We start from the raw sequence: 288,358 nt of genomic DNA, 5'->3' as shown, positions 1-288,358 counted from the left end.
GTTCCTTATTTTGAACAGTATTACGTCACATTTTGCGTACCTGAAATATTAAATATTTAAAAATAGAGATACATCTGTACTAAGTTAAACTAGGTAAGGTAAAGGTTTTCCCCTGACGTTAAGTCCAGTCATGACCGACTCTGGGGGTTGGTGCTCATCTCAATTTCTAAGCCGAAGAGCCGGCGTTGTCCGTAGACACCTCCAAGGTCATGTGGCCAGCATGACTGCATGGAGCGCTGTTACCTTCCTGCCGGAGCGGTACCTATTTACCTACTCACATTTGCATGTTTTCGAACTGCTAGGTTGGCAGGAGCTGGGGCTAACAGCGGGCGCTCATTCCACTCCCGGGATTTGAACCTGGGACCTTTCGGTCTGCAAGTTCAGCACCTCAGCGCTTTAACACACTGCGCTATATAATATGTGCTACAAATTCACGGCATCAAAATGATCTAGTTTGACAGTTTGGTATGCTAACATAGGAGTTCTCCTGGTATCCTACAGATATCTGTAGTATTTATACATACAGTAATGGAAAGCCAAGACTTATAGGATCAAAATCCTATGACTTTATGACCAGCAGGAAGTAACAGAGCTGTGCCTGGTAACAGACTGACAGCCAGTGGAGCTGCTGCAATGGGACGTTGTCTGCTCCAGTCCCAGTGAGCAACCTGGCTGCAGCTCTTGGGACCAGCTGGAGTTTCTGAGCATCCTTTTGAGGCAGCCCCATGTAGACAGCGTTACAGTAGTACAGACGGGATGTCACTATGGCATGTACCACCATGGCTAGATCTGGCTTCTCAATGAACGGGCGCAGTTGGCACACAAGGTTTAATTGTGCAAAGGCCCTCCTGGCCACCTCTGACACCTGGGCCTTCAGGTTCAATGCCGAGTCCAGGAGGATCTACAAACTGTGAACCTATGTCTTGGGGGGGAGTGTAATCCCATCCAACACTGGCTGATTCCCTATTCCCTGATCTGCCTTTCTGACCAACCAGAAGTACCTCTGTCTTGTCTGGATTAAGCCTCAATTTGTTTGCCCTCATCCAATCCATTACTGATGACAGGCACTGGTTTAGGGTCAGCACAGTTTCCTTGGCATTTGGTGAAAAGCAGTAGTAGAGTTGGGTGTCACCTGCATATAGGTGGTACCAAACTCCAAATCTCCAGATAACCTCTCCTAGAAGCTTCATGTATATGTTAAACAGCATTGGGGACAAAATGGAATCCTGAGGAACCCCACAGCCAGGGGTTTGAACAAAGTCCCCCAGCACCACCTTCTGGGAACGACCCTCCAGGAAGGACTGGAGCCACTGCAATGCAGTACCTCTCAGTCCCATCCTAGTGAGACAGCCCAAGAGGATACCACAATCAATGGTATCGGAAGATACTGAGAGATCCAGGAGAACCAACAGTGACACACTCCTGGTCCAGTTCTCTTTGCAGGTCATCCACCAAAGTGACCAAAGCTGTCTTTGTTTCATAGCCAGGCCTGAAACCAGATTGAAATGGATCTAGATAATCATTTTCATCCAGAAATCCCTGGAGTTGGGAAGCCACCACATGCTCCAAGACCTTGCTCAGAAAGGGAAGGTTTTAGACACTGGCTGATAGTTATTATAGAGGGGTTCAGGGATGACTTTTTTAAAATGTGGGTGTAACAACTTCTTCCTTTAGGCAAGCTGGAACTTTGCCTTGTTCTAAGGAGGCATTGACCACCACCTTCACCCACTCTGGCCTGGAAGGGTAAGGTTCTAGAATATATGTGGTAGCTCTCACCTCTCCAATGATCCTGTCCACGTCCTTAGGCTGCACCAATTGAAAGGTATCCATCAACAGTGGACAACCAGGAGCCAAAGTTACATCCATTCAAACTGTATCAATAACAGCATCCAAGTCAAAATGGATCTGAGTGACTTTATCTGCAAAGTCCCTTGCAAATTCTTCGCAGCAGGCTGCCAAATGATCAGGGATATTTCCTTGAGGACGAGTATGTAGTAGTTCTCTCATCGCTTGAAACAGCTCAGCTGGATGGTTCCTTACAGATGCAATTGTGGCAGCAAGGAATGATTTCTCTGCTGCCTCAATTGTGATGGAATAGGCTTTCAAATACACTCTAGCCCGTGCTCGATCACATTTGTTTCGAGTCTTCTGCTAACGTTGCTCTAGTCTATCTCACTTGCTTCATCACCGCCAACTCCTTGGAAAACCAAGGGGCTGGTTTGGCTCTGTTCTGTGAGAGGAACAGAACCAAACTATTGTCTTTTTAGTACAGTCACATTTAAATCTTGAGCATTTTAGATTTGTATAATCATTCTATGTACAAATGTAAGAAGAAAGCTGAGAGTATCCTCAGAACAACTTTCATAATAATTTTATAATAGCAAATTCTTAGTTGGTCCAATGAGATTAGCCATAAAATATATCCTATAGACTGATAATTAAATATGTACCACCTACCTTAGCTATTTTCCTTTTTCCTCATTTGCTCCTCAAAGAAATCATTACATGCGACTGTCAATGCAGCAACCAGGACCACAAATTCATTAAAATCCACCTCATTATCTTTATTGCTATCCAGATCTTTCATAATCTTATCAACCAACTGAGGATCCTTTTGGCACTACAAATATGAAAATAGATATTAACTTATATCTTGGCATGCTGTCAGATATTGGTTACACAGTCTTCTGAGCAGTGGCAATTGACTTTAAGATTTCTATTTTAGTTCCTTGAGGGTATGTGTGCATGCTATTTACAACCTTCAGAATTTATGCATGAACAGTGACATTTATCTGTGCACAAACACTGGATTTGATTCAGCAAAGAGATGGCTTTGCATAGTTTGTAGTTCTGAAAGCATAATGTTTATTTCTAATGTTTTTAATACTTCAATTAAAAAGCTAAATATCAATGTGTTCTACATGCCTAGAGCTGTCACTCAGATAGGTTGGTGACCACTGAATGTGTCTGCATATGAATGCAACAACAAATGAAACATTAATTCAGAAACAAAATAGTATATTTTATTTATACAAGATATATGATGCAGACACCTGTTGCACAGGTACAATACATAGTTACTTCACTCTGCATAACAGAGAAGATGGAATGCCTCTTGTGAAATGACACTTGCCACTACACATTTTTCCAGATTCTGGAAATGCAGTAGGTTCCCCACATGGATACATGAAGCTGTGGATAACTACGGACCCTATATTTTCACCACTCTTGGGCTGCAAATATGCCATAGAATCACAGTGGAAGGCCAGAAACACTTTGGGGTGGGGAATATTTTTTGAAGCATGTGTAAGTGAAACCATAGATATAAAATCTGTGGACAGGGGTCTGTGCTGTATTACTTTATTGGAGTACAATGCCCCTTGCCCATTATGGCTAGAGAATTCTGAAAGCTATAGTTCAAAAAAGTTTGTTTTCCAAACTGGACTTTTTAACCAAGTGAAAACCCCAATTAATACAAATATTGGCTAACTGGAGGCAACTTTTTAGTTGATGCAAAAGTTTTCAGTTTACAGTAACAGATGAAAGGTATTAACAACGAAATCTCATATATGTGTACTCAGAAATTATGATTATGGGCATTGATCAGACTTTGTAAGTGAGTCAACATGAGTCAACCTTTCTGGATTAGCATGTGGACAGAATAACTTCAGGAAGTCATTCCAACCTCCATCCCCTTCCCCAACCAAAATAAATCTCTAAATTTTATGATAGTTTAACCAGAAAAAACAAACAAACAAAATGTATACTTAGAACCAAATGTGTAAGAATGTTACAAATACTTATATTTTAAAGTGAATTGATTTACAATATATATATCCATTTGGTAATGGGGCAGAACGGTCCTCAGAGATGAATTTATTCTGTCTCACTCACACATCTATTTATGATAAATCATTTTCTAAATAAAATGAATTAACATAAACAGTGAATACATAAGAAAGTAAAACAGTAAAGAGATACAATGCATATCCCTATGCAAAGAAAAGTGTTACTGAGTTCCCTCGACTTATTGTTAGGTAAGTGAATATAGAATTACATCTTCAATTCCGAGGTCTGAAATTTTTCAGCTAATTAAAAAAAAAGATAAATGTCATTGCTGACATTCATTATCTTGAATCCTGGTCAATCTAAATTTCTGATTCATCATTGTTAAATACATACAAATATTCCAACCACTGGTCCAGTTAGTCCATTACTGTCAACAATAGATGGAAGCAGCTCTGTGAAATCCAGACTTGGAGGCAATCATTTTCCCAATTCTATCCAGAGATAATGAGGAATGAACACAGAAACTTTTCACAGTAAATTCTCTGTCGCTGACTCCCCTATTGCTAGGTTTATTGCACCGTCTTATAGCTTTCTTCAGTCATTACTCACCACACTTTCTTCAGAAAAGTGAAATATCTAGAGCCCGCTTCCATCACTACTTTCCTTAGGTGAAATGTGACTCAGATAAAATGCAGAAGCTTCTGCCTTCGCCTTGCTTTTCCAGGCTTTGTTCTCATTCTGAGACTGCCATATAATAAGGAACTTCTTGTCTTCAGGTGCACCACTTTCCATGTGGGGAAAAAGATGGTGTCGAGGGCAAGGCTAAGTAGTCTATTGCTCCCATGTTGAAGAAAGCATGATGAGTGGCAATCAAACAGAGTGTGTATAAATCAGTGCTTCTTAAGCTATCCTATGTGAGGAATTGGAAAATTTATTTCCCCCCCAGTGTGCCAGGGAGCCCCAACATGTTTTCCCCCATTGCTTACAACTGCCTCTGTCTTTCCTGGAAAGTGACCACATGGACCACCACTTTGCATAGAACTGGGATACATGGCTCAGAGTGGCTGCATTCAACCTTCCCTTACTAGAGGGTAAACATGATGAGATAAGCTATGCTACCACTACACAAACCTCATACAGAATAGCAACATTGAGCACCACATATCAATGACATTATTGAAATAATGTGCAATGCACAACTGCAATGTACAATCAGAATGTGTAATCACAACCACTATGCACATTATTGCAGTATGTGCAACTTTGTTTCTAGCATTGAGAGTCTCCTTCGGGAGAGATAAAGTGGGGTATAAATAAATATAACAACAACAACAACAACAACAACAGATCTGTTGCACTATGATGAATAATTAACTCTGCATTTATTTGCCTAGGGTGTATGTGTGTTCACATTAGAAACAAAGTGCCTTTAACCCACATGTCTGCAAAATGCTCTACATCAAAACATTAGTGAAAGTTAACATGTAAACTTGTATAATCTATTTTTTTAGAAGTATAATCTAATTTTTTTTTTGCCTGATGTGCAAAGATCTGAAGGCATATCTATTGTCTACTAGTAGATTACTCTGAAGATTGGACCAATATAGATATTTTATTAAGATGGTACACAAGACAGAAAAAGCATTTAGTCCAAGAAAATTGATGACAGTTTCCTTTTTCTTCCCCTTTCTTTCCTATTTTTACCGAACTGCCTATGAGGTTTCTTGAGATTAATGGACTGGAGGATGCCAGTTATATATCAGATCTTTCTTTTCTTTTTCAGTACAAGAATTTCAGCTGAGAATAATTTAGCAACAAACTAGAGGAACACAAATCACATTGGTACTGATAATGTGTCCTGGAGCGAGGGTGCATCTCGCCAATCCCTCTGCTCAGCAAAGATAGAAGGCTATATTTAGAGACTGCAGGAGTTCCAATCAACCTGTGAATAAAACACCATGCAGCCTCAAGCTGGAAGAAGCACTTATAGGACAGGAACATTTCCAGATATTGACTAGTGTTCCTCTACATAATCTTGGGCCATCCATCTTCTATAATAGTGTACCAAGTCTCCCTGAGGCTGGCTGTGCACCTGTTTTTCCTGAAAAACTTTGTGGGGAAGGGGTACCATCAGAAGGCTGAAATGGAGGAGGAAACAATTGTGATTGGCAAAAATGTATCTTTCCAGCTACAAGTACCCAGGGTGCCTCTATCCTGACTGGAATCAACACTGGTGTTCATTGAACCTTTTGAGAGCCCGTTGCTTTTGTCCAAAACTGCACATGCAATATAGTTTACACTACTTAAATTGATTTCTAAGTTGACAAATTTAGCAAGATCAGAAGATGTCATTTAGTGAGGGCTGTTCGGCAGTGGAACTCTCTCCCCTGGACTGTGGTGGAGGCTCCTTCTTTGGAGGCTTTTAAACAGAGGCTGGATGGCCATCTGTCGGGGGTGCTATGAATGCGATTTCCTGCTTCTTGGCAGGGGGTTGGACTGGATGGCCCATGAGGTCTCTTCCAACTCTACTATTCTATGATTCTATGATTCTAGGAAGGAAACCAATGACTGGCATTCAGCTACCATTTTAACTAAGTCCTCATTATAAGTAGTCACATATAATACAGTTCCATGTAGTTAAATTGCATTATATGGCAGTGCTGATGGGGCCTAAGAGTACCATATATACTCAAAGATAAACTGAGTTTTTCAGCCCTTTTTTGGGCTCAAAAAAGTTTATAATGGGGTCAAGCCGAGCAACGGAGCCTGGAGGCCATTGCTTGTAATATAGGATATATTTATCTCTCCTCTTCCCCTCCCTTAACAGTGTGTTTTCCAAAGCCTCCCTCCTTCTGCTTCTCCTCCCAGGCTGGAATTGCCCATTTGAGAAACACTTTTTTTTAAGAGGGGAGAGAGAGTAGGGAAAGTTTCGAAAAGGGAAAGAAGAGGGGGAAAAGCCCTTGCAAGTTTGGAAGAAGAAAAAGATTGCATGGGTGGAGGGGAAAGAAACAGAGAGACTTGCAAATCTGCAAGATTTTATATATGAATTTTCCTCTCATATGTTTGTAGGTCTTTGCAAATCCTAGATAGATAGATAAATAGATAGATAGATAGATAGATAGATAGATAGATAGATAGACGACAGATATCTAGAGATTTCCATGTACCTGTATATCTGTATCTATATGTATTCATTATTTTATATATGAATTTTCCCCTTGCATGTTTGCTATTTTCTGCAAATCCTAAATATATATGTGTGTGTGTGTGTGTGTGTGTGTGTGTGTGTGTGTATAAATTTATATATGAATTTTCCCCGCACATCTTATATAGATATGATTATCTACATATAGAGAGAGATGTCTAGATAGATAGATATGAATATAGATATATAAGGCTTGCAAATATTGCAGGGGAAATGCACACACACACATCGAGAGAGAGAGAGAGATGTCTAGATTGATATAAACATAGATATATAGGGCTTGCAAATATTGAAGGAGGGAAATACACTTGTAGAGAGAGAGGATTTGCAAATGTTTCATGGGGAAATGCATATGTGAAATTAGTATATATAATTATAGATCTATATCTAGCCCTGCATTGTTTATATAGACATTGAATGTTTGCCTGTTACTATGTTGGAAGCTGGCCTGAGTCCCCATGGGGAGATAGGGCAGGATACAAATGAAGTAGTATTATTATTATTATTATTATTATTATTATTATTATTATTAGTAGTAGTAGTAGTAGTATTAAAGTTATTGTTGATACTATATTGTTTTTCTTGACCCTACTTTTCCACTTACAGAGCTAGTTTACAGGTTTTTCTTTGAAATACAGTAAATATTCAAAGACATTTAACCTACTTATGCCTTAATTAATGTAATTTTATTGATATCTATTTTATTTTGAAATTTACTAGTAGCTACTTCATCTCCCACCCTTGGCTTGTACTCAAGTCAGTAAGTTTTCCCAGTTTTTGTGGTAAGATTAGATGCCTCGGCTTATATTCGGGCCATCTTATACTCATGTATATAAGTAATTTAATAAATATATGTATCTCTAGTACCTATATACAGCAGTGATTCTTTCTGTTGCAGTCTATGTTGTAGACGTAATGTTGACATTGATGAATAGATCCACAATAGGTTAGTCAGTAGTAACATACAGAATCATTGGTTTTTTTGACATCTAACTGATGACATGATTTGCTGTTTTGGAATTGTTTTACCTATATCTTTAATGAAAATTGATTGGCCTTGGAGCTGATAATGAATTTCTGAAAACTGAAAATCCATAACTCTTTGTCACTGGTATCTAGCTATTGTCTTCCATATCAGTGGGATAGAATTCAGAGCCATGGTTCAGGTTGAAGTGGAAAGGGCATTCTTGGCTTCTAGGGAAACATCAGGTTTGATTTGTTCCAGAACCCATTTATTTGTCTTTTTAGCAGTGCGCAAAACTCTGCTTCAGTATCACATCCAAACTAAGTTTATTTTCTTTCTACCAGCTTTTTCATTGTTCTGTTTTCATAGCCACATTTAGAAATGGGGAACATGAAGACATGGACCATCCTGACTTGAGTATTCAGTAATACAGTAGAGTCTCACTTATCCAACACTCGCTTATCCAACATTCTGGATTATCCAATGCATTTTTGTAGTCAATGTTTTCAATACATCATGACATTTTGGTGCTAAATTCATAAATACAGTAATTACTGTGTAGCATTACTGCGTGTTGAACTACTATTTCTGTCAAATTTGTTGTATAACATGATGTTTTGGTCCTTAATTTGTAAAATCATAACCTAATTTGATGTTTAATAGGCTTTTCCTTAATCTCTCCTTATTATCCAACATATTTGCTTATTCAACATTCTGCCGGCCCGTTTATGTTGGATAAGTGAGACTCTACTGTATATCTTTACAAGTCAGGGTCTTCTCCAATTCCTTCATAGCTGCCCTTCTGAGTTCCAGTTTTCTGATTTATTGGCTGCAGTCTCCATTCTGTTTAATGATTGAACCAAGCTTTGGGAAATCTATTTCAATATTTTCATCATCTACTTTAAAATTATGTAAATTTCCTGTGCCTCTGATAAATGGAATTCCATCTCAATGTTGTCTACAATAACTAAACAGAACCATAGAGGAACATAGGAATCTGCCTCCTAACATTAGTATTATCTTCTCTAACTGTTTCCACTTCTCTAGGGTCTCAGGCCTTCCATGTTGTCTGTTCCTTCCTCTTTTTAATTAGAGATGCCAAGGTTGATGCTGTGACTTTCTGCTTGCAAAGCATGTACTCTGCCATTAAACTAGACCACATGTAGCTAGTACCAGATGTTGAGAAGAAACAAGAATGGACATCAGTTTCATACTGTATTTGTGAGCTTTTGAAAGCATCTGGATACAAACGGTTGGGATGGAAATGCTGAAAGAAATGAACCTGCATCAGGTAAGGCACCGATGGACCTGCATTGCAGGATGCAAAGTAAAGAAAGAGCCATATATTCATAGCATGGAAGCATTGACAGGGTTGCCTGGTAATTAATTGCACAGCACCTTTGGCCACTATCTCAGAACTTGGAAAATATTATTTTGGGCCACCACTGTTAGAATCAGGACCACAATTTACCATGAACACTAAAAATGTAACTTTCAGGACTACAGCTACCACAACCTTCACTAATCATGTTGGTAGAGGGATTCTAGAAGTTAGATATTTAAGGTCTACAATTTTCTATGCACTTTATTGCAAAGATTTTCCAAGTTCTTCCATTTCTTATACACTTAGTTTTTAGATGGGCCTTGCCTGATCTACACAAGGAATTTGGTTTAGATATATCTGCGACAACTACAAATTATAACTCTCTAATATAGTCTCAGCAGTGTACTCGGGAGAGCTCAGACATAATGTATTTTTTGTTGATAAGGCTGGTAGAGCCGCTTAAGGCTGGAGTCAGACTTTTCTTATCCCCGCAGAGAACTAAATGCAAATTGAAAAAAGAATTGTAGCTCATACTGTGTAAGTTCATTTCAGTTTTGTCTCTGGTTGATAGGATTTGTATGTTTTTCCATTGTTCGAAACATAGGTTAATCAGAATAGACACTGTCCACCATTCAAATAAACCTGTAAATAGACAACAGAATGACACAATCCCTCAAAATACTCTCAGCTTTCTTGAAAACGATTGCCCCTCATGCCCACATCTTAGCTTAGAAGACTACAGGTGGTTATCCAAGATGGAAGGACTTTCTAAAGTAAGAAAAACGAAGGGGATTACTGGCACAGTGAATAGGAATGGTCTGGATGCATCTGTGCCTAGCTGGATTCATAGCCAAGGATTTTAATGGATGAATACTATAATCATGATTTTTTTCTATTTCTAATTATTTCACTTTTAAAGCAGTTTTAACTTAATTGTTTTTCTACATCATCATTGGCTTAATTGCATTTTAAGGTTGCCATTTGTTGTGCTTTTCATTCCCCCCCTGTTTTTAATTACACTGCTATTGTGCTCTTTCTTTCCTTTTGTGCCCATCTTGGTTCCCAAATTGAACAGGCAAGCAGACTGCATCTGCTCAGAGCACCACGACCCAGCAGAATTGTCACCTGTGAGCTGCACCTGCCAAAGCTCCCTCACAACCGTTTGCCCACATTCCAAGTCATCTCAGATCTTCCTGACATGCACACTTACTGCATCATTTAGTTAGGCAGGCAGTCCTATTGCAATCAAAAAATAGCATGTGAGAAAAATCTAGGGAGGAATTTGATGGATGGATGGAAGGATGCAAGTTACATTCTCAAGTACAAAACAGTGTTAAGAACTGGATAGTAGGCATCACAAAAAGTAAGCAAGAAGGTAAAGGCAAAGAAAAAGCCAGTGCAGTATAGTGGCTTGAGCGCTGGATTACTGTTGTACAATTGTACGCCACCCTGACAATTGTACGCCGCCCTGAGTCCCTCCGGGTGAGAAGGGCGGGATAGAAATATTTGAAATAAATAAATTACTGCTTTAGAAACCGGGGTTTAGAGACCTTCTGCCATGAAAGCCCACTGAGAAACCTTGGGCACGTTACAATCTCAGTCCCAGAAAACCTTAGTCAGAAATGTCTCAAACACACATGACAGCAATTAGAAAATTTCCTACTCTTTAATAAAGAACCAGTGTGGTGTAGTGGTTTTAGCAGTTCAAATATGTTGAGCAGGATATGCTCACATGTATAGGAGGCCAAAGTCTGAAAATTTTTGGAATGCCTCATACATGGAGTAGAATGTGCAAAATATTTTTTTTGGACTACAGCTCTATGAATTCCCCAGACAGCATGACCAATAGACATGCTTGTTGTAGAATACTGGAAGTTGTAGTACAAGAATAAATTTTGCAGGCTACATACAAAGTCTTATATTATAACAAGGCTCGGTGATAAGCTTCATAATTATGATGAAACCAAGAGCCCTATTTGGTCTCCAGCTATGGATGGGGCACGATATGTACAGTAGACCAACTATTTCTACCCATAGTGTAGCTGCTGTTGCAGAAAAGGCTTGGTTGCCTGCCTGTGTGAACAAATGGTTCCTGAAACAATCTTCAAGAATTGTTCAATAACTATTCCCCCTCCTCAGTTATCTTCCCAATAGTCAGCTAAAAAGACTTAAGAATAATTACTCCATCTTACCGAAAGGAAGTCAGTAAGTTCACTGGTGAGGAGCTGTTTAAGTTCTCCTTTATTGAGTTTATACTTATCCCCTTCTTTTGCTGAATAATGATGGAAGACCCTGATTAAGGTATCCATGGCACTCTCCAGTTGTGTCGGCATACTGCAGGAAGAGAGGAAGGAAAGACTTAGGGAAACTCTGCATGGACCACCAGAAAATGCAGTCATTTCCTTCCATGAAAAGGAATAAACACTTTCCCAGAAAGGGAAAAGATAGTCTTCAATGTAGTCGTCAAATGCACTCAGTATTTATAGAGCTTATTTAGGAGAGCTATTCTTACAGGTAAATCCAGGAGAAAATCATAATGCTTTGGATTCACTGAGTGCTATAGTTGTCAGTCCTGAACCATGTCTGTGAGGTCTCTTGATAAGGAAAAAGGAAAAGGAGGCATAAAGGAAGAAGATTCAAATCCACATTTCAGACATTCTTTCCTACCTGTTCCAGTTAAAGTTGTTCCAAAATAAAGTATTGTTCTGAGCTGGCACAGACTGTATCCAGCTTTATCCAGGGTGTCTCCTCAAATATCCCCCGAGCTTCTAGAAGGAAATCACCAATGTCTTTCCCTATTTGTGACCACTTGTTATTAATCAACAGGTGTGTGTGTCTTTTCTCAGGTGGCCCTCCTGGGCGGTGGATGGCTTCCCTGAGCACATCCGGAAAGGAGCTAGGAATAGAAAAGGCATGGCTTCATGAAAATGTCAAGGATGGAAATCCAATTAGTTGCTAGGAAGCTGGCCTCTGGGAATATTACTGACACAAACATAGAACAAGATGATGCAGGGCTGTGCCTTATTTGTTATATTTTGAGCCTACCTAAAGAGCATATTCATTTATCTTCCCAACTACTTTGTAGTGACTGGCCCAACAGGACTCCCATCTTCATGAACAAATAAGGGGGTTAATCTGCATCTCCCTAGCCAAACACACTAACCACTGCATTATATCTTTAACTTCATAGGACATTGATACAATTTTAATGTAATGGTGAGATTCTTAACAGCATCACAGCTCAGAAGAGAACAGAGCTTTCTCTATATTAATTTCTGACTAGAGCATACAGGAGCTCAATTACCAGGAATATCACTGAAGATCTCCCCTTACCAATAAACACAAGGGAATTCTTTGTAGCAAATAAATTTTGAGAAAAACAACCCATGATCTACCAACACATGGGTACGCTAGAAAATAAACACTACAAATGATATTGCTACAGTGGCCACACATTCAGTCCTCTACTTTAAAATGTTTCTTTATGTTTATTATTATCTGCTCAAAAGACTTTTGATCTCATTGATCTCTGCAAAGGTGAAGGCAGCAGGGAAACTTAACCAGAGGTTCTCAACCTGTGGGTCCCCAGGTGTTTTGGCCTATAACTCCCAGAAATCCCAGCCAGTTTACCAGCTATTAGGATTTCTGGAAGTTGAAGGCCAAAACATCTGGGGATCCACAGGTTGAGAACCACTGACTTAAGCCATCCCAAGATCAGGCTGGGGGAGTGACACCCCACTATACCTGAAAAATGATTTGGCAAAATAAAACCATGGCATTATGAATCAGAGGTGTACTAGATGATTAAGAAATATTGTTGAGCCCTCTCTGGAATAATAAGAGCTATCAGTCATCAACCCTATTTACTCTTACTTGGGAGCATAATAGGCTACATGGAGGGAACTTACATGCACATATACATTCTGCTTTTAAAAGCCTAAGGATGTTTCAGTAGGAAAAATTAATAACATGTGGCCTGATAATGTTAACATGCACACACATCACAAACAAATCTCGAAAATCATTCCAGTGATGCTTCTGTAGCTACTGGATTAATGTGGAGGACATGGTTTGAAACCTATGTAACTTCATCATTAACTCAAAGTTTGCGTTGTTGTTGTTGTTGTTGTTGTTGTTGTTGTTGTTAGGACACACACAGTCGTCATTGTGAAAGACGGGACTGTAACAGTACAGTAGTACTGAAGAGTTAGAATGGCAAAATGTATGTGTGCTGTAAGCAGAAATTTGGTTTGGAGTGTGGCTCCCCCATGTGTGTTGACATGGAACTGTTAGGTAACTGCTTCAACAATTTAACAGACACATTTGAAATTATTGAAAACTTTTGCCCTTTTCTACTGGAAGCAAAGGAACCCCGGTGGCGAAGTGTGTTAAAGCACTGAGCTGCTGAACTTGTGGACTGAAAGGTCCCAGGTTCAAATCCCGGGAGCAGCGTGAGCGCCCGCTGTTAGCTCCAGGTTCTGCCAACCTAGCAGTTTGAAAACATGCCAATGTGAGTAGATCAATAGGTACTGCTCTGGCGGGAAGGTAACGGCACTCCATGCAGTCATGCCGGCCACATGACCTTGGAGTTGTCTACGGACAACGCCGGCTCTTTGGCTTAGAAATGGAGATGAGCACCAACCCCCAGAGTCAGACATGACTGGACTTAACGTCAGGGGAAAACCTTTACCTTTTACTGGAAGCAAATGTGTATGTGTGTGAATGAGAGATAAACCTGCTTATGAGTAGAAGATTATGCATCTCTCCAGGTGTGGTTCAGCTGTAACCCTCAGCATTCCTCATCATTGATTATGCTGCCTGAACCTGATGGGACTTGGAGGTCAGCAACATTTGGCTGAATAAATCCCATAAAGTCTTTGGATACACCATATCTCTGAACTCTCCAAACTCCCAAGGTTGTGTGGTTTCAGCTCTGCTAAAATAGTGGGTTTGGGGTCCAGAGTGTCAAGCTTCCAGAAGGCCAGATGAGACTAACGACCTCATCAGATGGGCCGCTGGAATCGCCACATATTGTGGTGAATCCAGAGGTGCCCATTGGGGGGCAAGGGGAACCCGTTGTCCCATGCCCCACATCACCCAACTCACCTGAGTCCCCATCCCATGGGGGAATGTGTGGGCCACCTGGCTTCTCCTGTTGACTTCTATTCAACACAGGAAGCCTCTTGTGTTGTTGCCATGATGGCATGTACTGGTTCGTCTCTACTTTTATGATGGAGCCCCACCACAAGTTGCCCTACGTCATGCGATGAGAGAAGGCAGGCTCCGTTGTAAAAGTAGAGGTGAACCAGTGCATATTGCCAAAAAGGGCCTCATGTGAAAAGGTCAACAGATGGATTGAAAGCAAAATCAGAGGCTTTATTCCTAATGGCCAGAGAGGATGCCAGCAGAGGAGCATTCCAAATAACGGACATACCACTATTGTGAATACAGAGTATGTTTATTGTATTTTGACAGCTAATCAAGTCTACTGCAATGGCTCCTGATTAGCACAGAAACTGTCCAGCTAGAAAACGTTCCCTGGGTGGCCCAGGCATGGGAGAGGAATCATTCCCACTGATAATACAGTCAGTATCAAGTGAAACAAGAAAATAAACCAAGGGAGTCTGATGCGACCCCATTCTGTGTTCCTCTCAAAATTTCCAGTTCATTATAAAAGGATTGTGGTAATTTGGGGACTCATTTCCTGGAGTCCAAGGTGTGGTGAAGCAACATTCTAAGAACAAAATGGGAAAAGCAAACATTGGGGTGCTGTTATGTCGCCATACTTCATATTTAGAGGTCCAGTTTTTCGATAACACCAGAACAGCAAAACCAGCAAAAATCATGGGGAATAACTTCCTAAAAACAAAACAAAATACATTTTGTAGTCCAAAATGCTAACAATGACCAACTTGCTTCAGGGCTTTCCCAGTTCCACCATCAACACATATATGTGTTGTGAGGACATGGAAGAACCCCTGCTCCCAAACTGTTCAATTTCTTATGCTAGATGGCAATCACCACCAGCCCCAACTCCCTTTTGACCGGCAAACAAAGATCTTTTTGTTTTTTCAGTTCTTTAATTGTAACTGGGCCAACATAGAAGATCTTTCAACAGAAGTATGTAATATTTTTTCATCATTATTATATTTCTCTGCTTTTGGAATTATTGTAAATTAATAACTGAGATCCTACATCAGAAGATAGAGCTATTATAGTGTAGCTACAGCTCTCTTGAAAACCAACACTTTAAGCCTGGTTGACGGAGTTTGGAAGCTGTAGTGTAGAAATATAACAAAGCTCTGCCTTATATGGCCAGTGATGACAGGTGAAGGGAATTTTGCAGTCAGCCAACAAACAAATGAAAGGACACATCTATGTCAGAGGCCCACACCCATGTGTGAAGGGTAAAAGGGGTATTAAAAAGTTGAAATCAAAAAGTTCTGCCCAATAAGCTTTGTCAGTTTATTTCCTGCCAATGTGCACATGGCATACCTTTCTGAAGATTACACGCTTACAAGCTTTGCTACAATGAGACGTGTATTTTAGAAAGAGGTCAAGAGATCATCAGACTTGAACAAAGTTTGCTTATTTAGTATTTATGGATCAGACTTTGGCATTTTTAGATAATGCTGTTTGATGCCGCTCCTAAAACAGCTATATGCACAGATGTCTATTATATACAGCAAAAAGGAAAAAAGGAAAAGTATGGTATATATTGTACTTCAAAGTAAGTTATAGTTCTATATTTCCTCAAGTGATATAATCACATATATTATGACTGTAATATCAATTTATATATTCCAACTGTACAGATAAGTACATATTTCAATGTCCAATTTTAACAAATATAATCTTGATAGTGTTCTCAAGGTTTGTAGTACTCTTCTTCAAATTCGATCATTCAAAGTAAATCAAAGTTCCATGTCAATAGTAACTCATTTAAAGTAAATCAAAGTTCCATGTCAATAGCAACAAAGTTCCATGTCAGTAGTAACGACTGGTCTCCCGGGTATGCATCCAGTTTCGGTGACCTTCTTCAGGTAGACCTTCTTCAGGTAATCCTGGAGTTCCCTCTGTTTGCTGCTCTGCTGTCTTATTTCTTTTCATAAAATTAAATGTAAATTGAGTCAAAATAATACAAACCATACTAGAAATAATACAAACCATACTAAAAATAGACATGTATAATACACCCCAATAATATCTAATATAGTATATAAATATCAGGATTCACAACAAAAAGAACTCATTACTACTGACATGGAACTTTGTTGCTATTGACATGGAACTTTGATTTACTTTAAATGAGTTACTATTGACATGGAACTTTGATTTACTTTGAATGATCGAATTTGAAGAAGAGTACTACAAACCTTGAGAACACTATCAAGATTATATTTGTTAAAATTGGACATTGAAATATGTACTTATCTGTACAGTTGGAATATATAAATTGATATTACAGTCATAATACATGTGATTATATCACTTGAGGAAATATAGAACTATAACTTACTTTAAAGTACAATATATACCATACTTTTCCTTTTTTCCTTTTTGCCGCTCCTAAAACAAACAGGATGATGTTTGGATTATCTAAATAATCTGACTACTTGTAATCTGAGTTTCCGGTTTCAGCCAAGCTTGCATATTGGCTAGGTCTCAGGTAGAAACATAAAGCAGCATAAGTAAGAGCAACCAGGCAAATGAAAGTCCATACTTTTGGGAGTGCTGACTTAAAACCAAACTACTGGACTTTAAATTTTAAAGAATCATGATTGTCCAAGGGCTTTCAGAGGTATTGTTTCAGCCAGAGCTTGGAAAAAACACTTTATTTACAATTGCCAAGATCCACAGCCAGCACAAAGACCCTGAAAGTTGCAATCTAAAATGAAACATTTTCAAACTCTAGTTGAACTTTTTGACAGTAATTGCCAAGATCATGGAAGACTCTGAGAGTCATCGTCTACAAAAGTAACTTTTTCCAGCTCAGTTGAAACATGTTTAATGCACTATCACAGAATTCGTGCCACACTTCTTTCAGCCCAAACCAGGCCTAGAGTATTACCCCATGAGAACCAGTCTAACTGTATGTGATCCTGAAGCACATTTCCAAGAGCTTGTTTTATTTCTCATTTTTGCAGAGAAATTCAGATAGGATAATGTTCCCCATCAACTGGAAGAAACCTCAGGTAGAAAATTTGGGTTTGAAGGAAATAGCAACAAATGGTGCTTACTAACCTGGTTTAGCCTCATGAAACTCCAGAGTAACCCACTTTGACACAGTGTGGAAAGCAAGACTGAGCCTAATTTGTGTGGTGGCCCACTGTCATTACCACTATCCCATTTTCCTTTTGTTCATTAATGCAGGAAAAAAGTTGCTGCCATCATCATTGCTGCAGCGAGGTGGCCACAGAGTTGTGTAAAAGCCCCGTGCTGACATAAATCAGCAACCAGGGGAGGGAGATTACTTTTAAAGAACATTTTACGAGATGTTTTGAATTGAATTAGTCATGTTTTATACAATTGCCTTATTGATCAAAAGTTAGTCAAGGTGAGAGATCCTCCAAAGTACCAGCTCGTATGTCTGATGCAAGGAGCTGCATGTCTTCAGGATATATGTCCAATTATTATGGCAATCTCATTAATTTCATAGGGTTTTCTTAGGCAATGAATATTCAGAGGTGGTTTTGCCAGTTCTATCCTTTGAAATATAGCCTATAGCATCTAGTATTCATTAGCAGACCCCCAAGTACAAATCAGGCATGTCCCTGCATGGTTTCTGAGATTGGATGGGATTTGGCACTGTTAAGATACTTCCTGCAATATTAACACTAACAAATAATTTTGATCGGCTTTAGAATAGATTATAGAACAAGAATTACTTTTCAAAGGCAACTTTCCAAAACGTGATCGAGAGCACTGCTTCTTAAACTGTGGGTTTCAACTCCATGTGTGGTCCCCTTACCTCAATGTTGAGGTCACAAAAAATTTGGCAACAGTAAAATGTTTCTGAATACCACTCATTAGCAACAGCGTGCAGTGTTTACAGTGGACTCAGCAGAAAATTCTTCAGATGTCCTCCGCAAAAAGGAAATCAGCCTGTTTAGTGAGCTTTGTAAATGATATTTTAGTAAATGTTTGATTTTTATGCCTGTTTTATATACAGCAAGTCCACAAGTTACAAACATCCAACTTACAAAAGACTCATAGTTTAGAACAGGGACGAGACAACAGGAACTGAAATTCACTCCTGAAAGAGTTATCATGGGGGAAAGGGGACTCCACTGCACTTTATCACCAACCCTTGTTTCCACAACAAGCAATTTTTTTTAAACTGCAGTTATCACAGGGACAGAAAGTGAGGGGAAATCTTTAGGGACGGAGTTACACTTTTAAAATGTACCTGTTCTGACTTACATACAAATTCAACTTAAAAATAAACCTACAGAACCTATCTCTTTTGTAACTTGGAGACTGTCTGTACTTGATATGTCACAAAGGGTCCCTCTTCTGGGGATATTGTATATTACATTATCTTTGTGAAAGACAAAAAGAATGCTGTGTACTTGTATATTAATGGTACTCAAACTTTACTCCTCCAGACATTTTCAACTTCAACTCACAGACATGCCAGCCAGTATGGCTGGTGCAAGGATATCTGGGAACTAGTCCAAAAATTAATTATCAATATTTAGATATTTTGAAAACCTATGGAAACATGTCTGTCAGTCATTTCTCAAATATTTGCCAAATTCTACAAAATATAGCAGCTCTTTGCACCAGAGATATGAGCTGGTGTCTTTGTGAATCTCTCATCACCCACTCTGGCTCCCCTTGGGGGAGAAGAGCGGTATATAAATAAATTAATTAATTAAATAAATAAATAATAAAAAATTGTTGCTCCTTTTTCTCTGGATCAGTGATGAAGAGTGTGTGGTCCTCTCAATCAGGGCTTCTTAAACTTTTTCTGCCTGTGCCCCCATTCTGCCCAAGATGTTTTTAGGTGACCCAGGTATATACAGTAGAGTCTCGCTTATCCAACGTAAATGGGCCGGCAAAACGTTGGATAAGCGAATATGTTGGATAATAAGGAGGGATTAAGGAAAAGCCTATTAAACATCAAATTAGGTTATGATTTTGCAAATTAAGCACCAAAACATCATGTTATACAACAAATTTGACAGAAAAAGTAGTTCAATACACTGTAATGCTATGTAGTAATTATTGTATTACTGTATTTACGAATTTAGCACCAAAATATCACGATGTATTGAAAACATTGACTACAAAAATGTGTTGGATAATCCAGAATGTTGGATAAGCGAGTGTTGGATAAGTGAGACTCTACTGTAAGTGCAGGAAGTCCCCAAATTAAGAACAAGATAAGTTCTGTAAGCTGAATTTGTATGTAAGTTGAAACATGTATATTTTTAAGTGTAGTTATTGCTAAAAAAATATTTAGTTTTGGATAGCATAGAAAAGGGTGAAGACCCCTGTGGTGTTTGTTTTGCTGTCTGTGCCCCTGTTCAGAAGATTTCACCTCACTTTCTGTCCCTGTGATAATTGGATTTTGAAAAATGTGGCTTGTTGTGGAAACAAGGATTGGTGATAAAGCTTCAGTGGAGACACCTTTTCCCCATGATAACTGTTGGGGTGAATTTCCTTTCCGATGTGTAGATTTCTTTCACTTCCTGTTGTCTCACCCCTATTCTTAAATATGAATTGTTTGTAAGGTGGATGTTTGTAACTTAGGGACTGCCTATAAATAAAACAGGTATTTTTTTTATTAAATCAGTATTTACAAAGCTCACTAAATAGATAGGGATATAGAGAGATGTTTATTTGTAATTATTTCCACATATTGCATAGTGCCTGTTACTTCTGTTGCATTTGAATAATACATGTCCTATAGCATTCCTTTCAACTTTGAGAAAGTGTTTGTATTATATGGCAGCACGTTCACACTAAGTACAATCCTGCATATTAAGTGGGACACTTCCTGTAGGACAGGAAGCCTACAGCTAAAAAGGATATTCTTGCTCTGCAACATTCTTGCCTTTCCCCAGATAAATATACAGTGTGTGTTACAATGTGTGATTCAGACTCCTCCCTTTGCTTTCTGTAGGCAGGCAAATCTCCAAGTTCTGTTTTATTAGTTACATAACAGCGTTATAGCAAACAAGAGAATGTGATTGACCGAGAAAACTAAGGTAATAAAATATAATAACATATCAGATAGCTAGATACCTGACCAGTCAGGGTTATATCACCTGAGATGGTTCAGTTTAGATGCCAAACTCCTCCAGTTATTTGCACCTATGTTCCTACAACTAGTTCACAGAAATGGGGCAATAAGAGAGACATGATTGCAAATGTACGGTAATCTACTATTTGGGGAAATATAATATTTAATTATATTTGTCACCCAACGAGCAACATGCAGACAAAATATAATTATCCTTTTGCTGGATTCTTACATAGTTCACTTTGTAAGCTGTGCCCAACCAACTTTGCCAAGTAACTTTGACTCATGTTGTGTCAAACTCTATGGATGATAGTGGAATAATACCAGAGTTTGAAATGCTTGCAAAACTCCAATTCCTAAAATCTCAGTTCTAGAAGTTCTACTTTTTCTTCAAAAAAGTTTCCATGCTCCGAATACTGATAGTAGCATGGTAGTAAAACAGGGAAAACACCAATATTATTATTTCCAGCATTTTCTCAAAAGGTACTAGAGAACTGGGTCATTATTAGGATCAGGTTTCTTTCTCTTAGAAATTTTCTTCCCTCTCCAAAGGCAAATGCAAAACACACAGATGGGCTTGCAGTGGAATAGCCATTACTAAAAAATACTCCAGCAAATTTTCTCACAAAATAACCATCAACTGAAGGAACAAGAAGGAGGTATTGCTAAGCTAAATATTTTTCACCAGAATACTAAATGTTACACACAGAATACAGGGATTGGGGGAAAAACATGGAAAGGGAAGTTTAGTGGCTTTTTGGGTAAAACTAAACAATGGAGATGTGATGGGAATTATCAAGGTATTTGTTCATTAGCCCAACTTTTGCTAGCTTTCCTTTGGTTATTTTTATCTCTGTAGCTACCATTCTGCTGAGTGGAAAGATATTAAGACATAGGAAATGGCAGAACTAAAAGGTAGACAGGAGAAAGATGAAATAGAAATGAGCTTGCCAGAAGATATGGAACAGGAAAGGCTGTGGCAAGCTGAGGGAAGAAGAACAAAGAGCGGCAGATGTTAACACTCACCAGTTGCATGGCAAGTTTCAATTCACTACATGCATCAGGTTCATTTTCCCTCACCCCTTGCCCCAAACCTTACAAAATGCACTACACAGTATGCTGACACAACCCAGCTTGTAGTAGTTTTCAAAGAAGTAGCTGCATTAGTCTTTTGCAACACGAAAAAGAAGAAGGAAGAAGAAAAGTTATGTGGCAGTATTTTTTTAAAAAAACTAAGTGCATTTGAAGAAGTGAGTTGATAATACCAAATTGGTTTCCATTGGATTTTTAGCCAATGGTGGCTTGTCATTAATTTTCATCTCTGTACAAAAACATGGTCTTTATTTTTTCCTCTGCACCCTAACTTATGAGTGACCCATGCGTTCCAGGTAACATAGTATACAAAAATGAAGAATTTCAATAAAATTGTAGTACTTGTTTCTTTCATCTTTTTAGTAACAGCTGTTGGCTTGTTGTGATTTTGGGATCAAAACATTATGACTTCCCCTGTTGATGTCTAATAAGGGATGGTAAGGCCAGCCACCTCATGGGCAGAAACTGTTGTGGTCACTTGAGTTTGGTTTATTGCGGAAACATGGTTAAAATGCAAAAAAATTAAAAAGTTTAAAGGTGATTATATTAATAGTAATAAAGTTAAAGTAGTAAAGTTACTCAGAGTGCTAATTTAATCCCAGAAAGAACTGAGAGAGAACTGGCAAGAAGAGAAGGGATGAAAAATATCCCTCAGAGTATCGGTTTACATCACAAAGAAGATACTAGACAAAAAGGGAGGACAACTGTGGTCTAACCCTCTCTAAGGCATTGAAGACTCTTTAGTGCTAAATGGTTGCATTATAGTCATCCCTCCACATTTGCAATTTTGACTTTTGCAGATTTGATTTTAAACGTCCATTCAAGGAATATCTACTTTGATTCTATGGTAATCCTCCTCCAGTCATTATGGAGGACCTGGAGACTTTTAGTGCAAACACATCTATAGGTCCCCTAATGCAATTCTATGGCCAGCTTTCAAAGTCCTGATATATGTCCATCCAACCTCTGTTTAAAGGCTTCCACTGCCATTAATTTCTTTCTTTTTAAAGGATGTTTAAAATAAATGGATTAATTCATAGTTTTGACCTATGTTTATAACTCTAACTGAATATTTTGATAAAAAAACAATGGCAATGCTTTCAGCAGATTTGGGCAATATTCTCATAGGTATTAACCTAAACATGAGCCCAGGAGCAACTGAAAAGGTTACTTAAATCCATGTGTTCACCAAATCGAGAACAGCCATGGTAGAATAATGTAGGCAGTCTCAGGTTTAAGTTTTGCTTCACAGAAGGCAGGTTAATCATAACCTCTAGTAATAATAATGGCTCTTTCCCTCCTAGTACCAGTTACTGAAGTGTGTCAGAAAATGGGATAAGAACTGCTTTTTCTGGAGTCGTTTGTGAGGAAGAAGCAAGGCAGGCTTTTCTTAAGACTTGTCCAGCAGAGCATGAAAGTAATTGGTTGAAAGTAATTGGTTGCCTTTATATTGTCGAGATCTAACCCAAGAGTAGTGAATTACAGTTTTTAGAAATAATTGTTGGCTTCACTCATTTCTCAAAAGTAAACTGTAGTAATTTTGGGTTCTGCCCAAACTATTGCAAAGAAATGATATCTCTTGCTAAAGGAAAATCTCACTTATTACTTATTAACAGATTAGAATGCTGTGGCAAAACTAACAAAATGAATTTCAACAAGGAGAAATGCAGGATGTTACACTTAGGGAAAAACAGTGAAATGCACAGGTACAGGATGGGTGACACTTCACTCGACAACAGACCATGTGAAAAAGATCTTGGAAACAAGTAGACCACAAGTTGAATATGACGGGCAAACTTCAACCCTCCAGGTGTTTTGGACTTAAAACTTTCAGAAATCCCAGCCAGCTTATCGGCTGTTAGGAATTGTGGGAGTTGAAGTCCAAAACACCTGGATGGCCAAAGTTTGCCCATGCCTGGTCTAAATCAAGGAAAGTCATGGGGCCTGTTTGGCTTTGGTTAGACCTGGAATACTGTGTCCAGTTCTGGGCACCACAGTTGAAAAGGGACATTGACAAGCTGGAAGATATCCAGAGGAGGGGGACTAAAATGATCAAAGGACTGGAGAACAAGCCCTATGAGGAGAGTCTTAAAGAGCTGGAGATGTTTAGCTTGCAGAAGAGAAGGTTGAGAGGAGACATGATAGCCATGTTTAATTATCTGAAAGGATGTCATAAGGAGGGGTAGGAGGCTTGTTTTCTGTTGCTCTGGAGACTTTGACTCGGAGCAATGGGTTCAAATAACAGGAAAGGAGATTCCACCTGAACATTAAGAAGAATTTCCTGACCATACAAGCTGTTCAACAGTGGATCTCTGTCTGGGAGTGTGGTTGAAGCTTCTTCCTTGGAAGCTTTTAAACAGAGGCTGGATGGCCATCTGGTCAGGGGTACTTTGACTGTGCTTTTCCTGCATGGCAGGGGTTGGACTAGATGGCCCATGAGGTCTTTTCTAACTCTATAATTCTGTTTTGACTGTCTGGAAAAAAACTCCCAACATATAATAAGTTCAACCCACACAAATCAGCCATCAGAGAACAGAGGGGGGGCGATGGAAGCTGGACAGGCAACTTGGCCAATAAATATTCAGATTTCATAATTGACTATTACCCAATCTTTTATGTTTTTGGTCTGGAGATCTGGATAAGCAGACCTTTTTCTGCTGTATAGTGTTTCAATAAACCTTATTGTTCTCATGAAAAAACAATGCTTTTTCTCCCATCCAGTGAAAAGAATGGCCATGTTTGCTTAAAACATTTTATTGTGATTTGCCCTGGGGGAAAAGAACTCAGTTTCTAAGTAGGATTAAAATGTTTTGTTTGCCATGGGACTTACCTCTGGATGTCCAATGAAAAGGGAAGTGTCATATGGATGTTTTTAAAAATTCCAAGAACAGAGGAAAAAACAAGATCTTTTCCTCCATCTGTTCCTCTGCCAGCTACTTTTCTGAATGTTGCCTGTGATACCAAACACACCTCTTTACCACCTTCCTTTTCATAATTCCAGCACCCATAGCAGACTCCAAGGCAAGATTTCAAAAAGTCTTAGTTTAAAAGACTGTTTAGTGAGGCCACATCCCAAAGCTATCAAAATAATTAAAAACTGTGTTCATTATTGGCAAAGGGATAAAGTTACCTGCTGTTGCATTGCAGTCATGATGTAATGTAATTATGGCATTGTTACTGGGAAAAGGAAATAACTAAAAGTAACTCAGCATTAGTAAATACTTACTTTTAAGCTTTGTTCTTCTGGACTCTTCTTCTGTGCCTAAATATTATCTTTCCAGGTTAGAAGCATACAGCACTGCCAGATGTGTTACAAGCATTTTATAAACAACATAGTTTCTTATCTGTTAAAATACTTTTCCTCATGTTTGAAAATGGGAGGAGGCACAACTCATTTTCAAATTCCAGGCGGTTTGTATTCAGAATGTAAATGTCGAGATACTCATACATTTCTGTATTACTTTATGAGTCACACTGAATACAATCTCTAACTAAGAGAATATCCTGGAATAGTAACTCAGGAAGACATATCCTTTCCAAGTGTAGGTAGTTCTACTAGAAGATTCTTACAATTAGAAGGGACTGATAAAACCAATCACTCCCAGGCCTAAGAGACTAAATGATTAACTATCCTCTTGAACAATCAAGATGGAAAATAGGCAGGACTGCACAATACAACTGCCTTTGTAGATGGCTGCTTTAGGCTCATGGAAGCCTTTAGTTTTCCATGGCACAAAATTTCACTTGGAGTCTGGAAAGATAAAACGTAAGAGATTTTAATAAACACATACTGTAATTATGCCTGGGTTCTCCAGATGCTGGATTGCAAGTCCCAGAAGCCTTAAACAATATAATCAGTGATGAGTAATGCTGTGTCAGTCTCATAAATTCAGAAGGCTGCACGACTCTCAATCTAAGATTATCGTCTATCTAGTTTATACTTTGTGATCCACAAAATAATCTAAATTCCCTAAAGCCACCAGAGCCCATCAGATCTTGGAAACTAAGCAGCTCTGCTTAGTACTCAGACTGGAGATTGCCAATGAGCATCAGATGTTATGTTTCAGAGGAAGGAACTGGCAAAACCACCTCGGAGCATTCCTCGCCTAAGAAAACCCTATGAAATTCATGAGGTCACCATAAACCAACAAGCAACTTGAAGGCATGCACACACAATCCTTAAAAGCTTGTAATTAGCCTGTTAGCTTTTAAAGCTCCACCATTCTTTGTTATTTTTTCTCAGCAGATTGACATGGGTTATCCCTTTGAAAATTGCATGAAAGGGAACATTTAAAGCCTTTTAGGATTCATTGTTTTATTGCATCAGCATGCTTGCATTGTTTGAATTACCTGCCCTTTTATGTCCTTTAACCTTGCAATTTATATTCTCTTTTATTTGCTCAGAGATGAAAACCAGTGTATGTCTTCTTTGCAGACAAAGGCAGGTTGTGCATCTTAGTTTCAAATAATATCGGGAAAGAATGCCAATTTTCTTTCAGTTACAAAAAGATGAAAATGGCAATATCAGGAATTTTGTACATGCATGCTGTTTTTGGTGCTACCTTCTCATAAAAGAGAGCATGGAAAACATCTATTTCTGCTTTGTTGACTATTCTAAAGCCTTCGACTGTGTGGATCATAATAAACTATGGCATGTTCTTGATGGTCTGGGGATACCAAGTCACCTTGTCTGTCTCCTGAGAAATCTGTATAAAGACCAAGTAGCTACAGTAAGAACAGATCACGGAACAACAGACTGGTTCAAGATTGGGAAAGGTGTACGGCAGGGCTGTATACTTTCACCCTACCTATTCAACTTGTACGCAGAACACATCATGCGATATGCGAGGCTTGACAAATCCAAGGCCGGAGTTAAAATTGCTGGAAGAAACATTAACAACCTTAGGTATGCAGACAATACCACTCTGATGGTTGAAAGTGAGGAGGAGCTGAGGAGCCTGAGGAAAGCAGAAGACGTTTACTTCTTGGGAGGAGAGCAATGGCCAACCTCGATAAAATAGTGAAAAGCAGAGACACCACACTGGCAATGAAGGTCCGCATAGTCAAAGCAATGGTATTCCCCATAGTAACCTATGGATGTGAGGCCTGGACCATAAGGAAGGCTGAGCGAAGGAAGATAGATGCCTTCGAACTTTGGTGCTGGAGGAAAATCCTGAGAGTGCCTTGGACTGCAAGAAGATGAAATCAGTCCATCCTCCAGGAAATAATACCCGGCTGCTCACTGGAAGGAAGGATACTAGAGGCAAAGATTAAGTATTTTGGCCACATCATGAGAAGACAGGAAAGCTTGGAGAAGAGAATGATGCTGGGGAAAATGGGAGGAAAAAGGAAGAGAGGCTGACCAAGGGCAAGATGGATGGACGGTATCCTTGAAGTGACTGGCATGAACTCAAAGGAACTGGGGGTGGCAACGGCCGACAGGGAGCTCTGGCGTGGACTGGTCCATGAAGTCACAAAGAGTCGGAAACGACTGTGCGAATGAAGAAGAAGAAAGCAAATTTCAGAATCTCCCAACTCAAGAACATTGTGGGATTCTGGAAGCTGCTGTCCAATTAAGTAACTTTTCTAGGTTGAAGGTCGTAACTACTATCCATATCAGAAACTTGCTTTGAGACTCTTAATTCCTTAAACCAGAAGACAATAGCAGTTTTCATTACCTCTACTTTGCAAGGAATACTGCAATTCTGTAACATGACCACACAAAGCAACTGGAGTATATTAAACATCTTTATAAAAAGTTTAAAATATTGGAAGTACAATTCTTTTAAAAGGCACATAATTATAGACTACATTAAGGCTACATATTGGTCACATTGCATATTCACAGCATATTTAAAATAAAGCTATGTGCGTCTCTGTGTATTATGTACGGTATATTACAGATACATGTATGTGCATCAGTGCAAACATAGTCACTTGGACATCAGTAACACAATATTCCAAAACTCTCATAGATTCTGATTTGACTGGTCTGACAAACAGAAATCACTTGCTGACATCTTCCAGTCTGATGACAAAGGAACTGAGTCACATGAACAAGGAGTGTGTGTTTCAAAAACTCAAGCCCTTTATCTATTACATATGCCCTCTTTTCTCTTCTATGTCAACATACTAGGACACTGGTAGAACTACCTGCTGGGACCTTAAGGATTTACAAGGTCCACTTTGCAGTCTTTTTTGCTATGAGCTAACAGCTCTGCAAAGACAAAATCCTTTCAATGTGAGTATATTTTAAAAACAAAGGAACAAACTGTATGGCACAGGGTTGGACTGGATGGCCCATGCGGTCGTTTCCAACTCTATGATTCTATAAACTACATCACATCTGCAATTTCCTTTTGTTCTTCCTCTTATGAGTAGTGCTACTATGTGCTTTTGGAGTGTTAGTGATGGTCTTCTGTGAATAAACTATTATGAAGAAGTCCATTTAAATACAAACACAGCACTCTTAGCTGATACCAGTCCAGGTTTTCCCTGCATCCACATGCAAATTTAGTACGTTGATCTAGTTGTGTTTGAACTGGAGGAGTAAGAGGGAGTTTTCCTTGGGTATCTATTTGAAGAGAGGGAGACTTGCATCCTCTTGGTAGTGCGCACACTTCGACAGAGTAGAGCATTTTTAAGATTGTCTCTAAAGTCTTTTGAAACAAAATAATAAATGAATGGATCGATGCAGCTGTTGAGAGAAGAAAGACACAGTGCAGTGATGTACGCTGCATAGATGTTACTGAAGCCATGGGTTTTGATCTGGGAATAGTGCACAAGAAGAAGGATATTACTAGGAAAAAAGCAGACCAAGTACATGGAAAGCACAATAATGATTAGTCGGATGGCTCTCTTCCGCTTCTTCCCAATGTTTACATCTGTAATCGAAGCATTCAGGGTCTTTATCATGAGAATGTAAGAAACCGCGGTGAGGATGGCTGGGAACATGAAGACTCCAATGGCGAGAGAGAGGAAGTAGTTATACATGTCATTTGCTAGCTGTACTTCAGGCAGGACATCATGACAAGTAATGATGTTGAGCTTTGAAATATAAACAGTTTGGTCCACAAGATATAATGGAATGGTGCCAAGCATGATTAGCACCCATATTGCAGCTGAAACTGCAATGGCAATTTCTGATTTCTTTCTTGACTGTACTATAGGGTTCACAATTACCCAATATCTTTGTACGCTGAGACAAGTCATAAACAGAATGGAGCAGTACATATTCCCATAAAAGAACCCAACCAAGACTTTGCATAGGACTTTGCTGTAGATCCAGTTATTGCCATTAATGTGGTACGCAATCTTGAGAGGTGACCAGACAACAAAGAGGAGATCCGCCAGGGCCAGGTTAGCCATATAAATCACTGCAGGATGCTTCTTTTTGGTCCTGAAGAAGAAGACCCACAGAGCCATGGCATTGCTTGGCAAGCCAACGACAAAGACGACAATGTAGACCAGTGGCAGGAAAACTGTCATGAGTTTTCCAGTAAGCATTTTAGTTGCAAATTCATCCACGGTGTATGTTTCTGTAGTTGCATTGATTGTTTTGGTTTTATGACCAATAAAACTTCTTCCTGGCATCCTGGTAGTCCCATTTCTCACTAAAAAAGAAGATAAAGCAAAGTTTCAGGCTACAGATTTGCTGATTAAAGTGTACATATGCATACCCACCACTTGATCCTATAATTCAGCTTGGATTTTTTTTTTTACATCACTGAGAGGATGATCAAACAAGTTTGACTTCAAAAGGCGGGTCAGTAAATGATGTTGTGAACAAGGCAACAAAAAAGGACTCATACCAGTACTGTTTCAGTTCTGCCCAATGCAGGCTTTATATTTTATAATAGCCTAAGAATCCAAATATTTACTAATCTAATTTTTTGTCCCCCTATAAAAAACAGCACTTGGCCAAAAGCAAAACTTGAATAAAAACGAATAGAATTATAGCAAATAATATATTTAAAACACAATTTAAGAATGAATCAATAATAGGAGACAATAACCCCCTCCTTAATAACCCGACCCTAGTGCCTGACATCTGTTCTGGATGAAAAGGTCTTTGTCTGCTGGTGAATTGCTAACCATTTCCATTCCTATCACGCCCTTGTATTAGTGTCATAAAACAAACACAGGATTGGGAACTGTAAGCCTGGCTCATAAACACGTAGCCCTGGTTATGCTGATGCAAAATAGGTTGATCATTTGGTGAGGCATTCTTCACTGCCTACTCCTATTCAAGTAATATGCTCAGCACACTTAGGCTGGATCTACACTACCCCAGTATCTGTCACCACTCACCAGATTATATGATTATCACAGATTATCTGGTAGTGTAGACTCATAATTCAGTTCAAAGCAGATAATCTAGGATCAGATCCTGGGATATAGGGCAGTGTAGATCCAGCCTAATTCATCACTTTTACAGTAAACTGATGACACATCAAAACTCATACCTTGCAAAATCATACATTACTACTAGTTGCTAAATGAATTTTTTACCCAATCAAGAAAATCCAGATTTCTTTTATACTTAAGAACATGTTTTAATTGCCCAAGAAACCATGATGAAACACTGTTTTAATTTGCATAGTGAATATGTACAAGAAAATAGAAAGGAGATACTCAAAGGAAGGAGATCAAGAGAAGTGCTTTCCTCCCCTCCTTCCCATATTATCTCAGCCTGTGGAGTAACAACCTGAACTTTATTCATTTCCAGTTCCATTTTAAAGCACACACTCATCTCTTTCTCTTTTCCAAATATGGAACTTCAAAGAACATGTTTGCCCTTTTACTATTGTGAAATCTACCATAATGTGAGCTGTCAGTTTTCTTATTCTTGTTCTCCCTAATTTCTGTAAGATTAAGCCACAGAATATGTGACCCACAGAACTGATCTGGAAAACATGAAAGGGGCTCCAAGTTATTCACATCCTTCCAACCTCTGAGTCACACACCCTATCACCTTTGAGTCACGCACTCTGTAAATCTGCAACTTAGGCGGCTTAGCCACATTGAGTCCCGATTGTGGCAGGGGATAATTGAAGTAAATATACCAAAACATAGTAGTTTGCCTCTCATGGTATAAGAAAAAAGGAAGATAAATGTTCTAGTGGCTTGAAATTATAAGAGAGTAGCTTTCACTTGAATCTTGAAGCTTCATGGTAGCAAGAAACCAATTGCCCAGAGAGGTGGTTGAGTCACTTTCCCGGGACATCTTTTCAAAGAAACTGGACAACTACTTGCTGGAGATGTTTTACCTGGAGATCCTGAACTTAGCAGAAGGTTAAACTCAACGGCCCATGAGGTGCCTTCCAGCCCTATGATTCTATGTCCCATAACAAATTGGTCCAAATTAAACACCTATTTTTAGACAGCCAACACGCTTCACATGTTGGGTGTGTTTCTTTTGATCTCACCAGCTAGCAGACTAGTTCTACATGTTTGGCATTATATTTCTCAAAATATCCAGTCATGAAGGAGGAGAAATTTACTTTGAAATGTGTCAGTGGTTTATACATAGTTAGTTACAGTCAGCCCTTAGTGTCCATTGGGGTTTGGTTTCAAGGCTCCTGCTGAATACCAAATATGTGGATTGTTGTCTCCTTATATACAATGACATACTAAAATTGTTGTCTCCTATACAAAACAGCAAGATCAAGATCTGCTTTTTGGAATTTATTTTTAATAATTTCAAGTCCTGGATGGTTGAATCCATGAATATTGGGGGTGGGGTGGGGTGGGGTGGCTGTACTGAATTCATTCTAATCAAAACTGAGATTCCTTCTTTTTTTTCCCCTGGCTAACTTGGTACTGCCCCCCTTTTGACCTATTCCACGGTATAGCTTGGGATATGTAGTGCTGCACTCTGGATTTTACTGAACTACAAATCCCATCAGGTTGAGCCACGGTGGCCCGTGGTGAAGCAAGCTATATCTAGCAACAACACAGGGCATACCTAGGCAATAAAATCAAGATCATCTATTACTGTCATATACTATTATTTATAGTAACCTAGGTAATTCCTGCTGGCTTGTAGGGTAAAAGGAAGTAAGGAATTTACTATAGTTTAAGTCAATAAAAAGCCAATTGTGGCAGAGTAGCAGGGTATAATGGAAGTAAATACACCAAAACGTAGTAGTTTGCCTCTCATGGTATAAGAAAAAAAGACGACAAAAAGTTCTAATGCCTTGAAATTATAGGCCTCTCTAATACATTATTTGACAAAGTCACTTTTTGGGACTTTCTTCCAGAGTATCCTTGCCAATGTGCCCAGGGAATCCTCTGGATCAGAAAAAAGTGAGTCAAAGTCAGTGGTTACAGAAACCCTCACATGTACATAGTTTAAAATCATTTCAAACTATGTTAGTTGGTGTCAAACCTTCTGTTATTTTCCCAAATACATTTTAAAATCATTTTTATTATTTACACTCTTTCAGATGTGTCAGATTCAATTCACTGCCCTGGAATTGCTGGATAAAGGGTGAGCTATAAATATACAAACAAATATCTTTAACTGGAATTGAATTGGATAAACCAGGTTTCTGTAAACTATTGTTTCTTCAGAGGACACTGAAGCCTAGAGACTGTTGCAAGGCAAAGAAATCAACACAGAAAAGCACTTTTTCCATAAGCCATTGTTCCTGCTGGAGATCTCAACTTCAGGTAACCAAAAGTCATTTAAGGGTGAACTGGAAGTCAAGGACACACTTTCTGCTTTTGTTCTGAATATCTTAATTTCTTTTTACAGACAGCCAGGTTGAAGCCTCCGGCAATAGTAGGGATTTTTTTTTCTGTGTCAGGAGCGACTTGAGAAACTGCAAGTCGCTTCTGGTGTGAGAGAATTGGCTGTCTGCAAGGACGTTGCCCGGGAACGCCTGGATGTTTGATGTTTTACCATTCTATGGGAGGCTTATCTCATGTCCCTGCATGGGGAGCTAGAGCTGACAGATGAGAGCTCATTCCGCTCCCTGGATTTGAACCATCAACCTGTCAGTCAGCAGTCCTGCTGGCACAAGGGTTTAACCCATTGTACCACCAGGGGCTCCGAAACAGTAGGTTAAGTTCCACTTCTCTGCCACAATCTGAAACTTCAGCAGTAGGCACTGCAACAACCCACTGCCTATCCTGAAGTGCAACTGCATTGTAGAATTAATGCAGTTTGATGCCAACTTCTCCCTGGCTGAATGCTATTTTTTCATGTCAGGAGAGACTTGAGAAACTGCAAGTCATTTCTGGTGTGAGAAAATTGGCTGTCAGAAGGGATGTTGCCCAAGGGATGCCTGGATGTTTTAATGTTTTACTATCCTGTTAGAGGCTTCTCTCATGTCCCGCTCAATGACATAAAGTCCTGGGAGTTACAGTTTGGTTGATCATTAGGTGAGGCATTCTTCACTGCCAACTACCACTAGCACTCTTTGGCAGAGATACCGTCCTTCTCTCATGTCCCGTTCAATGCTATAAAGTCCTGGGAGTTACAGTTTGGTTGATCATTAGGTGAGGCATTCTTCACTGCCAACTACCACTAGCACTCTTTGGCAGAGAAGGCTAAAAACCTTGTGGAACTACAACTCCCACACTTCCATAGCAGTGAGCCTGGGCAGTCAAACTGCATGAATTCTACAGTGTAAATGCGCCTTGATCTGAGAGCAAGTCCCACTAAAGTTATCAAATCCCAGAATAAACATGGGCTCGGCTCTTGCAGCCAGGTGCAGAGCTGAAGCCAATGGATTCAAATGAGAAGAAAGGAAACTCTGACTAAACATGAGGGAGAAATTTGAGAAGGTAAGAAGAGCCATTCCACAGTTTAGGGAGGGAGGGATGGAGGGAGTTAGGGGAGGGCTACACATGGGAAAACTTGGGCCCTCCAGGTGTATTGGAGGTCAACTCCCAGCATTCCTGACAGCCTCAGGCCCCTTCCTTTTCCCCCTCAGCCGCTTAAGCGGCTGAGGGGGAAAAGGAAGGGGCCTGAGGCTGTCAGGAATGCTGGGAGTTGACCTCCAAAACACCTGGAGGGCCCAAGTTTGCCCATGCCTAGTGTAGATGCACCCAAGGATGCTCGGTTCCCCCTTCCTCACCTGTTGCTGAAGCGACCACCAACGCTGCCCCCAAGACCAGGGTGCCCAGCCAAGCCCGGCCGAGGCGCCCCATTCTCCAGGCACGAGTCCCGCGTCCGAGTCGGGCGAGCGCTTCCTTCTCCTGCGGTCGGCGCCTCCGGAGTTTCGGTGGCAGCTCAAGGGGAGGGCGAGGAGGGGAGGAGAGGCCAGGGGGCGGGGCTTGGATGCACCTTCATGACGTCACTGCCCACGCCACGCCCCTAACCCAGGTGAGCTCAGCGTCCTGGAATGCCGGATGAAAGAGGAAGAGGAGGAGGAGGCGCAGGACAGGCGCATCCGCATTGTAAAGTCAGTACAGTTTGAGAGCACTTGGACAGCCATGGCTGTGGGATCCTGGCAGTCACTTTGAGTCTCCTGAGGGAGAGATAAAGTGGGGTATAAATATAATAATAATAATAATAATAATAATAATAATAATAATAATAATAATAATAATAATAATAAATCTGCCTAGAAGATCAGGGGGCAGAGGACTCTTACAAGTAAAACAAGCAGTCAAAGAAGAAGGACATGCCCTGGCAGAATATGTAAAGCAAAGTGAAGAACCTGCTTTGATTGAAGTCAAAAATCAGAAACTCCTCAAAGCACAGCAGAAAAAAAACCAGTACAAGAAAGCCACACTACAAACTAGAGCTGACAGCTGGCACAACAAAACATTGCATGGGAAGTTCCTTGACAAAATTGAAGGAAAAGCTGATAAGGAGAAGACCTGGCTGTGGCTCACAAATGGGACCCTGAAGAAGGAGACAGAAGGCCTGATCCTTGCAGCCCAGGAGCAAGCCATCAGAACAAATGCAATTAAGGCCAAGATCGAAAAATCAGCTGTTGACCCAAAATGCAGACTGTGCAAGGAAACCGACGAAACCATTGATCATATCCTCAGATGCTGTAAGAAAATTGCACAGACAGACTACAAACAGAGGCACAACTATGTGGCCCAAATGATTCATTGGAACTTATGCCTCAAGTACCACCTCCCAGCAGCAAAGAACTGGTGGGATCACAAACCTGCAAAAGTATTGGAAAATGAGCACGCAAAGATACTATGGGACTTCCGAATCCAGACTGACAAAGTTCTGGAACACAACACACCAGACATCACAGTTGTGGAAAAGAAAAAGGTTTGGATCATTGACGTCGCCATCCCAGGTGACAGTCGCATTGACGAAAAACAACAGGAAAAACTCAGCCGCTATCAGGACCTCAAGATTGAACTTCAAAGACTCTGGCAGAAACCAGTACAGGTGGTCCCGGTGGTGATGGGCACATTGGGTGCCGTGCCAAAAGATCTCAGCCGGCATTTGGAAACAATAGACATTGACAAAATTATGATCTGCCAACTGCAAAAGGCCACCCTGCTGGGATCTGCGCGCATCATCCGAAACTACATCACACAGTCCTAGACACTTGGGAAGTGTTCGACTTGTGATTTTGTGATATGAAATCCAGCATATCTATCTTGTTTGCTGTGTCATAATAAATAATAATAATAATAATAATAATAATAATAATAATAATAATAATAATAATAATTGTACAAAGTCTTTAGTATTCTCTGCCAGAGAGTGTTAGTGTCTCACAAACTACAATTCCTAGGATTCCACAGCATGGAGCCAGGACAGTTCAAGTGGTGTCAAACTACGTTAATTCTACAGTGTAGATGCACCTGGATCCAGACATTTATATATGTGTGTGTATGTGTGTGTGTGTGTATGCAGGGAACCCCAGTGGCAAAGTGTGTTAAAGCACTGAGCTGCTGAACTTGCAGACTGAAAGGTCCCAGGTTCAAATCCCAGGAGCGGAGTGAGCACCCGCTGTTGCTCCAGCTTCTGCCAACACTAGCAGTTCAAAAACATGCCAATGTGAGTAGATCAATAGGTACTGCTCCAGCGGGAAGGTAACGGCGCTCCATGCAGTCATGCTGGCCACATGACCTTGGAGGTGTCTACGGACAATGCCAGCTCTTCAGCTTAGAAATGGAGATGAGCACCAACCCCCAGAGTCAGACATGACTGGACTTAACGTCAGGGGAAACCTTTACCTTTATGTTATCCAAGCTACATCACATAGTCTTAGACACTTGAGAAGTGATCTTGTTTGCTGTGTGTTAATCTTGTTGTGTATCAAATAATAATAACAATAACAATACTAGACATTTCAAGTTGGAAGGTATCCCTGGGATCATCCAGTCCAGCCCCATTCTGCCATAAAGAAATGCCTAACTAAGGCTGCATTTCCACTGTTGAACTAATGCAGTTTGATACCACTTGAATGGCCATGAAATGCTGAGAGATGTCATTCGGGGAGATACTAGCTCTTTTTTCCAGAGAAGGCTAAAGAAAAAAAAATCCCAGGATTCCATAGCATCGAACCATGGCAGTGAAAATGGTGTTGGACTGCATTAACCCGTGGTTTTATTCATATGTCTTTCTGACTGAGTTTTAACTTAGTGTTCATGTGGCCTGCCCTGGTTTTTATTGCTTTTTCTGAATTTTGGGTTGTAATTTATGTTATTATTTATTGTATTGTTAAATTGTGTTATGATATGTTGTTTTATATTCTGTCATATTGTATGGTTTTGGGCATGGCCCCATGTAAGCCACCCCGAGTCCCCGTTGGGGAGATGGTGGCGGGGTATAAATAAAGTATTATTATTATTGTTGTTATTATTATTATTATTATTATTATTATTATTATTATTATTAATAATAATTCTGTAGGAGTTTCGTGGGAAAAGATGACAGAAGAGGAAGTCCCCATTGATGAAGTACATAAGGCTTCACACACCCTTCTCTACTTCTCTACCCTTGAGAAGTCAAAGGAAGGTGGTGGGAAGCCATTCCCAAATGAATGCTTTTGGGTAGGATACAATAGTGAAATAAGAGGGCAATTCAGATGGAATGCACCACAGGGATTCTGACATGCACTTGCAAATTCATCTTCCTGAATTGCCACCAGCCCATTTCACATTGGTTGAATAGAACTTTACTGCACTGTTTTGCTGTTATGTAGTTTTATAGGCTATTGCTTTCCAGTTTTATTGTTAAAATGTTTGAGTGCTTTTCAGAAACATCATAGCTTAAATGTTTAGCTCAAATAAATTCTCTGGTCTATGAATTTTTAAAATACTTTGCATGTTACTCTCTGCTGGAGTACCTGTATTATGTGAATTGTACTTGTTACTTGTTATACTTGTCCAATTGATTCAGCCAGTCTAGTTGAGAATAACAATCTGATTTTATTGGTTCAGATAAATATCTCTTACAACACTGGCCCGAATCTACACTTTAACCCAACAAAAGGGTAGAATTACAATAGCAAAATAATGATTAATTTAGCCTGCGGAGAAATCCTGACATTCATATATAAACCAATCCTCAAAAAAAGGGAGAGAGAAGCAAAAATAGTCTTTAAAAAATGGTGACACATAATGGAGTTCTGGAACAGAGACATTTGAGATATCAGTAGCTTTGCCTGTGATATGGAGACATTGTAGATCTTTTTTTCACTTGGGAATTTTGTTAATCTAATCCATCTGTCATATAAAATCCAGATAATCTGGATTTTATATGACAGTGTTGAAGGGGCCTAAGATCAGGCACTAGACAGAAGGTGTCATGGCACCGTAAGTCACCTGATAAGGAATAAAAAGTCTTTTGGACTAGGATGACAACTCCTACCACTACCAGCTCCAATCAACATGACCAATGAACAGAGTTTATAGAAGTTAGTGTCCAAAACATCTGGAGGTTGTGGCTGTTATGCGGCTTCAAGTCTTTTCTGACTGATGACTATCCTAAAATTAAGCTATCACAAGGTTTTCTTGATAACATTTGTTCAGAGGATATTTGCCTTTGCTCTCCTCTGAGTTGTAGCCTAACATTCAAACTACTACAGCATGCCTGGAGGTTACCATGTGGTACCATGTGTATAATTTTGAAGTACAGTATTCACATATCTTTTAAATGGCAGTAAGCTGCAGAGTTCTTGTTTTTGTTTTGTATGTTTGGGCTTTACTTAGACATACTCACATTATTATTATTATTATTATTATTATTATTATTATTATTACCACTGCACTTTCTGATATACAATTTAAAACCTTAAAATATGCAAACATTAAAATAGAATTAAATATTAATTATATTATAAAGTATTCAGTTAATATTCTTAAAGTCTGATTAAAAATGTATTCAAGGCAAAAGCCACAGCACAGGAGCTGTTGTTCTCCAATTGAATTCTTTTTCTAGTTTCAGAATTAATCTGATAATGGAAAAGTGTTTTTGGGACACTTAGGAATTTTGTTCCCCATAGGTAAAGGTTTTCCCCTGACATTAAGTCTAGTTGTATCTGACTCTGGGGGTTGATGCTCATTTCCATTTCTAAGCCAAAGAGCCGCCATTGTCTGTAGACACCTCCAAGGTCATGTGGCCAGCATGACTGCATGGAGTGTTGTTAACTTCCTGCTGGAGTGGTATCTATTGATCTACTCATATTTGCATGTTTTCAAACTGCTAGGTTGGCAGAAGCTGGGGCTAACAATGGGAGCTCACCCTGCTCCCTGGATTCAAACCACCGACCTTTCAGTCAGCAAGTTCAGCAGTGCAGAGGTTTGAAAAAGCGGTATAAGCTGTTGGGAAATGAACCACATCACTTTTTGCTTCCTAAAGCACCCTAGTGAGACTGCTGAAAGAGCATACATGTATTTTGCTGAGTAATAAAATAAATCTTAAAGATTGGTCTCCCACCTTATAACTTTAGAGGAAATAAGCAAATGATCCCTGATTTAATTAGATAACCAAACATGGAGGCAAGAACTGGCAGACTGTCTAGACAACCAATAGGAAAAGGCAGTCCATAAATTCAGTTGGATGTTTTTCTAAGGTTCACATCTGTGTTTTATTATAAACTATTTATCTAGTTAATCACTATTGAGAATGACTCAAGCCAACGTCATGTCTATTTAAATTACGGATAGAAAGGAACAGGCTGTTGACTCATGCAGAACATTTACAATTAAATGACATTCTTAGTTTCACTTGAATCTCAGCTGGCATCAAGCAGAATTTATCCAACAATATCCTTTCCCACCTTGTATAGAGCATTCTCTGAACAGTACTTTGGGGTTAAAATCATATCAAAGCATTCCTAAACTATTCTGATCCCAAATCCCAGAGATTCCTTTCTGATAGTTAAAATCTGTTGTTTAGGCTAAAGGATAATTAATTACCCTTAAGAATAAATTACATTCCTTGTTTGTTAACTCATCTAAGCAGATTCTCAAAGCGAGGGACAAGCTACGTATTATGCGTTGTAGAAGGCTTTCATGGCGAGAATCACTGGGTTGTTGTGCATTTTCCAGGCTGTATGGCCATGTTCGAGAAGCATTCTCGCCTGAATTTTTGTCCGCATCGGTGGCAGGCATCCTCAGAGGTTGTAAACATGCTTCTGGAACATGGCCATACAGCCCGGAAAATGCACAACAACACTATGTATTAGGCGTCCTCCATTTCAACCTCACAAAAGAAAGTTGAGAATCTTCCTTTTTATTTTCAAATTATCTTCAAAAGACTTCTTCTTCTTTCTTTTTTTTTTTTACTTTTTTCACTTAAACTTTCATACCAGCTGAGTTTTATATCCCGGGCAGCATTCTAGGCTAACTCACAAACACAGAACTGGAATGCTGCAGAGATCAAAGTTATGTGTCCAAGGTTTGTTTTTTTTTGTTGTTGCCGGAAGTACCCACAATCATGGGAAACTACCCAAGTCAGCCAAGTATTTTTGGCAACTGATACAGGAAATCCTAAAGATATCTCTTGCCCTACTTGGCAGTAAAAAAATACAACAAGGACTCAACCATCAGCTGAGAGCCAGCATGGTGTACTGGTCTGAGCATTGGGCAATCCTGGATGGTGTAATATGGTGAGGCACCAGCATTCTTTAGCAGAGAACGCCAAAGACCTAGTAAAACTACAACTCCCACAATTCCAAAGTGGTGAGTTATGTCAGATAAAGAGATGTCAACCTGTATTAATTCTATAATGTAGATGTACCCTATGACTCTGGAGACCAGGGTTTTAATCCCTGTTCAGCCATGGAAACCCACTGGATGGCTTTGTGCAGATGACACTCATATCTGCAGAGAAAGACAAAGGCAACCCCCTCTAAATAAATCTTGCTTTTAAAAAAACCCCTCGTGATAGCATCGCCTTAGGGTTGGCATGGGTCAGAAATTATTTGAAGATTCATGATAACAACCATTATCAGCTGCATAGTACTCAAAGTCAGTTGCCTGAGGCTATGTCTTTCTTTACTGACACTAAAAAGCCCCCACTGAACTGGCCCTGAAAAAATTATTCAGCCCTTCTTTGATACAAATCACCTTTTCCTGAGGCCACTACAAATGGTGGTCTTAATAAGTCACTAAATATTTCAAGGGATCTTGTAGCAGCCTTGTAGCACTATTACAGCAGCAGTCTCAAAGATCTCTTTGCATACCAATCCAGATTAACATGGCTATACCTTCACATTCTATCACTAATCATCATTTACACATTCTCTCCTGAAGATCCCTGTGAAGATTAAAGGTAGGGAAGAGAACATGGCAAGACCTATACAACCTTCCTTTATCATTTATTGTGATTTATCCTATTTAGCCTATGGAAACTAACACTATGTTCTGTGAGGTTAAAAGCAAGACATATGGCTTACTTTTGGTCACCTACTGAGAGCGTGGGTATTGGGGAGGAATTGAAATCAACTTAGTTGTAAGAGAAAAGAGCTGGGAATGAGTATTTAATAAACAAGAACTGGAAATGCAAAATATTTTATCTCTGTAGAGTACAAATGGAGAGATGCCATCTGTATCTTACCAGAATGTTGTAAAATGGGGCCAATTGGAGGTATTTATTGGATCTGCTGAGACTTTCGATGGAAATTATTCGTTCAGCTTTTTAAAAATGCATTCATATTCCAATCTAATGAGATCTGGTCAAAACAAAAACGTAAAAATATGCTCCTTGCTTCATGTGCCATAGTAATTAAAAGTTTTAAAACCCAACACAAAACCTATAAACCATAAAACATGGGGTTTACCCAAACTGAATGCATTTCTTTGACATCCAGTGTCAATTCTGGACACTGGAGACCAGGGTTTGAATCCCCATCGTGCCGTGAAAACCCACTGGATGATCTTGGGTAAGGCGTACTCTCTCAGCCTTAGTGGAAGGAAAAGACAAATCACCTCTGAACCCAGTCTTGCCAAAACAACCCAGCAACAGGTTCACCTTAGGATTGCCATAAGTCAAAACTTACTCGATGTAAATACATGTATTTGGAATCAAAATCTCCATAAATTCCAGCCAGCATAGCTAATGTTCAGATCTAAAAAATTCAAAGAGGAGCAGGCTGGAGAAGGGAAAATTCATTCCCAGCCTACTGTTATTTAGGTGAAGTTGTTGGAAACTTTCAGAGAAAGTTAGATGTGTTTGAACAAGACAGAAGGAGACTGGTGAAATTGTGCAATTGTTTCTGAATGAAACTAATACAGAGATAACATAGTTGGACGATACGAAGATACATGTCCTGACAGTGTATCTTGCTAGAGGCTACAAAACTATTTGAAGATAAGGCTGTCAAAATTTTGTATGAGAGACTATAACCACTGCCAGCCTGTCTAGAATTAACAGCATTCTCAAAAAAATAATAATAATGATAGATTTCATATGATCTCAAAGACTCCAATGACACTTCTAACTTGCAAGCACTGTGTGTTTAGGAAGTTCAGTGTTATAGAAAGCACCATCAAGACAAAATGTTTTTCCATATAAGTACAGCAGCTAGAGTAGTACTGGCTAGAGTATGGAAAGAAAAGAAAATACCGATCATAGATGAATGGATACTAAAAGTGATGGATCTAATACAAATGGATTGTTTGACACAAAAAATAAGAGATGGGAAAAAGAAAATAGACTGGTCAGGATTTAAAGATTTATTCAAAAAATGGAATGTTATTTACAACAGATCTGTGCTCTGTGTGAAGGACGAAACTAATGAGGGAAAGCTGGAAAATTATGAGAGAGATAATAGGATGAAAGAAGAACTCTTGAGAGGAGGATAGGAAGTCAATACTGGACTATTATTTTCCTTTTCTCTCTCTCTTATTCTCTCTTTTTTAATTTGTTCTCAAACTCTTTCATACTCTTTCAAATTCTTTTCTAACTCAACTGATGTTCTTTACTTTCGCTGTATATGTGGTTAAAACCCTAATAAAAATTAGTGGAAGAAAAAAAAGAAAGCACCATCAGAAAGAAACTTTTCCCATGGCATGGTGTTTATCTCTGCAATGGTGGCTTGAATTGATGCAAGAAAATCCCGTAGCTAACAAGCATCTACTGGAACCAGAACAAAAGAAATGACATCATTTCAGCTAGAAAGCCCTATGAAGAGGCATCCTGGAAATCCCCCCTCCAGATAAGTTAAGACTGATTATTAGCCAATAATTTTGTAGAACATGTAACAGAGGTTAACGCTGTCAGAGCATACAAGGGTAGCATAATTTTGTCTGTTAGTTTTTAGAGTCGTCACCCAGCAACATGCCCTCTAGATGTGCTGGCTTGCAACTTCCAGCATCCCCAGGAGTGCAGTGATGTAGTAGTAGGTAAAGGTAAAAGTTTTCCCCTGACATTAAGTCTAGTCGTGTCTGACTCTGGGGGTTGGAGCTCATCTCTGTTTCTAAGCCAAAAATCTGATGATGTTGTTGGCCCCATTTCAGGAAGCAATCCCTGGCAGTGAGACCAGGGAGAAACCTGTTGGCAGAAACCCAGGCAAGTTATTCGCCCGAGCTGCTCATTTTGAGTGAGTCCCTGCTATGACGAGCATACAGATTAGGCTCAATTGAAATTAGCCAGCAAGCAAGGAGAGAAGGTGATTTTTAGCCAAGAAAGATTTTATTATCTGCAAGCTAGTGATACATTCACAAAGTAGATAGCATACAGAATACAGTTTCACAGCCCTTTTTATAAACAAGCTGGCAGACTGCAGCCAAGCCTCTAATTCTGACCAGTCACAGAGAGGGGCTTGGCTCACTGGCCAGCATGGGCCAGCAACAAGGGATAATTAAGTGTCGATAAATGAGGTTCCTTTTACTGAACAGGAAAAATAACAAAGTGATTGAGGGCATTTTCTGGCCCTACCCAGGAATGCTATTGTCTTATGGGATGGACATGATTGGGCCCATCAGGGGGCTAATCTGGCGGTTCCAGACCCCAGAGAAACAAAGCATCATATATTAATACAATCAGGCAAAAATGACAGAGGATGGGTTTTGGCTGTAGAAATGCTGATTTCCTTCCGTTGCGAGTGGTCCCATTCATCAAAGGCGCAGGATGGTGAAATTGGTTCTTCCCCAAGGGCGGGGAGAGGTGATTGCCCTGCCCAAGTAAGCTATTATGTTATAATGTCCAGATGAAGTCCAAGAGATGGGTGAGGTTGGAAATTGATGAGGAAATTCCCAACTTGGTTTCATCCCCGCAGGCTATATGATTGTGTGGGATGCAAGACATCTTTGGGTTCAGGAACAAGGTTTCCCCCAATGGGAAGGAATGGGGATCTCAGGAGCATAAAGCATTAGGTTAACACAACATATAGGCAAAATAGGAACACATAGGAAAAAACATGGAGTATTTGGGGCAAATTATATACATGAGAGACATAGTTTTCCAAAGTACCTTTAACAAGCCAGGCTTCCCAGAGGAAAAAGGGGAAGGAGGGCAGGCAGAGTGGAAGAAATGGGGGAAAGGAAAATAAAGTGAGGAAGGAAGAAAAAAGGAAAGGAAGGAAAAGAGGGAGGAAAGGAAAAAGAAAGGAAGGGTAGGAGGAAGAAAGGAAGGAAAGGAGGGGGAAGGAGGAAGAGAAAAGAGAAAAAAGGAGACTTCAATGAGTGGGGACCTGGCTCAGGTAAACTAGACATCCCAAGGAGCAAGGGCTGGCTTTCTCATGCAACATTGTCCAAGGTCATGTGGCTGGCATGACTGCATAGAGCACCAGCACCTTCCCGCTGGAGCAGTAACTATTGAACTACTCATTTTGCATGTTTTTAAACTGCTAGGTTGGCAGAAGCAGGAGCTCACTCTGCTCCACGAATTCGAACTGCCAACCTTTTGGTCAGCAAGTTCAGCAGCTCAGTGATTTAACCCACTGTGCCACCGGGGGCTCACAGTGATGTAGTCAGGAGTAATGGAAGCTTTAGTCCAGCACACTGTTAGGCCTAAGGTTGGAAAAGGGTGCTGATGGAATAGCAGCTTTTTTATGGCATTTTTATGGCTTTGAAAATGCAGCTGTTAAAAAGTTCCACAATAAGCACTCCTTCCACAGGAGAAAGGCATCTTGTCTCTATATCTGAATATGCAGATTGATTGTAGTCAATTACTGTGAAGGGTTCTTAGGCTAGCAAGGCAGTAAATAAAGAAATACATTCTTGATTTGACTAAAGGAGATCTAACAAAATGGATGAAAATGTTTCCTCCAGGTAGCCTTTTGAACAGCATAACATTTTAAATCACCCTCAAGCTCTCTGAAAAGGTTTCTCCATGTACTTACTGATTGTGCAGACATTTTATTTGTTCTTGGCTGCTTTTACCTACTTTATCTGTGCTAACTGGTTTACAAATGTTATTGTCTTAATATTTGATCAAGTATTGTTAGTTCTTACTGTTTAAGCTACCTGAGGTTTTTCTTTTTTCTTTTTTTGATTTAACAACAAATGATCCAGTAGAACCTTAAAGATGAACACATTCATTGGAGATTTAATGAATGATGGGCCACCTAAATAGATACAAGAGGTGTTACCCAGAATTTGTGGACCAAAAAAGCTTCAAAATGAGGTTAGAATGAGAAACTGCTAAGCTAACCAGTCAGTGGGAAGGCTCAGTCTATCAGCAGAAGCCTGAAACAGGATAAGGGTTTCTTATCACACCAAATGTGCTAATTGCCTCGACTAGTACAGGGAAGTTATTTATGTTATCAGCTACAATATTGTGAATGGTACCCATTGCTGTTAATGTATTTCTCAGAACTTTCTGCAGAACTTTTAATTTCACTCAAACCTCATTATCTAAAATGCAGTCCCTATTATGTGCATTCTCATAATACATATATTATTGGAAATCTGACTAACACTTTATGTGTCTGACAGAGTGGACCACAGTCCTAAAAAAAATCATAGTAATACATGTGTTAAGGTATTTCAGCTCTTTGTTGTATTTCTAGCCACAGGCTAATACGACTATCTGCCTGGAAAATGTTTTCAGAACAGCATACAAACAAATAATAAAAATTATAGAACTTTATTTATATCCCACCACCATCTCCCAGAGGGACTCACAGTGTGACATACAAAATACAACAAGTGCAAAACAAAACATAAACAATAAACAGTCAACACAGCATCATAAATTCAGAGTCTCTCCTGGTAGAATTCACAGTCCCCCCTGTAGAAACAATAAAATACAAACAACTACAGGCAATCCTGAAGTTACAAATAAGATAGATTCTGTAGGTTTGTTCTTAAGTTAAATTTTCTATGTCAGGTACGTTTTAAGTGTAACTCCAGCCATAAAGATGTTTTTTTAGCTTTGGATAGCATATGGAAAGGTTAACACCCCTGTTAACCAGTTTTGCTGTCTGTGCCCCTGTTCAGAAGATTTCACTTCACATTCTGTCCCTGTGATAATTGGATTTTGAAAACTTTTTGATTGATGTGGAAACAAGGACTGGTGAGAAAGCTTCAATGAGACACCTTTTCTTTCAGGGGTGAATTCCCCTTCGATGGGTCGATTTCTCTCACTTCTTGTTATCTCAGCCACATTCTTAATTATGAGTGATATGTAAGTTGGATGTCTGTAACTCAGGGATTGCCTATACTAGAGAGAGTACTACATGGAAACGTATGACAAGTAATGCCCAAATGGTGCTTAATAGTTCTGTTAAAGTTGTACAATGTAAGTTTTTAGCTGGCTATGGCTAGAGCTTGGAAACTACTTTTGTAGAGAGGTCATGCCAGCCAGGGAATTGCTTCTAAAATGTTCAGGTTGTGAAAACCCATCACCATACTTTATATAACATTTGAAGCAAAATGTAGATACCAATTGGGCCACAATACTGCCATTTATCTTCCTGGATCTACCATATCCATCTTATAAAGAGGCCAGTGAAATTTCAAAAGCTGGTGTTTATTATTATTATTATTATTATTATTATTATTATTATTATTATTATTATTATTATTATTATTATTCCTTACCCCCCTCTCCTCAAGTGTAGTTATTATAAAAGATATTTTATGCTTTTTGCTTGACCTAATTAAGATATTATTATAGAATGGATTTTCAATCTTGTTTTTCTTTTCCTCCCTCCCTCCCTTCCTTCCTCCCTCCCTCCCTCCCTCCCTCCCTCCCTCCCTTCCTTCCTTCCTTCCTTCCTTCCTTCCTTCCTTCCTTCCTTCCTTCCTTCCTTCCTTTCTTTCTTATGGCTAACATTACAATGTTGCCTAAATTTAAGACACCAACATTACCGGCAAACAGGGGGATTCTGTTTCATAGTTTCTGCTTTTCTGAGGTTTAAACTTTTCTAAAACCAGATAAAACAACCTGATTTTGTGTCATATGGTAAAATTTGCCTGTTCCACTCTGTAAACTTATCTTCATATCTGAGAATAAAGAGACTTTCCCAAGAGACGAAATGTTCACACAGTGCCTGGAGCTTCAAACTGCATGGATACAGATGCAGTTCTCAGAGGGGGTGTGTTATAACTTCAAACAGAGAGGCCAAACTGCCTTGGTTTCAACTGATAAGTCAATGTAAACAAGTCAGAGGGAAATGCAGTGCAGCAACTGGAGAGCTGTCTGCAAAGATGAGAAAGGAAGGGCCAGATACTCAGTCAGCTATTAGATGTACTGTAGGTCGCAGCCTTGTTAGGCACATGAACCTAACAAACCTGATAGTTGTGTGATTACAATACTATTCTGAACAACCTGTAAGAAGGACAGCCTTCAAATATATCAAAAAACCCTTCCATGTATCAATATTTATATTACCACTACAGTCAGCTGACTTAATGTTTAACAGGCGTATAAACATCAGCTATAAAAGTTAATAATGACCATGTTTGGCCGTCAGTTTTTCACCATAGCGCCCATGTTCTATGGTGGTGGGGTTGTGAGCTCTTGTGAGGTAAAAGGTTATGCTGCTTGTAGGAAGGCTTCTGGGAGGGTCTTACATGTCTGACAGATGTTTTGAAGAGCCAGACGTAGCCAAATAGCAGAAGTATTGGGAGGTGATACTGGTGGAGGATCTCAGGTGAATCTATACAGTAGAATTTATGCAGTTTGAATCACTTTAACAACCATGATGCAATGCTACAGAATCCTGGGAATTGCAATTTTATAAGGCCTTTAGCCTTCTCTGCCAAAGGGTGTTGGTGTCTCACTAAACCACATTTTCCATAATTCCATACCTTTGATCCATGGCAGTTAAAGTGGTGTAAAACTGCATTAGTTCCAGATGTAGATGCACCCTCAGAGACAATGGCACCATGGATAATCCTTGTAAATCTTGAAATCTTTTACCTTGAAAACACTTCCATGGATTTTGTCATCAATATTCCCTGGGATTGTGTATTAATTTTCCTGATAGTACTTCTTTTCTGTAATGAATCATACTAGCAATTGTCTGATCCAGGAATTACTTTTGAGAAAAACATCCAGGTATGTAAAAATTGTGTGGTTTTCAGTACGCAGTATCCTGTTTTGAAGGAATCCTTAGTGTATATAACAGGCCACCTCAACGGCTGTACTTTGAACGTAAGCTGGCAATAAAATGAATGAACTCTGGACTTCATTCTGTATGCCATACAATTTCTTTGGCTTGCTTCCACTACTCATTGAACGTTGGCCACAGGCTCTGCCATCTCTGATGCTTGAGAGCAGATTTTATATGATAAACAAAAGGGTAAAAAAAAGAATTAGGTCAGGAAGAAGGGAAGGTCCGTTTAGCTGTTTAGCAGCTGAAATGCAAAGACTCGTACATCTGAGTCTTCTAACAGCTATAAACTAAACCCAAACTCTTAGAACTCTCTGTCCTTTCTTTGCCATTGAACCCAACACATGGCCGGGTACATCTAGTATAATATATATTTCGTAATTTGCAGAGTCCATTTTCTCTATATTAATGTTAAAACCCATTTCAAAGTATTTCAGACCCATATACACTGCCATATAATCCAAATTATCAAAGCAAATAATACATATTATCTGCTTTGAACTGGATTATATGATTCTATACTGCCATATAATCCATTTCAAAGTAGATAATCTGGATATTATATGGCAGTGTAGAAGGGGCGTCAGACAAACCTTTAAAAGTCTTCAAAATAATGTATGATTTCTCTACCACCTTTTTTCTCTCAATGCTCTTAATGTCCAACCCCATTGAATGTGAAAATGCCATTGTATAATAACCACTTACTTTCTAATGCGTCTTTCAGACCAAATGCGGCTGTTCATCTCTTGCTTTATGACTGCAGTTAGGCAGAGAGCTTTAGTGCTTTGTCTGAAGGTCGGGATATGTTTTTCCCTTAAATGGGGCAGGGACAAAATAAATTAGCAGTTTTTTTTGCATATCTTTGAAAAGCTACATGTTAAATGTTGCTTCTGCTTCTGAAATATGTATTTGACACGCAGAAGTAAAGCGCTACTAAAAAACAATAACAGAAACTGTTACAGTAGCTACTTTGAGAAGTGACTTCATTGCTTAAAAATACCTTCAAAGTACCTTCCCAAGGTTTATACAACTGAGATTTCTACAAGTCACTCTCTTGATTTTTTTTTGTCCCTCCCTGCTTTACAATGTTGTGTGTTCCTTGATATGTCTTGTACACTATTAGTAACACAGAATAATAGAATCATAGAATCGTAGAGTTGGAAGAGACCTCATGGGCCATCTAGTCCAACCCCCTGCTAAGAAGCAGGAAATCGCATTCAAAGCACCCCCGACAGATGGCCATCCAGCCTCTGCTTAAAAGCCTCCAAAGAAGGAGCCTCCACCACAGAAGTTGGTTATGTTATTCCTAGCAATGCCCACCTGCATGAACCACAAAGACAGCCTCATCTCTCCCACTGCAGTTTTGCAGAGACCATACTGGGGAAGTGATACTCAGTACTTACTTATGGTTTTAGAGCAGGAAAGAGAGTTGCATGAAATAAAAAACCCCATCCACTTATTGTACCATGGAATGCACTTAATATATTATCCGACACATTATAACCCTAACACAGAAGCATAAATCCTTGTATAAATCTATGAGATTATGACATTTTGAATATTTTAGTATATTGTACAGTTGGACAATGCACAGAAAGGAATATCCAAAACAAGCAATGGCTTGTGGCACTTTGGTTTAGGAAAGGCTAAAACATGTGGAATTTTCCATTATAGAGAAAGTAAAGGAATGGGAGGCATACAAGAGGTTTGTAACATGATGCATCCTATGGAGAAAGCAGACAGAAACTTTCCCCTTCCGATCTCTTAACACTGAAGCGCTGGGTCAGATGGCTGTCTGGTCAGAAGTAAGGCACAAAGCACATAAGTAGAATGGAATTGGGTGGCGTGGGATGAGACGATGAGTCCAGGAGTAAAATACTCCAAAAGCAGACTAGAAAAATTCCTAGATGATAAGGACTTTATCACACAGTGAAGGCAAACTAGCATTGAAGCAGGATCATCACCTTTGGTGCACATCCCATTGCCTGTTTGCCTCTTCTCTGCCATCAATCCGTCCCCTGATTTGACAGGCAAGACTCATCAATCCTGTTGGCAATCCTGTTGACTATGATTTATGATTTTATTTGGCACCGAGCCCTGTTCTGCATCTAATGATGCAATCACTCGGAATTGGGCATCCCATCCACTGTCTCCAACCCAACAAGGGTGACTATGGAAATAAGCCAGAGATTGAATGGGAAACCAATGATGTGAAAACTTTAACAGTCACATATTCAATAAAATTATTGTTGGTTAGTTGTTCCATTTATTATTTTTAGGAAAACCCTATAGAACACATTATGATCCAGCCAGCCTTGAAATATACTTGTCCTAATAAAATTATAGGAACATGTCAAGCTCTTTGGAGAACACAATGAAGCTAGTGTACTGGGGGGGGGGGGGGAGTTATGTAGTTAAGAAGTTGGCACATAGTTCAGAGGAAGCTTTTTTCTTGTTCTCCAACACCAAATAAGGAAACGAATCTTATAAATGTGTGAGGTTAGAAAGCACAGTATCATTGGTCAGACATCTGTGAAAGAAGCTTAAGAGCAGCTCCTGATTTCTTCTTATTCTGGTCTGTGGGGGTGGGCGAGGTATTCTGGTTAAATACAAATGTAATACAGTTTAAATGTTTCCTTTTTTAAAAAAAAAACATTCTTGTCATATATAAAAATTGTGTCTTCATAACATTTCTATTCTCACATCGACTACTGCCCAAATTCAAGCATTTCATTACTTGATTCTGAACAAGGTTTCACTGGCTGTCGTCTGAAATATCTGGTCTGGCATTGGTTTAGATGTCTTAAACAGTTTCTTAGATTTGTCTAAGTATACTGAAAGTAGATCTATTATGTATTCTTTCCTCAATTATTTCAGATCCCAATAAAACACCTGCTCCCCTTTGGATTCTACCGTACTTCTGGCTCAACCAGTTCAATGGGCTTTGCACCAAATACTGTGCATACAGTGAATGTGCTAGCTTTCTGGTGCCATCTAGTGGATTTCATCTATACAATCCTTGTAAAGTACACACATGGAACAACAGTATAGGAGCCGCAGTGGCGCAATGGGTTAAATTCTTGTGAACTGCTGACCTGAAGGTTAGGTTGCTGATCTGAAGGTTGTCAGTTCAAGCTTCCATCTATCAGCTTTAGCTTGCAGGGACATGAGAGAAGCCTCCCAGTAACACATCCGGCATCCTCTGGGCAATGTCTCTGTAGATGGCCAATTCTCTCGCACCAGAAGCAACTTGCACACAAAAGAGTTTAGAAGTAGAGGCAGTTCCCAAGTTCAGAACAAGATAGGTTCTGTGGTGAGGGTAAAGTTGAAACTGTAATACAGGTACTTTTCATCTGTACAATTTCCAGGGATGACAGATTAAAGTTAATTTCCCCTCTACTCTCCAAGTAGCCAGGAAGAACCCTAAATTGGTACTGCATTTATTTACTGTCTGATCTTGACAGAAGGGTAACGGAGCAGGTGGCCAAATTTCTCTTTGCAGTGGCAAAAAGCCGTAAGTGCTTCACGAAAAATCTGTAAGTGCCAAGAGTGTTACAAAGAGTACTCAAGAGATTTATTACTAATCAGTAATCAGTTCCTGTTTTAGATTACAAAGATAGTCATCCAACCGATAGCGAATGGAGATACTTGTTATCATTAACTATAAGTTATATGTGATGTCATAATTTATTCAAATGTTGTATTCCATCATTCTACTTTCACTTGACTTCAGCTGATGGTTTGTTGACCGAAATAAAGGCTACTGACTGACTGACTGACAGGTTCTGTAGGTTTGTTCATAAGTTGAATTTGTGTGTAAATCAGAACAAGAACATTTGTTAAATGTTAACATCAGCCGTGTATGTGTGTGTATGTGCTTCGGATAGCATAGGGAAGGGTTAACATCCCTGTGGTGTTTGTTTTGCTGTCTGTGCCCTTGTTCCGAAGATTTCCCCTCATTTTCTGTTCCTGTGATAATTGGATCTTGAAAAAATTGGCTTGTGGAAACAAGGATTGGTGATACAGCTTCAATAGAAACACTTTTTTCCCATGATAATTCTTCCAGAAATGAATTTTCCTTCCTAAGAGGAGATTTCTCTCACTTCCTATTGTTTCAGCTCCATTCTTAACTATGAGTCATGTATAAGTTGGATGTTTGCAATTTGGGAACTGCCTGTCGTGTAAGGCACATATAGTGAGTTACCTCTATCTTTTACACACACACATGGTAACAAAGGCATAACAAAATTACATTTGAAAGTAATGCAATGTGTATGGATGTAGATATTTTATTGGTGCAACAAGTAATTGTTTCTAGTTATTTTTCAAAGCTTCACATATAGAGCATTTCAGAGGAATTTTTCCATTTTTTACATATTCTTATACAAACAAAAATAGCGGAAAATAATAAGCAATACAATCAGCAACACAATGTTTTATTTGAAACAATGAAATGACAATTTTTTTAAAAAAAATTCTTTTAAAAATAATGGAGCAATTTTTTTGGGAAAAACAACACCTTTTCAAGCTCTAGGCCCTAGGGCTTCTGCGGCTATGAGCTTGTGCCCATCTGAACACAACAGAGGAATAGTATGCTGTAATTTTTGCTTGGGCTGACATTATTTCCTGAGTTCATCTCTATGGCTGTGCATTTGAGACAACTATATGCGAGAAGGGTGTGAATAATTTTTTATGGTCAACTAAACAGGGCAGAAAATTCACGATATCTATACTCAACTCAGAACTAATTCTGCAGATTGGAAGCTTTAATGCAGCACACCTGGACTTGTACACTTTCAGGTATAATTTATTATTTATTTACAACATTTATACCCCGCGCAGGTATAACCTGCGCGAAGTATTTCTCTTGACAGATATCAATAATTTGAGAGTACATGCTATTACCAATTCTATTTACAGTGTTCCCTCACTACTTTGCAGTTCACTTTTCACAGATTCGCTGTATCGCGGTTTTTCAATAAACTCGAAAATAATATTATAAATAATTAAAAATTACAATTTACAGCCTAAGAAAGGGAGGAAGGAGAAGCAGAAGGGAGAGAAAAGGAACCCAAGAGGCAATGGGAGGAGAAGGAAGCGATTTATCAATACACTATTGGTTGATAAAGACTTAAAATAGTGTATAACTACTAAAATAAATAAATATTAAAATAAATATAGTGTCCCTACTTCACGGATTTTCACTTATTGCGGGTGGTCCTGGAACCTAACCCCCGCGATAAGTGAGGGAACACTGTAAAACTTTACTTTTCAAGGAAATCTTTGGAGGAAACTAGTGATATCCGAAGGTTAGGAAGACCCTTCAACTTCATTACATAGTATCAGGGTGGTTTTTAATGTATTTTATTGGGGTTTTGATTAGTTTCACAACATTTGCTAATGGTTTTATGGTTTTAACTTGTTTTTAATTTTTATTGTATATTTTTACTTGCTGCAAGCCGCCTTGGACCCTTGACTGGGGAAAGGGGGGTATACATTTCATAAATCAATAAATTTATTTCCATGGTTCGGAAAATTATGTCTTTGGATTAAAATCTCCAGAATGTGAGGAACCGAGGAACTGAATAAATATGAGAGTTGCTGAGAGACAGGTGGTTTGGAGAATTACTGCTGTGATTAATGAGGAAGAAGAAGAAGCTGTAAAGTTTGTGTATGTAGTATAAACTTTGTATACTGCTGTAACAAAGGAGAAAGAAAAGCCTTCCTGCTTATTTGGTAAAGAACAAAAGTCTCTGCCTGCTTTGTTGTTTGAGGAGAATACCAAAACAACTGTGTGTTTGGATACCTGGTCCCTTAACTGAACCTAACTGTGTCACTTTTGCAAGAACAGGAATTTTATGACTGTATAGATCCTCTGGCATTTCCCCTGCAGTGTTTATGTCCTTCTGATTTTGTCACAATGTTCTTTTGTCAAGCAGATTCTTTTGTCAAGCCGATTCAAAAACACCATTTGTTGGTTGAAGCACCTAACAGAGAAAAAAACCTGGAAATTCCCCTTACACCAGAAGACATGATGACAGAATACCAATGAATGAAACTATTCATTCTATCCTGGAACTCAGAAAAGAGAACAAGGTATAGACTTTGGGCAGCATCCTTCTGGAGAGTGATCCATTCAGTTTCTGAAATAGAGCTTTCAGACCTGTTTTATTGACATTTTCAGGTGGCATGCTGATAGTTCAAGAGACAAGGATTCCAACTATTAGGTTTTTTTAGACGGTTTCCAGATTATCTCAACCAACAAGAGGAGCTGATCAGGCGAGAAGCATATGTTTTGCAATAATCATAGGCTATACATTGAACCAAAACAAATAGCAAAGGAGGATCAGATGGGTGCAAGCAAAAGGATATATGTTTCTCCTCATGTAAGTTTTCAGCAGTGTCAGATAAAAGTAACTTATAATGCTATGTAAGAGACAAAATAAACTAATGTAAAAAAGAAATGAACAAACAAGGCAGAACAAAATATTGAAACAGCCACACAAAGACAGGTTTCCAGTGTTTAACTTAGATACACCATTGTTTGTTCAGTGATAAACAGTGGTATCACTCCAGTGAGGGCTACGTGCCAGATGCTAACTCACATGATAAAGGCACAGCTTAGTGTACACCATGATAAGGACTACATTTAGTCCAGCACTGGCAGGAAATAGACAATGCACATCAATATTGTTTTTTCTTGGAAAATATCCGGTGAGAAAAATCTGAAACAGGACTTCTTGAATTCTATTTCACTTCTCCTGGACCAAAAACATTGTAAACTGGCCATGGGTGCTTTGAGTAAGGAAAATCAATAGGGTGGAAAGTCTACATGATTGGAGTCCAAAGGCACCATTTGGGTATCTAAAGGGTGGGCATCCCACAACGAGGGTACTACAGCTGAGAAGGTCCTGTCCCACATAACCACACAGTGTCCTCACTTCACTGAAACACAGTTTTCTGTATTGTTCATCAACTCCTGCCTTTTAAAAATCGAGCTGGCGCTATTACTTGTATGTAGACTATGGAATGTAATGTGATTTCAGCTCTGATAAAATTGTGGGTTTGGGGCCTGGGGTGCCAAGCTTCCAATGGACTTCTATTGCCCTGAGTGTCAATTGGTCCGGATAGTGGCAGGCTAGGATATGCAGGCTGGTTGCCTGGGATGCACTGTCTGTTGTTGGTGCCAATTGGTCTCCAGTTTTGAAAGGAAACTTAATAAACTGTAATTGGTATATTTGAAAGCTTGTGTCTGTTTATTTATTCACCCAGGAGAAGGGTGTGAACAGAAATGGGTTTTGATATCTCTGTTTCAGTCAATACAATGGGTGCCACCCAGGTTGTTCAGGATGTTGGCATTTACAGTGGAGACCCCACAGAAGGGTATCTGGCACAACACTATAAGTGAGGAAATGTTCCTAGGATAAAATCAGATAATATCAGGTAAAACAGGAAACAGGACTCTTATGCAAGTCCACTGTGTGTCCCCCTGAGTCTCCCAGTTCATTGTGAAAGGATTATGGTAATTCTGGGGATCATTTCTTGAAGTCTGAGGTGGAGTGAGGTATTATCACTATGTAACACAATTTTTGTTTCTGGATTATAAATGCCATTTCCTCATTGGTTGGACATTGAAAATGTTCATTAAACAGCAAAAACTTTGTTTTTGCTGGACATCCCGCAGCACATTTTGCTATAGTTTTTCAATGAATATCTCATTGAGTCTCAATCAATTCAACATATTTTGTGGAAGCCACAAAAACGAAGTTTCTGGAGAATAACTACTTTCAAAATAAGTATCACACAATTAAACAGGAAACAACACTTTCAAGCTAGGAACAGATTTTTTTTTCTAATTTTGATCCGTAGTGTTATTCCAAGGCATTTTGCCCTGGAACAATAATTCATTATTACAGGGGAAAACAAAAAGGGCAATACAGGCATGCTGTATGCCCCAATGGAGCTGTGTCTTTTAATTCATAATTTTGGGCAACCAATTGAAAGCACAAAACAAGAGTGTTCTTAGCTTATCAGTGCTCTTCTGGAATAGAGAGCAGTATGATTTTTGCATAATATGAAATTTGCAACATGCCATGTGTGAGCCCAGTACAGTTCAGAAGCTGTAGCTCTAGGTTGATGACATCATCAATCCAAATCATAAGCCACTCTCTAGCTATTCAATCTGTCACTTTAATTTGTAATACTAATTACTTTATAAAGCTTTGGAAAATTGCACACACATCACATTACAGCACTCCTTTGTTCTGTCTGCATAACATAATTGCATGCGCTTTGTAATGTGAGCTCGATGAAATTATTTCTTGAGCTCATCTCAATAGATTGCAAAGTAGGGAAAATTGTTTTACTTTTTCACTGCTGCTTAAGGGAAGACTTCCAAAGGTAGCATGCAATAGATATAATAATAATAATAATAATAATAATAATAATAATAATAATAATAATAATAATAATATGGCCTCAGCTCCAGAAAACCCTATGATAGGGTTGCCATAAGTTGTAAACTTATGTTATATGGTGCACAGCAACAATAACAACAGTAACAACTTTAAAAATGAAAGTATTCATGCTACTGACAGACTCAGAAAACAGAAAAAAATAATAATTGGAAAATGCTCCACTCTGTGTTCTTTTTTAAAAGAGTCACATAGGTCATGACATCTTTATTGTGTTTATATATCCTTGTCAGAGTATACTGGTGTAACATTCAATTTCAAATAAGTTATTATTTGAAGCCTTTGGACTGCAAATAAGCATGCAGTATTTTAACAGATATAGACCACCTACACTGCAGAATTATAGCAGTTTGACACCGCATTAACGATTGTGGCTCAATGCTATGGAATTCTGGAATGTTTAATTTCATAGTGTATTTACCCTTTTTTGTAGGAGAGGCCTGGTAACACAATAAAGAAAAAAATCCCAGGATTCCATAGGATAGAGCTACACTAATTAAAGTGATATTAAACTGCTATAATTCTGCAGTATGGGTGGTCCATTAGTCTACGAAAGCTTATCCTACTAATTTCTTGCAGGTGCTACAAGGTCACTTTGTATGAAAGCCTGTGTTCACCAATGACTATATAGGTTCAGATGTCAGATACTATGCTTGAGACAAATTATTCAAACCACTGGAAAAGGTGGTTGCATTACTGTCTGTTTTTTCCTGTGTATCTTTTCTGAAACTGGAATTCTTTTTAAGACGCAAGAACCTCCACACTTGCCTTTGACATTCTGAGGAAGCATAATAATATATCAAGGGATCAATGCAACAGTTGATGCTACCAATACAGAGGGAGATCATGAAGGCAAAAAAGAGACATCCATAATCTGGATTTGGAATAATGAATGGGCTCACGAACAGGATGTTCATTGGACCAAAACAAATAACAAAAGAACACAAAACAGCTGCAGACAAAAGGATGGCGCGTCTCTTCTTACTTGGACTTGCAGCAACATCAGGAGAATACAGTTTCTTTATAATACACACATAACAGACAATAGAGATGAATAGTGGTATAAAGAAGAACAGGGTTGATAATAAAAAAGCATAATAACGAAACTGTAAAACCTTGTAAGCATCTATCATATCAAGGCAGGTTGTAATATTTAACTGGGCTATCTCCTCTGTTTGTGCAATCATCATGAGAGGTATCACCCCAGAGATGGATACAATCCAGATCACACCACATGCCAGGGAGGCGCGTCGTGGTGTTCGCCATGACAGAGACTGCATGGGATATACCACAGCCAAGAAACGATCAATGCTTATTGCGGCCATCAGCAATACGGAGCAAAAGATGTTGCCGAAGAAGGTGCATGTGGCAAAACGACACAAGTGAAGCCCTAATGCCCAGTTGTGTCCCAAAAAATGATAAGATATTTTAAATGGCAGTACAATCACAAGAAATAAGTCTGTAGAGGCAAGGTTGAACATAAATATGAATGCAGGCTTCTTTAGCTTTGTTTTGAATAGAAACATAAAAACCGCCATGATGTTTAATGGAAAACCCAATATAAACACAACAACATGGACTGAAGGAATAAAACGTGTCAGCCACGGACCACTCAAGTACATTTGAAATTCTTCAGGTGGAAACAATTTTTTCTGATTGGGGGTTTTCAATTCTGGTCCAACTGGGTGGTTGACTGAAACAGGAAAAAGGGACCAAAGAGTATTAGGATGAATAAGTTCATCTGATGAATCTGAAAGAAGAAGTAACATCAAAATGAAATAATCAATTAGTTTACAGCATTCAAGAGAACTCTTTGCATCTCAGTATAGACTAGGATAGCAGTTCTCAACCTGTGGGTCCCCAGATGTTTTGGCCTTCAGCTCCCAGAAATTCTAACAGCTGGTAAACTAGCTGGGATTTCTGGGAGTTGTAGGCCAAAACACCTGGGGACCCACAAATTGAGAACCACTGGACTAGGACCAGCTGCATGGTACTCAATTACAGCAGCTTGATACCACTGATGCTATCCTATGAAATGCTGGAATTGTAGTTTTGTGAGAGAATTCTCTGCCAGAATAATCTACTGCTGTTGTTCAGGGGAATATAAATATCTCATAGTTCCCATCCAGTCATAGAATGACACCATGGTTAATGACATCAAGCTGCTATTATTGTGTAATGGGGATGCACCCTAGGTTTTCAGGTACAGGTTGTGCGTCTCTCATTTGGATTTCCAAAACCTGAAACTCTCCAAAATTGTCTACTTCGGAGACTTAGATAGTGGCATCTTTGATTTTGGGTGGTTTAATGTCCACAAAATTTGTTTCATGCATAGAAATATTGTATATATGGTATATATGATTCAGAAACTAGTTTCATGATTAGAGTTGGCTTCCATGATGGATGTATATGCAAACACGTCTATTCCAAAATCCAAAACACTTCGGGTCCCAAGCATTTTGGATAAGAGATATTTAGCCTGTACTGATTGGGTTTTAACATTTGCCAGTCTTGATACATTATCTCATCTGTGCATGTTGAAAAATCTAGCAAATTCCAGCCACAACAATAAAAGAGGATATTCCACTCTTCTATTGTGTTGGAGCACAGCACTATGTATCTTTGTTAAGTGCACAGGCTGAGATCCTCTTTGATATTGGCATAAAGCTACGCTTACAGATACTGTCAGGTCTGGGATGATATAGGTCCAAGAGGGCCATGGCTGCTTGTCAGAACAACTGGGTGCTTGACTTATGAAAGTCAACAAGAGGATTCTAACCGTAGTCTGGATCTTCATACCTAGTAGGGATTTACTCTAGATCACATGTGGCAAACTCAAGGCCCACAGGCTGAATCTGGCCCACTATGCCATTTTATGTGGTCCTACGAATACTGGGTTATAACTCCTGTATTCCTCATCATTAGAACCATGATTAGAGCTGATGGGAGCTATGATACAGTAACATCTGGAAGACTGCAGCTTGTTCTGTTTAGTCAGGATACTGGGATTTGAATTTAGATACAAGGCTTGTGGATATGATAGGTAAAGGTAAAGGTAAAGGTTTCCCCTGACGTTAAGTCCAGTCATGACCGACTCTGAGGGTTGGCGCTCATCTCCATTTCTAAGCCGAAGAGCCGGCGTTGTCCAAAGACATCTCCAGGTCATGTGGCCAGTATGACGGCATGGAGCGCCTTTAAATATCTGCCTTTAAAATGTTCTTTAACCTTTCCCCAAGTACAAAGCCACAAGTGCTGTTGGGTTCCAATTCCCATTATCCCCAGTCAGCATGGTAGATAAACAAAATGATGGAAGTTGTCATTCAATAACATCCAGGGCCCAAATTGGAAAAAAATTAAATTATACCGACCACTATGTAAAAAGGTTATAGTTGGTCTCTGTATGCATGGCACTTTGAAAGCAACCATAAGACTGATGGGGTCCTTGATTTAAATGAGTTTGACACCCCTGCTCTAGAATACGTACTTGCAGCCTGGATAAGGACCAGCACTCAGGGTGGGAAGGTCTTCGAGCACTACTAACATTTTTTCATCCATGAAGTCTCTTCCTGCAGCTCAGGGCCCTTCCACATAGTCCTATATCCTAGAATATCAAGGCAGAAAATTGCACAATATCTGCTTTGAACTGGGTTATCTGAGTCCACACTGCCATATATTCCAGTTCAAAGCAAATATTGTGGGATTTTCTGCCTTGATATTCTGGGATATAGAGCTGTGTGGAAGGGCTCCTAGAGTGTGAAGATTCCCTTCATCCCTTCATCAGATTCCCGTCCCACTATTGCTCCCCACAAAGATTAAATATTTGTCACAAATAAGGTAAGTTAAGGTTTCCTAGTTTCCTGTACGTGGATCCCAAGCCAGATCAAGGCGTACTTGATCCACTTTGAGTCTCCTTGTGGAGAAGAAAAGCAGGACATCAATAAACATAAATGTAATAAATATAATAATAATAGTAATTATCATCATCATCATCTTGGCAAGCTGTAAAAGTCAGTTCAAACTGTTTAAAGAAACCTTCATTCAGTCATGAAGCTCCAGGTGACTTTGGGCCAGCCACAACCTTTCTGCCAACTTACTTGATGGATTATTGTGGAATACAAAAATGGGGAACAATTCTGAGGAAAGGAGATGGGATATAAATGTAACACTTCAATAAACCAATAAAGACATTATTTAAGATATGCTACCATTCAATGTAGTAGTATACTGTGTAACAACAAAGTAGTAGCACAATAGTTTTCCTGGACTTTGTGTGAAAACAGTCTGAAATAAATCATGTTGTGCCATGTATGGTGGTATATACTCACAGTTTGCCCTTGCTGTACTAAAGTAGCTGCAAAGTATACTGAGCAGAGACAGTAGTATCTTCATAGAGAGCCCCATTTCTTCTCTAGAAGAAGCAATTCCAACTTATGTTTCCAGTTCTCTGAATGCAAATGGCAGGGCACGAAGCAAATATCCAGATGAAATCGTTTGCACAGAGAGAATGTTACCAGCATGAGAAGGGATGAGCAGGTGCATCACTCTGTCCCCATTTGTAATCCTCCTGTATTCTCCAACTATTTATTCTGTCCTTCTCTATTTCCACAAAATACCTTTTCTGATGGAAAGGATGGGACAACCGTACAATGTCTTTTTTCTTAATACTGCCAGGAGTCCTTCATCTGGCGCACCCAAAATGAAACTTTCCCTACTTAACTTGAAGAGATGATTCTACTCTTCATCCAATTTGAACTTGAATGGTTAAAGAATCAAAGAAAATGAAAGAAAAAAAAGAAGTCATGGGTTTTTCATTTATTCAGTCTGGCTGCTCCTTGAAACACCAAAAGGAGATTAAATCCACCCTCCCAAACCCACACATTTCAGGAGAGTAATGAACAGCAGCCCATGAATAAGAGGTGTCTACTTGGTTTAATGTCTTTCTTGAGCTTTATCTTCAAAAACATTTTCTAATAGCGAAATATTTCTGAAAAACACATTAGGATAATGGATAAAGATGCTTTTCTTGTGGTTTTGATGGTATTCGTTTCCATCTAAAAAGATAACTTAAAAGCCTCATTAGTGAACCAAACATTGTCTTTCACTGTCCCTTTCTCATAGCAAGTGTTTTACTGATAATCTCATTTCTTTTGCCTGTCCTACCATTAACCAGAATGAGGTAGATACCTCAGGATGTAGAAAATGCTGTTGGGGGTGACAGTGATATACTGGGGAACCATAATGGAGGCAGCAGCCTAGTGCCTTCAGTAGAATGCTAAATACTTCAACGCTGTGTTAAATACATATCTATGCCAGGAACTTGACAGCATAAGTAAATCCTTGTTGGTTCTGCAGGGCCTTTCAGTGGGATTTCAGTATGGTATTCTACTGGGTTGTCTTACTGGGCTGGGACTTGGGGGAACTTTTGCAATGGTTCCATTCCTTCGTGCAAGGGTGAACTCAGAAAGTGGAACTGGGAGACTCCTTTCCAATGCCACAGATGTTAGTCGGTCGGGTTCCACAAGGCTTTTTTTTTTTTGTCTCTCATGCTCTCTAACATATACATGAAACCAAACGGCGAAGCTTCCAAATTCTGAGATTAGGTGTTACCAGGATGCGAATGACAACCAGTTCTATCTTTTTCACTTCAATCCAAGGAAACTATTTTGGTTCCATATCACTGCCTATTAACAATGATGGACTATGTGAGCCCAAGTCAATACTTACTAGTCCAGACAAGATACAGGTGCTCCTGATTGATTGATAGATCAGGGATTAGGGATTCAGCCTGTGTTGGATGGGGATGCATGCCTCCAGAAGATGCAGGTACACAGAGTTCACCTTGAATTTAGTCCTGACTCTGGATGCTCAGGTTTCTGTGATAGTCAGGAGTGTATTTGCACACGTAAAACTAGTGTGCCAGTGGTGCCCATTCTTTGGGATGCCTGACCTGGTTGGTGACACATACCTTAATTACATCCAGATTAGATTACTGTAATATGCTTCATATGGGACTTGGAAGAATTCAGAAACCTTGCTTGATTCAGAGTTGCAGCCAGATTGCTAATGGGTTTTGAATGCAGGACATTCACAACTCTCTTTTTGCAACAACTCCACTGGCTGTTAATCTGGTGGCATATACACTGTAGAATTAATGCAGTTTAACTGCCGTTGCTCAATGCTATGGAAATATGAAGGTGTACTTTTACAACTCCCATTATTCCTTCTCTGCCAAGGAGTACAACTCCATAGTATTGAGCCATGGCAGTTGTGTCAAACTGTATTAATTTCACCCTGTAAAGACCTTGGAAAACTACAACTCCCAGGATTTCCTAGCATTGAAATGTTACTGTGTCAAACTGCATAATATTAGTGTTGATGCACCTTCTCTTTCCAGATTTAAGAGCTCTAGATTTCACCTATAAAAGACTATATTGCTCGGGCCCAGGAGATTTAAAAGGCCCATATGAGTTTGCTTAAGCTTTAAGAACTTACATCTACCCTGCTGCCTTCAAGGACAGAGTGGGAAGGAATTTGGGAGAAGGTCTCTCTGTGGCTGCTCAACCCTTTGAACTCCCTCTCTAGGGATGTTCATGTAGCTCCTTCTTTGTTTTCCTTTTGGCAGTCTTTTGTTTCTAGCAAGCTTTTGGAAACAAATGTCAACAAATAATATTTTTATGGTGCTGTACTGCTTTTCATCTCTGCTTTAAAATTAAGATTTTAATTTCTTTTAATTCTGCTGATATTTAAAACTCGTGTTTTGTTTTTTTTTACTATATGTGTTTTACTGAATTTTTTTGAATGCTGTCTGGAGTTCTTGTCTGAGATAAGGGCTGGATCGGTAGAGAGCCAGAGGCTGGCAGGGAGGCTGAGCTGCTTACAGGGTTCGGGTCATAGCTGCCAATGCACATATGCTGACCAATGCAGGACCAAGGCAGTATATTTGAATTTGTAAAGGATGCAATTTTATACTACCTGGGAAAAGAGAAAAAGGCTTTCTAAAGGATTCAAATTATTTGGGTCACAGGGGGAGGACTCCCCAGGCTAACAGTAGGAAACTCTATTGCATCCCTGGTCCCCTTCTCATGGGCAGCCAGGAGTCAAACAGATTATTTGTTAAATTTCTCAGTTTTCCTGAATTTCCACAAAATATTTTGTGCATGATCTCCTATTTACATTCTTTTACAAGACAGAATGAGAATTAAGGGAGATACACAAGAGATCAGAGGTTATTTCTTGCAACCGGCTCAGAGAAATGATATGTTTTGGACTTAGGAATATTTTGCTCTGTGATAAGGTTTTGATGAAATATTGGAACATGGTATAAACTGTGAGCTTGCCACAACAATGACATGACAGCCTTATTTGGTAAAAATGTTCTAGGTGGGGATAGTTTGTTACAAACAAAAGATAGTGTTTTGGCACTTTGAAAGATTTGCAAGTTTTATTTGGCATAGGTTTCCATGAACTCCTCCCTGCTTCTTGAAATGCATGGCCTAGAATCGACACAAGCTAATGTCAGTCAAAAATGGTTGGTCCTTAAATTGCTACAAGACAAAAACATCATATTAAACCTATTAATGTATAAGATCAGTATTAGCTGTGCTTTCATATTACACTGTTTTAATGATATAGTATGGCCCATATATCTAAGGCCCCTTCTACACTGCCCCTATATCACAGGATCTGATCTCAGATTATCATTTTAACTCTGATTATCTGGCAGTAGAGACTCATATAATCCAGTTTAAAGCAGATAATCTGGGATCAGATCCTGGGCTATAGGGCAATATAGAAAGGGCCTAAAAGACCATTTTAATTTATTCATGTTGAACAAAATATGTTTCTCTACGCGTTTTCTAGGTCCTCTAGTATGGGTTTTTAGGGCCACAAGTTCAACATATCAAAAGGGTTCTCTATTCTGTAATTTCACGTATTCATCCAAACACCAGGAACATGCCCCCTGTGGATATGGAGGCTGTACTATATATCACTATACATTGCTATCTTCAATTATTCTACCCACTATATTTTTTCACAGGTTCCATTGGCTCAGTTTCTATTTATTCTCTACACATAGTTTCCCCCGTCTCTCTTCTCTCTTTTTCACAGGCATGCACACATTCACCCTGGTGAAATATGAGGAAGCACGTATTCACAAAAAACTGTCAAAGAAACAGAGAAAAAAGTCACCTCATTTGTTTTTGTCATAAAGCGTTTGCAATTTCTAAGTGTAGTGATGTTTTTTCCCATTATGAAAGGTAGTTTTTGGGGGAAAAAATGAATATGCTGAAGCCATTAATGATTGGACCATGGGAGGATGACAGTTTGAAGTCACAAGTATCTCTGCCAACCATGGATGACTTTAGCCTGTCATGATATTCATTCTTCTCAGAATGAATATCATTCCTCTCACCCCTAATTCTAAATAGTTCTAAATCCAATTGTTTTTCCTAACTAGAATAGAAATATTGAATTCATGGAACCTATGTAACTGTCAACTTCTCAGGTTTCCATTGATTGGATGGGTCTGGTCAAATTGGCACTACCAACTGGCTTAGGTCAGTTTGACAATATATCTGTCAACTCTGCATGTCATCGAGCTCCCATAGTGCTTCTATCCCATCCACTGCTCAAGGCACTTGTTAAGACTTGTGTGCTCTCCCTTAGCCATCTAGAAAGCACCAGTACTGTAGTATCCACCAGGAGTTCTGCAGCTGGGATAAAAGAGTAGACTTTGCTAGGAGAAAAGTGGTAACCTGAGATATGCATCTGCATCAGGAAAATGTGATCCTTCTGTAGCAAAATAATTTGCCTGGCTTTGGATGCTCTCTATTGCATCAGAATCACTATACATTGTGCGATAGATAGATAGATAGATAGATAGATAGATAGATAGATAGATAGATAGATAGATAGATAGATAGATGATAGATGGATATGAAAACTCTTGCTAAAATAAAAACTATTTAGTCTTAAAGGTATTGTTTTGTGGTTGTGTTCCCTCAAATCATTTCTGACCTATGGTGAAACTAAGGCAAACTTATCACAGGGTTTTCTTGGCAAGGTCTGATGAGAGAGGGCTTGCTTTTGAGGTTGCTGAGGTTGAGAGAATGTGGCTTATAGAAAGCTATCTAGTGGGTTTCATGGCTGAACAGGGATTCTGATCCTGGTCTCCAGAGTGAGAGTTAAATGCTCAAGACACTACACCATACTGGCTCTCTTAAGATAAAGGTAAAGGTTTTCCCCTGACGTTAAGTCCAGTCATGTCTGACACTGGGGGTTGGTGCTCATCTCCATTTCTAAGCCGAAGAGCCAGCGTTGTCTGTAGACACCTCCAAGGTCATGTGGCCGGCATGACTGCATGGAGCGCCGTTACCTTCCCGCAGGAGCGGTACCTATTGATCTACTCACATTGGCATGTTTTCAAACTGCTAGGTTGGCAGGAGCTGGAGCTAACAGCGGCTGCTCCCGCCACTCCCGCGGTTTGAACCTGGGACCTTTCGGTCTCCAGCTCAGTGCTTTAACGCACTTCGCCCTCCCTGATTTTTATGCTGCAAGAAACTAACATGCCTATTTCTTTGAAATTTGCACCTTAGGTGGATTGTGGTGGCTCCTATTTACCGCACTATCTCAGCCATGAAATTGTCTTGAGCAGTTTTTTTCTGTTCTTTTTCATTGCAGTCTCTTCTGCTTCATCCTCAGCACTTCCTTAGTTCAGTTTTGCTGACCAAGTGACTCAAGCTGACTCATTTCCTGAAGCTATGGCATTCTCTGGTGGCCTAATGGCAGAACTACAACTCAATAAATTTTCTGGAGGAAAATGAACAAAATTTAGAAATCCACCCAGGCTCTGATCAGCTGTTGTCTGTACACTTGTCATTCGATTTATGGAGATTCATATTGAAAGACAAGATGTATTTTCCTCTATTTGTTCAGATGCCCAAGCTTATTTGTTATGGGGATACCTGGTACTTTTGTCTGCAAGGGAGACATCACAGAATTATTTTCCACTGAACAATAATACAAGCAGCAATGCCTAGAGAGGGGGATTTTTGTACGAGAAGCAGATGCTGGTATGCCAAGCAAGGAATATTATCTGTGGGGAGGTTTCTAGTACTATTTATATGCATCTTCCATTGGTATTGAACATCTCTAGATTATGTCTCTGACTTCCCTATGGTTTTTTTTGTGTGTGTGTCAGGAGCAACTTGAGAAACTGCAAATTGCTTTTGGTGTGAGAGAATTGGCTGGACGTTGCCCAGGGGATGCCCAGATGTTTTGGATGTTTTACCATCCTTGTGGGAGGCTTCTCTCATGTTCCCACATGGGGAGCTGGAGCTGACAGAGGAAGCTCATCCATGCTCTCCTCAGATTCAAACTGGCAACCTTCAGGTCAGCAGTCTTGCCGGCACAAGGGTTTAACCCATTGTGCCACTGAGGACTCCTTTCTTCCCTATGGTGAACTCTCTCTGGTTGTTGGCACCAGGTCCTTGCGTCCCTGCCTCTCATGTGTTCATGTCACTCCTTGGTTTTACCTGGAAGAGCAAGTAAGTGAGCATGAATTTGATGCCCCCTCCAAATAGTGTCTGCATAGGCAAAGGGCTTGTTTTTCATCCCCTCACAAGCCATTATATTTCACAGCCAAATGGTGTAGGGCATTTTATTACATATATTCCATTCTGTGGGATAAAAATGGGAAGATACAAAATTTTTATCAGGTCAGACAGTTTAAATTCTGCAATAAACAAACAAATGTCTGTACATGGTGGCTAGCTGAATATTGGAAACTTCCACTGCATTTTATGTCAGGGTATTGTGTATTGTGAAATGTTAAAATCAATCTGGATACAGCAATTATGGAGTTAATGAGAGTCTGCTATGATTGATGTATCACAGGACCAATGGGGTCAAGTGCGTTTTGACCAGGATGTACTATCTTGGTTGCTGTGGAATGCGAGGGAGTAAGGTTTCCTGTGTCGAACGGAGAACAACGATGAGCAGCGTGTGTGTGCATGGGTGCTTTCGGCAAGCACTCATGGAGGAAAGGACTGAATTGACTCTATTTGTATATAGATCATGTAAATAAAGTTTAATCAACAGTTGGACTTCGTCTGCTGGAGTGAGTTTGTCCAGTGCTGTTTTCCACACGGGGAAACAGTCTGGAGAGAAGGAGGTGAACCGGGATGGTGAATTTTTTGGATTTCACTCTGCTACCCATCATCCCCGCTGACATTTTACTGGTGATTTGCAATGGCATAAACCCAGCACATGCCATTGTACCTCACTTCAGTTGTTGCATTGGTTGGAATTCTGTTCCAATCAATTACTAACCAAAAACTCCCCCGCAACCCACCTTGGAAGCCACACACATTTATCTCCTCCAATATATCAATTTATGTGCAGATGGGACACAGTTCCTGTCAAATCTATTACATGTTTTAGTCTAGAAGCTTCCATAGTTGTACAACATCAAAACTTCTTCCTTCAGTTTTATGCAGGAGAAACCAAGCACCATTTCTATCAATGAAACATACTTGAGAACATGAATTGCACTGCAGACTAGCAAGCATATGGCAGGATGAAAATACATATTGGGGCAAGAGGGGAAGGGCAAACTGAATGGCACACACTCTTCCGAGATGTTTTGATTGCTTTGTGTCTCCTAGTATTTGCCACCTGAGGGGGGGTATCTACCTAAAGATCCCTAGAATGCAGACGTTAAAAATACACCTGTGGTTCATATTTTCAAAACACAGTTCATCGTTGTTTGTAGCATACCTACTGTGGGACATGCATGCACATATGTGCAAGCAAAGGAATAGAGTAAGAAATAAAGTACATAAGATATTTATACAAATTTATAAATGTAAATATCTACAAGAATCCAGCACAGGACACTGGTGCTTCTTTTAGGTTCTTCCAAAACAGACTAAGCTCTTTTGCAACTTTACTGTATAATAGCTGCATTGACGTACATTGACAGATTTTTTTGATTGATTTTTTAACTAGACTTACATGAGTGTATATGCGGTAGTCTCAATGATCTTTTGCAATGGTTCTGGAACAAAAAAAAATCTTTCTAACTGCTGCCTTTGTCATCAGTGCTATTCCACTGTTATTATAGGATTACTCAAGACCAAAATGATTGATGTATCTATCTCCAATACTAATTTAAACACTTGAAATTGGTGCCTTTTTCTTTTTTGATTTAGCATGGACATATTAGATGGTTGGGTTCTGAGCAAGCTGATAAAAGTTTCAACTCTCTTAGCACATTGTTTCAAAGCTGTTATTTATAAATGAACTGACATTCAGTTGCTAAACTTGCCTTATACGGTTGCAATGACTCAGCCGGCAAACAGTTTGTAAATTTATTTGCTACTTCATTTTACAAAAATAAGAAAATAGTATAACTCTAACAAAGCAATACCAGTAAGAATAGTTTATTTGGTTAAATCAGAAATATGTAATATTATGTACATAATTGCAGAATATTTACACATTTTACTTAATGCACAGTTAATACATTTCATGTGGGTTTTCCCACTTTGAAATAAAATGGAAGGTAGCAACATATTTATTCTGAATTTAATCTTTTCAATTAGGAAAATAATATCTAAAATATTAATTTAATATTAACTTAAAATGTATATGGCACCAATTCCTTTTATTGTTGCCTTATGAACTCAGAGAAAGCTTAGTCATTACCCTGATTAAACTATATTACTGGCAGTCCCCAAGGTATGAACAAGATAGATTCTGTAGGTTTGTTCTTAAGCTGAATTTGTATGTAAGTCAGAACAGGTACATTTTTGAAGTGTAACTTCAGCTATATGCGTGTATGTGTGTCTTTGATAGGGGGCCACGGTGGCACAACAGGTTAAACCGCTGAGCTGCTGAACTTACTAACTGGAAGGTTGGTGGTTTGAATCCGTGGTATGGAGTGAGCTCCCGCTGTTAGCCCCAGCTTCTTCCAACCTAGCAATTTGAAAACATGAAAATGTGGGTAGATCAATAGGTACTGCCATGGCGGGAAGGTAAGCCTCTTGGCAGGGGTTTGGACTGGATGGCCAATGAAGTCTCTTCCAACTCTATTACTCTATTATTCTAAATGGCGCTCCATGCAGTCATGCTGGCCACATGACCTAGGAGGTGTCTACGAACAACGCAGACTCCTTGGCTTAGAAATGGAGATGAGCACCAACCCCCAGAGCTGAAGATGAGCACCACTCCTCAGAGCTGGAAAGGGAAATCTTTATCTTTATCTGTGTTTGTTGTTTCTATGCATTGAATGTTTGCCTTGTGTCTGTGTTTGCTGAAATACGGCCTGAATCCCCTTGGGGAGATAGGTCAGAATGCAAATAAAGTATTATATTTATATATTTGGATAGCAAAATGGTGGTGTTTCCTTTGCTGTCTGTGTCCCTGTTCAGAATATTTCACCTCACTTTCTAGCCCTGTGATAATTGGATCTTGAAAAATGTGGCTTGTTGTGAAACAAGAATTGGTGACAAAGCTTCAGTGGAGACATCTTTTCCCCATGATAACTCTTTCAGGAGTGAATTTCCCTTCCTAGGGGTAGATTTTTCCCACTTCCTGTTGTCTCACCCACATTCTTAACTATGAGTTGTTTGTAAGTTGGATGTTTGTAACTTGGGGACTGCTTGCACTAGGTTTTTAGATGACTATGGGATGGATTAAAAGCAAGCACTTTTGTGTACTTTCAACTTTACATTTTGTAGAATTAAGAGTTCTATGAAATTCTACTGCAAAAAGAGTAACATGCAAAATTGCATGGATCAGTCTCACGCAAATGCTAAATGAAATTTTAATATAAATCATACAAGATAGCTTGAGGAAGAGCATCTTTAATTTCACTTAATGTTGTAGAACTTTTTATTTTATTTTATAGCTGCCAAATGTGGGTTCATTTTATGATCATCCTTTCTATTGCCTCACCCTGTTGATTTATGGCCAAATCATAACATATTTTACACAACAAATAAGTCAAACTGAATGAAATTTCTGTATATGAGGCCAGGGAGCAAATGCCTCTTAGAAATATTTACTAATTTTTCACCCATTTTAAAAATCTACCCAAATTAATGCAAAACATAAAGTAAAACAAGTTTTAAATTCCTTGATTAGCAGAACCTTCTTCCATACCACCTCATATTCACATATCATTAAACGATAGTACAGTAGAGTCTCACTTATCCAACACTCACTTATCCAACGTTCTGGATTATCCAACGCATTTCTGTAGTAAATGTTTTCAATACATGGTAATATTTTGGTGCTAAATTCATAAATACAGTAATTACTACATAGCATTACTGTGTATCGAACTACTTTTTCTGCCAAATTTGTTGTTTAATAGGCTTTTCCTTAATGCCTCCTTATTATCCAACATATTCACTTATCCAACAGTCTGCCAGCCTGTTTATGTTGGATAAGTGAGACTCTACTGTATTTACTCTTTTCTCTGATTCTTCAAAGGTTTGGATATCCAAACAATTGTGTGATCTAATCAATATTTCACACAAGGTAAGCCACATGAGGGTACATTAGCTCATTCAAGCCATATGAGGTTTAATATATAATGACAGTAAAAAGCATATATGAGCGCTAACCAAAAATTAAAACTAAGTTGGTTTCTAAGTTTTTCATCTTGTACTAAAGGAAGGCAATTCCCACCCCACAAAGAGCGCTGTGCTCATACAAGGAGTCTTTAATCCAATAAATGTAAAAGCAATCTCTTCTCACAGAATGGCAAACACTGTATGACAAAGATTGTATGACAAATTAAATGCAATACAAATAGTTGTATTCTAATACTTGTTATTACTTCCCTTCAGCTCAACTGTATTTTTTCTTGACAATATTAATTCAGAGGTGGCCTTCCTCTAAGCTTTAAGACCTTTAAAAATGTAGGTTTGTGGCTCATTTCCATAGTTGAGGGAATATTCAAACTCGGGTTTCACAGAGTACAAGGTTATGAAATAATAGTGTATAAATGGGAAATTATTAGAGACATATAATACATATTGAAGGCTACCAGTGCAACTGGCATTAAATCACAGACATAGAATATAAGCCAGAAGGAGGATCAGGGCTCTGAAACAATTTCAGAAGGAAACTGCTTTTCCAGAGCAAATCTCTCCACTGAAGATATTTGAGAATTGAGAGATAGCTCTCTGTGACATGTAATTGTTTATACTTTTAACTATAAAAACCTAAGAAATAAAAAGGTGTTGCTATTTTGAGTGCTCCCAATGGTAGCTTATAGCAGCACCACCCCATTGTACCTAAGGAACAGCCAGTCTTTTAAATATCTGTATTTTGAAATGAGACCTTCAGTGTAGCTTATTTTAAATCACTACTGTGAACAACATAATACTCAAAAGGGTAAAAGGTGACTGAATGTTGTGTAAAGAACTGCTAAGTTTCGGAATGGTTTTTCTTTACTGTTCTGCTCAGGGCATAAATGGAAAGAAAAACATAAGCACATACATAACTTTCACTCTGCTGTACTTTATACTCCTAGTACTATGATTTATCGGTGTCAGTTAACAGCATTTATTACGCTGTAGAATGATTAAAAATAGAAGCCTGGATAGCATTATCTCAGTGCATGGTATGGCTATGCAAACTGAAATACAGCTTAATTCAAAATGATACTAGAGTCACAAGAACCAACAGTTCAATGGTATTGCGAAATCTGGCTCTTTACATTCATCCCCATATCTAAATGTCTGGCACTTATTGCAATAAAAATAAAATGCAATAACAGTGTAATTTTGTCTTTCCTGAACACTCCATTGTTGGTTCTGAGAGAAATACCAGGTAAGGATGCAATGCATATTTGGAAAAAATGACCTCTATGATTATAATCAGTCCTCGGAATACATGGAGTCAACCATCATGGCCTGATAAAAACCAAAAGCAAACCTCAATTTTGCTGTATTAGATAAGGGACAGCATTTTGCTGTGCTATAGTATATAATGGCACTTGAGCACCCACAGATTTTAGTATCCACTGAGAGTCCAGGAACCAAACCACTGCAGATATCAATGCCTCACTGTTCTGTTAGTCCCAGCTAGAGCAGCGCCACTGATTTACTGGTGTGTCGACTCAGCATTCCAGGACTGGATAGGTTGATTCCAACTGTGACCAACCAACAGGATTCCAGTCAATATAGGTATGCAAATATGTGTACATAAATATGCATGCACACCCTTTCATACAAACAGGATGTACCAAGCCATGTCACAGTTCTCATCTTCCTATTCATAGGCCACTATGAGTGTAGGCCAATACTCTTAAAAACAGAACTGCATAAAACACAAGATGTCCATAAATGCTTATGTTAATAACTTCTTGTAGACACTGTTCCCAAGCGTACTGGTGCAGGTCCCCCTTCGGCTGGCTCTCGTCATGAGCTGGTCGCTGGCGCTTTGGCTGCAGGGCTCAGCATTCACTTTGCAGCACAACAGGTTGCTGAGGTGTCGCTTGCATTCGGAGGAGGCATAATAATAGATCAGAGGATCAATGCAGCAACTTATACTGCTAATACAGACACAGAGGAGATAAGCAAAATAGATACTCCCCGAATAGCTTCTGTAAGAAAAAAGTATGTAATGAGCTAACAAGAGAACATTCGTTGGACCAAAGCACAACACAAAAATTGAGAAAACCGCTACAGACAAAAATAAGGCCCGCCTTTTCTTACTTTGCTTTGCAGCGATGTCTGAGGAGCTCAGACGCCAGATGATGCAAATGTAGCAGGCAGAACAAACAATTAATGGCACAAAAAAGAAAAGTGAAGAGAAAACCGTGAAAAATATGAAGTAATATCCTTCAAGATCCTCTTGACTCAACACATCATAACATGTTGTAATATTTAAGTAAGGTATTTTCTTGGTTTGCTCCATGATAAGAAGAGGTATGACCCCAGCAATGGAAACAATCCAGATGGCAATGCACACCACGCAGGCGCGACTTAATGTGCGCCACGACAGAGACTCCATTGGGTACACCACGGCCAGGAAACGGTCAATGCTTATCACCATCACCAGTAATATGGAGCAATACATGTTGCAGTAAAATGTAGCAGTGACAAAGCGACACATTACAGGACCAAACACCCAGTTGTTTCCAGAAAAATGGTAGGCAATCTTAAAAGGAAGCATGCTTGCGAAGAGTACATCTGCAGTAGCTAGGTTGAACATGTATACTATGGCTGGCTTTTTCATCTTCATTTTTATCAGGAACAGAAGAATTGCCATGATGTTCAAAGAAAGGCTCACTATGGCAACTAAAGTGTAGACTGATGGCACAAAAAGGGTCAGCCAGACACCAGTCAGGTATCTTTCAGCTTCTTTAGACAAATGAGCTACTTTGGGTCTGGTCTGATTGCCAGAACCTGATCCAAGGTCCACATCAATTTCAGCATCAGGGTCGTCCCATGAAATCTGTTCAAAATCTATTCTTCTGGAAATGGGAAAGGATCGTGGTGGCGCCATACTATCGTTCTTGAGAAGACATCCTAGGAAATGAAGAATATGATAATTAGGTGTGGCAATTAACACAGGCATTGGAATATACTTTTATGAACTAGAAGATAATAATAATAATAATAATAATAATAATAATAATAATAATAATAATAACTTTATTTATATACCACCCTATCTCCCCAAAGGGACTCAGGGCGGTTTCCATCAATAAATACAACAACATACAGTACATAAATAGTATAAAAACACATTATTACACAAAATAAAACCTTTACACTAAAATAACAACCCATGACAATCATAACAACTTTCAATCGGGAGAGGAGGATCAATAATCCAATAGGTTAACATGACCCATGTTCAGGAATAGATGAGACTGTACGCCCAATACGCCTAAAATTCTCTATTTTCCTTAAATCCACCTAAAACTACTAACATTACAGTTTGTTTGGGGTACATCTCCTATATTATAATCCTGTCATTTCCTTTTATTGTCCTTTTCATTTTCTTCTGCATTTATGATGGAAGCTTTTAAGTGATTTGCATTTTGGTATATGAAACAGACAAACTTCTTGTTTGGTTATTTAGTTGATACCATTATGTAATAAAATCTGGTTTGAAATCCTAATGGTCTGATTTTCACATATCCTATTATTCACAAAATACTAATTAAATTTTAAGTGCATAATAGGAAGCATAGAGAATTTCTATCAGCTTGGAGATGGTGCTATAAGTTAATTTGATAAGAGACGGGGGAAGAGAAGTGTATTGACTATAGTCCTTCACTATTAGTTATGGCTAATGTGTGAGAATACTGTCATTAGGAAGGGAAAATATCAAATATCCAATATCCTGAGGTACAGTCAAGGAAAATGATGAAAATGTTAAAAATCGTGGTAACCAATATGACTTCACAAAAGAAGTCTCTCCTTTGGGAGGCATGATTCAGTGTCTCTTCACTATGAAAAAAAGCTAGAACCATGCAGGGCACAATAAAATAACTAATTGCAGAATATGTTCCCTAAGGGGATTTTCAAGTCAGCTTGTTGACTAAACTAATACCAATCAAGCTACTGAATAGCTATGAAAGCAAAGCTCAGGCCATTGGCAGGAATGGCATTTATACTACAAAAGAAGAGATTAAGAACAGATCACATGACTTCTCAGCAGCCACAAAGTATTATTGCACTGCTAAACAAGTTCAGTATGACGCAAGCTGTGCTTTGTGGCCCTAATAAGTGCAGGAGAAGCAGAACCATGGTCTGGAACACATTTTCATAAAAGCGATTAAAGCCTTTATATAGTGAATCTACACAACAAAACTGGTTTTATATCAAGTGCTCCGACACAAATTAAGCGTCTTACTTAAATAAGTGTGGTTAAGACAGAGGTATGTAATCCAGTGTGACACATATATTTTGTGTGAAATGGTTAAGACATGATAGGCTGACATGATTTCACTCAGTTCTTTAAAATAATTGCTTGTCATTGCTGGAGCTAAAGATAAACATTGATAATCCCTTCTTAAACAAATGAGTGTCAAATAACATACCATGTTACCTAAAATATGTTGACACATCATTGCATTTAACTCCCAGATGTACACACGGTCACTAGAACAGACCAGGTGACTCATAACAGGAATCCATCATTTAGTTATTTGAACTCCACATAAAACATTTGCTTATGACAACAGCATATTCTTTCTACAGTGAAATAACAACATAATTTAGCACATTGTTCTGGCCAGAGCAGTATATGCTTTTGTTTACTCATAATATCGAAACCACTTCAGATGTAATTGAGGTACATTTTGACAAAGACAGAAAGAAAAAAATTTCCTATTACACTTAACTAAAAGTAACCTTCACTGAAATTCAATAGGCATTACCGGTACTTCTGAATAGATATGCTGGGGATAGTGTTGTCAGACATTGGGGAAAATATTTTAATTCTTATGTATTAAAGTGTAAACAACGGATCAAAATAATAAGATATTAAACTATGCCAACAGTTGGGTCTGACTATTGGAGCAGACATGCTTAAAGCAGAAGGCTTATGTGGCTACTACAGAAAGAGTCACCTCCAGTTCCAGAATGAGATAACAATTTTCATTTAATTGGATGGAAGCAACCATCGGGGGGGGGGGGTATTCATTCCTGAATTTAGCATGGAAACAGAAACCTGGATAACAGTGATCCCTACTGAAATGAACCACTTCATTTCAGAATCACTGTTGCACCCCAAGGCAGCGTGAGCACTCGAAAACCAGGCAGGAGCCAATATAAAACACAAGCTGTTTATTGAAGCAGAGTAAATATATAGGTCTATGCGCATTTAAGGTGGAAAGTCAAAGTAAGAAATAGTCCATAATATATAGTCTATTGTAATTCAGAAAGAGTTCATCAATGTAATCCACAAGTGAAGCTCAATAGCTTCCCTTAGATATCAAAATTTGTCCATGAAACAATAGTGGAAAACAAACACTGCAAATCCACATGGAAAGTCCCATAGCAAGGTAAACAAAGCAAAGTCAATCTCGATTCAGGAACAAGGAAGTCGCAGTAACAAGGCAAGGACTACTCGGGAGTGGCTCAGCGTGGCTCTCCTGGAACTGGAAACTCGGCACAAATTCAGAAGTCAAGGCAAAAAGCTGGAAACTGGAACCTCTTCAAAGGAGAAACAATGTTGACACCGCAATGAGAATACAGCGTAGAATACTTTTAACAGAATCCCAAGTCTGTAAGAATTAGGGAATACAAGGCCCACGAAAAGTTATCATGGGAAAACTAATCATTATCTAGTTTGAGAGTGAGTCTTTGACTTCTTCTCAGTCCCTGTTTTTTATTTCTATCTCTGGTAACAAATTAAAACTTCTGATTAAAACTTCCATTCTCCCCCAAGTCTGTACCATCTGGTGTGGTTAATGCTGGAGAGGAGTCGGAATGTTTGCCAATTAGCGGCACCTGCAAGGCCATGGGACCTGAATTCTGAGCAGGAATGTCTTCGAATTCCGCCTCCTCATCTGTTTCTGACTCCAAGTCTCATTGAAAACTGGGCCATGATGGCTAAGCCACAACAATCACACTAGAGGACCTAGAATATTCTTCTCTAGGAATTTACTAGGTCTTCCAATGAGAGTACACTTCTGGTAGAATAACAATACAGTACAGGTGGTCCCGGTGGTGATTGACACACTGGGTGCCATGCCAAAAGATCTCAGCCGGCATTTGGAAACAATAGACATTGACAAAAATTACGATCTGCCAACTGCAAAAGGCCACCCTACTGGGATCTGCACGCATCTTCCGAAAATACATCACACATTCCTAGACACTTGGGAAGTGTTCGACTTGTGATTTTGTGATATGAAATCCAGCATATCTATCTTGTTTGCTGTGTCATACTATATCTTTATGTCAATAATAATAATAATAATAATAATAATAATAATAATAATAATAATAACAACTTTTTCTCCCCAGATGGAGACTCAAAGCAGCTTAAATTAAAAGCATTTCAATACAATTTAAAATCTACAAATATAATATACAAACATTTAAATAGAATTAAATATCAATGGTATTAAAATTTCAAAGTTAAAAAACAGAAGAATACAATAGAATTGCCTGGGATCTAGACAACTTTTAGAGGAGACATGAATGCGAGTGGGTAAAACCAAAGATACTGGAGGTCATATGGTATAATAAACTGTATTACTTTTGTTAATTTAAGTGGGGATGCCCTCATCCTTTTGTGATATAACCAGAACTTATAATCACATGGCAGCTACTACATGATAGTGGAAGAATATCCTATGTTTCAAATGCTGGTTCATGTTGTTATCCGAGGTTCTGTTAGGGATGGATCGAATAGAGTATATTTTGTAGCACAGCCTACTTAGTGGCTTGAACATTCAGATATGTTGGCATTTGTTATTATTAACACAAAAAACCAAATTATTATTTTAATGTTCTTTTAAGAAATGAGAAAGCAAAGAGATACAATTTAAAATGTGCAGCTATAAAGCTATGTAACAAAATTTGAAAACAAATTATGTTCCTGGTTTGAAAGTGTTATTTCATGTTTAATTGTGCAGCACTTACTTTGAAAGTAGTTGTTATACTCCAGAAACTTTGTTTTTTTGTGGCGGTCATAAACAATGTTGAATTGGTTGAGATTTTATGAGATATTCATTGAAAATGTTAGAAAAATGTGCTCTAGGGTGTTCTGCAAAAGTTTTTGCAGTTTAATAAACTTTTTCCATTTTTAAATGTCAGAACCCATTAGGAAATGGCATTTATAAACCATGAACAAAAATCATGTTGCATAGTGTAATCATAATTAACTGCTGGGAAGCTAGAATTATAATGATATTTAAATCCTTTTCAAAATAGCTTCCAAGACTCTGCAGTTATGTAGGGGAAGTGTATTCGGTCCAAAGACTCAGAAAAGGAATAGCATTGGGGCCTGGGATCCACTTGTCTGTTAGCCAACTTTGAAGGCTGGTGTTTTTCACCATTTATAGATACAAAGTTAACACGGAATCATTACTTCTCTTGTTTATTAAACATCTTAAAATTGTTTAATTAAACATGCTCCATCCATTTAAAGAATTAGAAAATTTTCTGATTACAACTTTTTGGGGAAAAATGTGTTACATGTATAAAAATAAAAATAAGCAACGATGTTATGAAAAAACTGAGGAGACAAAGTTTGTGGTAGAATCTCAAACATGCTGTAGCCAATGCAAAAGGCCTGACCTGTTAAGTGTTTAGTGTGAGCAATTTCTTGAAACACAAATACTGGTAAAAAGAATTTACACAGGCAGACTTCCTGTTCAACTTGAATCTCTATGATTTATTTTACAACACCCTATACAGTACTCAGGTTAGTGTCACTATAGAAACAGAACAGGTATGTGCTATTTATGACCTCCATCCCTCAACTGTTTTGACCTTAATAATGGCTTTCATGTGTGCCCTTACCCTGTATAGAAATTTGTAATAGTAAAACGGGGAAGAGGATCTGTAATGATACCTATTCTCTTGGGTTTGCTCTTCTGTTTGTCTCATATTATCATGAACTCTCTTTAAAAAGCAGATGCTATCCTCCTGGAGACAACTAGTAAAAGTTTGTTCTCTTTAAACAAGGGTAGGTAATATGTGGCCTTCAGGGCAGTTTCATGGCCCTGGGGTACATGGGAATTAAAGAACTATTTGCCCCAAGTGTCATCTGGAGGCCTGAGGACAAATGTTGCCTCTGCTGGGCCATTATATGTCCTGGAGAGGTCTTAAAACAAGACATAAACTTTAAGTTACTTTCAAGTCTCCTTCTGTTGTTAAAAAAAACTGTCTTGGGCTTAACAGAATTGCAAACAGCCCAGGATGGCTGAACCAAGGGGTTTTAGATATGGTAATAGGTTTTTTTATTTAAATGGTTTTAACTGTTTATTAAGGAGCCGAGGTGATACAACGGGTTAAACCCTTGGGCCGGCTGGACTGCTGTCCTGAAGGTTGGGTTGCTGACCTGAAGCTTACCGGTTTGAATCCGCGAGATGAGGTCAGCTCCCATCTGTAAACTCTAGCTTGCAGGGACATGAGAGAAGCCTCCCAGCAGGATGGTAACACATTCGGGCGTCCCATGGGCAACGTCTCTAGAGATGGCCAATTCTCTCATACCAGAAGTGACTTGCAGTATGTTCTCAAGTTGCTTCTGACACAATAAAAAACCTGTTTATATATTGTACATATTATACCTCTGTACCTACTGTGCAACTCTTAGCCCTTACTATCCATTTAAATCTTGTTGCTCTATGGACATGCAAGCTGTTCACTAGCATACAGTAAAAGAATGGTGGATCTGGAAAAGAGCTAGAGTCTAGGGCGATCTAATCCAACCCAGGACAAGACTTCACCTCTAAAGCATTCCTAGTTGTGGGAGAGCTAGAAACCATTTGACTCTCCAGATGGTGACTTGCAATTCCTAGCATTCCCATCATCAACTATGTTGGCTATGGCGGCTGGGACTCACACACCAACAACATCTGGGGCAGCACATGATTTCCATCCCTGCTTAAAAGTACAGATTCAGCATGCTTTGCCTTGCTCCCATTTACAGGAAGTCAGTCAGAATCGGTCAATGGCAGGAAACAAGACCACTGTGGAGCCACTCTTCTTATCTTTTTTGATTGAATTTGCTATCCCAAGGAACATTAGCAAAGTTCAGTTTGAGATTAAAGGTCCTTCTCTCGCTTCCTGATATTCAACAAAAAACCAAACTAAGCTGAACTCAAATCCCTAACCTTGGAACATTTGTATATCCAAAGACGTAATAAAACACCGAGATAAAGTTTAGTTTATTCTACAAACTGTCCTAGAAAAACAAAATGTTCATTGGTGATAAGATGACTCATCAAAAACACATTTTAAGTTAGCTTTTTACTCATCTCTCAGCACTGGAAGAAGTACAGCAACAAGAGAGAAATATACGCAATCAGTAAAGATTTCCTCCTCCTCCCTACATCTGCAGTGTCAACAAAGAGAGAGCTTGGATTAAAGTTCATCTTCAATATGTTTGGGCAGTGAACACTTTCTCACACAGTAGATCGTCCTTGTCAATGAGTCCAGAAAAGTGACCAGACTGGTAAAAGGATAATAAAGGCCAAGTTTTCATGAAGGGGAAAAGGGTATGAAGGTGTATCTGAATGGAAAAGAGGAAAAGAAAGAAGGAAGGAAGGAAGGAAGGAAGGAAGGAAGGAAGGAAGGAAGGAAGGAAGGAAGGAAGGAAGGAAGGAAGGAAGGAAGGAAGGATCCCCAGCATTACTACCAAATTCACTGGAGGAAGAAGAAATTGAGAAATCTATTTTCCAACAGATTGCTATACTTCCATTCTTGTTGTGGTAAATATGTCATCCTTTCTCTGTGGGTAACACAAGTGTATCTATCCCTTCCTTCACCACCTTACACAAATCCAAGATAAATGATGAAATACAATCAGATAAATCAAGAAAATAATAAAAGTCATCAAATGAAATCACTGATCATAAATGCATTGAAATAGTCATATTCTTATTTGTATAAACTATTTCTCAAACTGAGTAATACTTCTACTTCTGATCCAATAAAACAAAATTCTAAATTATAAAAATTAAAGGAATCCTGTAGCACTCTTGCAACTGACTAACTGAAAGGAAAAAGCGTCTAATTTAAGTTTTTGTTAACTGCAGCTCACTTCATGAGGTGCAATTGAGTCCAAGAAAGCTAATGCTAGAACATTTATTCCCAGGTAGTCACAAAACAGATATTTTTACATTTGTCTCTCCACTATCATGGGTCATTTGCAGTTTATTTGTGAGCCTGTGCTGCCACCACTGTTTCCCAAAGTTGTGGCTGCTGTCTTAACATTCACATGGCATTCCTGTCCTCAGGAAATGAGCAAGGAGGGGTGTAGGGGAAATATTGTGGAAGACCATTGTATATTGTGGAGATAGGTCTGGTGTGTCACAATTTTTCTGTCAATTCCCCTGAATGATCTCGAGAGTTAAAGCTTCTTTAAGGATGATTACACCATGTAACACGATTTTTGTTCCTGGGTTTTAAATATCATTTTCTAATTAGTTCTATCATAAAAAGGTTTATTTTTGCGGTCTGCACGAAGAGTTAAAAATGGCATATGAAATGTTAAAAATGGCAACCACAAAAACAAAGTTTCTGGAGTATAACAACTACTTTCAAAGTAATTCCACACAATTAAACAGAAAATAGAACTTTCAAACCAGGAATAGATTTTTTTTTTTCAAATTTTGTTGCATAGTGATATCTATGATATTTTGATGTGCGCAATTAAAATGTGCAAGAATAAATATTCCTCATGCACCTAGGTGATAAGACATCCCAGTAAATCAAAGTGGTTAATTAATTGAGATGTCTAAATATAAACTGAGACGTTTTGGCCAAAATCCAGACTGGGATCAGTGCTGTGGATTGGCTGTGGGCATCCCTCACCATTGTTTCAGCTGGGGTTACAAATGGGTTGATTGGGCGATAAGCTTGCTAGGTTTGTATATTTCATTCTTTGGCGCTTGTAATTTTAAACACTTGTGTATCCATTGCCTTTGAATCCCCCACCCCAAAAGAAAACCTTTGACTTTGATAAAACAAAAGGCTGTTTGGAAGATGGGCATACCATGTGCTTCTGTTTAGTGCAGAACCTCCCTTCCTTCTCCTGCGTTAAACAGATATACAGGTAAGAGGAAAAGGAGTGATTGGGGAGGGGGGGGCATGCATGGTAAAGGAAGTACAGTAGTTCATGTGCTGACACGTTTCCTCCTCTTCTCCCTGGGACCAGAGTGGGTAGCCTCCTCCGTCACAGCGGTCGGCCCTCCCACCACAGATATTTGCATTTTCCTCTTGTACAGGAGATCTGCAACCCTAACCGCCTGAAAGTGGAGGGATTACTGTATATTTTTTTTATATTGATACACAAAACAAAGCTTTATCATTACATATTACAACAAGTAACTAATGTTAACATTTTTAAGTTAAAAAGTTTACTTAACTAAAAAGGAAGTTATTAGTACTGCAAAGAATGGTTTTGCTTTAGATGACATTCATGGCGTATCTCCTATGTGACGTTCATGAGATTTAAGGAGCCTAAAAACTGTGTGAGAATTTAGCTCTCCTTTCCACCTAAGTATTCTAGAAATTATTTCCTAAGAAACAAAATGTAAGAGGAAGAAAAGCTTATCTAATCTAGCATTCTGTACCCACAATGACCAAACAGATGTCTGCAGAACGCCTGCAAGCAGGATGTGCGCACAACAGCATTTTACCAGCCATTTTAAGAATGTTTTAAAGGTTTTTTTCTCATCATGTTAACAAGTTCCAGCAAAAAAACAAAACAAAACAAAAACATCTTGTTACTTCTTAAAGACCAGTAAGTTTTTTTTGGCATCAAGCATTTGTGCGCTCAAGCCCACTTGATCAGATGTAACCTGGGTTAAGCATCCCATGTCAAATTCCATGACAAATAAAATACATGAAGTTGCCACAAACTGTTCTTCATGCTGCAACAGATCTTATGCCAAATAAAACTGTGTTGGAATTATTTTATGTTTCTTTCTTCTTCTTCCAGCCAAGTATCCCAGGAACGGATACTGCCTCTGCTTCCAAAGATAATGTACAGGCATCATGAGCGGTACATATTGACAGCAACATCACTCAAAGTGTACAGTTTTATCACTTTGATACCACTTTAGCTGTATGGTTCCATTCTATAGAATATATGAGAGTACGTTTTGTTTTGTTTTATGTCTGATATAACAGGTTGTGTTTTTAATTTAATTTTAGTCATAATTTACTAAAGGTAAAGGTTTCCCCTGATGTTAAGTCCAGTCATGTCTGACTCTGGGGGTTGGTGCTCATCTCCATTTCTAAGCCGAAGAGCCGGCGTTGTCCGTAGACACCTCCAAGGTCATGTGGCCGGCGTGATCTACTCACCTTTGCATGTCTTCAAACTGCTAGGTTGGCAGGAGCTGGAGTTAACAGCGGGTGTTCAAGCCGCTCCTGGGATTTGAACCTGGGACCTTTCGGTCTGCAAGTACAGCAACTCAGCGCTTTAACGCACTTCGCCACCAGAGCTCCTACTATATATAGTAGTATATATTTTTAGTTATAACTAATAATTTAGTTATGTCATAATTTGTTTTTATATGTTGGGTTGTCCATTTTTGTTATTATAGGTGTATTGCTGTTGTGTTCGGGCACTGAATGTTTGCCTTTTATGTTTGGAATACACCTTGAGTCACTCTGGGGAGATACGATGGAATATAAATAAAATGTATGATTACTTCAAATTCTTTGCTAGCTTTCTAACCTCTTTTATAAAGTCTCCCAAATGGGAAATATTGCTATATACAGTGGTATTACTTTCCCTGTTCTCTTCTGTTTACTACATGGGAGAAATACTTTCTTTTGTTTGCCCTGGCTGCTTTCTTTTGTTTTGAAATGCCAAGTCCTAGCATTGTGAGAGATGGGTCCAATTTTCTACAAATAAACCCACCACACAAAATTAGGAGTGAAGCCCTATATACCTCTTTGTGTGTATTTAATGTCTCTTCAAGTTGCTTGTCAATTTTGGGTGACCTCATGATTTTTACAGGGTTTTCTTGGGTAAGGAATACAGAGAGGTGGTCTTGCCAGTTCCTTCCTCAGAAACAGAGTTTACAGCACCTGGTATTCATGAGTACTAACCTGGATGGTCCCTGCATAGCTTTCAAGATCATGTCTTTGGGGGCATATAGTAAATAAAGAACAATACTCTGAAAAATAGGGGAATTCCAGACATGAAACAATCAGGGCCAGCTAACACCTCCCAACAAAGGATTTTCCCAGACAGGAAGAAGCCAAGCTTTGAAGCTACAAGGCTTTTCAGTGCTAATCAAGGTGATTAATTGCAACATTCACATTTGCCTCCAACAGATAAGAGTTCTTTCTCCCACCCTGAACATTATTCCACAGACATATAAACCCCAACAGACCTCACAGCCTCTGAGGATGCCTGCCACAGATGTGGGCGAAACGTCAGGATTGAATGCTTCTGGAACATGGCTATACAGCCTGGAAAACTCACAGCAACCCATTGATGCCGGCCATGAAAGCCTTCGACAATGCATATGTTGAATTGGTTGAGACTCTGTGACAGGGGTCCTCAAACTTTTTAAGCAGTGGGCCGGTCCACAATCCTTCAGACTGTTGAGGGGCCGAATTATCATTTGAAAAAAAATACGAACAAATTCCTATGCACACTGCACATGTTTTATTTGTAGTGCAAAAAAACAACAACAACAAACCAACAACAACAACAATGAAAGAACATCACAATATTTAAAAATAAGAATAACCAGCATAAACCTACTAGGATTTCAATGGGAAGTGTTGGCCTGCTTCTGGCCAATGAGATAGTAAAGTTAATTGGGATTGTTGTTGTTGTTGTTGTGTGCCTTCCAAGTCATTTCAGACTTTGGGCGAGCCTAAGTCTAAAACTGAGGGCGGGGGTCAGGTAAATGACCTTGGAGGGCCGCATCCGGCCACCGGGCCTTAGTTTGGGGACCCCTGCTCTATGAGATATTCATTGGGAAACTATAGCAAGGATGTCTAGCAAAAACAAAGATTTGGTAGTTTAATAAACTTTCCCCACGTTTATAATAGAACCAATTAGGAAATGACATTTATGAATTAGGAACAGAAATTGTGTTACATAGTGTAATGCAAATCGAAGTTATCAAAGCCATATTGCAGGATTTATCTAGTTCAGGTATGGGTAAACTTGGGCCCTCCAGGTGTTTTGGACTTCAACTCCCACCATTCCTGGCCTCAGGCCCCTTCCTTTTCCCCCTCAGCCGCTCAGCTTAAGCGGCTGAGGGGGAAAAGGAAAGGGCCTGAGGCCAGGAATGGTGGGAGTTGAAGTCCAAAACACCTGGAGGGATGAAGTTTGCCCATACTTGACCTAGTTTGACTCAATGCTATGGGATCATGGGGTTTGTAGTCTGGAGAGGCACCAGCACTCTTTACAGTGAGAGCTGAAGATCTTAGAAAGCAGCATCTCATCCCCTGATTCCATAGCACTGACTCATGGCAGTTCAAGTGGTGTCAAACTGCATTCATTCCCCAATGTAGATGCAGAATGAATTCGCAACTCAGCCCGGGAAGCGTGTTGGGAAACGCTCCCCACCCGCAGTGTTTGTCCGTCGGACCTACCATTGTGTTCGAACTCGAAGGGAAAGGAGAGCGAAGGGCGGACCACCACCATCACCAGGAGGAGAAGGAGGATGAAGCTGGGCTGCCCCATGGCCATCGCAGTTTTGCCGCTGAGACCGCCAAGGCAAGGGCGACCTCGGAGGAGTCGCCGGCTACGGGAAGCGAAACGCAGGCGGAGGAGACGAACCGAGAAGGGAGGAAGAAAGAGGGAAAAGGAGGCGGCCCATAGGACTGGGCACCGCCCCGCAGCCCCGGCGGGGAGAGAAACCCGACCCTCTCCTTGGGAAACGGATCTGGAGTTTGAGGAAGGGGGCGAGAGGGAGAGAGAGAGATGGAGGCGGAGTGCCCTTCGGCTCCCCATCTCCAACTCCTTTCCCATGGATACCAGACACACTGGCTGGCTTTGTGGGATGAATATCCGCCCTAAAATAGCAGCCCCCATCCAAATATCTGCTTCTCTGCTCATTGATTTTCATGCTTCGCCCAGAGATGACACACGCGAGAAATTAGCTGCAGCGTTTCAATGGCACTGGGAGAAAATAGGAACTTGCTTTTCTCATCCATCAAATAGCAGTGTTAGCCATACAAAAGGTGAAAAGAGTGGAGTATTAATACTGTAAATAATTGTGTGTGTATATGCAATACATACATACATATACATACACATATTTGAAGATCTGGTTGATGTTAAACATTCACTGACGTCTGCAATTCATATTTCCCCCTGACATTATGTCTAGTTGTGTTCGACTCTGGGGGTTGGTGCTCATCTCCATTTCTAAGCTGAAGAGCCTGCGTTGTCCGTAGACACCTCCAAGGTCATGTGGCCGATATGACGGCATGGAGCGCTGTTACCTTCCTGCCAGAGCGGTACCTATTGATCTACTCACATTTTTGCATGTTTTCGAACTGCTAGATTGGCAGAAGCTGGGGCTAACAGCGGGTGCTCACTCTGCTCCCCGGATTCGAACCTGTGACCTTTGGGTCCGCAAGTTCAACATCTCAGTGCTATAACACACTGTGGCTACTTTCCTCTATGCAGGCAGCCTCCAATTACGAACAAGATAGGTTCTGTAAAGTTGGCCAGGATGGTCCCTGCTCTCCTTACATCTCGAATAGACTACTGCAGGCATGGGCAAACTAAGAGCCGGAGACGAGACGGATGTGACCCCCCAGGTACTTATCTCAGGCCCTCTTAATTTTCCCTGTCCTCTTCGTGCCCTGGCCTTATGACAAAAAGATTGGGGAGGAAGGCACTAAGCAGTTGAGAGACCTCTGGAGTGCTCTCAGCTACTGTGTGTCTCGCCTTCCTCCCGGCATCAGGACGGTACAAGCGGCCTCATTCTTATGCCAGGAGGACGGCTCAAGGAAGGCATGAGGTGGCTGAGAGCCCTCTGGAGCACTCTCAGCCACTGTGTGTCTCATCTTCCTCCCGGCATAAAGACAGTAAAGGTGGCCTCAATTCTTATGCCAGAAGCACGGCTCAAGGAAGGCATGCGGTGGCTGAAAGCCCTCTGGAGCACTCTCAGCCACTGTGTGTCTCGTCTTCCTCCGGGCATAAAGACGGTACAAGCGGCCTCATTCTTATGCCAGGACAGCTCAAGGAAGGCATCCAAGCTGTATGGCCATGTTCTAGAAGCATTCTTTCCTGACGTTTCACTTGCAGTACAAACCTCACAACCTCTGAGGATGCCTGCCATAGATGCAAGTGAAATGTCAGGAAAGAATCCTTTTGGAACATGACCATACAGCCTAGAAAACTCACAGCAACCCAGTGATTCCAGCCATGAAAGCCTATAACAACACCGAGTAGGTTGTTTGCAATTCATGCCGGGGAGGTTGTGGCTGTGAGATGTTATGGGACTGAGATAGGGAACCTTTGGGCATCTAGATGTATTGAACTCTTCCAGAAGCCTCAGTAAATATGTCCAATGGTAAGGGATTATGGGAGTTGCATGCCAAAACAGCTGAAGAATCAAAGGCTGCCCGCTGCTGGACAAAAGCATAGAGTCCGTGGATATTATTCTATCATTTGGAATAAATAATACCCCTTCCCCAACCTTTCAAAACCTATCTGTTTCTTGCCACATTTCTTCCAGCATGTGAAGTAGCCAATAGGAAGTTTTATGGTTCCATTTTGTGTCCCCACAGACTACGAATTAAAGGTCTTTTAAAATTTCTTCCATTTTATTAGTCTGGACCCTAACAACCACTCGTATGAACATGCTTTCCTGGGAAATGATTCACTGGGAGAGAAGTGATGCAGCCATTGATGAGAAATAACATCTTGAAATACTAGCCAATGTTCAATTCCTAGAAACAACTTTGGAATGTAGTAGATGTAACTCTGTTAGAAATGGGATGAAAATTTTAAGAATACTCCCAGAGCATTGCAGCATTATACAGGAAAGGAGCCCCTGGTGGCACAGCGGGTTAAACCGATGAACTTGCTGATCAAAAGGCCGTTGGAGCGGAGTGAGCTCCTGCTGTTAGCCCCAGTTTCTGCCAACCTAGCAGTTCGAAAACATGTAAATGTGAGTAGATCAATAGGTACCGCTCTGAAGGGAAGGTAACGGCATTTCATGCAGTCATGCTGGCCACATGACCTCAGAGGCATCTACAAACAATGCCGGCTCTTTAGCTTAGGAATTCAGATGAGCACCACCAGAGTCGGAAACAACTAGACTTAATGTCAGGAGAAAACCTTTACCCTTTACTAAATAAACAGTTTTTAAAAATCCAAAACACAAAAACCCTTTAATGTTAAAAAGAAACAATTTAAAACCAAGCAGATGTTGATTGATTGCATTTTATTTGTGATTTTAATTTTTTTTCTTACAAAAAGACAGGCACAATTTATTCCTTTTAAAATACCTCAAGTACATTGCAAAAAAACCCGATCACTATTCAAATTGCCCCTTTACACTTAAATTAAAAGGCGGTGTATAGAAGATTTCAATGAGGCAGTAGTGCATTTTTAGTACGAATGAATTGCAATATATATATTTTTATACAGTAAGTGTTAAATTTATAATTACCTATAAAAACTTTGCATTGCACAATAATTCACTTTACAATTGACAGGTCTCTGGGGGAAAGCCCCAGAATTTAAGAAACATTTGCTATTCTTTAGAGACTCAAATTCGGATTTATTTTTCCTATGAATAATTGTGTAAGGAGAACTATATTTGGTAAATTGGGGGATGTGTGGGTGAAATGGGGGGAAGAGTTCTATAGACGCTGTTCAAATAAATGACCTGCATATTTAAAAAGATCAGCCACACAATGTTTGGATGCCACTAAATCATTTCTGAAAATGAGTACCAACACCACAGAAATCTGGAAGTACTTAAATCGATTTGTATGTTCTTATTTTACTACTATTTTATCCAATTATGAAAAAGGCACGTAAGTACATTCTCGTGGACTTTCTTGAAGAAAGTATAATAAGCTTCAAATAGTTAAAACACGGACCCACAACTGGGACTTGATTTGAAGCAGAGTCCAAGATATTATTAATCTTCATTTTCCATAGAATTTCTTGTTCAGCAGAAATATGAGGAGGTTTACATTCACTTTAGCTTTATCAAACATTTTCATTACAGAGACGCCTTCATACTGCATCTGAAGCAAGTCCTACAATAAAAAAGAAATCATAATTAAAATCTATATATATAAAAGGGTAATGAAATTTCGGCCTAGAACAAAACAACAAAACTTCACATCCCAGAAACACTAAACTTGGCAGCACAACCCCTCATCCATGCCTCTACGTTCATACAACAAAAAGAAAAGACAAATAAAGTCCTTATTAGAGGGAGAGGAATAATTGTTTGTATCCAATTGCTGCCAGTTAGAAGGCTAAGCTCCGCCCACTTGGTCTCCTAGCAACCCACTCAGCCCAGGGGACAGGCAGAGTTAGGCCTTACTTAGGCCTCTTCCACACTGCCTATAAATACAGATTATCAGATTTTAACTGGATTACAGTATATGGCAGTGTAGACTCAAGGCCCTTCCACACAGCTATATTACCCATTTATAATCTTATATTATCTGCTTTGAACTAGATTATCTTGATCCCAAACTGCCATATAAACCACTTCAGTGTGTATTTTATACAGCTGTGTAGAAGGGGCCTCATATAATCCAGTTCTAAGCAGATAATATAAGATTATCTGAAATTGGACAAGATTTGTATGGTGTGGGAGCTCCCGGTGGTGCAGCGAGTTAAACCACTGAACTGCTGAAATTGCTGACTGAAAGGTTAGCAGTTCAAATCCAGAGAGCAGGATTTGAACCGCTAACCTTTCAGTCAGCTATTTCCCTGCTTAAGCGATACCTATTTATCTGCTCACAGCTGTTTTCGATCTGCTAGGTGGGCAGTGGGCTGGGCTGAAGGTCAGGCGCTCACCCTTGACCCAGGTTTCGAACTGCCAACCTTTTGATTAGCAAGATTTATTGCAGCTGGTGGTTAACCTGCTTTGCTAAAAGCCGGCTCTCAGCCAGGTAACCACTTTCAGAATTCCATAGATAACATGAGTAATGATTATGCTGATTGAGGGATACTGGGACCAACTGTCCAAAAAAAAGGAACTTTTTCCAGTTCAGATATCACCCATAAACTCAGTAAGTCACTTTAGGAAAGACTAGATTTCACCTATCAACAAAATGATGATTTAACTAGTGCTGTTGAAATAGATTGCTATTTTACATAAATTACTATGTAAAATACTTTGATCACTTCTAATTTGCTGCCTAACACAATCAATACGTGAGTGAAAAACACACCTTTTACAAGACACACCTCTTTATGCTTTTTTAAAAAATACCTGAAAATGGAGCTGCACTTTTTCCATCTCCACACCCAAGAATTTAGCTTTGATATCAAAGTCACCCACTTCTTCACCAGGTGAAATGTCAAACATCACATTCTTAAACCTTAGAAAAGAAAAAGACACATTTTGGAGTGAATGAGCTAAAAATACTACACATAAAACAAGCACATAAAGCTATTAAAAACTTAGAAATCGGTTGCTAAGTATTGGCCAAATCCAAAAGCCCCTACTTCTGTATCACAAAAAGGGGAACTGGAATTTTCTTCTTTTCTTTTCTACTGCACTTTGTAGTGTAGAGAACATGTCTCACTGTGTGCTTTGGAGTATGCTTTTAAGATAGAGCAGCAGGAAGGAAAGAGGATGGTCAATTCAGGTGTCAGAATTAGACCACTGGATCTTGGCCAGGTCACACAATTTAACAGTTTAATTAGCCAAACGAATACTCTGAATACATTAAGCATAAAACGTACTGGTTAGGCTGAAGATCATCAATTCCTAGTATAACCCCCTTTTCATGTAGCCTTGCTGCTGTATACTTCAGCGAAACATTCTTCAGTTTGTTTCCTTTCTCCTCTTGTTTCCCATTTAATTTGATTGATCTCCGTGAATTTCTGGAAAATTGAAAAGATGGAAACAAATATTAGGTAGGCAATGTGTTTAGTGTTTCTTTGGAAAGGCAAATGTTTTCAAGTTTAATATATTTCTCCTAAATGACATCTTTAAAGGGAGGCAGAATATAAAAATCAGAACTAGTTCAACCCTCTATATCACAACTAAAGGAACTCCAAAAGTTGGCTATCCGACTGTCATTTAAAGATCTCCAAAGGCTTCTAACATCTGCAGGACGTCACAGTTCGTCTACAGGTTTTAGCAGGTCTCCACGTAGTCCTGGCCTTTGGCATGTTATCAACACTGCGTATTCTATGATAGTAAAAACATTTTACTTACTTTCTTGTTAAATTATCTAGGCATGTTTTGATATACGTATTGTAATAATTGACTTGGTCCTCATAAAAAGCTTTCTTGGAATTGAGCGCATTCAATGTTTGCTGGAGTTTCACCAGTTCTGCTTTCCGATGTTGCCTATATCTTCTTTGATTTCTGATATCCTAAAGAATTTTCAAGGAAAGAAAATATGGTTTATTCAAGAGTTTATTGTTTTAATTCTGCAGACCTATCTTACCCAACAGGCCTGTTTGGGATGATGACATGGACAGAGGGGTCACCTATACCAAACTAGAGGTATGAAATAGACAAGCAAACTGCATATGCTTAAAAACAGGATGGTTTTGGAAACCTTTAGGGAATACTAAAAAAAATCACAAGAAAGTCAAGTGTGGACTAGGACTGGAGTTCAGGGTTTCAATACCCACTCAGCCAAGGAAACCTATTGGGTAACCATGAACAAGTCACACTCTCTCAGCTTTAGAGGAAAGCAAGGTCAGTACAAATTCTGCAAAGAAAACCTTGTGATAGATTCACCTTAGAGTTGTCATAATGTAGCTGAGAAAGTAAAGTTAGCCTACAAAAAATCTGCTACTTCTTTTTTCTTAGGTGTTTTTGTATACTAACCTTCAAGCAAAGTTAATTGGAATTATTATATTGTACACTTGTTACACATATCACACATTACTTTATAAAAAAATCTTTATAATATATACTTTTCTTTACAAATATTTTGTGACACAAAATGATATTCAGAATGAAAATGTGCAAGTAGTTGATAGAGTGTACCAAGTAGTTGATGGAGTGTAATTATAATAACCTTTGCTATTTCATTGATGATGTCCTGGTACTTGTTTTCAGATGAAACTAGTCCGGCCTGCTCCAGTGTTCGGAGATTCCTCTGTATTTTCCTTTTCTTTTGCTCTAATGGTAGCTGCCCTTCTTCAAGGATAGATCGACTGTGTTTCATTTTCTCTGGAGTTTTTGAGTCCAAGAGTGCACGTTTTTCTATTACTTTTAAGTGCTCTGCTTCCTAAGAGAAAGACCAATTTACATCTTTATACAAATACGAAAACATATGAACTATATGCAATTTAGACCCAGTGATGTCATCACTTTCCTACATGAAATAAAAAGCCTTTGTATTTAGGATTGTTCATGCAGCTTTCCTACTCCATGTGTTTGGCAATTATTTTGGCAAGGATTCTTCAATCAAGCAAAAGCAATGTATAGGTTTATTCACACATACTACATTACTAACATCCTCTAGATGTTACCCTACTTTGCTTTTGCTTCTCTCTAGTGAACAGAGGAGAGCCTGACTATGTTAAATTGTAGGGGTGTTCTCTGCTTTTGTCCAGATGCTCCAGAGTATTTTTCTGTTTGCATTACTTGTAGCATGCATACATAAGCTGACCACCTGTTATTTCTATGACAGATGATTTGCCCAAATTTATTTTGGAAAAACTGTAAGGGAAATAACTACAGAACACATGCCTCTCTGGAAATCTCTTCCTTTCTTACATGTTTCATCCTAATGATCAACATAAATCACCATCTACAGTAGAGTCTCACTTATCCAACATTCGCTTATCCAATGTTCTGGATTATCCAACACATTTTTGTAGTCAATGTTTTCAATACATCGTGATATTTTGGTGCTAAATTCGTAAATACCGTAATTACTACATAGCATTACTGCATATTGAACTACCTTTTCTGTCAAATTTGTTGTATAACATGATGTTTTGGTGCTTAATTTGTAAAATCATAACCTAAATTGATGTTTAATAGACTTTTCCTTGATCCCTCCTTATTATCCAACATATTCGCTTATCTAATGTTCTGCCGGCCCATTTATGTTGGATAAGTGAGACTCTACTGTATTTCTAAATATAGTGCCATACATCCAGGCTTTCCCTTCTGCAACGAGAAAGTCTCCTGTTCATAAAAGGATTTTGATCAAGCAGAAGATTCTACTGGCAGAATGGAGAAGAGATGGTGATATGCACAGGATCCTGTCTTCACCTGTAGCCCATATAATATTGGTCTAGATGGCTGTTGAGCGATCCAGGATAGAACAGGAGGTGACACTAGGCCACAAAGCAAGGGATGTGGCATTCTGAGATACACTGCGCTAAGGGGTACTACTGGTAGGAAAATATGCATAAATTAAGTCCACTGTTTCTTGTCCTGTTCTGAGGAGGCAAGAACTAACTGTTACCTTCCTCTTGCCTTGAATGTGATTTTCCCACTTCTTGGCAGGGGACTGGACTGGATAGCCCATGAGATCTCTTCCAACCCTAGGATCTTAAAATATAGAAAACTTGCCCATCCATCCTCCTCAATTGTATGTTTTTTCACAAGGGCCACAAGCATTAACAAGCAGCATCTGTTGAACTTCCCTCTTCCACACAACCATTAAAGGGAGATGAGCTCTATCTCTTATTTCACATGACCATTTTATTCCCACTTAAAATATCTTCCTGTTTGTACAACATTCCCAAAATACATTGCAGGCAACATTTTAATTTATATAAATTAGTTACATTTATTTCCTTATAATAATCTGGTTTTTGAATACTGACAGTTCAGAAAGCATGTAAGCTATTTTAAAGGCAAATATTTTCACTCAGTTCCCACAACGTTTTCCCAGACAGTTGTTTGTTTTTGCTACAAACTAAATAAATTCATGTTGAAAGCCCATCAAAACATTATCCTGGAACACTCAGTGGGAATCAACAAGAGATTTTCCATGATATTAAACTAAATTTTAATGTAATAGCCTTTGTGAGCTGAATCTAATAGGTACAGGTTTAACAGATTAATCTTAAATGTGCATTTCAAATACCCACAAAAATAGTGATATACAAGAACTGGCAGTCTACAATGAGAAAAAGGTGTGGATCTGGATCCATGATAAAGAGCCAATTGCCTATCTAGAAATAATATATTGAACATTTCTCAACAGCTAGTGTAATGTACTGAAGCTAGGTGAGTTGATTCAAGTTAAGCAAATAATACCAAATAGGAAACCCAGTGAGCAATTTGGTCTGGGCACATTCTTTCAGCATAAATAATCTCAAAGGATGATTGTAAGGATAAAATTATGTGCATGGATGAGAGAACAATGATATATGCTCATCTGTACATCTTGGAAACAATATGTAATATAATCTATATATAATCTATAAGGCCCGGGCTGTGGCGTAGGCTGGAGAGCAAGCCAGCTGCAACCAGCTGCAATGAATCACTCTGACCAGGAGGTCATGAGTTCAATGCCCACTTGGAGCCTATGTTTGTTTTGTCTTTGTTCTATGTTAAAAGGCATTGAATGTTTGCCTATATGTGTAATGTGATCCGCCCTGAGTCCCCTTCGGGGTGAGAAGGGCGGAATATAAATGCTGTAAATAAATAAATAAATAAATAAATAAATATACACTCCACTGCAGCCCCGACACTATAAAACCTAGACACCAGATTTAGATGCTAAAGAGAGTCTAGGGGTGTGCCCCTAAGTATTACTTTGTATTTAAGATGAATTAATTTTAGTTTAATTAAAAGATGTTTCTTGCAAAGTTAGGTTATTTCTGCTAATGAGCAAATAACATTCAATTATATTCATACATATGAAAAGAAATGCTTAGCTTTCTTTAATCACACATTTGCTCTTTACATTGCTCTCTCAAGACATAAGTCTTCAAGATTTATATATAACAAGTTAATTACCTGAAGTTCTGTTGCTGGTGTTTCCAAGATTTTTGCAAGTGACTCTCCTGGCTGAGCTCGTATCACATCAATAATAAGCCTTTTTGTCCTTAATGGAAGAATTGAAACAATTTACAGAAATGCACTTTACAAGACAACCCTATGAGATCATCAGAACTCCCATTGTGTTCATTTTAGGTTTAGTGATTAGTAATTTAATTCAAACAAATCAGAAACCCTTTTTACTAGCATTATTCACTCTCTACAATGTTATGTCACCAATGGAGGTGCATGTATTCTACTAATGCACAAAGATGTGTTAATTTACTCAAGCATTCTATATTCTTAGTGTGAACTGGCTTTATTTATGATTCATTCTCTCTGCTCGTTTTTTAGACCAAATTTGTTGCTGTTCTGCTCTTCTTCTTGTTTATGACTCATCCGGATGTCTTTCTTTTGCTGACACCCTCTTAAGTTTTTTTTTAAAAAATTCACCCTAACATCTTTTAAAATAATCTAGGAGTCGACCTTCCAAGATAATGATATCCAGCATTTGTCTGAATCCCTTCCATCTCTGTGATTTTAAAGATTTCTGTGGGTGGAATTGTCAGAGCCCGGAGGGAATGGCACTTTGAGAACTGTCAAATGATAGTTGATAGCTCTTTACACTTGGGTGAAGGTACTGGAGGCTAAGAGAACTCCAGAAAATAAGAGATAATGAGCCAAGGGGGTTTGACAAGGGGAAGAGGGCATGGCAGCTCTCTGGGTAAACAGGAAATAAAGGTTCACTGACAAAATTCTCAGAGAAACTGACAGTAACAGAGAGACCAGAATTGTTCTCTGCAAAAACTTTTTGGTACTGGTAAAGCCTCCCCAAAACCTAATGAGAAAGTGATTACTTGCATATTATAAACTGGAGTCCATGAAGCTTAATGCTGAAATAAATTGGTTCATCTTTAATGTATCTCTTATTTTTTAGGCTGAAAGAGACAATCTTGAATGATTGTAAGACACACCCTAATTTTAGTACCATCACTATCAATAAAAATACGCAATACACCTGTGATTCTAAGATGCACCCTATTTTTAGAGATGTTTATATAGGGGAAAAGTATGTATTAGAATTGAAGAAATACAGTAGTTGGTGGGTTGCTGTGAGTTTTCTGAGCTGTATGGTCATGTTCCAGAAGCATTCTCTCTTGACGTCACAACTTCACAGGATGCCTGCCATAGATATGGGCAAAACATCAGGGGAGAATGCTTCTGGAACATGGCCATGCAGCCTGGAAAACTCACAGCAACCCAGTGATTCTGGCCATGAAAGCCTTCGACAACACATCAATACAGTAGTCCTCAGCAAGCAGTTGTTTGGGTTACGAATGAGTGAGAATTTGAGTTCAGTTTCATTTCTATCAGAATCCACAAAAAATTGAAAATGTGAATGGTGGAGAAAGTACAACTGGATTGATCTGCCCATCCAGCTGCACTGCATGGTGTAATGATCTGAATGCTGAGGGTTTGAATCCCTCCTTGGCCACTAGAAACGCAATTGGGCAAGTTATTCTCTCTTAATTTCAGAGAAATGCAAATGTCCTCAGAAGAAATCTTATCAAGAAAATCACATGATAGGTTCACCTTAAGGTAATCAAAAATTACTTTAAGGCATACACTATCACCAATAGCTGGTGTGTTGATGTTGTGAGCTTCTACTTCAATTTGAGCTTCCACTCAACCAAAACACTTGCCATAAAAATGACATAAGCTTCCACTGACATAATCCCAAGAAGAAGAAAGTCTCAATTAAGGTTTGCACCCCTGGTATTGTCACCAAAAGGTACAGTAAATAAAGTGCCATTTCCAATTCTGTTTATCCTCTGCAGTCCAATTCAGTGAGTTTTCAATGCAGATAGGCAAATGAGTCTTTATATGTTCAATTCTTTATTTTAACCTCCACCATATTGTTATTTATTATAAATGGTGCCATCGATTTACATGTAGGTCGCTTTGAAATTGGTTGAATTCTAAGAAACAATGCAAATTTTAGAATCATAGCATTGCATCCTGATGACTCAATAGGGAAAGTTGTTTTTGTACGATAGTATTTTAATAGCCTTTATAACAACATGTCATTGGAAAATGCAATAAGATGCTTTTCAGAATACCATAGAAAGAACATATTGTAACTGCTTCATGATAAGGTTTTAAGAAAGAGGAATGTTTGACTAGCAGGATACAGATTAGACTTTACAGGAAACCAAAGGAAACATCTGTCTTAATTTAACGCTGCTAAAGTGTACTGAAACTTATTTCTCGGATAGTCTTGCTTATTCAACCACCTCATTTTTCTTCATATACAGACACACCACCAAAGTTGCTTCAGAATACATAACAGGGGTTAGGGGAAGGTTATAGTTACTTAGATGTTTTTGTTTGCTTTCGTTAATGGTGCATCAATTAAATCAATTATACTGAAGAAACTTTAATGAAGTCCCACTAATTTCTGCATGTACTGTATTGCATGTCCAGGAGTCAAAACAAGGCTTTGCTTCCAGTGAAGAAATATTCTAAATACTGACCCTTCATTATATAAGATCCTGCATGTGTGTAAATGCCAAATCTTTCTAGGTATAAATATTATTTCTTAGCCAATAGCATCTTTTATCTATTACTCAGATAAAGTAAAAGGTTTTCTTTAGTCCAATGTGCATAACCATTTATAGCACTAAATTTTAAGGAAATGTTTTGGTAATTCTGCATTTTGTGAGAACATACTTCATCATCAAGCCCTTGATGTCCTGTTCTTCACCTTCTCGTAAATCATATTTCCTGGTTAACGAAAGAGAAATTTCTGTCTTAACAAGTTGACTTAAAGTGCTTTCCTTGTTAGGATCATTGGGATCAATAGTTCCTTCTCCTGTATTAAAAAAAAGGAAATATTAATACTTTGAATGTTTAGCTGATAATAACAACAAGCATCTAAATTTTAATTTTGAAAATAGCATTTCTAAAATTGATCTTACCTAGGAAGGTGTCCACATCAGGAACTTCCCCCAGTCCTTGTAGGAGTTCATTTAAGACATCATTTTGGTCAGGAGCAATGGCATCCTGATGCTCTAGTAATAACTGTAAAGACAACAGCCCATGATGTAACTACCAGAATAAATGTGACCATCATCCACATGGTAGTATAGGGTGGGCCAAAAGTCACAAAGGGGGTCAAATATTTAATGATTCCTTTTTTATTTCTAATTTATAATACCATAGCATCACGCAAACTACAAATATCTAGACATTAAATTTACATTCCATGTGAAAAATCAAATCTCATAAATGGTATCCAAGTTCTGCTTAGTAAAGTTATTAAATCGTCAGACCCCTTTCTGACTCTCAGTCCTCCATTTTCACAAATAAATAATTACAGAAATAAGTGCAGATGATGATAGATACATGTGCCAACATGGGCTAATGCAAAAATTCATGTTCCTAAAGTTAGATAAAAAAAACAATCCCCATTTCATGAGCAAGATATAGATCAAACTATAAGTGTCACGCACTATGTTTCACCATTCCCTACTCTCCTTCTGGCAGCAGGCAAAACCTTTTTGTCCAAGAAGATTTTAAATATTTAATTGCTGTCACTGAGGGTTTTGGGGTGATTTATTTTTATTTTTGTATGCTCTTTAAACATTTCATACCCTTTTAATGCAATTATTTGTAATTGTGTTTTGAAATTTTAATGGTGGGTGCCAGCTGATTCTTTTGGTGAGCTACCTTGGGTCCCACTCCAGGAAAAAGGCAAGATATAAATGACACGAAACAAAAATACCACAATTGTGAGATATAGCCTTTCCTTAAGGCTTTTGTATGGTCAATATTTTATCGTGTGGGCTTAAAATAAACAGACGGAAGGAGGAATTTCTGCATTAGAGAGAAGAAACAATACATAACCCTACAGTATGTTCCTAATCTCTCAACTATGGTTCAGAAACAAGCTGTATTCAATCACAGTTCCTGTTTCTTAAAAAGGTTAAAAAAGCTCTTGTTGCTGAAGGTAGTACAGTAGAGTCTCACTTATCCAACATTCACTTATCCAACGTTCTGGATTATCCAACACATTTTTGTAGTCAATGTTTTCAATACATCGTGATATTTTGGTGCTAAATTCGTAAATACAGTAATTAGTACATAGCATTACTGCGTATTGAACTACTTTTTCTGTCAAATTTGTTGTATAACATGATGTTTTGGTGCTTAATTTGTAAAATCATAACCTAATTTGATGTTTAATAGGCTTTTCCTTAATCTCTCCTTATTATCCAACATATTCACTTATCCAACATTCTGCTGGCCCGTTTATGTTGGATAAGTGAGACTCTACTGTATGTATGCTCAGGAATGAAGACAGCACATTTTTCTTCCTTTTGTTGTTTCTGCCTTCAAATCAATGTTGATTTATGGCAAGCAACCCAATCATAAGGCTTCTGGAAAAGGTTTATCCAGAGAATGTTTGCCGTTGTCTTCATCTCAGGCTGAGAGAGTGTGACTTGGCTAAGGTCACCCAGTGAATTTCCATGGCTGAGCTGGGATTCAAACATTCCTAGTCTAACATTTAAGCCATTACTCCATCTTGGCTCTCATGGAGCTACAATTAATTTACAGGATTTCTGAAATGTTACTTTAATAAAATGTTAAAAATCCATTCTTGGGAGTAAAATTAATTCATAAAAGAACTTTTCCCCAAAATTAATGTCATTAACAACGTGTTTATTTTTTAAAAGCATGAGATATCAACTTTTGCAGCATACATGAAATGCAAGGCCGTTTCTATATTTATGAGTGATATCCAACAATTGTCACTCTATTATTGGAAGGTCTCCATCCATGGAACAGAGAGGAGCCATTTTCAGTTATTCATTCTTCCCTTTAGAATCCTTTTCCCACTTCCAAAACAAGTTTTTTTTTTCGTGTCAGGAGCAACCGGAGTTGCTTCTGGAGTGAGAGAATTGGCTGTCTGCAAGGACGTTGCCCAGGGGACGCCCGGATGTTTTGATGTTTTACCATCCTTATGGGAGACTTCTCTCATGTCCCAATACCAAAACCATTCCAAAACAAGTGAAGAAGATTTACTGGACCCTCCAGAGCAAATGGGAGGGACACACAAGACAGAAGGGGATCAATTGTTTGTATTTCTGACAAACTTCTTCCTTGGCAGGAAGAAACTATATCGATATCAAATTCCACATATCATCAATAATTATTATATATTTCAGACTCCCATATAATTTTTGGACCAAAATATACTGGGTATATATGTACGTATGTGTGCATGCATGTATGTATGTATGTGCAAAGAGAGATAGATACACATGTATTTCTTACCAAATTCTATTCTATAGGAAAAGTATTTTAAAAATCTCCTTTTGCGATAGCACTTTAGTTCTATAAGTTCTAAATGAATAGCTGCAGATATATTATTTCACTCAATTTCAGAAGATCAGCTATTAAGCCTGTCAAAGGGAAATGTGAAGAGAAATTAAAGTTGAGCAAAGAGCTGCAATCTGAAATTTTGTTTTACTGATGAAAAAAGTGAATGATCTCATCCAAGTGTCTTCAGAAAAACCTTATCTGTTAACTTTTCACCCATATTTTTTCCTACAGTTAGCAACGATTATTATCATAACAGGAACTACAAACTATAAATAACAGTGCTGCAGCTGTGCTTCCTCCACTTTGAAGTATTTTTAAAAGGAGATCATAAAAAGCATTTTTGAAACATAGGGTGATTTACAGGTAAATGTGAATGGCCAGACCAAGAGATTTCCAGCAACTGAGGCAGATAATCCACAATATTTGCTTTGAAATGGGTTATCTGGGTCTACACGGCCATATAATCCAGTTCAATGTGGATTTTATACAGCTGTGTGGAAGGTGCCTGAGGTGCCACTTTCTACACGTTTTACACTTCTCACAACACCGTACCAAGAAAAGTGGAAGACTGACATAATTCTAAACCCAGTGAAGTTGGACTTCATTTTCCTAGAGTTTCATTTTCTAAGCAGAAAACTCTCTGCATTGCTATGCTATGGATATCTACTATTTTAAAGCAAGAAAACCTAAAATCATTCACTTTCTTACTGCTCATTGTTTTTGCAGACACATTTTATACAGAATCTTTATAGAAAAGATGAGAAAAATACAGAGATTTATTCAAACTAGAAAATGAAGAGATACGTTTGTGTCTCTATAGTTGAGGTGACTATTTTTAAAAAACATATAGAATATTAAAAAAACAAGTACAGTAGAGTCTCACTTATCCAACACTCACTTATCCAACGTTCTGGATTATCTAACGCATTTTTGTAATCGATGTTTTCAATAAATCGTGATATTTTGGTGCTAAATTCGGAAATACAGTAATTACTATTTTGTATTGTTTCGTATACAGTAATTACTATTTCGCATTATTTCATATTGAACTACTTTTTCTGTCAAATTTGTTGTATAACATGATGTTTTAGTGCTTAATTTGTAAAATCATAACCTAATTTGATGTTCAATACGCTTTTCCTTAATCCCTCCTTATTATCCAACATATTTGCTTATCCAATGTTCTGCCGGCCCGTTTATGTTGGATAAGTGAGACTCTACTGTACAATAATGGCACTATTTTGATGTTTAGCTATTTTTAGGATTAAGTTATCCTGGACAATTTTGTCATCAGTACAAATGCTAATTTTCTCATATTTAGTTTTCCTTCTTACATTCACAATTGGTTTAGCGCTCTAGTAATTATAGCATCATCTATATTCCTATTTTTAGAAGACGTGCCTTACTAACTCCAGATAAATATACCACTGCAGACTCTAAAATAAATTTAGTTCAAAATGTTATATTGGTCCCAAGCTTTTAATTAAGTTATTTTAATTAAATGTTAATCAGCACCATCTTAGACAGCCATGGAACATCAACAACGAGGAGCTTGGAGGAAAGGGCAGTGTTTGTTTGCTGCAGGCTGCCTTTGACCTCAGCTCCTGGTGACTGGCTCCTTGCAGACTCTGGCCCTGACTGCCTGGCTGAAGCAAGGCCCAGCCGAAACACCTGCTGCCTCCTGAGGCTGGGGCATAAAAGGAGGATGCTGGTGGGGGCCCAGTGCATCCAAGAGAGTCAAAGAAGACATTAAGACCATGAAGGGGGAGGGGGAAGGTGTACTCAGATGCTGTTTTTATATTTCTATGTTTTAGTATCTTAATGTTAATGGTTTTAAATTATATTTATATTTTATTTGTTTCTATTGATTTTTTGTTATGTTTTATTTGCATTGTATAATGTGGCATTGCATTTTTGTCTAAATATATGTTGTACGCCGCTCTGAGTCCCCTGCGGGGTGAGAAGAGCGGGATAGAAGTGAAGTAAATAAAAATAATAATAATAATAATATTTGCTATCCCTGGTTCTGGCTGTAACTGGAATTACCTAGGGAAAGGGGCTAGCTGTTAACCCCGTCAATTTTAAGTTATTAATTTTAATCTGCATTTTATCAGTGGATTTTAACCTGTATTTTAACTCTGTGTATCCTGTTGCATGTCTTTTAATAGTGTTTTGTTTTAATGATGTTTTATACCACCTAAAACTGCAAGGAGAGGCGGGTAATAAATTATTATTATTATTATTGACACAACGACGTTGTATGACACAGCAAACAAGATAGATATGCTGGATTTCATATCACAAAATCACAAGTCGAACACTTCCCAAGTGTCTAGGACTGTGTGATGTATTTTCGGATGATGCGTGCAGATCCCAGCAGGGTGGCCTTTTGCAGTTGGCAGATCGTAATTTTGTCAATGTCTATTGTTGCCAAATGCCGGCTGAGATCTTTTGGCACGGCACCCAGTGTGCCCATCACCACCGGGACCACCTGCACTGGTTTCTGCCAGAGTCTTTGAAGTTCAATCTTGAGGTCCTGATAGCGGCTGAGTTTTTCCTGTTGTTTTTCATCAATGCGACTGTCACCTGGGATGGCAACATCAATGATCCAAACCTTTTTCTTTTCCACAACTGTGATGTCTGGTGTGTTGTGTTCCAGAACTTTGTCAGTCTGGATTCGGAAGTCCCACAGTATCTTTGCGTGTTCATTTTCCACGACCTTTGCTGGTTTGTGATTCTACCAGTTCTTTGCTGCTGGCAGGTGGTACATAAGTTCCAATGGATCATTTGGGCTCTGTTTGTAGTCTGTCTGTGCAATTTTTTTACAGCAGCTGAGGATATGATCAATGGTTTCGTCAGCTTCCTTGCACAGTCTGCATTTTGGGTCATCAGCTGATTTTTCGATCTTGGCCTTAATTGCATTTGTTCTGATGGCTTGCTCCTGGGCTGCAAGGATCAGGCCTTCTGTCTCCTTCTTCAGGGTCCCATTCGTGAGCCAGAGCCAGAGAATAATAATAATAATAATAATAATAATAATAATAATAATAATAATAATAATATTAACCAGGATCTCCAGTAATGTCATTCTCATTCAACATCTTTTAAGTCCACCTCATTCATCTGAAAAAGCAGGTGGGTCTTACACAATATCTAAGACTGCTTCGTTCTTTGAAGACTATTTATACATACACTATTGTAGGGGAAATATGGGTAATGAGAAACAGCTGTGTAAAATAACCTATTGCTTGGCCACCAATGACCTTACCTGGACAATTTAAACATATGGCCAAATTCCATCCTATACCTTTATACAGAAATTACAATTTAGTTTATATATCTATTTAACGCATCAAGAACAGACACTGAAAAATAGAAGATTCACTATGATGTGACTATGTTGTTTACAGATAGTTATGACATATAACGGAAAACACTCATTATTTGGCCCAAGCTACAGGACATGCCAGAGGTTTGTGTTTGTGTTCTGAGGAACTCATTCTAGAGGTTATAAGCAAGCTCTTTCAAAAGGACCATATGGTACAGATCTAGATTGAGATGCTATGTTATATTTAAAATCAGCCAGTCTTTAAATTCATCTGTTTCCTATCCAATAAAAACAGCTAACAGGATGTCAGTTTAAAACTAAATTTACTGTTTCCATGACGTAATGACTATTACAACACACAGTGAAATGAATAGAGATGTTTCTTTTCACATCAAGGGACTGGAAAGCATTAAGGATGGGAAATCATGGAGCTCTCCAGATGGTGTTGGACTGAAACCTCTAGCCTTTCCCACTATTGACCATGCTGGCTAAGGTTGCTATGTAAAATCATACTATGTATTTTTGACATTGTATTTTTTGAATATATTCTTTGAAATGTATTGATTGATACAGCAGAGTAGAAATGATACAAACCTTGTTAGTTTCAATATGTATTTGTTCCCAGTTAGCTGTACTTGGAATCACAGAGATGGAGTCCCATTAACCACCAAATACAGGCTCAATGCAGTATCTCCAGCTAAAGCATCCCCAGAAGGTAGCTGTCCAGTCTCTTTCTGAAGACATCCAGAAAAGAGGACCTTACCAGCTCTCTAGGCCAGTGGTTCTCAACTTGTGGGTCCCCAGATGTTTTGGCCTTCAACTCCCAGAAATCCTAACAGCTGCTAAACTGGCTGGGACTTTTGGGTGTCGTAGGCCAAAATACCTGGGGATCCAAAGGTTAAGAACCACTGCTCTAGGCGATTGGGTCCACCGGTGAACTGCTCTCAGAAACATGAGGTTCTTTCTAATGTTCAATCAAAATCTATCCTCCTGTAAACATTGGATTGATTTCCTTCTCTGAGGCAGTAGAGAACAAGCCTTCACCCTCATCTTTGTGGCAGCCACTGAGGTCTCCCCTAATCTTTCCTTCATCAAGCTAATTGTGCTCAGCACCTTTTATCTCACTTTATGTTTTGTTCTCCATATCACTTATTATCCTTGCTGCTGTTCTCTGAATTCCTCTTTGTTTATATCAGTGTAAGATGGGACACTCAGAACTGACCTTAGTAGAATCACAAAATAATAAAGAGTTGGAAGAGACCACATGGGCCATCTAGTCCAACCCCGTCAAGCAGGAAAAGCATAATGAAAGCACCCCTGACAGATGGCCAGCCTCAGTTTAAAAGACTCCAAAGAGGTTTCCACCACACTCCGAGGCAGAGAGTTCTACATCTGATAACCCAGATGAGGCTGGGAGATGATTACTTTCCTTGATTTAGAACAGTGGTTCTCAACCTGGGGTCCGCAAATGTTTTTGGCCTTCAACTCTCAGAAATTCTAACAGTTGGTAAACTGGCTGGGATTTCTGGGTGTTGTAGGCCAAAAACATCTGGGGAATCCCAGGTTGAGAACCACTGATTTAGAAGATGTACTTCTATTAATGTAGACTATGACAACATTTGCATTTTGCTCCATCACACTGCTGGTTCATGTTCCGAGTTACCATCAACAATAATCCCAATGTCCTTTTCACATGTCGTACTGCTGAGTCAAGTATTCCCTGTCCTATACCTGTGCGTTTGGTTTCAGTGGCTTCAATGTAAAATTTTGTATTTCATTCAATTGAATTTTATTTTATTAAGTAAAGCCCAGGTTTTCATCTAAATCATTGATTAAAAAATACTGAAGAGGCAGACTTCTGCAGCGCTCCACTTGGGACCTCCTTTCATTCTGAAGTGCAGCCACTGAAGGCAAGTCCTTGAGCATAGTTTTCCAATTAATTATGGATTTTCCAAATAATGTTTTTCATCTCCTTCATATTTAGTCATTTCGCTAATGAAAATACCACAGGGGCTTTATCGATATCTTAATTGAAACCAGATAAATGATATCCATAGCATTCCCACCAACTATTTATCTAGTGACATGATAAAAAAGAACTTTATAGTTCATTTGTTCTGTACTGGTTCCTACTAATCACTAAATATCCATCAAGATACTTGAAAACAGACTGACGTATAATCCTGTATAATATACTTCCTGGTACTGGGGTCAGGCTAACTTCCTGGATCTTCTTTTTTTCCTTTTTTGAATCAATGTTTCACCATTTCCTTTACTGCTCACCATTTACTATCAAGATGCCTTGCAAGTGACATTAGCTTATTTTGCAGTGTTGCAGAAACTTACTGAATGTGTGTTGATAATTTCTTCAATTGAGATATATATCACTGGCTTGCTAAGTGTCACCATATCAGAATATTCATCAATGTTGAATTTTTCTTCAGGCTCAGGAACAACACATGCTGCTTGAAAAAAATTCCTAAGGAGAAATACACATAGGTAATTTTATGGGGGGAAAATGAGCTGTACCAATATCCAAACAAAAGCCCAATAATCACAGTGACTTCAATCTTAAGCGTACATGATGTTGCTTAGTTTTCTGCATTGTTTAAAAACTAACCAACATTAACATTTCAAGCGAGACTGTCACAATCCTTGGAATATGAAGCCTTCGTTAGCATAAAAAGAAACTGAACAGGTGCCAACTGAGCTGATATATTCCAATTTATGGGAAGTTATATAAATATGACATCAATGAAGTTATTTTAGACAACTGTTATTAACACTGCAGTTTATTGTGACTCAAGGGAACTTTTGCATAGTGACACCACCCAGACTGCAAATTTATTTGCATCAAAGACCATAGTTTTCTTAAAACATTTTGGCAAGCTAACCAAGCACCATTTCCTACTATTGTCTGAAGATATAGAAAAAAATGAGTACTGTAAATACGCTTTTCCTACTATCACTTACAGTTTCCCTTAGCATAAATTATGCATTTATTACTCTTTAGATGAACACAACCTGCCATTATAAGAACTACCAAGACATGCATATTAGGTGGGAAGTCTGCAAACAGAATAATAATAATAATAATAATAATAATAATAATAATAATAATACTTTATTTTTAACCCACCCTCTCTCTCCAGAGAGACTCATATGGAAAGTTATATGAATACATATGGCCAGTTGTAAAATTAATAAGGAAATGATATAGGTAATAGAAAAGGCTTTTACCTATAGAAAAACATATCTAAAATACAATATAAATCTAAAATTTCAGGAAACTGGCAACTCAGATATGTTTTTGTCTCATAATTTACTGGATGTTTCAGTATGTACCTAAATTTCTCATATGTTTGAGAGAGGTAACTGTTCATGGATGAGAGATGTGCGTTTTCCCCTTCAAAGAGGTTATTTGAGGCAGCATGTTGAAGGACTTTCGCCACACAACCTAAATTCCTCCTCTGTTCAGAATGGATCTGGCCTCCTGCTGTCATGTCAATTATGTCAAATCCGTCAGGTGCAACAATCGCTGGATTCATAAACCGGTAATAGAGAAGATTTCCAACAATCTATAAAGGGAAAAGCATTAAAAAAGTCCCTCTGTTCAAAAAGTTTATTCACGGACCATGTTTCCATGTCTTGGTGAGCCAAAACTCTTAGAAATTAGCTCATAATGAATGGGTAAACATGCTGGTACATGCTGCTTAATAGCTCTGGTTTGGCTCCCCTTCTCAGGAAGAATAATGAAATGAGCTAGGCTGTGGTTTATTTGCCATGATAGTTGAACCAAGATCTTTAACTTGTTCTTTTAACATGCCAGTGTCAGAAACCATGAATACTTATTTATCCGATCTCTTACAAACCACAAAGCCCAGTGATAACATCATACTAAGCCGATGAATGATTCTGGTTTCTATGCAGCAGCATGTCCCTGCATCTCTCTCCCACATACAATAACCGTATCACTTGAATGTAGCTAGAGTTTTGATCCCGTCCCAAAGTATATATTAGCTGCAAAATAGGACATACAGGTAGGGATGGGGAAATCCATTAATATAGTAATGGTTTTAAAAAATCAAAACTATGATTCATACCTATTACTAATATTATTAAAATCAATTTATATACAGAACATGGAAAAGTTCTTTTTTAGACAATTCTCATGATCTTACTTGGCTAGGGGATTCTTTAGACCCTAAAAATAATATGAATTGTTCTTATCTATTTCCTTTTAGTTCAGTCCCAGAATGTCATTGTATTTTAGTTGTTCAGTGCTGCTACTAAAAATCAAAAAGTGAGATTATTGAAATGCTTTGCAGGTTTCACCAACATCCTAACATCCTGATTTTAAGTATCCTTATATTTTGAAGTCTGGAGCCGCCAGTGGTGCAATGGGTTAAACACTTGTGCTGGAAGGACTGCTCCCTCTGTCAGCTCCAGCTCCCCAGGCAGGAAGCGGAGAGAAGCCAACCCACAAGGATGGTAAAACATCGAACATCTGGGCATCCCCTGGGCAATATCCTTGCAGACAGCCAATTCTCTCACACCAGAAGGAACTTGCAGTTTCTCAAGTCACTCCTGACACGAAATGTTTTTTGAAGTTATGCCTTTTTGTGTTCAACAAGATGTTATCCTCAATGAAAATATACATTTTTAAGCCTTGTACCTTATGCCAATACTCTGACCTTCAGGAAAGGAGTATTTATGCACAGAGTTCAATTTTCACTGGTGCTGAGAAGTTACTGATAAGGACACTGGCTTTCAGTTGCTTATCACTCAACATGGACATTTCCTCCAGGAGAACTTGTCAATTTAGTATCACAGTTTCCAACCAAAATAGAAAATGCAAGTAACAAGCAGTAGCAAGTCATGACTAAAGAGGCAAGTCTGATTACCACAAGATTATGGAGAGAATTGGATGATATGTCAAGCTGAGTTACATAGCAACTGATAAATAAGTACATCTTGAGATAATGTTGGGCAAGCTCCAGGCTGATTGTATCTGCTCTGCCAGATAGAGCCAGGCCAAAGGATACACACTTACAATTAAAGGAGAAGGTATGTCTGGGCATATTATCTTTAGTTTTTAGAAAATGAATTCTGGAGGTATAATTTGTGTACAGATGGATAAAAATGAAAGCAATATAGATGTTTATCATCACCACTCTTATTTAAACAGTTTGAATTGTGGTAGAGCAAGTGAAACTAGAAACAGCACTTTAAGCACCTAGATCTGCACTAGTAGACCAAGTGCTTCAGTAACTCAGGATTGAATAAAATTTCATATTCCCACTTATTAAAGCATCTTCAAAGAACTAAAATGGTGAACGGATGTATCTATATGTTCCAGCGCTTCTATGATTAGAGTTACACGTTGTTTTAAGAAGTATTCTCATGTAAGTAAATGAAATGAAAAGTTTAATATCTAATCTTAAACACTGCTATACAAAAGCAGAAGCTGATACAATTAGGCCCTCCAGGTGTTGCTGGACTGCCACTCCCTTCACGCCCCACTATTGCCTATTTTGGCTATGGATGATAAGTGCTACAGTGCAAAAACAATTGAAAAGCTACAAATTGGCTACTCCTGAATCAGGCATTCATGCATCCTTCATACTAGCCCTGACTCTCATCCTTAATCCTGTCACCAGCACAGGAATAGACACCAGCCATTAAAGCCTGTGATCTTAAGAGATACAAAGAACTTATATAAAACCTTCTCAATGAGAATGTTCCATCTAAGTTGTCACATCTTCAAGCGCACCAATGAGCAAACATGGATACTTTTTTCTTATCACATGCTGACGTACCCTGTTCTCTAAAGCAATGCCCCCTTTCTCTCTGCATAGTTAAAAGATGTTGACAAATCACCCTCACAAATCTACCTTTAATAGCTCATCTTCTGTTGCATCTGGGAATTTCTCGTGGAGTGAGTTCTTCAGAACTTTGGCTATATATCTCAATCCATAACTACATGAAATAGATGAAAAAAGGAAAATAATGGAGAGAAGATGAAAAACAACTAATTCAAGTCAACCAAAGAAAACTCAAAACAAAGCACTGCATTTGTTTTACAAACTTTGGAACTAAATAAAACAAGATGGCACTAAAACCATATGTAAACACAAAAGAGAAAGATACATTATGAATGCTAATAGATATAAACATATCTGAATTTGAGGATTTGGGGGAATACCCCCCTCTGTTGGTGAAGTGCCACTGTAGATCAAAGCATGCTTAAGCATTCTTGCATTTTTCCAATAATTCTTCCACAAAGTTTCACCAAAGTTCTACTTGGACCTCAGACTTACGGCATTAAATTTAGAGATGAGAATATAGAAGTGAGGACTTTATCAGTTACTGCTCTGAGACTCTGAATTGATGACTCCAATCGATTCACTACCTCAGGATGTGTCAATGCTTGCTCTGTTGTTACGTCATAAGGTAGTTTGCTACATAAAAGGGAAAAAAAGAAAGAAAGAAAACAAACTGTGCAGAATGTTACATTTTTAAAACGTTTAATACAAAGTTTAGATATGCATGCATGGTTATTTGATCTGATGAAAAGATATAATAACTTAGATTGAATTCCTGTAACAATACTGAAGGGCAGGACTCAAAAGGATGTTTTTGCAAATTCATTCAGACTACTAAATCTGCAACATTAGTACAACTGTGCAAATCACTTTTTAGCAGATTTTACCACATTTGATGAGGAATTTTCCCTTAGCTTTCTACCGCCATGTTTTCCCCATATGTATAGTTGTAGGTACTGATACCTATATACAGCATGTGACACAAATGCAATTTACCAGTTCTTAGTATTCAGGTTTATAGATTTCCTTGCACAGCTCATATTTTTGTGAAAGTTCATAATGAAATTACAGTAGAGTCTCGCTTATCCAACACTCGCCTATCCAACGTTCTGGATTATCCAATGCATTTTTGTAGTCAATGTTTTCAATATATCATATTTTGGTGCTAAATTCGTAAATACAGTAATTACTACATAGCATTACTGTGCATTGAACTACTTTTTCTGTAAAACTTGTTGTATAACATGATGTTTTGGTGCTTAATTTGTAAAATCATAACCTAATTTAATGTTTAATAGGCTTTTCCTTAATGCCTCCTTATTATCCAATATATTCGCTTATCCAACATTCTGCCGGCCCATTTACGTTGGATAAGTGAGACTCTACTGAACATATATATATAAAACACAAACCTGAGAGAGGCAGTCACTTCAGGTGAAATTCTGGATGACCTAGGACAGTGGTTCTCAACCTAGGGTCGCCAGATGTTTTTGACCTACAAATCCCAGCCAGTTTACCAGCTGTTAGGATTTCTGGGAGTTGAAGACCAAAAACATCTGGAGACCCCAGGATGAGAACCACTGACCTAGGAGAACCCATGCTGCTCTGAATGGTAGGAATGAAAAGAATATGAAAAGTGTTCAAAAGTGTTGGGAAATCCTGACAAGAAGAATCCTTGCTGTTCAAGACTTCTTTGCACAAAATTCACACATGGAATTTTTGCAAAGAAAACAATATTCTTGTGCAGAAATCAATATTGTGTAAGTTTTACACAAAATAAGTACACAAAACAGTAAATATTTACTGTTTCCTGCACTGTAAACATTTTCTGCCCCAAAACGCCACACACAAATTTGGTACTGAATAAATTTCAAGTTGGGCACAGATTTTAACATTGATTTTACACCGAGACTTATCTTTGAGCAGTAAAGACAAAACAGCAAGACACTGGGGTAGATCCAAGACCTCACTGAACAGAATTAGCTGAAGGTAACTTAAAAACAACACAGCTGTCTAACCAAATAGTGAAGTAGCACTCATTATACTCTAATAAGAAACCAAATTTATTAGACTGTTATGTTAAGTCTAAAACATCCTCATTGTACTACTAAGTACTCTATTCTAATTAACCTAATGGGCTAATTATGTTAACTTTGGACCAGTGAGAAGCAGTTGACATAGCTAGAACCGAGAATATAAATCAGTAAGATTCATTGGCCTTTCTTTCATGTTTCCGACTACAGGTAAGTTGTATGTTATCATACGCTGTTTCTAAACTTTACTTTCATATTTGAATATAAATCACATGCTTATAGTCTCTTTTAACACTTCATTTTCTCATTTAGGAGCTCGACTGTTTCAGCGTGCAAGCAGTTACTATATCCAGCCAAAAGTACGGAACATGCTTCATAATAATTGACTTTCTAACAGCTTTAGCCTAATAGTTGGTATATTTGCTCCTTCCTCTCACTCTATCCTGCTCCTATAAGCAACCCAAATAAATAACTAAAAATTACACTCTGTTTTATCTATCTCTGTGGGATATACCTACCTAGCTTCTCCAGTTTGCATTTCCAGTTGATTTACCCATGCCTTGTATACTTCCACAGGGCTTGTGTTGATCACTAGAGATTTGTCATCCATGATCTCTTTCACTACAGGTGCCAACAGCTGGCGTAGAGTATTCTGTCCTCGAGCGCCTCGGTTAAAGCTGACCACCATCTTGATGACAGTAGGGTTCCCTGTGACAATATCTTGAATCTGGTCTACCTTGGAACTGCAATAAAATAATAATCACACTTCAGTTCTAGTTGAAGACAATCAAACCAATATCAGGACCATCTGAATGGACACACAGCATACAGCAGAAGAAATGGCACTTGAAACAGAAATACAGAACAACCCTAATATCTGTGGGGCAAATGTTCTCAGACTTAGTGCAGAAATGTAACGACACAAAAAAACCTTATTGAAATGAACAACTTTCAATGGAAGCATATTGCAGAATCTCTAGCATTTCTATGTCCTCCGGAATGATTATTATATGATCAATTTCTGCAATAAGCATACCACAGAATAGTACTGGAAGAACTAGAAATATGTAGAGAGAACATATTATTTAGATGTGGATAAGTGAGACTGCAGATACTGGTACCATGGATGGTTTGTTATCTTTTAGGATATTTAACAGTTAACTACTTTACTTAATCAGTCAAGATAGAGAAGAGTCTGATAAAACAGAAAAATTTAAGAGGATGTTTTCCATCTTTTAATATACGCACTGTATCTCTTCTTCTAGAGCAGTTTTAAACAACTTCAGAAGTAAGTATTCCTCTCGTGGATTAGAAGCATAGTTGTACAAAGTGAAGATAACTGTATCCATAAATTTGGTAGATTTATTCTGGGGCATCTGGAAAATCAGCTTCGCCAGGTAAGTTGGATTAGTCTATGAAAGAAATATTATAATAGCACATTAATGAAAATAAACACTTTCCCACTACTTGATTTATAAGCATAAAGAAATCAAAACCATCTATATGAGTACTAATTCACACTTAATGACTGAAAGCTACCTAAATAAGTGCCACAGAGAAGTACAGATACTGAATAATCCTAGTATTAATGCTCTTAATGGTGTGCCTTTACTAATGCAAAAGTATTCTCTCTCTCTGAACATTTGTCACATGTGCATCCACTGGAGTAAAGCACGCAACATAATGGAGATCATGTTTATTAGCTCAGTTAAAATTTATTTATTTGATCTTTATTATGTCATTCTCTTAAATGAGACTCAAAGCAATGTAAAATATAAATTACGTTTTGTATATGCTCATGTATAAGTTTAGAGATTTTAGTTAAAAACTTTGGCTGACTTATTCATGGAGAAACTATAATACTTTAACTCTTATCTGGCAAAATATGAGCGCTTAATTTGTCCCAGGAGAACCTAAAAGCAGCACTGACACCTTTCAATACATATTGCACATTAAGAAAAAGGTCTTGTAATCTGCTAATCTACATTACTCTACCCTGGTCAGTTAAGGGTGGAAGTCTGTTTAAACAGGAAATTCTTTGCTAGCCAGCAAAAGGACAGCAGAGAATGAGGTAAAAGGGTTCCTAAAGAATTCCTAAACCTGGGAATAACCACTGCAAAGCTCCCTCCCCATGTCCTCAGCAGCCTAGCCTGAGAAAACCTTCCCCTGAAAATCAGTAGACTTTGGCAGGCTAATATGGGGAAACAGGGCTTTCAGGAAGCCTATATCCAAGCCATATAGGGCTCTATAGTTCAAAAACAGCACTGTGAATTAAGCCCAAAAATGGACCAGCAGGAAGTTAAACTGTTTCAAAAGGAGCAACATGCACATGGATGAAAATATTAAGATGAAATCTTACTATGGAAGTATTACAGCTATCTCTGTAATTCATAGGAACAAACTCAGACTGCCTTCAAAGTGTTGCTCTCAAAAGTATGAAATGTGCCAACTCCTAGCCTGTCAGTCAGCCAAGGGGCCACATTTGTTGATTTTGCAAAAAAATATCCCACAAATTCCCAAGGAATTGTGCTTGATAAGTTTCTCAAAATACTCCATGCCATCCAGATAAACACACCAGCTGCCCACATCACTCCTGCCAGAATCTCTATGCCATCACTATTAATCTCTGGCCTGAGATTCCCTGCTTTCTACTATTTAAACCCCTTTCCCATGTATCACTGTGCTACTTCAAAGGGGTTCTCAAATTCCAGAAATTCCAAAAAAAGCTGTCATATTCTCCAATCCTGGTGGATTAAACTTCCTCTTTTCCCAATCTCACTATCTAAGGAATGATCTTTCTTCATGATGGAAAACTATAGATTAACCACAACCCTTGACATCCGTCCTCTTAATTTAAAGGATTCCAGGAAATAAAGACCAGCCTGGAAAGAGACAGATGTGCTATTTGTGTGGAATGTATTAAGAAAGCCATAGATTAGTGATGAACCTCCTTAAGGCTTTGAACTGGATCTTAAACTTCAGAGTGTATTAAGACCCCAAAGATGCTTCAGAATGTGAGATCCCACAAGAATGGAGCAATAGAGGTGGCTGCATGGTGAGGAAAACTAACTAGGTGCTTCCATCTAGTTTTGGCCCATCTTCTTCTCGTTTGCCATCTCAATTGGATGGGCCCATGCCTCCTGGCAGCATCTTTTCAAAGGGTGCAAGGTTGCTGATAGAAGGAGGGAAAGTTCTGTTCCCCTGTAAAGTTTTGTATCACTTGCAGTCTTTAGACTTCAACCCTTATGTATTAACAGAATGATTTGAATATTTTTTCATTCAAGGTAAGTATGACCATCATTGAATATCATTACACAGCTAAACACTAAGAAACAACAAAATAAAGAAATATGGGGAAAATGCATTTGATTGTAAACATCACAAGCTAAAAGAGAAACATTAATCCTGGATATTTAAAAAAAATGAAAAGTAACAATGAAAACAAAGCAGAATAACAACACAAAAAGAAGGACAACATAGCAAAGAGTTTAGATTCCACAGAGTAAAGATGAGAATTTGGCATCCTCTAGGATGTAAATTATACAATGAACGAAACTAGACTTTAGTTATTGGACACTTACCTGCAGAAGATAAAACAAATGTTGATAGGCCTCTAGTTTTTTTCTCCTCTCTTTGCTCAGGCCTTTGATGCCTTGCTTGTCCCCAGTTACCATCTCCTCCATCTGATTTTTACTTTTTTTGTTCAGCTTCTTGCTGTGTGATATGACATCCTGTCAAGGCAAAGAAGAGCTAAAACTCAACAGATATCTTACAAGTTTGTGAACATTAGATATCTGGCATTTGGGGTAACTGCAACTCTCCTCTACAACCAAATAAACTTCTCTATCTTCCCATTTAAACAGAACATGGAAATTGAATGTTTTTGGACTACAAATCCCTGAAATTTTCCAGCTAGAATATTCCAGATTCTGGAAGTTGTAGCCCAAATAAATAACATCTTCAAGTCTTGTGTTTAAGTTAGTATGATAAGATCCCCTAACCATGAAACCCATACACATGGTTTTACTTACCCTATATTTGAAGAAATTGGTCTTTCTAGGCATTTTTCTAGACCTTGCATGCAATTTTATGGTATGCTTTCCCAGTAGATACTAGAGTTGCATTGGAAGGTCTAGAAAATTCTGAAAGGGGATACCTCCCTAGGAACCTTTGGCTCCCCCAACACAACTCTATAGGATGCTAGGCCGTAAGTGAGGTAATTCAATGGAGTTGAGTTGTATCCATAGTTTCACATAACCACAGTCTGACTGATAATGTAGCCCTCATAAATACAGGAGACTTACTGTATTATAAAAAAGTGCATACTGTGGATCAAAGGAATTAACATCTAAAATACAGGCACTGAGCTAATACATAGAGCCCAGTCAAAATGTCAGCCATAGACACTCAACAGCGTTGAAGGTGGCAGAAAGAGATTGTGAAATAAAGAGGAAGTATCAGATAGTTAATCATCATTTAGGGGGAAAACAGTGAGCAACATTTCTTGAATTTACCAAACCAGCATATCTCATCCAATTTGACTAACCTGCAGTGTTATTCTATTTTTTACTAGCAATCCTATCTTGATATCCATGAGGTTCAGATCTTTCTCTAGTTGTTGACTAGATCGGATATTTGTGACCACCTCTTCCCTTAACCTGGTTACTTCCAGCTCTTCTTGAAAGTCCAAATCACTCTGATCCATGAGGTAGGCAAATTTGCGCAGGACATTCAAAGGAGGGTTTTCAGAACCCGCTGTAAGTCAAATAAATAAATACGAAATTACATTTACTAATTTTAGACATTTAATTCTGAACCAATTCCATAAAACTATTGCAACATTTAGTGTTGCTATTTTAAAGACATCCAGCTGTGCACTTATGCAGCTTTCCAGATGTTGCTGGACTGAAATTTCAGCATCCCTAACCAGTATAGTCAATGGTGAAGCACTGTGGGAAATGCAGTCCAACAACATCTGGAGACCACATAATTCCCCTCTGTCTTAGAACATACTGTACATAAAACTACTATTTTGCACTTACTCAATATTCTGTAGTCTTCCCTAGCTTTGTTTGCTTTAAGGAAGGCTTGGATCTTCACAATTTCGTCATTCTGAAAGAGGCCAAGACAATGCATTTTCAGACATTACTACACAATAAACATCCTGGCTGCAATTATTTTTTATGTACATAGAACACAAACTAAATAACCAATGTTCTTTTCCCCCACCAACTCTTTGACTTCAAGGAGAAAATGTCTGATCTGTAGAAATGTTTTCCTCTGGTCAAATAGAAAGCAGCAGGAACCCACTTATGAACTTGAGAAAACATATGAAAGGTAAAAATCTTACATGATCTTTGAAATATTGCAGACGTTTCTTGTATGCTCTTCTTGCTAACCACATTTTAACCCATGCCTGGATCTAAAGGGAAAAGGATGAGGAGATACTTAAAAACTATAAATCTTAATTTCCCAGTGATTTTTAAAGATATTGGTTATAAATAACATGTTCACAAATCATTTGTAAAACAAGCATTTCAGGTAGGAACTCGTTAGAGCAACAGCTTCCTTTTATTTTAATGCTGAGTTTTTATACATTATGTCTATACTGTACTCATTTTAATTTGTAAGCTGCCTTTAGTCCCAATTTTGGAAAACAGTCATGAAGACAAACGAACATACTAAGATGCAATTGAAATATTGGATATAATCTGAACAAAAAAGATATACATCAATTGAATGGACGAACAAACAATGCATCCAGTGTGCACTCATTATGCAAGAATACCTACTTAAGCCTACAGAAAAGGTGGAATATGAAAGAAGGTATTTAAAATGCTTAACAACAGTTTTAGTGTTCACTCTTCTATGAAATGCATACAATACTAGAACTTTCTCTATAGTTTCAGACACCACTATGATCTAGTCAACTCTTTCTGGAGTTCCTTGCCCAAACACATTTTAAACAGTTTCCTTATAGTTAAAGGCACCGGAAGACAACTGAGATATATCAGCACAGCAGTTCTTCAAACATATATTGCACTTACCTTAATAACAGATGCAACATTTCTTTGCAACGTTTCAAGTCTTTCAGAATAGATTTTCCTTTGTTTATATCCTTTCCAGCATGCCTGTTTTGTTTTTCCAGATGCAAAATATTAGTAATATGATCAGTTCTAAAACACTTTCTAAATCCACTTAAGAGTACATTTTGTCAGAAAAGTGGGTGCGGACATTTTAAATATGAATTTATTAAATATATAATGCATGCATTCATTTTATGACGATTTGATTTCCTAAATAAAATATCACCACTCATTCAAAGCTTTCTTTATGTATTTCAGATCAAATTCTGAATTATTTCAAAAGAGGACCAGTATTAATAACACAGCAACTGTTAAACAAGGTAATGTAACAACACGTTTTCTGTCTATGTGCTCTAATATTAATTCTTAAACCATCACATAGGCACAGAAAGAATGTAAGGCTGCAATAGTGACCCTGGTCTATCCAGACCAAAACTACTGTAGGGACTGCCAACATGACTACAGGGAAATGACAACAAACTACATATTGTGTTGTCAAAGGCTTTTACACAAATGAAATAAAAGAAGGCATAAGCACATCTTAATTGTGTGCATTAATAGCAGGTTTGTTCACTGCATAGGAATTACTTTCCAGAACATAGGCGTTTATTATAACACTGTGTCTAAAATATTTTTCAGGCTATTGTTCATCAACATCCAAGTGAAGCAAAGGATTTTCACTTAATAATGATACCTGAAGTTTTATCACTGATGGCTCCTGGGTTTGGAGATATGCTTTTCTTTCGTTGTACTTTTTTCTGATGAGGAACCCCCTTGCTCTAGCCTGCAGTTGAATTATCAGGTCCTCGTTTGCAAACCACAATTGTTTTCTATTATAGTCTGATGTAATTTGATTAACAATATCCTAAGAGAGGAAAAGAGAATGTAATGGTTCAAGCAAAACATAAGAAGCCATGCAAAAGTCAGTTGCAGCAGCTTACTATACGTCCTACCAGCCAAGTCCAAAGTCTACCCTAACAATGCCATCAACCCCCTCCAATTAAGTTGTAAAATGTCTTCTGAAATTCATGTTGCTTCACAATGGAATGGTACAAGGCTTAAAACTGCACTGATTACACAGGCTCCACATAAGCATTTACAATATCTTACTTATTTTTAAAATGCTGCCAAGTACTGCCTTGAGCAATACACTCAACAACATCATGGTTCTCCAATGTATAAAACAAGTTTCCTTCTTGCCACTGAAATAAGTCAAAGAGAAGCTATATCTGTTGTGTCTGCTGCAATCTTTGGCTGTTTCAAAAGACATTAAACATTTGAGGGAATAATGAAATATACCGTAATGGGATGTTTTGCAAGTTACTTCATAAAATCCCTGATCCTCAAAATAACAACCTACCTACTTTCCAATATAAATTTATTCCTGCCACATGTAGTAATTAGTTGCCTAGAACTACTAGCTTTTACTCAGTAACCATTTTCTCCTTCTCCTGGAGGAACATCTTAAATTGATACAGACAGACAGTGATTCCAAATCCATGAGCTAGTCTCAATAAGAGCAATTAAACTGAAAGAATTAATAATCATTTATATAATTATAGTAGAGTCTCACTTATCCATCATTCGCTTATCCAACATTCTGGATTATCCAACTCATTTTTGTACTCAATGTTTTCAATATATCATGGTTTTTGGGTGCTAAATTCATAAATTACTACCTAGCATTACTGCATATTGAACTACCTTTTCTGTCAAATTTGTTGTATAACATGATATTTTGGTGCTTGATTTGTAAAACCTAATTTGATATTTAATAGGCTTCTCCTTAATCTCTCCTTATTATCCAACATATTCGCTTATCCAACGTTCTGCCGGCCCGTTTATGTTAGATAAGTGAGACTCTACCATATAACATAATAGTTAGACTAGCAACTGGATTCAGTCCTAAAATCCTTGTCTTTTTACATTCTATGCAAACTGCAGTATCCAGGCCACAGGTTTTCCTGCAAGGTCCCCACTGTGACCCGAGATCCTGCAGCTCCCAAATTACCCTGAAAGGCAATTTCACTGTAACCCTGCATTATCATTTCAGGCTCATGTGTTTCTCTCCCACAAATCAGACCTAAAATAGGCCAAAACTTCCCCCTCCCAAATGCAGTGAAACACAATGTTTTGGGGGGAAATGTTGGGAGAACACTGGACTAGGATTATCGGAACAGCTCTCCTGCAAGTGCTGATCTACCTTGGACTTCTAGAAGCTGTATAGCCTTGCTCTAAAGGAATCACACTCTCATCCACTCCAGATCATAATTGGGGTACTTTGATAAGAATGATTTAAGTAACTTCTTGAAAAATATATATATATAGAAGGAAACTAATATAAAAGGAAACTATACAGGTTCTCCAGGAATGGGGGACATTTTCAGTATGTCTTTGTCCCCTTAGGATAAAATAAACTGCTAGGACCCCTGGTCCTGCTTCCTGCAAAAACAGCCTTGGAGAGCTACACTGCTACACTATTAAGATGAAATATCAGAAGTAAAGCCTCCTGTGTGATTCAAGTCAAATGGGAACAGCCACATTTGAAATTGAAAAATCACCCCAACTCCAGGCTTTATCCCTCCTGCTTAAAAATGAACGAATGAATGAACAAATAACCTCTCCCATCAAAAATTAAAAACAACAACAAAACTTCTGAGCAGCCCATGTTTTCAACATTCTACCTTAATCTCTTCACCAGTCAGCCAAGATGTTTTGGGGACAATTCCTTCAGGAGGAACACAGGTGCCCATTCCAGTTTCCACATTGTAGTAATAATCATAGAGGCCTTGCATTAAAATGTTGATCCAAGGGCCTTCATCTGGGTCTAAAAGTGTTTAAAGGAAACATGGTGACTACTTGTTTATTACATAATTAATATAACCATAGACTGTTTCTTCTTTTTCTACACCTTTAACACCATCACAGTTCAGAGTAAAAAGCAGAAAAGTGAAAAAATTGAGCTTTAAGCAGTCTTACTACATTGATTTCTGCATCTTAGGATAGGATAGCCTCATTTCATATGTAAACACTACAAAAACTATAGCATAAGCAGATCCACATAACGAATCAGGTAAGTTTGGAAGAGAGATAAATGAGCAGCTAATATAGTTTTTCTTTTCCCTTCTCTTCTCTTAGTCCCATGTCTGGTGACCAGGGAACGACATACTTTTTAGGATGGAGGGTTTAATCCTCCTTTACTCATGTGATCATTTTTAGCTCTGGATAACATAGGGAAGGGATAATATCCCTGTGGCATTTGCTTTGCTGTCTGTGCTCCTATTCAGAAGATTTCACCTCACTTTTTGTCCCTGTTATAATTGGATTTTGAAAAAAAAATGGCTTATTGTGGAAACAAGGATTGGCGATAAAGCTTCAGTTGAGACACCCATGATACCTCTTTCAGGAGTGAATTTCCTTTCTGAGGGGTAGATTTCTTTCACTTCCTGTTGTCTCACTCTGTTCTCAATTATGAGACATTTCTAAGTCAGAAGTTTGTAACTTGGGGACTGCTTGTATTTTTATCTTAACCTAGCTAATGGGATCTCAGTCCCCATCTACACTGCCAAATAATACAATTTCAAACTGCATAATATGGTCAGTGTAGACTCATATAATACATATAATGAGTCTACATTGACCATATAATACAGTTTCAAATTGCATTATATGGCAATATAGATGGAGCCTCATGGGGGCTACTACTGAAATCAACAACTTTTAAAAATAATTTTTAAAAATAAAGCAATAAAAATAACAAGAGTAAAATCATATCAAACAGTTTAATAAATTAAAACTATATGAAACAATAAGAAAAGATTAAAACCATGTCCATATATATTTTGGAAGAGCTCTATTAGGCTCCAAAGTGTTTAATTAAAAACATGATTTAATTTGGCACTAGAACAAAACCAATGTCAGTGACAACTAGGCATCTAAGGGGAAGGTATTTTACAAACAGGCCCCACAGCAAAGATGGTTTTCTCCTGTGCTCTCCCACAATTTATTGTTCTTATTGGTGCCCTGTCTGTCCAATCTCATCTGTCCAATCTCAGTCCTTATGCATATAGAAGGAGAGGTGCTCCTTTAAGTACTGGTGTCCAAAGTACAGTAGTTCATGGCTTTGAATGCCATCTTTCTAATAAACAGCGATCTTTTATCCTTAGTCTCTAGTATTAAGTTGTGGGAACAAGCCAAACAAAGACTGGAGTATGTGATGTGGATAGGAAGGGAAGAGGCAACTAATCTGTGGTTCAAAACATGAGCAAAAGGAAGCTGTTTCCTCACAGATACTGTTTATGCTGCTCTTGGAAGTCAAATTTCGTGCACACTTTGAGAGCTAGGACTGGTAAAAACCAGAAAAAAGTGGATGCCGTTAAAAGAACATTGCATTACTGCTCTTTGCAACATGCTCCAGATGCCTCACAGGAAGGAAACTAGTCACTGAGGGACAACAGGATGTTGAGTTTGATGAATAATCAGTTTGACCCAATAATTTAGTTCCCATGTATTTTGAGAGTAAAATGTGCTGCAGTTATGGGGAACATATTTTTGCAGTCTTCACAGCACACATATGCAGATAACTACTCAAAGGTTACAGTCAATATAAACAGTTGTGGGACTCAGAAATCAGGAATTCTGGGAATGTGAAGCATCTTCCAGAAGCAGCTTTTCAGGAATATATGTAAAATGAAAGCAATTCCAGAAGCATCCATAATTTATGTGGAGAACTACTTTAGTTTGCAACAAAGCTCTGGATTCAAAGGTACAAACCATTGCTCTACCATCAATTCTTCCCCATGCTTAATAAGAAATAAACACTCTCATCACCAGATCATCCAGAGAGATCTTTCAGGAATACTTCACATGTTGCCATCAGGCTGATTAACATACTTGGTTCAAAAACCAGCTAGTACATGACCTGTTTTTCAATGTTTACTTAAGCATAAGGTAACAAAACACAAAAGCAAACAAATTCTTGTGCAATACGAAAAGCATTTACAAACTAAACTGAGCCGGGCAAGAATGTTACCTTTGGGTTTTAAACTTTTGGCATCCAGCAGGCTGCTGTAGTAGGTTTCAGCACACTCTGGTACAGTTCGTAAATGGAAGTTAGGCGACTGTACAATGGTGATGATCTGTGCAGAGTTTCCTTCTTCTAAACACTGGTTTATCTCTGTTGTCCCAACTGCCACTAAAAAGAGAGTTCAAGTTAAGCACTAGTAATTCCACATTTACTAATTCTGTATCACAGATGCTACTCTCATTACAAGGGTTTGATATCCAAATTCATTAAAGGGAAATGCATACATTAAGATGAATGGGAATCCCTCCCATATAGGCACACACTCAAGACCCTAATTTTACATTGAAACATACCCAGATTACTAAAGAAACAATAATTTTAATGCAATATGTAAAGGAATTGAATGTTTGCCTATGTATGTAAATGCTGTAATCTGCTCTGAGTCCCCTAGGGGAGAAGGGTGAAATATAAATAAAGTGTATTATTATTATTATTATTATTATTATTATTATTATTATTATTATTATTATTAATGCTGTAACCCTCCTTGAGCCATGAGGAGAGAGGGGCAAGAAATAAACCATTGTTGTTGTTATTGTTATTGTTATTATTATTCATGGAAGGCATCAACTCTCATGTGTATATGCACATACTACCCTCTCTCAGTTTGGCAGAATTTTTAACTGGAAAACAAATTCATAACTCAAGTGTCTGAAAAAATATTCATTCTGCTTTTCAAAAGTAATGTAGCTTTTATACATTTTGTCTTGGCATATGTTGAATTGACTCGATCTTGGTGTATTTTGTGTTTTGATACACACTTTTAGTTCTTCACTAAAATCCACTTAATTTGGGAAGATAAGTAAACAAGTCATTTAATACGGCTACTATGAAACACTTGATAGTTAAAGTAAATATAAACTCTATAGTTTAGACAAGGTCTTTTAAGGTATGTATTTGGCTTGAAATTGGGAGCAAAGTTCCAGGAAGGTATGGCTAAAGACACTGTTTCAAAGTTCATGACTCCTTTTCCAGGAAGAGAAAGGCAGGTCACGCTGAAGTCTTTGATTATTAAGGCAGAGGATTTAATACAGACAATAGATTTAGTAACCTCTACAATGCATAAGAATTATGATTATATTGATTGGTTATTCCATACTGACACAGCCTGTTTCAGTCTCATTTTTATTTTGTTTAGTTCAATGATGCTTTTAATTTGCCAAGTACTTCATAATCCTTATTGTATGCATCTTCAGAAAATGTAGGAGGTTGGTTAGTCTCTTTCCAATTTTAATAATGATGGCTAAAATCCTATTTATTATCCCCAGCTATAGAAGACCCATTCAATCAATCATTTTATACCCTTCTGAAAACTCCTGCATTAGCCCTCCATGGCACTAGAAGCATAATACAGTAGAGTCTCACTTATCCAAGCTAAATGGGCTGGCAGAACCTTGGATAAGCAAATATCTTGGATAATAAGGAGGGATTAAGGAAAAGCCTATTCAACATCAAGTTAGGTCATGATTTTACAAATTGTAAACCTTGGATAAGCGAGTCTTGGATAAGTGAGACTCTACTGTACTGGTTAGAAAGTAGAACAGGATGTCATACACGTTCATTACGTGTATTGTTGTTTTTATACTTATGTCATGTATTTATACTTGTGTATTGTTGTTTATATGCGGCACTTGCAGTGCTTCTGTGAGCCACCACGAGTCCCCTTGGGGAGATGATGGCAGGGTACAAATAAAGATATTATATTATTATTATTATTATTATTATTATTATTATTATTATTATTATTATTATTATTATTATTATTATTATTATACCATACGAAACTATTTCAAAATAGCACCATGAGTTGAAACATGAGTTCTAAGGACAGCTAATTATTTTGCCTATTTTATGTAGACAATTAAAAAATGCGCATGTACAGAGTTTTCAGTTTGGAGAACAGAGACCCAATTTATTGCTCATCTCATTTTACGCAACATTATTTCTTCTCCCTTCTGAGGTATTTTGTGTACAGTGGTTCTCTTTAGCTTATATAAACTATAAAAGTATTGCTGGGTTATTCACTGCATGCTGAATTTAAAGAATGAAACTTTCGGACCATTTTCTGAAATCCTCTTCCGCCAGAGACTGTTGGGAGTGTTAAATGGCAGTAACACGAAAGCCAAGCCAGTGTGTTTAAATTTGATCTGCCATAGCAGAAAGAAAGGATGAAGGGGTCTGAGTTCCCATTTAGCAAAAGAGGTGCTTGAATTGAAGAAGCTGTATTTACCTCTTTATTAGCATTTTTTTCTACTTGGGTGAAAGAAAATGCTTGAGGAAAGGACTTGAAGTAAATGAATTTCAGAGAAAAAGATTCACTTTTTCTCATTTACATACTGTTCCTTAAAGTAGACCTGATCCTACACCTTTCTGCACAATCATAATTATACAAATTCTACTATAGATGTCATTGTTACTTTGTAGTGTGTGTTCTAGTCATTTATGACATATGGCAACTCTACAGCAAACCTATCTTGGCAAGATTAGTTCAGAGAGAGAGAGGTTGTCTTTGCTATCCTGAGAGGCTGAGAGAGTATGACTAGACCAGGGTCACCCAGTGCGTTTCTCAGGCATTCGAACCCTGATTTACAGGACTGAAGTCTAAAGCTCTTTATAAATGTTATAGCATTGTGTTAATAGATGTTATTTGACTCAACACACACTGTATCTACTTGAAGAGTTTCTTCCAACATGTTTAATACACAGTATTTTGCAAGTGCTCTTAGTTTTTGTCCTGCTTAAAATCTTTTGTGTGAATAACTGTGACTTTTCTAAAATCTTTGCTAATAATTCCTGCAAAAAGCTGGTACTATTACTATTTCAAAACTATTAGTCATACAGCTTGAAAATTTTCTGCTGCATTAGCAAGTCTTTACTTTTCTCCTTGAAGTATTTTGGTTTGGTTGTCAAAAGAGGAACCAAAAGACTAAGAGAGGAAAAACTGATTTGCTTCCAAAAAAGTAATTTTATTAAAGAATGTCTCTCCATTTTTACTGCCCTTCCCATTACTTTGTAATTAAGATCACTATGAACAGGAAATGCTGGCTCTAATAATTTGGAACTCCTGGCTTCTATGTCTAGGGGTTTATGTAGTCTATTTATTCTGCTGCCTCATCTTATCTTTATCTGTATGACCCAGGCAATGAAGCAACCCTCCTTACCAATGAAAGGTATAATCTTCCAGCAATTTATTCCAAGGTAGTTTTACTGAGGTCACTGACATCAACACCCAAGGTAAAAAGCAATTGAAGGAATGTTGCACAGATTTTTAACCTAAAGCAAACAATTCCAACTTGAAATAAGTATCTGAAATTCTTCAGCAGAAGTAACTCAGTGGCTCACAGGCTGTTTAAAATAAGGATTGGCAAACCTGTTGTTGGAGTATTTCCCATCTGCTCTAGGCACATAAGCCAATGATGAAAAGTGGTGGGAGTTGCTTTTAGTAACATCTGGAGGGCCACATGTATTATCAGTGGGGACTGTTTCAGGGTCATTAAAATGAGTCAATATGCTGGTCACTGAGGACAAATTAGCACGAGGAGTTTTGAAATAACTTGAGATGCAGAACTAATACTGCTGGATGATGCATTACCACCTTAAGACAGTCAGTTCATGCAATCAAACTACTTGTCTTGTGAAATTCAATTTCAGACACTTTTTCAAAACTAGAAATGAATACTCTTAATACCGATTGTAGAACACAATTTAATATATGGATTCAGATGAGTGCTTACATTTTGATGCACCTTCCAAGTTTCTATTAGCATCTTCTATTCCCTTCTGTATCTCATCTAGCCACAGAAGTGATGAATCATCATGACATTCCTGCATATGAAGGCAAAGAAATACAGTTAAATTAAAAAAAATAATTAAGTCAAGTCAAAGCATCCATAGCTACCAAACAATCCTCAAAAGTTGGGACTATAGGCTAATCTATATTCAATCTCAGTACGATTTATCTTGAACTCTTCTGAATAACTGTGCACTATCTGTTCTGCTAGTTTCACGGTTCACTCTGCAATTTCTCATTAGGATAATACTGGTTGATATCCAATCTGGGAAAAGTTACAGCTGCAGCCATGATGGCTGAGAGGATCTGGAGGTGGTTGTTGGAAAACAACATTTTAAAGGCTAAATTGACTATGGTGGGGGAGAGGGGAGGAATTGCCATCATGGCCATAGATTGATAGTCAATTTCCTAAAATGAACCCTTTCAAGCTTTGTTAGGTTTGTCTGACAAGAATCATAGTGTTGGAAGAGAACTCATGGGCCATCTAGTCCAACCCCCACCCATGCAGGAAAAGCACAATCAAAATACCACTGTCAGACGGCCATCCAGTGTAAGGTGTTAGGATTCTGCCTTGAAACCAGGAACTAATTTCTAGTATTGTTTCTACACGTGTACAAAATATTTGCTATCTTTTCTCCAAGAGCAAAGATATTTAGAATGTATTCCTTATTGAATGTATAAGATAAGGCCTACACAGGAAGATGAGTCAGTGACCATAAATGAAAGCTAGTTAGCAATTTCAACATCTCTCCAGCAAAAAGGAAGTGTGCATACAGACAGATGCATGAGCCAACTAAACCACTATGAACTTTGACTGACACACACACACACACAAGGATTTTGCGGTAAAATAATGTTAGAAAATGAGGAGATAATTTTAAAGCCAGGTCAGGGGGGGGGGATTAAAAGGGGTAAAACCTGCAATGTTTACAAATCTAAAACATGCCCTAAGCCAAGCAAGTCTTGGTGTGAAGTCAATTTGCTAAACTTAAGACTATGAAAATAAGTATTACGGGGGAAATGGAAACACATGATTCCTAACTGATTAGAGTATTATATGGGTATTATCTAGTATTATATATTATTATTATATATAATATATTGTAGATGCTTTTTTCATAGTATTTCATTGTTTCAAGATTAATTTCAAAACTTATTTCATTCAGTTATATATTACAACACAGAAATGTCAAATTAAGTTGTGAAAAAACAGTATGCAGTGGTCATTTTTTGATTTAGAGCACCAAATTCCTACAAAATCAGCACATTTTTTAAAAAAAAAATATGACCCACAATTTTACTAGACTGTGAAATGGTCATTCCAGCTCCACAGCTTCCTTTGAAGTAGAACGATCCAATGCTGAGACCCATGCATGAGCTAGCTTATGGCTGGAATCCTGTTGATTAGACGTAACTACAGTAAACCCATCCATTGTCAGATGAAGACCAATATGAAGCTAACTCCGACTAATTCACTGGCTCTACGCTTGTAGGAACTAACGGTATGATTTAGGCCTCTATACAGAATCTTATTTAGATTTTTCCAAGAACTTGTTCATCTTTCTTCCAATAATTGAGAGACACTGTGAGGCGGAATCTTCCAGATCATTTACATAGAAGAATATATGTCTGCACGTGTATGATACGAATGAAGTACATTTGAGTAATCTGGCAATAGGTTGAAACACATTTCTTCAATTACCTTTTCCACTTTTCAATGGATACAACTTTCATGGTAAAGGTAAAGGTAAATATAAAGGTTTTCCCTTGACATTAAGTCTAGTCGTGTCCGATTCTGGGGGTTGATGCTCATCTCCATTTCTAAGCCCCCAGATGGCGTAGTGGACTAAGTGACTTGAAGGTTGGGTTGCTGACCTGAAAGCTGCCAGGTTCGAATCCCACCTGGGGAGAGTGCGGATGAGCTCCCTCTATCAGCTCCAGCTCCATGCGGGGACATTTGAGAAGCCTCCCACAAGGATGGCAAAAAACATCAAAAACATCTGGGCGTCCCCTAGGCAACGTCCTTGCAGACGGCCAATTCTCTCACTCCAGAAGCGACTCAAGTTGCTCCTGACACAAAAAAAAAAAAATTCTAAGCCAAAGAGCTGGTATTGTCCGTAGATGCCTCCAAGGTTGTGTGGCCAGCATGACTGCATGGAGCTCCGTTACCTTCACACCAGAGCGGTATCTATTGATCTACTCGCATTTGAATGTTTTCGAACTGTGAGGTTAGCAGAAGCTGGGGCTAACAGCAGGAGCTCACCCCACTCCCCAGATTTGAACCTTTCGGTCAACAAATTCAGCAGCTCAGCAGTTTAACCCACTGTGCCACCGGGTTCATATATGCTGGACTCCAGCAGCTAACATCCGCAGCTAAGCATACACATTGTGTCACATTTCTCATGAATAAGTATTGTTCCTCTCAAAGTTATAAAATGTATGAAAAGTTGTGCTCATTCTTTTAATCACAGCGAGGGCTTTCCCTTTTTAAACAGTTAAGGATCAATGTATGGGCTTTTATCCTAAACTGAACACCACATTTAGAAGACCTACATTGATTTTGTATAGCTTCAGTCATAACTTCTCTATTGTAATCATTTTGGAAGGTCACTCCATCCATTTCTCTGCTTATGGCAGTTCATGAGTTAATCTCTCTGAGTTGGTTTGAGGCTCTAAGCAGCCACTCCTGTTCTGCGTCACAATCTTTTCGGAGTGAGAGGAAGAACAAAACAACTCATCCCTGCTCCCATCATGAACTAGTGCTTACAGGATGGATTCAGCAGGCATTTGTAATGCTAACATCTCTTCAGCAAAATGACGACTAAGCTAAAAAGCTCAGTTAAAAATTGAGAGTCGCCAACTGCCACAATGAAAACTTTGGTTTTACTGACAACTTGGTTGCTCTTTATGTCTTCTTCTCTATGCCAGAAAGGTAAGACATTTGCTTTGTGCCTGAGTACTCTACTGTTTTTATTTTGAAAGTGATTAACCAAGTTAAAGATAACAGAAAGACAAAGGCAGACAGTTAAAGAAAATCTCAAATGAGATGGGTTTCTTTTTTCATATATTATCGCTTGAGAAAAAAACAGTATTTAATACTGATTAGCAACACCTAGCTAGCAAACATTTAATGATATTCACCTTTACACACAGGAGAACAAAGAATCCCTGAAATTAACAACAAAGTAAATCAAAACAGTTACAAAACTTTTGGTCATAAGGATCTTTAGAAATGAGTGTAATAAGAATTAGTTTGTTTTTTGGCGTAACATTCCTGCAGCTAATACCACTCCGACAATTGTTTGTACAACTTTAAGGGAAAAAATCTCCACTTCCTGATAATGTGCAAGCATTAATACAAATCAAACTGGAAGCTTGGTATACAACAATGAAAAGCAATTCAAACCAAAATACTGCATATGAGATGGATGAGATGAAATAAAATACTTGATTAACTACTTTATTTGGTATGTTCACAAGAAGTGCATTCTAGTAATGCTCTTGTGTTAAACAATAAATTATTCAAAGGCAACTACAGCCACAGGCTCCTTCTTCAAGATCTCTCCTTTTCTACTTGGAATTGGTATTACTTCTTTCCCCAGTAGTTACCAAAAAACTAGAAATCATAATTGCCAAGCTATTGTGTGACAGCATTTTCTCTGTTGTCCTTGAATTTTTGAAGAATGAATTTGTGGAAATCTACCCAAGTTTAAAATGCTGTACGATGTGATCAGCTTCGATGGGTATGGTGCTGCATATATACCTGGGAGGCAAGTAGTCACATTCCTGACTATGGCCCACCTTTTTCATTGTTTATCTTGCTTTTCCTAATCGCATTTCCCCTACTTGTCTGAAAACATGGATCTTTCTTGTTTAGACACCCATACTTTGTATTTTCGTTCTTTTTCTTTACAATTATTTCATTTCTGCATTAAGTGCAAGTTTGCTATACAAAAGGGGAAACCACAAATAAATAAACTAGCACAAGAACTGAATAATTGAACAGCCAATCCCTGTAGTGGTCTTAAATCTTATTTATTTACTACAGAGTGCGTCTGCTGTGATTCCTGCCTTAGAAGGTGGCGTTAAAGGGCAGAATTAATGCTGTATTTTGTAGGAACACAGTAGTAATTAAAGGATAAACATCCCAATGTGGAGCATTTGAATAATTTATTCAAAAACCTCACAAAGTACAAAGGGAGAAATATTACCTTCTGATGAATTGTTCCACTCCTCATTACTAATAGCGTTTTATTTTGTCAGCTGTCTACAAACATTTCTTTGAACTGGCTGTCAGATCTGGTTCAGAGAAACCTAGGTTCAAATCCCGAATCTGCCATGAATCTCACTAGTAAACATCTTGCTCTCAACTTAACCTACCTCACAAGGAAAGCTTGAGAATTAAAATTGGAGGGTAAACCATGCATATGTCACCATCAGAAATATATGTTAATTATGGAGGGGGGGGTTGCCATAATCTTTTGACAATGAGCGAGTATGACTTGTCCACGATCATCTGTTGAGTTTCTATAGTCAAGCGAGTATGTGAACCCTGACCTTCAGATTCATAATTCAATGCTTAAACCACACTGGTTCTCAAACCTGTCACTCTTCTTATGGTAAAAAAAAAAACATAACAAGGACGATATTTAGAACATAACTGTTTTTGCCTATAAGTTGACACTTCTGTAACCACATTTTTTCCAACTTTCAGAAAGTAACCACACAGTCCCTAAAACTTTCCACAGCACTGTACAAGATGGATATGAGAAAATACCACCTTCCTGCATAGAAGAAGTGAAAAAGACCATTCAGAACAAAGACAATAAGTGCACCTCAGTGAACTCCAACATCTCAACTCTGAAAATAACCAATGTCACAAAGGAATACTTCACCAGCTCCCTGAGCACCAAGCTAATACCAGCTATATATATAGCTGTTGTTTTAATAGGAGTGCCATCAAATGCCATCACTCTATGGATGTTGTTTTTCAAAATAAGATCTGTCCGTACTGCTATATTTTACACGAACTTGGCCATTTCAGATTTCCTATTCTGTATCATGCTGCCATTCAGAATCACATACCACCTCAATGGCAATAACTGGTTATTTGGAGAAGCCATGTGCCGGATCATGACTGCCATCTTCTACGGCAACATGTATTGCTCTACTCTACTTCTCACTTGCATCAGCCTTAGCCGTTACGTGGCCATTGTCCATCCATTTACTTACAGAAATCTGCCTAAGCAACTCTTATCCACATTCACCTGTGGGACAGTATGGACACTCGTTTTCTTATACATGATACCTTTGATCAAAACAAAACAAAGCTATACTCTGGAGAAACTAAATATCACTACCTGCCATGATGTGTCTAACAACTGTGAAACCTGGGCACATCTCCAACACTATTACTTCATTTTTCTAGCAGTAGGTGGATTCCTGATTCCTCTTTGCATTGTTATTTTTTGTTATGTTTCAATTATTCGGACACTCAAAGCTTACAATCTGAAGTGGTTCTGGTACATCAAAATCAGTCTCCTCATCCTTAGCATTTTTGCTGTGTGCTTCACTCCCAGCAATATCCTATTGATTGCTCATCATATCAATTACCACTATAATTCTAAAGACAGTTTGTATGGCTTTTATCTTATTGCTTTAAGTCTCAGTAGTCTGAACAGTTGTCTTGATCCATTCCTTTACTTCCTGATGTCCAAAATTAACAGCAACAACAATGTAGTTTGTCTCCCCACAATTAAAACAATCCGGAGAGGACAAACATGACACCATTCACCTTTCTGATATATGACACAATTGTACATATGTAATGTATTATAAGATACAGTATTTAAGATTTCTATTTTTATAACAAACAATAAAATTCAAATAATATGAAATGTCTTGTACATGTACATTATTCTAAGGTTGAAAGCTTTAATTCTGTTGAGGGCAGATTTTAACTGCAGAGGTGAGAAGTTAGGGACTACAGGTTCAGTTACTTTGTGATTTTCGGTCTAGTACAATTCATGGTAACAGAAAGTTAAAGAAAATAAAATAAAATTAGACTTCCCCTCATATAATGAGTGAAATTTTAAATTACATGACTTCATTCAGTATGTTGGAAAGGTAAATATTTACAGAAATCACAGTTATTCAAATTTGCCACTCTCTAACCAATCAGCGGAGCCTCGGGTGGCTCAGTGTGTTAAAACGCGGAGCTGCTGAACTTGCAGACCGAAAGGTCACAGGTTGGAATCTGAGGAGTGCAGTGAGCGCCTGCGGTAAGCCCCAGCTTCTGCCAACCTAGCAGTTCAAAAACATGCAAAATGTGAGTAGATCAATAGGTACCGTTCCAGTGGGAAGGTAACGGCGCTCCATGCAGTCATGCTGGCCATTTGACATTGGAGGTGTCTATGGACAACGCCGGCTCATGGGCTTAGAAATGGAGATGAGCACCAACTCCCAGAGGTGGAATCGACTGGACTTAATGTCAGGGGAAAACCTTTACCTACCTACCTAATCAACCAGTAATTAACTCTTACACACCATATAGGTCTTTGGTTGCTCTTCTACACTGTAGTCTGTTGTCGAGCTCTATTAAGTGTATAAAGCACTTATCTATTTTGTATGGCGACCTTAACAGTGTAGCTGTTACTCATTTCCATAAACGGCGTTGCTAAATGGACGTTACATAAATTGCTCTGAACAGTAGCAACTAAAGAAAGTGAGCAATAGAGAATAATCCAATAATATGAAAAACAGTATCACTGTGATTTTACAATTACACGACAGGACAGTAATACAGGACACATTCATTTTCCATAATTGTGTAATAAATATCTCTTACACATCACATATTTCATTAGTTGCTTCTTTATCATATAGCATGTTATCTATGACTATTTAGGATGCAACTTTATGATTCTATAAACCAAATTGTTCCCAGCTGCAGCATGTATGGAAGGAATTATTCATCTCCACTATTTTTTTCTCTCTTTCTTGGCCATATCCTTCAACGTGTCACTTTGCTGTAGCACTGATGGCAGTTAAGAAATAATCCTTTTTTACCATTGTGTTAGCATAGTGTCATCAAATATTTTATGTGTTTTTTTCTTGTTTAAATTAGAAAGGGTAGATATCAAGAATGAACTTATATAAAAATATATGAAAGGAATAATTAAAGGATAAACTGACATGTTGTTTTCTTGACAAAATATGAACATCTGAAATAGATAACACTAAGTGAGCTAACAAGGGTGGAAAAGTGTTTTCCCTCACTATGGAGATAACAGCAGTAAGTAGGGTTTTTAACGTATACATATTCATGCAAGGACAAGACAGGATAGGAAAATTACAGGAAACTTTAGGATCTAATATTTTGCAAAGGAGGAAGAAAGACATCGAAGAAACATCTACCTGGCATTTGTCTGCTTTTGCATTCCTCAGGACCTCTTGATAATGCCATGCATTTTCTTCCTTTACATCATGGAGTTTTGCTGTGGGAAGCAGTAGCGCTTCCACTGTTCTTCTGGGATCTCCCACATCAATGGCCTCATTAATGTGACCAATTGCTACAATTCCTAATTAAGGAGGAATTATTTCGGAAGTAAACATATTATGACATACAGTTTAAGAGGAACAATAATACACAGTTAAGCTCGTATGTAAGTATTCAAAATTGCTCCCTGAATTGAAACATTAATTTTCTACCAGTCTTCCACTGATAAACAGAATTTCCCATCATATTTGAGAATCTCTGTGTCAGACTGACTTGCTTGGGGTGCAAGAACACTTAGAAGAACCTGCTCTTAAAGTACTAGGAAGCATCATGGAAGAAGAGATGGGTAAACACTCCGGAGAAATGTCAATTAGTTCTTTCTGTCTTGTTATTACATCTCCAGTTATTTGCAGAACATGTTGTTCTCTATCGAAGTTCTGCAACTTGTCCCATGAAAATTCCTTGGGAAAAGATGAGTCAGGCTGCATAGACATTTTAATGTTAATGGAATTTGTGTTGTTATTGGTAAGTACAAAAAGAGCAAAATAACACAGAACAACATGCTTCCCAATAATTCTTTCTGCCAATAATAGTGGGCACTGATGGTCTGTGGGATGGTGAAGCCACATCAGATTTTATCTGAACTTTACATGAGTTACCAAAGGTACTGAACCTGCTCTAGGGATAGGATTTAGCAACCTGAATAATATCCTCAAAGTTTTGATTAAAGCCCAGAATGGATCCATCATTCTACTGACATGAAACCCACCATGTCACTGCCAATTATTATATTTTGAGAAATTCTGTATGGAAGCTATGGTGTGATATTTGCATTCCATGGAAATTTTCTCCTCTTTCCAGACTCTTTTCCAAACAGAGATGGAGGGAGAGGATAGCAACACACTTCTCCAAGTTTTTGTGAATAAATATTGTGTAAAACCTGCCCTCTTAGCAGCATGGGATATTTTTAAATGAATTAAATATGATGTAGTAATAAAAAATGAATGACATTTAATGGAACACATGTTTTTTTCAGTCCTTCACAGCAATTGATGTATTTTGCAAACCACACTTACTATCATTTTCCTCTCGAACCTGGGTATTAACCATGTCAATACAGTTCTGGATGTCATTCCAACTTAAATATTTTTGTCCTTGAGATGATGCTTCTAACTTAATGGACATCAGGGTATCAGCATAACTGTAGAGAGATAATTATAACACACTTGTTATTATTATGTATTACAGGAGTATTTATGAATTCAACAATAGACTTGTTTTCATAAATGAAAAAAGAATAAAACCCTAAAAAGATAAAAACATAGTACACTGCAGGAGTCATTCAGCTATAAACCAATGGGAATAAGCTTTCCTTAAATGTCTACTAGGCATTGCAATAGCAATGGCTGTCTCACAGAAACACATCAAATATGGGGATTTTTTTACCGTTGCAGGTTCTCATCTTCCAGGTTATTAAAGCCAATGGATGGGTTGCTGAGATGTGTCTTTATTTCCACAATATTCTTATTTTCCAGAGCTTGGTTTAATAACACCACTGCTGATAGCATTTCAACAGCAATAGACAGTTCATCATGAGCCAAGTAGTTCTGTAAGAATATAGTCATATTACAAGAAAACGATGCTTCTACCACCAAATCAAAATGAACCTTCAGTTTACATTTAGACATTAAGACTCTCTCTCTCTTTCTCTTTCTCTCTCTCTCTCTTATTAGTTTACCCATGACCCCATACTAATATATTTTCATTTTGATATGACACAATTGTATTGATTTGGTCCAACAGCATTCGAATCTCAGGATGAGTCAGAATTCTTTAGAATTCAGACTTATTGTGAAAGAAAAAGTATACTGGTAATTGGATTCTTCTTTCAGTAAAAGATAAAGTTTTCCCCCTGACATTAAGTTTTGTTGTGTCCGACTCTGGGAGTTGGTGCTCATCTCAATTTTTAAGCTGAAGAGCTGGCATTGTCCATAGACACCTCCAAGGTCATGTGACCGTCATGACTGCATGGAGCGCCATTACCTTTCTGCCAGAGCGGTACCTATTGATCTACTCACATTCGTACTGCTAGCTTGGCAGAAGCTGGGGCTAACAGCGGGAGCTCACCCCGCTCCCTGGATTCGAACCACCGGATTGAACCATTGAGTTCAGCAGCTCAATGGTTTAGCCCACTGCACCACCGGGGGCTTCTCTTCTTTCAGCAGGAGCATCTAATTAAACCATGTCCTTATCACACCATGCTGTTATGATTAAAAATGCTATATAAAATCACCTATAGGCTATGTGTACAAAGGGTACATGAAACCTAAGTGAACTTCATGTTTAGACTCCAAGATATTTCATTATGTATGTATGTGTAAATACAAGTATTTAAAAATCTGAAAAAGAATCCAAAATGCTTCTGATCATTTATATATGTGTATAGATATACCTGTATTTACTCGACTATAATTTGCCATTGAATGTAATGTACACCTCAATTTTGAAGGTGCGCATTACACAAAAAGGGAAAATGGGGCTCCAATGGGGGCACTCTGGCTTTGGCCCTTCCTTCTCTCCACCCAGAAATTACATCTCAGCCTCCCCTCCACCCATGGAGATGAGGAGGCTATGCCTAAGGATAAGTGAGAGCACCATGGAAGATGCCTGCCCAGTGAGGGAGGGAGTTGAGGGATGCTTTCGAGATATGATAAGCCCCATCTGCACCAGGGCTGCCTTGGGCTCAGGGAAGGAGGTTCCCAATTGGACTCAGGATGTGGTGAATATAACCATCTTACCACAGCATTCTGTTGCTGAAGATTGAAGAGCTCAGTCTGGTACACAGGAGCAGCAGACGGGTAAACCTCACACAACTGGGCCTCAGGTTTCATCAGAGCAGCAACTGTCTTATTTGGGTCACAGTTACGAATTGCAATATTGATATTGTCAACTGCGATAAGCTCTACAGGCCAGGGAAAAAATAACATCAGTAGTCCTTATTACAGCTGATCCATATAATGCTATGCACTTGATACACTGAGTAATAACATTGGCAAAGAAAGCCTATTAGTCACTTCCAAGTCAAGTGAAATGTGCTTCAGGCACTAGTGGCACCTTTAAGCTACCAATGGGAATATTCTGTAGAGAAGACCAAATTATGCATCCATGAAATATGTTTATAGTCGTGCAAAAGTGTAGTTAAAATTTAAAAGGGACAGTAGGGATGTATGAATAGACAGATATGACCCAAAAGTAAGAATAGCAGCATTGGAATATATGTTGTGGACATCCTTTTATTTGAACACTGAAAGCTTTACATACTTTCAATGCCATGTTCACCATAAAGGATAGACATTTCCTTTGCTACTCATCCTCAATTTTTTTAAAAACGTATTTGACAGGCAGTATATTCCTTTTGGTGATCTCACAACATTATTCAGTGTGTGCATGAGCCTGTGCTAGATGTTAGAATAAATGGGGAACTTTTCTCAGATTATGGTTTCATTTGTGTACTGAACACAATACCTGAATCAGAACACTTGATAGTCCTAAAGAATCCTATGTTTGTAGAGACACTACTTCTATAGAACATACTTTCAGAAATATAAGTGTCCAAAGTAAAGTCAAGTGAAGCAAGGATATTAAACACTTATTAAAACTGCACATATCAAAAGAAAAGCAAACATATGATGCAACATAAGCAAAACACACACTTTGCTCATGCTGTATTTTAGGTGCATACGCAGCAAGCAAAGAGATGTTAGACTGATGGATTCAAGCAAAGTGATAAAACATAAATTGCCAGTAATCTAAGCCAAAGAAAGCGTGACATAAACATGTGCTTCAAGCTTAATATCCCAAAGGAAAAATTTATATATTTCACAAATTGAAGAAAAGCAAATGATAGAGATGCGGCTGCAAATTTAGAACCCCCTTCAATATACCAGGTCTATTTCTGAAACACTAATGTATTCCTTACTCGAAAAATCCCTATGAAATTCATAGGGTCACCATAAATTGACAACTGGCTTGAAGACACACACACACACACACAATGGAGAACACAGGCTGTGTATTAACTATTGAATAACACTATTATATCAACGCTAGAGGCACTCGATGTTTCCAAACTGTTCTTAATAAAGCACAAAGCAGGTTTCATTGACAAAATATGTGAGCCAAGTAAGATTTGTTTTCAATTTTGAGACTCCTTGTAGAGAGAAAAAGTGGAGCATAAACAAACATAATATTAATAATAATAGTACAGTGTACATTCAATGAAACTGCCTATTAATGCTACCAGCCGAGTGGGAGAAAACAGTGAACCCAATTTCTGTCTTCTGTTTGACACCAAAACAAAAGGGATAATACACAGCACTGTGCAAGTAGTTAAAAAAACAGTGATTCTAGGAATGATAACTACTCTACAATACAGTTACTCAGGTAGTGAAGTTACAAGTGAAAATCAAGAATTTACTCACTAAATTTGTGAGATTCTGCTTCCTCATTGGCAATACTAACTTCATTCTGTATCTCATTTTTGTCGAGCATAATAGGAACCCCTGCTATCTAACAGATCAGAGGATAAATTAGAGGAAAATATGTTTTATTATATTTCCTAATTAAGGGGTAGATGAATACTGTGACACACTTGGAACTGCTGGTTGAATATTATGCTTAAGGTCAGTGAAATATTCTGTGCAGAATTGTTATCCCACTTTTAACTAGAAAATAAGCAATTCCTTTATGAGAAAGTTCACAAATCATTGCTATGGAACAGGCAGCTCTGTAGATTTCCAAAAAATACCCTTTCAATTTAAAATTTAAATCTAATAGTATATGCAATGAAGTACTTCCATACACAAGAGTGAAATCAGGACTTACTTCCCCAATACCTTCCTACTCTAATCCTCCTTGACCTCCCAAACATCCTCCAGAAATGTGTTGTCGAAGGCTTTCATGGCCGGGATCACAGGGTTGTTGTATGTCTTTCGGGCTGTGTGGCCATGTTCCAGAAGTATTCTCTCCTGACGTTTCGCCCACATCTATGGCAGGCATCCTCAGAGGTTGTGACATATCCATACCTCACAACCTCTGAGGATGCCTGCCATAGATGTAGGCGAAACGTCAGGAGAGAATACTTCTGGAACATGGCCACACAGCCCGAAAGACATACAACAACCCTGTTCCTCCAGAAAGTTTCCCACCTTGCCAGAGGAGGGGTCTTTAGTTCTCAGGGGAATGAGGCATCTCCTTCCCTTCCACCCCAGTGCACAGGGGAAATCACCAGTTGTGGAGGAAGCACACCACTGAATCTTAGATATGTATATTTTCCCCTTAATCTGCTTATAGATGCCTGTATGAATGGATATATGATGTGTATCCGCTAATCAAAATGAAAAGCATGTGTACATGGAGAGAGAGAGAAAATAGTTTGCAAGCCTCTCTCCCCTAACTCCCCAAATCCTAAGAGGGCCACAAAACATGTTGAAGTCATATTTGGAAACTAAAGGAGTTTAGGGCAAACTAAAGTGTCACACTAGCATGTTATGTTCAGTTACCTGTGTTTTCTGCTCTTTAAAATCAAATAACTGTGCTAGGTACCATGTGGAATTTTGCAGCAGAACTTCCAATAGGCTCAGAGCAGGGTGGTTCAAGCCTGCCATCAGTGCCACTTCATCTTGCATGTCAATAGCCTTGTTCACTTGGGCTAAAGCTATGTGAACTGAAAGGAAAACAATGCTTACAGACAGCGAAATATACCAAATGAGTTTTTATCTTCTCCTTCTTTCATGTACAGTTTTTCAAAGGAAATCCCTACCACATGTCTGTGCATCGCTATGCATAAAACGCATCTGAATTGGCACTTTCTTAACTTGAAGGGCTTGCAGCATGTAAAAGAGGGGTCAAAATTTACAATATTTTGCAGCCAGCAGAAGACGGAAGAAAGTAGTTAAAGTAGATTGGAATCAATCATCAGGTTTGTTGTTATCCAGAATGCAAAGGCCAAAGAAGCATAGCATCATCCAACTTTAGTCATGAAACAGGAAGAAATGCTCCAGAGAATTCAACGTAATTGCTGAAGCAGCAACATTCACCAGTTTTAAAAAATCAAAGAGCAAAAAAAGATTAACTGCATACACTAGCATTTTTCAGCCTCAAATTTCAGAAAACTCTGGCTTGACAGTAAAATGAAGATTACTCACTGTTGACCTTATTGAGGTTTCCCTGGATCTCAGCTTGTGTCAATAATTCTTCATACACATCTCTTTCCTCCTCCAAAATTGAGCCATTCTAATAACAAAAATACAATTTATTAAACGAAGGTAATTGTATCTCAGGATGCCACTGAAGACTTCAAGGTATGGATGCTCTCTTTAAATATACATGCACACACAGACATTTCAATAGGGAAATCAGGTTTCAGGAAAGTAATTACAAGTAAAAAAAATCACAATGAGAATTTGGAGAAGAGAAACTGCAAAAACAGCTGTTCAACTCCATTTGTTGTATTTTCTAAAAGAAACACTGTGGCAAACTTTAGCAATATTACCCATACAAGACAAATTGGTCTGACTTTTTATTTTTAAGAGAAACTATTTGCATGTTTGGACTTGTGTATCGATCATAGTTCTTTTTCAAAATATAGTATCATGTGGAAAAAGAATCCTATGGCACCATTAAGAATAGCAGATTTTTTAATATGGGTTTTTGTGGACTATAATCCTCAAATACATGGAGTACAATACTTTAGAACATATGCTGTATACATGGGCATGACGAACGCTGGACATAAATAATCAGCATTCCAGATGGATAGACTCATTCAGCCACGACCCTGAGTCTGCAAGACCTGAGCAGGGCTGTTGAGGGTAGTGTGACAAAGAGGTCTCTCATTCACAGGGTCACCATAAATCCAAGCTGACTTGAAAGCAGCTAACAACAAAAATAAACATCCTGCCAGCAAGAAAAGGAGGTAACACATGATAACCATCTGTTATCTAATATACACATTTGTTCAGCAGTTTATTATCTCCGAAGTAGTAAAACAATATGTTCTGCTTACAAAGTAACCTTTTGCATTGCTGTGCTGAAACCAAAGTGACCTACTGTACATTATGGTCTGAATAAAACAAAAAGCCTATATATGCACACACACACACACAGCATACAGTATGTTAAGTAATTGTCTGTCATAGCAGAGAACTGACAGGTCTAAGTGAGGCATAATAGTAAAATAGTGAAGTGTTTGGCATGGGGGCAGAATCATCATGGACAATGGCCAAGTACAATTGTTTTGCTGTCCACCAACATTCTGTTTTCTATTCTTAAGCTGAGAATAAAGTAACTGCTTTGGGAGATGGTGATCAAACATTCAGTCAACGTGGCTAGTCCAGTGAAGTTGATGGCGGAGAATCATAGTTTCAATCCTGTTGGTCTTTCTTCTTCCAGAACAGACATTTGTCTGTCTGTCTTCTCAGGAGATTTGTAGAATTTTTTGAAGGCAACGCTGATGGAATCTTTCCAGATGTCGAGAATGACAGACGTTTGTATAAGGTCCATGTTTTGCAGGTGTACAATAGAGTTGGAAGGACAATAGCTTTATAAACAAACATCTTGGTACACATTGAAAATAGAACTTTTTTCTATTCAGAGTAGGGGCGGGAGAGGGAAGGGAGGGGAAAAAAACCTTCCATCTCAGAGTTGTTTATGTACTTGTCTCTCTCTTTGTATTTTTATTTTTCCCCCTTCCTTCTTTTTATTTTGTCTTCTTCTTCTGCTCTCAGCCGGTACCCAATTCTGAGACGGAGTAGTTTGGGAAATTCATTTTCTTTGGTGTAATTTTTATTTCCATTTTTTGCCAAATCTTGCGTTTGCGAAATGGGATTTGATTTTTTTTTTGGTGAATAGATGGAGTGGTTCTTTTCTGCCCCCTTACTTTTCAAGGAGAGAGATAAGTGCTAGATATATATTATATCTTTCTTAGACTGTTTTTGTCTCTGGAATGGTATCTTGGTAGTGGAGCAGGTGCAGGACGAAAAGCTGAGTAGGAAAATCTATAAATGTATCTACACACACACACATACACACATATATATGAAAAAAAGAAAATAGAACTTTTTCTAAATAATCTCAGAGTTTAAACATCCATAAAAAGCAAACAAGAACAAGAAATATGAATCTTGAGTTCATGTTCTTTCCCCAAATTAGGCATTTCTATAACTAGTCATGCTAATTGTAATGTATTTCAGCTTTTTGATATGTTGGATATGATTTCAAAAAGGTGGATCATTCCACTTTTTATAGTCTCAAGATGTAGATTGTTTACTGAACATTTTCTTATTGAAAAATGTATGTGGCTCTAGGGTCATAAATGAGTTAAAAGGATTTAACAAGAACAAGAGATTTGCAAGAACAAATGCATTTCTGGCAACCATCTGCTTGGCACTGCAAATTTAACAAACCTAGAGATTTAGACCTGCCATAAAAATGCTAAACAACATTTTGACTGTCCTGTGCCAACTGACACTTCATTTGGGCAAGAATGTAAAACTAATTATATGAGGTATTTTGCATTCTAAGTTGTTTATCAGCTTTAAAATCAGATAGATTAATACACACCTCCAATAACATGTTCAAATATGTTTTAAATGTAAACAATGGTTGTGACTTGAGCATAGCAATCTTTATTATATGGTTGTAATTATTAATCTTTGCTGTAGAGCTGCTCAGGTAAGAATGTACTCTTGTCTTATCTTTACACATAAAGAACAATCACATGAAACAGTTCACATGCTCCATTGGTTACATCCAGTGACCCATTTGCGTACCTTCAACCTTGCATTCTCTTCTTTTCTCCTCTTAGCTTCAGATAGTTCCTTCTGATATGCATGGGCAAGACCATCATCCACATTGACCAACATGGCATTTGGATTTTTGAGTGTTTTGATAGTTTGATCTGCGACTCCCTTCTCAATAGCTTCATTAATCGCAATTACTGCAGCATGCACTGAAAAGAGAAGAATCCATTGTTGTTGTTGCTGTTTAAAGGTGATGCTAATTGGATTTATAGATTGTTCCTCTTTCAGTGACCAAATATGAACCCCCAATCAGCCATAGAAACTCAGTAGGCAAGTCACACTTTCTCAATCTCAGAAGAAGAAATAAATCTTACCTTGGGGTCATCACAAGTTGAAAATGACAAAACAGATATTGCAAAACAACACTGGGAATGATATTTTAATGATCTACATAATAAAAATGCATTTCCTTTTATATACTTTTCAGGAAATGCAGGAGACCCAATCCAGATGTGGAACCTAGCCTGAGAAGACAGACGGTCTTAGCCCTTTGGCCATCTCCCCCACTATGGTCCTAGTCTTGGTTAAGGGTCTCACATCTGAAATTTTGACTGCACTTTATTTTTTTATCCTCTTTCTACAACACACAGTTTCTCTGCCAGCTCCCAAGCTCCTCAGGACCCCATAAAACAGTTTCCTCCAGCTTTCTCTACCATCTCCATGCTGTCAGTGCACACTACTCCAAAAAGTATGCATGATAGACCCTGTACCAGTGTATGCCAATGACAACATTCCAGATTTTGCTTTGTCCTTCCATCTACAAAAGAAGTGTTATACTTTAAAGCAGGGGTTCCGAAAGTAAGGCTCATGGACTGGATGTGACCCTATAAAGTCATTTACCCAGCCCACATGTTAAACTTTAGAATTAGGGTCGCTCTAAGTCTGAAACAACTTGAAGGCACACAACAAAACTAATCCCAATTAATTAGTCTATCTCATCAACCAAAAGCAGGCTCACAGTTTTCATTGAAATACTGCTAAGTTTATGTTGGAATGATTTTTTTTTTCATGGCAAATAAGATGTGCATAGGAATTCGTTCATTTTTTAAAACTATAGTCAGGTCCCTCAACAGTGAGGGACCATGAACTCTGCTTAAAAAGTTTGAGGATCCAAGCTTTGAAGGGTTGTTATAGGACAGTGTTTCTCAACCTGTGGGTCCCCAGGTGTTTTGGCCTACAACTCCCAGAAATCCCAGTCAGTTTACCAGCTGTTGGGATTTCTGGGAGTTGAAGGCCAAAACATCTGGGAACCCACAGGTTGAGAACCACTGCTATAGATTGTTCAATAAAGAACTTCAGCTATCTATGCAAACTCATCAGAAGTAGAAGCAGTGTTCTGAATAGGGACAGTAGCTGCAGCCCTTTAAATATTATATTTATATTTCAAAGAATTAGAGAAAGGGGAAACTTCACTTCCAGCAAAGACAAAGCTTGATTTTTTGATCTTCTGCTTCCTTATCCTTCTTCTATGCAGACCTATGAGAGGGGGTAGGATAACACCCCATATGGAATATTGGAGAGGAGGAAAGAATAAGGAGAGTAGAAAATGACAGATTTTTATCTCACATATTTTAGGATTAACTTGGTTTACGGTGAACAACAACATTCAATGGTAAGGTTTTAAGTACACTGGTTTGCGAGAACTGATTATTGCAGACTGATAAGGGAGAGGAGAGGGTTAACATGGATTAGAGCTATATTGGAGTTAACATGGATCAGGATTAACATCCAGAACTGTAGTTTTCAGTACACTGATCTGGGATAGTTCTGAATAAATTGAGGTGGAAGAAGAGGAATGATGTCAATGTTTCTCTTGGCATTTTAACTTTGTGAATCATACCGACGTCAATAAATCATGTAGATATCTGTATCCCTCCTGTTATCCTCATTCTTTTCCTCCCCAATTCTCCTTCTTGTGTCTGTTCTGGGAAAGCTTCTGTACACTGAAGGGGGAGGAGGGAGGAGACCAGGAGAATTATTGATGTCAACAGGACACTCAAAATTAATATACTGAGAATCAAGCTAACACGGTTTTTTCTCCTCAACCATCTCTCTCTTCACACCAATCTACTCAATACAGAGATCTCCAACATCAGTGTACTGAAAATGCTCCTTCTTTTCCACATTGATCCATCCATGAGGAGATATTCCATATAGTTCCTGCCACCTCTGCTTCCAATCATTTCCACTCTTCAAGCACTTTGGACGCTCTATAAAATACCCGCCTTTGGTTTCAACATTTATCAAGTAGACTAACTTTCCATCTTTTTTTGGAATCTCATTCGAATGTTAGTGGACTGTTTTGTTCTCAAATGGCTTTTACAATGAAAAGTTTGAGTTGTATATCTAGAAGAGCTTTTTTAAGAGGAAGGCAAAGGCAAACATCCTCTGAACCAATCTTGCCAATAAACCCCTCTGAGTCGAACCTTTTGAAAATGACTAGAATGCACAAAACACCAGCAATAACCATTATAGGTGGATTTACTCAATAAGGGATGCCACAGTCCTGAATCTGCAATGTTTACCCATTAATAACACAATATCTTGGTGGGTTCTCATTCATATGTACACCATAATTTGAAGCCAACTTGATAGCACATAACAATACACCTACAATTTTAATAAGTAGGATGGAAACTTAAATCTTTTTACCTCCAACAGCATTTTCCACTCAAAATCAATTCCTAAAAACTTATTGAGGTGGTTGTACTTAACTACTTAAGGTAAAGGTTTCCCCTGACATTAAGTCTAGTTGTGTCCGACTCTGGAGGTTGGTGCTCATCTCCATATCTAAGCCGAAGAGCCGGCGGTGTCTGTAGACACCTCCAAGATCATGTGCCTCACATGACTGCATAGAGAGCCATTATCTTCTCACAGAAGCGGTACCTATTGATCTCACATTTGTATGTTTTTGAACTGATAGGTTGTCAGAACCTGAGGCTAAATAGACATTTTTGAGCATTTCTTTGGTCTATGGAAGCCATGAAAAAGTTACTGAAAGACTAAGGAGTTGTGAACCATGAGAGTTTGGGAACCCTTTGGGTTATATATCTATCTAGTTCAAGTCAGAGAGGAGGTTTTTTGTGTATTCAGATTGCAGAATTTAAAAAGGAAGGTTGCTAAAACTAATCAAATTGGCTTTCTGATGATATTTTAAATTAAAGGAACTTTTGGCCACATTTTAAATAACAATTCAGAATGTTTGCTTCTAACACTCTGATTAGGTAAACTTACATGCTGCTTCATCCACTGAGAGTTCACTGGCTAGTATACCTCCGATTTTATGAAATGAAGGCATCTGTATACCATACTTCTCCAGTTCTTTCCGCATGTTACTGATTTCTTCCTCTATTTAAAAAGGAGTAGAGAAAAGAAAACCGAAGAGTTACATGAAAAAAACTGCTTATACTGTAATTTGTTTACATTGCAAAAGTATGCACAATATATGCCTAGGGACAGGGGTTAACCTGTGCACCTTAACATAATTAGGATTCTCCTTGGCCTTCTCCTGTCTGAGAAATCTGCAGCTCAGAAAACACAAGCATTTCTTACCTAGCATATTTTAATGAATTAGAGTACATTCTTTACATAACTATTCTACACCCACTTTGGCACAATAATATGGAGAATGCTGGGGGAGTACAGAAAAAATTGTCACACAAATCCAGTGTTATTAGAAGCTGCTATAACGGAGGAGTAAACAAACAAAAATATTGCAAACAAAGATGAAAAGGTACCTGTAAAGTCTACTTTCCCCAGCAAGTCCTGGATCTGAGGAGCTATTCCTAGTTTAAACAAATATAAACTACAAAGGAAAAGGGGAAATGTGTTAGATCACAAAATGTTGTATAACGTGTTCAAGCATCCGATAAAGTAGTTTGTTGTCTATAATATGTTTCTGTAATACGTTTCTTGGTCAGGAAGACAGGAGGCTATTATTATTATTATTAACATCATCAGAAAACTATATTAGATTTCTGATAATAATAATAGCCTCCTGTCTTCCTGAGGAAACAGTTTTTAAAGGTTAAAATATGCAAATGTTGGGATTTTCTGTCTCCATATCCGAAAAGCCACATGTAAAATATAGAACAGTAACCAAGGTAACTTATCTGGTGAACGTTTACTTTGGTTCAGTTTTCCAAGAATAAAACTATACAATGTTGATTTTACATATAATACCAGGAAATTATGTATTTTTGCCTTTTAAGATTGTTCAATATTCAAATATTCTTCTGGCAATCTAAAATAATTTCAAAACTCCATAAGACATTCTAAGGAAACCCAGCATTAATTTAAGCATTGCCTGAAAAGCCTATATTAATACCATTCAAAAACATCTGCAATGAAACCATCTGGACAACAGCTGAACAAATTCACATCTTTATTCATGTCTTCCTGCCATGTGAAATTAACAACTGTTAAGGATTTGGACAATTTTATTAAGATTACACAAGGGACTAATCGAAGTTGTTTTTAGAAGTGGAAGTCAAAGTATCTCATGCCCATTTGAAGAGCAAGGCCAGTTGGCAAGGCACTTTCTAGAATGAAAAAGAAAAATAACTCCTGTTCAAAGGATCTTAACATTTCAAAAGCTGGTAAAACAAAGAGGTGGCAAGAGAGGAACTTTGAGCAAATACAGTCACATACAGCTATAGTAGAGTTGCTATGTGTTCGGATGCAAAGAAAAAAAGATTTCTAATAATATAAGCTTTCCTACAAGGAATTTCCAAGAGTAACCAAGAGGTATGCTAATCAAAATCAAAGGATTAATAATTTTATGTTTAAACAGATAGCTGTGTGCTTCCAACACTAAATGTATCTTCTTCTGGCACCAAAACGTCATCCTTCCCACTTACTCTTTTAGATTTTTAAAAGCGTTATTACTTTATAGTTACAGGTAGAGTATCCTTTATCCAAAATACTTGGGATCAAAAACATTTTAAATTTTAGATTTTTTTGCATTATGGAATTACCTATATTTGCATATACAGTAGAGTCTCACTTATCCAACACTCACTTATCCAATGTTCTGGATTATCCAACGCATTTTTGTAGTCAATGTTTTCAATACATCGTGATATTTTGGTGCTAAATTCATAAATACAGTAATTACTACATAGAATTACTGCGTATTGAACTACTTTTTCTGTCATATTTGTTGTATAACATGATGTTTTGGTGCTTAATTTGTAAAATCATAACCTAATTTGATGTTTAATAGGCTTTTCCTTAATCTCTCCTTATTATCCAACATATTCGCTTATCCAACGTTCAGCCGGCCCAATTATGTTGGATAAGCGAGACTCTACTGTATATACAACATGAGATACCTTGGAGATGAGACCTAAGTCTAAACATGTTATTCCTCTATGGTTAATATATACCTTATACACAGCATGATGGTAATTTTATGAAACACAGCTGATGTACAATGAACTGATGTATGACTATTTTAGTCACCTATTTTGGATTTTGGAGTATTTGGAACTTCAGAATTCCAGATCAGGGATACCCAACCTGTAAATTAATGCCATTTGTTTCCATTAAAAGTTGTTTCCTTCAATGGAACAGAATGCTGGACAATTTTGTTATTCTTTCCTAGGATTAAGGCAGATTCAATTAGTTATTTTCAGGTTGGCATTGCTGACATTACCAGTCACTGATCCCCTGAACTGTATACCTTCCTTGACAAACACAAAATCAACATCACAGTCCTCCCTCTTGTCTTGCGAAAATATGGTTTATGCAAGGATTATTTTACCACTAGAGGGCAACAGAATTTTCCTTAATACTTGACAGAGACAAGCATTCCACCTAGTTGTAATACAATAGCTTGTTTTTAGCAGAATAATGAGTATCACAACTGAAATCATGTAATATATTCCCTTTTAATTTTTAATAATAACAAGAATTGCCATCTTTGATATTCAGGTTTTAAAATATGCTTTCAAGTGCATCTGTTGCCAAACTGTGATTATTAGCATACATATGTACATATCTCATATTGTTACAAGCAAAATAAAGTGTTTGAAAACAAAGCTGCAAGGCCATTCAATGCTAATCAAGGGGGACAATTACAACATTCTCACTTGCCTCAAACAGACAAGAGTTCCTTCTCCCACCCTGGACATTCCACAGATATATAAACTCCACTTGCCTAGTTTCCAACAGACCTCACGACCTCTGAGGATGCCTGCCATAGATGTGGGTGAAACATCAGGAGAGAATGCTTCTGAAACATGGCCATACAGTCCAGAAAACTCACAGTAACCCAGTGATTCCGGCCATGAAAGCCTTTGACAGCAAGCTAGAAACTACCTGTTCGAGTTTATATTCTTACTATTACTATTTCAACCAGATCAGAAATATGGTATTTCTTCTATTGTAAGAAGCCATTGATTGTAAGGCCCACCCTAATACAAACACCACCAATAATACATAAAATACTCGATCCAAGAGAGTCAAAGAAGACATTAAGATCATGAAGGGGGAGGGGGAAGGTGTACCCAGATGCTGTTTTTATATTTTTATGTTTTAATATCTTAATGTTAATGGTTTTAAATTATATTTATATGTTGATTGTTTCTATTGATTTTTTGTTATGTTTTATTTGCTTTGTATAATGTGGCATTGCATTTTTGCCTAAATATATGTTGTACGCCACTCTGAGTCCCCTGAGGGGTGAGAAGAGCGGGATAGAAATTAAGTAAATAAATAAATAAATAAATAAATAAATAAATAAATACACCTCCAATTCTAAAATGCACCCCGTTTTTAGAGATGTTTATATGGGGGGAAAGTGAGTCTTAGAATTGAAGAAATACAATAGTAATATCTCATGTTCAAATATAAATACATATTTTTATTAACTATTTAAGGAGGGGGGTCAGGCTAAACAGTACACACATATAGTGCAGTAATTTTGCAAAAATATCAACAAATAAAGGAACCAATTTGGTTGACTGTATGCTGGGCATGCTTTAGCTAGAGATCCTGATTTGGACTACACAACCCATGAGGCCAACTCTATGATTCTATGACACATACCAGCCAAGGTAGAGCAAGCCAAACAAGATGAGGAGAAATTGTTTGTGTTCCCTGTGGCTCATACCAGCTAAAGCAGAAGATGTGCAGGCAACCTCCTCTCAATGCTGAATTTGTTCAAACTAGCATAGATAGAAGCCATGAGGATTTGACTCCTCACAATAACAACGCATCAAACGGATCCATGCCTAAATGTCCTGTTTCTGGCCCTTCTACTACGGTACTAGCTTCTAAGCTTTTTACAGACAAAACAGGGCCAAAAACTGTACTAAGTTCCTCTGCTCTACTTGAGGACACCTCCTGTCAAATCCTATCACCTTCAGTGAACTATCTCTAGGGGTTAGGGCTGTAAGTCCAGAGCATCAAGTGACAAGTGATACATGTGAAAAGTCTGAACAACAGCACTGCAGACAGTTTTCTTGTTAGCTCAAAATATGTTTTAACAGCAGGAAGTTAACATACATTCATTAGACAATTAATGATATACAGAAGCTGAGATACTAGAGAAACTAATCTCAACTTCATTTGATAGTAAATGTTTTTTCCTTCCAAGAAGAAGTGTTAAGATGCTCAACTTCAGAACAACAGCATGCAACAAGTGAACATTTTCTTTTGTGGTTGCTGGCTCAGATTGTATCTGAGGTCAAATTCAAGTCCAATTACTTTTGGGAAGTTAAATCCCAAAAGCAATACCATACACATGAGTTCAAAATATATGGAAAACTACTAATTGCCATTGCAGTAATGCACAGTTAAATGCAGAGCGTGCCATGCCTATGTTTATTATAGTAGTCAAACAATCGATTAAGCTGGCTTCAGCACTCCAGCAGAAATAAACATTGGAAATCCGCTCTTGCTTCAACGTTCAGTTAAACATATGAACATGTGACATCACTGCAATGGAACTAAGTTCATCATTTCTTTATAAGCTGCTTAACTTTAAGAGTCCCATGTGTCCATGTCAGGAAACAGCTACAGACTTGCAAAAATATCAAATCATATAAAATATTGTAACATAGGAAATACAAAGTAACCTTTTTGTTTTTACCCAACACAGTTGCTTTCTATTATAAAATGGTTATCATTTCAGAAATATTTAAAATATTGTTGTTTTGTTTATTGATTGGATCTTACCCAAGCCAGAAAATTAATTAACAACATTGAAATTATTCAAAAGATTCAAAAACTGAGTATCAAATACAACAAATGGTACATTCATAACAACTATTGCTTGCAAGAGACTTAATAGGGAAAACGAGATAATTTCACTTAGGTTTTGAATTTCTGAAAAATAAACGGCACCTACTATCAAAAATAAAAAATAAAGTCCTACCATATAACCAGTTGTTTGTTCCAACTGGAATAGAGGGGATTATGTCAACATTTCCATTTATTCAGTGCATCTATTCCAGTTGAGACTAGCAACTAGCTACAGGCCATAACTAGTCCTGTTTCATGTGCCAAAGGAATATTAAACATCTCTATCTCATCTATTCTACAGTAGTATTACCTACAGCTCCTTACAGTAATGACAAATATGAAGTAGAGTAAATCTTCTTAGAATCCTAGAGGTGGAAGAGACCCCAGGGGCCATCCAGTTCTGCTCCCATCTTCCATGCAGGAAAAGCACAATCACAATCACACACACACACACAACTCCTCAAAAGACAGCCATCCAACGTCACAAGAAGGAGACCCTATCGGATTCTGAGGCAGGGAGTGTCACTGTTGATTAGCTCTTCTTATGGTCTAGACCAGTGGTTCTCAACCTGTGGGTCCCCAGATGTTTTGGCCTTTAACTCCTAGAAATCCTAACAGCTGGTAAATTGGCTGGGTTTTCTGGGAATTGTAGGCCAAAACACCTGGGGACCCAAAGGTCGAGAACCACTGGTCTAGACCAGTGGAACTCAGAGTGGTAGCCTCTAAAACACTGCTCATTCCTGAACCAATGAATGCTGTTCCCTGGGAAGTTTCCAGATCAGGAAGGAACAATTGCACTCAATGGGCACAAATTCAGGGCAGATCCCTGACACAACGGGGAAAAAATAAGCACTGATCTTCCGAAACAGATAGCAAAAAAAAAGCACTGTTCTAGATCAGTGCTTTTCCGGTTATTTGATACACTGGAAGATAATTCTTTTTCCGCCAATGTGCATATACACTTTATGTGTGTCTTATTATTATGTTTCCATAGTTGCTGGAAACTTGATAGCGACTGGTAGCTGACTTCTTGCAGACATCACTCTTGGAGTGACACCAGGTAAAAGACCACTACTTTTGAGCAGTATTGCTCTTGATGATGTTGGATTGCAGCTAACATTGTCCTTTTCCATTGGCTATTCTGGCTGGGAGTGAGGGGACCTTTAATCCAAAATCATCGGTGGGTCTAAAATTACATATGGGATGCTCTTAAAAGAAATGCATGATTGCAACCACAATTCTGAAAAACGTTTCACATGGAGGGGGCACAGTAGCAATGTAGGACAGACATCTTGTCTATCATTTTATAATCTGGTGATTCACATAATGTTGCAGCAAACACACATTTTATATCAATGCAAGTGTAAAAGTAACATCTAATACTAGAACATACCACAATGTACAGTGGATTTTTTGGTGCTTTTATATTTATAGAAGCAGAAATGTAGACCTTTCCTATTTCTGAAGTCTGAATGTTTTCCTAATTTGAGATTGAAAAATGGTTTCTCACATGTTCTTTGAAACAGAGAACTGTGCACATGCAGGTCACTTGTTCTTTAAAATTTTGCTTCTGGTATGTACACAACATCAATTTTTAATAGCCACATTACCTTCATAACCTGTAAACTGCTTGCTGTAAAAAGTAGATTCAGGTGTGGGGGGAAAATTTATGTTCAAGTCTGGTCTAAATTTTACCTTAGTGCGTGAATGCAATATATCATTCGAGGTATGTTCTTCCTATCATATACATCTGTGGTTTCTGGGTAGAATATCTGAATAAAGGGAAAACACACCATCAATTATTTCAATAAACAAATGTTTCATAGACGAGCAGACTGGATTGATGTTGTATTTTGACACAGAAAAACAATTCAAAAGCTAGATCAGCTGAAACAGTCTAACTAATGATGCTGGATTTTCCAAAGCATTCTGAATCTGGTAGTTGTCCAATAACCTGACAGTATAATCCTATACAGTACAACTATATACATTTCTACACAGAAATTAATGACACTGAGCAAAACGGGACTAACTTACATATATCTGTGCATTGGATGCAGCCTGAATCAATCTGAATGCAATGTAGCATGTCCAACTTATATGTACTGTTGAACTCATCAATGTCTACAAATAAATAGCTTATGGATGCATGAGTTGGTCTGCTCACACAATATACCCTGTGGCTTCTATTGCTTCATTTGCACCACATTTTGAGCAGATTGCAAGCAGTCAGAGCTGTGAGCAAGGGAACAGCACTAAAGGAATTAGAAGACAGGGTTGTATGCATTATGTGGCCTGCCCTATGGCTCTTATGGTCCAGGCTATCTAATGGGGGAACACCTATGATTCCCCCCCCCCCCAATGTGACAGGACATCTGTGTCCCTTTGTCTACAAGTTATTACAGTAGAGTCTCACTTATCCAACAGAAACGGGCTGGCAGAACGTTGGATAAGCAAATATGTTGGATAATAAGGAGGGATTAAGGAAAAGTCTATTAAACATCAAATTAGGTTATGATTTTATAAATTAAGCACCAAAACATCATGTTATACAACAGAAAAAGTAGTTCAATATGAAATAATGCTATGTAGCAATTACTGTATTTACGAATTTAGCACAAAAATATCACGATTTATTGAAAACATCGACTACAAAAATGTGTTGGATAATCCAGAATGTTGGATAAGCGAGTGTTGGATAAGTGAGACTTTACTGTATTTCTTTCCACAGGCAGCACCAGTCCACAGACTCACAACTATGTATCTGCCCTTACTTATTCTGCTATTGTCAAATGAAATAGGGAATACTGATGAACGTTAAAGATTCAGTTATCTGTGTAGTTGGCTACTCAATGTGGAATGAAACGAAGTGGGTCATCTTGCCCTTTGCCTCAATCTGCAAAATATTTTGAGCTGCCCTTTGGGGTTAGGACTAAATTTGTTCCTAGAGACCCTGCTGGCTTGGGTAGGTTTTGGGCTCTTATCCCCACTGCACATGGCACCTATTTACTTTGCCCTATTGCTTGGAAAGACAGTAGGAAGAGTGGGAGACCACACGACAGGTGGACTGATTCTATCAAGGAAACACATGGCTCTGAATATGCAAGCTCTGTTCATGGCTGATTGCAAACAATATCAACCTGCCAACTGAAAGGTCTAGCCCATCTTTTAATGTGGTTAAAATGAGTTCAAAAAAATAAAGATAGAGAAAAATTAAATTTCAGAACTACTTCTATAGTCCTCAGTCAAGTTACAGAAAGAAAAACCTACAAAATATTTCTGGTGTGTAAAAAAAAACTGCTTAAAGCAATATAGAAACAAATAAGCAGTTTATGAAATCTTTCTGGGAGCTTATGAAGGAGAAAAAATACCTTGCAAAACACCTGTTGGCAATATGTATAAGTATTAAACACTGGCATTAAATCCTATTGGGAGTTCCTTAAGTAAAATATATGTAAAAAGGGAAGGTGAGAGAAGGGTAAACAGGTAAAACAGAGCTTTGTAAAATTACTTTTTGGCCTATGATTTCCAGAATTCCCCAGCCAATATGGCCAGTGGACTAAATAAAGTAAGTTATTTGAGCTCTGAGATGATGAAATTCTGTGATATCAAAACATTATATTGCACTGAGTTCTGGGCAGCTGCCTTGGAAGTCCAAAAATCGTGGTGGTGGTGGGAAGGACAACAAGCAATGGATTTGAAAGAAGTCAGAGGAAATCAAATTTGTAAACATGGCATCCTAATTTATATGTCTATCACCAATGTTGTAAGTTTGCTAGTTACAGATGGGCTTATAACCTTATACTGGGGAAATGCCAAGTAATTCTTTCTTCTGTGTTTTTGGCATTGTCCAGTTGTTCCCAGCCTCAATGCCAGGTCTCTGAAATATATGTGAGCTGCTTGACCTAATAGCACCAAGTGATGCCAGCTGGAAAACACGAGAGCTTCCTCCTGTTCTGCATTGTACCAGCTGCCTTTGCAAAACACAAGGGGCTGAATACAAATTCTTTTTCTCATCCAGCTTTCCTATTAATTGGAAGCAGAATTTCAAAATGATACTTTTTTCAATCCCAACTCCCAAAATCCATGGCCACTGGATTCTGGGGGCTGCAAACCAAAAATGTAACTTATTCAAGTTCTAGTTTGTACAGTACAGGTTTTGCATCATCTCCAAATTAAGAAGGATTGTAATTTGCATATAAATGGGTGTCAGGTTCAAACTGCAGCATCTCTTAGAAAGTAATGGCAAGTCAGTGTAGACAGCCCTGAGAATGAAAAACCCATGGTTTAACTTGCTCTAATGGGAGCTGATTTAACAAACATTTTAACAATCTGGGCACATTATTATCAAGATTCAAATACTTACTTTAGGCAAGCCAATTGACTCCATTGCCCTCAACCACTGTACCGTGTTATCTGTGTGGCGGAAATGAAGACCTGACCGCTAGCAAAGGAAAAAGAAAAAGAGTGGAGAGTAACAGAAGCAGAAAAGATTCCTAAGCTATTTTAGTATCTCCATAAATAGGACCATCAATATGAAAATTGGAGGTGGTTCCTGTAATTCTTTATGGTTGTATAAAAGAGAGTATTTAAACAGGCATTGCTTGTAATCTGGTTTTGCACTATAAGCAAATCCTGCTGAAATGTCCTCTTCTTCACAACTACAAAAAATACAATTTTTTCCAGTCTCCAATCTAATTGTATCTAGATTTCTAAGCCTTCCCTATACAAGGAGTTTTGAAAATTATCTAGATTGTTATAAATATATAATTTCTAAGCAATTAACCCCGTTTCACAGAATCTGACATCTGTAAACAAAAATATTAATCTACTTATTAACTCATCCTCAAGTTGTATTTCCAAAAAATATACCATAAAATGAAACGGTGTACTTATTAAATCCTTTTTATTTAGACATTTTTCACATTACCTGCTTAAGTCTTTACCAAATCACCATACGATACAATACAAATAGATTGTATACATACTGATACAAATAGATTTTTTTAAAATAAAATAACTAAATCATGATTTCATAATTCAAATTTCTACTGACCACCAGGGCAGAAAGCATGATTTAACAGCAATTCTTCTAGTTTCCTAAGCATCTCTTTACAAAATGCACACTTGGGAAGGATCAATTCATTTCTTCTTTGTAGATTTTGGGTTTTCTATTATTCTCAGGTCCAAAGCTTAGCCTCTGAAACTGTTCCCATACATGTGACCTAAGAACAATGATTGCAGGCACCTGAGAAATATGGGAGCCTATTTGCGGCTTTATGGTACAAGAGAAACAGGGGAAGTACAATAATTCTACCAAATTATCTGAAACAAGATGGGTAGTGATGTGCTTTTTTAGTTGGAACTTCCTCCCCAGAGAAATTCACTTGATACCATGCTTATTTTCTTCTGAGGGTCATAAGCAGACAATCATTTAATTTTCCATGTTTTTTTAGTACAGATTCCCACTATATATTTAATTGTTTGCTGTGGCGTATTTGTTTTGTTGTATTTCTACACTTATATTTTGTGTGCTGCTCAGCCACATTTAAAGAGCTGCTAAAGTGGTTGCTTTTAATGAATTCCTACTGATTACGAAGTTTATTTGAGCATTAAAGGAGTCAAGGAGTTACCAACTGAGACAGCTAAAAGTAAAGCGAAAAGGTCCCTTATCCCCAAAACCAGGAGAAAAAAAAAATCAAAGCTCCAATGTTTCAAATTTAGTGTTCCAGGGAATTCTCAGATTTTAAATTCTCATGTTTAAAACAGATGGCTGCCAACGATCCACTGACATTTATCTGCAGTTTTATTATTTTAGCAGCAGGAAATGAGGTTCTTAAGACAGCCATTTCTCTCTTTCCAGTAACTTGAGAGGTTTAACAAGACACAGATTTTTTTAAAAAATGCACCTGGAACTGGACACCCACATGCCGTACCTTTATATCAGGGGTCCTCAAACTTTTTATGTGGAGGGCCAGTTCATGGTCCCGAAGAATGTTAAGGGGCCGAATTATCATTTGAAAAAAAAATGAACAAATTCCTATGCACACTGCACATATCTTATTTGTAGTGTAAATGCCCCCCCCCCCCCCCGCAACAAAAATTTATTTATTTATTTGCTACATTTATACCCCATCCTCTCTCACCCCGAAGGGGACTCAGAGCGGCTTACAAGTTGTATATACATACAATATATTATATTATTAACATAGTACAATATTAGCATTATATATTAATATATTGTACTATACCACTATACCGTAATATTATTAGTAATATTACATTTAATATATAATATATAATTTATATTATTATATTATACAATATTATTATATTGTATTATTATTATTAGCCACCCTGAGTCCCCTATTGGGTGACAAGGGCAGGGGTGGAAATACTGTAATAAATAAATAAATAAGATATTATCAATATTATATGTATACACAATATATTATATTATTACCATAGCACAATATTAGTAAATGAAAGAACAATACAATATTTAAAAATAAAAACAGTTTTAACCAACATACTGTAAATCTTTCAGGATTTCAATGGGAAGCGTGGGCCTGCTTCTGGCCAATGAGATAGTCAAGTTAAGTAGGATTTTTGTTGTTGTGTGCCTTCAAGTCATTTCAGACTTTGGGCAAGCCTGAGCCTAAGTCTAAAACTGAGGGCGGGGGCCAGGTAAATGACCTTGGAGGGCCACATCCGGCCCCCGGCCTTAGTTTGGGGACCCCTGCTTTATATCTTTGCACATGGATATAAATTTGTAAATATAAAATGTATTTATTTAACTAATGATTTTTTTTTCAGGTTTTGAAAAAGAAATTGGACCAAGCTTTAAAAAATAAAATTCTTTTTTCCACTTCCCCAGAACAACTCTGAGTGTTGTTGGGTATTCTGGCACAGGGCTAACACCTTTATCCATCACTGCCGAGTTGCAACTTTGCCTACTAAGGTTACTATGAGACAGAATGACTGGAGGAAGGGATTATTTGCTAGCCACTGCTTCCTCAAACCTGGTGCTCACCCTTGTCATGCTGATATGGTACAATTTGAAGCAGCAATCACAGACAGAGTAACAGATTTTCTCATCTGTTAATCAACCATTTACCTTATAGCGTGTTTGTTCCACATCATAGATCTTCTTATCAGAGACCAATTTTGGTGCAAAAAACTTTGCTAACTTGGCAAGGTACACACCGTTCCTTAATCCTTCTTCCAATTCAGTAGTAGGTGGCAGTTCTTCATCCAGACAGACTTCCATCCATCTGTAAATATATATATAAATAAAAATGTTATTCTGTAACCACAGCAGCTTTAATATGGTACAAGTTAAGCATCATGTATCTAGAAATCCAAAAGATTCCAAGATCCAAAACTGTCCACATGAGTGGCTGGGTAAGGGGAAATGTTGCTTTATAATGATTCAATGTACACAAACCTGCACAAAATTATGTGTGTATAACAAAGCATTATGTACAAACCCATAAACAAAGGTTTAGAATTGAATAAAAAATACACAACACAGCAGGAAGGAAATAGAAAGTCCTGGGAATGAATTAAGCCACACTGAGTATCAGACTTACTAAAAAGTCAGCGTATAAAGTAATTGACTGGTTTACTGATTGAAGCTTCTGAATATAATTAAGTCTTCAGAATTAATAAGCTCATCCGTGTGCTTCTTTATTAACAAAAGTCATTAAGAGGCTCTAAATGTGAAGTGTACAGACCTATTATGGGTCTCCTACTTATTTCTAGTCCCTCGCAAGAATCTGAAATACACATTTGTGGTCCTTTTCCATGTTTGTGGAACATACAAGACACAGCAAAACCATCAAAATGGATACAATGGAGACTACTTCTGCTGCTTCTCCTTTCCTGGGATTCACTAGGACCATGACAGAGTTGATAGGAGTGCTTCTATCTAGCCTGTTGCAATCAACTATGCAACAGGCTGGAAGAACTACTTATGGTTCCATTCACTAGATTAATGAATTGCTGGGGAAAGTATAAGCCTTGAGTTGCTTGTTGTCAAAATCAATAAGGATTAAATAAACTAGAGGGTTCCATTGTTATTTATGACCCATGAACACCCATGACTACCATAACACACGGTATGGAGACCAGTCTTTGTACAAGATGCTGAAAATGCAGTTAAAAATTGCAATAAAAGGTTGCAATAAAGAGAAAGCACTCTTATTCATGATTTCAGCTAGCTACAATCTTTTCTGAGCCAGCTTGGTGTAATTGTTTGAGACTATGACTCTCGAGACCAGGATCTGAATCCCTGTTTTGCCATGGAAACCTATTGGGTTTCCATGGGCAAGTAACACTCCCTCAGCCTCAGGAGGAAAAAACAGAACCCCTTCTAAACTACTCTTGCAAAGAAAACCTTGTAACAGGGCTGCCATAAATAAGAAACAACTTGAAGGCATATAACAACTACAGCAACATCATCCTGTTTCAGGATAGATCTCCTCTTTCCAGACTGTCTGATCCTTTTTTGTCCCAGTCAGTCTACATCCACGTCTTTCCCAGGTTTCTTGTATGGGCATTTTTTAAATTGGTTAATTCTTGCATAGTAGGTCAGCTTTCTGGATTTTTTTTTGTTTGTTCACCAAAGTATTTAACCAATTGATGCTGCTGTTTATGGCTCCCTTTGGATGGGTTTACAGTGATTGTTCTTAATGTTGCTTCTTTTTGGGAAAAAAAACCAAACAGGTGTTACATGCATTTTAAATAAAGTTAATGAAATGAAATAAAATGAGATATTAAAAGAAGGAAATGGGTAGAGGAACTTGAGTAGTAAAGGTGGGGTTCAGAGAGAGTATATCAGTAAGGAAGGAATAGGGTCTAGGAGAGATTTTTAAGGCAGATCCAAGATTGCAAAGACTTGCAGAAGAGGAAAAAGGAAACAAGGTAGAAATATGATAGGAGGGATGGGGCAAAGAGCTCAGAAAAATAGTGCATGCTTTGGGACAAATAAGTAGGATTATGAGAGACTCTTAATAATAGAGAGAATGCTCTTCAGTCTCCACCATATGTGATAGAGAGAAAATGGAGGAGTTGTCCACATCAAAAAAGGATTGTACTTCTCTCCCCCCCCCCAAACAAGTACCCTGTTTCCCCTAAAATAAGACATCCCCAGAAAGTAAGACCTAGTAGAGGTTTTGCTGAATTGCTAAATATAAGGCCTCCCCCGAAAGTAAGACCTAGCAAAGTTTTTGTTTGGAAGCATGTCCACCGAACAGAACACCAGAGCATGCAGGATAGGTAAATGTAGAGTTGTACATGGAAATAATGGTAGTAACAAGAAATTCTTGATAGGATTCACAGTTTGTCTGGTTATGCTGGTTTGTGATGACAACTAATGTACAGTATATAATAAATGTTCATTTTTTTGTTCAACAATAAATGTGAATTCTTCTTCATGGAAAAATAAGACATCCCATGAAAATAAGACCTAGAGCATCTCTGGGGTCAAAAATTAATATAAGACACTGTCTTATTTTCGGGGAAACACAGTATTATAAACCAATGTCTAGCCAAGCTGCAGCTCACCTGGGGGATTTTCAATTTCCCCCATGGCTTTTAAATGTTTCTTCGGTCACACATAGTTCCTCGCCAGAAAAAGGCAAGTGTTTGACATGTCAGTGTTTCATGAAATAAATTCAATCAGATATGATACTCCTGAACTCATTAAATGACACATGAAAATTGTTTTTCCTGAGGAGCATATGATTTTGAAAGCTTTCCAGGAAACTACAAAGTAATAAATCTACATGTTAAGCAATGTCACTAAAAGCTGCATTATACAAGATGTTGGGCTGTATTCAACACCTACAAATATGAAGTCTGTTAAGATAGCAAAAAGCTATTACGCTAAAATGTTTATTTGTCAATTCAGCTCACCCTGTTTATGCTGAGTAAACAGGTTTATTCCAGAGTGGGTTTAAATGCATATTATTAATATGGAAAGATATACACAGGATATGACAATTTTGTCTCCTGCTTACTTTGAAAAAGACAAACAGGGTGGGATTAAATATGTCTTGACACCTGTGGATTTTCGGATTCTTCTAGGGAACAGTTTTACTTTTTAAAGCCCAGCTGTACAGAAGGTCAGTAAAGCAAAAATTGATTAAAATGTGACAGTAGCTATTCAAATATGACTGTACTGCACTGTGCAAATTAACTCTACTATAAATATCAGTGACATATTCTTCATTTATGCCATTGTCACAACTTGGTAGGATTCATCCTGGAGGCTACCTTCTTAGCCACAAACATTCCAAAGCTGTGCCTTGTAATTATACTGATAGTCTTAAATCTTTTAATCTGACTTGCAGCCTTCTGCCACAGTTAAGAGTTGCCACCTGACATGTTAGAAAAGATCTGAATGGCAACAGAAGGTGAATGGGTGGTTGGGTGAAGTGACTTACAAGCTAGGTACTAAACATTTATTTAAATGCCTACACTCTACAGCAGTCTTTACAGTAATTTTGAAAATGATAGTATGGAATTCTACTCTAAAGGAAAAAATGACCTTCAAAACATTAGTACAGTAGCGTCTCATCCAACATAAACGGGTTGGCAGAATGTTGGATAAGCGAATACGTTGGATAACAAGGAGAGATTAAGGAGAAGCCTATTAAACATCAAATTAGGTTATGATTTTACAAATTAAGCACCAAAAACATCATGTTATACAACAAATTTGACAAAAAAGCAGTTCAATATGCAGTAATGCTACGTAGTAATTACTGTATTTACGATTTTAGCACCAAAATATCACGATGTATTGAAAACACTGACTACAAAAATGCGTTGGATAATCCAGAACGTTGGATAAGCGAGTGTTGGATAAGTGAGACTCTACTGTACTACAAGAGGTAAAGTAAACATTAGTATTTCAAAATATTAATTTACCCAAGTAGAATACATGTTTAATATTTCTACTCCCTAAGAAAACCCAACACAGAGATGTGACCAAATAGGACAAGTAAAATTATTATTTGCACACATGCGTAAATAAATACGTATGCAATCAAGAATGTCACCCATAAACTGAGCACCATGTTTTGGTGATTCTCACCAAAATAGTGATCACTAAATAGTGATTCTCACTTTTTAAATGACTGATCTCTTCAACAGTGGAAAAGAACAATGATAAATAGATGCTCAATTGTGGGAATTATTGGAATGGGGGAAGAAACACTGATCAAGTATCTTGTCATGGTAACAACTTGTTTCTAATACGTGATCTCTTCAGTGTCATCAAGATGAGTGCTCCACTTAAAATCTTGTTTGCATTGTCTTTAAGAGGTTTTTCAAATTCTTTCAAATTCTTCATTGGTTTTGTCAAAAATCCATGGCTGCGTTCAGGGCTGTTGCTAAATGCAAATCATTATAGCATATTCCAAAAGTTTTCACCATCTTAAAACTGATCTGTAAAAATTTTCAGATGGCAGTTCATTTTTTGAAAATAAATAAATGCAACACACATTTATTGCTTCTTAGAATATAATAAGCTACAAATGTCATACTTTCAACAAGTTCTAGACCTTCTTTACCATGCTAAAGGCAATGCATGGATGCATGTGTTCCATCTACAGAATTGGCAACAGTTCCATTTCCTCTATTTCCTTGTTACAGACCCACAGCTAATCCTGTTACAAAGGTAGGTTCAGATGACATGAGTTGCATACCTGTACTTCAGGTGACCTTTTTTCAAGTGGCTGCACGATCTACCTTTGCTGGAATCCTGAAATTCCTAATTAGATTTACCTTCAGGTACACATTCCCCAATCGACCTTAATTATATTCCAAAACTTAATTCCCTTTTTATTAAGTTGACAGCCATAATTTTGACTTAGATAAATACCCACCCCAGCCTTATATTTGAAGATCATCACCTACATCTAATTTAGAAAATTTATAAGCCAATGTTTGGCAGAAGTTCAAAGGGCAATATACTAGTCAACACAACAGAGTAGAACATTCAACAATAAAACTATAGTAAAACAGCAGTATCTGTTCAGTAAGACAAATACAAAGCAAAATTAAATACATCTGTTCAGTTTTCTGGAATGCCTGAGCAAATGTCTTTGTCTGTTGCTGTTGTTAACTGCCTGCAAGTCAACTTCAACTTACAGAATCATGGAATCATAGAATAATAGAGTTGGAAGAGATCACAAGGGCGGTGTAGTCCAACCCCCAGCCATGCAGGAAAAGCACATTCAAAGCACTCCTGACAGATGGTCATCCAGCCTCTGTTTAAAAGCCTCCAAGGAAGGAACTTCCACCATATTTTGAAGCAGAGGGTTCCACTGCTGAATAGCTCGTATGGTCAGGCAGTTCTTCCTAATGTTCAGGCAGAATCTCCTTTCCTATAATTTGAACCTACTTCTCCGATTCCTAGTTTCCAGGGCAGCAGAAAACAGCCCAGCTTTCTCTTCCTTATGCCATCCTTTCACATATTTGTACATGGAAATCATATATCCTCTCAACCTTCTCTTTTGCAGGCTAAACATACCCAGCTCTTTAAGACACTCCTCATAGGGCATGGTGTCCAGAAATTTGATAATTTTAGTTGCCCTCCTCTGGACACATTCCAGTTTGTCAATACAGTAGAGTCTCACTTATCCAAGCTAAACGGGCCGGCAGAAGCTTGGATAAGCAAATATGTTGGATAATAAGGAGGGATTAAGGAAAAGCCTATTAAACATCAAATTAGGTTATAATTTTACAAATTAAGAACCAAAACTTCATGTTATACAACAAATTTGATAGAAAAAGTAGTTCAATACGCAGTAATGTTATGTTGTAATTACTGTATTTCCGAATTTAGCACCTAAATATCACGATATATTGAAAACATTGACTACAAAAATGGCTTGGATTATCCAGAGGCTTGGATAAGTGAAGTTTGGATAAGTGAGACTCTACTGTATCTGTTTTAAACTGTGCTGTCCAGAATTGGACACAGTATTCCAGGTGATGTCAAACCAAAGCAGAATAGAGAGGAACCATGATGTCCCTTGATCTAGACACTATACTTCTTTTGATGCAGTTCAAAATCCCATTGGTTTCTTTAGCTGTTGCCTCATACTATTGGCTCATGTTCAACTTATTGTCTAGTAAGATTCCAAAATCTTTTTCACATGGACTGTTGTCGAGCCAGGCATCACTCATTCAGTGTCTTTGCACTTTATATTTTCCTAAGTGTAGTATCTTACATTTGTCCTTGTTGAAATGCATTTTCTTAGTTTTGGCCCAGCTCTCTAATCTGTTAAGGTCTTTTTGAATTCTGATCCTGTTCTCCGGAGTATTAGCTATCCCGTCTAATCTGGTGTCACCTGCAAACTTGATAAGCGTACCCTCTAAACCTTTATCCAAGTAATTGAAAAGATATTGAACATCACTGGGCCCAGGATTGAACCCCACGGCCCTATGAATGAGAGAGCTCCAAGTCACCCTATCCTCAACAGCCCTGCTCAGGACTTGCACACTCAGGTCCATTGTGTCCGTGATTTAGGCTTCCTCTTTTCTAACTGCCCCCCTCCCCCCACTTTAACAAGCATTATTGTCTTTTCTAGTGAGTCAACTGTTCTCAGGATATAGGCAAAGTATGATAGCCCCAGTTTAATTGTCATTACGTGTAGAAAGAGTTTAGGTTTAATTTGTTCTGAGACCCATTTATTTGTCCTCAAAATGCTTCTCCAGCACCACATTTAAAAAATCACATTATTTTCCAGTTTTCTTCAGAAAGTGAATTTCATACAAGAAGTAACACACAAGAGTTTTATCTAGATATTTACCATCTAACTGCAGTGGAGCTTTATGGATGGCATCTGATGGAAACATGCTTACGTAGTTTTAAGATCAGTGGTTCTCAATCTTTGGTCCTTCAGATGTTTTGGACTTCAGCTCTCAGATCTCTTTGTGCATTGGTCATACTGGGAACTGAAATCCAAAACATCTGAAGGACCACATTTTGAAAATGATACTTTTAGGCAAACAGATCTAAATCCATTTAGGACATTCAAAAAAAGTACTACTCCAAACTGCGACTAGAAATTTAAATATAAAGAACTAGTGGGCAATACTCTCCACAGATGATTCAGTTTGTAAAATAGCAGCAATGATCTATATTAACAGAAACTTACAAAAAGTCTTCAAAAATAGCTCATATACAATCCACGTTTGTTTCTTCTTAGGAGGTATCAAAGGTATGGATTTATAAGCTGTAGTAAGGTCAAAATATGATTTCTTAGAACATGCAATAATTTTAATGCAACACTGAACTCATTTCTTCCATCTAGGCACTAAAAACAGCATGACATACTATTAGATATCATTCTAAATTTGAAAAACTTTCCAATTTGCATTGTTTATAAAAGCCTTATTGCTCACTATATTATTACACATCCTCAAGTCTATACTTGAATATGATTTAGGACATATGTGTTTATGATTCTGGCAAATTAAATCCATGACTGAATATAGTCCATGGGCCTTTCCAAACAAATATACTGAGCAATAAATATACAAGCTGTTTATCATAAATGCTTAGCATTTATCCCACTAATTCTTCATATGTATTTTTAGAAGATTAGTTTGAAAACTCTGCCAACTATGAGTAATTCTTAGGCAATATCAGCAACTCTTGAAAGTTTTCTGAGCTTATGCAAATTAAGATCCACTATGTTTGTAGCCAAAATAAGCTATCAGTTTCTCTAGTTTCTCTTATTGTTGGTCCTTCTCTAGTTTCTCCTATTGTTGGTGGAGGAATCTCCTGGAAAACTTACTCCCATGTGCCTCACTACCAGTTTTAAATTAATATCCAATGCAAGATCAATATTTCTACTGGCCAGCAAGAAATCCTTGATATAAGGCGATACTCTTTGCTGTTGCATATAGATGACACCACACGTGTATCTGAGTCTCTATGAAAGGAGGCATAACACAAAAGCATGTACTTAGGCATGTCTAACCCCCATTTAAAATATCTAACAGTGGTGCTGGAGCATATCAGATTTGACTGTTATTGTTATCATCACTGCTGCTTTCTGGGATCACTCCTCAACATGACTGGTATTTTCCTTGGCACTACTGCAGCACAATTTTACTTCAGATAAAGCGAACATATTTTAGTCAGCAAATCTACATTCATATTAAGCTATTTATCACAGTTAATTCAGACATTAAATAAGATGAGCTATGGGACCAGTAATTCCACATACTATATGCACAAACATGACATGTAATGGCTATTAGTTGTCAGCCATGCCCAAGTCTGAGGGTGGAGGACTGGAATTACAGTTTATTCCATTCTTAAGTCATAGAAATTTCCATCAATCATTTTTTTCCTGCTTGCAGATGATTTCTCTTTGTTAATAGAGCATGCATATATTTATAAATCTTTACTCCAGGTAGCCACTAGCTTTCCTCTACTTGTATTTTCTAAGGTTTTGAAATATAACTCCCATCATTCCTAGTTACTGGAGACTGACAAGCGTGATAATCCAACCCATCTGAAAAACACTAAGATGGAGAAAGCTGGTCATTTTCAAAGATTAGTCATAATGAAAAGTAAAAAATGAAACATGTTATCTAGAATCAGCATCTTTTCGATGATTAGATATAAGGATACATATGGAATCTGCTGACTATAAGAAGATAGCCTTTGGTCTGATCCAATCTTGCAGTTCAGATACTTTTATGAATGCCTGCTCTTACAGGGAGTTGGCTAAACAAATTGTCTCTCCAAAAGTGCAGCCAGGTCACTCTAGCTTCCTTCTGGCTGCTTGTATCCTAGAGAATGAGTGTCAGCATTCGGAGAGTTTAACTTGAATTATAACACCAGTTCTACTAAGTTTTGATATACTTAAGAGTGATTAAATTCTGAGGAGGGGATTAATGGTAGACTATTTAGGCCTAAATACCCTAAAACATCAGATCATGTCTGATTTTGGAAACTAAGAAGGGTCACACCTGATTAGTACTTGCATGGGGAGTCGCCAATGAACCCCGGGTGGTATAGGCTCTATTTCAGAAGAAGGAACTTGCAAAACCACCTCTGACTAACAAAATCCTATGTCATTGAAAGATGACTTGAAGGTACATACAAGCTCAGGGGACAAGAGTAATAGATGAGAAAGAGCAACAAAACATTGCTTGAAATCACAAGTTTGAATCCTATTATCATTCTCTCCCATCACCCTAAACATGATGATTTGTGTAAGTAGACTGCAAGGATGGAATATTTTTGGTCCTCCAGATGTTTCAGAACGCAACTCCCATCGTTCCTTACCATTAGCCATGCTGGTTGAGAGCTTTAGACCAAAGTAATTAAGAAGTCTCTCTAAACCAGACAGAAACAAAATCATTCATTTAAAGATAACAGCACCGAGACACCTGTTCTGAACTGGAAGGCCACGGCAAAAGTCTCAAGAATCAGAAGTAGGGGATAATACAGATGTAGGAAATGAGGCTGGGGACCACTGAAGACGAATATGTTACTATGCTTTAGAAATTATCTTCACCTTATGGAAAATAAATATTTATTTAGACAATTAAATAAGAAGCATGACCCGATTTCACACCCTATAAAACCTTACTTCCCAAACTAAGCTCTACATCCACAAAGGCTAAAAACACATTTTTCCCAAAAAGAAAAGCTAAGATGCTTAAGGGTTTAACTAAAGCTTTCAAGCTAAATAGAAGTATCCTAGGATGTGGGTTAAGAGGTTCTGCATGTAAACCTCATAATTCAAACCCTATAGGAAATGTAACGAAGGGCTCTACTGAACATGCCAGGCCTATTCAAGCTGTCCAATAGAGCAATATGCAAAGCAAACATGTTAGATTTAAATCTAAGATAGTGTCAGTGTTAAAAAGAAACACAGTCATGAGGCAGGAAATCTGAAAATTCCTGATATCAATCAAGATCATCAAGAAAAATGTAAATTTTCAGTTTGGGAAGACATTTAGCACTTAGCTACATGAGATTCCAAGACAACCCAATTATTTCTGTAACTGCTAAAACTCCAAAATAAATGCTGGAGCTCAACATTGGGGAGCTAATGTTAAATCCCCAAGAGTTTTTACTAACTAAGTAAACTGCAATATGAAATCTAGTTACCACCTGATTTTCTGAAATAAGTGGGTTGGAGAAAACCTTCAATATAAATTAGAAATGTTTGCTCATTTCTATTTTCTGTTTTCATTTAGGAAGGAGTAGTTACAAAAGTCACTCCCATCTCACTTATAAATGCAGATTTTCACTTTTTCAAAGCTTTTTGCAGCCAGACTTCCCTCTGACTGCTGCTCTAGCATCATTTCTCATTATTAAGGATGCTTCCACATATGAAAAGTGAGTTCCAGCTGGAGATCACATTCTGCCAATGGAATATTACATTGCTGTTTTGGCTATGTTTTGCCATTACTGAGGGAAAACAATGACTATTCAAAGTGAGGGCAATGACTCCTGAATAACCAAATAGTTTCTTGCATACCATTTCACATTTCCCATTAGCATTTTGTGAAAACTATCTCATCTACTTCCAGCTTAAAATTGCCATTAAGCAATACAACCTATTCAGGCAAACACAGCACCTGATAGGTTCAACAACAATTCTGTTCAATAGATCTTTCAAAATTAAATCTCAAACTAGGAACAATATTTCACTTCTGTATATCTTTATCCATCACTGTTGCTTAACATAAGAAGCAGGATTTGTTATGAAGTCAAAACAAAAATAGACATCCATATTGCATAGGATTACATTGCACTTATCACCTGGACCCGTTTTGACTGGCATTCAAATACTACCCTATATACTTGAGTATAAGCCGACTCGAATATAAGTCGAGGTACTGTACCTAATTTTACCACAAAAACTGTGAAAACTCGTTGACTCAGGTATAAGCCGGGGGTGGGAAATGCAGCAGCTATTGGTAAATTTCAAAAATAAAAATAGATAACAATAAAATTACATTAACTGAAACATCAGTAGATTAATGTTTTTTGAATATTTACTGTACTTCAAAGAAAAACAATAAACTAGCTCTGTAAGTAGAAAAGGAGGGCCAGGCTGTGGCGCAGGCTGTTGAGCAACCAGCTGCAACAAATCACTCTGACCAAGAGGTCATGAGTTCGAGACCAGCTCGGAGCCTCGTGTTTGTCTTGTCTTTGTTCTATGTTAAGGCATTGAATGTTTGCCTTATATGTGTAATGTGATCCGCCCTGAGTCCCCTTTGGGGTGAGAAGGGCGGAATATAAATACTGTAAATAATAAATAAATAAATAAATAAACAAATAAAAACAATATGGTATCAACAATAACTGTATAATAACAACAACAACAACAACAACAATTTGTTTGTACTAATATTAGTAATAGTAACAGTGTTGGAAGGAACCTCTGAGGACCATCTAGTCCAACCCCCTTTATTCTGCCTTCATGCAGGGAAAACACAATCAAAGCACCCTCACAAATGGCCATCCAGCCATATTAATATTAATATTAGTAATAGCAAAAGAGTTGGATGGGACCTCTAAAGATCATCTAGAACAAGGACCTTCTGCCTTCCTTCTTCCCTTCTCCCTTTTTTACTTCACTTCCTTCTTCCTCCCTTCCTTCTTCCCTTTCTCCCTCCCCAACTCCTTCCCTTTTCCCTTCTTTCCTTCCCTTCCTTTCTTCTTGCTTCCTTTCTCCCTCACTCCCTCCTCTTCCTCAACCCCTTCCTACCTTCTTCCTTTCCTCCCCCCATCCCTTCCTCTGTTTCTCCTCTCTCCTTTCCTCCTTCCATTCTCCCTTCTTTTCTTCCTTTCCTGGCCCCGGTGACACGATGGAGTCTCTGCTGCCTGACGCGGGAGAAAGGAAGCCCCACATGCGGCAAGACAAGAATGGATGGAGGTGCGAGCCTCCGTTTCCCCTTCTATCACCGTGCACGCGCCCTCTGCTCTCCGTGCAGAGAGGTTGTGCACACAGGGACAAAATGAGAAATTGAGGTGTATGTCTCCCTCCATGCTCGTCTTGACGCACACATGTGCCTCCATTTCTTCTTTTGTCTCTACGTGCACAGCCTCTCTGGTCTCTGCAGAAACAGAAGGGGAAACAGAGGCACGTATCTCCCTCCATGCTTGTCTTGCCACACATGGGCCTCCCTTTCTCCTTTCCACAGCAGCATCGCAGCGGACGAGGAGGCCGCGGAGGCAAAGACAAGGCCAGGCAGCTGAAAACTGGGAGCAAAGTCTGCCCCCACTTCACCCGAATATAAGACGAGGGGGAATTTTTCAGCCACTACAAAGGGCTGAAAAACTCAGCTTATATTTGAGTATATACGGTAATTAGAACATACTGTGAGTGGTGATGACTTTTACTAGCTTCTGTCAAGTACTGTTACCTGATCTCCTTTATTTGTTTTACTGACACATTATTTTTTATTTGGTGTTGTTTTGTAGATTCAGAAAATAACTATATTATTACCAATAATTCAATTCAATAGCAATTGTTAAATGAAGTTTTGATTGTAAAATAGTTTCACCAGTTCAATGAAAGAGTTCAGTTGCCAATTTTAGCCAATGCCTTATCCCTGAAGGTTCAACTGAGGGCTGTGCAATGATTCATACTAGCAAAACTATCCATGTAACAGTTCACGTTTGTAATAAAAGAAAAGAAATAATTAGGTCATCATTTCCAGATTGTATGTATTGGTGTTTACAGGGCAACAGTAGGACTTCATTAATTTTCATTAATAATTCCACATGTTACATGTGATATCCAGCAAATCTTAAAGAATCTTCACCCAAAAGCCAAGGAAAAAGGCAAACATGAAAAGCCAAGATTTCTGAAACAAAATGCTTAATACAATAAGGAAGCACATGTAACATGGTAGGAAAATTGCTGCTTTTAGATTTCTGTAGAGGGCTATAACTTAAATGAAACCATAATAGCAGAGAATTGAAAGGCCCAAATAAAAACTGAGGACACTCTTACTTAATCATTAAGTCTAAATGATTCAGTGGATATACTCTCGTTATGGATAATTGGAATGTCTGATACAAGGTATTTTTGTATGGACAAGAATTAAGCAAAATCCCATTCCTGTTCTTGGAAATATTATAATAGAAGTGGCATTTTTACATATGCTTACTTGGCTCATCACAGTCACCTATACCCATATATAACAGTCAAAATCAAATATTTATGTGCATATCTAATATATCCCAGGGACAAGAAGATTATCCAACATTTTGTTTTTCCTCCTAAACACACCACCAATCAACACAATTTATTTCAACCCCCAAAATGTTATTTTGGTTTTTAACAAATCACTTGAATTGATTAAATATTTGTCTTACTTCGAAAAGTTAGAGGAGGGCTGTACAATTTCCAAAACAATGAATAGCCTGTTTCCTCTTTGTTACACAGCCAAATCAGCCAATCCCTTATTGAAAGTATAGATAGGATATAACAGAAAATTAAAAGGAGTTGTTTCCTCCTTCTGGGAAAACTCTACTTAAACCATGATGTTTTAATTTTTCTTGTTGAAACACTTAAACAAATTTATTATTAAATTACAGAATGAGATTTCAAGTGACCCATAAAATTTAACAAGCACTTTAAACAAAGATAAATAAAACAATAAAGCATACTCTTCATAAATGCGTTGCATTCCTCAAATATTAATTGCATTACTTATCATTAAAAAGTGTTCTAAGAAGAAAATCGACAAATGTGCACTTCTGCTCCAATCCAAATTCCAAAACTACCAACTTGAAGAAGAATCCATTGCATGCCTACAAAAAGTTCAATATATTTTGCTCAACATTATGAAAACTTTTATTTCATCCAATAATGCTCTAAGTCAAGGCAACACAACTGTGTGAGGCTGTCAGTTGTATTCTATTGGTTCTCCAAGAGACTTTGAATTTGGTATTTCACATCTACTATCCAAGGACAAGTAAGTACAGTGTGGTTTGTTTCCAGAAGAAACTTCCGCAAATTGGTTGCAGCAATTCTAAACACAATGATAATGCAAAATATTTTTCGTTTGCATCCAGGAAAGACTATTCATATCTCCGAAATCATGGGTCTGCCAAGTATAGCTGGTACAGACTATCAGATATAGACTACTCAATTTCATTTCTCAAAATAAAACTGTGAATTGAACTGAAATACAGGATTACTCTCCCACCCCCCCCCTCCCCACCCCCCTAAATACCTTTAGAGGACCAATGTAGATTTCATTTGGACATGAAACTAAAACATGGCTTTTTAAATAATTATACTGTGGAATTCTGTACAAATACACAATTTGTTTTAAGCTTGTTTTGTGTATTTTAAATTGTTATAAACTGTTCTGAGTCTGCTTTAAACACCTTATATTGTTTTACATTGCATGAGAAATAGCAGTGTATAAATACGATGGTGGTCGAAAAGCTTTGCATCCTGTGTCATAAAAACGTTATGAATGAACATATAACAGCAGAAGTTGCTACAGATCATAGCCTGTTTTGTGTAGAGGATAGTTCAGGCTATGATTTGTAACAACTTCTGCTGTTATATGTTCATTCATAACATTTTATGACACAGATTGCAAAACTTTCTGACCCACCCTTGTAGTAAAATAGGTGAATGATTGATTGACTGAATGAATGAATGCTATGAAACATTCTGTAGAAATATATTTTTCTGGAATGCAGACCCATCCCATTTTAGCAGCCAAGGAGAACATGAATAACCTATTAGGACCCATTATTCATTGGCAGGAAGGAATGCGAGTTGGGATATCAACAATAGTATTTCATTGGTGTTCAGACAATTTCTGTATCCTAACATAGCAATCAGTTGTATAGACACACATGCCCCATCCTATGAAGAAGGATTTATTTCTAAAAGACTACTGTTGCATGCTCAATTTGGCAAATTTAGAAAAGATTTTGAGGTAGTAGTATAGCACTGAGTTTCCTTTGCACAATAGTATGTAATCAAAATTTATTATGGTTTTATAATACTAAGACATATAAAGAGCACAGACTGGGAAGCACTTCTTCACAAGATAGAACAACTACTGATCTGAAATAAAAGTCTTCTGTAGCCAGATCTGCAAGATGACTCAAGGTTGTAACCAGGTTTTGTCCATCCCTAACTATTATTTTTGACATTCTTCTTCACTCTGAAAATGACGGAATATTCTTTTAAAGAGAACGTAAAAGATTGTAAAACTGCATTTGGACTAAAACTCCTCAAATCAGGAGCCACAATGGTACTTGGTCATGTACTTTTACCCAATAACTTCTTATACAACCAGGCACAGTAAGAAAGTGTTCAAAATTAACCAGATTTTTTTTACTCCAGATTTGATGAGGAATGTGGATATTAGTATATCCAAGTTACAATTAATTCAAGCTGTAGGAACAAATACAATCCACACCTATTCCCTAATGGCCATTTCCTGGGGAAGACACTTTGACAAGACAGTCTAGGGCAGCTTTTACTTGAGATCCCTTGTAATCCAATAAACGTGTGTCTGAAGGTCTGATTTCTTAGTTACAAGTGATTTTTGATTTTCATCTATATTTCCATTCCAAGTCTTTGCTGAAGTTTGATACACATATCGTCTCTCTGTAGCAAGACAGATGTTAGAGGTTAAATGGAATTTCAATCTGTTAAACGGTTCTTTTCATGTGTGTACAACATGCTTCGGTTTCTTTCTTTCAACACTACTAAACACCAGACAATCAATGTCCTTGATGCCCTAAGTGGAATTAGCAAGAACTATACAGTTGTCCTTCAGAGAATTTTTTTTCTGCCTTTGCAACAGTTCTCATGACAATTTCTGCTTATGTTCACAGAGAAAACAAGGAGGGATATGGAGAAAGCGGACTGAGAAAAACAACTCCCCTTTTACAACAGGATCTGCAATATATTAACCTTTTGCAGCTCAACAAACTGAGCTCAGCACAAGTAAAACACAAGGACTGGAATTCTTTCTAGAGACTTTTGCACGCATAAGTCTCATTTTGGATGGCTACTCACTTCCCCATGCACTCCGTCCAAGAGTGACATTTGCTGCTCTCACTTACTAGTGGAGAAAAGGGTGGGGGATGTGATTCAGGCCATTACAATTCAGTTCCTTCAAGCTGCCAGAGAAGAAAAAGGCAGATGCGCTCAATTAGAGAGCATACTGTCAGTGTTTTCCCCCTGACCAAGCTGTGATGAGCTACTTCTCTATGGCCTGAGTAGCCTCTCCTTTATCTAGCACAGGCATGAGCAAACTTTGGCCCTCCCGGTGTTTTGGATTTCAACTCCCACAATTCCTAACAGCTGGTAGGCAGCTTGGCAGATGACGGATGATGGGAGGATGCAGAAGTATGCATGCAAAGGGACACAAGTAATGTAGAAGCTAGACTATCATGCGACACACCAAAGATACCCACAGATACACTGCTCATATATGTGAACTAAGTCACATGTTAAAATATAAATGGTTCAAAAATAAGCTGATTTAAAAGTTTCCTTCTGAAACAGAAATCAAGTCCCAGCTGATCATGAAAGCTATACTTCCAATGTAAGCTAAACTTCAGATGAAGGAATTGGCAAAAAAAACAACCCCTTAATACTCCTTGCTAGGCTTGAGCGATCCACGAAAAATTTGATTCTAAACTCGTTTCAAAAGTAGAGGGGGGTGGCGATTCGTTTCTGAGGTCATTTCCAAATTTTGCCCCAATTTTTTTTCGAAATTAACGAAAATTCGTTATTTTTTAAATTAATTCGTTAATGGCGGACGCGCATGCGCAGTGGCCCAAAAACAGCCCAAGGGGGGGGGGAGTTAGGGGGCTCTCCTGCACTCATTTTTTCAGCTATACCGATCAAATTTGGTACAGTGGGAGAACACAATCCACCCTGCTTGTTCGCTAAATTGCAGAGCGTTTGCCCTTTCCTAAGATTTATTTATTTATTTATTTATTTGCGATGGGACGTGCAACCCTTTTGCCAAACTTTGCTTTTGATTCACCGCGGCCCTGGCACAGACAAACAGCCCTGCTTGAGCAGCTGAGAAAGAAAGGAGGCAAAATCAGGCTCCCTTATTTCCCAAAAAGGAGGTGTAGTTCTACAAAGGACGATGGGACGTGCAACCCTTTTGCCAAACTTTGCTTTTGATTCAATGCGGCCCTGGCACAGACAAACAGCCCTGCTTGAGCAGCTGAGAAGGAAAGGAGGCAAAAACAGGCTCCCTTATTTCCCAAAAAGGAGGTGTTGTTGTACAAAGGACGATGGGACGTGCAACCCTTTTGCCAAACTTGGCTTTTGATTCACTGCAGCCCTGGCACAGACAAAAAGCCCTGCTTGAGCAGCTGAGAAGGAAAGGAGGCAAAAACAGGCTCCCTTATTTCCCAAAAAGGAGGTGTTGTTCTACAAAGGACGATGGGACGTGCAACCCTTTTGCCAAACTTGGCTTTTGATTCAATGCGGCCCTGGCACAGACAAAAAGCCCTGCTTGAGCAGCTGAGAAGGAAAGGAGGCAAAATCAGGCTCCCTTATTTCCCAAAAAGGAGGTGTTGTTCTACAAAGGACGATGGGACGTGCAACCCTTTTGCCAAACTTGGCTTTTGATTCACTGCGGCCCTGGCACAGACAAAAAGCCCTGCTTGAGCAGCTGAGAAGGAAAGGAGGCAAAAACAGGCTCCCTTTTTTCAGAAAACCCTTTTGCCAGACTTTGCTATTAGCGTTGAAAAAAGAAAAGTATCCTAATCAAAACGAAAGCCCACCCCGCCCGCAACAGGCAAAATGGCGCAGCAGAAAAATTGCAGGCCGGGTGGGAAAATGGCAAACGCCAATCTTGTGGGGAAAAAAGCCCACAGGCCCTTTGGAAAAAAAGAAACACCCAACAGTTTCCAACCCCACCCCACCCCACCTCACCCACCCAACCTTTTCTCCCGGTCTTCTAATCTGTAGCCTAGCTCTAGCTCAGCCCAGGAAGCTGTGACACAGCAATCTTGCCTGCCTGTGCCTGCGGAATCTCGCTCCCAACCCACCCTCTCTCTGCAGATCCCGAAATGAGCCACGAGGCTCCCGTGCACCGTCTTTTCATTCAGGACGTACTACCAGCCCCTCCCCCGGGTTAAACGTGCTCTCTGATTGGCCACAAGGTGCAAACAACACGCTAGGTTGCCCCAGTGCACTTAAACAAGTTTGGGTGATTTGCAAAAGCTTTTTTTCCCAACAAAAAAAACGACGACATAAGAAAAAACGGTCTGTCGCGGTTCGAAACCGCGATATCCAGATGTGTGGACAATCAAGGTCGTATATTGCTTCAAAAGTAACGAAAGTAACGAATTAATAACGGGTAACGGGGAAATCGAATTATTTGAGCAAGCCTACTCCTTGCAGAAGAAAACACTATAAATTAATTGGGGTCATCGTAAGTCAATAGGCAACCTGAAGGCATATGCATAAAATTTCTTTTTTTAAAATTATTTTTATTAAGTATTTTTGCATAAAATTTCTTTCTTTTCATTACTGGTAATTTAACTAACAGAAAAACACAGGAGCCATAAGCTTTAGCTATCAGTTAGAAGGGGCATGCAACTTTAGTTATGTTACTAGCTTTATAGGCTTCTGGTTTACTTTCAGGCTTAGTCCAAAGTGCTGATTATTATATTTTAGCTATGTCCCATCTTTCTCTAATGAGATCAGGGCGACTCAAATTACTCTCCAGTTCATTTCATCCTTATAACAACTATAAGAAGAAGATTAGATTGAAAAAGAATGAGTTTTATTGCTCAGGACATATACCTGAATCTTATACATTTTGTGTCTTGCTTCTACAACAAATAAACACAAAAGCCCTAACCAGCTTGGTAACAAGACACTTACAGGTTAATTTCCTTCCATACATGTCTTCCCTTTCACTCAGAGGGCCACGGAAGGAAACAATTTGGAATTGACAGGAAAAGAAGATTGAACTGCAATACCTCATGTTGTAAACTCCATACCCAGGGAAATTCGACTGATCCCCTCACTTTAATTATATTTATAAGCTCAGTAAAATAAACACACAAAAGGCTTGATTTACAACATATCTTTAATCTGTCAATCTTTTAAAATCTGCTATGCTCTGTTTTGTTGTTTAAAATATTACTGTAAATAATTGTTTTCATGGTATTATCTGCCTGTAGAATGAGTCTGAAAAGCAGATAATTTCAAATAGATAAGCATTCCCAACTTTTCATGGGTTTTTAAAATACTACATTTATAAAGTTACATCATTTTCTGGCAACCACCAATGGTAATTTTCCAAAGCCTAAAAGAAAATTAATCTCAAGAATGTGTGATTCAGAGATTTCTATTGTTCCAAGAGAAAATGATTCATTTTCACCTAAGCTTTATGCTATCTGTATGAAGAACAAAAATGGTGAGAATTTACCATTCGATCTGCTAGCCAGGAGCGACAACCCTTTCACCCTTCAGATGATGATGGACTCCAAATTATATCAGTAGTCATACTCAGTGGATAATGAGAATTGTAGTACTTTGACGTCTGGAAAGCCTGAATCAGATTTTCATATAAGGAGACTTAACCAACTTTGTACTGAAGAAATGTGACAACTACCAATGGCAAATTCTCCCACCTCTCTCTTCCAATGCTGCTTTCAAGACCTCTGAAGAATCTCTCTCTAAACCCATTCTTTGGCTGCTCATTTCTTTATGGCTTCTGCAATATTTTTGCAACCACCGTAAACAAATCAACTTCTACCCTCCACTAGTTCATTAAAAAGAGATTGGTACATTAATAATTTTATCAGTGTTTTCTCTTAGTACACCTACATGCAGCAACATCTTTCTGTCATTTGGTAGAAACAAAAAGAAAGAGTAAAGCCCTTCAGCCCTTTCAATTCCAGGACACCGCACAGCATGCTAAAGTGTTTTGGCCTATTGCCACACAGCATCTGGACTCCTTCCAAACAAAAACTCTCCCAAGTATACATGGTATCAGGTTAGAATTAATCTGTCCTAAAACGCAAGAGCCAGATTCCATAGTCCAATTGAATTTCAGTGAAAGCAGGACTCGAAAAGAACAAAGCTGGCTTTAGAGTTGCTTTCCAATTTGACAACTGTCCAGTGCTCTTCAGACATAATTCAGAACAGCAAAAAGGGCACTTGCAGTCTAGAGGGCTAACCACTGCTGGGAATAATCATACTAACGTATTGCAAGCCGAAACTACTCCTGCTGTAGAAATGTGCAGGTCTCTCATATGAATTTCTTATATTCCCAGATTCACTACGTTAAGTGGAAGCTTTTTGATGCAATTAGATTAAATACAGTGCTCATATCCAACACGATTTGTGGCTACTCTTCTATAAATCAAAAACTGACTACTCTTTCCTAAAAACAGAACTGTTAAATCTTCAACATGTATGAAGCCACCTCTCACAGTAGAGAGAATAACACTATTTTCATACCAAAATCTAAATACCGTATATACTCCAGTATGAGTTTTTCACCCTTTCTTAGGGCTGAAAAAGCCCCACTCGACTTATACTCGAGTGAGGGTCCTGGCCAGCTTACAATCGGGTTGGCTTATACTCAAGTATATAGGTAATCAGTGTTGGATAGTCTTATCTTATTAAAGTCTTATTATCTTAAATTACAGTAAATATGTAAATATTAAAAAACATTTAACCTACTGATGCCTCAATTAATATAATTTTATTGGTATCTATTTTTACTTTTGTAATTTACCGGTACCTGCTGTATTTCCCACCCTTGTCTTACACCCAAGTCAATAAGTTTTCCCAGTTTTTTGTTGTAAAATTAGGTGCTTCGGCTCATATTTGGCTCGGCTTTTACTCGAGCATATATGGTAATTCTATGTGGTTCTTCATGCAATCGAACACAACAATACAAACATTGTGCAAACGTTTGCAGCTTCCAGATTTCTTCTTCAAGAAAAAAATGTTATAAAAGCAAAACAAACAGAAAACAAATAAAGGCTTGGTCTTAAGACTGTGTTGTCTGCATGGTATCTTGAGATGGTGTGAAAAAAGAGGAGGTTTCCAGATTCTCAAATGAATATTTCCACATATAACAGATTTGACCTGGAATAGCCCTTCAGCACAGTGAAACCAGGAAAGGCAGAAAAATTTGTTCCTTCGTTTTTGGAAATGTAAGTGTAATAAAAGCCTATATAAAAGCCCTAAAAACAGTAAGAACAGCACCACACAACATTAAAAGGCTAACTATAATCAGTTTATAAAAGGCTGATGGCAGAAAAATGTTTTAGCCTATTAATAGAAGAAGAGTGAGAATGGAGCCACTTGGCCTCACTATGGAAGAAGTTCCAAAATTCAGGGGCAGCCATGGAGAAGGTTCCCCCCTTTGTTCCTACCAAACAAGCCTTGGAAGGTGGTGAGACAAAGAGAAAAATATCTCCAGATGTCTTGGAGCTCTTATGGGCTCATAAAAGGAGATATTTTCCAAAAGCAGCCCACAAAGAGCACATTACAGTAATCCAAATGGGAGATAACCAAGGTATCTGCGACTATGGCCAGATCTGACTCCTACAGGAGTAAGCACAGTTGAATATAAATTCATACGTATAAATTCATACTTCTTCAACCTGGGTGCAGCTCATAAGATCCTTTACTTTGGAAAACAGAGAGTAAATAGGCTGTCTTTAAGATGACAATGATGGATTAAGTAAAGAATATCAGTATGACCCAAAGGAATATCAATAGAAATCAAATTATTCTTTGATCATGATTTTCCTGCAAGGCAAGGGGTTGGACTAGATGGCCCATGTGATCTCTTCCAACTCTATTATTCTATGATTCTATGATCAATTGGTTGGTGAGGATAATAATAAATAACAAACTATCTATTTGAGGAAGTATATATATATCCTCTTCCTAAACTATAAGAACACACTGTACATAAAATTACAGTTTTGGATTAGCTTGAAGAAAAATAGCAAGTATTTACTCTCTGATATATTAGGACATGTGAAGATCAGATCATATTAGCAGCAGGAGGAGGTTATTATTTACACCATTCTCTTCCTGTAGCTCAGAGGGACTTCCCGATAGTTCCCAGCTGGCCCTTCATCAAGGAAGTTTACAAGGTCAGATCTGCTTAGCTTCAGCAACAGAACTGCACCACATGCCTTCAGATCATTCCCTTCTCCGAAATCTAATAATCATTTATCCTGTTATTAATGCAATGCTGTGTTCTATAACCCTCATGTACCTCAGACATCATGAACAATGGACAGGGTTTACGGGAATTACTGTATGTAACATCTGGAAGGGACTCCTGATTATGCATCATAGATCACTGATTAATACAAAAATCCATTAAGGCAAATCTAAAATTAATAGAGTTACAGAAGAAGAGAGATTCACACTTCGATTCAACCTTTTAGATATTAGGTTTCACAAGCCAAATGCTTCATTACGAGATAACAAAATATGATTTCTTGGGACATCACTCTTTTTTATCTAAATTACTTACGGAATGGATTGCTGTTGTAGTCTGATTGGAGAAAGATCATGATAAATATGCAGGAGGTGATAGATGCATAGTTACATGGCTGGCAACTTTACTTAGAATGATTGGCCAAAAGCTAAATTTAACTTGCTTTTACAGTCATAACTTGAAAAAATATCAATCCAAAGGAGAGGAGCAAAACTGTAACTATTCACTGTCTCCTCGTCCCACTCACTTACCACAACAATACATAAGGATAGTCCTGTCATCAAGGCAAAGTGGGGTGCCCACTTTTGTTATTACTATAGGTTTACTGCCAGGAATGTGGAAAGGTGCTTGTTGAATTTTCTGTCTCAATTGCCACACACCTTCACTTGGGTGGTGATATGGTGCCATTTGTTGATTCACTTCAGATATCAAAATTATGTGGTTGGCAGATGATAGTATTATCTATAGAAAAGTATACATTCCACAACCCCTTCAGTCTAAAAAAATTAACATAAAAATACCCAACCAACATACTCAATCATTTGACTACCTATCACAAAATTACACCATGATAAGCCTATTCCCGCAGGACATGAATTCTATCACTGTAACAATAACAGGCAACCCCCCCCCACACTTTGCAGACCAGAGATGTATTTATAACTAACATGTCACACACATGAACCATAATCAGCCACAAAATGGAATCCTCCCTTAAGATGGCTATCATAACTTGGGTTTTATTTCCATTTTACTCCAAGATACCCTTCTTTCGTACATTTCCAAGATTAAAGTAATGTTATTTATTTATTTATTTATTTAGTGTCAAAAGCATTGCATAACAAATACATTTTAAAAGTGATGAAAAAAATAGAGGAAATCACAAAACAACTAAATAGTTTTAGACCAGAAGCGGGCAACAGCAACTGCATTGTCCATAGCTTTAAGCAACTCCTCCCCTGTACATGAGGTAGGACATTGTGGGCAAGCATACATTAAAGTAATGTGTTGGATATGTTCTGAGGCCTGAACAAGGAAAATATTTTGGCATAGTTAAGAAATCAAATCTTTATACAAGTAGTGGAAAGTTTTCTCATATGAGCTTGTAGATGAGGCTCATGAACACATTGTAAAAGCATTTCATGTCTTCCACTTAAGGCGTTAACCACTGTTTACTATTCCAATACCAGCTGTTCTTACAACATTTACTTTGGTTCTTTAGTAGTATCAGTCCACACTGCTAGTATTTACAAGATGCTTCAGCTACTTGAAGTGAGGTCTTGTGGGAGAAAGTGGTTTTAGGATTATTGAGTGCAATGATTATGTTTATAATCAGTTTACGAATTCTTATTAACTTATCCATGCTTTTGAAATGAACTGTATTTTGATCTGCCACAAGCAAAAGCTTCTTGTGGGGAATGTTTAGGAGGCTATGCAAAATGAAACCTTCCAGAGGAACAAAAATGCTTGGATTCTCAGAATGGCAATCACAAGAATACATACGTTTAGTGTGTGGTATCTTATGCATAGAACAGTACGGGCAGTCCCCAAGTTATGAACAAGATAGGTTCTGTAGGTCTGATCTTACGCTGAATTTGTATTTTAAATTGTGACTCCAGCCAAATATATACATTTTTAGCTTTGGCTAGCATAGGTAAAGGTAAAGGTTTCCCCTGACGTTAAGTCCAGTCGTGTCCGACTCTGGGGGTTGGTGCTCATCTCCATTTCTAAGCTGAAGAGCCGGCGTTGTCCATAGACACCTCCAAGGTCATGTGGCCGGCATGACTGCATGGAACGCTGTTACCTTCCTGCCAGAGCAGTACCTATTGATCTACACACATCTGCATGTTTTCGAACTGCTAGGTTGGCAGAAGCTGGCTCTAACAGCGGGCGCTCACTCCGCTCCCCGGATTTGAACCTGGGCCCTTTCGGTCTGCAAATTCAGCAGCTCAGCACTTTAACACACTGAACCACCGGAGGCTAGCATAGGGAAGGATTAATATCCCTGTGGTGTTTGTTTTGCTGTCTGTGCCCCTGTTCAGAAGATTTCACCTCACTTTCTGTCCCTGTAATAATTAGATTTTGAAAAATTTGGCTTGTTGTGGAAACAAGGATTGGCGATAAAGCTTCAGCAGAGAAACCTTTTCCCATGATAACTCTTCTAGGAGTGAATTTCCCTTCCTAGGGGTAGATTTCTCTCACTTCTTATTGTCTCACCCTCATTCTTATCTAAGAGTCATTTGTAAGTCGGATGTTTGTAACTCAGGAACTGCCTGTAAGGTAAAGATAAAGGTTTCCCCTTGACATTAAGTCTAGTCATGTCCGACTCTGGGGGTAGTGCTCATCTCCATTTCTAAGCCAAAGAGCTGGCATTGTCTGTAGACACTTCCAAGGTTATGTGGCCGGCATGACTGCATGGAGCGCCATTACCTTCCTGCTGAAATGATACCTATTGATCTACTCACCCCACTCCCCGGATTTGAATTGGCAAGTTCAGCAGCTCAGTAGTTTAACTCACTGTGACACCAGGACTGCCTGTACAGCCCTAAAACAGAGTAATATCATCTGAAAGCCCAGCCAGTCATCATAAGGAGCATAATATCTTTAGGCATCTGAGATACTCTTTCAGCCAAATATCTACAGTGGAGCATTTTTTAATTGCAACAACATAAAATTATGATGATAATTAGCATTACAATTATGGCACTATAAAGTAAAATGATACTATTTTTAATAACAAGTAGGCAGGTAGATTATGATTCCCTCTGCACATTAGGAGCTTTGTTTGTTTAATGAGATATGTCTAATGAATGAATGTTGGAAGGTATCAAACTGTACTAAAAATGTCTGCAGAATTAAAATACAAAAGCACTTATTTTATTCCAGTAAATATGGACACATTACTCATTGCTCCTGTTACAAATGCAAAGCAGAAATACCAAGGCGATTGCAACAGCATCAAGATCTGTGAATAAGAAAGGACATTCATTGTTCCAGTGCTTGGAAAATATTGTTCATCATTAGCACTCATCCCACATTTCACTGCTTACCTCATGAGAATCCTAGCTGAGTATAAAAAGAAGCATTGAACTCCACATGCTCAAACTTCATTTCTCCAGCAGTCAGAAGTCTAGCTTCCAGCAATTCATATTTTGTGAAGTGATAAAGTGCTGGCTTAGTAACCCATTAACAGGGATGGGAGCTGTGTGGCCCTCTCATGTGACTTAATGGCAACTCTCAGCATTCCTCACCACTGGACATGTTGGCTAATGACTAGCACTACTGGACGCTGCAATCCCATTTGGAGTGCAACGGGATTAAGGCAATAGATAAGTGTAGCCTGTACAACAACATATTGTATTATTCCACAAATACCCTCTTAGAGCCTATAAAAAACCCCTTTTCTTTTCTTTACATACCTACTTTAAAGCTTGCAGATCAGAGACACACAAAAAAACTCCCAAACAACCATTAAGGAGCATGCTTTAATCCCAGGTCAGTGAAACCATATATATATATGTGTGTGTGTGTGTGTGTGTGTGTGTGTGTGTGTGTGCATGCATGCCACTATAAAAGCGTTTCAGAAATTCTGTACTGAAATAAGATAGGCCAACATACACTCAAGGTTGTTATGACTCACAATAAAATACTTATGGTACAGTTTTCCCTTACCAGAATTCCAAAACCCAAAAAAATTCCAAAATCTGAAACTGTCCACTTGGGTGGCTGCGATACCTTTCCTTCTTGGGGTTCAATGTACAAAAACATTGTTTCACACATACCATCATTAAAACTATTATATACAATTACACTGAGGTTAGGTACATAAAATGTGTATGTAACATACATAAATGAGTTTCATGTTTAGACTTGGGCCCCGTCTCCAAGATATCTCATTATTGTATCCATATGCAAATATAGGTATTCCAAAATCCAAAACACTTCTGGTTCCAAGCATTGCAGATAAGGGATACCTAAGGGATACAACTAATGCTGGAACTAATGCTGTTTCAAATTTTCTTTGCTTGCAGCTTTCAATGCCATAGCAACATGCTCTGCAAAATATAACAGCTGCACAGAAGTCAAAATTATCCCCTTCATTTCCAAAGCTGAGTAACCTCAGTCTAATTCGACTGAAGTCGCAACCTAGTACCAGGTAGCTGTTAAAAGAGTACCCATGGCAACCATTTCATTCTGCAAGATTTGGTAAGTTCAGGAAGAGAGGAGAATTTTGCATGCCAGTAAAGCAAAATATACTTTTGAAAAAAGAGGACGTGTCTAAAAAAAAGTCAGTCCCTGAAAAAAAAATACTGCACAGCCTGAGATTCTGATTAAATCAGCAGCAACACTTAAACAATTTCATCACCCATTTGCAGTTTTAATGCAACTCATGTAAGTGACTGTGTGACTGATGTTAACTACTGGGGATCAGTTACAAAACAAACAAACACAAATTACAGATGATTAATTTTGCTCTGGAAAAGTAGTAGGTTTATATCAAATTAAACATAAAACTAACGACGCACTCTACATCTGGTTGCTGTTATGCTAGAATTAATTTCCCAATGTTAGCTTTCAGGGTGACCAGGCAGTCCTATTCTGTTGTCATATATAGCATCATGAACATGAATGTTAGACTTATCAAATGTAATCCCAAAATACATGAGAGAATCAATACAGATATATCTGGTACGGGATCACTCATGTCGGGAATGATTCACAGGTTGGAAAACACTGATCTAAAACATAGACATGTGCTTTTCATCTTAAAAACAGACAAGCATCTCGAACTTTGAGGATTACCTAGGAAGGAATCCCACTTGAGCATCGCAGCACACCAAAATGCCTATGAGTTGCTCTGGACCGTGCTCTGCCTGAATATAAAGAAAAAGAAGCACGGCCTGAATATCAAGCTAAAAGTGGATGCTAGAAATAATATCATACGAAAGCTGACTGACACAACCTGGAGATCACAACCAGATACAGTGAAGACATCTGCCCTTATGCTTTGCTACTCTGCTGCTGAATAAGCATACCCAGTGTGGAATATATCTCACCACGCTAAAACAATGGATGTGGCTCTTAATGAGACATGCCGCATTATCACATTGGAGAAATTATAATGTTTAGCCGGTATCACACTACTTGACATCTGTCGGGAGTAGCAGCCTGTAATGAAAGAACCAAGGCATTAACATCTCTGGCCCATCTTCTGTTTGGATATCAGCCAGCAAGCCAACCCCCTAAATCAAGAAATAGCTTTCTAAGATGTAAGGAGATACTCACAGGAACACCTCAGCAAGTGAGAGCCCAAAAGTGGCAGGCTAAAACTCGGAACCTCAATCAACGGATTATACAGGATGAGAAACTCCCCCCTGGGAACACAGAAGACTGGGCAACCACTTACTACAATGCAGTCTGAACCCTGCCACATGCACAATGGAGGACCTTCTTATAGCAATACCAAAGGCACTCCAAGTGGCCAGCTTCTGGCCAAAGGAAATTTAGTATAATACCAAGTTTTAAACTTTGTTTGTGTTTTTTTAGATATATAGTATAACTGTATTCTCAATTTGCTCCTGACATGATAGATAAATAAATACATAAGTTTCCAGTCAAACTGACAGCAGAATATTGCTGTCAGAATATTGGAAGAAAACTATCATATTTCAAATAGTCTTGCTCGTTAAAAGTCAAAACATGGGTTTCAAATATATACAATGATGTGTGATCTGATCTAGCAGGATAGAAAAAAAGCCCCTACTGCACCACAGTTTGATGGTATGAAATCGTCTGGTGAATTCCAACAAGTTAAACAGATCTTACTGGGATTCTCTGAAACTACATTTTAGTTTAGATACTTTTTGACAAGAAGCATGCCTGGAACCCACATTGTGTCTTCTGTTCAACCACAGTAAGCATTTTGCCAATTTATACTGAAAATCTCTAGGTGGATGAAGAAGCAAAATAATTTTTATTACTACCATCCTTTTAAAGGAATTAGTTCACATGCTGCTGTGCTCTCTAATAGAAGAAAAGTAAATAATTACATGTCATTTAAAGTGATTGGCACACAATGCATAATGCCTCTCTAAAGCTCAAAAATGGTTATGAAGCCACAATAGGAAGTAGGAAAAATATTACTTAGAACACAGTAAACAATTATATTGAATTTACTGACAACAGTAACTGTAGCCATCTAAATATTGTGATTGCCTTGTATATTGCACTGTGGAATAAATCCAGAAATACAGGTTTCCTTGAATTGTTTCTACAAAGGCACACAATGGATAAAGCAGAATTAAGTGTTGCGTTGCTTTTCATAATGAATGCTCAAACTATTTGTTACTATTTAATTACAGTTTTTCAAAGAGTTTTTCTAGGTGATATAATATACTATATATGTAAACATAACAAGCTCAAACTTTATTCATTTTTGTTTCAAATTGTATACATTCTAAGTAAGAGGTAGAATAGGCAGACTTCAAGCTTACAGGATATTTTGGTTTTCTGACAAGGACCTCAAGACCCATCTACCACAGCACAGTGCAAAAGACATATTTTTAGAACTGATAGATTTTTTCCCCCAGTAACAGAACTTAACAAAGATAACAATTCTTCCACTCATACACTGGTTAAACATAAGCTACGAATTAAGGCTAGAAAATAGGCTATGCTGTAGTGGAAGGATAGTCAGTACACTGAAAACCATTATAAACAAAGTACTAGGTTTGGAGCAGGGAGCCAAGAATTCAGAACCACAATATCAAGTTACTAGATAGTATTTCTAAGGCCTTTATCCCAGAATGCAGGAACAGTTCATTACTGATACAACCACCCAACAAATTTACCAAGTCCGGTCCCATACAAGGGAAAAAAATGGTTGATGGTTATAAAGGAGGGTAAATGGGGGTGTCATTACTTCTAAATGTAGGAAACCTCCGTCTCATAATGCAGCTAGGGTGTCAATTCTGTACCCAACACAAAGGATTTTTTGGATTTATAGACTTTTGTTTTACTAGTGTCAAGTGACCGGTAGCACTTTCCAATTAATCAAACTAATCTTCAGTGTTTACAGTGTGCTTAGAATCACATGATGGTAGGCGGAAATGTATTTCAGAAGGAAATTATCAAAAATGTGTGGGTTTCAACAGAAAGTTATCTGCCTTTGTAAATGCATTTTGTAACCTGGAATGGTCACTAAGAAAGCAAGCATGTCTGAAAAGAGGGAGAATTTTAAAAAGAAGTTTCTTGTTGCATGCAGAAATCATACCTTTGTCACTGCGCTTCACCTTTCCCAAAGTAAACATACTTTTTTATTGATGCTCAATCAATTTTATCACCAGCTTTTGAATATCTTAATATTTTTATAGGCTATATTATTGTTTTAGTTGTATAGTTTATTAACTGTCTTAGTTTTTTTAATCATTGAAAACTACACTGATGGCAATTGCAATGTAAATGAAGTACTGTATAAACTAAATACACACATACATGCATGAATAGCTGGATTAACCAATGTGGTTTCTCTTATTCCAGCAGAAATTTAAAAACAGAAATGGGCACACATTAGGCTCAAAACAACTACCTCCAAAAGTAAGTATTGAATTTGCAAATCAATTTCAGCAGACCACTAAAAATAAATAAAATTGAGGGATAGTTCTGAAACAATTTATTTCTTCAAGAGAATAGAAAAGGGATGACTTTGTGAACTTCTTCAATAATAAATCTATGTAAAGATCTTAGATGTAAAATCAAATTAACCAGACTATTACATCTTGTTAATTTGCTTTTTTTTAAAAAAAATCCTGTGTTTATGTTTTTGTACTTGCCACTGATGTGTTTTAAGAGCAGAAATGCCAAATGCTACTTTTTCTCTAAGTATAGGAGCACTGCAGATAACAATTTTGACATCAGTAAGTTTTTGGATACAAATTCTTCAACTACAGTGCCAAAGGTATCAAATACACTCTTACTATGAAATTAAAGCAAACAGGGTATTAGGAACCCTATATTTGCACACCTGGTTTTCCCATCAGTTATAGAAAAGTTATAATTACGTATTTTTATTATAGTTGCCAAACAAGAACTCAATCTTTGTTCAGGGAGCCAAAATAGATGTTTTCTCTTTCAGCATTTCCAGAGAGTAATGGGAGGTTTGGCATATCAAATTAGACCTTAGAGAGAAAACTTCAGACTAAACTAGCTTCATAACATCTTTGAAAGGCATATTATCATTGCTATGTAGTGGGATACCCTCCATCTGTGAGGGAATGTCTGTCAAACTTGTAACGGTAGCTCCTCTTTGAGAATTGAGGTGCACTGGCAAATATGATTCCAGATGTGCTAGCAAACTTTTGAAAACCACTATTGGAATCAAGCTGTTGCTATTGCATTGTAGGCAATTTAACAAACCAAACTATACTGACAGTAGGTTAATAAAAAGTGCACATTTTAAACAATCCAATTATTGTGCATTCCAAATGAAAAGTAAGATATTTACATCTGTCATCCCTACAGGAGCCCTCGATGGCACAGCGGGTTAAACCACTGAGCTGCTGATCGAAAGGTTGGCGGTTCGAATCCAGGGAGCAGAGTGAGCTCCCGCTATTAGCCCCACTTCTGCCAACCTAGCAGATCCTCAACCTGTACCTACATATAAAGTTTATTACTATGTAAAAATATGTCATTATATGGGTTTCCAGCCAGCCACACTAGTTTTCAGAATGTGTCCTTTTCCTCCAAATTTTCTATTCCTTCCTCATGCCTAACACTCAAGGCTACAAATGTGTTATGATGGTTATGAAATTGACAGACCAATAAATAGGCCAATAAACTGATACACAAAGGAAGAGGGACGGAGATGTATAGACAAACAAATTAGGAGGAGAAAGTAGTTTAGCAGCTGCAGTGAAAATTTTCTGGTGATTCTAGCTTCATAAAATCAAAAACTTCAGTAAATCAAAAATATTTTGCAGGTGACTCAATGTTATTTGGCTTGATATTCAGACATATGTAATAGGATGAGGTGAAGAAAGCATTTACAGTCACTTCACATGCTATTTTAATCTGTATTTTATGAATCGTTATTAATCTTGCTTTGCCTCTGTGAAAACATCTCTAAAAATGTCATTACACATATTGCATAGCTTGCAAGAAGACAGCTAACATGTTAAGTCATCTGACATTTAAATTGACGTGCAACATCTCAAAGTTTAAGTTATTTAGTTTTTGCTGTGACTGAATACAGCATCTTGATGTCATGGTACGAAAAAGCCAAGTTTATGAGATCCTCTTTGTTCACTAAAGACTTCACGAAAGCTCCAATTCTGAATCTGTCCAAAAGTGAAGCCTAGCACCCACTCTTTCCAATTGGGGATGAGAAAGGTAATCATGCTATAAGTATTAAACAAAACTAAGAAAAAGCTTCACAGATTGTAATCACCACCCCAAGGAGCAATAGGTTAAACATTGGTCAAGATCCTTCCGTATGGTAGGATATTAAGAGGTGGTGATACGGCACTCATATAGCTGCCTGAAGTACCGGTAGTACTTGCTCAAGAAAAGAAGCAGCAGCCATTCAGTCTTGTTTATTGTTGTACATTAAGACCAATTTCTATCTTCTATCCCCCCCCAGTCCATTTTAACTAGAGTTCAAACACAGAAGGGAGACAAGAGTGCACTACAATAGCTCTAAACCCATTATCTACTTGTTCACATCCTTCTGAAATATATGAGTGCCACCACAGCATGCACCGGCCAACCATTAATAATTAAACAGTTGCTTAGGGATCAAGTTACAAAAAGCATCTGCTGTGCAACACTCTCTAAAGCTTTAAAGTTTCCTCTGCTACGGATATCTCAGACAAAACAAAGATGCAAGTAAATCAGTAGGTGTGAATGCACACTTCACCTTTAATAAGGCTCATATGAAGTTAAACTTGTGTATATTTCTGGTATTAGTATGCAGCAAAAGGACTGAACGCACTTGGAGAGTTAAATATTAATAACATTTGGAGCAAAACAAGCAGTTTTTTAAAAGCCAGCCTGCAAATTTATCTCATCATTTTGTACAAGTACATTTTCATCCCTTTTGTACAAGTACATTTTCATCCCACGGTGGTCCATGCCCTAGTTACCTCCAGACTGGACTACTGTAATGCACTCTACGTGGGGCTTCCCTTGAAGACGGCCCGGAAATTACAACTGGTCCAACGCTCGGCAGCCAGATTAATAACGGGGGCAAATTACAGGGAGAGATCCACTCCCTTGTTTAAGGAGCTCCACTGGCTGCCGTTCATCTTCCGGTCCCAATTCAAGGTGCAGACCATCATCTATAAAGCCCTGAACGGTTTGGGACCCACCTACCTCCGTGATCGTATCTCCTTCCATAAACCTGCCCGTTCCTTGCGATCATCCGGAGAGGCCCTGTTATCACCATTGCCTATATCCCAGGCTCGCCTTGTAAGTACAAGGGAGAGGGCCTTCTCTGCTGTGGCCCCCCGATTGTGGAACTCACTTCCCACTGAAATAAGGCAAGCTCCCACTCTGTTAGCTTTTAGGAGAGAATTAAAAACATGGCTCTTCCATTGTGCTTTCGGTGAGTAATGTCTGTCATATATCCCCGTATTACTCCCCTCCGAACTTCTATCCTCTAGATTACCCCTTCCAAATGTCCCTGCCCATAGTGGAGTACTTCTCTGTCCCTCTCACTCCGGGTTTTATCTTTGTGTTCAAGCGGCCTGCCCTTGATTTATTGTTTTTTTTTTTTTTTGATTTCTTGATGTTCTGTTTATTATTATTTATTGTATTTTAAATGGTGTTATGATATGTTGTTCTTATATTTTATTATGTTGTATTGCTCTGGGCATGGCCCCATGTTAGCCGCCCCGAGTCCCCATTGGGGAGATGGTGGCGGGGTATAAATAAAGTTTTATTATTATTATTATTATTATTTCTTTTTCTGACCAATATCTACAGCAGGGGTCCCCAAACTTTTTAAACAGGGGGCCAGTTCATGGTCCTTCAGACCGTTGGAGGGCCGGATTAGTTTTTAAAAAAACCTAAGAACAAATTCCTATGCACACTGCACATATCTTATTTTGAAGTAAAAACAAAAACAAAAAAACAAAAACAAAAAGGGAACAAATACAACCTCAATGTTAATCATCATCAAAATAATAAAGAAGGTTGGAAGAGACCCCTTGGGACATCTACTCCAACCCCCTTCTGCTTTTGTGCACCACACCATAATCAAAGCACCCCTGACAGATAGCCACCCAATAATAATAATAATAATAATAATAATAATAATAATAATAATAATACCACCACCATAATAAACATGGTTGGAAAAGACCCCTTGGGCCATATAGTCCAACCCCATTCTCCCTTTGTGAACCAAAACATAAAGCACCCCTGACCAACACCAACACCAATAATATTGTAATAATCAGGGTTGGAAGAAATTGCTAGCCTTCAAGAAAAATGAATCCACGACAGGGCTGCAAAGAAGGGAGTCTGCATGGGAAGATAAAACGGGAGGCCTCTACCTTTGGCTACAGGCATGCTTCCATTGTTGTTTTGCCCCCTCCATCGCTGAGGAAGGCACACACCAGGTGAGGGAGGAGGCGGAAAAGGAGCGTGCGAGGCGAGCGAGGAGGCAGGAAAGGCATGAACCTTTTTCTCCTCCCTCGCCCCATGCTGGCCTTTCTCGGCGGCGGCGACAGGAAAACTGCCGGTGGGGGGCGAGGAAGGAAAAGTGCATGCCTTTTCCTCGCCCCGTTCAGCCCTTCCTCGGCGGTGGCAGCGGGAAAGGTGCATGTGGGACAAGGAAAAGGCGTGAGCCTTTCTCTCACTCTGCGCGCACCTTTCCTGCTGCCTTCCTTGGTAGCAGTGGCGGGAAAGCTGTCTGCGAGGCAAGGGAGGAAAGGCACATGCCTTTCCCTCGCCCCATGCAGCCCTTCCTCGGCAGCAGCAGCGGGAAAGGTGTGCGCAGGACGAGGAAAAGCCATGCACCTTTCTTTCCTCCCTCACCTCACTTTCTCACGGCCTCCCTCAGCAGCGGCGGTAGGAAAGCGGCGGTAGGAAAGGGAAGAAAGGCGCACGCCTTTCCCTCGCCCCGTGTGGCTCTTCCTCAGTGGCAGCAGCGGGAAAGGTGCGCACAGGATGAGAAAAAGTTGTGCACCTTTCTTTCCTCCCTCACCCCGCATGCATCTTTCCCACTGCCTCCCTCGGCGATGGCGGCAGGAAAGCTACCCGCGGGGTGAGGGAGGAAAGGCACAGACCTTTTCCTCGCCTCGTGCGGCCCTTCCTCGGTGGCGGCGGGCGAAAGCGGGGCGAGAGAGCAAAGCCACATGCCTTTTACTCGCCCTGTACGGCCCTTCCTTGGCGGCTTGGGGAAAGGTGCCGTGAGGCGAGGGAGACGAGAAAGGCATCGCCTTTTCCTCCTTCTCCTTCACACCACATGCACCTTCCTTGACAGAGGAGGAAGGAGCCACCGCCGCGGGGGCCGGATAAATGGCCCCGGTGGGCCGCATCTGGCCCGCGGGCCGTAGTTTGGGGACCCCTGATCTACAGAGAAGTGATACTTTAACACTAGTATTTGGAATTTACAAAGTAAGGTAGAATTTTGAGGGCACAGTGTGAGAAACATTAATGCAATGCCAGCCCTCTAAATTAATCAAGCTACAGTCCCAAATGGTAGTTCAGGTTGGAGCCAGTTCCAGGTTATCCTGTGCTGATCAAAATAGTAACCTGTCGACTCTTCATCCACGAATAACTACATCCAAAGAATAATTTGTATACATTTTTCCTTTAACACAGGCTGCAGATGCATAAGGTACACAAACTAGTTGGTGCTAGTTCATAAGGTACACAAACTGGTTGGTGCTAGTTCTGTTCTCCAAGTTCAGGAAGTAGAAAATCCTTTTCGGGGCTAAACTGCAGGCCACATCAAACAGACAGCAACTAGTTTCTGCTCTTTTTCTATTTTCCAGTGTGCACTGGGACTCTGGTTTGGAGACCACATAAACTCTTCTTTGCTGATAATTGTTGTACACTTTCAAGTCAGATTTCCAATTGAAGGCAGGGCCGGCCCCACCATTGAGGCCACGTGACGCCGCCGCCTCGGGCGCAGGTCCCGGGGGGCGCCGTCAGGCTGGGCGGGAGGCGGGGCACCGCTCTGACGGTGCCCCGCCGCCCGACCAGTGCGCCCTGGCCTTGTGGCTCCCTCTTTCGCCGCCCGGGAAGGGGAGGAGGGATCCCCTCCTCCCCTCCCCGGGCGGCGAAGCCTCTCTCTTTCGCCGCCCGGGGAGGGGAGGAAGGATCCCCTCCTCCCCTCCCCGGGCGGCGAAGCCTCTCTCTTTTGCCTCCCTGGGCGGCGAAGCCTCCCTCTTTCGCCGCCCGGGGAGGGGAGGAGGGATCCCTTCCTCCTCTCCCCGGGCGGCGAAGCCTCCCTCTTTCGCCACCCGGGGAGGGGAGGAAGGATCCCCTCCTCCCCTCCCCGGGCGGCGAAGCCTCTCTCTTTCGCCGCCCGGGGAGGGGAGGAAGGATCCCCTCCTCCCCTCCCCGGGCGGCGAAGCCTCTCTCTTTCGCCTCCCTGGGCGGCGAAGCCTCTCTCTTTCGCCACCCGGGGAGGGGAGGAAGGATCCCCTCCTCCCCTCCCCGGGCGGCGAAGCCTCTCTCTTTCGCCTCCCTGGGCGGCGAAGCCTCTCTCTTTCGCCACCCGGGGAGGGGAGGAAGGATCCCCTCCTCCCCTCCCCGGGCGGCGAAGCCTCTCTCTTTCGCCTCCCTGGGCGGCGAAGCCTCCCTCTTTCGCCGCCCGGGGAGGGGAGGAGGGATCCCTTCCTCCTCTCCCCGGGCGGCGAAGCCTCCCTCTTTCACCACCCGGGGAGGGGAGGAAGGATCCCCTCCTCCCCTCCCCGGGCGGCGAAGCCTCCCTCTTTCGCCACCCGGGGAGGGGAGGAAGGATCCCCTCCTCACCTCCCCGGGCGGCGAAGCCGCCCTCTTTCCAACCCTGGCCGCGCCTCCCACACTGCGTGGGAGGCGGGGCCAGGGCGAATAACATGGGAGGCGGGGCCAACCCTGACCCCGCCTCCCACCCAGCGTGCCCTGGCCCCGCCTCCCATGCAGCGTGGGAGGCGGGGCCAGGGCACGCTGGGTGGGAGGCGGGGCCAGGGCTCAGGAGGCGGGGCCGGTGGGGGGCGCTTTTCAGCGCCCCCGCTTAATATTTAAATTTATCTCCGACCGGCCCTGATTGAAGGCAATTCTAGGTAAATCTATCATGAGGTTTTCTTGGCAATATTTGTTTCACAGGGGGTTTCCCACTGCCTTTCTCTGAGACTGAGAGCTTGGCTCATTTAAGGTCTGTGGGTTTCAATGCCTGAAACTGGGAGAAAAAGGGGGGGGGCACAAGAGAGGGGAGATTTTAAAATAAAAACCAGTGAGGAAAGTGAGTGTTAAACCATCTCTGACTTATTAATCACAATTCAAATTGGGGCTGTGTAGGCTTACTAGAAAATAAAAATATTAAGAGAAAGATCTTAAATTGCACCCTAGGTACTAACACAGTGTTTTGTTTAGTTTTTACACGTTAAAGACTTATTGCACCAGGATATCAAATCACTTAGGATCAAATAAACCTTACATCCTGCCCATATAAAAACTTTTATAAAAAGTCCACCCCCCCTCCAAATCTAACCTAAATTGCTGATCAAAGCCAATTGCAGTTGTACTTCACACTGTTGCTGGTTTTATTTATTTATACAAGGCTCACATGGCATACTCATTTCATTTCACATGTGTATAAGGTTAGTTTTAAATAAAATGTTGCTGAAACATGTTGAACCGCTCTTCTTTTAGTGGTGTAGGAACCAGCAAGGTGTGCAGAGAAAAAAGGACACAAGGCATCTAGAAAAATGTTCTTGTGTCAAGTTGGTCATTTTGCAACTACTGAACACATTTTAAATAAAATATTAACCTTACTAGTGGAACAAGAACTAAAACCCACTGATAAATGATAGGAGCACGAGGTCTCTGAAATAACTAAGCCTCATAAATCTGCACTGAAATTTCCACAACCTCCTCATATTCCCTAGGGATATGTTCCTGGACCTTGTGTGGATTCATGAAGCTATGGATAAGAGTAAACGCTGTTATTTTCAATGTGAACAATGACAGAGGTATTGAGAAGGGGAGGCCCTAAGTCACTAAGTGAAACCACAGATAGGAGAAACTACATATATTAGTTCCGTGGATAACGAGATCATACTGTATTATGGAAAGAAGAACACACCATTTATTTCTAAAAATACAGAATAGGAAGGGACACATCATGCCTTCCCTGCTCTTCTGTATAATTTTTTCGTTGCCTATATTCCCTCCTTCTCTCAAACACAGATATTTGCATGCACAGTTATTTATATTTGAAGCTCATCTGATATCTTGGCAAGGCCTTTCCACAATGCGTGCTTCTTGATCAGAATCCCACAAAGATGGCACAATAAAGAAACTTTCATTAATCCCCAAAAACACTATGACAAGTCTATTGGTCATTCCACTCACTATCATATCCACAAAGGGTATTCAAAGTCTCTTCCTCCCAGGGTTTTGAAGTGGTAAAAGAAAATACATCAAAATCTTATTCTTTCTACCTTACTGTTCTGTTTCATGTCTGAGGGTGGGGTAGAAGGAGAAACATCCCATAAGAATAAATGCACATGATGTTCCTAAACCACAGAACATCACCACTCTTTCAATTTGACCCAGATTTACTCATGCTTCCGGCAGTTACACCCGTCTCAGATGCTGCTCTAGTCATTTGTTCACCTATCAATATGTATTTCTATACATAATCTTTGTAGCTGAAAGGACATTTTGAGTTGATGTTAATATAAATATTAGGGCTGTACAAAATTATCATTAGTCCTAAGTCGAATCAATTTGTTTAATTCGTACTTACGATGCCATATCCGACATGTGGGCGTGGCCAGCGGCAAAAACTTAGGAATTGAAACTTACCCAATACTTTTTTTGTAAACCTTGGAAGCCTTCCAAAGTCTGTTTCATTTTCAGTGCAAGCAAGCAAAGCCTCTCACCATTAAGAGAGGGAAGTAGCACGGAGAGGAATGGGTTGCTTACCTGTAACCATGTTGCTTCAATTGGTCATCTGTGAAATTCGCACATCACCGCCCATCCTCCCCGCTATTGTCATGCCTTGGTATCGATGGCTGCTCTCTTGCAGCTAAGGAACTGAGGCCACAGCCCCTCCCACTGGCTACATACTACTGAGGGGAGTGTGGACGGGGCTACTGCCAAAATGTGTGTTGTAGAGTTTCCAGAAAATTAAAAAAACTGACTGCACAGGCATAGGAAACCCAAATGTGTGATTTCACAGAGACCATGAAGAAGAAAGCAGAGTTAGCTGGGAAAAAGACTGAGAAGGCACAGAATTCTGGGAAATATAGTTTGGAAAGGTGAGGAGCTCTATGCCAGAGAATTCAAAAGGTCCTGCCCTAAACTACATTTCCCAGAATTCCGCTCAGCATCAGAAAACCCCAATTAGGATAGGGGAGAGCTATTTCCCTTCGTAGCAGCAGCCAGCCAGAGTTCCAATAAATTGATGAATCTGCAAAGAGGAGGACTGAATGATACTTCTAGTAAGAAAATCTCTGTGCTGCGCTGGGAAGAAATCTCTAAATGGAAGTTCTATTGGTTAATATGAGAGACATTCCATGAAATATATAGACATTCAATCTATATAGGAGTGCTACTTTAACTGCCCAACTGAAATTCAGAAAATACATCATGAAGACTTCCCACAGATATATATAAACAGTCCTTGCTTAGTTTTTCCATACCTCACAACCTCTGAGGATGCCTGCCATAGATGTGGGTGAAACGTCAGGAGAGAATACTTCTGGAACATGGCCATACAGCCCGGAAAACATACAACAACCTTTTTTTCATCGATCACACAGCCCTAATAAATACTATTCAGCATTTATACACTATTTCAGAAGTTCAAAGGTCTTCAAATTATCTTCTGAATTACCTTCACAATATTCCTGTCAAGCAACTAGTGTTATAACTGCCTTACTACTCATGAGGTGAGTGTTTGAAAAATTACTGACAACAGTGATATGCTTAAGGTCTCCAAACAATTTATACCAAAACCTCCCCGCCTCATAGCTGCCAGGATATTCAGCTGTGTGTACTGGGCATATTACTCAGTGATAGAACACAGTTCATGGCTTTTTCCTCTTTACCAAAAAAACCTCTTAATGTATAAATTAAGCATGTTAGAGAAGCTGGCACAATGGTTTTCTATAAGAAAATAAATTTTCATATGAAGAATTCATATGGGATTCAGACTAAACCCCAACTAGCAAGCACAGCTGAGACTCAACCTTTCTACTTCAATGCCAACCTGGCAGATGTGGATGTGCTTTCAGACAACTCGCCTGAAGTATAGGCACTAAGTAGGAATTATTCCAGTTAAATATTTCTCTCTGAAGAATTCATCAGGACAAGCTTTCTTAAGAGACAGCAGTCCTTGAAGTTTAAAAGCATCTAAGTGCCTTGATGTTGACATATGGCACCATTCTTTCAGGTGTCCTGTAGCTTTGATCTTTTAAAAAACTGCAATATAGAGGCAATAATATCTGAGTCATATGCTGTTACTTTTATATGAAATTTGTCCCAGATTCATGAAGCCAAAGACCATGTATGTCCTATGTGATTGGACAAACATGTTTTTGGTGATGGCATCAATGGAACTAACACCTGTGCCATGTTTTAAGTAAAGAAAAAACAGCTGCAGAGAAACCTGGTTAGCCTCAAGCCTGGAATGGTTGGGAGGCATGTTTAATTCCCTCCCATTCAATTTCAGCCACAACTAAATTGCCCCTCTGAAATTTTTCCTTTCAAATGAAGTTTCCAAAAATATTATAGCTGTAATTCCTTATGGTTATAGTTATAATATTATAAGAATCATCAAAGGAGAGAAAGCGTTAACAAAAATATATACACACACACTCCTTGACTGCAAAAGAAATTGTGTACTTCTTTCATAAAATTCATATCATGTTTAATTTGGCCTTTAAATACTGAAAATGAGTGGTTATGTTAGAACACTCTATTATAGGGATTTCTATCCAGGAAATCAGAGATGACTTCGGGCTGATTGTCAGGTTACTAGTGACAGATGTAAGAGACAATATAGTATATGGCATCAGCATTACTGCCCCAAATATAAATATCATATTTCTATTGGTGTAAAAGATTGGGTATCCAAGATACTGATAAGGGATGTTTGCTAGTTCTGTCTACTATCACAACATGCCAAAAATACTTTGCTTTTGTGTAGACAAATACTGAAATGCTCTGTTCAAACTGTATCATTCTTTCCACATTTCGTACATTTTTTAAAAGTGGTATCCTCTAAAACTACGAGCCAAATATATTTGTGTACCAACCTAAGAAAATGCCAATAAATGTGTACATTTTGTTGCATTAGCCATTTGTGTAATTTTCAAGCATAGCCTGAAAGAAGCAAACTAGGGACAAGCAGCTTGGCAAGTACAGATGACTACACTAGTAATTTCATGACCTAGTTTGCCTATTTTAGCTGCCACCAATTAACATACTTGGGACAATTATAAACTGCATAAATCAACAGGCTTTGCATATTATTTCAAGAGTACTGTTGGTGCCAGGCTTGAATCAGCAGACAAACTGTAATTACTTCACAATATACTTATTCTTAAAGTGCGAACCTTAGATGAAAACCTCAAATCAGCCCTTGTTAAAACGTGTACAGACTTGAGAGACAATAATTTTAAAATAATATATTTGGAGCCCATCCCCTTTTTTAGTACAGAGATTTTGACAGATAGCTTGTAGTCATGGGACTCTCGGTGGGTATTCTGTTTCCTAGTCTTTCATGGATTATCTGTTGTAAGACACACAATGAAAAATGAGGCAGGAAAACAACGAATCACACCATCATCTGGAACTCTCACCAAACCAAACCATAATATCCTGTCAATGTGGCAGCTATTCCATCAAATCTTTCTTTTTTAAAATGAAGGGGCAATAAGCAATAGGCCTCCTGGTGGTGCAAAGGGTTAAACTGCTAAGCTGCTAAACTTGCTGACCGGAAGGTTAGCATGTTCGAATCTAGGGAGTAGGGTGAGCTCCCGCTGTTAGTCCCAGCTTCTGCCATCCTAGTAGTTCGAAAACATGCAAATGTGAGTACATCAATAGGTACCACCTTGGCGGGAAGGTAACGGCACTCCACACAGTCATGCTGGCGACATGACCTTGGAGGTATCTATGGACAATGCTGGCTCTTCGGCTTAGAAATGGAGATGAGCATTACCCCTCAGAGTCAGACACAACTAGACTTAATGTCAGGTGAAAACCTTTACCTTTACCTTTATACAACTGCATACTACTCATGGTCAGCAAGGGAGTGGCACACAGACAATGGAAGTGAGGTGGGATGAGGAAAAAATACTTGTGTGGCTAAAAAAAAAGGAGTGTGGACTACAAATACATAGAATTTTCAAACAAATAACAATATTAATGACTGACCATCAAGATCAGATACAGGAAGTTGGGTTAAATAAGGGACATGATTAAAAAGAAGGGTGCCATACAATGGACTGCAAAAGTTTAGTCAGTTATACTCTTCTGACCACTCAGGAGAGTCAGCAAGGTGTAGCAGTTTGATTGTTGGACTATTATTCTGGAGACCATGGTTGAAATCCCTGTGACCTTGGGGAAGTCATTCTCTCTCAGCCCCAGAGAAAGGCAAAGGCTAAACCCCTCTGAACAAACTACACCAGGAAAACCCTGTGGTAGGTTCACCTTAGGATCACTATAAGTCAAAAATGACTTGAAGGCACATAACAACAGCCACTACCACTGTAACTTATGCAGTCTAAATCCAAAATGTACAAATGCACTGTCATTATACCATTACGTTGTTTCTATGCCACAAAATCTGAAACTACATCACAACCGGGTTTTTTTCATTTCAAGAAATGTAAGTACTGAACTCAGCTTTACAGGATAAAGAACTGTAGTGAAAACCTGCAGTTTTTCCACTGTCTTACCCTTTACCCACTGAAGCTAGTTAAGTCATGTGATCTAACTTTGAACTTGAGTAACAAGAGTAAAAATCGAAATTAGGACTCTGTCACTGAAAGAACACATGCAGAAGCATATTTACTTAGTGGGAACAGATCAAAGTCTGCTGCTTAAAGACACAATGCAAATGGTGGAGGAAAAGAATTGGCTAAAATGAAGCAGCTGACAGTAAACATGCATGAGCTCTTGTACGACAACAGAAGGGCTATTGGCAGTTAGAAACCATGCTTCTTTCAACATAAACTTTGTTGCTCATAAGACTAAATGGACCAATAATATGTTGCATGTTGCTGAATGTACCAAAGAATAGGGCTAAAAAAAACAACCCTGGTAATAGCCAAAATGATTTGGAAAGCAGATAAAGGTGCCCTAATCATATCCCAATAACTCAAAAATCACTTATTCAATCTCAATAAAATATTTATGTATACATACTTACATACACAGAGGAATGGTATGGTAATCATGCATATACACTTTTATAGATACTTAAACAATAATCTGGGAAATTATATGATACCTGCTCTTCCCATCTCATTCAAACTCACTGCTTTCCTCCAACTACTATTACAGCCTGCGAAGATGGCTCTCCAGTTTTAAAAACTGGATAGGGATATAATTTGGACATTGTTTGAATCGGGTATTCATCATGCCGCTTGCTACAGGTTTTTTAAAGACATTAGCTGCTGTTTGCTATGCATTCAAAATTGATTTGTTACCTTTCTCTCCTGGAATTGCAGTTCCTATTCATTATGAGCAAATCAATGAATCTATGTTTCTCTAAAACAAACACTCAAAATGGTTTGAAATAGCAGTAAACAAATACTAAAAATTTCTCAGAAATCTCCATCAGAATGTACATGAGGGGGAAGGGAGGAAAACTGGAAGTACAAACATTAAGTAGGCCAACTTTTAACATGCTCCATCTGTCTGTAAAGTATAGAAGCAACATCTGTGTATAAAATTTCAGTCAAAAAGATCAACTCAAGCTGGGTTGACTTATCTATGGGTCAATGTGAGTACTGAACCTTAGTTCTTATTTTTAAAAGTGGTGAAAGGCAAGAGCTCTTAGTCCACCCTGAAACTAAAAGAACTGACTCCCTCTATTCTTTCCACTGTAGCATCACTTTTGGCTTTTTTGAATGCTCTGAGAGATAAATGGCCATGGCTGTCAAGGGCGGCCAGTCCCTGAGGCAACATTGGTGCTTTCTCTTCTCCCTCAAATTTTCCAAAGGTCATATCAAAATCCAAAAATTTGGCCCCCAAATCTTCCCTTGACTTATTTATACTTGAGGGCAACTTATACATGAGTATATACAGTAGCAGTTAGAATGTCACCACAGAACTTATAAAAAATTGACAGAATGCAAAGGCAGGAGAGGACCATTGCTTTCAAGTCCGGTGTTTGCACTTCCTGCAAACATATGGGTTGGTCACTGTGGGAAACAGGATACCAGATTACATGAACCTTTGGTCTGATTCATCTAACCTGCCTTTATGTTCTTGCTTGTTTGCATTTGTAATGCTAGGTCTACAATAAAACTTGAAATGTTGAAGTTCACAGCTCTTGTTACAATTACCTTATCAGCACTCCTGGTTTCAACTGGTTTTATGCTGCCACTAACCAACCCAATCCCTATTCTTGATAAGATGGTACTTAAGAACGTTCCATATGTTTTAGCAACCCAGGGGCAGGGAGTGCAAATCTGCTGTGTCCATGGCTTTTTCCTATAAGAAGCTGTTCCACTAGACATAAGCATCTATGCAAGTGTTCAACAAGACTCACCTTTAAAAAGTGTTATCTATCTGAACATTCCAGAAAGCACATATCTCTACACACCTATCAAAGAGTAAAACTATAGTTATTCAAAATATATATTTTTGTTATTATCTGCATTAGCCATCACTTGAGGTCACCTTTTGGACTGTTACTGCCTCAATTAGTCAGCCAACTTGGCCATGACCCTAATACTGTTTGCTTACAAAATATGGAAAACCAGCAAGGTAATAGTCTGAGTACTGGACTAGCATTTTGAGGGCACTTCCACATTACACCATAATCTGGGTGAATGAAGTGGGGGGGGGGGGGGGGGGGGAATCATGGGGCTAGGAAGCAAATCCAAACACAGAACTGTCAGTCCTGGTAAATGCTCTCCCACTGTTCTGACACCTTTGTTTGTACCCGATTTTAGAAATCCACAAGATAGACTGGGGACATCCGGTGGAAATGTACTTTAATTTTTTTAATTGACTCTCTGAAATGCACAGGACTACATATGTGCTGATACAGATATCAATCTGCACACAAGCAGATTTCTTAATATCTCTCCTCACCCTACTGTAAATACAAGTTCTGTGTAATTTCATAATTAAACAGGAATGGCTGTAGAGAATTCTCATTGTAATTGCTTTGCAATGGTGCTTCCATTTAGCCATTTCTGTGTTCCTGGCTTTATTTGATTACAGTCCTGATCAGTTGTTTTGGAATTTTAAAATGTGAACAGTCCACACAGGGGGATGGGAAAGAAGTCACATGTTTTCCTTGACTGCAGGGACATACAGTCATGCTAATATGTGCATTTTTCAGCTGAAACTGAGGTTTAAGCATACTTTTAAACACGTGTTTTTCAGCCGTTAATCCGAATCAGTGCACATTTTTGTGAAACACCATCCCCCCCTCCATTTTTTATCCTCATTTCTTCCATGATTCAGGACCTGAGTAAAAGGGCCCCAAGAGATCAAGGTTCAAATGCTCACTTGCACCTTGGAAATCCATTGGCTGACCTTGAACAAATCACTCTCTCATCCTCAGAGGAAGATTATGGTAAACCTTTCAACAAATCATATCACCCCCCCCCCCCCCCCCCCCGTAGTTCTGTATTAGGGTTACTGTAAGACACGCAACAACTAATAATATACATGAGAAGACACAAATAAACCCACATTATATTAATAGTAATGCAAGCCCGTAAAAAACATCAAAACATCTAGGTGTCACCTGGGCAACATCCTTGCAGACGGCCAATTCTCTCATACCAGAAGCGATTTGCAATTTATCAAGTCACTCCTGACATGAAAAAAATGCAAGCCTGAAGTTCTCCTTGTAGTCCAAGACTATGCAATGATGGAAAAGCTTTCAAGTCAAATAATTTAAAGCAACCTGGGTTTCCCAGATGTTTTTGGCCTTCAATTCCCAGAAATCCTAACAGCTGGTAAACTGGCTGAGATTTCTGGGAGTTTATTTATTTATTTATTTTGCCTGAGTTATAGGCCAAAAACATCTTTGGACCCCAGGTTGAGAACCACTGATTTAAAGCCAAGCAGATTAATATAAGAAAGAATGCTGTTGACTTAATCCTTTGAAAAACAACATTAAGCCACTGTAAAATGCAGTGGGATGGAGAGAGAGTTTAGAAGGAAAACATTTTTAAATAAGATATATAGTAGGCTCTCTATTTTCATAAGGGTTGAGGAGCATGACATCCATGAAAAAAATATGAATAAAACCCCACTTTTTTCACTTGAGAGAATGTTGCTTTAGAAGACTCTCGGTCCTCCAGTCCAACTCCAGAAATTGACCACAGAATTGTGCTCAAACAAGAGTTCTTTCTAGGAATCTCTAGGTATTCTAGCATGACTTTATGGTCCTAGACATTCCTAAAGGGAACATATTAATGAAGTCTAATTAAAATTTATACACAAAAATCAAAGCAACTAATGTGAAGAGCCAAGTGTATACACATACAAGTTGTTTATTCATGCCTATTCTTCACACACCCATTTAATTAATTTCATATTTACAAAATTAAAAGAACACTACTGAGAGATTCAATTACAAGTTAAATTTATGTTTGTTAAAACCTGTACTAGTTAAAGCTACTTTGAAATATTACTTTCATACCAACAATTATTTTAAAGGGTGTCTTTCCTTTTTCAATGAACCTTTCATAGAGCTGAATTATAAGCTGCAAACAATATAACCCAGCGCATTTCTGATTAGCCTTCTCTAAATTTTATTTCATGCTTTCAGGTGAACTTTTATTCAAGCCACCATTAAATGGAATATATGTTTTAAGATCAAATATGATGGCCTATTTACACATGGTAACAATCTGCTTGTTCTATCTAAAGTGCAATTTCCTACTCTTTATATGTGCAACATTGTGCTGAGGATATAATTTACAGAAGCCCAATCCCTAAAACCACAATTCTCTTTTCAGTTTAAGCTCAGAAGCTTTCTCTCATTAAACCTGCAATACAGGAAGTAGGCAAACAGTAATTTTACAAAGCAGCTGAAAATACAAATGTGCACCCACTTCAGCTTATTAATTAACTGTGGCACTTTGCACAACCATTACTCAACTTTTTTTGTACAAACATGTCAAGCCATAGTAATAACATCTCAGCTGAGATGTTAGCTTGAATACTGCATACAGTTATGCAGATGCTATTCAAAGAAGACTTTGAACAATATGGTAAAAATTCAGAGCAGAAATAAAAGAAAGGCAAAATAGATGGCCTTATGAAAGAGAAATCAGGAGGAGTGTCAAATGTAAGACTAACTTGGAACCACACCAAGTCACTAAGGATGACTATAAAATGCTTTTAAAATAAGCTCCCTCTATCTACATGGAGCATGTTCCAGGCCAGACCAGTTACCTAAAATTGTGGATAAGATTGAAAGCCATTAAATTACCACATTACCAGCATATCACAGAATTGCTCTGGAAGACCTAGAAATTCTTAAGAGAGGATTTTTTTCTCTAGGAATTTGGTAAGTCCTCTAGTGTGATCCAGCACAGCAAACTACAGAATTGCCTGGAGGTCCACCAAATTCCTAGACAGACATTCTTTTCCACAGGTGCAGGTAAGTGAAGCTATGGATATGGGTTCTGTAGTTAAAGGGTTTCTACTGTGCCCCCTTCCTTTTTATTTGAGAAAAAAAGCAATGTTGAGAATGCGGAGGGCTCCTTTGGGTCACGGGTAGAGAAAATCTGAATCACTATACACTCTAACTCCTCCTTACCCATGCTCTAAATTTTAACATATTTTCAGGTGTAAAAGCCATTCTAAATACCCAAAAGTCAACCAGGAAAATGTCTATATTTGGACATTTTCTAGTTGAAAACAAACTGGTTTTGATTGCTACAGGTGTGTGTGGGAAAAATTTGGCCACCATCTCAATGGCTAATGCTTGCTTCAGGTACAAAATGTCTTGTTTTGGAATGAAGGGTTGGATAAACATTGCCACGACTCTCTCCCAACTGGTCCTATGCTGGATGGGAATGGTAAACATTCTAGACCAACCTATCCAGAAGTCATCTCATTGGAGAAGTCTGCACTACCAATTGGAATTATTTTATATAGATAAGCCAGAACCCAATTGGCAAACATCACTCAGAGGACCTTTTCATTGACCTCTCCAAGACTGTGAAATGACCTGCTGGAAGAGCTCCGACAGCTAGATCAGCTGTCACAATTTAAGATACACATGAAGACCTATCTCTTGCAGCAGGCCTACCCTGACAGTTTTAATGATGGAATTTAAACTTGCATTTTATGTTTAATCTTTGTTTTATGTATTTTAATATGTATTTTGTGGAAATATGTTTCAATATGTGTATTTTAAAGAATGTTTTTAGATGAATGTGCGTTTTAGCAATGTTGTAACCCGCCGTGAGCCATGAGGAGAGGTGGGCAAGAAATTATTATTATTATTATTATTATTATTATTATTATTATTATTATTATTATTAAGCAAAATTTATAGCCAGTATGATACAGCTGATATCAAGAGTTCTGGCCTGGATTCTAAGTCCCATTCAGTAAAGAAGACTGGTGAAAACTATCTTCATTTACAGGAAAGAAAGGCCACACTTGCTACACCATGGCCTCCTCTGAGAAAGGACCAAATATAATGAGCATTAATGAGTTCTCTCATTCCAAGAGATGTTCAGCTTTTTACAATTCATGCTATTCCAAAAGGATGAAAAGCAATGGTTAGTTGCTAGGATATCAAATGTCTCCATTTACTTTACACAAACAAACATTAGTGATGACTGAAAAATACTACACACTCTCTCTACTCCTCCTCAATAACAATAGGAAAGAATGCCTACCATACTTCCTAAGGTAATATAATAATATCATAATAATGACAATAATGATGATGATAATAATATGATACACTATTGTTTTCCTCTGACTGAATTGGAGAACACATTGCAGTTAATCTCTCTTCAATTTGACCAAGACAGTATACTACCCCTTTGATTTTCCATATTTAAGCACAAAAGCTTAAGACATGTGTTTCACCATGGGATGATTTGTGGATTTAGAGTATCCCCCTTGAAACTCATCTGGCACTCTAAAACAGAAAGTCTAAACCTTCTGGGACACAAAGTTCCAGCTAAAACCACAATAAAGGTACTGATGATGTGAATGCTTAATATTAACGTTCAGGATGAAGATATAATAATAATAATAATAATAATAATAATAATAATAATAATAATAACTTTATTTATACCCTGCTCCATCTCCTGAAGGACTCGGGGCGGCTTACACTGGGATAAGCCCAAAAGAGTATTACATCAATAAAAACAGTAACACAATAAAATCGCAGTATAATAACACATCTTATAAAAATTAAAAGAACTTAAAACATAGACAATAATCCCAATCAGTAGTCAAGCATCATAGGACATGGGCCATTTTAAGGGGAAATAGAAACCTGAAAGTTCATATTCTTCGGTGACTAGGGATGGGAGCAACTAAAGGTAATAAAGTGCATGGAATGGCCAAGGCCTAGGTAAAGCGCATGGACAATTAATTATCAGTTACGAGAAGGCACCTGTGAACATCCACATTTTCAGATTCTTCCGGAAGGAATCCAGGGTGGGAGCTAATCTAATCTCCTTTGGGAGGGAGTCCCAGAGCCTGGAGGCCACCATCGAGAAGGCCCTCTCTCTCGTCCCCACCAACCGCGCTTGAGAAGGAGGTGGGATCGAGAGGAGGGCCTCCCCAGCAGATCTTAGAGCCCGTGTGGCTCCATAGGGGAAGATGGGTTCACGACGAACCAATGTTATCAGTCATATCCAAGGACAAAGTTCAAGGACAGTAAACAGCCCTGTCCACTTGAACTTGTCCATACTGCCCAAGAAGTTGGTAGGATCAGTTGCTGCTATAATTGCAGCTTTAATGCCCTGAACCTGAAACTGCCTACACAAAATCTCCATACATCTGGTATACAAGAGCACCTAGGAGCCACTATTCCAAGTCCAGCAGTATATGTGGCAATTCCATACCAAGATTCATGTTCAAAGAGAGGGAGACAGATAGAGAAGCTCTGATAAAGTTATTTGAGTATATGGTTCGAGTGAGACAGAGAGATTGTTGAGTAGTTACTGTGGAGAAGAAGTGTCACTCTTGTTTCATAATACTTGCCAAGCATGTAAACAGTAGCTAATGACATTTCAGAAGTTTTAAGACAGAAATTCTTCCTGAGTATGTAATTAATTGTGCCTCATGACACAAATGGCTAGATATATTTGAACTGAATTAGTCCAAGAATTAGAGGATCTTGCCCACAAATACAAAGTCACCTTCATCATATCCAGTCAATGTCACCAGTGTGGGATCCTTCAAAAGAAAATCCAGGATATTTCTCAAAACAAAACACAGGTGGTTTTCTGTATACATAAAAATTTCACTGAAAATATGGAAGTAGAGTCGAAATCCGTAATTAATACAGAAAGATGTAGAGGTCCTAATGGCAATAAATGTCTATTTTAGCATACTACTGCCATAGAAAAACATATTCACTTATTAAGACATTGGAAAAGAAAGCAAGATATAGTTATCAAAATATTATAAAAATCCATGACAATCCTCTATTTGGAAAGTTGCGGAGTGTTTGAGCTATATGACTGCAAAAACTACATGATAAGACATTTCTCTAATGTTCTGTGCTTGCCTTTTTCAAAAAAAAATGTCCTGCTGAAGGCAGGGTGCTTCCTTGGTCTGATCCAATAGAGCTATTCTTATGCTAAAGAGCTTTATAGTAATGGGATGTGTTCAACTGTGTCACAAGACTCTTAACACTTGACTTTTTAACACATTACAAAATCACAAACACTAGATTCTACTAAAGTTCAGTGCTGACCACGAAAATGATGACTTGAATCCAAACATCCCATGAGAAAAATATGCCACTTGACAGATGGAAAAGGGAAAAATTGTTTCAACAATTCTTGCTATAGCTCTCCCGCTTCTATCTTCAAAAATCTTCTCTACAAAGTTCAGACACCTTCCCTCAATCATCATGGGATGTTGTAATAGATTTTTATGGGAAAGGTGCAACTGGTGAAACTTCCTAACAGGCGTCTCTGATAGATTAAAGCAAGTCTACGGTCAACAGATTTGATTAAATTTGGGAGGTGCCATGCCTGTGTGGGAAAAACAGATTTCTAAAACACAAGACCAATGAATTTCTCAGAACTACTCTTGATAAGACTTTGAAAGGGGCAGTTTCTCATGAATTTTACAGCCAGCCCAATCTCTAAGCAAGCAAAATAGATGCATGAAAGTTACTGTAATTCCTCTCCATTGTAAAAATAAATTTAGGTAAGATTATATAGGTTGATTCCAGCAGACTCATTTCAACATTGTCAATCATGAGATATTTTCCAGCCATAAGACACAACAGCTCCTGTTTAAGGTATTTAAAGAATTGCGAATAATTTACCTTTTAGCTTCTTCTAAGTGGCATAAATACTCATAAGCAATATTCTGACGTCGCCTTTCATCCATCTCCTCAGCTGAAAGCCGTTCATCATCCACAATAGCTGTAAATATAAAATCACAAGAAATTATATGCAATGAAAAGCAAACATTACAATTATTTTACTCACAAAGAAAGCCATACCGCTACAGAGGGGCAACTATTTATTAATAAATTTAATAGAAGTACTAAATAATGATGTCTTAAAACAAATACGGTACATATTTTAACATGTTCTCATTTAAAAAATAGTCCAAGTACAAAGATAAGTTCCTCAATGCAAACCATATTTCCATTCATTGTATATAGTTGTATTAAAGAGGAGAGTTTCTCGACTAAAGAGTCTTTACTAAAGAGTCAAGAACTAGAGAGAAGGAGAGGATCTGTTTATTTAAGATCTTACAATGAGGAAGGGGGTCAATTGCACTGACAATCTTAGAATGTTTACATCTGTATCCCCACACTACCTATGAACCTAGCACAGGTCAAAACTGAAGGTGAGAAAGAATGAAGGAGGGAGAACCGCCTTTCTATTCTGACAAGGAAGGAGTAATGGGGTAGAAAAACTTCTCGCCTGTACTTTTTATCACTGCTTTTGCACTGTGCCCCATTCCAACACTGCCCCATGTATAAATTGATCTCAGATTTAGGGGTAATTTTTTGCCAAAAAAATCAACTTATACAGTAGTTTTTAATTGTGACCTTCAACAACCTTTTGAAGTTACAAGACATATAAAGTTAACATCCTATAGCAAATGATAAATACTCACGTTGTTTTGAGAAAAGTTTAACTAAAACAAAAGAGTCAATTTTCTTAAAAGTTACGAAGAAGTTTCGATTTTTGCTAGAAACTACTGTGGACCAGCAGCCAACGGCTCACAGACCAATACTGGTTCACTGACCGGCACTATATAGAAGATATCATGAAATACTGGAATTTAAGGGATCACTCCCTGTACTATAGGGGCCGGGCTGTGGCGCAGCTGTTGAGCAGCTGCCTTAAATCACTCTGACCATGAGGTCATGAGTTCGAGGCCAGCCCGTGGCGGGGTGAGCACCCGTCAATTAAAAATAAAAAATAGCCCCTGCTCGTTGCTGACCTAGCAACCCGAAAGATAGTTGCATCTATCAAGTAGGAGATAAGGTACCACTTATAAAGTGGGGAGGCAAGATTAACTAATTTACGACCTGGAAGGAGGAAGTGCCGTCAGTGTGGATGATGAAGCAGCTGCTCCCCCCTGTGGCCAGAATCGAACATCCCCTCAGAAGAAGGTTAACTTGCCTCTGCGTGTGTCTCTCAGTCTCTGTTAGATGTGTTTATGGGCATTGAATGTTTGCCCTATGTGTGTTATAATGTGATATAAATACTGTAAATAAATAAATAAATAAATATAGTAAAGAAAGTCATTATAACAAAACTGCTACTTTTTTACTTGAGAGCACATCTCTCTGGGAATATCTAGATTCTTCAGCATGACCTGACAGTCAACTTCTGATAGAAGTTGGCCGCAGAATTGCACTGGAGGTCCTAGAGAATTCTAGAGAGAATACATTAATAAAATCCGTGAATCAATTCTGAAAATGTTAATTCCGCAAATGTGGTGGGACTGACTGTACATATTCTTATTAGTTTAAGGGTGTGATGGCTTATCAAAAGCTAGTTAATTTTTCACAAAAGAAAGTTATATACACCAACTTTTTTTTGCTTGAATAATATAATTAATTTAAGCCAGATGAACTTTAGAGGAACATTCAGCAAAGTGAGTTTACTTGTTCCTTCAGGTACATCATGTCCTCGATTGGTCTGTGGGGATCATTCAGAACAGCGACAGGTAATTGGGCTAGATCATTCTTCAACCCTTAATTCTATGAGACAGTGTTTCCTTTTGACATGGCTAAAAGGAAAGCAAAAATGACAGATCTCAAATCCCACTGTGAACTAAAAAAATTTTCAAGGCCCACTGACCTTGGAAGAAGGAAAACAGTTCATGTTTGCATCTGCTGACCAAAGCTCTGTTTGTATGTGCCTTTGCCACCTGTTGACTTACGACGACCCTGTAAATTTCACTGGTTTTTCTATGAAAGGAATACTGAAAGGGTTTTTGCCAGCACCTTCATCTAAAGTATAGCTTACAGCAATCTCCCATCCAGAGCTGATCCCATTTAGCTTTCAGACCAGAAAAGATTTGGCGCTATTAGAGTATTTGGGACCTTGCTCAAAGCAAACACTTCATAGTTATTTTTATATAAGCTGGATTTTATCATGATCAGATTTTTTACAAAAGGTATTTAAGAGAAAAGTCAGCCCACTGGATTATTACTATTTCTCCAAGGAAGCCCAGCTTATTTTTAAAGAACTTATGAAAATATAGAATTAGTACTGCAACATATCCCAGTTAACAGCGAAGTTCTTTTTTTATGAAGGCTTATATATCTGCCTAACCCTCATCCCTTTTCCTCCTGTTCCCCTAACTATTGGAAACATTTTAGCAGTATCAGCATTGGGAAGATGCTGAAGGAGAGCTCGAAAAACACAGACTTTTGTTGTCAGGTTGCAGCAACACTGGCAACAGTAAATAATTAAATAAGCAAAACCTCAGCTGGAAAGAATGGGACCCTATTCCAGTTGACCCTACTGTAGTTGTATGTGTCAACCTACAACCAGAAAAGTAAACATAAGCTATTTCAGAACCGTTCACAAAACATGGGTGAACTGAAAAACACACAGAAATTAGAAGAGAGAAGCTATCCCCGGCATTAAAAAAAACTACCCTGTAGAACTGTATGTTTGACGACTATGATGGAAATTATTCCCCAGGATGATTTCCATCTTTCACCATCTGGTAAAAGAAAGGTAATTCCTGGATGCATTTTGGAAGAAGCTTTCAAGTGATCTCTTTCAAGTGTTCTTTAGTAACATTTTTTCAGTTAAAGAAATAATGCCCAGAAATTACTCTTGTGCATTTACATGGAATTACTTACCGTTCCTGTTTGTACATTATATGGCCCCGTTTCAGTTTCTGTCCACTCTTATGGAAATGGGTGCCTATATGAATGGGCTTTTCCATCCAAGATCAAAAAAACCACAGATTTTTCCGGGCTTGGATGGCAAATGCCAGGCCCTTGAAGCAGGGCCTAGTCGAGCGCTTGACCGTAGGCCCTGCAGACAGGGCCTATAAGCATCAAGTGCTCAATGTTCTTAGGCCTGGCTTGCAGCAGGGCCTACAAGCGTTCAGTGCCTGGGAATTGGTTATAGGCCCTGCAAGCCAGGGCCTACAGCCAAGCGCCGAAAATCAGCCAACCAAACAGCTACCGTTACTTTTAAAATTTTGTTTCACTGTTTCTTTTGTTCCCATGGGGTTCTGTCATTTCATGCAATCCGAATGGGTGGAACGGTACAAAACCACAAAAGAAACAAATGAAACAGGATTTGGGCCCTACTCTACCAGGAATACATTAACATCATTCAATATGATATGCTATATTTGTTAAGATACATTTTCAAACAAATGCACTCCTTCTGCTTTGATGTTTGGCATTCCTTAAATTTGAGAAAAGCTTCCAGCAAAAGGGAAGATATAAAATTAGCAAATTTATACATCAAAGCAACTTCCTCTAATTAAATGTAACTGGTATTATTAAGTCAGCACACAATCTACAACAAAGACAAGAAAAGACTCAAAATTTAAAACCGTTTCTCTTACAAATGTGCCCCTGGGTTTCTAGTTTGTTAATTATCATCAAGCATACAAGGTCTGTGCTCCTATATTCATCCTAACTGTACATGAAAACAGTGGTGCTAAAGATCTACGCACTGATTAGCCAGTCAGAGTCTAGTTCCAACAGAGATAATTAAGCTTCAAAAATCGGTACTTCACTGTGAATATACAGACGGGGTAATAAAAATGAGTGGACAAGAATGAGAATATCCAATTAACTGAAATTTCACCTCTCTAACTTAAAAGTCCTGCTGAATCGGATCATCAACAATCCGTATACATGTTGAGAGTATCCTGCCAGTGGCTTCTGGGAAACCCAAATACTGCACATAGCATTTAAAACAAAAGAGGTACCCGCCCAGATATTTTAAACAAGCAAACAAAACAAATTTTATTTTGCTTTATATTTTTACTATAAACCACCTTCAGCTCTCATATATTTGTTTAATATCAATCAATCAATCAAGAAAGAAACTGAAGCATAGTTGAGATATTCCCCCTGAATATAAAAAACCATAGAAACTGTATAATTTTAGCATAATAAAATTGTGACCCTTATATAAAAAATCAAAATTAAGATTTGCTTTTGGGAATATTTTCAAGTCATTAATGTAGAATTCGTGGATACACAGGGCTGACTCACTATCGAAGTTCAGACTATCAAAATTAATTACTTTTCATGGCTCTATCATCTGTGAATTTCTTTATTAAAGATTTCCAATTATAAACTAATTTGAATCAAGTTCTTTCTATACTCTGAATAGAATATTTCTATATTCTCTTTTGTGACTGTTGATTAAGAAGTACACACAACAATACAACTCTGACATTTATGATTGCAGGGGAGAACAACTATATCAATGTTCTGAGCAGTTATCTCAGCCTGAAATAACATGTTTTTTACTCTGGACTATCAGATTATAGATTATACATAGACATGGAGGTTTCATGAGCTTTGTCTCTATAATTTAAGCACATTTTTTATACTACTGCAGGATGGCTTCAGTATGAATTAGAGGGAGAATGAAAACACTACCCATGCTTTTTATAAGACACAGACAGAATGTCCATTAAGTCGGATAGGAAGAGGAAAATGTGAATTTCAGTTCCAAACTCTATTTTCTGGCTCCTCTTCACCACCCCTCTATTACTAAAACCAGTGCTTTGCACATTCCTGGGCCTTTCTCTTGCTAACATGACTGTGTATCCACTTTCCACTCTCAAACAGCTGATTCATGACATGCAAAGATCTGTTATAGATTTGAACAAGGTTCTGGCCCAATATACTTGTCTGAACGTAAATCCTCCTATGAGCCATCAAGAACCCTGATCATCCGGAGAGGCCCTGCTCTCGGTCCCACCTGCCTCGCAAGCGCGGCTGGTGGGAACGAGGGACAGGGCCTTCTCGGCGGTGGCTCTCCGGCTGTGGAACACCCTCCCTAGCAACATCCGACAAGCCTCGATTCTTCTGGGCTTTAGGAAACATTTGAAGACATGGCTGTGTGCCCAAGCATTTCATGAATAAACATCTAATGTCGACATGGTCTGAATTAAGGTTTACGCACAAGGTATGAATGGATTTAATTATATAGATGTTTTTAAGTTTTTATAATGTATTTTTATATTATTATTAATCAATTTGTATGTATTGTTTTGATTTTATAACTGTGTTTTGGGCATTAAATTTTGCCAATCCCTGTAAGCCGCCCCGAGTCCCCTTGGGTGAGAAGGGTGAGGTATAAATGTTGTAAATAAATATATTTCATAAAACTCAGTTTTAAACTTTTCATATCTGCATACTCAGCAGATATCCTTTTGTTCTACAGCTTCCAGTTTACTGAGGGTATGCTCGATTCCAACTACAGGGGGATTAGCTGCTTCATCATCCACTGTGACACCGAGTCCTTGATGGATACTTCTTCATTCCTCATTCCAAACGCTGCTGGATAATTTTTATGGTGTCGTAAATTAGCCTCCTGCATAAGTGGTACCTAAATTTCCTACTTGATAGATGCAACTATCTTTCGGGTTGCTTAGGGCTATTTTTTAATGGTTGGGTGCTCATTCCGACACGGGCTGGCTTCGAACTCATGACCTCTTGGTCATAGTGATTTATTGCAGCTGCCTACTAACCAGCTGCCCCACAGCCCGGCCCTTTAAAAAGAATCAGGTTCAAATGAAACTGAATAATATAACTAGCAAGTGAAGCAAAGCAGAATAGAAACTACTTTCCCCACTAGAATATGACAGTTCTGGCACATGTTCAGGAATGTTATTTCTGATCATAAAGACACTGCCAAGGCACCTGCTTCCTGCAAGTCTCATGTAGAGTTGGTTATCCTCTTTTCCTTCCTTCCTTCCTTCCTTCCTTCCTTCCTTCCTTCCTTCCTTCCTTCCTTCCTAAACCGAGAGCAGGAAGAACTCTCAAGGACAACTAGTTAGAGGCAGAATCTGAATAGACGACTAGCAGCTTTAATGACTCAATCTGCAACTCAGCTCCAAGTCAATGGAAAAACTCTCCTCCCTCACCAAATATTCAATTAGATGGTAGTGTGGGAATCAGTTCAGTTAAAAGAAAAGGAGAAAAGTTATGTGATTACAGCCGCTCGCACAGACACACACACTCACTCACAGTGCTGGTTAGTGGCCCAGAACCTCTTTGAAAGTGGAAAAAATGTGAATATCACACATGTATGATACATACTTCCCACCAACAGCCCCAGCCCATCACTTCCTTGCCCACCTTTCCACTAAAAAGATTCAGCCCTTTCCCAATGATCCACCTCCTTAACTATCCATTACACCCATTTTCTGTGAGACAGGTTTTAAAATCTGGCAGTGGGAGCAGAGTGGGGGAGGATATGGATTACTGGGGAAGGGCTTAAATCTGGTAGTAGTAGGAGAGTTGAGGAGTAGATGTTTGGGAAAGGGAGTTAAAATCAGGCTGAGTCTTCATGGTGATAAAATGGTAATTGGAATATGCAAGCCTTTAGCAGAGGAACAGCCTACTGCTGGTGTGGCACCATGATACAGCAGTACATGGGTCAACAGGATGTACTACAGTTCCATCTAAACTGTTGAATGTGGGTAATACTAATTTTGCTCAAATTAGTCATCCCTGAACCTGTGCCAGTAAACAAACTGTTGGAGCATTTCCTGTAAAGTTGTATCAACAGGTGCAGAAATAGTACCTAAAACATTAGGGGGAAAGACCCTGGTAGTATGCTGTATAGTGTATTCTGCATAACTCCCTTGTTGCAACAGTTCCACGGGCTGTTGATCCATTTCAGGCACAATTTAAAGTGCTGGTGGTGATTTAAAGTGCTGGTGGTGATTTAAAGTGCAGCCTTCTGCAGCTTCGGTGTATGCTATTTGAAGGATCATATCTCCCTTTATGAGCTCATTAGAAGTCTTCTGATGAGTTTTTCTCTCTGTCCCATCACCTTCTCGGGCTCCTTTGATGGGAATAAGGGAGAGGGCCTTCGCAATGGCAGCTCCCAATCTTCGGAACTCTCTTCCTATGATAGGAAGATAGCTCTGTCCTTTCTTTCCTTCTGTTGGCAACTGAAAATGTTCTCGAGCCACCAGGCTTTTAAACTGTTTTTAATGTTTTAACTTTGTAAATGATTTAATTTCTTTTTAATAACCTTTCTCAATGTTTCGTATTGTTTTCAATCCATGTTGTTTTTAAATATGATGTCAGCCACCTCGATTCTCAGTGAGAGGAAGACAAAAGTAAATGATTAAAATAATAATAAGAGAAAGGATAAGCAAGTGCATGAGGGATGGGGCGAAGCTATGACCACTATGTCATGGTGGCGCTTAAAAAATACTCCAATATGAATACTCAAGGATGATCAAATCTCACAGGGGCAAGTCAAGTCAAGTGAAATAATCACTAGACAGAGAAAAATAATCTCCATTCCAACTGTGTATAGAAATTATATTCATGCATACATATTAAGAATTTATGGTTTGTTAGGGTGGTGAAGTGTGTTAAAGCACTGAGCTGCTGAACTTGCAAACCGAAAGGTCCCAGGTTCAAACCCCGGGAGCGGCCGCTGTTAGCTCCAGCTTCTGCCAACCTAGCAGTTCGAAAACATGCCAATGGGAGTAGATCAATAGGTACCGCTCCGGCGGGAAGGTAACAGCACTCCATGTAGTCATGCCAGCCACATGATTTTGGAGGTGTCTACGGACAACGCTGGCTCTTTGGCTTAGAAATGGAGATGAGCACTAACCCCCAGTCAGACATGACTGGACTTAACGTCAGGGAAACCTTTACCTTTACCTTATACAAAACTCAAGGCCATATTATGCCATACTGAATGACTTCCATAAAGTCCTCTTGTTGTTGCTGTGTGCCTTCAAGTAGGTGACTTTAAGGTGAACTTCTCACAGAGTTTTCTTGGCATGATTTATTTAGATGGGGTTTGTGCCTGCCTTCCTCTGAGACTAAGGGAATGTGACTTGTCCAAGATCACCTGTTGGGTTTTTAAGACCAACTGAAAATTTGAATCCTGGTCTCCAACACTCAATTCACTATACCATTCTGGCTCCTAAAAACCTCTTAGTCAGACTAACTATCTCAGACTCATTGTAGCTATAAATGAACTAATCATAAGAAGCCACCAGAAGCCGCTATGGAAGTTAAGGGTGTGTCACAGATTAATCAAAAACTGCTACTGAAGATTGCTTAACTTAATTATATCATCAGGCCGCATTCTATCATCCATCACAGTTTAACAGATTTTCTTGAAGTTGTCAAAGAAAATGAATGTCTAATTGAGAAATGTAAATCCTTTCAAGAATTTGCGGATGTGAAATCAGCTCTGTTCCTCCTTCGAGTCTTCACCCTGTTCCACCTTCTTTAACTAAACTTGTTCTTCCACAGCTTCCTGATGACCATAAGCATATATCAAGTTGATTCATATCCTCATGTCCATAACCTCATTTCAGTATTGTCTTTCCCACCCTCCACACTTCAGAAATCCAGCAGTGTGTCTTTTAAAAAAAGGCTAAACAAAATACCAAGATTTCAGTTTAACAACTACATACGTAATGAAATGTGCTATGCATTTTTCTGTAGTAATAACAGTATTGGGGTAGAAGTACTTGTTTTACTTCATGCATCTGTACACTACTCTTCAAAGCAATTGGATTCCTGGGCAGATAACAAAAAAATAAACAATTCAAACAATGCAAAACAAAATGCAGATTCAGCAATTGTTATTAATTCCACATGCAGAATCTGGGTTCTCTGTTTACATATTTGTAGTGTTTTCAATGAGAATTAACAACTTCTGCCAAAAAGCACGAGGTTGAAAAATGTATCATGCAAATCATTGGAGAAAACTGCTCATTTTTGCAAATCCATGATAGGACAGTTGGAATAAAGACATTTCTCACTTGTAAAGGTTTAAGAAACTCTGTCCCTTGTGCTCCACCTCTACAAAGATGGGAAAAGAAAAGTGAAGTATTTGTTGCTTCAGAACAGTTAGAACACTTTTTTTTCGTGTCAGGAGCAACTGGAGTTGCTTCTGGAGTGAGAAAATTGGCCGTCTGCAAGGACGTTGCCCAGGGGACGCCCGGATGTTTTGATGTTTTACCATCCTTGTGGGAGGCTTCTCTCCCTGCATGGAGCTGGAGCTGAAAGAGGGAGCTCATCCACACTCTCCCCGGGTGGGATTCGAACCTGGCAGCTTTCAGGTCAGCAACCCAACCTTCAAGTCACGAGGCTTTTATCCCCTAGGCCACTGGAGGCTCCAGTTAGAACACTGAAATACCTTTGAACTATTATTACTCCTAACAACATGATGGTTGTACTTATCTGCAGTACAAACATAAACCCGAAATGGCTTGTGGCCAAGGTATCTGAAATACAATCTTCCTCCATATGAACTTGCCCATAATTTGACTGTGTTCCTTCTTGTTGCCCTTCTTGTTGTCCTTGAGATGTTGATGGGTAGATGAGCCCAAGATCTTTCTATAGCATCACCTCAATTTTAAAGTTCCTTCCAGAAGACATTGGGTTGGATCCAATTTTTAGATGAGTTGTTGTATAATTCCATCAGATATTTGGTTTTCAAGATTAGTTTTAAAAATGATTTTAATCTCCTTTTAAAGGGTGATTGGATTTTTAAATATTTAATTGTACATCACTGTAGCCAGAAAAAATTTTTATCTATCTATGTGTGCACACATATTTGTACAGTATGATGCAGCAGCTAAAAAGCCAATGGGATGTTGAGCTGCATCAAAAGGAGTATAGAGTTTAGATCGAGGGAAGTCATGGTGTCCCTCTATTCTGCTTTGGTTAGACCTCACCTGGAATACTGTGTCCAGTTCTGGGCACCACAATTTAAAAAGGTATCAACAAGCTGGAAAGTGCCCAGAGGAGGGCAACTAGAATGATCAAAGGTCTGGAGAGCATGTACTGTGGTCACCCGTCAGCAGTAAACACAGTGCCCCCCCTCAAGGCAAGTGCAGAGAGTGAAGGGGAAAGAGGGGAGCATACCATTCTGGCCAAAAAGGGAGGGGGGAAGTGAAAAATAGATATTGGCCAACCGGTTTGTGGGGGGGGAGGGTTGAGTGAAGGACATACCTTGGATGTGTTGGTGTATTGTGGCCAAATTTGGTGTGATTTGGTCCAGTGGTTTTGTTGTTAACTCGGTCCTAATTATGTACATTACATTTTTATATAGATAGATGTAAAAGGAAGGCATAAGGAAGAGGGAGCAGGCTTGTTTTCTGCTGCCCTTGAAACTAGGATTCAGAGCAATGGGTTCAAATTATAGGAAAAGAGATTCCACCTGAACATTAGGAAGAACTTCTTAACCATACAAGCTGTTCAACAGTGGAACTCTCGGCCTCAGAGTATGGTGGAAGCTCCTTCCTTGGATGCTTTTAAACAGAGGCTGGATGGCCATCTGTTAGGGACAATTTGATTGTGCTTTAACTGCATGGCAGGGGTTGGACTAGATGGCCCATGTGGTCTCTTCCAACTCTATTATTTTATGATTCTATGTTCAGTGAAACCTTATTCATATTCACTCAAAAGGAAATGCCACTAATTTCAGTGGAAGTTACTCCCACACAAGTGTTGATAGAATTGCTGCCTCTGTATCTCTTTCATACTCTGTTTCATATTATGAATGTAAGTTGCATATTGTAACAAAATATTGTTGTGAAAAGTACTCTATATTTGAGGGGTTTCAGTTTGTTGTGCATTGGTGTACATGATTAGCTTCGCAACCCCAAGAAAAACCCAAAGATACATTACTCTGTTTCATCTTGCTAAAAGGGCACTAATGATATTCAATAATGAGCCTACTACCAATTCCTTTATCTTGAAAATATCTTAAGATAATACTACCCCAGACCTTCATGCTCCATGTTACTGTTAGATAGGTTTCTATTTTCAGTGCAATTATAGAACTGTTAAAAGCACTGTGAGCAATTAAGGAGAGTGCTTACAAATACCAAGTATAAATTACCCAAAGAATGGTCTCCTACGAATTTCAAGCCCTTCCTTTCCCTTTGCTCCCCCCAAAGAAATGAAACATTTCAGCTTGTTTTCACTGTTAACACAAATATGTCAGTATGTACTACCATCTTACCAAATCTTATCAGTGCCTTTTAAAACCTACTTTAGAATTTAGGAAGAACTCTGTCTCTTTGAAGAAGCAGATTACAGAGGCAGGCAACCAGAGCACAGAAACATGAGCATTCCTGCATTGCTATGGTAACTAGAATGCATAGTAGACATGTGGACAAAACATGGAATCAAGCTTTTCGAGCAACAGGATCTTTATAACACTGTGTTATCACGGAGTATTCAAAACAATACTGTAGCAAACCCACAATTTGCTCACCCTCATTATCTAGGCACCATGCAGAGGGGATGGAGAAAGGGCAAACAGAAAGAACACACTAAATGTGCCTGGTGAAGCAAGAAAACAAAAAAGATTGAGTTTTCTAAAATAAACTGGTTGCCAAGAGATACGTTTTACTGGGCTAAACTTACCAACACATCTACACATTACGTATGATGGAAAAATTAATGAATGACTTGGTAACTGATCAAACAGTCCACAGATGATAACTTGTACACCCTACTTGGGTGGGGAAGAAATATGCAACCAATAACAGTACATACAAATTCTTGACCAAATGATATATGCATTGCATGCATTTATTACAAGTATATCAAAGCAGTGCCAAGCAATCATATAGCCCAGTGGTTCTCAACCGTTTTCAGCAGCAGAACCTTATTTGAAGCAAGAATTTTTCGTGGAGCCCCAGGAAATGTTTATATATTTATTATATACTGTATTATATATAATGTACATATCAGACATGAGCAAAATTTTGGATGAGGGAGCCGCATTGTGTTTTAAAATATTACAGAAGGGGCCGGGTGTGATGACTCATGGGCCATGTAGTCCCGTTCCTAGCGCTGTTGTGACAGATGAAGAGGAAAACTTAGGTTTCCCACCGTTTCAGCCAGAATTGGAGCTTTCACAGCCAGAGATGGAGCCCCTGCACCTGCAGGAGATTTGCCTCCCAGAAGTTTCCCAACAAGCCCTGAGCCGAAATCTCCCCCTTTTTCTCGCCGTGATTATTGTCAACAACAGAGAGGAGCTCAACAGGCTAATCGCAGAAGCCCGAGAATCGCGGCCAAACAAATGGTTGATTAAACCTGCTTCCCATGGGAATCTTTAGGGAGTCATGCATCTGGACTCAGAGAATGGCTTTCGGTTCTGGTTCCCCAGAGAATTGTTCTCTGGCGGGAAAACGAGACCCTACTTAGGTGTTTTGCCCTCGTAGGAATCTTGCGGAGTCAATTCGTCAACTACGGGAGTAGGTTGTGTGTGGACTACGCTCCCGTTTCCAGCCTTGCTTTGCTTCCCAGGACCTTGTTTTGCTTCACGGACCCAGCCTTGCCTTCCGGACCTCGCCACGAATTTACCACGGATCCTGTTTTTGCTCCTTGTTCTTTGTTGCCTTGAATTAAGCCTTGTATCCAAGAATCAAGTTATTTCCTTGCCTTGCCTAAGTTTCATGGACTAAAGGACCTTGTCATCTCCCCTCACTTTGCTTAGCAAAGTGAGTGTTTCGGTTACTGGATTACAACTTTGGACCTTAATATTTCATATTGGACATTGCTTTTTTGGACTAATTTTGACCTTTCCTGAAAGGTCTACTTCTGAACTATTTCCTACACTTGCTTTTATTAACTTTATATACCTCAATAAAGATATTAGATAGATTCTGGCCTCTGTGTATGGTTATTGGTGCTCTGCAGCCTGGGTCGTGACAGTTTGACTCCGCCACCCTAGGCACCAATTAACCTAGACCAGAATGTCTACCGGAGCCGGACCGGGTGACCAACCACTCAGCTACACCATCGCCAAGGATGAAGTGGACAGGATCCGTGATATGCTCCATGCGCAGGAGGGAGAAATACGGGGCTTGAAGGAACGTGGAGCCCGTCTCCCTGCCCTGGCGTTGCCCACCAAGTTTTCTGGAGAGGCTTCCAAGGTTCATGTTTTCCGTCGCCAATGCCAGGCATACCTAGAGGCCCGAAATGCCGAGTTTCCCCAAGAAGACATCAAGGTGGCATGGATTTATAGTCTCCTAGATGGGCCAGCGGCCAATTGGGCGACGGCACTGTTCGATCAAGCCTCCCCGCACCTAAGTTCCGCGCTAAACTTCTTGGATCACCTTAAGGCGACTTGGGGGATCGAGGACAATTTAGAGGCGGCCGGCCACAAACTCCGGCGCCTTTCCCAAGGGGACAGGCCCTTGTCCCAGTACATAGCCGAGTTCCGAGTGCTGGCCCAAAACACCGGCTGGAATGACATAGCCCTCAGAGGACAGTTTCGGGAGGGTCTTAACATCGAGATGTTGGAGGAAATCTCCAAGGTGGACCCTCCAAATTCTCTTGAAAGACTCATTGAACAATGTTTACGAGCTGAAGTCATGCTTGCCAACAGGAAGCAGTGGATCCGAGGCCAGAGTGGAAGAGCCGGAGCAAAACCTCCCGCTCCCGCCGGCTTCCAGCCGCGTCCAGTGTGGAGACCCCCGCCACCAGCCCCATACCCCAGAGGAAGCGAGGAGGTGCCGATGCAGTTGGGTAATGTGCGTCCCAGATTGGATGTAGCCGAGAAGGCGCGCCGCCAACATTTAAACCTCTGTTGGTACTGCGGAAACGGGGGCCACTTTGCCAGAGAGTGTCCAGCCAAAGGAAAACCCGCCGCTCGTCTGACGGCGGCGTCCTCCGTGGAGACGAAGACGTCAGAGGCGACTGGGGCAAAGCCGGCGGGGGAAGCCAGCGACCGGGCGTAGAGAGGCTCGCCAACCCGGTCAAAAGCCCCACTCAAGAGCCGCCAACCAGGGTCCTTTTTCTCCTAGTGGTCACCTTGTGGTCAGCGAAAAAAGGACCCGTCATGATCCATGCCATGATAGACTCAGGAGCCACAAACAATTTCATTGATAGAGAGTATGCCGACTCTCTGGGATTACAATATCACGATTTCAAGAACGCCCGGGTGGTGCAAGCCATAGACGGCCGCCCCCTCAAGACAGGTCCAGTAAGCCAATGGTCGGAACCCACCAGAATGTGGATAAGGGAACACATGGAAGAGATTTCCTTCTTTGTTACCGAGGTTCCTCACTTCCCTGTGATTTTGGGGATCCCATGGCTGACACTCCACGACCCTAGCATCTCTTGGACCAACAGAGAACTGCAGTTTGCTTCTAAATATTGCCAAAACCATTGTCTTGTAGCCAAGGTCTGTCACGCCACAGACGCTGAATCCATCATCACCTTGCCCAAGAAATACTCAGACTTTTGGGATGTTTTCAATGAAAAAGAAGCCGAGAGACTACCCCCGCATAGGCCTTATGACTGTGCCATTGACTTGGTGGAGGGGGCCCCGATCCCGCGAGGACACCTCTACTCCTTGACTGAACCAGAGCAAGAAGCTCTCAGGGAGTTTTTAGAGACAAACCTCCGCAAGGGGTTCATTAGACCCTCTCAATCCCCAGCCGCTTCCCCAGTGATGTTTGTGAAAAAGAAGTCAGGGGACCTACGCCTGGTGGTGGACTATAGGGCATTGAACAATATCACTAAGCGGAACCGCTATCCCCTGCCTTTGATCTCGGACCTATTAGACCGGCTTCGAGGGGCCAAGGTTTACACCAAGCTGGATCTTCGAGGGGCTTATAATCTAGTTCGCATCAGGGAGGGGGACGAGTGGAAAACCGCCTTCCAGACTAAATTCGGATTATTCGAGTCCCTGGTCATGAATTTCGGTTTATGTGGAGCTCCCGCAACGTTCCAGCATTTTGTCAATGATATCTTCCAGGATTATCTAGATCGGTTCTTGATCATCTACTTGGACGATTTTTTGGTGTTTTCTAGATCACAAACAGAACATGAGAACCATGTCAGAATGGTGTTACAACGTTTGCGGGATCATGGACTTTATGCCAAGCTGGAAAAATGCGCTTTTGATCTACAAGAGGTAGATTTCCTGGGATACCGTGTCTCGCCACTAGGGCTCTCCATGGACCCGGCAAAGGTTTCAGCAGTATTGGAATGGCGGGCGCCAACCAACAAGAAAGAGGTGCAGTGTTTCTTGGGGTTCGCGAACTATTACTGCAAGTTCATTCCAGACTTTGCCCGCTGGTCTGATCCAATCACCAGCTGCATCCGTGGAAAGCAGCCTTTCCGCTGGACGGAACAAGCAGAGAAAGGGTTCCAGCAACTAAAGAAATTATTCACGTCCCAGCCAATCCTTCAGCACCCACATCCTAAAACCCCTTTTGTTGTGCAGGCTGACGCCTCCGATGTGGCAATTGGGGCTGTACTCTTGCAACCAGTGGGAGATCATCTTCACCCTTGTGCTTTTTACTCCCGTCAACTAACAGCCCCAGAGAGGAATTACACTATTTGGGAAAAAGAACTTTTGGCCATAAAGGCAGCCTTTGAAACTTGGAGACATTGGTTAGAAGGGGCCAAATTTCCCATTGAGGTCCATACTGACCATCGGAATCTAGAACATCTAAGAACTGCCCGCAAGTTAAATCAGAGGCAACAGCGCTGGGCTTTATTCTTTGAGCGTTTTGACTTCCAGATCCACTATGTAACCCCAGCTCAGACCAAGCAAGCAGATGCTCTATCACGGAAACCAGAATATGCTGCAGGGCGCAGAGAGACCTTTGAATCCCAATTGCTGCAGCCCGAGAACTTTGCCACGCTCACAGTGGGAAACTGTGATGACTCATGGGCCATGTAGTCCCGTTCCTAGTGCTGTTGTGAATGATGAAGAGGAAAACTTGGGTTTTCCACCATTTCAGCCAGAAAAGGAACTATCCCAGCCAGAAATTGAGCCTTTGCACCTGCAGGAGGCTTGTCTTCCAGAAATCTGCCAAACAAGCCCTGAGTCGAGTTCTCCCCCTTTTTCGCGCCGTAATTATTATCTCCAGCAAAAAGGAGTGCAACAAGCTAATCGCAGGAGTTTGAGAATTGCAGCAAAGCATTCAGATGATTAAGCCTGCTGCCATGAGAAATTTTAGGGAGTCATACATCTGGACACAGAGATTGACTTTCGTTTCTGATTCCCCAGAGAAGTGTTCTCTGGTGGGAAAACGAGGCCTATTTAGGTTCCTTGCTCCCGAAGGAATCTTGCGGAGTAAATTCGTCAGCTACCGGAGCAGCGTGTGTGGACAGCTACTCCTGCTCCCAAGCCTTTGTTCCTGTTCCAAGCCTTCGTTCTCAGCCTTGTTTTCTCCCCGGATCTTGCCTTGTTTCCCGGACCTCGCCAAGTAATTACCACGGATCTTGTTCTTGCTCCTCGTTTCCTTGTTGCCTTGAATCAAGCTTTGTGTGCCAAGAATCAAGTTATTTCCTAGCCTTGCTCAAGTTCATGGACTAAAGGACCTTGTCATCTCCCCTCACTTGCTTGGCAAGTGAGTGTTTCGGTTATTGGATTACAACTTTGGACCTTAATATTTCATATTGGACATTGCTTTTTTGGACTAATTTTGACCTTTCCTGAAAGGTCTACTTCTGGACTATTTCCTATACTTGTTTTTATTAACATTATATATTTCCTTAATAAAGATATTAGATAGAATCTGGCCTCTGTGTATGGTTATTGGTGCTCTGCAGCCTGGGTCGTGACAGTTTGACTCCGCCACCCTAAGCACCAATTAACTTAGGCCAGAATGTCTACCGGAGCCGGACCGGGGGCCCAACCACTCAGTTACACCATCGACAAGGATGAAGTGGACCGCATCCGTGATAAGCTCAATGCGCAGGAGGGAGAAATAAGGGGATTGAAGGAACGCGGAATCCGTCTCCCGGCCCTGGCGCTGCCAACCAAGTTTACTGGAGAAGCTTCTAAGGTTCATGTTTTCCGTCGCCAATGCCAGGCTTATCTAGAGGCCCGTAATGCCGAGTTTCCCCAAGAAGACATCAAGGTGGCGTGGATCTACAGTCTCCTAGACGGGCCAGCGGCCAACTGGGCGACGGCACTGTTCGACCAAGACTCCCCACATCTAAGATCAGCGCAACAATTCTTGGATCACATTAAGGCGACTTGGGGGATTGAGGACAATTTGGAGGCAGCCGGCCACAAACTCCGGCGCCTCTCCCAAGGGGACAGACCCATGTCCCAGTACATAGCCGAGTTCCGAGTGTTGGCCCATAACACCGGATGGAACGATATAGCCCTCAGAGGACAATTTCGGGAGGGTCTCAACATCGAGATGCTGGAGGAAATCTCCAAGGTGGATCCTCCACACTCTCTTGAAGCACTCATTGATCAATGTTTACGAGCTGAAGTCATGATTGCCAACAGAAGACAATGGATCCGAGGCCAGAGCGGTAGGACCGGAGCGAGACCTCCCGCTCCCACCGGCGTCCAGCCGCGCCCAGTGTGGAGACCCCCGCCACCAGCCCCATACCCCAGAGGAAGCGAGGAGGTGCCGATGCAGTTGGGCAATGTGCGTCCCAGATTAGATGCCGCCGAGAAGGCCCGTCGCCAACGCCTAAATCTCTGCTGGTACTGCGGAAACGGGGGCCACTTTGCCAGAGAGTTTCCAGCCAAAGGGAAGCCCGCCGCTCGTCTGGCGGCGGCGTCCTCCGCGGAGACGAAGACGTCTGAGGCGGCTGGCGCACAGCCGGCGGGGGAAGCCAGCGACCGGGCGTAGAGAGGCTCGCCAACCCGGTCAAAAAACCCACTCAAGAGCCGCCAACCGGGGCCCTATTTCTTCTAGTGGTCACCTTGTGGTCAGTAAAAAAAGGACCCGTCATGGTCCATGCCATGATAGACTCAGGAGCCACAAACAACTTCATTGACAGAGAGTATGCCGACTCTCTGGGATTACAATATCACGACTTCAAGAACGCCCGGGTGGTGCAAGCCATCGATGGCCGCCCCCTCAAGACAGGTCCAGTAAGCCAGTGGTCGGAACCCACCAGAATGTGGATAAGGGAACACATGGAAGAGATTTCCTTCTTTGTTACCGAGGTTCCCCACTTCCCTGTGATTTTGGGAATTCCATGGCTGACACTCCACGACCCAAGCATCTCCTGGTCCAACAGAGAACTGCAGTTTGCTTCAAAATATTGCCAAAACCATTGCCTTGTAGCCAAGGTCTGCCATGCCACAGACGCTGAACCCATCATCACCTTGCCCAAGAAGTACTCAGAATATTGGGATGTATTCAATGAAAAAGAAGCCGAGAGACTACCCCCACATAGACCTTATGACTGTGCCATTGACTTGGTGGAGGGGGCCCCGATTCCGCGAGGACACCTCTACTCCCTGACTGAACCAGAGCAAGAAGCTCTCAGGGAGTTCTTAGAGACAAACCTCCGCAAGGGGTTTATCAGACCCTCTCAATCCCCAGCCGCTTCCCCAGTGATGTTTGTGAAAAAGAAGTCAGGGGACCTACGCTTGGTGGTGGACTATAGAGCATTGAACGATATCACTAAACGAAACCGGTATCCCCTGCCTTTGATCTCAGACCTCTTAGACCGGCTTCGAGGGGCTAAAGTTTACACCAAACTGGATCTTCGAGGAGCTTATAATCTAGTTCGCATCAGGGAAGGGGACGAGTGGAAGACTGCCTTCCAGACAAAATTCGGTTTATTCGAAACCCTGGTTATGAATTTCGGTTTATGTGGAGCTCCCGCAACGTTCCAGCATTTTGTCAACGATATCTTTCAGGATTATCTAGATCGGTTACTGATTATCTACCTGGACGATTTTTTGGTGTTTTCTAGATCACAATCAGAACATGAGAATCACGTCAGAATGGTGTTACAACGATTGCGGGACCACGGACTTTATGCCAAGTTGGAAAAATGCGCTTTTGATCTGCAAGAGGTAGATTTCCTGGGATATCGTGTCTCGCCACTAGGGCTCACCATGGACCCGGCAAAGGTCACAGCAGTATTGGAATGGCGGGCGCCAACCAACAAGAAAGAGGTGCAACGATTCTTGGGGTTCGCGAACTACTACCGCAAGTTCATTCCAGACTTTGCCCGCTGGTCTGACCCAATCACCAGCTGCATCCGTGGGAAACAGCCTTTCCGCTGGACAGATCAAGCAGAGAAAGGGTTCCAGCAACTAAAGAAATTATTCACGTCCCAGCCAATCCTTCAGCATCCAGACCCTGAAACCCCTTTCGTCATGCAGGCGGACGCCTCCGATGTGGCGATTGGAGCTGTACTCCTACAACCAGTGGGAGATCATCTCCATCCTTGTGCCTTTTATTCCCGTCAATTGACCGCACCAGAGAGAAATTACACCATTTGGGAAAAGGAACTTTTGGCCATAAAGGCAGCCTTTGAAACTTGGAGACATTGGTTAGAAGGGGCCAAATTTCCCATTGAAGTACATACTGATCATTGGAATCTAGAGCATCTAAGAACTGCCCGCAAGCTAAATCAGAGGCAACAACGCTGGGCTTTATTCTTTGAACGTTTTAACTTCCAAATTCATTATGTAACCCCAGCCCAGACCAAGCAAGCAGATGCCCTGTCACGGAAACCGGAATACGCTGCAGGGCGCAAGGAGACCTTTGAGTCCCAGCTGCTACAACCCGAGAACTTTGCCACGCTCACAGTGGGAAACACCAAATCCACTCCCATTGAATCAACTCCCTCTACTCCAGGGCCCCTTTGTGCTCAGGAAATCAGGGCTAGTCAGCAAGCAGATGCTTGGGCACAAGACCAACTTCGCCAAGGGCTACGTTTTCCCTTTTCGCTCAAGGATGGGCTACTTTGCTATAGAAATCATGTTTACATCCCCCCAGGACCGGGCAGGGAAAAAGCACTTCGTCTGTGTCATGACTGCAAGCCAGCAGGGCATTTCGGACTATTCAAAACCATGCATTTGATCCTAAGAGACTTCTGGTGGCCCAAGATCCGCAAGGATGTGGAGAAATATGTCAACACCTGCCCAGTATGCCAGCGCTCCAAGACAAGAAGGGAAAGACCCTCAGGGCTTCTACATCCCCTCCCTACCCCATCCCACCCATGGGAAATAATCTCTGCGGATTTTATCACTGATCTACCACCTTCCTGTGGATTCACCACGATCCTAGTGGTGGTGGACCTTTTTACCAAGTTAGCCCATTTCATTCCCTGTGATGGCCTTCCCACGGCCAAAGAGACTGCAGATCTATTCCTTCAACATGTTTTCAGATTACATGGATTGCCCAAGAGTTTGGTCACAGACCGTGGGTCCCAATTCACCTCTCGTTTCTGGAAAGCACTACAAAAACTATTGGGCATAGACTCTCGTTTATCTTCGGCTCACCATCCCCAAACGGATGGGCAAACTGAGCGCACCAATGCCACTTTGGAACAATACCTTCGCTGTTATGTGAACTACCAGCAGGACAATTGGGTTTCCCTGTTACCGCTGTCAGAGTTTGCCTACAACAATGGGGTCCAGGCTTCAACTAAAGAAACCCCGTTCTTTGCAAACTACGGCTTCCATCCACGTTTCTTTCCTCCTGTCATTGAAACCTCAGAAGTTCCCGCAGCAGAGGACTGGCTGCAGGAACTCACAGCGGTGCAACAACTTTTGCTCCAGCAACTGGACCAAGCCAAGGAGGACTATAAACGCCACGCTGACAAACATCGCCAGCCGGGCCCCGAAATCAAGGTAGGAGACCGGGTTCTTCTGTCCACTCGCTTTTTGCCCTCCCATCGCCCTTGCCGGAAATTAGATGCCCGTTTCATTGGGCCCTACCCAGTGGTGGCTCAACTTAACCCCGTGACTTTCAAACTCCAACTTCCGCGCTCTATGCGCATTCATCCAGTGTTTCATCGTTCTCTGCTCCTTCCGGCGGAAGGTGTGCGCCCTGATGCAGACCGGCCGGCCCCCCCTCCTGTTTTGGTGGATGGGGAGGTTCAGGACATTTTGGATTCTCGCTTTCACCGCCGCCGTCTACAATATCTCATTGACTGGGTGGGTTTTGGCCCCGAGGAACGTTCTTGGGAAGACGCTTCCACAGTCCATGCCCCCGATTTAACCCGCCGCTTCCATCAGACCTATCCCGCCAAGCCGCGGCCTCGCGCCTCGGGGAGAGAGCCCTATTTTGAGAGGGGGCTTGAGGAGGGGGATAGTGTGATGACTCATGGGCCATGTAGTCCCGTTCCTAGTGCTGTTGTGAATGATGAAGAGGAAAACTTGGGTTTTCCACCATTTCAGCCAGAAAAGGAACTATCCCAGCCAGAAATTGAGCCTTTGCACCTGCAGGAGGCTTGTCTTCCAGAAATCTGCCAAACAAGCCCTGAGTCGAGTTCTCCCCCTTTTTCGCGCCGTAATTATTATCTCCAGCAAAAAGGAGTGCAACAAGCTAATCGCAGGAGTTTGAGAATTGCAGCAAAGCATTCAGATGATTAAGCCTGCTGCCATGAGAAATTTTAGGGAGTCATACATCTGGACACAGAGATTGACTTTCGTTTCTGATTCCCCAGAGAAGTGTTCTCTGGTGGGAAAACGAGGCCTATTTAGGTTCCTTGCTCCCGAAGGAATCTTGCGGAGTCAATTCGTCAGCTACCGGAGCAGCGTGTGTGGACAGCTACTCCTGCTTTCAAGCCTTTGTTCCTGTTCCAAGCCTTCGTTCTCAGCCTTGTTTTCTCCCCGGATCTTGCCTTGTTTCCCGGACCTCGCCAAGTAATTACCACGGATCTTGTTCTTGCTCCTCGTTTCCTTGTTGCCTTGAATCAAGCTTTGTGTGCCAAGAATCAAGTTATTTCCTAGCCTTGCTCAAGTTCATGGACTAAAGGACCTTGTCATCTCCCCTCACTTGCTTGGCAAGTGAGTGTTTCGGTTATTGGATTACAACTTTGGACCTTAATATTTCATATTGGACATTGCTTTTTTGGACTAATTTTGACCTTTCCTGAAAGGTCTACTTCTGGACTATTTCCTATACTTGTTTTTATTAACATTATATATTTCCTTAATAAAGATATTAGATAGAATCTGGCCTCTGTGTATGGTTATTGGTGCTCTGCAGCCTGGGTCGTGACAGAAACACTAAATCCACTCCAATTGAATCTACTTCCTCTTCTCCAGGGCCCCTTTGTGCTCAGGAAATCAGGGCCAGTCAACAGGCGGATGCCTGGGCTCAAGATCAACTTCGCCAAGGACTACATTTTCCCTTCTCGCTTAAGGATGGGCTACTTTGCTATAGAAACCACGTCTACATCCCTCCAGGACCGGGCAGAGAAAAGGCACTTCGTCTGTGTCATGACTGCAAGCCAGCAGGGCATTTCGGACTATTTAAAACCATGCATTTGATCCTAAGAGATTTCTGGTGGCCCAAGATCCGCAAGGATGTGGAAAAATATGTCAATACCTGCCCGGTATGCCAGCGTTCCAAGACAAGAAGGGAGAAGCCCTCAGGGCTACTGCATCCCCTTCCTACTCCATCCCGTCCATGGGAGATAATTTCTGCGGATTTTATCACTGACCTACCACCTTCCCTTGGATTCACCACGATCCTAGTGGTGGTGGACCTTTTTACCAAGTTAGCCCATTTCATTCCCTGCGATGGCCTCCCCACGGCCAAAGAGACTGCAGATTTATTCCTTCAACATGTTTTCAGATTACATGGTTTGCCCAAGAGTTTGGTCACAGACCGTGGGTCTCAATTCACCTCTCGTTTCTGGAAAGCACTACAAAAACTATTGGGCATAGACTCTCGTTTATCTTCGGCTCACCATCCCCAAACGGATGGGCAAACTGAGCGCACCAATGCCACTTTGGAACAGTACCTTCGCTGTTATGTAAACTATCAGCAGGACAATTGGGCTTCCCTGTTGCCGCTGTCGGAGTTTGCCTACAACAATGGTGTCCAGGCTTCAACTAAAGAAACCCCGTTCGTGAATACTTGAGACCTAAAGTAGAGCAGGACTCGTGTTTCACCTGGCCTGCGGTGTATAGGCTTGGCAATTTGAGGAAGCCTCTATGATATGCCTCTCCCCAAGACAAAGGAGGAATTTTGAATGGACATCCTTGTCTAGGTTTTCCCTCCACAATCAATGCAACATTGAAGAAAGTGGCTGAGGACATAACCCAAGGCAGGGGAAGGGAAACAGACCATGACCCAATAGAGGATCCAAGGCCAGGGTACTAGAGGATCAAAAGAAGTCAAGTGAAGCCCAAGTCAAAAACGTGAAATGCCTCAAAGCCAAAAGCAAAGCCAAAAGTCGTAATTCCAATGACAAATCAAAAATAGAACTGAAACAAGGAGTTAGGTTCCTTATTGATGCTGCAGCAGCAGAAGAAGAAAAGGAACTGGGTTTTTTTTGGCAGGATCCGCCTAAATATGGGAGAATGGGCAGAATTACTGCCCAAACTGTATCTCTAGAGCTCTAGAAGGTTCTGAAAGTGCACTGCACACACAAAGGACAATCTATTTGTGTGTCACAGAAACCACAAAAAAACATACAATAAAGCAAATAAGAACAGAGGCAGGTCAGTAAAGCAGTAGAACTACCTACAATGAAGAAACATAATTACTGAAATATTGATGGAATATTATTTTCACCAGTCATCAAGAGGAGAAAACCCTTGCCCCAATGGTGAGAGACACTCACAACCTGGTGGTGCTATATAAAAGATACTTCTGTTCAACAGCAATACCTCCATAAGGAAGTGGGACATATAAATTAACAAATGGTGTCAAACAGTTTCACGTAAGAAGCAGCAATCTTCCCGGTACTCTTGCCGAAACCATTTAAGGGAATCACCAGCATCATGAACTGGATTTGGAAATAAAACAAAAAGCTCTTTTAATGCCAGCATTGGGTGGTTTACATAAAACTCATGTTTGGCTACCACTTCTGACTAGCTGTAGTTTCCAAGCACTATTCAAGCACAGCCGCATATAAGTTTCTGTTACAATAACCATTTGGTCAAGACCACCACTACAGCCTGAGCATCCATTATCTGGAGTTCTGAAACTGAAAATCCTCCAAAATGTGATGGTTCAGTGTACACAAACTTTTATACACAAAAATATCTAAATGTTTTATAAAATTATCCTCAGACTATACGTATAATATATATAAGAAGCATAAATGAATTTAGACAGGTCCTATTGGCAAAGTATTTCATTATCCACAAATTGGTCAAATGCACTCCAACCACTTCCACCACAAGTGCTGTCAAGTCACATATCTAATCCAGTAGATTTAAGATGAATGGTATGTGTTATATCTTGAAAATCAAACCACTCAAATGGGTTTCCCAGATTTACTTTAGCAAAAGAAAACATTTCAGTTTCTAACTCTTCTAAAAGATATAGACACATTGTGAAACATACTGGCTTTTTTCCTGCTGCTTCTCCCCTTGTTTTAAGAGTGTCACATTAATACTTCCCTGGTAAAATAAACCATTAAACTTTCACCTCTTGTCTTGAGCCAACTCGTATTTAGTTCATAATCACATGAAGTAAGAGCCAATGCAGTACCAAGGTAATTTGCTACTGGACTATGGCCAGGCAGCTATTAAAAACTGAACTGTAGTTTTACAAAACAGTTGGCTTGTGATGAAAAGTCCAGAAGCAAAATTAAGTAGACAGGTTAAATTGCATCTCAGTTTTATGGTAATATGTTACACATATTTCCCAGCTTAGAAGCAACATGGGAGAAATTATCCCACATTTGATGTATAAGACATAATCACATTGCTATAAAGCACTTGCTTAGAAAGGAATTCTCCTTGCACCTAACAGCAAAGCAATAATAGGTTATAGCACTCAATCCAATTTTCAATATAATGATGGCTGTATTTTTATATATATATTACAGGACAAGAAATAATCAGATCAACAAATCAAATTGTGCACTGGAGGATGCATATTCTGGCAAATGTGAGCATCTTGAACCATAATGATCATTATTTAAATTAATATACTCTTATTTGGCAAATTAATTTAATATTTACTTATAAGAGTAAATTAATATACTCTTATAAGGGGCCGCAATGGTGCAGCAGGTTAAATCGCTAAGCTGCAGAACTTGCTGACCAGAAGGCCAGCGGTTCAAATCAACGGGACAGGGTGAATTCTTGTTGTTAGTCCCAGCTTCTGCCAATCTAGCAGTCCAAAAACATGCAAATGTGAGTAGATCAATAGGTACCGGTTCGGCGGGAAGGTAACGGCACTCCTGTCACGACCCAGGCTGCAGAGCACCAATAACCATACACAGAGGCCAGAATCTATCTAATATCTTTATTGTAGGAATATATAAAGTTAATAAAAACAAGTGTAGAAAATTGTCCAGAATTAGACCTTCCAGGAAAGGTCAGAATTAGTCCAAAAAAGCAATGTCCAATAAGAAATATTAAGGTCCAAAGTTGTAATCCAATAACCGAAACACTCACTTTGCCAAGCAAAGTGAGGGGAGATGACAAGGTCCTTTAGTCCATGAAACTTGAGCGAGGCTAGGAAATAACTTGATACTTGAAACAAGGCTTGAACGTGGAACAAGGTAACTAAGAACAAGAACAAGGTCCGTGGAATAACTTGATAAATCCGTGGAACAAGGCAAGGATTGATCCTGGGAAACAAGGCAAAGTCCGTAGATAAACAAAGGCTGGGAAGCAAGGCGAAGGCTGGATAGCAAGGCAAGGCTTGAGCAGCAGCGAGGCTTGAACCGGAGCGCGTTGTCCAGACACAACTCGCTCCGTAGGCTGACGAATTGACTCCGCGAAGTTACTACGCGGGTAAAACACCTAAATAGAGTCTAGCTTCCCGCCGAAGCAGTTCTCTGGGAATCAGAACCGAAAGCTAACTCTGAGACCAGATGTGAGACTCCCCAAAGATTCTCACGAGAAGCAGTCTTAATTGGCCACATTCTTAGCTGCAATCCTCGCACTCCTGCGCGAAGCTGAATCCAAACTTCTCTGTTGTTTACAAAACTCCCGACGCAAGAATACGGGAGAAGTAGGCTCTGGGCTTGTTTGACATACTTCTGGGAGACAACTTTCTTGCAGGTGCAAGGTTCCCAGATCTGCCTGGGAAAGATCTGGCAGAGAGGAATCCAGTTCAGACTGGGAAGGTAAAAAACCCAAGTTTTCATCTTCATCAGGAATTACAATGTCCTGAGCAGGACTACAAGGCCCATGGGTCATCACACTATCCCCCTCCTCAAGGCCCCTCCCAAACTGGGGCCCTCTCCCCGAGGCGCGAGGTCGCGGTTTGGTGGGATAGGTTTGATGAAAGCGACGGGTTAGATCAGGAGCATGGACTGTGGAGGCGTCTTCCCAGGAGCGTTCCTCAGGGCCAAAACCCACCCAGTCAATGAGATATTGTAGGCGGCGGCGGTGAAAGCGAGAATCCAAAATGTCCTCAACCTCGAACTCCTCCTCCCCATTCATCAAAACAGGAGGGGGGGCCGGTTGGTCTGTATCAGGACGCACACCATCCGCCGGAAGGAGCAGGGAACGGTGAAACACTGGGTGAATGCGCATTGAACGCGGAAGTTGGAGTTTGAAAGTCACGGGGTTTAATTGCGCCACCACTGGATAGGGGCCAATGAAACGGGCATCTAACTTCCGGCAAGGGCGGTGGGAGGGCAGAAAGCGAGTGGACAGGAAAACCCGATCTCCTACCTTGATTTCGGGGCCCGGCTGGCGATGTTTGTCAGCGTGGCGTTTATAGTCCTCCTTGGCTTGGTCCAGTTGCTGGAGCAAAAGTTGTTGCACCGCTGTGAGTTCCTGCAGCCAATCCTCTGCTGCGGGAACCTCTGAAGTTTCAATGACAGGGGGAAAGAAACGTGGATGGAAGCCGTAGTTTGCAAAGAACGGCGTTTCTTTTGTAGAAGCTTGAACTCCATTGTTGTAGGCAAACTCAGACAGTGGTAACAGAGAAGCCCAATTGTCCTGTTGATAGTTTACATAACAGCGAAGATACTGCTCCAAAGTGGCATTGGTGCGCTCCGTTTGCCCATCTGTTTGGGGATGATGAGCTGAAGATAAGCGAGAGTCTATGCCCAATAGTTTTTGTAGTGCTTTCCAAAAACGAGAGGTGAATTGAGATCCACGGTCTGTGACTAAACTCTTGGGCAATCCATGTAGTCTGAAGACATGTTGAAGAAATAGATCCGCAGTTTCCTTGGCCGTGGGGAGGCCTTCGCAGGGAATGAAATGGGCTAACTTGGTGAATAGGTCCACCACCACTAAGATCGTGGTGAATCCACAGGAAGGTGGTAGGTCAGTGATGAAATCCGCGGAAATTATTTCCCATGGGCGAGATGGGGTAGGAAGGGGGTGTAAAAGCCCTGAGGGCTTCTCCCTTCGTATCTTGGAGCGCTGGCATACTGGGCAGGTGTTGACATATTTTTCCACATCCTTGCGGATCTTGGGCCACCAAAAATCCCTTAGGATCAAATGCATAGTTTTAAATAGTCCGAAGTGTCCTGCTGGTTTGCAGTCATGACACAGACGAAGCGCTTTTTCCCTGCCCGGTCCGGGTGGGATATAGACATGATTTCTATAGCAGAGCAGCCCATCTTTAAGCGAAAAGGGGAAATGCAGACCTTGGCGAAGTTGGTCCTGCGCCCAGGCATCTGCTTGCTGACTAGCCCTGATTTCTTGAGCACAGATGGGTCCTGGAGTAGGGGAAGTTGAACCAATGGGAATGGATTTGGTGTTCCCCACCGTGAGCGTGGCAAAGTTCTCAGGTTGTAGCAGTTGGGATTCAAAGGTCTCCTTGCGTCCTGCAGCGTATTCCGGTTTACGTGACAGGGCGTCTGCTTGCTTGGTTTGGGCTGGGGTCACATAATGGATCTGGAAGTTGAAACGTTCAAAGAATAAAGCCCAACGTTGCTGCCTCTGATTTAGTTTGCGGGCAGTTCTTAGATGTTCTAGATTACGATGATCAGTGTGGACTTCAATGGGAAAATTGGCCCCTTCTAGCCAATGTCTCCAAGTTTCAAAGGCTGCCTTTATGGCCAGTAGTTCTTTTTCCCAAATGGTGTAATTCCTCTCTGGTGTGGTTAGTTGACGAGAATAAAAGGCACAGGGGTGGAGGTGATCTCCCACCGGTTGTAAGAGTACAGCCCCAATTGCCACATCAGAGGCGTCCGCTTGCACCACAAAAGGGGTTCCAGGATTTGGGTGCTGTAGAATTGGCTGGGAGGTGAATAGTTTCTTTAGTTGCTGGAACCCTTTCTCTGCTTGACCAGTCCAGCGGAAAGGCTGCTTTCCACGGATGCAGCTAGTGATGGGGTCGGACCAGCGGGCAAAATCTGGAATGAACTTGCGGTAGTAGTTCGCGAACCCCAAGAAACGCTGCACCTCTTTCTTGTTAGTTGGCGCCCGCCATTCCAATACTGCTGAAACTTTGGCTGGATCCATGGAAAGCCCTAGAGGCGAGATGCGGTAACCAAGGAAATCTACCTCTTGTAGATCAAAAGCGCATTTTTCCAGCTTGGCATAAAGTCCATGATCCCGCAATCGTTGTAACACCATTTTGACGTGGTTCTCATGTTCTGATTGTGATCTGGAAAACACCAAAAAATCGTCCAGGTAGATTATCAAGAACCTGTCTAGATAGTCCTGAAAAATGTCATTGACAAAATGCTGGAACGTTGCGGGGGCTCCGCATAAACCGAAATTCATAACTCGGGACTCAAATAATCCGAATTTGGTCTGGAAGGCGGTCTTCCACTCGTCCCCTTCCCTGATGCGAACTAAGTTGTAAGCCCCCCGAAGATCCAGCTTGGTGTAAACCTTGGCTCCTCGAAGCCGATCCAGTAGATCCGAGATTAAAGGCAGGGGATAGCTGTTCCGCTTGGTGATATTGTTCAATGCTCTGTAGTCCACCACCAAGCGTAGTTCCCCTGACTTCTTCTTCACAAACATCACTGGGGAGGCGGCTGGGGATTGAGAGGGTCTGATGAATCCCTTGCGAAGGTTTGTCTCTAGGAATTCCCTGAGAGCTTCTTGCTCTGGTTCAGTCAGGGAGTAGAGATGCCCTCGCGGGATCGGGGCCCCCTCCACCAAGTCAATGGCACAGTCATAAGGTCTATGTGGGGGTAATTTTTCGGCTTCTTTCTCATTGAATACATCCCAATACTCGGAGTACTTCTTTGGCAAGGTGATGATGGGCTCGGTGTCTGTGGCATGGCATACCTTGGCTACGAGGCAATGGTTTTGGCAGTACGGTGAAGCAAACTGCAGTTCTCTGTTGGACCAGGAGATGTTAGGGTCGTGGAGAGTCAGCCATGGAATTCCCAAAATCACAGGGAAATGGGGAACCTCGGTAACAAAGAAGGAAATCTCTTCCATATGTTCCCTTATCCACATCCTGGTGGGTTCCGACCACTGACTTACGGGGCCCGTCTTGAGGGGACGGCCGTCTATGGCTTGCACCACACGGGCATTCTTGAAATCATGATATTGTAATCCCAGAGAGTCGGCATACTCTCTATCGATGAAATTGTTGGTAGCTCCAGAGTCTATCATGGCGTGGATCATGACGGGTCCCCTTTTTGCTGACCATAATGTGACCACGAGAAGGAACAGGACCCCGGTTGGCGGCTCTTGGATGGATTTTTTGACCGGGTTGGCGAGCCCCTCTACACCCGGTCGTTGGCTTCCCCCGCCGGCTGTGTGCCAGTCGGCTCAGACGCCTTCGTCTCCGTGGAGGACGCCGCCGCAAGACGGGCGGCAGGCTTCCCTTTGGCTGGGCACTCTCTGGCGAAGTGGCCCCCGTTCCCGCAGTACCAGCAGAGGTTTAAGCGTTGACGACGGGCCTTCTCGGCGGCATCTAGTCTGGGACGCACATTGCCCAACTGCATCGGCACCTCCTCGCCTCCTCTGGGGTATGGGGTTGGCGGTGGGGGTCTCCACACCGGACGTGGCTGAACGCTGGCGGGAGCGGGGGGTTTTGCCCCGGCTCTACTGCCCTGGCCTCGAACCCACTGTTTCCTGTTGGCAATCATGACTTCAGCCCGTAAACATTGATCAATGAGTGCCTCGAGGGTCTGGGGAGGATCCACCTTGGAGATTTCTTCCAGCATTTCAATGTTGAGACCCTCCCGGAATTGTCCCCTGAGGGCTACATCGTTCCAGCCGGTGTTGTGGGCCAGCACTCGGAACTCGGCTATATACTGAGACATAGGTCTGTCTCCTTGGAAAAGGCGACGGAGTTTGTGACCGGCTGCCTCCAAATTGTCCTCGATTCCCCAAGTCTCCTTGAGGTGGTCCAAGAAGTGTTGCGCTGATCTTAGGTGTGGAGAGGCTTGGTCGAACAGTGCCGTCGCCCAGCTGGCCGCTGGCCCGTCTAGAAGACTGTAAACCCATGCCACTTTGATGTCTTCTTGGGGAAACTCGGCAGCACGGGCCTCCAGATAAGCTTGACATTGGCGACGGAAGACATGAACCTTAGAAGCTTCTCCAGTAAACTTGGTTGGCAACGCCATGGCCGGAAGACGAACTCCGCGTTCCTTCAAACCCCTTATTTCTCCATCCTGTGCATTGAGCTTATCACGGATTCGGTCCACCTCTTCCTTGTCGATGGTGTAGGTAATCGGCTGGCCGCTCGGCCCAGGTACGGTTCCGGTAGACATTCTGGCCGAGGTTAATTGGTGCTTAGGGTGGCGGAGTCAAACTGTCACGACCCAGGCTGCAGAGCACCAATAACCATACACAGAGGCCAGAATCTATCTAATATCTTTATTGTAGGAATATATAAAGTTAATAAAAACAAGTGTAGAAAATTGTCCAGAATTAGACCTTCCAGGAAAGGTCAGAATTAGTCCAAAAAAGCAATGTCCAATAAGAAATATTAAGGTCCAAAGTTGTAATCCAATAACCGAAACACTCACTTTGCCAAGCAAAGTGAGGGGAGATGACAAGGTCCTTTAGTCCATGAAACTTGAGCGAGGCTAGGAAATAACTTGATACTTGAAACAAGGCTTGAACGTGGAACAAGGTAACTAAGAACAAGAACAAGGTCCGTGGAATAACTTGATAAATCCGTGGAACAAGGCAAGGATTGATCCTGGGAAACAAGGCAAAGTCCGTAGATAAACAAAGGCTGGGAAGCAAGGCGAAGGCTGGATAGCAAGGCAAGGCTTGAGCAGCAGCGAGGCTTGAACCGGAGCGCGTTGTCCAGACACAACTCGCTCCGTAGGCTGACGAATTGACTCCGCGAAGTTACTACGCGGGTAAAACACCTAAATAGAGTCTAGCTTCCCGCCGAAGCAGTTCTCTGGGAATCAGAACCGAAAGCTAACTCTGAGACCAGATGTGAGACTCCCCAAAGATTCTCACGAGAAGCAGTCTTAATTGGCCACATTCTTAGCTGCAATCCTCGCACTCCTGCGCGAAGCTGAATCCAAACTTCTCTGTTGTTTACAAAACTCCCGACGCAAGAATACGGGAGAAGTAGGCTCTGGGCTTGTTTGACATACTTCTGGGAGACAACTTTCTTGCAGGTGCAAGGTTCCCAGATCTGCCTGGGAAAGATCTGGCAGAGAGGAATCCAGTTCAGACTGGGAAGGTAAAAAACCCAAGTTTTCATCTTCATCAGGAATTACAATGTCCTGAGCAGGACTACAAGGCCCATGGGTCATCACAACTCCATGCATTCATGGCGGCCACATGACCGCCATCTAAGGACAACACTGGCTCTTCGGCTTAGAAATAGAGTTGAGTACCAGCCCCCAGAGTTGGACTCAACTAGACTTAATGTCAAGGGGAAACCTTTACCTTTTTATTTGGCAAAGCTACAATAATTAGACATATCAGTGATGAGGAACTAAAAGATAAAAATTCCTAACAGCACATCTAGCTCCATGCTGTAATCTATTCGCAATGGCGATGCAAGTGGATTCATACATACCTCTTGTCTGCACAGGAATAGTAGACTATAGTTTTTTGGAAATGCAAATGAGTTTGTATCACTAGAGTCTGGGACTCATTTAAGAAAGAGTAGCATTCCAGTTATCCGACCTACCGAATTATCCGACATAATCAGAAATTAGAGAAGGAAAATGTTCTTACTCCTTCTAATATTAAAGGACTCTATTCTGCTGCACAACCCTACTTTACATTATAAAAGAGAAAATTTATTTATTTATTATTTATTTACAGCATTTATATTCCGCCCTTCTCACCCCGAAGGGGACTCAGGGCTGATCACATTACACATATAGGCAAACATTCAATGCCTTTAACATAGGACAAAGACAAACAAACATAGGCTCCGAGTGGGCCTAGAAAGACAAACAAACATAGGCGCCGAGCGGGCCTCGAACTCATGACCTCGTGGTCAGAGTGATTCATTGCAGTTAATTGCAGCTGGCTTGCTCTCCCGCCTGCGCCACAGCCCGGGCCTGTTGATACGTGGAATGGAAATATCATAATGAAGGTAAGATCAGATCTAGACTACCAAGTCTATAACTTTGGTCAAGAAAAGTATGTAACTAGATTCAAACTCCACTAAATTCCCAAACTCCACTAAGTGTTCACATTTGGCCATATTGAGTATTTGTGCCAAGTTTGGTCCAGATCCATCATTGTTTGAGTCTGCAGTGCTCTCTGGATGTAGTCGAACTAAAAGGTAAAGGTAAGGTAAAGGTTTCCCCTGACATTAAGTCCAGTCATGTCCGACTCTGGGGGTTGGTGCTCATCTCCATTTCTAAGCCGAAGAGCCGGCATTGTCCGTAGACACCGCCAAGGTCATGTGGCCGGCATGACTGCCGCTCAACTGCAGAAAGCCCTATGATACCATATATACTCAGGTATAAATTGGGTGTAAATTTGGGGGCTAATACTATGGGTTTTGATATGATGCATGGTTAAGTTAAGGGTCATTCCACAGAGAGGGGAAAGCATAAAATAAGAAATCGCTGTCTTTCTCTATACTGACAGTCTTTAATGCAAACTCAGATTTATTTATTTTGTACCAATCACAGTCTAACACAGTCCAAACTATATAACCTTCTTCATTTCATTTCAATATATTAAAAGCTGCTGCCTAAGGCATTCTCCATCTTGCCCAACATCATTTCCTTATTTTCCTCCTATACAAATTTGAAGGGGGTGGCTGTGCTATATTCTCAATCCAATGCAGAGTTTATGAAAATGGAATTTTGTCTTCTAGTTTGTGTTTGTTTTTTTAAAAAATCCTTTAAGTTGGGGTAAGGAAGGAGAAATAAATGAGGGGAAAAAGAGATATCAGATCATTGTACTGTATTAGTTTTTGACTTTCCTCCCAAAAAGACAACCAAGGTTTATGTCCCAAACAGCTTTAATTCACATTCATGTAACAGCTTTTTCTAAAATTGAAGTCTTATTCCAAGGCTGATAAATGAGCAGCAATGGTCTCTTCTGAACAAGACACAGTATTTATTTGGCTAATTCTGTGCAAACACTGAGATGAATAGCAGTGCAACAGCCATGAACTTTCCTGTTATAAACCATATTTTGAAATATCTACAGCAAGATTAATTTCCATAGGCAGCCTCCTGCATCTGAAAGAACAGCTGCCTTTTAGGTTATAAAGCTCTGTAGATAAACAACCAGGATGATCTGACCCTTTCCATAGAGTATTTGTTAATTAACATCAAGTTGTGACAGCTATTCTAGGTTTCATCTGTTAAGGTTATAACACATAAAACTCTCGAACAAACATGTTTAGATTGTTTCCTTATTCTTCAACCCAGAAGAGTATCATATATTGCTATATACAGTCAAACCCTCATCCTTTAATATGAAAATGAAAGTAGGGAGGAAGTAAGAAAGTAAGGAAGGTGAGAGAAAGGAAAAACAATATACATTGAATTTCCTGTTTCAAGAATCGTTTCACCAGTTTGTGCCTCTCTGCAGGAGCTCACCAAACCTGTTCTGCAACACATCAAATTAATATTATTTACTTGATTTATGAAAGGACACGTATCAACTGAAGTTCTGTGGGTGGCATTTTCTCTCCCATCCCCAACAGATTTTTTTAATTGAGAAAATGCATTATAGCACCCTTTACTGAAAGTCAATTTGGTCCTACATTATAAGCATTGTTTATCCGGATTTCCAAAATCCAAAACGTTCCAAATTCCACAACTGTTCACATTGGTAGCTAAGATAGAGACACTTTTGCTTTTTGATCTTTCAGTGATCCATGTAGTTCTGATACTCCAAACAAATTCCTCTGTTCAGAATTTTTTAATTCTAGATATATGGTTTTGCACCAGGTGGACTTCAAGTTTCTTGTCAAATAACGAATTAGATCCCACAGGCCTCTTGTCATCCTAGTCTTTGGATTGTTGTTGTGTGCCTTCAAGACATTTTCAACTTATGGCAACCATACGATGAACCTAACACAGGATTTGCTTACTAGTATTTGTTTGGAAGGGGTTTACCTTTGCTGAGAGAGTATGATTTCTCCAAGGTCATCCATTGTGTTTCCATGGCTGAGAGGGATTTTAACCCTTGTCTCCCAGAGTCTCTCCAATATGTAAACCACTCCACCATACTGGCTCTTTAATCCTTGGAAACAGCAATTCGAATTGCAAGTGTACAATTTTGTATACAAGCTATTTTACAGATGCAAACCAACCAAGAGATCACAAAGAAGACATCAGGACAGACTAAAACTGACCACACCATTAAGAGGGCTGTTTCTCTTGGAAGTGCCACACATCTCCTAGTAAGGCAGCACACAGAACAGTATCTCTGATGAAGACCATGAGATTTGCACAAGTATATGCAGAGTAGAAAACGAGTGATATTTCAAGGAAGTTGGTTTTAAAGCAGCAGTTGTGTCAGATGCTAAAACTAGCACTTTTAACTGAACCATGAAACTGCCTGCGAGCCAATACATTTCAAATTGTTCAGTTTCAGAGTGAGATGAATGGATGAATGGGATATCTTTGGATATTCAAGTTCACACAGCTTGAAGGAATCCTTCCAAAATTCAAGAGGTCACCTGCTGCCACATTTACAATATTGTTTTAGACCCTCCTGTTGAATATAAGCATGTAAGTTTCTTTAGAAATTCTTAACAGCTTTCTGCACAAGTATTTTTGATATGATTTTAAATTTAGAATGAATACTTTCACTATCAAAAAGCTTGTACTTTTAAATTGCTTATATTAAAAACAAAAACCAGTCTAAATGGCATTTCTCTTTCTATCTAAACAAATTGTTATAGTAATATACAGTGAAGGATCCATTGAAATAAACTTCTCTTCCCATATAGAACAGTCAGAAAAGGGAACTTAATTGTTTTCAGATTTTAAGGCCTCAAGTGAACATGTGTGATTTGTATTGTTACTATAAAACAAAGCCATCTGGCATAACCAAGACTAAGGACCAAATTCGGCATTACCTGAGTAGTGCAGCTACCATCTGCATATGCTTCTTTCCCACATCACACCTGCAGTCCTTGAATTGATGAATCATGCAGAACAGTCATAATTCATAGGAAGCACTGACAACAATGCCAAATCTACTTGTGATCTGTTCATTTACGGGTCTAGTTCAAGGTTACCTTTAAATCCCTAAATGGTTTGAAACTTAAATATTTATGAATTGTCTCTTTCCGTATCTGCTAGAAATCTTTATTATCATTCTCTTAGAAATGGTCTCAAAACCTATTGATTACATATGCACACATACCTCAAGGTCTTGTATAAGTCACTGCACAAGGGACTATTTACTATTTTGGACTGTCTTAAATTTGTCTCCAAGGCATCTGCAAAGTCCTGAGGGATACCATTATGGTTATTTAATGGCCAGGTACCTCACAACCTCTGAGGATGCCTGCCATAGATGTGGGCAAAACTTCAGGAGAGAATACTTCTGGAACATGGCCATACAGCCTGGAAAACATACAACAACCCTGTGATTCCAGCCATGAAAGCCTATGACAACATTCTGGAAGCTGCAGTTCAGTGACATCCAGGGATGCAAACTTGAGAAACAGAGCACCAGAAAGAAAAGGTTTATCAACATGATTCTTTTTCTCAGAAACTGAATTAACAGACAAGACACTCAGATGTGCATAACAGCTGTTAGAAGGCAGACTGACACTTTAAAAACAAGCAACAGACTATACAATCTGTTATGTATTGGTGTCAATAGAGAATAATGCTTCCAGTGCAAATAGCACCTTAACAAGAGGGATTTTCTGTAGAAACACAACAGGAGAGGGATAGATCAAAATCCACTCCAACATCTTCTGCAATTCAGGGGGAAAAAATAGCACCTCACCTGCTTGGTACCATTTTAATGTTTTATGAATTTGCCAGTTAAATGCAAAATTTTATTGTGTCCCAATGGCTGCCTGTTTTATAAGAGTTACTCACCCCACCCTCTTTTCTTAGTCCTCCTGCCTGCCCTAGAAAGAATAAAGAGAATCTATATCACTGCAAGAAGAAAAAAAGGAAATCTCAAAAGATGTACTTGAGGCACTACATTAAGATCTGGTTTTTTCAGTGTCAGATCACTATTTCTCATATCACTACAAAAGGAATACATAATCCTCTGCTCAGCTGCACAGCTTGTCAATGTGACCCCAGATATAAAGACTCAAGGCTCTCTTATAAGCTGCCATTCCCAGTTGATTCACCCAACTCCACTGTTAGCAACTTCCTGTTAATAAAAGCTCTCTTTCCTTATGAAGGCCCAAAGAACATCAATTTTCCTTGCTTTTGCAGGCAGGCAGGGTCTGGGGAAAGTGGAATTGAGCCTTTTAGGGTGTTTTGCATTTTTGCACAAATTGAAAATTCAACCAGATTCTGACTCAGGCTGTGAGAACACCTGTTTTTCCAAACCCCATCCCATTCCCAAACTCACCATCTTCATTACTTTTCTACCCACATACCTTGGATAAAAACAACTACAAAGAGAAGAATGGCTGAAAACCAACTGTCGGCTTGCTTTTACATTATTCTGCCATTTACATCAGCCCCTTACTGTGGAAAACCCTAAAAAGATTATATAATGATGTTATATGAAATATATCTGAACTAATGAGGTGATGGACATGTACAGCGTGTAGTTGTAAATAAGCCAATTGCATGTGTAAGTTCAGGGCAGGCTTTGGGGCCAGAATTCTGGATTTTTGATATGACCCATGGATACATCAAGGCTCATTCAGTGGAGAGGGGAAAACACCAATACTATCTTAGGGAGCCAGCCCCACATGACTGCTGCTGCCCTTTCCCCACCCAGGCATTCAAAACAATGCCATGGCAGAGAGAAAGTAGAAGGGTTCGATGCTTCTTTTAGAATCTCCCATGATGGACTAAGTTTTTACTTTTCTCCACCCTACTCAAAGCAGGGGATGTTTTGGGTTTTTTTTTTATAAGATGTAATATGCAGTACTCACAATGACATATGGATAAGTTGGGATTTATTATCTGATTTAAATTTCTAGATTTATACATGAGTATATAGGGAAATCTGTTTTTCACACAGCATGGCAATGGAGGATTGATCCAGACACTTAAAATCTAGGAAAATGCAAGTTAGGGCAATATTTTTTTGTTCTCTTAACGCAGGGGTCCCCAAACTAAGGCCCGCGGGCCAGATCCGGCCCGCCGGAGCCATTTATCCGGCCCGCGGCAGCTTTCCTCCCTTTCCTGCATTGTCCCGCTCCCTGCACAAGCCTTGGAGACTTGCCTTTCCGCCTTCCCGGCCACTTTTCTGCTCTATGAGCCTTTGAGCCTCACCTGGCTCCCCACTCTCCCTGCATAAGCTGTGGAGGAGCCTTGCCTTTTACTGCTGATCAAAAGGTATTTTAATTATTATTTAATTAATTATTAATTACTAAGGTGTGTTTCCTCCAGGTTTAGCAATACGTTGATCAGCAATATACTCCGGATTTCTCCCTGGGCTAGAGACCTGAGTGAGGGAGAGTTTCTTTCCCCACTCAGACTTCCAGTCCTGGGAGAAATCTGGAGTATATTGCTATTCTTGATTAGCAATATACTCCGGATTTCTCCCTGGGTTGGAGGCCTGAGTGAGGGAGAGTTTCTTTCCCCACTCAGACGTCCAGTCCAGGAGGAAATCTGGAGTATATTGCTATTCTTGATTAGCAATATACTCCGGATTTCTCCCTGGGCTGGAGGCCTGAGTGAGGGAGAGTTTCTTTCCCCACTCAGGCTTCCAGTCCTGGGAGAAATCTGGAGTATATTGCTATTTCTGATTAGCAATATACTCCAGATTTCTCCCTGGGTTGGAGGCCTGAGTGAGGGAGAGTTTCTTTCCCCACTCAGACTTCCAGTCCAGGGAGAAATCTGGAGTATATTGCTATTCTTGATTAGCAATATACTCCGGATTTCTCCCTGGGTTGGAGGCCTGAGTGAGGGAGAGTTTCTTTCCCCACTCAGGCTTCCAGTCCAGGAAGAAATCTGGAGTATATTGCTATTCTTGATTAGCAATATACTCCGGGTTTCTCCCTGGGTTGGAGGCCTGAGTGAGGGAGAGTTTCTTTCCCCACTCAGACTTCCAGTCCAGGGAGAAATCTGGAGTATATTGCTATTCTTGATTAGCAATATACTCCGGATTTTTCCCTGGGCTGGAGGCCTGAGTTAGGGAGAGTTTCTTTCCCCACTCAGACTTCCAGTCCTGGGAGAAATCTGGAGTATATTGCTATTTCTGATTAGCAATATACTCCGGATTTTTCCCTGGGCTGGAGGCCTGAGTGAGGGAGAGTTTCTTTCCCCACTCAGACTTCCAGTCCTGGGAGAAATCTGGAGTATATTGCTATTTCTGATTAGCAATATACTCCGGATTTTCCCCTGGGCTGGAGGCCTGAGTGAGGGAGAGTTTCTTTCCCCACTCAGGCTTCCAGTCCAGGGAGAAATCTGGAGTATATTGCTATTTCTGATTAGCAATATACTCCGGATTTTTCCCTGGGCTGGAGGCCTTAGTGAGGGAGAGTTTCTTTCCCCACTCAGACTTCCAGTCCAGGGAGAAATCTGGAGTATATTGCTATTCTTGATTAGCAATATACTCCGGATTTCTCCCTGGGTTGGAGGCCTGAGTGAGGGAGAGTTTCTTTCCCCACTCAGGCTTCCAGTCCAGGAAGAAATCTGGAGTTATATTGCTATTCTTGATTAGCAATATACTCCGGATTTCTCCCTGGGTTGGAGGCCTGAGTGAGGGAGAGTTTCTTTCCCCACTCAGACTTCCAGTCCAGGGAGAAATCTGGAGTATATTGCTATTCTTGATTAGCAATATACTCCGGATTTCTCCCTGGGCTGGACGCCTGAGTGAGGGAGAGTTTCTTTCCCCACTCAGGCTTCCAGTCCAGGGAGAAATCTGGAGTATATTGCTATTTCTGATTAGGAATATACTCCGGATTTTTCCCTGGGCTGGAGGCCTGAGTTAGGGAGAGTTTCTTTCCCCACTCAGAGACTTCCAGTCCTGGGAGAAATCTGGAGTATATTGCTATTTCTGATTAGCAATATACTCCGGATTTTTCCCTGGGCTGGAGGCCTGAGTGAGGGAGAGTTTCTTTCCCCACTCAGGCTTCCAGTCCAGGGAGAAATCTGGAGTATATTGCTATTTCTGATTAGCAATATACTCCGGATTTTTCCCTGGGCTGGAGGCCTTAGTGAGGGAGAGTTTCTTTCCCCACTCAGACTTCCAGTCCTGGGAGAAATCTGGAGTATATTGCTATTTCTGATTAGCAATATACTCCGGATTTTTCCCTGGGCTGGAGGCCTGAGTGAGGGAGAGTTTCTTTCCCCACTCAGACTTCCAGTCCAGGGAGAAATCTGGAGTATATTGCTATTCTTGATTAGCAATATACTCCGGATTTCTCCCTGGGCTGGAGGCCTGAGTGAGGGAGAGTTTCTTTCCCCACTCAGGCTTCCAGTCCAGGGAGAAATCTGGAGTATATTGCTATTTCTGATTAGGAATATACTCCGGATTTTTCCCTGGGCTGGAGGCCTGAGTTAGGGAGAGTTTCTTTCCCCACTCAGACTTCCAGTCCTGGGAGAAATCTGGAGTATATTGCTATTTCTGATTAGCAATATACTCCAGATTTTTCCCTGGGCTGGAGGCCTGAGTGAGGGAGAGTTTCTTTCCCCACTCAGAGACTTCCAGTCCTGGGAGAAATCTGGAGTATATTGCTATTTCTGATTAGCAATATACTCCGGATTTTTCCCTGGGCTGGAGGCCTGAGTGAGGGAGAGTTTCTTTCCCCACTCAGGCTTCCAGTCCAGGGAGAAATCTGGAGTATATTGCTATTTCTGATTAGCAATATACTCTGGATTTTTCCCTGGGCTGGAGGCCTTAGTGAGGGAGAGTTTCTTTCCCCACTCAGACTTCCAGTCCTGGGAGAAATCTGGAGTATATTGCTATTTCTGATTAGCAATATACTCCGGATTTTTCCCTGGGCTGGAGGCCTGAGTGAGGGAGTTTCTTTCCCCACTCAGACTTCCAGTCCTGGGAGAAATCTGGAGTATATTGCTATTTCTGATTAGCAATATACTCCGGATTTTTCCCTGGGCTGGAGGCCTGAGTGAGGGAGAGTTTCTTTCCCCACTCAGAATTCCAGTCCTGGGAGAAATCTGGAGTATATTGCTATTTCTGATTAGCAATATACTCCGGATTTTTCCCTGGGCTGGAGGCCTTAGTGAGGGAGAGTTTCTTTCCCCACTCAGACTTCCAGTCCAGGGAGAAATCTGGAGTATATTGCTATTCTTGATTAGCAATATACTCCGGATTTCTCCCTGGGTTGGAGGCCTGAGTGAGGGAGAGTTTCTTTCCCCACTCAGGCTTCCAGTCCAGGAAGAAATCTGGAGTTATATTGCTATTCTTGATTAGCAATATACTCCGGATTTCTCCCTGGGTTGGAGGCCTGAGTGAGGGAGAGTTTCTTTCCCCACTCAGACTTCCAGTCCAGGGAGAAATCTGGAGTATATTGCTATTCTTGATTAGCAATATACTCCGGATTTCTCCCTGGGCTGGACGCCTGAGTGAGGGAGAGTTTCTTTCCCCACTCAGGCTTCCAGTCCAGGGAGAAATCTGGAGTATATTGCTATTTCTGATTAGGAATATACTCCGGATTTTTCCCTGGGCTGGAGGCCTGAGTTAGGGAGAGTTTCTTTCCCCACTCAGAGACTTCCAGTCCTGGGAGAAATCTGGAGTATATTGCTATTTCTGATTAGCAATATACTCCGGATTTTTCCCTGGGCTGGAGGCCTGAGTGAGGGAGAGTTTCTTTCCCCACTCAGGCTTCCAGTCCAGGGAGAAATCTGGAGTATATTGCTATTTCTGATTAGCAATATACTCTGGATTTTTCCCTGGGCTGGAGGCCTTAGTGAGGGAGAGTTTCTTTCCCCACTCAGACTTCCAGTCCTGGGAGAAATCTGGAGTATATTGCTATTTCTGATTAGCAATATACTCCGGATTTTTCCCTGGGCTGGAGGCCTGAGTGAGGGAGAGTTTCTTTCCCCACTCAGACTTCCAGTCCAGGGAGAAATCTGGAGTATATTGCTATTCTTGATTAGCAATATACTCCGGATTTCTCCCTGGGCTGGAGGCCTGAGTGAGGGAGAGTTTCTTTCCCCACTCAGGCTTCCAGTCCAGGGAGAAATCTGGAGTATATTGCTATTTCTGATTAGGAATATACTCCGGATTTTTCCCTGGGCTGGAGGCCTGAGTTAGGGAGAGTTTCTTTCCCCACTCAGACTTCCAGTCCTGGGAGAAATCTGGAGTATATTGCTATTTCTGATTAGCAATATACTCCAGATTTTTCCCTGGGCTGGAGGCCTGAGTGAGGGAGAGTTTCTTTCCCCACTCAGAGACTTCCAGTCCTGGGAGAAATCTGGAGTATATTGCTATTTCTGATTAGCAATATACTCCGGATTTTTCCCTGGGCTGGAGGCCTGAGTGAGGGAGAGTTTCTTTCCCCACTCAGGCTTCCAGTCCAGGGAGAAATCTGGAGTATATTGCTATTTCTGATTAGCAATATACTCTGGATTTTTCCCTGGGCTGGAGGCCTTAGTGAGGGAGAGTTTCTTTCCCCACTCAGACTTCCAGTCCTGGGAGAAATCTGGAGTATATTGCTATTTCTGATTAGCAATATACTCCGGATTTTTCCCTGGGCTGGAGGCCTGAGTGAGGGAGTTTCTTTCCCCACTCAGACTTCCAGTCCTGGGAGAAATCTGGAGTATATTGCTATTTCTGATTAGCAATATACTCCGGATTTTTCCCTGGGCTGGAGGCCTGAGTGAGGGAGAGTTTCTTTCCCCACTCAGAATTCCAGTCCTGGGAGAAATCTGGAGTATATTGCTATTTCTGATTAGCAATATACTCTGGATTTTTCCCTGGGCTGGAGGCCTGAGTGAGGGAGAGTTTCTTTCCCCACTCAGACTTCTAGTCCAGGAAGAAATCTGGAGTATATTGCTATTCTTGATTAGCAATATACTCCGGATTTTTCCCTGGGCTGGAGGCCTGAGTGAGGGAGAGATTCTTTCCCCACTCAGAATTCCAGTCCTGGGAGAAATCTGGAGTACATTGCTATTCTTGATTAGCAATATACTCCGGATTTCTCCCTGGGCTGGAGGCTTGAGTGAGGGAGAGTTTCTTTCCCCCCTCAGGCTTCCAGTCCTGGGAGAAATCTGGAGTATATTGCTATTTCGGATTTCTCCCTGGGCTGGAGGCCTTAGTGGGGCCTCTCCAGTATTATTATTATTATTATTATTATTATTATTATTATTATTATTATTATTATTATTATTATTATTAACATTGAGGATGGGTGGCCATCTGTCAGGTGTGCTTTGCTGTACTTTTGGTGCACAAAGGCAGAAGGGGGTTGGACTAAATGGCCCAAGGGTCTCTTCCAACCGTCTCCATTGTTTTATTATTATTATTAACATTGAGTCTGGGTGGCCATCTGTCAGGGGTTCCTTGCTGTGCTTTTGGTGCAGAAAGGCAGAAGGGGGTTGGACTAAATGGCCCAAGGGTTTCTTCCAACCCTCTTTTTTATTATTATTATTATTATTATTATTAACATTGAGGCTGTATTTGTTTCTTTTTTTAACCTCAAAATAAAATATGTGCCATGTGCATAGGCATTTGTTCATAGTTTTTTTAAAAAAAAACTATAGTCCGGCCCTCCAACGGTCTGAGGGACTGTTAACTGGCCCCCCGTTTAAAAAGTTTGGGGACCCCTGTCTTAACGGATCCATAGATACTCCCAAGCTGCTAGAACACAATCTGCAGACAAAGAAAGAACAGCTAAGGGCTGTTTTCTCACCTGCACATTCATTGCCTTGTAAACATCAGGAGGCTCATCTAACATTTATCATCAATACGTGATTACGGAAGCATATGTCTGTGGTCTGGTCAGAGAGGGAGAAAAGAGGAACCATGCCATCACAAGCTTTGGGTGAATCAACTGACAACAGAGAAAGATGGAGCAACAGAGAAAACATTACTCATCCATTCCTTTTACCAACCATGTTAGCTTCTCCTCCAAGGCCAGTTGCAAGTTAATAAACTAACTCTAGCCCAAACAAGAGGCAAAGAACATGAAAGGCACTGCAGACTAATTCAACCAGAGAAATCAGCCATAGCAGAGCATTTGATGAACCAGCCTGGACACAGGATATTATTTGAGAACACAAAAATGCTGGACCATTCCAACAACTATCATGTCAGACTACACAGAGAAGCCATTGAAATCCACAAGCATGTGGACAATTTCAACAGAAAAGAAGAAACCACGAAAATGAACAAAATCTGGCTACCAGTATTACAAAACTCAAAAATCAAAACAGTAGATGGGAACCAAAACTCTGAGGGCTTGACTGAACAAAGGATGCCCCCAGGCATGAGACAAAACATTTCCAATGCTAATTAGGGTGATTAACTGAAACATTAATGCTGGCTCCCAGTGACAAAGGACTCTTGCCACACCCTGGACTCTCCACAGATATATATTCTTTCCTTTCCTTACTTAGTTTATCCATACCTCACAACTTCTGAGGATGCCTGCCATAGATGTGGGCGAAACGTCAGGAGAGAATACTTCTGGAACATGGCCACACAGCCCGAAAGACATACAACAACCTAGCTCTACTTGATTAGACCAAAGGGTTTTGTCTAGGGCTTTTCCACATTACAGTTATAGTTCAATGATTCTACTTCAACTGATATGGTTCCATCGTATGGATTCCTGGAATTTGCTATCCAAGGAGGGATATTTATAATTCTCTGCCAGAGAGCTTTAATACTTCATCAAACTCCATATGTAAGGAGGCCACAGAATATTGTCACATGACCTAAAGTGAAATCATAGTAATGTAAAACATGAAAGGGGTCCTGGTGCAGTACTAAAGCATAGATGCAAGACTTTCCTTCTCTTGCTCATCGCTGAACATATCACCTTCAGAAGAAAATAGAAAAAATCCATGCTGAGAAGATAACAGCACAACTATTATGTTTCCTGTCATGGATAACAGATATTTAGGTCCTTTTAGTCCTTCTGGTTGTGAGAGATACTCGCAGGAACACCTCAGCAAGCAAGAATCAAAACATGGCAGGCTAAAACCCGGAACCTCAAGCCATGACTGATACAGAATGAGAGACTCCCTCCTGGGAGACAGAAGACTGGGTGATCTGGAAGGCACTGAACAGACTGTGCTCTGGCACCACGAGATGCAGACCCAACCTTAAGAAATGGGGCCACAAAATGGAGTCCATGACATGCGAGTGTGGAAAAGAGCAAACCACAGACCACCTGTTACAACGCCGTCTGAGTCCTGCCACATGCACAATGGAGGGCCTTCTTATAGCAACACCAGAGTCACTCCAAGTCGCCAGCTTCTGGTCAAAGGACATTTAGAATAATGCCAAGTTTGTTTGTGTTTTCAAATACATTACAACTTATACCCTTGGTTTGCTTCTGATATGATAAATAAATAGGACCTTTTAAAAGCTACGGTACCTAAACTATATTGTATTACCTCTTGTGCTACAGGCTATCACCGAATGACTCTAATTTTACCATAACCATAATGGAAGAACACTAGCACACTTCTGTAGATAATTTATCTGACTCTGAAATCTCAAAGTACAGCACCAGCCACAACTAGGCAATGTGATTTCCATAGCAGGCTACGTTTAAGCCAACAAGAAAATAATCATATTCATATTCAAAACAGTGACATTTCTCATGGAATTTCCATCACTGTATAAATCAGAAACCAGAATAATTTCAATTGTATGTCCAAATAGAATTCTTTGTTCAACCACAGTAGCTCCACCGAATTAATGAATAGTGTTAAGTCAACACTTATGTAAATCCCATTGATTCAATAGTTTTACACTGGAAGGGAAAACAGTGCAACCCATGGACTGCATGTTGCCCCAGCACCTGATTTTTGTGGTTCCTGAAGCCCCCACCATTTGCTCAAAGATCTCCAATCTCCCCATTTAAAAAAATGCATGATTTTCATGCAATCTTTGCCCCAAATAAGTAACATCCCAAAATGTGAAAACATATGAGTACCCCACACATGTGCACAACCACCCAGATCCTACATTCAAACAACTATCTTCTTCTCCAATCTCTTTCAACATTGTGGCAAGAAGTGATACAACGTTCTTTTCTATTACCATTTTGAGAGGATCTGCTGAGGAAAGCAAAGACAGTGGTTGACAGTGGGGTATGAAGGCTCTAATGCAGTTATCCATCAGGATTAAAAACTGGATTTATCTCTAGATAATTTTTATACAGAAAATTATTTTATTTGACACTGAATTATTTTTAGTTGATATTAGTAGAAACCAAAGGTTGAATACATAACCCAAAATTTCTCTTTCATGTAGATGGTAAAACACAAATTCTCATTAAAACAGAGGGAGTAAAGGGCTGGAGACAAAACAGTTTTCCAGAGTATATAATTAATTCCTTTTTCTCTGTTGCAATAACCAAGAAAACATGGAGAAAAAGGGGGAGATTGTATGGTGACTCTTTCCCATGCTCATATCACCTCAGGAAAAAGGCACAGTAGAAGTTACCACCTGGAAAACGACACATTGCAAAATAATGCAAAAACTTTACAGGGATCAATATTGAAAGTAAAATATCAGAACTATGTAACATTATCAGTTCCATTTGTTCTTATCTTCTGGTTCCCATATGTGCAACTGTTAATCACTGTGAAGCAATCACAGCCCATATCAGAAGACAACCACAGTACCCACATGGCAGTTTGCTCTACTGAAAGGAAAAGCAGGAAAGAGCGTAAGTGACTAGTAGACACTAATGCTGAGTGAAGGAGAAACTGAACACTATTAGGTAGGATGAATGTCAGGCTTCACTTTCTGGATGAACCTTTGCAGCTGAACAGAAATTCTATGCAATAGTTATATACAGTAGATATAAGCATACATAGATCTGCAAGTGCTCTTTGAAAGATATTATTAACTGGTAGATCAAATTTGTGTTCTTTGAGTATATTTTTCAATAACCTGGAGGCAAGAAGTTGTATACAAATGGAGAAAGGAGCATTTACATATAGGACTTGTCACTGATGCAACTGGATAAACACCACCCTCTTGTCACCTCCCAACTATTCAGTTAAAATCATTTCTAATTTGGGCACATATATAAACCTAGAACATTTAGTGAAAAAACCCAACTAAAAAAACCTGGTTATCTATGTAACTTGAGACTAAAAAATTTAATGTCATGTTTTGTCACATATTACAGTAGGCTCTTGGTATCCACTGGGGTTTGATTTTAGAACTTCCTGCGGATATCAGAATCCATGTGTGCTCAAATACAATTGTGGAAGAAAATGGTGTCCCTTTTATAAAATAACAAACTGAAGGTTTGCTTGTTGGAATTTTTTTAAAAAATCAGATCATGGATGGTGGAATCTGCGGATACAGAATCTGCAGACAGAGAAGACCAACGGGACTCTCTCTCACACTTATATTTTTGGAAGTAAAGGAGTTGGGATAGCAGCAGGAAAAGAGATTTAAAGATGGGCTTAAAGCTAACCTTAAGAACTTTGGCATAGACACCGAGAACTGGGAAGCCCTGGCCCTTGAGTGCTCTAACTGGAGGTCAGCTGTGACCAGCAGTGCTATGAAATTCAAAGAGGCATGAATGGAGAGCAAAAGAGAGAAAAGTGCCAAGAGGAAGTCACATCAAGCCAACCCTGATCAGGACCGCCTTCTACCTGGAAATTAATGTCCTCACTGTGGAAGAATATGCAGGTCAAGAATAGAGCTCCACAGTCACCTACGTATCCACCACCAAGACACTGCACTTAAAAAGCCATTATACTTGGACAACGAAGGATTGCCTAAGTAAGTAAGCAGATAAGAATTCTCTTGCACTCCTGCAAGTGGGACTTTAAAAGTAAAAATTAAAGATAAAACACAGTGGGCACCTTTGATAAAATTAATCAGCAACAGTCACTTAGAATCATAGAATCATAGAGTTGGAAGAGACCTCATGGGCCATCCAGTCCAACCCCCCTGCCAAGAAGCAGGGAAGTCACCTTCAAAGCACCCCCAACAGATGGTCATCCAGCCTCTGCTTAAAAGCCTCCAAAGAAAGAGCCTCCACCACAGTCCAAGGCAGAGAATTTCACTGCTGAACAGCTCTCACAGTTAAGAAGTTCTTCCTAATGTTAAGGTTGAATCTCCTTTCCTGTAGTTTAAAGCCGTTGTTCTGTTTCCTAGTCTCCAGAACAGCAGAAAATAAGCTTGCTCCCTCCTCCCTATGACTTCCCTTCACATATTTATACATGGCTCTCAGCCTTCTCTTCTGTAAGCTAAACATGCCAAGTTCTTTAAGCCACTACTCATAGGGCTTGTTCTCCAGGCCCTTGATCATTTTAGTCACCCTCCCCTGGACACATTCCAGCTTGTCAACATCTACCTTAAATTGCGGTGCCCAGAACTGGACACAATATTCCAGGTGTGGTCTGACCAAGGCAGAATAGAGGGATAGCATGACTTCCCTGGATCTAGACACTACCCCAGTGACTAAATGTTACTCACTAAACCGAAAAATCTGTAATGACATTGCCATTCATTACTTTGCATTGCAAAAGAAACATGGTTATTATGCTCAAGTTGGCCCCTAAAGGCACTTATTACAGGTAACCCTGTTATTGGTAACATGTTACTTCCAACCTCTTACATATTGCACAAAAACTGGACGCCTGAAGAAGTTTTCAGTTTGCATGAAATAAACGGCACAAAGAGGTAATGAACATAGTCCTATTTTTACATGAAACTGACATCTATTTTTGCATTTTAATAATATATAATATTTTGCTCACTATTAGCACTTCTTCTGGTAATTACATTTCATTATATTTAGTTCATGCCACTGCACAGTTGAGCCTTCTATGCATAAGAATGAATCGTTCAGGGGAAGCTTTCAGAATAAATAGCTTATTAGAATTAAATACATATTATGCATTTCTCATTCATGAAAAAATTCTTAAATTGCATGCTATGAATTTAATATTGTTATGTCCTTAGTTTATAAATCCATTAATACAGCAATTAAATCTGTTTGATTCAAAAGAATATGGGACATCTATGTGGCCAAAAACTCACCCACCAAACAGCAAAGGTCCCTAAAGACAGACAAATTTGACACCAATTTGTATTAACGTATTATTTGCCCCTAAGAACAACCAAGGAAATATTCCTCCTCCCATAAAGTCTAACTTATTGCAGTCCAGGTACTTTTAATTTTGCTTTAAATGAACCCCCATTTTGCTAGATAAGAATTACATATTATATTAAATCTTTTAAAAAATCATGATCCTTATTGAACAACACAGATGTTACCATTCCACATTCACTGGTGTTAAGGCACACAACTCCCATGAAAGTGAAAAACCACAAAGAGAAAAATTTGCTATTTTTTCACCTGGGAACACGCCTTTCTAGGAATTTCTCGATCTTGTAGCATGACTATACAATCAGCTTCAGTTGGATACTGGCTAGTCTCACACTGGAGGACCTAGAGGTCTTTAGAGAGGAATTATCTAGAAATCTCAAGGTCCTCCAGCATGAACAGAGAAAGGTGACTATAGAGTCACACTGGAGGACCCAGAAACTCTTAAAAATAACATTTTATATAAATACATCAATAATTAAATCCACAATAGTCAAAATCCCAAATGTGGAGGGATGATTGTACTGTGATGGGTGGGAACTTAAATGATACTGAAACCACAAAATTGTTATTTAGTCAGTCTTACGATGGAGCATGGAAGACAGCAGAGGAAACTACTATGTTTATTCGGAATTAAGTCCCATTGCTTTCAGTGAGGCTTACTCCCAGGTGAATAGGAACAAATTTACAGACTAGGATTTACTAGGCGACATGCAAGTTTCAGACTGCAGCTAGGAATGTTGGAACAAAGAAACACCCAGTGTAGCAGTTACCCGGATCTGTTGCCTGAGTTAAGCTCAACAAACAGGTTTCTTGTTAAGCAGAGAACAGAAGTGAAGAGAAACGTGGCAGTTTTTATATTAGCTAAGCTACAGATTAATTTTAGACATACCAATAAAAAGAGTCTACAGAAGCCAAATGGTGCAGCGTTACTCTGGGAAATCTAATTCTCAAGAACGCAAAAAAGTCCCATCTTTGAGAATTTGAAATTCTCAAAGACACCAAAAAGCAAAAAAAGGAAAGAAATGGAAGTCGAGTTAGTCCATAAGAACAAAATTCATGGTCACCAACCATGGCTCACTAAAATGTCATGATGAAGCTTCTTCACAGCTCTTCATCAGTGAAACACAGAATCAAGCCTGATTAGAGAATGTGAGAGCTGGCTCCCAATGCTGCAATGTTTTGGGTTGTTCTCAGTAAAGGCATTGGCTAACAGGGGAGTGTGGAATTTTTATTACAGCCAGATATGACTTCCATTGTTTTATGAGTTTATGATCACCTATGGATGTTTAAGCCATTTTCCTTTACTAAGATCAGACAACATTATATTACCACCCTGATCTAGCAGTTACTGATTAACTACGAAGCAAAAAGGGTTGCGATAAACATTATGTCTGGATGTTAATACTGAAGCGATCAGTATTTACACCTTGCTAAGAAATATTTGCAGAAACATTAATTGCTATTTCCAAGTGCACACCTAAAAAGTACACACAGAGCAAACTTTTTTTAATGGGAAGTTCTCATTCAGATATATTCTCACCTAGCAAACCCTTAACAAAATAACCACTTAGTGAACTCCTTATTGCAGTCTCAATACATTTATATATACTGGTTACAAATCTGGCACAAGTTGAGAACTTAAGTTCCATTGCTTTCTAAGGCAAGTACTAGCATATACTTACATTATTCTAATGCCATCAGTGGGATATTAAAATGTATTATTAACCTGGCTCACACCTGAAACTGTAACAGTAACATTTTTTGCAGACAGGGCTCAATCCTAGCATTTCCCATTTTTAGAATGAGGAAGACCCCTTTCTGAAAATTTGGAGAGCTGCTTTCGGACGATATTGCCAATCTCAGCTAGATCGACCAACCAACAATGTGGACTGATGTAACACTGCTTTCTACATTCAAATAAAGTGCCGATGCTTTCTGAACCCCTCCACTTCCCATTATGTGGCACACTTTCAGTAAACAGGCAATCCTCACGTTACGAACAAGATAGGTTCTGTAGGTTTGTCCTTAAGTGTAATTTGTATGTAAGTTGCAACAGGTACATTTTTAAGTGTAACTCCAGCCAAATATGTATACATTTTAGCTTTGGATAGCATTGGGAAGGGTTAACATCCCTGTAATGTTTGTTTTGTTGTCTGTGCCACCCAGACCTTCAGAAAGGCCTGAAGCTGTGCCATGACAGAGACAATAGATGGACTTGGTGCTTCTTTGAGATTGTCCCGGAATGAGCTAAATTCTTGCCTTTTGTCCTTCTATTCAGAGAAGAGGATGATTTTTTTTATAAGATAGGGTATAGTACGTACACTGACCTGTGGATAAGTCAGCCTAGGAGGTTGGGTTAATTTTTTTGACTACAATTTCTTGACCTACACCCAAGTAAGGTTACATTTAAAAATGTGTCAAAAAATGGACCAACTTATACACAGGTCAATGCAGCACCGCTGTTCATCACTTTTGTAACACCTACTTGAAATAATGGTGGCAGTGGTGGCTCTTTTAGGGCTCTGAAGTAGCAGCAGAAAGAGCAGAGAAGGTGGGTTATACTTTTAAGGTGTCTCGGTACAAAATAAGCTACCTAAGTTTGAGAACTCAGTCTTATATTAAACATAATACAGATGCCAAAAGTTTTACTACTAATATTTACTACATGTCCAACAATATTATGTATCGAGAGACTGAATACTTCCAAGAGGGCCCTTCCACACAGCAATACGAACCAGAATATAAAGGCAGATAATCCACAATATGTGCCTTAAACTGGGTTATCTGAGTCCACACTGTCATATAATCCAATTCAATGTGGATTTTATGCAGCTGTGTGGAAGGGCCCTCCGATATACCTCAGTTAAAGAAGCAAATATATTCCATAGCATTACTTCTGTAACAGATGCTTTGGTAGCAGCGATAGAAACAATGTGGAAAGAATGAGGATAGCCCCTATATCACAAAAAAACAAGAGTTCAAAAAGTTTCAGAAGACTTTTTACTTAGAATTAAAGATATGCACACGTGAAATGAAACAACCACATCAGGTAAGCTGTGCATCTTGAATCTACCAGAGATCACCTGAAAGCTTCTTCCATAATAAATCCTGGAGTGATATGGTATTTTTTTCTTCCTATACTTGAGTGATTTATTTATTTTTATAACAGGCTGGGAGGGGGGGGGGGGTCTGATGAGGCTTGCCTGCCCTCCATTTGTCTCTCTGTTTTGCTGTTCATGCATGCTCAGTAAGGAATTCCAAAGCTGTTTACCTTGCCTGGCACACATAGCTACAGCTGGATCAGCTAGAGCAGAACCTGTTCTTTCCCTGCTCAAGCTTTATTCCATTGTTTACTATATATGTGCTTCTGCAGTCCTGCACCAAAATTTTACGTTCCTCCTTCACTATCCTCTCAACGCCAACCCTGTCAAAAAGCTTCCAACTAGATAGAGGACAAGGACGAAAAGTGGGGTTCAACTGGCATGAAAAGACATTTTAAAAAGAAGCTTCTTTCTCATATTTTATGTGGACTGAAGTATGCCTCTACAAGTAAATAATCATTTGCAGTGAAATACACAGAGATATACATTTTGTTTTTGTTTTTTTTTCTATTTTAAAAAAATCTATTAAGTCTCCTTGAGTCACAGCTTTGAGGGAAATGTAGAGTATAGATAAAGCAGCTTTTCAGTTTGTGACAGAAAGACATGATGTGCTACTTAGGTACATGACAGAAATGGGGGCAACTCTCCACCTCTCTACTCTAGCCCTCCATAATTCCCCAGAGTTGGCTCTGAATGGTTAAGAAGCCCTTTGAAACTGGTTTTCAGCAGCACTTCTCATTTTCAGCTGTGTTGCATTAGTGCTCCTTTTACATTTCCTCCCCACTCCGTTCTCAGTAGCATATAGTACAGCTCCCTATACAGAGCTATTCTCACTGATAACACTAAAACTCTTATCTGCAATTTATCACTTTAAAGCCAGGAGAAGAATGGCTAGTCTTCCATTACAAAGAGAGAAAATGATGCCAGGATCAGGAAAAAAGTCAACCTAGAACCCTTCTTCCCCAAATGCTGGCTTTCTATTCAGGAAGCATTTTATGTCAAAGTGCATTCACTGGTATCATCGCATGAAACAGATTTAACACCATGGTAAGAATCGGAGTATAGAACTACAATCTCTAGTTATCCAAGAGAAGTTTCAAAAAACTTCTATGAGCACCAGAATGCCATTACTCCAGATGGAATGGGAGGCCATAAGACAAGTCCTTCACATGTTGAGCCCAAAAAACAAATAAGTTCATCCAAATCACTGTGTTCCTGGTCAGATCCAGGGCGAGTCTGTGTCACTTTATCACTTTGGCTGCATATTCATAATATTCCATTTCCATTCCATTTCACATCCTTTAATAGTGAACTTGGGTGGTCAAAATGACAAATCCTATGTCATCAGCTTCATTACACGATAGGCTTTTTAAAAACGTAATAGTGTATACTATTTCATGTGATGCATGGAGTATTATCCACACATTTAGTGGGTTGGATTTTATACAGTTAGGTTGGAGGTAAATTAACTGCAAAATACTGCCAGCGACAATTGCATTAAAAATATTGGCCATACCCAAAATGGTTGCTAACATCAACTAACTAATATCAGATTAACCTCACTGTTAGAAAAGGAGACTTTTAAGTTCACCTTAAGCTAAACAGGACCTCTTGTGTTTTGGTTTGTTTTTGTTTGTGTGCTGTTGGGTAGGAGGAACCCTCTACTCATAGAAAGGTCTTCTAATTTCCCCACTTCTGATCCACATGATGAGGGAATGGAGAATTAAAAGAGCCGATAGATTGTGTTCAATACTGTGTATCATTTAAGAATAGAAAAACCTATGGCTGAGAACAGTTGAGCAACAGACTACTAAAAGATTTTGATAAAAACTAAAAAGACAACAGAAAAGGAAGAAGAAGAATGTACTTTTCTGAGACAACTTCCACACAGCTGAATAAAATCCCACATTATTCACTTTGAACTGAAATATATGGCAGTGTGGACACCAGCTCAAAGCATATATTGTGGGATTTTTTTGCCTTGATATTTTGGATTATATGGCTGTGTGGAAGGGCCCTGAATCCTTTATAACAAGGATGGGGATTTTCAGCATAGAGAATTTTGAAGCTACAGAGTTGTGGCTTCAAAACTGTGGCTTAGTGCTCTTGCTCACTTCTTGATGTCCCAGATCAGTAAAGGTAAGGGAGGAGTAAAAGCTAGCAGCATAGTCAGCTTGAGCACACAGGTGCTGCCTGATTCTCAAGGTCAGGAATCTGCTGGCTCCTAAAGCACCAGCTATATTTCACCCTTCCTTTACTTTTCCTGTATGGTGAAATGAAAGAGTCTGAGGTCAGGGTTTGCGTGATTCACTTTCTCCTCCTCTCAAGCAACTCAAGTCTTCCAGGGAGGATCTAGCCTCACATCCATAATTTATTGTATCTTGGGCATTAGAAAAGGGCAGGTAAATGCAAGCAATGTCTTTTGAAGAAACAAAACCAAAACCTCATCTCCATGCTGCAGTCATATGTTGCAACAATATTAACTATGTACATCTGTATTCCATGTGTTCGTTGGTCTTCCTTCACGTCACCACTTTATCCTTACAGGCAGTAACAAACATCCAACTTACAAGCAACTCATAGTTAAGAATGAGGATGAGAAACAGGAAGTGAGAGAAATCTACCCGAGAAAGGGAAATTCATTCCTGAAAGAGTTATGGGGAAAATGTATCTCTTACACTGAAGCTGTATCACCAATCCTTGTTTCCACAACAAAGCAAATTTCCCAAAATCCAATTATTGCAGGGACAAAAGGTGAGGGAGATTCTTCTGAACAAGGGCACAGACAACAAAAACAAACACCAAAGGAATCCCAGGTTTGTGAGGTCGGTTGAGCAGAGATTTTCCCAGCCCACTGCATTTCAAACATTCTTCTACAACTTTGGTAGTTCAGAACTACGATATAGATGATATGGTACTCCCATCCCCAGCTCCAAGCTTGGGCTATTCTTCACCTAGAGCAGTGGTTCCCAACTTTTGGTCCTCCAAGCGTTTTGGACTTCAACTCCCAGAAATCCCAGCCAGCTTTGCAGCTGTTAAGAATTGTTGGCGCTGAAATCCTAAACACCTGGAGGAAAAAAGATTGAGAATGACTGACCTAGAGGGAACAGCAGGGACCCTGCCACAGAAAATGAACTTGAAAGCATATTAAGCATCGAGATGTAAACAGCACAGGCTTTCACAATGCTAGTCTGTAAATTAGCATCAGTTCCACAAAATAGAAAGATCACCTAGAAGGAGTGTCCTAAAAACTCATTTCTGTATCAGCTACAGCGGCTACAGGGCCTCTCTCAAAGCATTCTCTCAGCTTATTTTTCACACCAAAACACTAATCTGATTCACCCACATGTTGTGCAGGCCTGCTCTAGGCCAAACCTATCATACAATTTTTTTGGCAATATTTGTATTACACGGTTTTCTGTCAAAAGATTGTTTGACTTTGCCTTCCTCTTCAGACAGACAGTCTTACTTGCCTAATATCACCCAGTGGCTAAGCAGGGATTCAAACCTTGGTCTCCCAAGGGCCTTCTACACAGCCATAAAACCCAAAATATCAAGGCAGAACATCCACAATGTCTGCTTTAAACTGGGTTATCTGAATCCACACTGCCATATATTCAAGTTCAAAGCAGATAATGTGGGATTTTATTCAGCTGTGAGGAAGGAGCCCCAGAGTCCTAGTCCATCACATGCGGTGACCTAGACTGACTTGCATATGACTGGCACCTGACAGCAAAAATGCCTAGTCAGCTGATAATTTAAAGTAAGGGTTAAGTAAACAAATGTCAAAAATAATTTTACTGGCATTGATTCAGCAATAGAGCAAAGTGTTTTAAAAACACAAGAGACTTGCATCTAAACTCTGAGAGCTCTGCGCTTGATGAAAGACTTATATGGCACAGGTATACTTGCCAGGAATTTGGGAATTAACCTTGCTTTTTATTATGCTTTAGGTCACTGAACCACCAGATGTTGCCCTATATTTGTACTATCAAATGAATCTAATCTATATGGAGAATTAAAGTATCACCATATGAACAATAATTACTGACCTTCACAAAGGTCAGCTACATACTCTTAGTACTCCAAGGTGGCCTTGGAGGGAGAGAAGAGAGAGTATCTGCTAGACTTAATCCCTTCCCACACTGCCATTCCTTTTGTGTGTGTGTCATGCCTTATTTAGACTGAAAACCTAAGGCCAGGGAACTGTTTTGTTGTTCTTTAACATGTGAAATGCCATGTGTAACGTGTTGGTGTTATATAAAATAACAATAATAAAACTCTACAGAAACACATTTTTAAATGCATCTAATTTTAAATGCATGCATTTTGATTACAAATGAAAAATATATGACATATTTTAAGGTAAAGGTAAACGTTTTCTCCTGACATTAAGTCTAGTTGTGTCCAACTCTGTGGGATGGTGCTCATCTCCATTTCTAAGCCAAAGAGCCGGCATTGTCCATAGATGCGTCCAAGGTCATGTGGCTGGCATGACTTCATGAAGCACCGTTACCTTCCCGCTTGGGCGGGTACCTATTGATCTACTCACATTGGCATGTTTTCGAACTGCTAGGTTGGCAGAAGCTGGGGCTAACAGCGGGAGCTCACCCCGCTACCCAAATTTGAACTGCTGACCTTTTGGTCAGTAAATTCAGCAGTTCAGCAGTTTAACCTGCTGCACCACTGGGGGCCCAGTTGTATTTTAGGGCAATATAAAATAATTCTGGTCTGGTGGTCTTAAGTGACACAATGCAACAGAACATTTCAGAAAGCATAAAGTAAGTTCTTCTGGAATTTCTGTGTGCTTGTCAAACTTTTCATTATAGTAGTTTCCAAACATTTCAAATTGTTAGAACCAGTGCATGTATGTGTCAGCACATACTTGTTGCACCATTAGACAAGGTGCAGTAAGGTCAAAGGAAAATGAGGTGGAAGTCCAAAAGGATTGGCAAGGAGAAGCTAGTACTTTGGGCTTAGTTTCTTTCATTATCACCTATAATATTAAACTGTGTCCTCTTTGTAGCATGCTTATTAATTATTCTCCATGACTGTAGGATTCTATCACTGTATACCAATTTACTACAATTAGTAATACTATGCACAGTATTCAATCACCTGAAAATAACCTTGACTAAAATCTGCTTTTGAAACTGGTCTCGTAGCTTGCCTCTGCCAAAGAAGAACAACTGTTTCCTCTGTTTTCAGCTCTAACACTGCTATCAGTCAGAAAGGTACATCTTTTTTCAAACCACTTCCTGGCTCACTCTGAAGGAAGACTCTGAACTTCTGCCATGGAGCCATGTGGCGTCCTCTGTGCAGGCAATTATTGCCAGAGAAAAACAGCACAAACTTCAGCCAGATTTTCTAGCCTTCCTCTTTGGAAGCAGTAGCAGCAAGGTTAGATTGCGAAGGAGGTAGATGAAGGACCAGCGTGTTATTTGCGAGATTAAAAGTAGAAGAGAATGCCCAGCCAAACTGCTTGCCAGTTCAAAACTTTTACAGGGAATGGCCAAACCATGAGAGATCCTCACTGATCAGTGGTGCTCTAAGATAATGATTTTATAATCATGGACATTTTCTGAGAGTAGAATATTAGGGGACGCTATAAATATGTTTCATGATCCAAGTTGCATTTGAGGCTGTCACCCAGGGCTAACTTTTAGAATATTAGTACTGGTTTCTTATAATTTTAAATGCTTTTGTAAAGCTCTTCCAAGAGGGGAGCACAAACTGTACAAGGAAAAGGAGCAGCCACTGTGTAAGACATCTATCACAGTATCACAAGTTGGGTAGCTCATGCTAGTGTGGGCATGACTTTACTAAAGACTGGTTAACTGTCAAGACTCCTCCCTGCCAAGAAAGAACGGCGGAGGCACTTTAACACAAAATTCTCAGCGCACTGACAGTACTGAAGCTCAAAGAAACTTTTCAGTGAAAAACAAATACACTGCTCTCAACCTTGTCATTGTTTGAAAACCATCAGATCAAACACCAAAGCTCTTTAATGAAAGGTACAGGCTTTCATTTCTTAAAAGATAAATCCAGAGGAATAATTACTCCTAGAAAATAAGAAATGGGAGAAAGAACATACCGTATGAAATAGCGTTGTCGAATGCTTTCATGGCCAGAATCACTGGGTTGCTGTGAGTTTTCTGGGATGTATGGCCATGTTCCAGAAGCATTCTCTCCTGAAATTTCATCCACATCTGTGGCAGGCATTCCCAGAGGTTATGAGGTTTGTTGAAAATTAGGCAAGTGAGGTTTATTTATCTGAGGAATGTTCAGGGTGGGAGAAAGAATTCTTTTCTGCCTAAGTGTGAATGTTGCAGCTTACCAGCTTGGTTAACACTGAACAGCTTAGCAGCTTCAAAGCCTGGCTGCTTCCTGCCTAGGGGAAGACAGGGGAATTCCAGACAAGAAACAATTACAGCCAGTTAATACCTAGCAGGAAGCAGCCAGGCTTTGAAGCTGCAAAGCTTATCAATGCTAATCAAGCTTGCCAACTGCAACATTTACACTTGCCCCAAGTGCTTCCTCCCACCCTGAACATTCCACAGATATATAAACCCCACTCATCTAGTTTCCAACAGACCTCACAACCTCTGAGGATGCCAGCCATAGATGTGGGAGAAATGTCAGGAGAGAATGCTTCTGGAACATGGCCATACAGCCTGGAAAACTCACAGCAACCCATAAGGAACGGTGTTTTTTTTAATCATCTGTTTCATACACTGGAAACAGAATATTGCTCACAGAACATGCCATGCAATTGTCAAATACATCATGGTGAACAGTAGTTGTCTCATAAACTGGGAAAGAACTGTTTCATTTTGACAGAATTTAATGGGATCTTTGGCTGTGTTTTCAAGCATATATCCATTTTGTACACACTTAACACATAAAGAGATGTATGCATTTCAAAACACATGATACAAAATCCTGCAGGGGGCTCACAAATGGTGTGCCCCCCCCCCCAATATATCTCAGGGGATGAACTCTGAGACACTTACTTCTAAGCAAACATTAGAGGGCTGCACCGTTAATCTGTAAAGCAGACTGTTCGGATTTTCCCCAAAATAAACACACGTAACATTGCAGTCGGCTGACAGCAATGGACTTTACTTTTCATACTGATTAGCCAGTATTTACAATCAGGCCTGGAAATCGCGATGCATATTAAAAACTACAGTGGAGACATTTCTTCACGCACAAGTCTCCAAAACAAAATGCACACAACTTGTCTTAAGCTTCTTAAACCGTGTGAGATTTAGGACTATTAGGAAACTCTTAAGAAGCAAAGGTATTCCCCCTGAAAGCTAACAAGCAGAGCCTCTATTCCCAAGCCTTCTTCCTTCTTGAGAGAGATTACAGGACATCTGTGCAAGCTGCTTGTGCCTGATACCTTGACGAGGAAATCCTTCCTGCTGCAGTTGAAGGGCGAGGGGGGAGGGCAGTCTCCCTACCCTTCAGGTAACATTCAGCCCTTCTCCGGCCACAGGTGTGTCTCTTTGCCTCCACCACAAACAGTGCCTGAACAGACATCATTTCAGCCAGGAAAGCTCACAGCAACCCAGGGCCCTTCTACACAGCCATATAGCCGGAATATCAAGGCAGAAAATCCCACAATATCTGCTTTGAACTGGATTGTAAGTCCACACTGCCACATATTCCAATTCAAAGCAGAAAATGTGGGATTTTATTCAACTGTGTGGACATAATTTCCCTCTGGTGGGAGAAGATGGCCCTCTCTCTCTTTCTCTCTCACCTGAACGTTCGGGTGCACATACACTGTAGGATTAATGCAGATGGACTCTACTTGAACTGCCATGGCTGGATGCTATGTAATCAAGGGAGTTGTAGCTTTACAAGCTCTTCAGCTTCCTCTGCCCAAGAGTGCTGCTGCCAACCTGTTGTCGAAGGCTTTCATAGGTTGCTGTGAGTTTTCCAGGCTGTATGGTCATGTTTCAGAAGCATTCTCTCCTGACAGTTTCACCCATATCTATGGAAGGCATCCTCAGAGGTTGTGAGGTCTAGTCAAGCGGGGTTTATATATCTGTGGAGTGTTCAGGGTGGGAGAAAGAACTCCGGGCTTCATCACACTACAGTTTGGATCCACTTTAAATCCACCTTTAAACAGCTCAGCCAGACAGGTCTTGGGCCTCACCAAACTACAAGCCCCAGAATTCTGGAGGAGGCAGAAACCGGGTTTAAAGTGGATAAATGCTCAAGTGTCTGTTTGAGGCAGGTGTGAATGTTGCAAATGGCCACCTTGATTAGCACTGAATAGCCTTTCAGCTTCAAAGTCTGGCTGCTTACTGCCTGGGAGGGGGATCCTTTGTTGGCTGCTGCCTCCCCAAACTACAACCCTCATAACAACATAGCATTGAGCCAGGCCAATCCATTTGACAGTGTAGATCAGGCATGGGCAAACTTGTGCCCTCCGGGTGTTTTGGACTGCAACTCCCACCATTCCTAACAGCCTACCGGCTGTTAGGAATGGTGGGAGTTGAAGTCCAAAACACCCGGAGGGCACAAGTTTGCCCATACCTGGTGTAGATAAACCTCCCCCTTGTCCCAAACCTCAGACGGAGAGGGGATTAAAAAAATCCATAAACACACACACACAGTCCTTTCCCTGCGCCCCGAAGCCAGGTGCCCCATTTTGGCGGGCGCCCAACCCGAGGGGAGATCCGAGGCAGCAACAGCACTTACAGCCATAGCGGGGTCTTTGCAAGGCCGGCGAGGAGGGCTCCTCGTAATGCATGCTTCCTTCCTTTCTTCCTTCCGGTGGCCGAAGGGGAGCCTCTGCAACTCCAAAAAAAAACTTTGCAAAACTGTGGACCTCCAGGGAGCACCTTCCTGCCTCTCCAAATGCGCAAATTGGAGGACACGCAGCAGCAGCAGGAGGAGGAGGCAAGAGGAAAGAGGAGGAGGTCTTGCTGCTCGGACGCGCAGACAAGGCACACGCTTTGCAACGCCTTCGCCTCGTCCCCAGGGAAAGAGGCTCGGAAGTCCAAGCTTTGACCGAGTCCAAGCTGTGAGGCGCACGCCCCGCTGCTGCTGCTTCTTCCTCTTCCTCGGCGCGCAGAAGAAGTTGAGAGCAAGGCTGGAGCAAGGCTCCCCCTCCTTCCTTCTTCCTTCCTCCTCTCCGGACTTGCCCTTTTGGCTACCTGGCCTCCTTTCCTCCCTCCCGGAGTTCCCTCTCCCTCACTTCTCCCGCTCGGTTGTCCTCCTCAAGCGCTCTTCTTCCTCCTTCCTCTTCCTCTGCGTTTCCTCTTTTCTCCTGAGCCCCGTTATTCATTTGGGGGGCTGCTCTTGCTCCACAGCGACCCCTGCCGCCTGCAACCACCAGCGACAAGGAAAGGAAGGGGGGGTTGAGCCCCCTCCCCTCCCTCCTCAGTGACAGAGAGACCAAGCAAGAAAGCCCCCTCCCCTCCTCAGCAACCCCGAAGCCTTGCAGCAAGACTAAGCAAGGAAGGGGGACCCTAAAAAGGGCTTCCAAATGGGGGGCTTTCTTTTTTTTTCCCCCACCCTTTTCTCTGACCACCTTGCTTCATTGTGGGTGGGCAGCATGGAGTTTTGTTTTGGGGGGTTTTTTTGGCGAGAGGGGATTTTTTTTAAAGGACATACAGTAGAGTCTCACTTATCCAAGCCTCTGGATTATCCGAGCCATTTTTGTAGTCAATGTTTTCAATATATCATGATATTTTGGTGCTAAATTCATAAATTACAACATAACATTACTGCGTATTGAACTACTTTTTCTGTCAAATTCGTTGTATAACATGATGTTTTGGCGCTTAATTTGTAAAATCATAACCTAATTTGATGTTTAATAGGCTTTTCCTTAATCCCTCCTTATTATCCAAGATATTTGTTTATCCAAGCTTCTGCCGGCCCATTTAGCTTGGATAAGTGAGACTACTGTAAATGCAGGCACCTAGGTAAGGAGAATCCTATTTCTGTCCCAAGCAGTTGCTCGGTTACAGGGAAGCAGCTCTTCTTCCCTCCAAAAGGAGGAAATTGCCAATGAAATGCCTCCTGCCACAAATAGAAGATACAGTCTGAGCATCCCTGAATGCTAAGGACCGGAAATGTTTGGGAGTTTGTACCTGTTACATATATCGTAATGAGAGATCTTGCTGCGTAAAAATGTGTGCAAGTTACTATTGCTCATTTCACATGGACTCAGACGTTTCTTGTTACGTTCATGCAACACTCATACACGTTGCAGCCAATATAATATGTCACAACCAGGCCCATAGCCAGGATTTTGATTGGGGGAGGGGGGGCTGAGTCTGAGCGAGAGGGTCTACCCTAGCAAACCTTTTGTATCGTTATCCCAATACCCCCATGCATATGGGATATATTGAGCATGGTGATCAGATCATGATATGAATAAATGTAATAGTTTAAATAATAAATGTACGGCCTTCTAATGGACCACCTTGAGAATTGGGGGGGGGGGGGGGCTGAAGCCCCTCAAGCCTTCCTCCTGGCTACATGCCTGGTCACAACACACAGTTTTGAAAGCTCTGGGTTTTTTTCGTGTCAGGAGCAACTTGAGAAACTGCAGGTCGCTTCTGGTGTGAGAGAATTGGCCATCTGGAAGGATGTTGGCCAGGGAACGCCTGGATGTTTTGATGTTTTTACCATCCTTGTGGGAGGCTTCCCTCATGTCCCCGCATGGAGCTGGAGCAGATAGAGGGAGCTCATCCGCACTCTCCCCAGGTTGGATTTGAACTGTTAACCTTCAGATCAACAACCCAACCATCAAGTCAGCAGTCCTGCTGGCACAAAGGTTTAACCCACTGTGCCACCGGAGGCTCTTCGTTAAAGTCTGTTTCCCTCATTGTGAGAGACCCCACACCAAATTTCAATGCGTCAATAACCGAAACCACATATAGACTTACCTGGGAGTAAGTACTATTAACATTAATACAATTTTAAGGAAACATAGGGTTGTCTATGATTCTATGGGTCTTCTGAATTGACATGATTGCTGTACTAAATGGAGCTAAAAGCCCAGCAATTCAGGAGTAGTTTCAGGATCATAAGTCCCCAAGTACAGTATCCTTTTCTTTTAAGATACAATAACACCTGGCTTGACTCTCTAGAAAAGATGAATGCACAGATCGTTTGGTGTCTGAAATAGATGTCATTTAGCTGTGCCTGATAAATAGCATATATCCATCAATATTTCAAAATACGGATATGATCCTGGTGCTACGAAAGTATCCCTATTCTCAATATCTTATTTGTGATTGCACTTTGTGGCTAATACTGATGAAAGTGACCGATTACCAATCTTTGATCCGCCTACACATGTGGCCATGAAGACAGCCATAGTTCTGTCAGCGGCAAAAGAATAATCAAACAAAAGCTATTGCTTGGAAAAGTATATTTTAAGTGAATAGCGAGTTGCAGTTTAATTAAACTGAACAAACAAACGAAGGCCACATGGCATGCATTGGTGGGTTTCTACTGTAACAGGAACCCCAGCATCCCCAAAACTCTGGACAAGTTTCTCTATTATAGTTGCATACTATAAATCTCTAAATGCAGAAATTTACATGATCTTTGTGTTGAATGTCGATTTTGGGCAACCCAAAAACAACAATATGCTACAATACACGTTCACCACATCTGATTATATTCCACATCCATGCAATATAATCAGATGTGCAACCCTGCTTCTACAGCTTGATACTGAGAAAAAATTGATATCTGATTAAAACCTTTACTTCAGTAGGGGGGGAGCTACTCGTTTATAAAACAGCAAAACGATACCAGCTTCAGTTGGATATTACATTTGTCAAAGCATTATGGACGGACTCTGGTGTTGCACTGAGCATGAAAGATAGAATGGAGAAGAAAGTGAAGACAGAGCTGATGCACAGATGATTATGTCATGCTTTTGACAGATAACTGACATGAGACATTTCCCCGTTTAAATGTTTGCAAAATAAATACTTAAGAAATGCTCAGTTGGGAAGAACTGAATCATCAATCCAAACTTAGAATATCAGCCATAATAAATTTGTAAAAACAAGACAATCAGGATATATCAAGTGTACAATGTGCATTTTCCAGATAAACTGATAGCCCTCCTATACTGTCATTTTTCCACTCTTGATTTAAAAAAATTCTATATTCTTTCCACACAGGCAAAACTTTGGGTCGCTGTGAGTTTTCTGGGCTGTATGGCCATGTTCCAGAAGCATATTTTCCTGACGCTTCACCCACATCTATTAGAAGCATCCTCAGAGGTTGTGAGGTCTGTTGGAAACTAGGCAAGTGAGGTTTGTATATCTGGAATGTCCATGGTGGGAGAAAGAACTCTTGTCTGTTTGAGGAAAGTGTGAATGTTGCAGTTGACCACCTTGACATATAGTCTGACATGGTAGTTGTTGGAGTGGTCCAGCATTTCTGTGTTCTCAGACAATATGTTGTGTCCAGGTTGGTTCATCAGGTGCTCTGCTATGGCTGATTTCTCTGGATACAACATACTGTTCGAGAACACAGAAATGCTGGACCGCTCTAACAACCACTATGTCAGACTACACAGAGAAGCCACTGAAATCCACAAGCATGTGGATAATTTCAACAGAAAGGAGGAAACCATGAAAATGAACAAATTCTGGCTACCAGTATTATAAAAAAACCTCTAAAATCAGAACAGTAAATAACAACACTCAAAAACAGGGTAATTCCAGATATGAAACAATCAGGGCCAGCTAATCGCCTCCCTACAAAAGATTTCCCCAGGCAGAAAGTAGCCAAGCCTTGAAGCTGCAAGGTTATTCAAGGTGGTCAATTACAGCATTCACACTTTCCTTAAACAGACAAGATTTCTTTCTCCCACCCTGGACATTCCACAGATATATAAAATCCATTGCCTAGTTTCCAACAGACCTCACAATCTCTTAGGATGCCTGCCATAGATGTGGGTGAAACAGCAGGAGAGAATGCTTCTGGAACATGGCCATACAGCCCGGAAAACTCGCAGCAACCCATGGCCATGAAAGTCTTCAACAACACAAGGCACAACTTTCTTTGAATTAAATGTACATTTGGCAGATCATGACATGCAACATGCCTTTTGCTTCCGAGCAACTGACAGAGTTCTGTAATAGATTCAATAAGTTCCTTTGCAGTAAAATAGCATTGCACATCTGACAAAGAGGACAGTAATCCAAGGAAGTGTATTTGCAATATTGCACAACTTGTTTGGGGTTTGCTGCAACAAATACATCATCTAACCAGGATCATCCAAGCCATGAGACAGAACAGAGCTACTTCTTCAAGCAGCAAATGCTATGAAGCAGCAGTGGCAGACACCATGCTATTACTCATGGAACCCATAAATATTTCCTTCTGCCACACAGTGGCCTAAATTCTATTGTTAGTCCTGATCAGAGTAAATCCATTAAATCAATTGGATTTGCCTACATGACTTACAATTCAAACAATTACTGTATATACTCATGTATAAGCCAACCTCATGTATTAATCAAGGACAGGTTTTGTGGCCAAAATTGTGTATTTAGATATGACCTGTTGACAAATCAAGAGTTATTCCATGGAAAAGGGAGAGTCCCAGCATTGTCTCAGTAGTCCAGGCATCTCTGGTTGCCACAGCAAATTTCTGCATCCAAGCATTCTAAATAACCAGAAGTAGTGCCATAGTGCAGAAAATTTAGAGTTGGTGCATTTTTATATTCTTTCAGGATGGACTAAGATTTCACTTTTCACCTCTTTCAGTAAAAGAGATGGTTCATTTCTGATAAGAATTAAAATACAGCACCTATACTGACCCATGGATAAGTCAACCCAGGTTTTTTGGGTGGACTTGAGTAACATTTCCAGACATACATATGTGTCTATAGTTGGTCTATGTAGCTGGAACTAACCAACTTTCCAGCCAGGGTGTCCCTAAATTAGCCTTTAGTGTTTTGGAGGATACCTTCCCATCTCCAATGTTGAAGTGATATAGATACTGTATGAGGAACAACAAATGGGCACTAACTTGTTCTCTCAGGGAGCAGAAACCTCAGGCCTTCTGTTGCTGCTACTGTCTCCTCTCACCCTTTTATATTTATGCATTTATTTAGTGGCCCCCAAGTACATGACACTTCACAAAATAATGCAACAAAAAACAGCCAACCATATCAGGTTCAAATCCCGGGAGCGGGGTGAGCTCCCGCTGTTAGCTCCAGCTTCTGCCAACCTAGCAGTTCGAAAACATGCCAATGTGAGTAGATCCAGCAGGAAGGTAACGGTGCTCCATGCAGTCATGATGGCCACATGACCCTGGAGGTGTCTATGGACAACGCCAGCTCTTCGGCTTAAAAATTGAGATGAGCACCAACCCCCAGAGTTAGACATGGCTGGACTTAACGTCAGGGGAAACCCTTACCTTTACCTATCCATGCAGAACTGAAGGAATAATTCAAATAATTCAAATACAAAGCCAATACAACTGTAAAATGTATTATACCAATGCTAAATATGATGCAATTCAATACAAAGTAAATTGATTGATTTATTTGTTGTATCAGAAGCAAAACCAAGGGTACAGTTGTAATGTATTTTAAAAACACAAACAAAGTTAACTTGGAGTTGTGCTAAATGTCCTTTGACCAGTAGCTGCCTACTTGGAGTGCCTCTGGTGTTGCTATAAGAAGGTCCTCCATTGTGCACGTGGCAGGGCTCAGACTGCATTGTAGTAGGTGGTCTGTGGTTTGCTTCTCCACACTCGCATGTCGTGGACTCCACTTTGTGGCCCCATTTCTTAAGTTTGGATCTGCATCTCATGGTGCCAGAACACAGTCTGTTCAACGTCTTCCAAGTCGCCCAGTCTTCTGTGTGCCGATCAGTAAACTGATCAGTATATATAATCAAAATATTGAACATTGACATCACATTAAACACAGGAAAAAATCCCCAAGAAGTTTGGAAAAAATGAGGTTTTTGAGTAAAAGATTAATTTGTCTTGAGGCCAATTCACATAAGCTTTATGCAGTTCTGCTGTCACTGGTACTGACTGGAACGTGTTTATTAATGTGTGTATATGAGCCACTGTGGTGCAGTAGTCTGAAGACGAGGCTTTGATTCCTACTCAGTCATGGAAACCCATTGCTGAGTCACACCCTTTCATCCTCAGAGGAAGAGGATGGTGAAACCTCACTGAACAGATCTTGCCAAGAAAACCTTTTGACAGGTTTGCCTTAGGATTCCCATAAGTCAAAAACAATTTGATATATAACAACAACAACCATGCACGTGTGAGAAGCAAGGGAAGGAGAAGTGCAGGGTTACTCTGTGTCACCTTGAGAAAATCAGGGTTCCTTTAAACTGCATGTGTCATGAAAGGATAATTCAAAGTTGTAACACAAATATGTCTTAATATTTTAAAATATGCATTCCCTAAGCAATGGCTTTCTCTTCCCCCTTCCATAAAAAGTGCTGTTACTTAAGTTTATGCCTCTTCTCAATTTCAGGATGGCATAAAACACAAAAAGAGGAACTGAAAATATATAAAGAAAAAAATATAATGCAAAACATATCACATTGTTTAGAAGTAGTTCTAGTTTCCAGGATCTTGAAAATAGCTAGTTCTTCATCTTTCTAAGCTATTTTCCCAATGGAGGGGTCAGCATTATGACTGTCATTTCCACAGGGCTTTGTTTTGGGCATCCTCACGTTTCAGATCGACAGCACGCATGTCTGTTGATGGTGTCAATCCATCTTTGGCTGTCCACATGGTTGTCGTCCTGCAATCTCCAAATGTAGTGCTGTTTGTGCTACTGATGTTGGTTCTCGTCTCATGACATGGCCGTACCACCATAGTCTTGCTTCCTGCATTTTCTTGCTGCTCATTCTTATTCCTAGTCTTTGGCGGATGTCATTATTTGGCACATGGTCAAGAAGTGTCAAGCCAAGTGTCAATCCCAGCTTAAAACGTAGATGTTGCATTGTGCTTTTGATTAGACGATTCCCCAGAAAATTTGGCCCCAGCTGTGATCCAAATTCTAGTCCTTACCTTCTATTACTGTTTCCTACCCGGAGCTATGGTGCTCTACTTATATTGCTCTATTCCTAATTTTTCCCTACTGACATTGCACCTTATCCATCAGCCCTGCCCAGTAACTAATTTTTACTACCCCGCCTGCCGAGCCCAGAAACTGTTTACTATTTTAGGATACTGGTTGTTGTTGTTATTTTATACTGTGTTATATTGTTATTGTTTTATATTGTTTATTATGCTTTTATTGACTATTAATATGCTCATTTTAACTATGTCAGTGAATTTCTCCATGTAAGCCACCCCGAGTCCCTTTGGGGAGATCGAGGCGGGATACAAAAATAAAATTATTATTATTATTATTTTCATGATTATTTTCATTTCCATTGTGTTAAGGACTTGTTCATGTTTCTTTGTTGCTGGCCATCACTGTGCCCCGTAGTGTAGATCTTAACCTTGAGTTGTTCAGGCATTTTTGAGTCACACAGAATGCCAGTAGTTTGTCACCATTTCAACCAGGCTGCATTTATTCATGACCGTACGTCTGGCATTGTGTCGCCATCAGTGGAGGCCAGTGACCCTAGGTATTTAAATTCAGTGTCCTTCTTTAATGCTTGTCCATTAATTTGAATTGTTTTTCCAGTCTGAAGGCCAAATTCCAGATACTCTGTTTTGAGTACGTTCAGTTGAAGTCCGTTTTCACTGAGTCTATCACTCCATGTCTACAGCTGTTGTTGGGGGGCTGCATGTTTTTGGTGGCTGAGTGCTATGTCATTTACATGTAGGATTATCCAAGGATGCATGGTCTTGGAAATAGCTAGCTGATTAACTAATTAAATGTTTAGTTCATTGGACTTTTCTAGCAATCCATCAAATTATCCAATTAAATTTAAAAATAATTAGCCAAGTTCATAGCACTGTGTCAGAAACAATGAGACTACAAAGGGCCATTCAAATTATTATGCAAAACAATACACAACAGAAACAAGTTCAGAATATAAATAATAAAGGAGAAGCAATTGAATAGAGTCCAAAAGCACATACACTTCAAAAGATTCCAGACTGCATTTTCTCTCCTTACCTCTCTCCTGCTTTTAACCCATACTCTACTTCTTCATATGACCCAACCCATTTTAATTATTCAATTATGTAAGAGGGGTGCAGAAAATAATGGGCTTGCTAGATAATCTTCATTTAAGCCCAATATGCCATAGGCTGATTTTGAGATGGATCTCTAGTTTCAACATGTGCTCTGCTACCAGCTTTTGCAGACCACACTTCGTGTCTGTGAGAGTCTGCAGGCAGAAGGGGTGCAATGATTCAGCTGTGCAAAGACATGTTTTCCAGATGTCAGATGCCTTCAAAATACTTCTAAATTTAAACAAATGCTCTACCTTTGATTCACTGACTGATCTGTCCTGTTATTTCTGCACTTGAGATGGGTCAATGACCTTTAAGGGAAATAAACAATTCCTTATTGACCTGTAACAAACAGGCATTTGAGTAAGTGAAGAGTACACAGTGGAAGAGATGGAAAGAAAAAAAAAATACTGTACAGCTCAGTGAACAAACTTACTGTATATACTCATGTATAACTTGAGGAGAGATTTTGAGGTCAAAAGTATAACCATTCCATGTAGAGGGGAAGGCAACAGCATCACTTTCGGTGCCACCATTGCCATTTTCCCATTCAAAAAGGCCCAATATGGCACCATAGCAGAAAGAATAGAAAAAGTGTTTCCTTTACATTCTCCTGGGATGGAGTAAGCTCTTGCATTTTGTCACTTTACTCACAGATTATTATTTTTATTAAAATACATTTCCTATATTGACCCATGGATAAGTCAACTTAAGTTTTTAGAGTCAATTATTTAACTAAAATTTCTAGATACAACAATTAAACAGGTTATAAATTGAAATTCCCAGCTTCAAGAGAGCATTTCCCAATCTTACCGTTACAAGAGGGGCCCCTGGTGGCACAGTGCATTAAAGCGCTGAGCTGCTGAACTTGCGGACCAAAAGGTGCCAGGTTCAAATCCTGGGAGCAGAATGAGCGCCCGCTGTTAGCCCCAGCTCCTGCCAAGCTAGCAATTTGAAAAAATGCCAATGTGAGTAGATCAATAGGTACTGCTCTGGCAGGAAGTTAACAGCGCTCCATGCAGTCATGCCAGCCACATGACCTTAGAGGTGTCTATGGACAACGCCGGCTCTTCGGCTTAGAAATAGAGATGAGCACCAACCCCCAGAGTCGGTCACAACTGGACTTAATGCCAGGGGAAAACCTTTACCTTTACCCTTACTGTTACAAGACATATGTGAATTCACCTTTCCCAGGTGAATGTGTGTGTTTGTTTATGTTATAGTAATACTGTAACCCGCCTTGAGCCATGAGGAGAGGTGGGCAAGAAAGAAAACTATTGTTGTTGTTGTTGTTGTTGTTGGTTGTTGTTGTTGTTATCCTGTTATGGACTGTGTAGTCAAATCACGCTCTCTCTATAAATATGTAGCCAGTTTGAAAAACCAAATATGTGCCTAGCATCAATAATGTCATGGATTGCCTCAAACTAAAATTTTCAACAATGGGTCAATGGTCAACTAACAATATCACAAGAATCAATCTATTTTTAGTTTTTATTGTTGTGGGTAATGTACTGCCTTTCTTATGTTTAACATTGTCAAATTGATTTTCAAACACAGCACTCCAAACTCCAGCCTTTCCCCGTCTCATATTTCTTCCCTGAAAGAGGTTTTACATCTAGAAGGTTCTTTTGCTGCTTGAAATTCCAGAGTAGCTTAACGAAGAGTGACGCAAATGCATGTAGTTGATTAGCAAGGTTCGTTCTGGAAATAACTGTGTGAATTTACTCTTGCTGTTACAGTACACTTACTTTATTGGAAATCATGTGCTATAAGTAATTGGATTTTGCCTCAAGGAAAATAAAATTCCACTTGTGTTTTTAAAGTCATTTTTTTCAGATTCATACAGACTGGAATGCTTTGCTTAAGTTTCTTTGCAAAGCTGATAAAAATGATGACTTTGTAATTGAAAGGCCATTTATTTGCAAAAGGGTCAGGCAGTTACTTTTTGGGTGTGACTGTGTGGATGTGAAAAGATTAACTTAATGAAAGTCTTCAGAAACCAGGTAGAACATTTAGATTGGTTTCCCCAAACTGATAATTAAAACTAAGAGTCAGAAGGGCAGGGACTGGAAGGCTTGTGCTGTACAAATACTTGTGCACATTATTTATTGAGCTTACTCCTATTAATGGAGACATCTAAAGCATTGAAACAATGGGATTTATGCACATGTTGATTCACCATCATTTAAAGGGTTTACTGTAGTTGCTACTATTCATAGGATTCAGGCCAATCTGTCTGTTCTAGCAAAATGTTTGCCATTATAAGAGTACAATTTATACATGTTCATTCTTACAATAACGTAACATGTTCTTTTCCACAACTGTGATGTCTGGTGTGTTGTGTTCCAGAACTTTGTCAGTCTGGATTCGGAAGTCCCACAGTATCTTTGCGTGCTCATTTTCCAATACTTTTGCAGGTTTGTGATCCCACCAGTTCTTTGCTGCTGGGAGGTGGTACTTGAGGCATAAGTTCCAATGAATCATTTGGGCCACATAGTTGTGCCTCTGTTTGTAGTCTGTCTGTGCGATTTTCTTACAGCAGCTGAGGATGTGATCAATGGTTTCGTCGGTTTCCTTGCACAGTCTGCATTTTGGGTCATCAGCTGATTTTTCAATCTTGGCCTTAATTGCATTTGTTCTGATGGCTTGCTCCTGGGCTGCAAGGATCAGGCCTTCTGTCTCCTTCTTCAGGGTCCCATTCGTGAGCCAGAGCCAGGTCTTCTCCTTATCAGCTTTTCCTTCAATTTTGTCAAGGAACTTTCCATGCAGTGTTTTGTTGTGCCAGCTGTCAGCTCTAGTTTGTAGTGCGGTTTTCTTGTACTGGTTTTTTGTCTGCTTTGTTTTGAGGAGTTTCTGATTTTTGACTTCAATCAAAGCAGGTTCTTCACTTTGCTTGACATATTCTGCCAGGGCATGTTCTTCTTCTTTGACTGCTTGCTTTACTTGTAAGAGTCCTCTGCCCCCTGATCTTCTAGGCAGATATAGCCGGTCAACATCACTGCGAGGGTGCAGTGAATGATGAATGGTCATGAGTTTTCTTGTTTTTCTGTCCAAATTGTCCAGTTCCACCTGTGTCCAATTTATAATGCCAGCAGTATATCTTATGACAGGTATGGCCCAGGTGTTTATGGCCTTGATGGTGTTGCCTCCATTGAGCTTGCTTTTGAGAATTTTTCCGACCCTTTGTATGTATTCTTTGCTGACCACAGTTTTCACATGTTCATGCTTGATGTTGTCCAGCTGTAGTATGCCCAGATATTTATAGGCCTCTGGCTGGTGACACTTTATTGTTTGGCCATTGGGCATATTTATGCCCTCACTTTCAATGATTTTTCCCTTCTTCAATGCCACTGTCGAACATTTGTCCAAACCAAACTCCATGTTGATATCAGTGCTAAAAATTCGGACAGTGTTGGTCAGAGACTGGATTTCAGTTTCCGTTTTCCCATATAGCTTCAGGTCATCCATGTACATCAAATGTGAAATTTTGTGAGAATTCTTAGATATTTGATAGCCAAGATTTGTTTTTTGTAAGATTGTTGACAGAGGGATCATGGCAATAATGAAAAGCAGAGGGGACAATGAATCTCCCTGGAAAATTCCTCTCCTGATGTTGACAAGTCCATAGCTTTCATTTCCAACAAACAGTTCAGTTTTCCAGTGCTCCATCATGTTTTCAATGAAGGTGCCAACGGTTTTACAAATCCCAATGGCGTCCAGGCACTTGATGATCCAGCTGTGTGGGAGTGAGTCAAAGGCCTTTTTGTAGTCAATCCACGTCATGTGAAGATTAGCTTTTCGGCTCTTACAGTTCTCCAGAATCATTTTGTCAATCAATAACTGGTCTTTTGTGCCCCTGCTTTTCCGTTTGTTGCCTTTCTGTTCATCTGGCAAGATGTTTTTTTCTTCAAGATAGTCTTGAATTCTGTCAGCTATGATGTCAGTCAGTAGTTTAAACATAGTGGGCAGACATGTTATTGGCCTGTAGTTTCCTGGTGCTGCTCCTTTTGCTGGATCCTTTTGTATCAGGTATGTTCTTCCAGTTGTTAGCCATTCACTGATACTTCCTTTCTGCAGCATCTCATTGAATTGTTGGGCCATTTTTCCATGTAAACTAATCAGATGTTTGAGCCAAAATCCATGATGTTGATCACTACCAGGCGATGTCCAGTTCTTGACTTTTTGCACTCGTTTGCTGATCATTTCAGTTGTTATTTCCATCAGTTCCATTTTGTTCTGTGAGAATTTTCCTTCAAACTCCTTTATCCACCCAGCGTTTTTGTTGTAGTTTTTATTATTTTCCCAAAGTTCTTTCCAGAACTTTGTTGTTGCAGTTTTCTCTGGCTTTATGGTTACTGTGTCTGTTGTTTGGTTCAGACTCTGGTAGAACCGTCTTTGGTCTGATTGAAACAGTTGATTTTGTCTGTACTGGATGATTCTGGCTTCATACCTTTCAATTTTTCTGGCTGTTGCTGTTATTATTATTATTATTATTATTATTATTATTATTATTATTATTATTATTATAAAATCCAGATCATGTGCTTTGAAATTGATTATATGGCAGTGTAGACTCGTATAAACCAATCCAAAGCAGATAATGTGGATTATCTAATTTGATAATCTGGATTATATGGCAGTGTAGAAGGGGCTTAAGAATCATAGTAGAACCGAATCCTTGAAAGTACTTCTGATCTAGCACTCTTATTACATGAGTAACGTTATGCACATATTTTTTGTTGCAAGCTGTTATTTTACAACATACAAAATGTTGTTTTGATCATATAGGCATAACTAGAAATATCCCTGTTCCAATAGTCAGCTCCATAGAAGGGTTGGAAGGGGGAGAAACAGCAGTCTTGAGCTATTCTACATCCTAGAAACTGCTAGGCATTCACAATTTTTATGTTGAAACATCTGCGGAATTATAAACCTTTTACTGAAAAGATTTTTCTCTAGTTCATTTCACACAATGATTGTTAAGGAAGAGATATACAAGAAGTCACAGGATTATTTTTAGCTTCCTTCCATGATGACTACATGTTGGCTGAAAAAGTATTGAAACAAGGTATTATCCAAAGATCTCATTACAATGAAAACAACAGTAGATGAGTGGGATGCGTCCAGTTATTTTAATTTTAAAGGTATCATTATTTGTAGAGCTTTAGCATAGAGAAGTTGAGATGCTGCATTTGAAGATGATTTATCACATCACCACATCCCTGTAACTTCATTTCCCAACACTAACCCCCAGTAACTCACCCATTTTAATGTGTTTGGAGAATGGATTAATGAACTATGACCCATGATTGCATGGCAGTTAAAATGGTGTTAGACCACATTCATTTGACATTTCTGATGCGGCCATAGTTTAAGGCCTTCGGGTATCTTAACCTGGTTTTGGTTCAGTCCAGGATTGATGTAAGTATAAGACCCACTTTTGAAGCTTTTCTGTCATAAATCTGTTCAGATCTGAAAAGAGGAAAAAAAATAAGGTTTCCAGTGTCTCTCAGCATATCCGTTAAGATTTAAATTCTGTTCATGCTATCTTGACAATTAGTAACTGGACATAGTGAAAATGCTAGGCAAACCTCCACAGGAGGTTCCCTACACACTTCTTTGAGACACTAATCTTATCATTGTGTGAATAACTGCTGGCAGAATGGGTACAGCTTGAATATGAGGCTTATTGATTCTACTACATACTCCAAAATGAATTGACATACATTTACCTTCCATCTGCAAGACTCAAATTTAACAGATATAGCTATTGCCTGATAAAGTATGTAGATAAGTTGAAGACGCCAAACAAAAATCAGACAGGAGACCTTGATTTTGTGGAGCAGCTGTGGTCTGAATGATGGGCAAATATCATTTTGTATGAGGAACTGGTGGAATGTTTCACGTTGGTAATGAAATCCCTTCAGTGTGGCAAATTGCAGGCACCAGTTCATCGAGGAAACAACAGTTTGTTGAGTAAACTGATTAAACAATATTATCATGGAAATGTTGAGACGGTTTGTCTTAGTAGTGACACTCCCATACGAATGCTTCTAGAAATTGGTGTGGATAAACTGAAGAGAGATTATTTCCACTATTTGTAGGCAAGGAATTTCCCACACAGATTCACTTGGACTACTTCATGTCTGCTTCGGTCAATCTGCAGGAATAGATTCATCATGTGCAGAAACTCCATCTCATGCTGGAAATAGTGAACTGTGTGAAACTGCTAAAACGTGAGCAAAAATCCTCATCTTTTTGGCAAAGTCAGCAATTGTTTGCCAGCAAATCCACTAATCAAAAACTAGTTGAAGGAATGTCTCCTGTTCTTTTAAGGACACAGATGCTTCCTAGCACAGCTATACTCTCATATAAGATATATGTCTACTCTAGAAAGAGGCATTCCCTGTAGGTTGTATCATCTGCTTGGAGTAAGCTAATATCTTTTTGATTTCTTTTTAAAAATGAGGCCACAAGGCTTTATAATGTCTAATCTTACAGATGGTTTTGAAGGATACTGTAAAATGCGTTAATGGATGTTCCTCTTACTTTCTCCAAGATTATAGAATGAGGAAGAAATACTTTTCTATAAGAAACAAACAGCTTGTTGTTGTTGTTGTTGTTGTTGTTGTTTCTACTCTGCTTTAAGCTAAAAAGATACCCAAGACAGCTAACACTAAAATAAAAAAAAAATCATTTAAAACCTAAAAAGCATACCAGTAAAATAGGATTAAATATTGAAACAATAAAAATAAATAATTAAAATCATTATACCATTTAAAACACATCTGAAGAATTTAAAATACATCTGAAAATCTATCTCTTCCAGCAGGCCAACACAGTGAATTTTAACTATGAATTTTAAAATCACATTCTGTGTTTAGTGTGTTTTACCATTTGTCTCATGTATTTTAATATGTGTATGTCTTCCATATGTGCTTTTATGGTTGTATTTTAACTGTTTTTTAATATGTGCTTTTATCTGACTATATTATGCCCCACCTTGAGCCAAAAGAAGAGGTGGGTAATAAATAAAAATAGATTTTTACTATTACTACTACTACTACTACTACATTTTTATACTTGACGATCTTATCTAGTGACTTCATAGTGGCCCTTCCAAGTCTTAGTCCTTTTCTAATGACTTGACTGTGGTCTAGCTTTTGATTAATGACTGAGCCAAGGTACAGGAAATCTTTGGCTATCTCAATGTCTTAATTGTTTACTTTAAAATTATATGAAAACATGAGGAGGGCAGGGAGACTCAATTTCCCCCCTCAGCTGAGGGATCAGTTGAGGCCCCCCGCCATAAAATGATCTGCTGTCACGACCCAGGCTGCAGAGCACCAATAACCATACACAGAGGCCAGAATCTATCTAATATCTTTATTAAGGAAATATATAAAGTTAATAAAAGCAAGTGTATGAAATAGTCCAGAAGTAGACCTTTCAGGAAAGGTCAAAATTAGTCCAAAGAAACAATGTCCAATATGAAATATTAAGGTCCAAAGTTGTAATCCAATAACCGAAACACTCACTTTGCCAGGCAAAGTGAGGGGAGATGACAATGTCCTTTAGTCCATGAAACTTGAGCGAGGCTAGGGAGTAACTTGAAACAAGGCTTGATACAAGGCAACAAGGAACGAGGAGCAAGAACAAGATCCGTGGAATTACTTGGCAAAATCCGGAAAACAAGGCAAGGCTGAGTCCTGGAAAACAAGGCAAGGTCCGTGGAGATAAACAAGGCTGGAAACGGGAACGAAGGCTTGGAAACGGGAGCGAAGGCTTGGAATCAGGAACAAGGCTTGAAACAGGAACGAGGCTTGGAAATGGAGCGCGCTGTCCACACACAACTTACTCCAGTAGCTGACGAATTGACTCCGCAAGAACCCTTTGTGGGCAAAACACCTAAATAGGGTCTAGTTTTCCCACCAAAGAGCAGTTCTCTGGGGAACCAGAAACGAAAGCTAATCTCTGAGTCCAGATGCATGACTCCTTAAAGTTTATCATGGAAAGCAGGCTTAATCAGCTGAATTCTTAGCAGCTATCCTAGCACTCCTGCGAGACGCTGCTTGAACTCCCCTCTGTTGTTTACAAAACTCGTGGCGAGAAAACACAGGAGATTTAGGCTCAGGGCTTGTTTGACAGACTTCTGGAAGACAAATCTCTTGCAGGTGCAAGGTTCCCAAATCTGGCTGGGAAGGTTCCAATTCTGACTGAGACGGTGAAAAACCCAAGTTCTCCTCTTCATCTGGTACTACAGTACCAGAAACGGGACTACATGGCCCATGACTCATCACACTATCCCCCTCCTCAAGCCCCCTCTCAAACTGGGACTCTCTCCCCGAGGCGCGAGGCCGCGGCTTGGCGGGATAGGTCTGATGGAAGCGGCGGGTTAGATCAGGAGCATGGACTGTGGAAGCGTCTTCCCAAGAGCGTTCCTCGGGGCCAAAACCCACCCAGTCAATGAGATATTGTAGGCGGCGGCGGTGAAAGCGAGAATCCAAAATGTCCTGAACCTCAAACTCCTCCTCCCCATTCATCAAAACAGGAGGGGGGGCCGGCCGGTCTGTATCAGGGCGCACACCATCCGCCGGAAGGAGCAGGGAGCGGTGGAACACTGGATGAATGCGCATTGAGCGCGGAAGTTGGAGTTTGAAAGTCACGGGGTTAAGTTGCGCCACCACTGGATAGGGGCCAATGAAACGGGCATCTAACTTCCGGCAAGGGCGATGGGAGGGCAAAAAGCGAGTGGACAGAAGAACCCGGTCTCCTACCTTGATTTCGGGGCCCGGCTGGCGATGTTTGTCCGCGTGACGTTTATAGTCCTCCTTGGCTTGGTCTAATTGCTGGAGCAAGAGTTGTTGCACCGCTGTGAGTTCCTGCAGCCAGTCCTCTGCTGCGGGAACTTCTGAGGTTTCAATGACAGGGGGAAAGAAACGTGGATGGAAGCCGTAGTTTGCAAAGAACGGGGTTTCTTTAGTAGAAGCCTGGACCCCATTGTTGTAGGCAAACTCTGACAGCGATAACAGGGAAGCCCAATTGTCCTGCTGGTAGTTTACATAACAGCGAAGGTATTGTTCTAAAGTGGCATTGGTGCGCTCAGTTTGCCCATCCGTTTGGGGATGATGAGCCGAAGATAAGCGAGAGTCTATGCCCAATAGTTTTTGTAGTGCTTTCCAGAAACGAGAGGTGAATTGGGACCCACGGTCTGTGACCAAACTCTTGGGCAAACCATGCAATCTGAAAACATGTTGGAGGAATAGATCTGCAGTCTCTTTGGCCGTGGGAAGGCCATCACAGGGAATGAAATGGGCTAACTGGGTGAAAAGGTCCACCACCACTAGAATCGTGGTGAATCCACAGGAAGGTGGTAGATCAGTGATAAAATCCGCAGAGATTATTTCCCATGGGTGGGATGGTGTAGGGAGGGGATGCAGAAGCCCTGAGGGCTTTTCTCTTCTTGTCTTGGAGCGCTGGCATACTGGGCAGGTGTTGACATATTTTTCCACATCCTTGCGGATCTTGGGCCACCAGAAATCTCTTAGGATCAAATGCATGGTTTTAAATAGCCCGAAATGCCCTGCTGGCTTGCAGTCATGACACAGACGAAGTGCTTTTTCCCTGCCCGGTCCTGGGGGGATGTAAACATGATTTCTATAGCAAAGTAGCCCATCCTTAAGCGAAAAGGGAAAATGTAATCCTTGGCGAAGTTGGTCCTGTGCCCAGGCATCTGCTTGCTGACTAGCCCTGATTTCCTGAGCAGAAA

The 288,358-nt window shown here is 39.7% G+C and overlaps 6 protein-coding genes across 9 annotated transcripts in view; 1 reads left to right on the top strand and 5 right to left on the bottom strand.

The window, feature by feature from the left end:
* s100z (S100 calcium binding protein Z) overlaps positions 1–12,233 on the bottom strand; it is a 17,742-nt gene extending 5,509 nt beyond the window's left edge. Inside the window, exons 1-3 of the mRNA XM_062972346.1 lie at positions 11,950–12,233; positions 11,475–11,616; positions 2,458–2,620 (exon numbers count right to left, since the gene is read on the bottom strand). Coding sequence (XP_062828416.1) covers positions 2,459–2,620; positions 11,475–11,615 — 303 coding nt within the window. The 5' untranslated portion in view covers position 11,616; positions 11,950–12,233 and the 3' untranslated portion in view covers position 2,458. The remainder of the gene's footprint in view (positions 1–2,457; positions 2,621–11,474; positions 11,617–11,949) is intronic.
* A 15,127-nt stretch (positions 12,234–27,360) lies between these two features.
* f2rl1 (F2R like trypsin receptor 1) lies at positions 27,361–33,894 on the bottom strand. The gene is made up of 2 exons (XM_016990900.2): positions 33,712–33,894; positions 27,361–29,238 (listed from the first exon to the last, which is right to left on the bottom strand). Exons 1-2 carry the CDS (start codon positions 33,782–33,784, stop codon positions 28,139–28,141), a joined length of 1,173 nt encoding a protein of 390 aa, XP_016846389.2. The 5' UTR covers positions 33,785–33,894; the 3' UTR covers positions 27,361–28,138.
* Positions 33,895–56,515: 22,621 nt separating this feature from the next.
* On the bottom strand, positions 56,516–57,595 carry LOC107982334 (proteinase-activated receptor 1-like). Its single transcript, XM_016990768.2, has one exon. The coding sequence runs from the start codon at positions 57,578–57,580 to the stop codon at positions 56,690–56,692; it is 891 nt and encodes a 296-aa protein (XP_016846257.2). The 5' UTR covers positions 57,581–57,595; the 3' UTR covers positions 56,516–56,689.
* A 10,804-nt stretch (positions 57,596–68,399) lies between these two features.
* Positions 68,400–85,648, bottom strand: f2r (coagulation factor II thrombin receptor). 2 transcript variants are annotated; one of them, XM_008102928.3, is made up of 2 exons: positions 85,322–85,648; positions 68,400–73,591 (listed from the first exon to the last, which is right to left on the bottom strand). In XM_008102928.3, the coding sequence occupies exons 1-2, from the start codon at positions 85,416–85,418 to the stop codon at positions 72,408–72,410; spliced, it is 1,281 nt and encodes a 426-aa protein (XP_008101135.3). In that variant the 5' UTR covers positions 85,419–85,648; the 3' UTR covers positions 68,400–72,407. The 2 variants fall into 2 exon arrangements, with proteins under 2 accessions (XP_008101135.3, XP_003216358.3); XM_003216310.4 differs by lacking the exon at positions 85,322–85,648 and adding an exon at positions 79,103–79,637.
* A 2,466-nt stretch (positions 85,649–88,114) lies between these two features.
* iqgap2 (IQ motif containing GTPase activating protein 2) lies at positions 88,115–270,701 on the bottom strand. Of its 3 annotated transcripts, none has more exons than XM_062972342.1 (38): positions 270,135–270,701; positions 209,384–209,483; positions 158,105–158,261; positions 155,354–155,431; positions 152,683–152,759; positions 146,478–146,545; positions 145,975–146,088; positions 142,711–142,889; positions 140,086–140,173; positions 139,441–139,604; positions 138,361–138,448; positions 136,678–136,841; positions 135,326–135,486; positions 134,956–135,080; positions 133,798–133,961; positions 126,326–126,416; positions 122,538–122,699; positions 120,190–120,332; positions 118,200–118,370; positions 117,467–117,550; positions 116,770–116,841; positions 116,462–116,531; positions 115,966–116,174; positions 115,001–115,150; positions 112,668–112,831; positions 111,938–112,162; positions 109,882–110,022; positions 109,456–109,540; positions 106,907–107,139; positions 105,908–106,040; positions 97,830–97,932; positions 97,582–97,723; positions 94,831–94,918; positions 91,922–92,134; positions 91,105–91,265; positions 90,627–90,767; positions 90,151–90,259; positions 88,115–88,957 (listed from the first exon to the last, which is right to left on the bottom strand). In XM_062972342.1, the coding sequence occupies exons 1-38, from the start codon at positions 270,184–270,186 to the stop codon at positions 88,844–88,846; spliced, it is 4,983 nt and encodes a 1,660-aa protein (XP_062828412.1). In that variant the 5' UTR covers positions 270,187–270,701; the 3' UTR covers positions 88,115–88,843. The 3 variants fall into 3 exon arrangements, with proteins under 3 accessions (XP_062828412.1, XP_062828414.1, XP_062828415.1); XM_062972344.1 differs by lacking the exon at positions 270,135–270,701 and adding an exon at positions 220,788–220,806; XM_062972345.1 differs by lacking the exons at positions 138,361–138,448; positions 139,441–139,604 and having other exon boundaries at positions 270,135–270,700.
* Positions 129,079–132,278, top strand: f2rl2 (coagulation factor II thrombin receptor like 2). The gene is made up of 2 exons (XM_003216250.4): positions 129,079–129,313; positions 131,096–132,278. Exons 1-2 carry the CDS (start codon positions 129,250–129,252, stop codon positions 132,163–132,165), a joined length of 1,134 nt encoding a protein of 377 aa, XP_003216298.2. The 5' UTR covers positions 129,079–129,249; the 3' UTR covers positions 132,166–132,278.
* Positions 270,702–288,358: the final 17,657 nt, after the last annotated feature.

This window comes from Anolis carolinensis, chromosome 2 (assembly GCF_035594765.1).
Source record: "Anolis carolinensis isolate JA03-04 chromosome 2, rAnoCar3.1.pri, whole genome shotgun sequence".
Classification (NCBI taxonomy): domain Eukaryota; kingdom Metazoa; phylum Chordata; class Lepidosauria; order Squamata; family Dactyloidae; genus Anolis; species Anolis carolinensis.
The sequence above is the reverse complement of the archived record's forward strand: the minus strand, read 5'-3'. Positions and strand labels throughout refer to the sequence as shown.

Excerpts from the sequence above, each read along its gene's own strand:
- f2rl1 (XM_016990900.2), bottom strand. The coding sequence starts at position 33,784 with ATGGGGCGCCTCGGCCGGGCTTGGCTGGGCACCCTGGTCTTGGGGGCA. Across the intron at positions 29,239-33,711 it reads GGTGGTCGCTTCAGCAACAG|TGAGAAATGGGACTACCAGG; the intron begins GTGAGGAAGGGG and ends CTTCTTTTTTAG.
- LOC107982334 (XM_016990768.2), bottom strand. The coding sequence starts at position 57,580 with ATGGCGGTTTTTATGTTTCTATTCAAAACAAAGCTAAAGAAGCCTGCA.
- f2r (XM_008102928.3), bottom strand. The coding sequence starts at position 85,418 with ATGGCCATGGGGCAGCCCAGCTTCATCCTCCTTCTCCTCCTGGTGATG. Across the intron at positions 73,592-85,321 it reads CTTCGAGTTCGAACACAATG|GATGTCTTCTCAAGAACGAT; the intron begins GTAGGTCCGACG and ends TTCATTTCCTAG.
- f2rl2 (XM_003216250.4), top strand. The coding sequence starts at position 129,250 with ATGAAAACTTTGGTTTTACTGACAACTTGGTTGCTCTTTATGTCTTCT. Across the intron at positions 129,314-131,095 it reads TTCTTCTCTATGCCAGAAAG|AAAGTAACCACACAGTCCCT; the intron begins GTAAGACATTTG and ends TCCAACTTTCAG.
- iqgap2 (XM_062972342.1), bottom strand. The coding sequence starts at position 270,186 with ATGCATTACGAGGAGCCCTCCTCGCCGGCCTTGCAAAGACCCCGCTAT. Across the intron at positions 152,760-155,353 it reads AGTCAATTGGCTTGCCTAAA|ATATTCTACCCAGAAACCAC; the intron begins GTAAGTATTTGA and ends CCCTTTATTCAG. Across the intron at positions 116,175-116,461 it reads GGAAGACTACAGAATATTGA|CGGGTTCTGAAAACCCTCCT; the intron begins GTAAGTGCAAAA and ends TTTGACTTACAG.